Source organism: Eupeodes corollae, chromosome 2 (assembly GCF_945859685.1).
Source record: "Eupeodes corollae chromosome 2, idEupCoro1.1, whole genome shotgun sequence".
NCBI lineage: Eukaryota > Metazoa > Arthropoda > Insecta > Diptera > Syrphidae > Eupeodes > Eupeodes corollae.
In genome coordinates, this window is record NC_079148.1 from 13,780,047 (window position 1) to 14,064,578 (window position 284,532).

Genomic DNA, 284,532 nt, shown 5'->3' on the forward strand with positions numbered 1-284,532 from the left:
TCACCTTTTCCCATTCCCTAAAATTGTCTGCACGAAAGTCTAAGGGCTTAGAGTCTAAGTTGCGAACTCTCGAATTCTGCCTCTCAATCTTGGTTGAAAAAAACCAAGGTTCCTAGTTACCAAAACGCTTTCCTCAAGTTATTAAACTGGGCCGGTTTGGGCTGAGGGATTTTATTCGCGAACTCTCAAAAATGTTTCGTTTAATTTTTAGACCAATTGGATTCGACGGATAAGAACTGATCTAGTTCATTAAGCCAAGGTTGGTGTTCAAATCACCAATGTGAAAGAGACCACGAAGGTTTGACTGGTTTTTTAAATCGACATGCACCCTAGCGACCGAAAGAGAAACACCGATCATAACAAAAAGTCAGAGTAGGATGGCATACTTGTCGTGGCCTCTTGCTTAAAAGTTTGTCTATATGTATACTAGTATCAATTTTACCAAATTTGCGTACTATTTTTTGTGGATTTTATTTTTTATGAACAAACGGACTGTTGGATTTTTATATAAAAATCATTGAATATTGAAAACAATATTTTCTGTAAAATAAATGAGTTTGAAGCCAATATCTAAAATTTTTGAAAAGATATTTGAGTCGAAAATCAATTTTTACCAACTTTTGTTAAATTATTTTAGGTTTTTAATTTTTTGTACAAAAACTATCGATTCGATTTTTTTAAAAATTTTACTGAATGTTAACAACAATAGTTTTTGAAAGATAAAAGTAGATAAAAGACAATATCTACAATTTTTAAAAAGATATTTGAGTTGAAAATCAATTTTTACCAACATATACATTTTTTTAGGTTTTTATTTTTTGTAAAAAAAACTGTCAATTCGATTTTTCTCAAAATTTTACCAAATGTTGAAAACAATATTTCTTATAAGATAAAATTAGTTTGAAGCCAATATTTCAAAGTTTTGAAAAGATATTTGAGTTGAAATTCAATTTTTACCAACTTTTGTTAATTTTTTTTGGTTTTTAATTTTTTTGTAAAAAAACTGTCAACTCGATTTTATTCAAAATTTTACTGAATGTTGACAACAAAATTTTTTGAAAGATAAAAGTAAATTAAAGCCAATATCTCAAAGTTTTGAAAAGATATTTGAGTCGAAAATGAATTTTTACCAACTTTTATTATTTTTTTTTAGGTTTTTATTTTTTGTAAAAAAACTGTCAATTCGATTGTTTTCAAAATTTTATCGAATGTTGAAAACAATATTTGTTATAAGATAGAATAAGTTTTAAGCCTAAATTTCAATTTTTTGAAAAGATATTTGAATCGATATTCAATTTTTACCAACTTTGAGTAATGTTTTTTTTAGATTTTTATTTTTTATAAAAAAAATTGTCAATTCGATTTTTCTCAAAATTTCATCAGATTTCAAAAACATTGTTCTCCGTTGCTCAAAATTGTTTTGGAGATGAAATTATATTTTAGTCGTTAAATTTTGGAGGTGACAATTTTTTTTTTCAGTTTTTTTTTGATTTATAAAAAAACCGTTAAATAGATTTTTTTCAAAAAATATATTTCTTTGAGATCATTTTTCGACATAAAAAAAATTTAACAAAAATTAGTAAAAAATGATTTTCCAATCAAATATCTTTTCAAAAATTTGAAATATTGGTTTCAAATTAATTTTTACTTATAAGAAATATTGTTTCAACATTCGATAAAGTTTTGAAAAAAATCGAATTGACAGTTTGTTTACAAAAAATAAAACTCTAAAAAAATCAATACTAAAACTTGGTAAAAATTTACTTTCGACGCAAATAGCTATTCAAAAATTTAAAATATTGGCTTCAAACTTATTTTATCTCACAGAAAATATTGTTTTCGATATTCAGTAATTTTTATATAAAAATCCAACAGTCCGTTTTTTCATAAAAAATAAAATCTACAAAAATAGTACGCAAATTTGGTAAAAATTGATACGAGTACAATAGTACATACAGACAAACTTTTAAGCAAGACAAATCGACAGGCGGGTCGTATCCCAGCCTCTTTTTTTATGTTAAAATGGTTATGGCATAAGACTTAAAAAAAGCTATATTAATTTGATTTTTTTTTAGAAAGAACATTACGCGGAAGATTGTTTGTACTTAAACTCTCGAGAATTTAAGAAAATTAAGCCATCAATATGGACAAAGATCATAAAATATAACTTTTTTTCCTTCCCCCCCCCCCATTTTAACCAAATAGTATGAGGTTTACAGAAAATCATGATTCCGTCAAAGAGTAACGAAAAAAGAATGCAATCTAAACAAAGCCTTAAAGAATATCGTGCATCTATTTACGTCACAAATATCAACAAAGCAGAAATGACATTTTCCGCCATTTGCACAAATGATTGCTTCTTCCGGTATGGCTATGCAACTAAGATGACCATAGCACTACATTGTATTTTGGAAGTTCCGAAATATCAGATATAATTTGTGTTTTTAAAAGATAATACAAACTTTAAAGGTCACACTGTTTTTCGCAAGATTTTATAAGTCATAAGAATATTTTTAGTTGGCAAGGTCCCTTAAGGTTATAATAAAAATTGTAGTTATTAATTTCGCAATTTCTAAATATTGTATTAGTTTTCATTTTTAAATTCCGAATTTTGCTTGCAAATATTTAACTTAAGCAAATTTTCTGTTATGAAAAAATCCTTTTGTTTCTTTTTTAAGTCAAACTAAACTGCATAAATTGAGCAATTTCACAAAATGACACTTTAATAAAACAAACATACCTTTAAATAAAAAACAAAAGAACACAAGAACATTTTTATTTTTTTTTCAGACCTTGAGAACTTTCATCTGTTCTTGTTATTTCTTTATTAAAATTTACTTTCAAAATATGCATCTCAAGAATAATACAAAACAAAAAGGAACCCAAAAAAAAAAATAAAAACTCGAAGAAACGTTGTGTTGTGATTGAAATTATTCATCTTGAGCTTATCCTAAGGTATATAAAGGTAAAAGAACCAACAGCGTAGAAAAGTGCAAGATATAGGTAAGGTTATCTCTAGGTTTAAGAGAAAATTCCTTTTGCACAAGTGAGGTTCATTTTAGAAGGACTCAAAAGCAGAAAAAGAAGAAGAAGGAGAAAAGGATCTGAGTAACGATTCTATAACATCTCAAAGCATAAATCTATCTATATACCTAAATACCTGTGCCGGACGAATTGGTTTGTTTTTTTTTTCTTTCTCAAGCACACAGTAATGTGAAAAAAAATCTTTGGATCAGAAAAAAAAACTATCACGTAGTTTTTGGCCTTTAAATTGATGTTTCTATGTTAAAAAACTAATTTGTATTTTACTAATTAAAAATATTTCGAAGTTCACACATCTTCAAATTTTTTCTACAACATTTTGTCCTTTTAATCCTTTTCCGTTTTGTCCATTGACATTTTGACATGTCTTCCCAAAACTTTTTTTTTAAGCTTATTTTTTATAAACTCTTTCTTTTTACTTTCAAAACATATTTGTCCTTCGAAACTTTGTGTTTTAGAATATTTGTTACTTTTTCTATTTTGCCTTCGAAAAGTTCTTTTATGAATTTCGCAATTTTGTCTAATGGATACCTTGTAACTTTAAGAACTTTGGTTTTTCGAAATTATGTCCTTCATTAATATTTCTTTCCAAAACTTTTGTTGTTCGAATTTTTGTCTTATCAAAATTAGGTTTTTTCGAAATTCTTTTCTAAAACATGTTGTACTTCATAGATTTGTCTTTTCGAAAACTTTGTAAGTCTAAATTATGTTTTTTTTTTCGAAATTCTGTTTTTCAAAATTGTATCCTTCATAAGTTATTTTTACGAATTTTTGTTTGAAATGTTGTCTTTTCGAAGATTCGAAATTGTATTTTTCAAACTGTGTTCATATATTTGTCTTTCCTAAACTTTGTTCCTTATAATTATAATTTTTCGAAATTCTGTTTTTCAAATTTTTTTTTGAAAGGTTGTCTTTTCGAAACTGTTTGTTTTTCGAAGAACTGTTCTTTAAAATGTTGTTCACAGAAACCTTATGGCTTTTCGAATGTCTGCTATTCGAAATTTTATTTTTCAAACTATGTTCATATATTTGTCTTTCCTAAACTTTGTTCCTTATAATTATATTTTTTCGAAATTCTGTTTTTCATTTTTTTTTTTAAATGTTATCTTTTCGAAGATCTGTTCTTTAAAATACTGTCCTCAGTAAATTTGTCTTTCCGAAACTTTGTTCTTCGAAATGTTATCTTATCGAAACCTTATGGCTTTTCGAATGTCTGCTATTCGAAATTTTATTTTTCAAACTATGTTCATATAAGTGTCTTTCCTAAACTTTGTTCCTTATAATTATATTTTTTCGAAATTCTGTTTTTCAAAATTTTGTTTGAAAGGTTGTCTTTTCGAAAGTGTTTCAAAGATCTGTTCTTTAAAATACTGTCCTCAGTAAATTTGTCTTCCCGAAACTCTGTTCTTCGAAATGTTGTCTTATCGAAACCTTATGGCTTTTCGAATGTCTGTTATTCGAACTTGTATCCTTCAAACTATGTTCTTAGAAATTTTGCGTAGTGGCTTTTCGAAATCATTCATAAATTTGATTTTCTGCAACATTCTTTTTCGAAATGTCTAATCGAAATTTTGAGTTGTTTCGAAATTCTGTTTTTCGAAGTCCTTTTTCTCAAATTTCAGACATTAAAAAGTCACACAGTGAATAAAAAGATAACCTTTTTTTTAACACAGCACTGGTGCTAAGGTACAAATTCTGTTTAGCTTAAACGTTGCATTTTGTTGTGTGTTTTTACCAATCCTAAGACAAAAACATCCTATATAGATAAGCTTGAGGACAATAGCCATCTTTAACCGTATCATCATCATCATCCCTATCATTTTCGAAAAGGCACAGACAGACAAAGAGGCAAAGAGGAAAAGAGAAGGAATTCATAGTTATGTCATACTTCAATTCTCATCATTTATCTAGATGGACCGAAATCTGGGTCATTTTAAATGAACTCCCAAAAAGAAAGCTTAAAGGAAAATGCTTTTGCTTCGGCAGCAGTCAGCCGGAGCACACAAGGCAATGTTTTGCTAAGTCAAGCAGATGCGATTTACAGTAATAGAATCTATAGGTCAGGTCGTACATATAACAACCTGAGACAAGAAAAAAAAAAATCAAACACGAAGGAAAAACATCCGGAACCTATAACTCTGAAGGTGGACTTCCTGTTCGCCAAGAGCACCAGCACACAGTATCATATCGTCACTTGTCTCTATAGATTCCTCTACGTTGTCGTTGTCGCAGCGACAGCGTCATTGGAGACATCACAAAAAAAAATAGAAAAAAGAAATCATCACCGGATCGAAGAGGCTTCTTTTCCATTTTAATAATTCCCCATTTTGGGATAGATCATAATAAATGTGAACAGATTTGGCCTTCTTTTCCATCATCGATTACCTTACCTTTTTCTTCCACATCCCAGACATCATCGCCACACCGGATCAGGATCAGGACAAATTCTGTCTAAAGCTAAAGCGCCTTCATCACTCTCGATTTGTGAAAAAAGCATCAGCATAAAACGAAAGAACACCAGCTTCGATGAGTACCTTTCCCATACCAGCTACGAGAAGACGAGTATTTTAAGGTAGATGTACATGAGTACATTTTCAATTTATTCGATTGCCCTTGTCGGATTCAATTTCCATTTGATATAGACTATGGAGTAGTCGCGTGCTTGAGTTCTAGCTTTTCTTGCATCATGGAATAATCTTAAAAGAGTTCGTCTTTTTTTTATAACAAGAAGCCAGGACCAACAACTATAGTTATACTGTATATGTGCCATACTTGAGCTATTCAAGTGGGTGACAAAATATGTGCGAGCCCCATTGATGCAGGTTTGATATGAGGATATGGAACTCCACTCTTCTATGCACTATCTCTATACCTACACTGTTATATATAAATGGAAACAGGTAGACCAACATCAAGGAAGGTATGGCATAGTAGATAAGCTTTAAGTGTAAAAGGACGAAAGGAAAAGCAATTTAACAATTTCTTCTAGACGATATGCTGGAGTAGCTATACTCGTATGAATATATTGCGGTTTAGAAATAAGGGCAAAGGTGTATTCGATGATATGATGGCTTGTTATATGGAGAACTATTCCTGGTTCGGCACTCATTTCAATGTCGAGACGAGACAGATTCACTTTGATCGGTAATTTTTGAATCTTATAGAAGTTATGAATATTTGATATGAGTGATTGAAATGTTTTGACTTAGCGAAAAAAGTAACGAGAAATTTGTAAACCAATTCTATGTATACTCTAAAGGGATATCTTTATATGAAATTGTTTCGACGCGCCGCAGGTTGCGAGTGAGAAGACAATATTTGCATTCGCAGCTTATTAACTTTTTAAAAAATTACCAGTTCTTTCATTCGTATAGAAAATTTAGGTATTTCGTAGCGTTTTTACGATTAAGTAAAATGTTAAAGAGATTTTTAACAATTTTTAGCTGAAAAGAAGATTAAGATAATTATTCTAACATTTTACTAACTCAGGGTTGTACAGGAATGCAATATTTTTATGAATATAAAGGGTGATTTTTTTGAGGTTAGGATTTTCATGCATTAGTATTTGACAGATCACGCGGGATTTCAGACATGGTGTCAAAGAGAAAGATGCTCAGTATGCTTTGACATTTCATCATGAATAGACTTACTAACGAGCAACGCTTGCAAATCATTGAATTTTATTACCAAAATCAGTGTTCGGTTCGAAATGTGTTTCACGCTTTACGTCCGATTTATGTTTACTTTATTGGACATTAAACCAACCACACGAATGCGTACAGTGCGTACAGAAGAGAATATTGCGTCTGTTTCTGAGAGTGTTGCTGAAGACCGTGAAATGTCGATTCGTCGCCGTTCGCAGCAATTGGGTTTGTGTTATTCGACCACATGGAAGATTTTACGCAAAGATCTTAGTGTAAAACCGTATAAAATACAGCTCGTGCAAGAACTGAAGCCGAACGATCTGCCACAACGTCGAATTTTCAGTGAATGGGCCCTAGAAAAGTTGGCAGAAAATCCGCTTTTTTATCGACAAATTTTGTTCAGCGATGAGGCTCATTTCTGGTTGAATGGCTACGTAAATAAGCAAAATTGCCGCATTTGGAGTGAAGAGCAACCAGAAGCCGTTCAAGAACTGCCCATGCATCCCGAAAAATGCACTGTTTGGTGTGGTTTGTACGCTGGTGGAATCATTGGACCGTATTTTTTCAAAGATGCTGTTGGACGCAACGTTACGGTGAATGGCGATCGCTATCGTTCAATGCTAACAAACTTTTTGTTGCGAAAAATGGAAGAACTGAACTTGGTTGACATGTGGTTTCAACAAGATGGCGCTATATGCCACACAGCTCGCGATTCTATGGCCATTTTGAGGGAAAACTTCGGAGAACAATTCATCTCAAGGAATGGACCGGTAAGTTGGCCACCAAGATCATGCGATTTGACGCCTTTTGACTATTTTTTGTGGGGCTACGTCAAGTCTAAAGTCTACACAAATAAGCCAGCAACTATTCCAGCTTTGGAAGACAACATTTCCGAAGAAATTCGGGCTATTCCGGCCGAAATGCTCGAAAAAGTTACCCAAAATTGGACTTTCCGAATGGACCACCTAAGACGCAGCCGCGGTCAACATTTAAATGAAATTATCTTCAAAAAGTAAATGTCATGGACCAATCTAACGTTTCAAATAAAGAATTGATGAGATTTTGCAAATTTCATGCGTTTTTTTTTTTTAAAAAGTTCTCAAGCTCTTAAAAAATCACCGTTTACTAGCAAACCCGGCGAACTCCGTTTCGCTACCAGATGGCTTCGTTTTTTTTTTTGTAACATTTCGTTTGGGGAATAAAAGATGAAGACAAATTATTTTTTTTCTTTTACATATACACTGCGGGTCATAATGTTAGAAGCAGGCATTTTTGAGAAATAAACTCGATATTTCTCCCGTTACATGGTGGATTAGAAAAAAACAAATAAGTAAATGAAAGACTACTTTGTTAACAACAAAATGTAAAATTTGGGAATATTAGAGAATTAGCTAACGGATCATTTATGACAAATTGTCAATTGAGTCGAAAATATGCGAAAATAAATCGGGTCATAAGATTAGAAGCAGGGAACATATAAACGTTGTCTTGTGAAGTGAATACATTTTATTTTCGGTATAAGCTGTGCATTTCATAAATTAATTGTTGTTTATTGAGTTGTAATAAAAATGGGCAAGAAAAAATGTTTCACAGTGGAGGAAATGGCAAGAATAGATGTTTAATACTCTTAAGGTCTTTTCATGCCGTGCTATAGCCCGAAAAATAAATCGAAGTGATCATTGTGTCAGCAACTATTTAAAGGAAACACTTTCTCTGCCTTTACACTTCGCGAAACGCGAAATATACTTAGAATAGCGTCAAATTCATCTTTATCAAATCAAATCAAATCAAATCAAATGGGCTGGCGCAACAGTCCGTTGTGAACCAGGGCCTAGTGACTAACAACTCTCAACCATTCCTGTGTGCGAGTACCAAGGGCGGATCCAGACTTTTCATCAGGGGGGGGTCACACAATTAGATGAGTTTTTACTCACCGCTTAAAAATGTTCTTTAATGTTTTGTAAAGGATGCTAACAAAATTTTATAATTGCTCAGTTATCAAATTATTTAGAACACTGTTGTCTAGCAAGTTATGGTCTAACTATTTAATTTGGATGACTCACATGAAAGCATTCCAAGATTCGAACAGTTGTCTAAATATGCCATATTTAAGAGCTAAAATACAATAGCTTAGAAGGTTTTTGGTGCATTTCGCGCAGAAATGAAGGAAATTGTTTTGAAACGTTGCTTTTTCCAAAAACAAAACACACTTTTCTTGTTTTCATTTCTATTAATGCGAAGAACGCCGCAAAAATTTAAAAATCCAGAAAATGAGGGAGGATCTGATATTTTAAAATGTCGGGATCTTTTTGACGTAGTTTTTTTGAACTCAATTTCCAGAAGTCTCTTATTACTATCGTTATCAATCTGCTTACTCGTATTTGGATCTTATAAAAGCGTCAACAAAACTTAAATGTTGTAGGGACGAAAAGTTTTGGTTCTTGAATTTAAGGAAATAGTTGTATTTAAGAACATAATTTCTCTAAACTAAAAAAAAAAACTAAATTAAAACAAAGTAAGGTAAGCAAACAAATAAGTTGGGAAGAAAAGTTTTGTAGTACTCATAAATTGCACGCTTCAAAGCTTTTATATGAATAGATATGAAAAGTTTTTTATGCTTTTCACTTAGCCATTAGTTTCACAAAAGTGTCTTTTGATTTTTTGGGACATTTGTATTATTGGATTATTATTATTCGTGTTGGAATCTCAGTTCTAGAGCATCCAAAGCAAATTGACTTCGAAAGTAAATTTATTTAATTTTTTAAGATCTTTTGTATTCAACAGAAACACAATTTTGAAAGAAATAAAATGCACGACTGGGTCGCAAGAACTTAATAATTTTTTCCAAAAAGTCTGTTTAAAAATATTGCCTATATTTGAAGATTTAAAAATGTACCTTCAATTTAAGTTCTTCTCAAAAATTTAAACGCCATTTTATTTGTCAAAAAATCTAGATTAACCTATTTTTTTCGAAGATCTTTTTAAATTTTGTCTTAAAAATATTTTTGGTATAAGCACTAAATAAAGAGCTTATAAATATATGAACATTTAAATTTAGTAAGAAAATGTTCTCCCCTTTCTGACATATCGAGTTTTGTAAACAAAATTAGTATTTTATTAAAAATAAAAAAAATACATTTTTGATGATAAAAAATCATCATCAAATTGATCATTGACAAGAGCTTGCCCAGAAAGAGATGAATTTTGAAATCTTTCCATTAGTTCTTGAGAAAATTTAAAAACAAAATAAAGATTTTTATGAGGGGTACCCTTCTGAAGCAATACGAAAATATGTTTTTCTTGTAGAAAGAAGCCAAATTAAGAGCACAAAATTTTGGGAAAGTTTTAGAAAAATCATATGTTTGAACCAAAAAATTTGTGTGTTGACTGCTGTTATTTTTTTATTAATAAAATGATAAAAACTCCTTACATTAATAAGCTGAAAATCTTAATTTCAATCAACACAATTGTTTGGACTGTAGGGGCCAGGAAAGACAGACAGACGGAAGGAAGGAATCGACGTACCCTACCCACTTTGTTCGACTTCTTCGTAATGTCATATTTGATTAAAAACTCTAGTTTAAAATTGTTTACTAATGCAAAACTTGCTATATAGTTCCTATATGTCGCAGTAAAAATCACGTCAAAAATCACTATTTATGTGTGACAAAAAAATGTAATAATAAAATTGAAGGCTAGTTTGAGGAATTCAAAAGCAACTTAATATAAAATTGATGATCTCTTATTTAAGGTTTCTTCTTAAGAACCTGAATATTTTCTCTTTTTCTTAGAAACAATTTTTATGAAAATAATTTATAGCATGACTAAATTCGCGTTCTAAATTGAACGAAAATAAAAAATTTAAGTTGTTTTTGACGGCAAACCACTTTTGGGTGAATGTCGTTAAATTACTAATAAATCTTTAAATGAAATCTTTACTTATACAACTTAACTGTATAAGCTTTTTGGCTCATATGACCCCCCCCTTTATCGTCAATTGGTCAAAAAATGATGAATTTGTGCTGTGTTTTTGAAATAGGGCTGAATATCCGATTCATATTATGTTCTTGGTCCAATCTTCAGTCAAAAGTAGTACTTTTAGCAACAAAGTTTAAGAAAGTAAAATACAAATTTTGTTTTCATATACAAAAAATAAAAAAGAGGCTGGGATGCGACCCACACTGAAAACTTCCCATCCAGTCTGTCGATTTGTCTTGCTTAAAAGTTTGTCTATATGTACTAGTATCGATTTTACCAAATTTGCGTACTATTGTTTATAGATTTTATTTTTTATGAAAAAACGGACTGTTGGGTTTTTATATAAAAATCACTGAATTTTGAAAACAATATTTTCTGTAAAATAAAATCAGTTTGAAGCCAATATTTTGAATTTTTGAAAAGCTATTTGAGTCGAAAGTAAATGTTTACCAAGTTTTAGTATTGTTTTTTTTAGAGTTTTATTTTTTGTAAAAAAACCTGCAATTCGATTTTCTTCAAAATTCTATCGAATGTTGAAAACAATATTTTCTATAAGATAAAATTAGTTTGAAGCCAATATTTTATAGATTTGAAAAGATATTTGAGTCGAAAATCAATTTTTACAAACTTTTGTTAAATTTTTTTTAGATATTTAATTTTTTGTACAAAAACTATCAATTCGATTTTTTTCCAAATTTTACTAAATGTTAACAATAATATTTTTTGAAAGATAAAAGTAGTTAAAAGCCAATATCTACAATTTTTGAAAAGATATTTGAGTCGAATATCAATTTTTACCAACTTTTGTAAATTTTTTTTTAAGGTTTTTATTTTTTGTAAAAAAACTGTCAATTCGATTTTTTTCAACATCTTTCAGAATGCTTAAAACAATATTTCTTATAAGATAAAATAAGTTTGAAGTCTAACTTTCAAGTTTTTGAAAAGATATTTGAATCCATATTCAATTTTTACCAACTTTTGTTAATTTTTGTTAGGTTTTTAATTTTTTATAAAATAAACTGTCAATTCGATTTTGTTCAAAATTTTACTGAATGTTGACAACAATATTTTTTGAAAGATAAAAGTAAATTAAAGCCAATATCTCAAAGTTTTGAAAAGATATTTGAGTCGAAAATCAATTCTTACCAATTTTTATTAATTTTTTTTTTAGGTTTTTATTTTTTGTAAAAAAAACTGTCAATTCGATTTTTCTCAAAATTTTGTTGAATGTTGAAAACAATATTTCTTATAAGATAAAATAAGCTTGAAGTCTTAATTTCAAGTTTTTGAAAAGATATTTGAATCGATATTTAATTTTTACGAACTTTGAGTAATGTTTTTTTTAGATTTTTATTTTTTATAAAAACAACTGTCAATTTGATTTTTTTCAAAATTTTATCAGATTTTTAAATCATTATTCTCCGTTGCTCAAAATTGTTTTGGAGATGAAATCATATTTTAGTCGTTAAATTTAGGAGGTGACAAATTTTTTTTTTGATTTAGAAAAAAAAACGGTTAGATAGATTTTTTTCAAAAAATAAACTTCTTTGAGATCACGTTACAGTCTACTATATAAAATTTAATTCAAGTCTCTAGCGTGTTTGGTTCGTAAGATATTAAGTGTTAACCAAAATTTTCACCTTTTTTTTAAACTGCTATGGTAAAAAAACCACACACGCAATTTTCTTAAGAGCCCTTTCTGCATCTTTTTGCCTTATTATCTGTATAACAAAATTTATTTGAAGTCGATATCTCTTCTGGTTCTTGAGCTATGGACGACGAAAAAAACGTCGCGAACGTACGGACGTACGAACGATCTTTCTAAAAATCTTTTATTTCGACTCTAGGGACCTTGAAACGTCGAGAAATTTCAAAATTTTCAATTTGACAAATCGGACCCATTACAATAACTTCCTATGGGAAGTTAATAATTCAAAATATAATAGGGGTCACATCCATTAACGCAATACGATTAGTTTTGAATTGAAGGGAATTCCTATGAAAAAGCAAACAAATTATCTCCCAGGGGGAGTCATGACCCCTACGACCCCCCCCGTGGATCCGCCATTGGCGAGTACTGTTGTCAGGAATGGAAGGGACCTACAATTTAAGGCCGAATCCGAACGGCTAGTTTGAGAAAGCACTTTTTCATGACAAGAATTACTCTTGAAGGATTTGTCAATTCCTCGCAAGAGGCAGTACCCGCGAAAATTATTTTTTTTAATTAAGGTGGCACAGGCAGGGATTGAACCCAAGACCCCTTGCATGACAGTCCAACGCACTTTTTTTTCAAATTCATTTTTATTTATTCAATCTTAAACCTATCTTAAAGCTAGATAAAAATTCATAAAACTAGCCTAATTATCCATAACTTACAACTAACTTAATGGTCCCATACGGACACTCTAAGTTAAACTATAACACTTAATACTAATGCCTTTCGGCCTTAAGATCTATTTTACTTCAATTTATATTTTATTTATTTCTGTATTTATTAGAAAATTTTGAAAAAAAAACTAATATCAAGATCCTTTTTTTTTACTTAAAAACTACTTAAAATAAGGTCCTTAATATAAAACTTAAAACTAACTTAAACTACCTATTCTACCTATAAACTACTTAAAACTAGAACAACCACAGCAGCAAATCTAACTATCTAACATTTTTGTTTTTCATATTTTGTTGTCTTTTTTTTATTTTTTTTTTGTATTCCATGTTTTCTTTTTTTTTTAATGTTCTTGTTTTAATTTTTTTTTTTGTATTTTTTGTATTTTTTTTCCATTTCTTTTTGTGCCACCATGCCTATTGTACTTAAAACTAAACCCTAAAACTATAAAACAAGTATGTAAGCCGGCCAAGGCTTAAAACCCCATCCCGACTACCCAATATCAAGTGCCGATTGAAGCCACCAAAACTAGTTCTCCTGCTTCACCCTATCAGTTCGGTCCCGCTCGGACACAGCCCTACTGAACCGAAGGAGCTCTGCTCCGCCTTGTGCCATGACGTCCCGATTGTACAGGAGTCGCCTATCCACGGTTCTTCGTCTGACGTGGTAGATTAAAGGAACTGCCAATCTATCCTGTATTAGACCCCATTTGTCTAAAAAGAGGAATGCCTCTGGTGGAATGAAGCCGCTCAAGCGTGCACTCTCTAAATACTCGTCGTTTGGATAGAACGCCCCGAAAATTAAATTGTTGGTCGAAGACAAAGCTCTTGCAATGTGACCTCGAACGAGTTTTATCACGAAATTGTCAATTCTGTTGATTCGAGCCCCGTTGTATAGGACCTCGTTAGAATAGTAATGCACATAAGAAGATTCGGCTGTTCGATATAAGCCGGTATAGCGTCTTAAACACTGCCGCTCGAACAACCGAAACTTCTCCATCTGGGAAAGGGCAACGTTGAACCACACAGGACAACCATACACGATCATTGGCCGTATGAGGGCCATGTAGCAAATTACCTTCACTCTGGGGTCAAGCCGACTGCTAAAAAACAGCCGTTTCGTCAGAGCGAAGGATCCTCTGGCCCTGGTCAGAGTAGCATTTATATGTCTGTCGAAATATAAATACTGATCTAACCAGATACCGAGTTACTTCACTACACTTTTGCTCGCTAATGGCTGCCCGTGAAGATCAACGATGACCATCTTGCGTCAATTCTTACACGTATCCCTCGTGGCCCTAGCCAACGGAGTCCGGAACAGAATTGTCTCTGACTTCTGGACATTTATTTTCAGTTTCCAGTCATTGCAATATCGCTGAATCTTGTCGAAATCACGCTGCAAGAGAATTCTAATAACCTCAACCTTTCGGGCCGTTCTGTACGCAATTAGATCGTCGGCGTACGCAATTGCCTTTGTAAGACTACCTATCAGATCGCTGGTGTAAATGCTGAAGAGAATCGGCGAATTCACCGCTCCCTGTTGAAGACCATTTTTAATTGAGAATGTTGTGGTAGAAGTTACATTGCCACTTTTGACAACAAACTTTCTACCGTTAAGCATATCATAAAGTATATACAACAATGGCTTGCTTATGCCAAGCCTGCTCAGTTTTAGGTAAAGACCCTCTAACCATACGGTGTCAAAGGCCTTTTCCAAATCAACCAGAACAGCACCTGTGCATTGTTGTTTTGATTTATTCCATTGGATATCAGAAACGAGTTTAGACGAGTCCAACGCACTAACCATCACGCTACGGGTACTACTACAAATTCATCTTTATCGGCAGCTAAAATTAGGGATAAAGCTAATGTTAAGGCCAGCTTATCGACTGTCAAACTCACGATCCACAATGCTAAACACATAAAGCGCCTGAAGCTTAAAAAAAACAACCACTTAATGACGCAAGGAAGAAGCAACGCTTGTGTTTTGCGAAAGATTACATGAGCTGGGATGTGCAGAATTTAATGACTACAAATGATTAGCGGAAGGTTATTTTTTCGACGAAAAAAAATTTAACCCAGATGGGCCAGATGGTTATAATTATTATTTCCATGACATGAGGAAAGAGGAGCGGTTATTAAACCGTCACCATAGCAGAGAAGGGGGCGTTATTTTCTGGGGCTCATTTTGTTTTATGGCACTATAGACTTGGTAGCCCAAGATAGTAAAATGACTGGAAAAACTTACAAGGCCTTGCTGGAATCAGTATTCTCCAAAATTACGGAGCTTTTTAGACCAATTTCATGAATTTTCCAGCAGGACAACGCTCCGATACACACAGCCCGAGAGGTAAAATCCTTCATTGCAAACCAATACATCTACTTGCTGCCTTGGCCACCATATTCCCCGGACCTTAACATAATGGAAAATGTGTGGGGCTGGCTTACACGTAAGGTGTATGAGGGAGGGAAGCTATACAATGACAAGGAAGCGCTTATTCATGGTATAAAATTGGCCTGGAGTGAGATTTCACTGGACTACTTGGAATCTCTTTATAAATCCCTAAAAGATAGAATTTTTGAAGTTATTTTAAAGGCTGGATGGCTGCACATTTTATTAAATATTTAATAAAACCCAAAAAACTGAAACAAAATATGAATAACTGCATTTTATTTTCATTTATTTTATGTGCTTTTAATCTAATGACCCGATTTATTTTCGCATATTCTTGACTTAATTAACAATTTGTCTTAGAAGTTCAGTTAGCTTAATCTCTTCTATACCCAAAATGTATGTTGTGTTGTTAACAAAATAGTCTTTCATTAACCATAGTTATTTTTTTTAATCCATTATGTAACAGGAGAAATATCGATTTTACTTCTCAAAAAATCATGCTTCTAACCTTATGACCCGCAGTGTATTTGAAAAGGAAAATTTTTATTTCATTTCACAACAGTAATTGATTCATATCGATTACAAAAATGAAGTGTAATTTAGTTGAACTTCTCTTAGTAAAAAATGAAAGTGAATCCAAAGTAAATACTCAATCAAAGCGTTATACTTGTCCGCAAATTATTCGTTTCATTGAAGTGCTCTTTGGTAAACCACACTTTTTGATTTTGTGCCGGACGTTAAACAAACAAAGCCGATTTTTTTCCCAACTCGTGAACACGCAACGTATAGCTGCCCATGTGAAAAACAATGATTTTCTAAATTTGTCCCACTAAGCGATTGGCCTTGCGACTTGTTAATTGTCATTGCGAACGCAAGACGAACCGGAAATTTTAATCGATTGAAGTCAAAGGGAAGGTCAGTCGAAATCATTGGCGCTAGAGTCCTGTTACCCAACAAACTTCTCCATCTAGCTCGGTCAAACAAACTTCTCCATCTAGCTCGGTCCCTAGCTAGATGTCTCCAGGGTCGCGCTCCAAGTTGGGTGAGGTCACCTTCCACTTGTGCGCGCCACCTGATCCTCGGTCTTCCTCTACTGCGCTGTATTGTGGGTGTGGATTCGAAGGCTTTCCGGGCCTGAGCATTGGTTTCCATGTGCTCTACGTGACCCAGCCATCTTAGTCGTTGGACTATTGACATCACGCTGAGTGCTTCCGATTATGTCAATGTCATCAGAATATGCCAGTAATTGGACAGACTTTTGAAAGATAGTGCCACTAGTGTTGACGTGTGAACTCTGCACTATTCTTTCAAGCACGATGTTAAAAAAAATCACCTTGTCTAAAACCTCTTTTGACAAGGTGAAAGATCTAGGGGTTCTGTTAAGTTGTTTCCAACCTTTATGGAGCAGCGTGAATTCTCCATGGTCATCCTGCACAAACGGACGAGTTTGGCAGGTATGCCAAAACTGGTCTGTGGTCTGTTAAGGGACCTTACATTCCACGTGCATATCCGAAGTTCGTTGTCCTTTATTCGTTTGCGTTGGTTGTCAACAGTAAATCCGTCCGTATCTGAGGCTTGTTGGTGCTTCGCAACTATGAAAGCTTTTATGTGGCCAGAATGTCACCCCGACGGCACAACCCCCAACCTGGAGGGCCAGATCCTAAGTAAAACTACAAGGATGGGGAGCCGGATAAAACCGCTCCTTATAAGCCTGGGCTCCGAATAATTCGAAGAAGCCCTATAAGGTATTCACTAAGTAGTTCAACCTTACTGGAACTGTAGACGCCACCGTTAATTCGATCTCGGGAATTCCTCCGCTGCCGTCTGTATAAGAAGAGGTACCTTAGTGGAAACACCTCTCCCCACCTCTCTCGTTTGCTGTCCCCAACAACTTTCCACTGGGGTTGGAACCCAATCTCCAGTTGAGATACTAGGCACCCGATGTTCACCACGGGGAGGTGAGAGTAGGAGTTGATAGACAGTGGTTGGTTTTGAGAAAACCTGTGGACGCTTATGTCCTCTTGAATGCACATGTCTACTATTTGAACATCGTTCAAAAACTCAGTTGGATAATTTTCTACATTATCGGGATTTTTTATGTCACCAAATAGCCAGCGATTTTTGATTGAATGGTGAAATTCAGTGAGTGTACATCATTATTTTTTGCGGCAAGAATTGCTCGTTAACTTAACCAAGCATAATTCTCACTAATGTTTGGGAAAATATTTTTAATAAGAGCTAATTGAGAGTCTTCAAATCGGTAAAAGTCGTTGGTAAGAATAACTAATCCAGCTGTAGCATCAACTGGCACTTTTCCATTTCAAACAGCAGCACTTTGATCATTTTGAAGTTGAACTCTCGTATTAGTGGTAAGAGATAATATTTTTACGTTATTCCACAAAAGTGATGCCTTCAGGAAAGCATTTAATCCATCTACAGGCGTTCCACGGGGAATTACTGGAAACGTCTTCCTGAAATCGCCTGCCAACAATATCAATAATTTAAGCGCAGAATGTGCAGTACGACCGCCATCTAGAAAAGTTGCCGCAATTCCAGACGATGCTAACGCCAAAGCTATGTCACATCTTGATCGAATAGTGGCCATAATTATTGAAAAGACAAATGTTTTCCCTGTTTTTTTTTCAGGTGCTTTCAGGAAGAATAGACAACCAATATTATTGTCCACCACTTGCATTAATGTTTCGTATAATTGTTTTTGCTGTTCATTCAGCAACGGCACATTATTTCGAACGAATTCCTGCAATGTATCAACATTGTATTGCAGGGCTCGATTTATTCTTGGTTCAATGCATCGTGCATCGATCGATTTGGCGCAATCATTTCTACTTCAATCAGTAGCTTGTTTGCAATAGTCAAGCATTGATCCTCAATCGGAATCATTCATTCATGGTAGATTTCGTCGGTTATTTGCATGTCGGGAGTATTCGTTCGAATGCGCAAGCGATGTAAGATATCTTCACATTTGTCGTCTTTGTATTTGTTCCATAACTGAATTGGTTGTGAAGAGAAACATGTGGTGATGTTAATTGCGAACAGCGTTCTTATTTGGTACGCATTTGATGAAAGAACTGAGTCAGCAAGTGTTAAATCTCAATGAGAATCGTTCTCCAGCAAACCCAATAGTTGACATGCTTCTCGATATTGGCATTGGTGGCCATTCACAGTTTTTAAATGACATTCATCATTTCTATAGGATGAACAGTGTACATGCGACCAAGCGCATCAGAGTAAAACACCTGTGGCCAATCTGGAACTGGGGTTCCTTGATTGTGACGTTGGAAATTCTTTGTTGATTGATTCTAAGTGTAATACTTGAACGCTTCAACGTACATCAGCGTCGCTGCGAATGGATCTGCTTTTCATGCCAAAGCAGTCATTTTTATCAATGATGTGTTGAAGAAAATGGTTGAAATCAGGATCACTTTCATCGAACAATGGTTTCAGTGGCTGTGGTGTCGTAAATAATTCAGTTTGACTTTTCCACTTACGCAGCACAATCCAAACGTTTCTCTTTTGAACTTTAATGCATTGCAGTGTTGGCGTACAGTCCTCATTGGTCCAATATCTAAATCGTCATCACCATGTAGTTTGCAGTGGGATCATATTCTCAAAATATTCTACGTGGCAAATATTTTCTTTCACTTTTTTGAATTAAAAAAAAAGATAACTGTTTTTTTTCAAAATTATACCAAATTTGCTCAGAATGTGTCATACCGAATTTTATGTAAGTGGCGTTGGGGTCAACCGAATTTTTTACTTTTTTGAAGTCGATTTCTCTGACGTTTCTAGAGATATGGTTGACTAAAAAAGGTTCGCAAAAGTAAACTTTGGTTTAGAATATAGAGCCCTTAAAACGTAACAAAATTAAAAAAAAACTCAATTCCACCAATCGGAACGTTTATAATAGCTTCCTATGGGAAGCTAAACGGATTTCACCGCTTTTTTTGGTGAAATTTTTCCAGGATTTTGTCTGCTATAAACTTTACCGACCCGAGACCTTTCTAACGAATGCAAAACCGTGGATATCGATCCGTGCGTTCTGAAGTTATAGCGTCAGGAAGTAAAACCCGACTTATTCATATATTATAGATAAAAGATTGCATTCAATTGATTGCTATAAAATGAATGATTGATTAAAAAAATGATTGCATTCTTTTTGCTACAAGTGAATGGTGATTGCATAATTTTAAGTCTCAAGTCTCAAAATAAAATCAATGAATGCAATCAATTATTAAATTCAATGAATTATTTTAAATGACTGCATTCTTTAACAAGCCTCTACTATATTTTAACAATTTGCTAAAGTTAAAACGTTTAGCAATTTTGACCGTTTTTTAATAAAAGGGAATAAGAAATTAGCTAAAGAAAAGTTTAAAATATGGAAAATTTAAATTTATAAATATTTAAAATTTGCTATTCTTCAAGATGTTTAGCCATTAAAAATAGGTTCAAAGCTTTTTCCTTTGGATAGCTTTATTTTAATTTCAGGCTCTTATAGTTGTAGAGGTTGTACGTAACAACGTATAATGTGTATACATACGTTGAAAAAGTTTTTGTATATAAAATTGTTCTTTAATTTTGTTCTAAAAATATTTTTGGTATTCAGTTGTTTAGTGATTGTAAATAAACGATCTACATATGAATTTTGTAAAAAAATGTTGACCCATTTTTGAGGTATAGAATTTTATAAAATACAAAATTGCATTCTTGATAATCAAATATTGTTAGGGCATTATAAAAGGTTATTCAAAAAAAAAATTATTAAAATCAGTTCATAAGTTGCTGAGAAAATTAAAAAAACAAAATAACGGTTATATGATGTGTACCTTTCCTGAGCAATACAAAAATATGTTTTTCTTATTTAAAGAAGCCAAGTTAAAAAATAAAATTTTAGAGAAGATTTAAAAGAAATCTATCGGTTTGTTTTTGAGAAAATTCGATTTTTTGACCAAAAAAATTGTTTGGGCCACTATAAGCTTTGATCTTAAAAAACAAATGAAAAAACGCCTAACGCGAATCTGCTAAAAAACCTTATCTTCCAAGTTTTAACTCAATCTACCCAATGGTTAAGGCTGTAGGAGCGTCGACAGACAGACAAAACAGACCGGACGGAATCGAGGAACCTACTTTTTTCGACTTCTCTATCATGTTTGATTAAAATCTCGAGTTCGAAATTTTGCACGAATGCAAAACTTGAATGAATTCTGTTCATCTGTTAAGTAGTATTCACATGAGCGCGACCAACGAACGACGAATGAATTACAAAATGTGAGTTTATATACGTTTGAAGACATATTTCCACACAAATTCTTAACAAAACGATAGCAATATAGTTTCTATTTGATTTATGATACATACTTTTACTTTTCGATATAATATATTAATAAATTTAGGAAAACAAATTTATTCGCCGCGAAAAAAATTATATTTGATACGAACTTTCAAACTTTATTCGCGTTCCACATAATCCACACTCGCAACGAATAAAATAATCGCGCGTACTTAACCTAAAAAATCATTCTTACTTTGGTTTCTGTGGTGTATAGTGTTCGGCTGTGGCTTCATTCGCGACGAATTGAAAACTCTCGTGTGAAAGAAACGTCAAAATCGACGAATATTCGTTCATTCGTTGGTCGTTGGTCGTGCTCATGTGAATAGTACTTTACTCTTCTCCTTGAAATCTTTGAAATATAAACTGGCCAAATAGGTACAAAAAATTGAACAAGTCAGATGTTGTCATTAGTTAAAGAGCTGAGTGCAGTTCTCAGTTCAGACAACTGTCAAGTCTAATCATATTTTTAGATCTGTCAGTGGTTTGCTTATGAAATAGAATAGCACCTTTCAATTTCAAATTGTGTGTTGACATTTAAGAAATATTTAGCCAAATAACAATTTCATTTGATTTTGTGTTAAGGGTTGTTATATTTATCTGTAAGAAAATAAGAAAATGACCAGACATTAAGTGCGTTTTTTTGGTATTCCATATATGTTAGTACAGTAAGAAATTGCCAACAAAACGATCCGCAGTAGCCAGATTTTTGTATTTAAAAATTGGTACAACTGAAAGAAGATCTGTCAGAATAATAATAATTAAATACACAAATAGAAGAAAGCCTTGTGAAAATCAAAAGGTAAAATTAACTTAGCAACGAAAAAAAAATAACTTAAACTAATAAAATGTATAATTTTCCAGAAGAAATGTTAAGAAAACATCTGAAAATTGAGATTGTATAAAAAAAAGTTCATTTAACTTTTAGGAGGGGGTTTGTTCGTAGTCTGCTACATTAACATGTGGTGTTTTGAGGGGAGCTTCATGCTCTTCTTTCTTTATATACTTGAACCGAGTTAAAATGAGCTTGATTCGCCTCGATTCCGGTCGGGGATCGGAGTTGTGACAAAAAAGCGTATATTATTATGTTGCTGAACTATTCAGTTCTTCATTGTTTACATTTACACGAATCAAACTATCTCACTTGCACTTTATAACAAACATCGAAACACCATTTGTATTTTAAAAAGTGCTGCCAAACTTAATCATTTTAATATCTTCTTGTGCGGTGGAAACACTATGAAGATTTATTTAATCTAAACTGAAATAAACCTTTGGTGGAAACATAACAAAACATAAATATATTTTCTATTGTTTTCCTTTACAAAATAAGCCAAAGGTAGTAAGGGAGTCCATTTTCACTAACAAAACTAAATAATATTAACAGTAATAGATTTATTTTTTTCCCCAATGGAAAACACACATGATTCCAAATGCACAACTACTCAACGAACACAGCGATTTAAGAACGAAATCACATAAGATCCATTTGAAACTCGTATAAATGTCAACAATCCATCCATAGTAAGATTCTACTCTATCTTTTATCGGTGTTATTCATACTATGGATATTGTTTTTATTATATTAAAACACGGGTAACAGCAACGTCAAAGAATTACACGCAATGCTCTGTCAAAATAGACAGTCACATTCTTCCCTATAAACAGTTCAGCTATATTACTCGCACTTCCAAGAATGCCCATCAGTTTAATGAGATTCTTTTTTTACTCGCACATCAAGAATGTGAAATGCTTTATGTACATAACTCTGTTGACCCTGCTAATCTGAAATTTAAAACTTTAGGACCAATGTGCTCCGATGTCTCTTGTTAAATTCTTCCGTTAATGCTTAATGCTTGCACTCTGTTTGTAACAAGTTAAAGGAATTTCCAATCCTTTTAGTGCGTAGATGACGAAACGCAAAGTTGGTGAAAGGAACTTCATAACCAGGAGTCTCATTCGGAGTGTATTCCTTCTTCTTCAAAAATATTCTCTCAGAATCATTTTCCATTTCTTCATTATTATATTTATATTTATTTCTACTCTTAAGCAATAAAGATAGAAATTCGTCCATTGTCCTTGAAAGGGGTGCAAGAGCTTAAACCAAATTATGCTTCAATATAAATTCAAGTTCAAGGATAACACTTCATTGACGACCACGACGACGACCACGACGACGACAAAGTAGAAAACTCAATACTTTTTTATTTAGGTACTACATTCCTTAAACAGAAAATAAAAAAAAAAAAACACACTCACACATCACAATAATCTTGTTATATGTTAATAAAAGAAAAAAGAAAGAACAAAAATCAAATCTTTTTGAATTTTATGACAAGGACTATAATATATTTTCTTAGATACAAATGAACACACGTAACAGATTTGTTTGTCTCTTGATGTAGACGACATCATTTTTGTTTGTTTTATATTATTTGCATTTTCAAGACTTTGTCGTTGGTTTGGATTCCATTTCTAAAGAATATATGAGACGTGTTTCTAAAATTTGTCTTATTCCTTTTTTAGTTATAACAAATGTAGGTAGTTATTTTAAAAGGATGAGCTGCTATTTGAATGGAACGCTTTAGGTAACTGTTTGTGGTTTGTTTGTACAGAGAAGTGATGGTAACAAGCCAATTAGAAAATAGAAAATCAAGACTGTATTATATTGTGTTGAAATTCTTGAAGAAAATGTGAGTCTGTTGGAAAATTGGGTCAATTCCTCGCAAGAGGCAATACCCGTGAAAGAAACTTTAGATGGCATAGGCAAGGATCGAACACAAGGCCTCTGACATGACAGTCCAACGCACTAACCATCATGCTACGGGCACTACTTTTTATCATCTATAGGGGTAGGAAATTGGTATAAGAAAAGTGATGGAATTTGAAATTGGTTATGTTTGGTAAATTCGTGCATTGAACTTAGTCATTAGGGTTTTTGTTTTTAAAAATCGAGAACTTTGATTAATCTTTGTAGACAGATCAAACCATTTAATATTTTATCATTCGAATGAAAGAAAAATTCCTCGAATGGATTTTCCTATAAGTATGTTAAAAAATTATTTCATTTTAAAGAGGAAAATATGTCGGTAACAATGAAGAGCAATGTCACCAACATGACCGCCACGAATACGGTTGCAATACGTATCCGTTTAAATGACCCATTCGCATATTTCTGTTGTTGTGTAGGTTAGGTTAGGTTAAAGTGGCTGTTTAATGGCCTATTGTTATACCACATGAATCTTGAGGCTTCCTCCTAAGTTCAATTGGAGTGCCATCTCCATTAGAGATGATCGACAGTTAAAGACTGTTATAGAGTTTGTAGAGAAAGAGTCCAGAGATTTTATAGCGGCCTGACTATCTGAGAAAATACGGCTATCAGATGTTGATATCACGTTTCATTTAAGCCAGGACAAGACTTCTCTTAAAGTTCCGCTTGAAATACGATACAATGATTGGGAAGGTGGAATGAGAGACATGTTGTTGTGTAATATTTCAGTCTTAAGATCTTGATTTGTTTGTGGGGCATATGACCTTATTTTTCAAGTAGCCCCAAAGAAAAAAGCCAATTGTGATTAACTATTTTGTATTAATTTATTGCTTTTTGAAGCAAAATCCTTCCATTTTTGGTAATGGCGTTTTAAATTGTCAAGTGTCAAAAAATGAAAGCTTCAAAAGTGACAGCTGCATAAATAAATTGGAAAACCCTGTGGAATACTTTCGATATTATTTTTGAAGATGCCCTTAATCTTAACCAAAAAAAAACCCTGAAGGACAATTTTATAGTGGAAAGTAATTGTTAAGCTAAATACACACGATTGGAAGATCTTCTAATTTTAAGCAATTTTTTATCAATCATATAAACACCCATTCGTATCTTTTCAAAAGTGACAGAACCAACGTCCCCAATCGTTCGAATTCGTCTAAACACCAAATTTTGTATTTTTTAGCTGCAAATAACAACAACAATTCTTACAGAATTTTGAAAAAATTGAAAAACTACCAAAATAAAAAGAAAGAAGAAGTCACCGTCTGGAAAAACAACGAAAGAGAAGTCAAAACTGAAAAGAATTGGACGCATGAAACACAAACTTTACGATTTATTAAGGCGATTGAGATGACGCTATTGACATGGCCGTCAACAAATGTAAAGTAAATTGGTGAAACCTCCTTAAATTTAAACTCTTACAAAATGCGGAAAAAATCCGGTCAGGGGACGAGTAACAATGGCTAGATATCCTGGAAATTCTTTAACTTATTTTTATATTTCTTAAAAGTTTTTGCACGACTTGTTGTTTTTACTTCTAAAATAAAAGTTCATATTCTCTGTCATTTGTCAAAAAAAATGTCCTCCAATGAGTCTACTTATTTTGTATTTTCAAAAGTCTTTCAGCAGTGAAAACAGACAAATATTTGGGATACAAAACATTTGTGGACAATTTTTGTCAGCCAATTTTCACGGACATATGGATGAGCCCAGACGGAGTCCAGGCCTATAAGGAGCGGTTCATCCGGCTCCCCTTCCTTGGAGTTATACTAAGGATCTGGCCCTCCAGGTTGGGGGTTGTGCCGTCGGGGTGACTTCCTGGCCACGTAAAAACATCATAGTTTCGGAGAAACAACAAGCCTCGGATACGGACGGATTCACTGTTGACAACCCACGCAAACGAAATAAGAACAACGAACTTCGGATATGTACGTGGAATGTTAGGTCCCTTAACAGACCACGTGCAGCCGAACAATTAGCGGAAGCCCTAAACTGCTGCAAGGCAGATATTACAGCCATCCAAGAAGTGCGATGGGATGGACCGGGCAAACGCAAACTAAAAAACTGCGATATCTACTACGGCGACTGCTACTGAGAACAAAGACAGCGTCTATTTGGGTGTGGATTTGTTGTTGGAACTAGGCTCAGGCAAAAAGTCTTGAGTTTCAAAAGTGTGAGCGAGCGCATCACGACAATCCGCATCAAGGCTAAATTCGCCAACATAAGCCTAATATGCGCGCATGCCCCAACAGAGGAGAAAGATGGAGACACCAAAGACATATTCTTCGAGCTCTTGGACAAGACATATAAGCAGTGCCCTGGCTATGACATTAAAATTGTCTTAGGAGCTTTTAATGCCAAGCTAGGAAGAGAAGACATCTTTGGTGGGATAATCGGGAGATACAGCCTGCACGACACCACCTCCGACAACGGATGCAGGCTGGTCGATTTCGCTGCGGGGCGAGACGTTCTGGTAGCTAGTACGCAGTTCACGCATCTCAATATCCACAAGGGGACATGGAAATCTCCTGATCAATCAACCGTCAATCAGATTGACCACATTGCGATCGACGCACGACACTTCTCCAGTATCCAGGATATCCGAACATTCCGAGAGGCCAACATTGACTCGGACCACTACCTCGTTGTAGCCAAGGTACGGCTATGGATATCCCGATCCAAGCCAAAACAAGGAAGTACTGTGAGAAGATTCGACGTAAGACGGCTACAATCGCAAGAGACTGCCATGTCCTTTTCCGATCGAGTCTCTAATAACCTCTTAAGGAGTCCAGTGGCAACATTGCCTTTCAGCCATCAGAGATGCCGCCTCTGAAGTGCTAGGTTTCACACGGCCACCACAGCGAAACCCCTGGTTTGACGACGAATGCCGGCACGCACACGCAGCGAAACAAGAGGCATACAAAACGGCGCTGCACAAAAGGACTAAAGCTGCTCGCGAGCTCTACGAGCAGAAGAGCAGAGAGGAACACCGGCTTCTTAGATATAAAAAAGAGAACATGAGAAGCCCGCGATCGAGGAGATAGAGGGATGTCACAACAGGAATGAGGTTCGTAAATTTTACCAAAAGGTAAAAAAAAGGTAAAGGGTGCCAGCCACGAACCGAAGCCTGTAAAGACGATCAGGGGAACATCGTAGTAGAACCACTCAACCTCGGCGACGCAGATCAACAATTTCGCCTACCCGACCTTGACGAAGTGAAGATAGCTATATCTAAACTTAAGTCAAACAAAGCTGCTGGAGCTGACGGCATCGCTGCCGAACTATTCAAAGCAGCAGGCAATGACTTGGTACGGAGCATGCACCAACTCATCTGCAAAATATGGTCGGAAAAAAGCATGCCCGATGAGTGAAATCTCAGGATAGTGTGCCCGATACATAAGAAAGGAGACCCTCTAAACTGCGCCAACTACAGAGGCATCAGTCTCCTTAACATTGCGTATAAGATCCTCTCTGCCGTATTATGTGAACGTCTGAAGCCATTCGTCAACAACCTGATTGGTCCTTATCAGTGTGGCTTCAGACCAGGAAAGTCCACTATCGACCAAATATTCACACTACGGCAGATCTTGGAAAAAACCCAGGAGCTTCAAATCGATACCCACCATCTCTTTATCGATTTTAAAGCCGCGTATGACAGCATCTATAGGGAAGAGCTCTACCGAGCAATGTCTAGTTTTGGCATCCCTGTCAAACTTATCCGTTTGTGCAGAATGACGATGGACAATGCGCGCTGCTCTATCAAGGTCGGAAAAGATCTTACCGATGCATTTGATGTCAAAAAAGGTTTTAGACAAGGCGATGTACTGTCATGCGACTTCTTCAACATCGTTCTGGAAAGAATTGTGCAAAACTCAACCGTCATCGCTAGAGGCACAATCTTCCAAAGGTGGATGGACCTACTACTCGGATACGCAAATGATATTGACATAAGTGGAAGATCAAAGCGTGATATCAGTGGACCGTTTTTGAGCATTGCGACGGAAGGGAAGAAGTATATGATGTCATCAAAAAAGGACACTGAACGACGACGTATTGGACAAAACATCACCATGGACAGCTATACCTTTGAGGTAGTTAAGGACTTTGTCTACCTAGGCACCGCTATTAATGCAGACAACAACACCAGCGCTGAAATCAAACGAAGAATAACTCTTGCAAATCGCTGCTTCTTTGGACTTAGAAGGCAATTGAGAAGTAAAGTCCTCTCTCGAGCATGTAAAATCACCATCTATGAGACACTCATCATCCCGGTTCTCATTTATGGCGCTGAGGCCTGGACCCTGTCAAAGAAAGATGAGAGCGTCTTAGGATGCTTCGAGAGAAAAATTCTTCGGGTGATTTTTGGTCCCGTACGCATAGATGGAGAATGGAAAAGAAGATATAACGACGAACTGTACGGGCTGTACAGCGACACTGACCTAGTTAGCAGAATTAAAGTCCAACGGCTTAGATGGCTAGGTCATGTAGAGCGGATGGACATCAACGCTCCAGCCCAGAAGGTCTTCGAATCCAATCCCAAGGGACGGCGCAGTAGAGGAAGACCGCGACTCAGGTGGCGCACCCAGGTGGGAGAGGACCTAAATCAACTTGGCGTGCGAAACTGGAGACAGCTAGCTAGGGACCGAGCTGGCTGGAGACGCTTGTTGGTTGAGGCCCAGGTCCGCCCCGGACTGTAGCGCCACCTTAAGTAAGTAAGTAAGTAAGTATATGGATAAAATCAATAAATGGACAATTTTCACTTGATAGAAAATTTTCACTTGATAGAAAATTGGCAACTGTCACTTTCTTGTATGCTATTGGAAGACTTTTGACAGTTCGGTCGACAATGAAATAAGATGTTCCAATCGTTTATAGTTCAGCTTTAGATGTCAGTTTTATAAAAATTCAGCAAATCACGAAAAAAGAACCAAGCAAAATTAAAAAATTTGAGAATAGAATATAAGAAAATTCTTACCTAGATTTCATAAAAGCTCTCTATTTCTTTTCTACCTACTTGAGTTGTATGATAGAATAATTCAGAATTTGAATGCAAGACACTTTCAGACTTTTGACAGCAAAAGTGAAAAATTGATATGAGAATTATTGCATTCCTGAGAAATCTAACATCGCTAGAATCTTAAATACAGGTAGAACTTGATCAGAAGTTAAAACTTAATTTCCATTATGTGAAAAATGCTTAACACTAAAACAAAATTAAGCTTTATAAAATACACTTTCTAGGCTCCGCTGAAAACGCAGAAAACAACACCAGCGCTGAGATCAAACGCAGTATAACTCTTGTCAACCGCTGTTTCTTTGGGCTAAGAAAGTAATTGAGTGATAAAGTCCTCTCTCGACGGACCAAAGTGTCGCTATATAAGACCCCTATCATCGCCGTCCAGCTATACGGTGTAAAAGCATGGACTTTGACAAAAGCAGATGAAAGCACCTTGGGTTGGTTCGAGAGAAAAGTTCTTCGTGTGATCTACGGTCCCGTATGCATCGAAGGGGAGTGGAGGAAAAGATGGAACGACGAACAATACGGGCTGTACAGTGACGTAGACTTAGCCAGAAGGTACAAGTCTAACGACTAAGATGGCTGGGTCACGTAGGAGGCGCGCACAAGTGGAAAGTGACCTCACCCAACTTGGAGAGCGAAACTGGAGACATCTAGCCCTAGTTCACACAGGACCACCTTAAGTAAGTAAGGACGCTGGATGCTGAAGAACTGAACTGCCAAAAGTCTTATATTTTACCATGTAGTTGTCATACCACACGAAATCAACTTAAAAATAGCGGCGCTGTGCTTTTAAAACCGTTAGCTCTTAATTAAAATAAAATGCACGACTGGGTCGCACGAACTTGCTCCTGTATGCAAAGAGTCTGTTTAAAAAAGTACTTATATGAGATTTAAAAATATACCTGTAAAATAAGTTTGGCTTCAAAGATATAATTGCCATTTGAATTGCCAAAAAAACCGCGGCCAGATGCCGAGTCATCGGCGTGGCGTTAGTATCGAAAGTAGAGAAACTCAGCGGGAGCGAGAGAAAAATATTATTCCCATTCCCATAAGCAGCCAGCAGAATAAGGGAGATAATTAATTTTCCACCCAAAAAGTCAACACAATTTCCTTCATTTTATTTGAGTCTAGTCCTCGTATATGTTTTCACATAAAGAGCTTCCATATGAAGGTTCAAGAATTTGTTTTTGTTTTATTTATATCAATGCACTTTATATAACAAACAAAATGGCTTAATATTGTATCTAATAAGGGGATGAAACAAACTTTTGCATGCTTACGTCAGCTGTTTAGGATCTTTTACGGATATTTGTTTTTATTTACATTCGTAAGTCTGCTTTTACTTGGGTACGATCTTTGTATATGAAAAATGGTTTCTATTATGTATAAAGCTACGATCCAATTCATATAGATTGAACTTGTTCCTTCAAAGCTTTTTACCTTTAGATAGCTTTATTGTAATTTCATATTAGAAGAAGCAGGACGGAAAATAAATAAGATAAGAAAGAGGCAGACCATGAATGTTTAAATTGTAAGGCGATCGCCTATTGGTTGTGTAGTTAGGTAGATGTCTAAAACGACCATAGAATAGTTCACTTGCCGTGCTTAGCTTTATGCAGATAGATAGATAAGGACATGTTATGATGATAATGAAGGAATGTTATTGGTGGCTAGAAGCTGCATACTACATTCCTTCTTAAGTTTTCAGCGCAAACATGGAGTTATTACGTTCAGTCTATTTTTTTCACTAAAGTTTTTAAAAACAAGCATACGAACAAGTACTGAAATTGCTGTTCATGTGCTGTTTACAGTCAGGCTCTTGTGCGTTTTAGATTTTTGTTAAGAAGTGACACGTAAGCAGTAGTTGTAGAAGTTGTACGTAATACCTTTATAAATAGGTACAATGTGTATGCGTTGAAAAAGTGATTCTAATAGAAAATACATATACTCTTTCTGGCCAGTTTCTTTAACTTGTAGGTACTAAGTATTTATTTTTTTATATAGGCGAAGGCCAGTAAATCATGTGTGAAACAACCTTATTCGTAAAGAATAATATTTTAAAATCATTATATACAAAGTTACCAAGATAATACTTCTTGATAGACTCTTTAAAATAGATTGTTGATTAAATATATCATATAAATGTGTACCAAATGCATTAATTTGGATGAAAGATAGGAATGTAATTACAATTTTGTCAAAATAATGCGCTCTTTCGGGCTCATGCACAGATAAAATAATTTAAAAAATAATATTTTAAGATTCAAAATTTTACCTGAAAAATAAGTTTGTCTTCAAAAATTTGAATGCCATTTTATAAATAAAAAAACCGTTGATTTTTCAAATTTTTATTTTGAAAATCGTTAGAGCGGTTTTTTTTTAAATTAATTTTTTATATATAAAATTTTCCAATTTTGTTCTAAAAATATTTTTGGAATGCAGTTGTTAAGTGATTGTAAATATACGCTATACGTTTGAATTTCGAAAAAAAAATGTTGACCCGTTTTTGAGATATCGAATTTTGAAAAAATAAAATTCAATATTTTTTTAAAAATCCAAACAATAAAAAATTTCACTTTTGATAATCAAATATTGTTAAGGCAATATAAGAGCTTATTTAGAAAAAAAATTATTGAAATCGGTTAATAAGTTGCTGAGAAAATTAAAAAACAAAATAACGGTTCTATGAGCGGTACCTTTCCTGAGCAATACAAAAATATGGTTTTCTTATAAAAAGAAGCCAAGTTAAAAAATAAAATTTTAGAGAAAATTTAAAAAAAATCTATCGGTTTGTTTTTGAGAAAATTCGAATTTTCGGTTTTTGTCCAAAAAAATTGTATGGGGGCCACTGTTAGTTTTGATCTTAAAAAAAAAATGAAAAAAACGCCTAACGCGAATCTGCTCAAAACCTTAACTTCCAAGTTTGAACTCAATCGACCCAATGGTTTAGGCTGTAGGAGCGTGGACAGACAGACAAAACCGACCGGACGGAATCGCGGGACCCACTTTTTTCGACTTCTCTACCATCGTAATATCATGTTTGATTAAAATCTCGAGTTCGAAATTTTGCACGAATGCAAAACTTGCCATATAGTTCCTATATGTCGCAAGTAAAAAGGAACGCAAATCGAGCACTCTTATTTATCTGAGCTAAAAAACACAGATATTTTTTTGACAGCTCTGTTTTTTGCTCTGACATTAGGAGCTACATAACTTGCTCTATGAATTCTGAATAAAATGACAGAAATAATGTAGTAAAAAGCTGAGCATGGCTTACTTCACGTTTGTTTCGAGTGATAGCAAAGAGACAGATTTCAGATTCTAAAACTATTGACAGTTCAATGCGTATGGTATGTTCAGCGCTCTTATCTGAGATTAAAAACGCCTGTTTTTGATATAAAAGTATCTTCTCAATTTCGAACGCCTCCTTGGTCAATTCTTCCAACATGTTGGTTCATTCACTTTTTTCCATTATTTTATATTTCTTTTTTTCTTTCAAAAATAAATTTTAAATGTCCACCTCAATTTTGTGTCTCTTTTAATCTATTAGGAGGGAAGGAGATAAAGTCCAATGTAAACACCGCCATAAATTGAATGACGTTTAATATAAATGTTTGATTCATGACGTTTTAATGATAAATTTACACCTACCTTGCATTGAGCTTTGTTTTCACTTTATTAAATTTAAAATTCTTTTGGGGAATCTTCTTGCATGAATCAAGTTTAAGAAAACTATAAAATCATGAATAGAAATATTTAAAATAATTAAATTTAATTTTATTGAAATAAGAAGACATGGTCAACAAAGACCATCTTCTTCCTTTCAAAACAAGGAATAAGTACAATTATAAATAATAAATTGATTGATTTAATTCGACTTCAAATTGCTGCTTACAATTTGAACGCACTTAGCTTCGAGTAAGACTCGTTTATCTTATTGGGTCATCTCTGAGATTTGCATAACTAACAACCATTCAAGGCATACAGAACACACAAAATCATATGAGTATTGAAATCTATAGATCTCACCTCGTTCATCAAGAAACTCACAAATCTAACATCAATTGTCCAAAATTTGGTAATATTTGCTAAAGCTTTGCATAATGTTGAAGACACACGGTCGTTTCCTCGTTGTTCATTGCTTGTCGGTCATTGGTCTCGGTATTCACATAGATTTGAAAATTATTGGGGTCGTGGAAGTGGCATCTAAATTGCAACAACTTATAGACAAGTGAATTTAGTTTTGAAGATGTTTACCCTCTTTGCCCCTAAGGTATATAGCGTACATACCCGTAACATAGTTTGGAATATGTAAGTTGGTTTAATACAAAGCTAAACATTTACACAGTGATTCGGTGGCAGGTACTACATGTTGTGAAGTCTGAAGAGGGTTTAAATTATTTTGTTACACCCCATCTTCATCTCGAAAACAACACTGCACTGTACTACAGTTGTCTTGTTTGCGCATAAATAGATACTTACCTTCGTATATAGAGGGCGTTTACGTGGGTGGTAAAGGGTAGTAACAAATGCGTAAATTAAACAGGTGATAAAGTGATAAATTTGTAGTTTAACTATTTTCAAGATATGTATACATCTTTAGGTATAAGATCTGGGGCGAAGCCGCAACGCAACGAAAGCAAACTGTTTCCTTTCTTATACATCTGAATCTTAACCATCTACAAAAGCCACACGTATATCGATTTATTGATGAGATGTTGGCATAGAGTAAATTCCTTGGCAAGTGAAAATCAAAATTTGCTATACAAGAAGATATTCAATCCTTCCCCTCAAAAGGTATGACAGCAACGTTTAGGGTAAAGCTTATACAAATATAAAGGATAAGGGTAAAGGTCAAATAAACATATTCGGGGCTGAAATTCTGACGGTTGGAGAATCTTTTGTATAAACAAACCAAATTCCAAGTAAATTCCTCGTGTCCTGCTTGTGTTCAATAATGACATTTAAACTTTACAACGTAAGGAGAATTATTGGAGTGTTTTAGACGAAAATAAAAACCAGATCTTGTTTGTAACTTGAGAATATTCATACTGTTCTAAAATTAATGTAAGAAACATATCAATTGTTTTATAAAGTTATCATATTGTAACAAATTAAATGACAGCTGACAGTTAAGGTTTAGAAATCACGAATCACAAATTTCAACCCATGTCTAACTTTCCAACTTGAGAATAACTCTGTACAAAAAAACCAATTGAATAGAGATTCGAACCTGACGCAATTTTAGTCATGAAGTTTTGACAACATAAAGCAAATAGACAGTTAAGGGTTCATACACACGGAGAAACAAAGGATTTCAACCAAGGTCCAATCTAAAATTTGAGAATAGCTCTGTTCAAACAATATTTAATGATTTGAATCAGCCGTAATTTTTGTATTGACAACCTTAAAAGCAACAAAATTTTTCAGGTGACAGTTGATACTTAAGGGTCAGTATAAACGAAGGAATAACGTGTTTTTAGCGTTGAAAATTCAAAGCAATAGTGTGAAATTCATACATATCTCGCATCTTAAATGTGAATTAGGATCGTTTCATACTACACGGTTGTGACCGTACGCCAAAAACTCGGACGGGATAAACCGGATCAATGGCTAATTACACATTATAAGGTTTTAACCGTACGGTAAAACACGATATATGCAGGGTTAATGTGCTTAGTATACTTTTTCACATGTTAAGTTCGAACTCTGTCGCACGAATAAAATCGTTTGATATGAAAACATGCATTTCGTCACGTAAGCCACTAAGCTTTGTGCGCCTGCCCGGCTGCCGTATACTTTAGTGGCAGTAGACGCTTGCTACACGGCGCGGTGCGGGCATTTTGCCGTGACCGTATAATATGAAAGCGTATATAGTCTTCTTTGCGCCTCTAACAAAATGTCGCCGTCCGGTTTTCTGCTGTACGGTCAAAACCGTGTAGTGTGAAACGAGCCTTACACATATGTATCTTCAGTGATAAGTAGCCCTTAACTGTCGAATGGTGTTTTTTTTTCGGAACTGTGTTCACATTAGACTTTTTTGCTAGAACTCATTTTGACGTTTGAAAGATCTTATGATGCTCGTTGACATCTCTTAAAATACATTTTTATCTTCTAGAAAATCTTCACTCACCGGTTACGATTAAGTTATATATTTTTAAAAGTGAAATTCCCCTTAAATATGTTAAGTGGCATATTATTATGGTTAGATGACAATCTATACACATAATGTTAAAGAATGCAACAGCAGGCATGTTTTTGTCATGAAACTGGAACAAAAAGTCACTTTCAAAAGTGACATTTTCATAAATACCACAAAAATAACTTTTGCACGGTTGGTGTTTTCATGTTATTTTTTTTTATTTTTCTTGAGTCTGTCAAGCGATGCCAATGGAAAATACGTGCGTTTGAATGTCCTTGAAATTTGACTTCAGAAAAGAAGAAATTTCAATTCATTTCTGATGTTTTTATTATAATCATTTATACTAAACATACTCGTATGTAAATATATATTTACTTTTAACGAGTCATATACTTTGAAGATACGAGTATTGAATATTATATGGGCGACAATTTGAAGAAAAGTATAAGAATAAAAGATTTTTTTTACTCGTATTGGACCGTGTGCGAAGTGCACATTTGAATTTTGAAATGTTATGTTTTAAAAAACGTTAGATTTTATTTGGTTATGGTTATGGTCTGTGGAGACTTGTGATATGATATTTTCATTAAATTTTTTTTTGAATAAAAGTAAAACAATGGCTGACAGTTGAGATGATTTATTTTATGTCGGGACTTTCTTTTATCTGTCACTGTCTGGTTTAAAAAGATCATGTGGTGGTGGGTGTGATAAATTCTTATAATACATTTTATTTTCATGGCAAGCTGTGTCCCGGTAACGGTAAGTTGCTGCGTTCTTTGTATAGAAGGCCAATTCTGACATTTTGAAAATCTGAATCAAAGTACATTATACATTATAAAATGTAACAGTTGCGCCATCTCTTGTCTCGGTATGAAGACAATTAATTGCATTGAAGTTTTCTCAAATTCAGTTCAAATTTTAATTATGAATTGCGGTAAGTATGCATCAGAATATTGTTACTGTATATTGAAAATAATCATTTCTGAACCTGATTTTTAAAAGCAAAGAAATGTCAACGTCGAAAGGTCCAGCTTTCTATGATTTTGGCCATAAATCAAGCTGCATTTGACTGATGGCATCGATTATGCTGTCTTTTTAGGTCTTATTTGCATAGACCTGCGACTTAGCAAGGAACCACAAGAGAGAGTCTAATGTGGTCCAATATTGGTGGAAAATTCAAATGGCCTCGCGCGAGAATATCGATTTTATCTCTAACTGTATGGTACAGGATGTTCAAATGGTAGACATGTGCATTCAAGAGGACACAAGCGTCCACAGGTTTTTATCAAAACCAACCTCTGTCTATCAACTCCTACTCTCACCTCCCCGTGGTGAACATCGGGTGCCTAGTATCTCAACTGGAAATTGGATTCCAACCCCAGTGGAAAGTTGTTGGAGGCAGCAAACGAGAGAGGGGGGAGAGGTGTTTCTACTTAGGCACCTCGCCTTATCCAGACGCCAGCGGAGGAATTCCCGAGATGGAAACAACGGTGGCGTCTAGAGTTCCAGTAAGGTTGAACTACTTAGTGAACACCTTATAGGGCTTCTATAAGTAGCGGTTTCATCCGGCTCCCCATCCTTGGAGTTATACTTAGGACCTGGCCCTCCAGGTTGGGGGTTGTGCCGTCGGGGTGACTTCCTGGTCACCTAAAAGCTTTCATAGTTGCGAAGCACCAAAAAGCCTCGGATACGGACGGATTTACTGTTAACAACCAACGCAAACGAATAAAGGACAACGAACTTCGGATATGCACGTGGAATTTTGGGTCCCTTAACAGACCATGTGCGGCGGAAGAATTAGCGGAGGTCCTAGACCGATATAAAGCAGATATCACCGCCATCCAGGAAATATGATGGGGCCCATCCCAAAAAAGGCAAAAGAGGATGAAAAACTGCGATATTTACTATGGTGACTGCTACCACGGAAACCAACAGCGCTTATTTGGATGCGGCTTCGTCATTGGAGCCAGACTTAGGCAAGAAGTCTTGAGCTATAGGTGCATCAATGAGCTCCCCATGACCAAACGCATCAAGGCTAAATTCGGCAACATTGGCATGATATGCGCGCACGCCCCCACAGGCTCATAGATTTTACTGCGGGCGAAACGTCATTGTATCCAGTACGCGTTTTCCACACCTCAACATCCACAAAGGAACTAGGACTTCTCCATATCAATCTACCGTGAATTAGATTGACCATATTGCGATCGACGCAAGACACGCTTTCAGCATTATGGATGTACGTACTTTCCGTGAAGCTAACATCGACTCGGACCAATACCTCGTTGTAGCCAAGGTAGCACTTCGGGTTTCCAGACCCATGGCAAAACAGGGAGGTGCTGCGGAAAGGTACAACGTCGAACGGCTACAATCGCCAGAGATCGCCAAATCCTTTTCGAACCGAGTTACAAGTAACCTCTCTCGAAGTTCTCTGCCGCCAACACAATGTATCGAAAACCAGTGGCAACATTGCCAAGATGCAATCAGAGAAGCCGCCTCTGATGTGCTGGGTTTCAAACAGCCACCAACAAGGAACCCCTGGTTTGATGAGGAATGTTGACAGCAAATGCAGCCAAACAAGAGAACTGCTCATGAGCTCTATGAGCAAGGAGGCGAGAGGAACGCCGACTTCTCAGAAGAAAAAAGATAGGGCATGAGAAGCGTGCGGTCGAAGATGTTGAGAGGTTTAAAAGCAGGAGAGAAGTTCGAAAGTTTTATGAACAGGTGAAACGAAATTCACAGGTACATAAACCTAGAAACGAATGCTGCAAAGACGAAAGTGGAAAAATCATTCCGCTGTCAGGCAGGATGATCCATTCAACATAGACGACGAAAGCATATCGAAGCTGAAGTCTAATAAAGCCACTGGAGCGGATGGCTTGAATGTCGAGTTCTTTAAAGCAGCTGGAGATATGTTGGTTAGGAGCATGCAGCCCATCGTCAACAACCTGATAGGTCCTTATCAGTGTGGTTTTAGACCAGGAAAGTCCACAGTCGATCAAATATTCACATTACGTCAGATCCTGGAAAAACCCCAAGAACACCAAATCGACACACACCATCTTTTCATCGATTTCAAGTCAGAATATGACAGCATCTACAGGGACAAGCTGTATAGAGCCATGTCTAGTTTTGGCATCCTTGCCAAACTCGTCCGTTTATGCAGGATGACCATGTAGAATTCACGCTGCTCCATAAAGGTAGGAAACAACTTAACAGAACCTTTCGATGTCAAAAATGATGTTAGACAAGGTGACGCGCTGTCATGTGATTTTTTTAACATCGTCCTGGAAAGAATAGTTGAGAGCTCACACGTCAACACTTTAAGCACTATCTTTCAAAAGTCTGTTCAATTACTAGCAAATGCTGATGACATTGACATAATCGGAAAAACTCAGCGTGATGTCTATTGGACTTTTGCGAGTATTGGGCAGAGGCGGCAAAAATGGGTTTAACGGTTAATGAGGGCAAAACAAAGTACATGCTGTCGTCAAGAAAGGACCTACAACACCGACGTCTTGGTCAAAACGTCATCATCGACAGACGTAACTTTGAAGTAGACAAGGACTTCGTTTACCTAGGCTCCATCCGCTGTAAACGCAGAAAACAACACCAGCGCTGAGATCAAACCCAGAATAACTCTTGCTAACCGCTGTTTCTTTGGGCTGAGAAAGCAATTGAGTGGTAAAGTCCTCTCTGGAGGGACCAAAGTGTAGAGATATAAGACCCTTATGAAGCATGGACTATGACAAAAGCGGAGGAAAGCACCTTGGGTTAGTTCGAGAGAAAAGTTTTTCGTTTGATTTACGACAAGCTGTACAGCAACGTAGACTTAGCCACAAAGGTAACAGTTCAACGACTAAAATACCTGGGTCACGTAGAGCGCATGGAAACGAATGCTCTGGCCCGGAAAGTCTTCGAATACATCCCACAGGACATTGGAGTAGAGGAAGACCTCGGATCAGGTGGCGCGCACAAGTGGAAAGTGTCCTCAGTCAACTTAGAGCGCAAAACTGAAGACATCTATCTAGGGACCGAGCTAGATGGAGAAGTTTGTTGGTTGAGGCCATAGTTCACACAGGACTGTAGCGCCACCTTATGTAAGTAAGTAAGTATGGTAGAGTATGGCTCTCCTGTTGAAACCGTATCATCCAATTCAGACCACTAGAAGTTGGTGATCATCGACCCATTGCGATCTCCGTTGAGGTTGATCGAAGAATCAACTTCAACTGATGACACCTCCAACTCAAAATCCACACCAAACAGTATGTTTATTTTCATGCCTTGGCCCAGTAATACAAAAAATAGGCCTCATCGCTAAAGATGAGATGATTGTTGACCAACAACGCTGTCACTAGAGAACACCCATTTTTATAATAAAGTTTTATAATTGTCACGTATTTTTCGACGCTGTGACTTGCCATTATGATTTATCTCTAGTAAAGATATTTTGACATAAAGGAAAAGAAACAATATGGCTGCCAAGAGCTGTCAAAATCAATATGTTTCTATTGGAAAACTCTTTAATAATCAGCATAATCACATGACTAAGCTCTTTAAACGGTTTCTATTGGATGCCTTACTAACAGTGGCCATCAAAATATCGTCAATAAAAACATCGCCTTTAAAAACATCCTTTGTTATTTTTATCATGAAAAGTGCATTCTTAAATTTGCCGTTCGGATTCGTCATGCAAACTGTAGGTCATTGTTATAGGACTTTTTATAAACTTCAACAGATTTTGAATTTCTCTACCAAGCAATGATCGTCAAATACGTTTACGGTTGATTAAAGGACACTTTTTTTCTCAAAATCCACAACCATCAGGTAAAATATTGATTCAAATTCCGCAAACTGGTTGAGGACGATACTGAGGAAAATGATATGAAATGCACAAACGAGCGACCACCGCCAAAACCAACTTTTGATAGCTCGAAAATGGTTGTTGTTTAAGAGAACCAGACAAAACTGTAATACAATGGCAGCTATAAAATGTCTCCACCTTTCCAATTAGCTGACATTCCATCAAGTACAGCTGCTTTAATTTTGTTTGAAAAGATTTATCAATGTTTGAATTTCAGCTACTGCAGATTAAACCAATCCCAAATCCTGCGGACCTGCGGGCCTCCCTAAACTGGGCTAATTTAACATTCTACTGAGTGGTATTTTCATGTAGCTGGGCACACAAATCATCCAACCATCTTTGTAGCCGATCCTCATTTAATACCAAAAGTGTTTCCTCAACATTCTTTGCTTTTCTACCGAAAAACTTCTTTTTGATATTTGATAATCTTCCCTAATATTTTCTTCATTCAGAATTTTTCATCTGATCTGTAAGAGTCTTACCGTTCTGTAACGTCTCACACAATGGATAGACTGCCTTTGCTATCCAATAATCACCACGGAGTTCAGACTTCCATAGACATCTGCATCGAGAGATCCCAGGAGTCTATTTACCTCCATCAAAATGTTTTTCATTTCTTCATTTTCAATGGCTGCGTTCAATCTCGTGTTGGATAGGGTATCTTGGATAGGTGGATTTTAAGATTGTTTGAAGGAGTTGAGATAGCTGTCAAAAAATAAAAACAACTGTCAGCTGTTCACAAAAAGCAGAGAAACATTTAAGCTTCGAAGACAAAATTGTTGCAAGTTAAAACATTTAATGGATAATTCAATCTGTAATCTATGTTAAATTTCCTCTTCTATACGATTAATAATTTACTTCCGATATCCGGTTTAAAACGATTAACGTTTAACACAACACTATCCAAACAGAAACGAGGACTATTATGAAGTGACAATACCTAGATGTACATAGTTTGGAAAAATTTCGATATCATTTCTCGGATAGACCCCAGAGGATGGCACAAGGGAACTTATTGTTTCGGTGTCACTAACTTGTGCCTCTTTGAGGTAAATTTCAGCCATCATCTCAAAGTATGGCCAATTCATTCGCCCTTGACCAGTCGACGTTTTCTAATTATTGTCTAAGATAATGTTGTAGCGCTTTTTCATATTTTTAACATTTTATTTCTAATTCCTTCAGCAAAAATCTTACCTATACCAAAAAATTCCATAGAGTTCAGGCCAGTTGCTATTTTGTCCTTTGTGTTTAAAGTCTTTAAAAGACTCATTCAAAAACAAGAAGAAACAAAGTTGTATGACTGCCCTAATCAATGTTATTGAAGACTTGAGAATGTCAATGGATAAAGATCATGTTCCATTTTAGTCCTCTTAGATTTTTGAAAGCTTTCCATTCAGTTGACCACACATTATTAAGCAGTAAACTTATTAATGAATTTAATTTTTCTTATGCGGCAGCAAACTTAATTTTTTCATACCTTACAGGTAGATCACAAGCTGTGGAAATAAATGGGTCGCTATCAAATTTCCTTCCGAATTTAAATGGTGTTCCGTAAGGCTCCATTCTTGGTCCATTGTTGTTTTCAATGTACATTAATTCAATTCCAAACTCAATGAAATTTTGTTCCGTAGATTTGTACGCCCATGATATGCAGCTTTACTTACATTGTCCACTCGGTTTAATTGAGCACTATATTGAATGCTTAAATGAGGATCTTGAAAGGATTCAGAATTGGTCCACAGCAAATAGGCTTCAACTAAATCCTATAAAGACTAAATGTATAGATATTTCCCGAACACCTCGTGATCTGTCTTACTTTTCTCGTATTGTCATGAACCATATCCCGAAAGAATTCGTTGAGACGGCTAAAAATTTAGGAATAATATTTAATAGTTTTTTAACATGGGACAAACACATTAACACCATAGTTGGTAAGACTTATGGACCCCTGCGTTCATTGTTTACGGCCCAGCATTATACACCCAAAAAAAAACGAGTCTTTTACTTGCCAAAACCTTAACCTTATTTTTACTTATGGATGCGAAATTTTGTCTTCTTGTAGTTACTAAAGTATATTTTTGGACTTCGAAAATATGATCACATCTTAGAAATTTTAAATCATATTCTAAACATGTCATTTGAAAACATGCTCAATTTTCGGAAATTATCCTTGCTTTCTGATATCCTACTTTCACAGACACCATCTCTTTGACAGAATACGACGAACCTCATCTGTCAGATTATTACAACTTATCAGCTCACTCTTCTTACTTCTGAACGTCAATTTTATGTTAATAGCATTCGGCTTCGGAACTCGAAATCAAAAAATACTTGTCAAGATCGTAATTTTATACATACAGTGGTGGACACGAATTTAGCACATTGAAAAGAGTACAATTATTTTTGTACTTTCAATTCTTTATTACTTGCAAGTAACGTTTCATTTTTATGTTGACTACCTTATATGGTAAAAAAAAATGTGTAAATGATTGAAAAGTAAAATACCGTTTTCCGAAAGATGAAGATTGTTTGTCCCGTTTGCAATCAAAGAGTGTATTTTTAATTTTTGTGTTTTATTAAAAAGGAAATAATAATCTTTGAGGTAATTAAATATTCCTTTAATGATATATATTAAAAAAAAATAAAATAAAATAATTAGTCATGGCAAAAGGAAAATGGCGCTCAAAGGAAAAAAAAGAAGTCTGATCTTGAAAATGAAGTCAAAAGGGCAGACGGTAACAGACAAGTTGTTAGAATGCTCCAGAAGCTGGTTTTTAATGCCCTTCGTCATTTCAAAAAGTTTGGAGTGATTGAAAACGTTAAACAAAACCCCCAGTTATTCATAAGTTATCGACCAAGGGTTCGTTAAAGACCTCCAGTGCTATTCGAAGCGAATTTTCAACGAACTATGGAGTAAATGCTTTCTCAAGGACCAAAAGACGCCGATTAAACCGCTTGTATCAAAAAAATCTGAAATCTTGGTTACAGTTTGCCAAAGCTCACCTAGACAAACCAATTGGTTTTTGGATAAACGTGTTCTGAAGCAATGAATCAAAATTCTGCTGGTTCGGATCGGATGGAAAAAAAATGTGTATGGCGTCCAAAAAACAGAGAATATGATCCAAGGTACACCATTAAGACGGTGAAACACGGTAGAGGCATTGTTATGGTCTGGGCTGCTTTTTCAAGGCTCGGCCCCATCGTAAAAATTTACACCAAAATGGACCAGAATGTGTACAGAGATATCCTGTTGAATCATATAATACCCTACGAAGAAGACAATTTGCCGTTATAATGGCGCTTCATGCATGACAACGACCCTAAACACACTTCAAAGTTAATAATTGAGCAAAAAAATCAACCAATTTAACACAATTGTGGCAGGAGATTCAAAATGCTTGGTATGCAATTCCAAAGTCACGACGTGAGGCTTTAGTTGAAAGTATGCCAAGAAGAATTATTGCTTTTGTACTGCAAAATAAAGGGTTTCCTACCAAATACTAAGAAAAACTTAGAATTGATAACGGTAAGTTGAATGTGCTAATTTCGTGTCCGGGCAAAAAATTGATGGTTCTACATTCTATACTTTTTTTTTTACTTCTTCTTCTTACTGTTCTGTCAGATACCCCAGAAATTCTTTGATACCTTTGGATTCCTTTTTTGACAGCTCAGCTGTTTTTGATCAGCTGTTATTTTACACGTTAAACACTAACAAAAAGGTATCGGGATACCCTATCTGTCTGACATTGAACGCAGCCAATCGTTGAGTTTTGATTTCTGGGGAAGAGAAACATTTAATGAATGGATTTTGGTGACTTTATTGCCTGAATTTGTATTAAAACGAAGATAAAAATCATTACGGCGTTTGATTGATATTTTATTATTTATTATTAGAATTCATGATTCAAAGTATAAGAGTAGAAAACAGGGTTTAAACCACGGTCTTAAATTCAAGCAAATTGCATCATCAGTGATCTGTGTCATGGAAAGTCAAACAAAAAACTAGAAAATTTGCTGTTTTCGTTTCGCTGCCCTCTATGTGTCAGGTAACGTACTTTGCTCAAATCCTCCTTAGATTAAAAACCTCCATTTTTTTTAAGAAAAGTAATTTTGGTTATTTCACCATTAAATTAAGGAAAAAAAAAATACTTCTTAACTCATCACACTTATTCAGCCAGGCAGAGAGATGAGTTCTAGTTAGTGGCCATGGAGAGAGTGTTTTGTATGCTCTGTCCCTTTGGGGTAAACATTTAATTACACTCGAAGAAACAAAACAACCCCAACAAACAAATATTACAACAAAAAATAACATAAAATTGTTTATCAAAAAAAAGGATGTAGATATGTACTCTAGGAGAGAAAAACAAAGTGCACTAACTTCCGCATCATGGGCAATGCAGTAGTAGCTCAGTCACTTTATGTCCTCCAGGAAACGCATTCCACCATCACTTTGGTATACAACACAGAATCTTTCTATTTTATACCTTCATCATCAACCACCTCTAACATCCCAACAAATCGAGCCCACAAAACTCTCGAAGCTTGAAGCTCGAACTATACATAGGTACGTACTATGTACCTTCCTATACCAAAATGCGAATGTTTTCAAGAACAACTCCTCAAGCGAATAATTGCTAAAATGTGTTCAACTATTTCTTCGCTTCGTCTTTTAGGAGTGCTCCTCTTTTCTTGGTCCATTTTCTCAAAACACTGGATTTATATATAGTCACAGTGTGTTGTCCTCGTCGTTGTCGTTGTCGTAGTCGTAATAATAAGAGCTACAACGAGTTCCAGAGGAAGCAAGCAAAATAAAAATAAAAAAAAATTAAAACCTAAAACTAACACAAAACACAGAAAAACTTTACAAAGAAACATAACCCAAAAGTAAAATGCATTGTGCCCCAGCAATCATGGCGGTGATGATAGTGGTCTTGCAGTACAAAAGCAGGATGTGCACAGTTTTCCCATTTTTCCATGCGACGGACTACGACGACGACGACAATGACGACTACAAGAAACCACCCAAACCCCTGAAGTTCTGCCCGACAGTTTCTTTGCTTCGTGTCCTTCGCACAATTGGGTCGGAAAAAAAAATAGAAAAAGAAAATTAAATCACAAGACACAGAACAAGAAAAACGTAGCCCCCAACACCATCAGCCCATAGCCAACACCCCATCACCCTTCCATCAGCACCCATGAACCAAGTCAAACTATCTGGAAAAAGGACTTTAAAGAATTTCCCTACGAAAAACCTTCTTTCTTTTTTAAAAATATATGTAAAATTTTCATAAAAGAAGTTTAAAAAAAAAGAATTGCAGGCGAGCACGCCTGAAAATATTCAAGGAAAGGAAGTTATAGAGGACACATGATGCATACAATATGCTCGCTGAAGAACTAACCAAATGCTGACATGTGTGCGGTTGGCTATGGCTGGAGCTCTGATGTGTGACCCATGACGACGACGACGACAACAACGACGCTGGTTTTTTCCAGATACACGAAACAAGTATGAGTTTTGAGTATCATGCTCATTTGATAACTATGTCATTGAAATTTAGCTTAGCTCTTATGTTAAATTATAGTTATGTATGTATATCCTTAAAGGAAGGTCAAGGACGCACGTCAGGATGATCCGAGAAACTTTAAACCACACGACACGGAATCAGTCACCGCCAAACAGTTATTTGCTCAACCGTTTTCAGGGACGTCTATGAATTGAGGGTGGCCGGTGTTTGTTGCGTTGATGAATTTGTATATAATTTTACTTGTTTCATAAGGTGATGTTTTGGATTCATGCATACGAGGGTTAAAATAAAATATAAAAAAGAAGAGATTAACTGTTATACAATTTAGAAAGCTTTTGGCACTAATGTCAAAGTGAATCTTCAATCTAAGTTTTATTTAAAAACCACTTCGACTCAACTCCTCTTCATGATAACTCGAACCTAAAGGCCCAACTATAATAGACTTAACCGAGCTCAAGCCAGCTTAAGGGAACAAACCGCAGCCTCATATGTCACTAACCATAATAGACGTTCTGCTCAGTTTCGTTAAATTTTGCTAATTTTTCGCAATTACGCAAGAGCCATTTAAATGGCGCGAGCTTAAGCAAACGTCAAATTTGAAACGCATTTTAACCCAACGCATAGATTTACATGTCGTTGTGTTCTATTAATAATTCAAACCACAATTTATAAACGCTGGTTTTTTAAGAGCTTGAGAACTTTAAAAAAAAAAAAAAGGCATACAATTTGCAAAATCTCATCGATTCCTTATTTAAAACGTTAGATTGGTCCATGACATTTACTTTTTGAAGATAATTTCATTTAAATGTTGACCGCGGCTGCGTCTTAGGTGGTCCATTCGGAAAGTCCAATTTTGGGTAACTTTTTCGAGCATCTCGGCCGGAATAGCCCGAATTTCTTCGGAAATGTTGTCTTCCAAAGCTGGAATAGTTGCTGGCTTATTTGTGTAGACTTTAGACTTGACGTAGCCCCACAAAAAATAGTCTAAAGGCTTCAAATCGCATGATCTTGGTGGCCAACTTACCGGTCCATTCCTTTAGATGAATTGTTCTCCGTAGTTTTCCCTCAAAATGGCCATAGAATCGCGAGCTGTGTGGCATGTAGCGCCATCTTGTTGAAACCACATGTCAACCAAGTTCAGTTGGACCATTATATGTCACTAACCATAGTAGACGTTCTGCTCAGTTTCGTTAAATTTCGCGCAATTACGCAAGAGCCATTTAAATGGCTCGAGCTTAAGCAAATGTCAAATTTGAAACGCATTTCAACCCAACATTTACCTACGTTACTTGAATCCATTATGGTTACTTTTTGTTTTGACGTTAACTTCTGTTAACTTTTCGTTCGGCTAAATCTATTATAGTTTGGCCTTAAGCTATCGATTAAAATCAAAGAGACAAAATATTCAGATGAAGAGCCTGCAGAAAAAATTTACGTTAAAGGGTTGAACAATATGGCTGAAGCACAAACACGCTTCAGCTTCGGCTTCGCCTGACATTTACGAGTTCAGGAATAGGAATTCAATGCATGCTATCACAATGAAGCTTTGACCTCACGTTTCGTTTGACACGTAATAATGGTTATTAGAAAAAGTTAAATTATCGAGTTAAGTTATCGAAACATATGTACATAGATTTTTTGTAGAACAGAAAATGAGTCTCGAAGAACTCCACATACATAGATTAAAGAACTCCGTAGATTGAACTCCCGGGCCCACCGACACGTCTCTCAGCTGGCGCTTCTTCTTGCTCCATAAGGTGAACATACCCACGATAGGCTCTGTAAGCTACTTGAGCGATAAATTCAATTTTTCCAATTTAAAAATTCATATCTTTTACTGCACGAAAAATCAAAACAAACTTTTGAGAAAAAATAACAGCTGCTAATGACAGAAGTGTCATTTAAGAAATTTCATATTAGAAATGTCATTCCAAGCAACCTAGAGCAGGCCCATCGTATTGCAGACGAAGCCAAAGCTGAAGCGTGTTTGTGTTTCAGCCAATAAAGTCCGTCGTGCGCGTTTCGTACGAAATTAATTGGTGCGACCCAATGGATACGTTACGTTATTTTGACAGTTTAAATGATGCTACAAGGTATGTATGTTCAATTTCTTGAAACCAACGGGTGTAGTAATGATGAATATCAGAGCAAAAGCTTTCTTTTATAATTTGTTTGCGTTTCCTAGATCTAAAAAGTTTAAAAACTTTCAGCAATGGAGCTCAAGCTCATTTTCGTAGTTTGTTTACAAAAAATTCAGGGATTGCCTTAAATTGTTTATTTTCTTTTTAAATAAATAAAAGATTTTTAGAGAGATATTTGTGCTATTTAAGACTTAAAAGAATAAAAAAAACATTGATTTAAAATTATTCATCTTACATAAAATATTTGTATAACCATTTTGTTAAAGTTTTAAGAAAGACAAATTGACAGACTTTTATTTTTAAGTATGTTTTATTTTAATTCGACAGATAAAATCTTCTCATTTTATTTTTCGAAATTTAAAAGAAATAGTACACACTATAGTTATTGCCTAGAACTGTCATTTCAATTATACGTCAAGTTCAATTCCTTCCTGTGAAACCTACATAGTTTTTTCACGGGTACTGCCCCTTGTGAGGAATTCTCCAAGAGTGATTCTTGCCTTGAAAAGTACTTTGACGTTTAGATTTGGCATACAAATTGTAGGTCCCCTCCATCCCTGAAATTAATCCCACACAGGAATGGTTGAGAGTTTTAAGTCACTAGGCTCTGATTCTCTAGGGACTCTTGCACCACCTAATTTATTTATCTTTAAGTTAAGTTAAAGAGTGAATTATAAGGACATGTGCAATTATTCAAGCTGTCAGTTGTATCTGTTGTTACTGCTTTCGGTAGACAGGTATGTTAAAAATATCCTATAGAATACAACGCGGGAAAGAACGCGGCCATTTATAAGAAAGTAATCATTTGACAGATGCAATTTTACAAGTTTATGTCAAAAACATTTAAAAAATGACAGGCTATTTACATTTTGTACCCTTTTTTATATCAATTGTTAAATTTAAAGCACAAAAAAAACTCAAGCAACTACTTGCGACAATGAAGGATATTTTTCAACTTGTTTTTCATTCAACAAGGACGCAAAATAAAAAAAGATACCGTGAATTTTTGTTTCTTAAATGAGAAAAGACACGCAATTTAAGCATCACATGTACCTTGAGATGTTTTTTTTCTGCAATAAACTTTTGTTTTATCTTAATTAAACCCATGGACAATTTAACTTTATTTTTTTTTGGAAAGAGTTAAAAATAAATTATTTTGTTCTCAAATTAAAACTAAATCGAATTAGAAAGTATGTACGTAAATTTAAGGGTGATATTGCACTACAGCATGGAAAAAATGTTCTAATAGAGGCTTAACTACTTGTGTAAGTTTTTGAAATAATTTAATTCGAAAGAAATATTAGCTTTCATGCAAGTGGTCAAAAAAAATGTTTTATGTGTTTTGAGTTCTGTTAAAGAAACTTTTTATTTAACTTCTAAGTTTATTAACAATAAGACCTTTCTTCAATTCAAAATATCCTCAAAAATATAAAAAGAAGAATTCAAGCCGCAATGACAGATGGAAACGCCATTTTGACATCTATATTGTCCATGGCAAATGAAAATGTCATTATGACGTCTTATTTGAAAAAGATAAAAAAGTTGCTCTAAATTGCCGGCAGGTTAATTCCACGCAACTTTAAATTTCCTGCAACTTAATTACCAAATTATCTTTCTCCAAGTCTCCCCAATGCCAAATCGTTAGCTTCTTAAATTTGTTCGGTCGAGTAGCTTAAAATTGCCTAGTGGACATCTGGACAAAAGTTTGCAATAATGCAAGAATTGAGTAACATACAAAATATTTAATTATAAATCACAAACTAAATTTACATACATCCTTCAGTTGAGCTCATTAATTGCAAAAAAATTCAGATTATACCTTTAAAGGTTTATCTAACCGCTTTACTTTTTTCTAGATTTATGTTAAACTATTTTCTCCTAATTAAAGCTAGATGTCAAATATAAGCATCCAAAGGAACCCCTCCCAATTTAGACAAACAATATTGATGGCATTGAACCATATTCGAATGCGTCTAAAAGAAAAAAGAAAAACGGGACCACTTTCCATGAATAATAAGTTAGGGACAACAATCAATGCCCTACTGACTTCCTTATTTTCATCCTTTTTAAAATTGCCTTTTTTTGTGTGTATGCATATGTTTTGATGAAGCTTTTTGATTCCCCAATCCCCAATGGTCCTTCCAGTTTGGGACAGCAGAACTATTTGGAATGGAACAACAACTGTCAAAGCGCATGCTTTTCATTGGAATACGGTGTTTTTAGAAGTTCCATTGGAACGTTTTCACTTTGTTGAACTATGATTTGATTTTAATATGTATACTGTGCATCTATCTATCTTTATACAAGGATTACTCTTGATTGTGCCTATTTTAGTTATTGTTTGAGTTTCTCTGTCCTGTTCCTCCATTGACATCATGGTGGGATTATATAGTATGGCAGAGTTTAAGTCTGAGTTAGATCAGTGCAATGACACGAAATGAATTCCTCTCTTTTTTGGATAGCCTTTTCATGCTGTATGATGGTATAATGGGTGTTCAAAGTAGGAACTTTGGGAGGTTTTAAATGAAGACGCATTCTGGAACTGCTTTGGAGTATCCTCTACGTTCGTACACAAGTCGAGTCATAGTTCAAACTAAAAACTAAAATTAAAGGTACAAGTTCTCATCCTGCTCGTGTGTCTTTTAAATATATGTGACACGTCTGGGGTTAATAAATTGCCTACAAACTGTAATCTTTCTTTTTATGACCTTATTGTTTTCAAAAAGGGAGGTCTGTTGTATGCATAAATTGGAGGTGTATACCCATTCTAACAGACTATAATGGAAATTAGAAAACTAAAAACAAGCTTTTGACAAAGGTTCCGTATGTTTTTTGTGTTTGCTCTTTTGTATACACCTTTTCACATTGTGTACTTTTACATGATGGGTTTCCAACAGTTTTCAAGCCTTCTTTTTCCCTTTAGTCGAAATAAAATAGGAACCAACAAATAATTTGACAGTAAATAGGTACCTACACAAAATTACCTACTGCCTGGTTTTTGTTTACACCTTTAATTTGTAATGAAAGGTACGAGTAGTTTCATGTTCTTGAATACTTTGTTTATTTTCTTCTCGACTTCTGATGAGTTAGTTAAAAATGAATATCATTGTAAATTCACAGACAGTCTCCTTTCACTTGTTGCTAGGGATATTTTTTGACATTTCTTACAACAACCTAGGAATATTAAAATGTCAGATAGTCTTTTTATGTCTATTGGTGAGCGACTGAGAGAGGGAGCAAAGATAATTGCCTCAACCTAAGATCGAGCAGTTCAGTTCCACAAATCAGAATGGTGAATGGTGAATGATGAACGATGAATGATGAATGACGAATGATGAATGATGAATGATGAATGATGAATGATGAATGATGAATGATGAATGATGAATGATGAATGATGAATGATGAATGATGAATGATGAATGATGAATGATGAATGATGAATGATGAATGATGAATGATGAATGATGAATGATGAATGATGAATGATGAATGATGAATGATAAATGATGAATGATGAATGATGAATGATGAATGATGAATGATGAATGATGAATGATGAATGATGAATGATGAATGATGAATGATAAATGATGAATGATGAATGATGAATGATGAATGATGAATGATGAATGATGAATGATGAATGATAAATGATGAATGATGAATGATGAATGATGAACGATAAATGATGAATGATGAATGATGAATGAAGAATGATGAATGATGAATGATGAATGATGAATGATGAATGATGAATGATGAATGATGAATGATGAATGATGAATGATGAATGATGAATGATGAATGATGAATGATGAATGATGAATGATGAATGATGAATGATGAATGATGAATGATGAATGATGAATGATGAATGATGAATGATGAATGATGAATGATGAATGATGAATGATTAATGATTAATGATGAATGATGAATGATGAACGATAAATGATGAATGATGAATGATGAATGATGAATGATGAATGATGAATGATGAATGATGAATGATGAATGATGAATGATGAATGATGAATGATTAATGATGAATGATGAATGATGAATGATGAATGATGAATGATGAATGATGAATGATAAATGATGAATGATGAATGATGAATGATGAATGATGAATGATGAATGATGAATGATGAATGATGAATGATGAATGATGATTGATGTATGATGAATGATGAATGATGAATGATGAATGACGAATGATGAATGATGAATGATAAATGATAAATGATAAATGATAAATGATAAATGATAAATGATAAATGATAAATGATAAATGATAAATGATAAATAATAAATGATAAATGATAAATGATAAATGATAAATGATAAATGATAAATGATAAATGATAAATGATAAATGATAAATGATAAATGATAAATGATAAATGATAAATGATAAATGATAAATGATAAATGATAAATGATAAATGATAAATGATAAATGATAAATAATAAATGATAATTGATAAATGATAAATGATAAATGATAAATGATAAATGATAAATGATAAATGATAAATGATAAATGATAAATGATAAATGATAAATGATAAATGATAAATGATAAATGATAAATGATAAATGATAAATGATAAATGATAAATGATAAATGATAAATGATAAATGATAAATGATAAATGATAAATGATAAATGATAAATGATAAATGATAAATGATAAATGATAAATGATAAATGATAAATGATAAATGATAAATGATAAATGATAAATGATAAATGATAAATGATAAATGATAAATGATAAATGATAAATGATAAATGATAAATGATAAATGATAAATGATAAATGATAAATGATAAATAATAAATGATAAATGATAAATGATAAATGATAAATGATAAACGATAAACGATAAATGATAAATGATAAATGATAAATGATAAATGATAAATGATAAATGATAAATGATAAATGATAAATGATAAATGATAAATGATAAATGATAAATGATAAATGATAAAAGATAAATGATAAATGATAAATGATAAATGATAAATGATAAATGATAAATGATAAATGATAAATGATAAATGATAAATGATAAATGATAAATGATAAATGATAAATGATAAATGATAAATGATAAATGATAAATGATAAATGATAAATGATAAATGATAAATGATAAATGATAAATGATAAATGATAAATGATAAATGATAAATGATAAATGATAAATGATAAATGATAAATGATAAATGATAAATGATGAATGATGAATGATGAATGATGAATGATGAATGATGAATGATGAATGATGAATGATTAATGATGAATGATGAATGATGAATGATTAATGATGAATGATGAATGATGAATGATGAATGATGAATGATGAATGATGAATGATGAATGATGAATGATGAATGATGAATGATGAATGATGAAAGATGAATGATGAATGATGAATGATGAATGATGAATGATGAATGATGAATGATGAATGATGAATGATGAATGATGAATGATGAATGATGAATGATGAATGATGAATGATGAATTATGAATTATGAATGATGAATGATGAATTATGAATGATGAATGGTGAGTGTTTTTTTTTGTGCTACAAAATTTAAATCTGATTCACATGTCATAAGACAAGGTAACTTTTTATGACCTAAAATATGAATTTTCGTCTGAATACAGAAAAAACTGTCAAATTGTTAACTATGTTTGACTTTGTTCACATTTTAATCTTTTATCTCGCCCCCATTTTATTGAAAAAAATGTCTACTTCTCCCCCTTATTACTTCCTAAATATCAAATGAGAATGGGAAACATTTTTAGGACGTCAGAATGAGTCATTTAAAAAGTGTCAAATACAAACACCTTGTCTGCTTATGTAAGGCTGACAGCAAAAACAAATGGATTTATTTTAATTTAAATTGAAAATTCTTACTAAATTCATTGACAGCTACGTCAAACATGACAACTGACAGAAATGGCATGCAAATTAAAATGGAGGGACTTTTCCTAAAAACAACTTTCGCTAGCCCCTGTTTTCATCAAGCTAATATCAAGAACGCAAGGTTTCTCATTATGCATGATGCACGTTGAAGTCATGGTTTCCCACGAACTGTTGCTTGTTAAAGGATTAAATATTATTTTCAAAATGTTGATGGCTCTAAAACTAATTTCTATTGCTTGCCAAATGACAACAAGGAGATTATAGATTATTTTATGTTCCAATTGAAATGTTAATTCACATTAATCAGTTTGCCATTTTGCTAAAACATCTCTTACAACTTTCATAAATTATAATTACCTACCTTTTATACTTAATATTACATATCCAATCCAATACATGAAAAACCTTTAATCCGATATAAAACACAGCCCATTGAGACCGCAATCAAATATAAAATCCGTAATAAACTAGGTCAACTCTCAAACGCACATAAAACATTCATTCATGTATGCCACGCCGCACAGAACAGTGTGCCGGCCAAACGACACGACGCGACAGACGCACCTTTCATGCAGCAGAACAGAAAATGCAAATGCATAAAACATTTATGTATATTTAGAAATAATCTTAATTACTAAACAATTTCATAAAATCTAAATTCTGCATTTGATTTTAATATTTTGTTAACACACAAATTGCGGCAGAATTTATTATTTTATCTAACCCAATCAATGCAGAGAGCTAACCGGCAGTGTCTTGGTCGAGTTGTCCCTCTGCCACTTACAATAATAAAAGCTGCTGATATTTATATAAATATTCCTCTCCCTTTTTCATCCTTCGCATTAACAAAAACACCAATTTATATCCATTTCAGTTGCATCGAGGATAATTATTATCAAACATAAAACCTACTGAATGGCGCCCGGGTAAGGACCATGGAATTCAATGTCAGAAACGTTTTCAGTTTGGAACGGTGTTAAAGGGAGCAACAACATGCACCGCTTTAGCCGCAGCAGGTGTCAATTATAAATTCATTTTGTTTTTCTATTTTGTATATTCAATAGTGAACACATCTCCTACACGCGTTGTAGCACGGCGGAGCGCACGCGGTGGAAACCGGCGTTATAACGTATGAGTGTTTGCAAGTGTAAATATTTCCTCACCAACATGCAACTGGACCAATTTAAGTGGACAGGCTTTGGACTTGGACAATATTGATGGTTTGCTCAGTGTGGAATAGTTAACATGTGTTTCAATGTATATCCGATGTGCATATACCTTCATGTGTAAGGACTTGCAGAACTCCGGGCGTAATATCAAAAATTGATGTTGTATTTTTGAAAGGATTATTTTGAAAATGTATCATTGCATTTGGAGCGAATACTGTACACCATCAGATACTTTGGAAAGATACATACTACATGTATCATATTTATGTACTGCGATGTATACGATGGAAAGTTCAACTTTGTATACACAGCAGAAAACTACAGCACCATTAACATCATAATCATCATAACAACATCGGAGAGGAAAATCTTACACAACTGGACAAAAGGCACATCATCATGCAATTCAGTCCTTTCTGTGAGTCTGAGTGGGTAAAGGGCTTTAGTGGTGCTGGTGATGATGCCTTCAGTGTTTCAGTGGACTGGACGGCAAAGAGGTCCCGAAATTAAATTACATATTTGTGTTCATTAGTAAAGGAATTTAATTGGGGGATACATTTTAGATCCAGGAGATTGTCTCTAATAATAACTATATAATCTTCCTCGGTCGTCGGCAATTGATTACCACTAGAATAATTTAATTATAAACTTTGCTGGCAACCTGATTAATCTTCTCGTAATAGTGGTTTTATATATCAATGATAACAATTTCAGGAAATGAAATGTGTGGGTAAGAAAATATAGTTGAAGACCATCGTATAACCTGTAGGTTTGGAAATGAGGGCATTAATAAGTTTATTTTAAGGGAATCTTTGTTAGACATTATGTGTTTGAGTTGATAATATTTTGATGACTTTCTCTTGATGTTGTAACGTTTGCAAGCAGAAGTATGAAAAGAGCGGTCATCATATTTTTAAACCAACTCTGGCGTACCACAAGGTAGCCACTTAGGTCCTTAACTGTTTATTTTGTACTTTAACTCACGCTTAACTGTTTTAATTTACACCGATGACATTAAAATTTTCAAACGTATTGACTCACTTGACGACCTACAAGATGATCTAAATAGTTTTCGCGAATGGTGTTTTATAAATAAACTTTTACTAAGCATAGTCAAATGTAAATCAATGTGTTGTACACAGCAAACAAAATGTTTTGACTTTCAATTATCAATTAGACTCTTCTTATTTGACTAAACTCTCTACTTTCTGTGACCTAGGTATTATTATTCTTGACTCAAAAATAACGTTTACAAATCACTATAACTATATTATTAAAAAAGCAAATAAGACTTACTTACTTACTTAAGGTGGCGCTACAGTCCGGGGCGGACCTGGGCCTCAACCAACAAGCGTCTCCAGCCAGCTCGGTCCCTAGTTAGCTGTCTCCAGTTTCGCACGCCAAGTAGGTTGAAGTCCTCTCCCACCTGGGTGCGCCACCTGAGTCGCGGTCTTCCTCTACTGCGCCGCCGCCGTCCCTCGGAATTGGATTCGAAGACCTTCCGATACTTGAGAGAGGACTTTACTTCTCAATTGCCTTCTAAGTCCAAAGAAGCAGCGATTTGCAAGAGTTATTCTTCGTTTGATTTCAGCGCTGGTGTCGTTGTCTGTATTAATAGTGGTTCCTAGGTAGACAAAGTCCTTAACTACCTCAAAGTTATAGCTGTCCATGGTGACGTTTTGTCCAAGACGTCGTCGTTCAGTGTCCTTTTTTTGATGACAGCATATACTTGGTCTTGTCCTCATTGACCACTAAACCCATCTTCTTCGCTTCCGTCGCAATGCTCAAAAACGCTCCACTGACATCACGTTTTGATCTTCCAATTATGTCAATATCATGTGCGTATCCGAGTAATTGGATGGACCTTTGGAAGATTGTGCCTCTAGTGTTGACGGTTGTGTTTTGCACAATTCTTTCCAGAACGATGTTGAAGAAGTCGCATGACAGTGCATCGCTTTGTCTAAAACCTTTTTTGACATCAAATGCATCGGTGAGATCTTTTCCGACCTTGATAGAGCAGCGTGCATTCTCCATCGTCATTCTGCACAAACGGATAAGTTTGACAGGGATGCCAAAACTTTGTTTTGTAGAGCTCTTCCCTATAGATTGTGTCATACGCGGCTTTAAAATCGATAAAGAGATGGTTGGTATCGATTTCCAGCTCCTGGGTTTTTTCCAAGATCTGCCGTAGTGTGAATATTTGGTCGATAGTGGACTTTCCTGGTCTGAAGCCACATTGATAAGGACCAATCAGGTTGTTGACGAATGGCTTCAGACGTTCACATAATACGGCAGAGAGGATCTTATATGCAATGTTAAGGAGACTGATGCCTCTGTAGTTGGCGCAGTTTAAAGGGTCTCCTTTCTTATGTATCGGGCACACTATGCTGAGATTCCACTCATCGGGCATGCTTTCTTCCGACCATATTTTGCAGATGAGTTGGTGCATGCTCCGTACCAAGTCATCGCCTGCTGCATTGAATAGTTCGGCAGCGATGCCGTCAGCTCCAGCAGCTTTGTTTGACTTAAGTTTAGATATAGCTATCTTCACTTCGTCAAGGTCGGGTAGGCGGAATTGTTGATCTGCGTCTCCTAGGTTGAGTGGTTCTATCTGCCTTACAGCGGAATTTGGTTCGTCATCGCCGTTATATAATTTGGAGAAGTGATCTTTCCATATTCTCAGCATCGACTGCGGTTCTACTACGATGTTCCCCTGATCGTCTTTACAGGCTTCGGTTCGTGGCTGGGAGGTTTTTTTTTACCTTTTGGTAAAATTTACGAACCTCATTCCTGTTGTGACATCCCTCTATCTCCTCGATCGCGCGCTTCTCATGCTCTCTTTTTTTCCGTCTAAGAAGCCGGTGTTCCTCTCTCCTCTTCTGCTCGTAGAGCTCCCGAGCAGCTGTAGTCCTTTTGTGCAGCCCCCCTTTTTGTATGCCTCTTGTTTAGCTGCGTGTGCTTGCCGGCATTCGTCGTCCAATCAGGGGTTTTGCTGTGGTGGCCGTGTGAAACCGTGTGATGGCAGCAAGGCAATGTTGCCACTGGTTTTCAATGCTTAATGCAGGCTGCATAGGACTCCTTAAGAGGTTATTAGATACTCTATCGGAAAAGGACATGGCAGTCTCTTGCGATTGTAACCTTCTAACGTCGAATCTTCTCACAGTACTTCCTTGTTTTGGGTTGGATCGGGATATCCGTAGCCGTACCTTGGCAACAACGAGGTAGTGATCCGAGTCAATGTTGGCCTCTCGGAATGTTCGGATATCCTGTATACTGGAGAAGAGTCGTGCGTCGATCGCAATGTGGTCAATCTGGTTGACGGTTGATTGATCAGGAGATTTCCATGTCCACTTGTGGATATTAAGATGCGTGAACTGCGTACTAGCTACCAGAATGTCTCGCCCCGCAGCGAAATCTATTAGCCTGAATCCGTTGTCGGATGTAGTGTCGTGCAGGCTGTATCTCCCGATTATGCCACCAAAGATGTCTTCTCTTTCTAGGTTGGCATTAAAATCTCCTAAGACACTTTTAATGTCATAGCCAGGGCCCTGCTCATATGTCTTGTCCAAGAATATGTCTTTGGTGTCTTTATCTTTCTCCTCTGTTGGGGCATGCGCGCATATTAGGCTTATGTTGGCGAATTTAGCCTTAATGCGGATTGTCGTGATGCGCTCGCTCACACTGTTGAAACTCAAGACTCTTTGCCTGAATCTAGTTCCAACAACAAATTCACACCCAAATAGACGCTGTCTTTGTTCTCGGTAGCAGTCGCCGTAGTAGATATCGCAGTCTTTTAGTTTGCGTTTGTAATATCTGCCTTGCAGCAGTTTAGGGCTTCCGCTAATTGTTCGGCTGCACGTGGTCTGTTAAGGGACCAAACATTCCACGTACATATCCGAAGTTCGTTGTCCTTATGTCGTTTGCGTGGGTTGCGTGAATCCGTCCGTATCCGAGGCTTGTTGGTGCTGCGCAACTAAAGGTATTTTTTACGTAGCCAGGAAGTCACCCCCACGGCACAACCCCCAAACTAGAGGGCCAGATCCTAAGTATAACTCCAAGAAAGAGGAGCCGGATAAACCGCTCCTTACAGGCCTGGGCTCCGAATATGTCGAAAAAGCCCTATAAGGTGTTCACTAAGTAGTTCAACCTTTCTGAAACTTTAGACGCCACCGTTCATTCCATCTCGAGAATTCGTCCACTGTTGCCTGGATAAGGAGAGGTGCCTTAGTGGAAACACCTCTCCCCCCTCTCTCGTTTGCTTTCCACTATGGTTGGAACCCAATCTCCAGTTGAGGTACTAGGTACCCAATGTTCACCGCGTGGATTTGAGAGTAGGAGTTGATAGACAGAGATGGGTTTTGAGAAAAAACCTGTGGCCGCTTGTGTCCTCTTGAATGCACATGTCTACCATTTGACCAGCAAATAAGACACTCGGATTTATAAAACGGTTTTCACATGATTTTCGCGACCCTTATATACTTAAACTTGTTTATATATCATTTGTAAGATAAATATTGGAATATGGCTGCATAATGTGGGCTCCCTTTTATTTAGTCCACATAAACAGAATAGAAGGAGTACAAAGAAGATTCATGCGCTTCTGCCTCCGTTTTTCCCATGGTCCAATAGGTTCGAACTTCCACCGCACAATCATAGGCTCAGGCTTATAAATCTTCCATCGCTTTCTAAACACAGAGAGTACATTCAGCGGTTCTTTATTATAAAATTAATCAATGGGTCAGTTCACCATCTATTTTGGAACAATTAAACTTTATTTAGAGCCGTTCAAGTTTTTGAAGACAAGTTCCTTTACGTTCTTCATCAAGCAGACCAAACTATGGCAAAAACAGTCAACACTTCAGTTTCGCTTCTTTCTGATGCAAATTGCTTAAAGCATTGTAAATCTATAAATCTTAGAATAAATTCCTATGTGTAGACTCATTTTTGACATCTCATCAGGGAGATAGTGGGCAGGTTCAGGTGACATAAGGGACTTGAAGAAAGGCAAGTTTCTAGTATCTAATTGGCCAGCTGCCAAAAATTTGCCTTCCAATTAAAGCAACTTCATTGGAAGGCTGCATTTAAAGTTAGTCAAAAAACTGTCAAAAAGACAGTTTTTTGTGTCTTATCCTTTAACTGAAAGCTGAACTTTGTTGGACTATAATTTATTTATTTTCTGCACAGCTTCTTTTAATGTTTTGTGTAAGAAGGTTCCTTGTCAATTTGGAAAAGAAATAAGTACTATTTCCTTACAATACAAAATACAAATCGTGATGGACTTGCAGCTTGCCTTATGAATGTTTTATAGTTAATAATGTTTTCGTTAGTATTTGTACTATTAACTTAAAGTAGAGGTTTGTGGAGTAAAGTTCTGAATTTGAAACTCGTTACACTTGAAAACCTAAAAAGTTGACTTAGTCAAAATTCACGTTCAAAGAATGAGGTTGACTGCAAATCAAGTCCCTTATGTTGTCTGAACCTGCCCAGTGACAGTAGAGCTATCAAGATATTGGAGAGGCTAGAACCGGTTCTCGGCTGTCAAGATGACAATTGTCATTATCATTTCATCTTGATGCCACTTGATAGGGTGAAGTGGCGAAGTGAGCAAGACATTTTTAATTTTGTTTTACAATTCGTTTCTAATTATTACAAAATCGCTGATGAATGATTGTTTGACATTTTTACTACTGTAGATCAAATTGACATTTCATTAGCTGCGCAACCTATCATCTGATTCTGCAATTGGTGTGAATAAGTTTGTTGTCTAAGGGCTGAAGTCACCCTGGAGACATTCCAATATTTTTGTTTGTTTTCAAGACCAAATTATGTAACTTCAGTTTGAATTATAATTATTTATAATTTTTAAAAACAACCTTAAATAAAATATGTATTTTCTGTCAAAAAATAAATCAAGTACCATGGCTCTCATGTTAATCACTTTGATACATAGTTTGACTATATTACAATTTTAAAATGACAACTTCTCTCTTCTTCATCTTCGTTTCCGGCTGCTAGTAGCAGCACTTTAACTCCTCCTGGAGCTTAGGGTGGCAACCAGTTCCTTCCATTTCACTTTATTCCTAGCACGATACCTCAGCTGGGACTACGTTTCCAAGTTTTGGGACCAAGCTTCCATCATGACAGATGATCTCCATGTTTCTCTTGGTCTTCCAGACCGCCTTCTACCTTGAGGATTCCATTCAAATTACTGCTTTGGTATGTTGTCGTCCGGCTTCCTCAATGTATGATCAATCCAGCGCCACTTTCTCTGCGTGATCTCAACATCCACTTTTGTTTGTCCAGTTCTGAGCCACAGTTCATCGTTAGATATGGTTTGTGGAACCTTCTCGAAATGCCACTTCCACGTTTCGCAGGCATATAGCTGCACGGATTTTACGTTGGACTCAAACAACTTTAACTTGGTACGGAGCGCTATTTTCCTGGAGTTCCACACTTTAGAAAGCATTACGAATCCAGGTCCGTTCGACCATCGAGCACCAAATTGCTTCCCAGATATAGTTGAACTGGGTGACCTTTTCTACTGCCACTTGTCTCACAATAACCTTTTGTTGTTGGTTTCGGCTGGTGTGCATTAACTTAGTCTTACTGGAATTAATCCTTAAGCCAGCCACCGTAGTAGTCATAACATCATCAGTAGCAAGAAAGAACAGAATCGGTGACAATACTTCACCCTGTCTTACTCCCTGTCGCACTTCAAATGCATCGGAAAGCTGTCCGTTGTGGAAAACGAAACATCTTGCGTTGTTGTAAGACTCTTTTACTATAGCAACAATTTTACCAGGAATGCGTCTACCAACAAGCGATCTGCAGATAACATCACTACTAACGCGATCGGAGGCCTTTTCAAAATCGACGAACATGAGGTAAAGCGGCGATTGGTTCAAGAATAATTCGCAAGGAGTTAATGTGGTCGGCACATGATCGACCACTGCGAAATCCCGCTTGATGCCTCTTGAACGTAGACTCGAACTTCTTGCAGCTTTCTCAGCGCTTTCTGCCAATTTGTCTAATCTGGCCCTCCTATCTCATCTCACACACCTCTGTACTACCTTTTGAGCTGTTCTGTACTCACTTCGCAAAACCGTTTTCCGATGGGCATCAGTTTCATTATACATAATTATTTTGAATGCTCGCGGTGTGTAATTTTGTCCTAGGTGTCTTTGGACATCCACAACTCCTTATCTCTAGATTGCCTCCAGCTCACGTTTCTCACATCGCAAAGTGATTTCCTCCATCGTTGTTGTGTTATAAAATGGTCGATTTGGTTTTCTGTTCGATCATCAGGAGATACCCAGGTCACTTTATGGCAGGTCTTATGTGGGAAAAGGGTTCCACCTACCACCAGATTATGGGCATTACAAAAGTCGACAAGCATATCAACTTGTTTATAGCAAATCAACAGAATTGTAAATAACAATTTTTAAAATTAATAAAAATGTTAAAACTAATAATTTTTGAAATTAATACAAATCATAAAAACATTTCCTTAAATTGAAAGGACATCCATTTAAATCGAACTATTTTTAAAATGGCTTCAATTTTACGAGTTCATGGTCTAAATTTTAAATTCTGCACACAAATGCATTTCTAAAATGCTTCAAAGTAAATAAGTATTTTGCTGCCGACATCTCACATGGCAATAAACATAAAATCAAAAATAAAAGAGTCAATTTAGTAAATAAAAACATACCCCAAGGTCCTTTTCGGAATCACTCAAAATATTTAAAAACCACTCGAAAGACTTCCTATAATAAGTCCTATTAAATTTGTTTTGCATGTTTTCTATTTTAGTACAGACAAAAACCACAACATAGAGTTCGAAAACAAATTTAATTATTCTATGTTATTCTATATTCTATCAAGTGAAAATGTTTTAAAAAAATCATTCGTGGGAAATTTAAAAAATAGACTTTCTTGCCATAACGAAATGTATGAAATTATTATAGTTAGATGTTTTCCATAAAAAAAGTTATAGGTACATCATGCATGTACAATTATTATGGATAGATATACAAAAGAATATAAACCTGAATGCAACCATAATATTCAAATCAGTGCAAAATAAAGCTCAAATACTTTTAAACAAAAAAGCATTCTCTATAAATTTGTATATAGGAATAATATCAGGAATAAAATGCTTTTATTAATATGTGAACAGAACAGAATACCAAAGCCAATACCCTCTAAAAAGTTTATTTTATATTTGGCGGAAAATACATAACGGACCTGAATAACTTTCAAAAATATAAAGGCGTGTAAATTGATGACACTGAAAATATGTCTAGATAGCTGAATTTCATTGAACATTCAATGGCAGAACAATAGTTCTCCCCAAAATTGCTAAAATCCTCACTTTTGAATTAGTTTTCCTCAAAATATCAGCGTGTGATTGTCATAAAAACGATCTAAATAGTTTCAGAATTATAAAGTCCAAAAATATTGATTAAGTCATGAAATTCGGTGAGTAAATTATAAGCCCTGGTTTTTAATGTCATGATAGTTTTGGGGAAAAACGTGTTTTTATTTTAATTTAAATGGTTCAGTAGTACCATAAAAATTCAAAAGTTTTTTATGGCAAATTTTCCAATTTTCACTTTAGAAGTGAGCATTTTATATAAAAATCAATATATCACAGATTCTTACATATTTCCCAAGCCGTATTTTTATGCATTAAATAAAGTGTATTGGCTAATTATGAACAACAAATTACAAAAGCTATTAGTTCGGCCCTAGGCCGTCATCGCAAAAGCGCTGCAAATTCACTATTTAGACATATATCTCTCCAAAAAAATTACTTTAAGAAGTCACTGATATTTATAATTAAACCTTGTTTCTGTATCTCCATTTATTTGGTAGAATTATTAAAAAAAATCCACAAAATATGTATTTTTGTCATCGTTTGGATGACCAAACTGCCTAAAAAACATTTGTACAGCGGTTGCGTTTTCTCAACCATCATGTTATTCGGCCCTTATGACAGTCAGCTGATTTTAATCAGACTGATTAGGTTGACATTGACGTGACATTTTAAATTTCTTCGAATTTTTCCTCGCGAATTAAAATTGTTTTTCTCGAAAATTAAATTGTTTTTTCTTATTCAATTGTTTATATAAAAACTTCTTAATATGTCTCGCATCTAATATAACCAAAAATCGTCTCGACTTTTAAGCTGTGAGTGATTGTTAAGCTTAGAAATGTTGATGCAACAGGCGCATAGATTTTCTTTCTTATAGCATTTTCCCTTTAATAATAATTTTCCAACTATCGTTTTGTTCTTGTTGTTTAATTATAGCTCTCTAGGTTGGACAGAAGTTCCTTTTCCGCTGCTGCTGTCTGTTCTTATTTATTTTTTGTTAATTACGCGGCAAACTTAAGAAAATAAATCATCTCGAAAAATGCGTAGTCGAAGCAATTCGGGGGTTCGTCTGGACTACTACCAGCGAATTGTCCATCGTCTTATTATGGCCCACCAGGAGCCCGTTACGGGGTTGTTCCCGGCCAGTGCCATCAATTCGCACGCTTGGATTCGTGACAATGTCTATTGTATTCTAGCCGTGTGGGGTCTTTCGATGGCTTACAAGAAAATCGCCGATCAGGATGAGGATCGAGCGAAATGCTACGAACTCGAACAGAGTTGTGTGAAGTTGATGCGTGGTTTGCTCATGGCTATGATGAATCAGAAGGACAAAGTTGAACGATTCAAGACCACACAGAATCCTCTGGATTCTCTGCACGCCAAGTTCTCCAGTCGCAATGGACAGCCCGTGGTTGGCGATGCCGAATGGGGGCATTTGCAAATCGATGCAGTTTCATTGTACTTGTTGATTCTCGCACAAATGACAGCCTCCGGGTTACAGATTGTATTCTCCCTCGATGAAGTGTCATTCATTCAGAATTTGGTGTTCTACATTGAGTCGGCTTATTGTATCCCCGACTATGGGATATGGGAACGTGGTGATAAAACAAACCACGGAGAGCCAGAATTGAATGCCAGTTCGATTGGAATGGCTAAGGCGGCTCTGGAAGCTATGAATGAACTGGATTTATTTGGAGCTCGTGGCGGACCTGCATCGGTAATTCATGTTTTAGCTGATGAAGCTCACAAATGCCAGGCTGTGCTGCAATCCATGTTACCTCGCGAATCGAACAGTAAAGAGCTTGACTCTGGATTGCTGTCGGTTATTGGTTTTCCTGCATTCGCCGTCGACGATCCGCAACTCATAAAAACCACAAAGGAAGCCATTCTCAATCGATTGCAAGGCAAATACGGATGCAAACGTTTCCTACGCGATGGCTATCGAACTCCCAAAGAGGACCCCTCAAGGCTATACTACGAACGCTGGGAATTGAGAATGTTCGAGAACATCGAATGCGAATGGCCATTATTCTTCTCATATCTTATATTATTCTATGCCTTCCAGAATGATAAACTTTCTGTCAAGGACTATGCCGATAGATTAGATGTGGGTTTCTAATTTGATTGATATTTAACAAATTAATATTGATACAAATTTAATAATTGTAGAAAATCATGGTACGTGGAGAGGATGGTGTTCTTCTCATACCCGAGAGTTATGCAGTTCCTATTGATTTGGTAGGAAAGGAGTACCAAATGCCTGGTTCACAGACTAGAGAAGTCGTTGGACGATGTCCTTTCTTGTGGGGCCAGTCATTGCATATTTTAGGAAAACTTCTTCAAGAGGTAATTGTTTTTATTTGTATATCTGATTTTATTTTATTTATTTAAACAAATGCTAAACAATCAACAAAAGATTCTTTGCTCTTTTTAATTTCATAATTAATTTGTTTTATTTGTTATTGCTTAGTTATCGCTGCAGTTGTAAATAAAAAAAGTGTCTTATCAGTTGATTTTGCATTGACTAAAAAAAAAGGGTCGTTGTACTTGTAAAACTATAGCATTGAAAATAAGAGAGTATGAGGCTTGAAGTGCAAAGGTTTTAAAATATAACAAACTTATGTTCTAATATTTGTTTTCTTCAAACTTGTTACTTTGCTGTACCATATTTATTTTTTATTTCATTCAATTCTTTAGTTGATTAAGGGTAAAATATTTGTTTCTATCAGAAATTATTACAGTTGGACTTTTGTCAAAAAGTAAATAAACTCAAAAATATACCAACAAAAATGCCTGAAGAATACAATTCAAAAAAGTATACCTACCAAAGTACAAAATCTTTGTTAGTGTTTTAATTAATTTTATTACTAGTTCATATAAATATTAAAAATCAATAACAATAAAGGAAGCTGCAATTGTTGTTGTTTTCCGCTAATTTAGCACTGAAAATAAATTGAGTGCTGACATCAGGCTATATACGTTTTTTGTTTACATCATTTAGCACTATGTGAATTTTCATTGTTTTCATAAAATAAGATAACTTTTTTTCTTTGGTGGCATGAGAGGACGATGGACAGTGGAGCGCTGATTTTTTTTTAATAAAGATTGTTTATGAATTTTGGTGAGAGGCATTTCTAATTAAAAAAACATATTTTTGCTTTCGTATGTGATGTAGCGTTAAGTTTTCTCATAATTAAGGTTACAATAATTTTGTAAGAATGAGGTGATAAATATAACCAGTTTGTTTTTCCATTGTTTCGTCGTGGTTATAAATTATTTCAAAGAAAAATGCACTATAGGAAACGATGAAAATAATAACAACAAAAAAGCGACATGAATATTGTTCAATATACTATAATAAGTAAATAATAATGAAAAAGATTTATAAATTCATTTGATTTATTTTATTATTCTTGATTTGTTAACTGCAAACAAAAAATTTGGTTAAGTCTCCAAACCGAAATCTCCAGCGCTGAAATGTTCATAAAGAAACCCCCCTTTTCATAAATCTCCAAAACAAATATGTTTGAGCAGTGAATCATGTAACCAAATCGCTCGATTTAATATTTTTAATTCATTGAAGATATTGATTATAGATTATGAAAATCATAACAAATGTTACCAAAAGCATATAGTCAAAACGGCGAAAATAGTTTTGCCTCAAAATATCGACGATTGCACTTGAGTCACATCTTTTCAAGGCATGCAGTTACTAGTCGACAATATACCGTTTTTTTTTCTACTAACGAATCACACTTACTTATTTCCTTAAGGTGGCGCTATAGTCCCGTGTGAAATAGGGCCTCATCCAACAAACTACTCCATCTAGCTCGGTCCCTAGCTAGATGTCTCCAGGTTCGCGCTCCAAGTTGGGTGAGGTCACTTTCCACTTGAGCGCCCCACCTGATCAGCAGTCTTCCACTACTGCGCTGTCCTGTGGGTGTAGATTCGATGACTTTCCGGCCCGGAGAATTGGTTTCCATGCGCTCTACGTGACCCAGCCATCTTAGTCGTTGGACTTAGCCCTTCTGGCTAAGTCTACGTCGCTGTACAGCCCGTACAGCTCGTCGTTCCATCTTCTTCTCCACTCCCCTTCGATGCATACGGGACCGTAGATCACACGAAGAAATTTTCTTTTCAACTGACCCAAGGTGCTTTCATCCGCTTTTGACAGCAGTGACACTTTAGTCCCTCGAGAGAGGACTTTGATACTCAATTGTTTTCTTAGTTCAAAGAAATAGCGGTTAGCAAGAGTTATTCTGCGTTCGATCTCAGCGCTGTTGTTGATTTCTGCGTTTACAGCGTAGTCTAGGTAGACGAAGTCCTTGACTACCTCAAAGTTACGTCTGTCGATGGTGACGTTTTGAGCAAGCCGTTCGGTGTTGTATGTCCTTTCTTGACGACACTTGACGATACTTTTTTTGATGACATCAAAAGGTTCTGTTAAGTTGTTTCCAACCTTTATAGGGTCTCCTTTTTTCAGGATCGGGCAAACAATACTGAGGTTCCATTCATCGGGCATGCTTTCTTCCGGCCATATCTTACAGATAAGTTGGTGCATGCTCCTAACCAACTTATCTCCAGCTGATTTAAAGAGCTCGACTTTCCAGCCATCTGCTCCAGTGGCTTTATTAGACTTCAGCGGAATTCAGTTCGTCAGACTGCGGTTCCACTATGATGTTCCCACTTTCGTCTTCGTAACTTTCGGTTCTAGGTTAATGTACCAGTGAATTTCGTTTCACCTATTCATAAAAACTTTCGAACTTCATTCCTGCTTTTAAACCTCTCAACATCTTCGACCGCACGCTTCTCTTGCTCTCTCTTTTTTCTTCTTAAAAGTCGGTGTTCCTTTCGCCTCTTCTGCTCATAGAGCTCATGAGCAGCTCTTCTTTTATGCAGCGCCGGCCGCTTTGCGTGCCTGTTGCTTGGCTGCAATTGCCTGCCAACATTTATCATCAAACCAGGGGTTTGACGTTGTACCTTCTTCCAGCATACAAAACAAAACGAATCTTACCACAAGCACAACTTATTGCTTGACATTTAGTTGTATGATAATTTATTAAAGTACAAATCTTTGTCTTCTAGTTACATTTTTTTGAATAATACGTTTTGGAGTTAATTTTTAGAGCTGTTTGCGAAATCGAATTTAGATTTTAACCATCTTTTTAATATGTAAAATACTCGTTTTTAACATTTTGTTTATATTTTAACAACTTGATTTCATAAAATTCTTTGGACGGCAGATACTTTTCAAGAACAAAAATTACTTTCAATCCGATTTGTCTATTTTTTTTTTTTTTGAAAACTGTTTTATCACAAACGATTCAGCGGTTTTTTAAGATTTAAGAAACGTGAAACTAACAACTAATGAAGATTTTTCGAAAATCAAATGCTATAAATACCTTGGTTAAATATTGAAGAAAGGAGTTATAAACTTGGAAAACCATCACGAATTTCATTGAAGAAAAGCTACTTTATGAATTAAGATAGCCTCAAAAAGCCTTATGTTCTAAATGTTTATTTTTTCGAGTTTAAAAGTAATATCTCAAAAACCTTACTTAGTAGGTATGTAGAATAATTTTGAAGCCGCATTTGAATAAAAGCTACCATAAACCATTGGAAAAGTGCAATTTGATTTACAGGTACAAAAACTCGTATAAGATTAAGAAATATATTGATGAATTGAAAATTCTTAACGATTGAGTTTGGCATCAGGCTTTCTTATTAAAAATGCATACCTTCGGTTTTCAAGAATCCCTGACTCTTTGCATAGAAATGTTAGCAATATAGAAATAATAGGAAATATAGTTGAATAAAATAATATTGGATGGGTTTAATTCTGATAATCCCAAAAAATGAATGCTGGTGTGCCGCAGTGCTCTGGCCTGTCTCCCACACTGTTTCTCATTTTAATTAAAGACATGTCCGACATTTATAATTCACTTACCTGTTTCGGGGATATAATACCATCAACTTTCATATTCGTTTTTAGATTAACAACCCTGCTCTTCAGATGCTGATCTTTAACGGCTCAAATATTTCTTATCTAAACAGCATTGATAGACGGGGAATCAACAATCGAGTAGAATTGTATGCGTAGAAAGCTAAATGCTGCTCAGTGTCCTTAAAGCATAAATTAAACATTTCTGCGGGAGTGGGCGAAATGTTGTTTTTTCAAATTTCTGTATAGTATTGCCTTAAAGCAAAATTAAATAATCTGTATTTCAAAATATGTGAAATAAGAACACTGTATTTCAAAAGTGCTGTATTCGCAAAACACTGAATGTTATGATACTGTATCTCCAGAAAGTCAAAACATTGATAAGTTCATGAAAAATGTTGTTTTAAGCTTAAAAACTAACAACTTTTTAAAATACACAAAACTCACTTTTATTTAAAGATTATTAATAAATAATATTGTTTTAAATATTTTGCAATGCAGAGTCAATGGTACCTTAATCTAAAAAATATTTTATTTAAAGAATTCTGTACTTCAAAATGCCCAGAATAACGCAATCTGTAAAATCTGAACTTTCCATCTTGGCTCTTATTTTACTGCTATTAAAAATTGTTGCATCATGAGCAGAACCAGGCCACCTTGCAACTACATCATTAAACATAATTTTTGCAGTACATACTCTTTGTACATTTAATGAAAAATAGCTTTTTCTGTTCCTAAATATTTCCGCGTCGGACCCTCCTGAGACAAAATTGTATTTGGTATAAAATGAAACCATATTTTATCTTACCTGGAGACAGAATTTTAGCATGTGTACCGTCAACAGCACCAATAACAGAAAGAAAAGATGCTATATCAAAAAAATCCCTTTTAACCTGTGGAACTTCTGATGATGTTTTTTTAGAATTTTAATATATTTCCCATACAGCTTTACAATTTCTGTGGCAACTCTTGAAACAGTTAAAATATGCATCCCTCCAAAATCAGCAATACTTAAAAGATGATCGCCTATACCAAAGAATCGTAGAGTTTCCAATAGCTGGTTAATGGGTGCAATTGAATTATTTCTAGAAGATGGGAAATTTTGTTCAACGATTTGTTATAAAAGTCATGTATGAAACCAGTAATAAGGCGGTTCTAGAACTTTGTTTGTTCTAATACATGGATAGTCATATTTTTAGTTAAACGAAATCTTTTGTAGAAGGCAAAAAAAAAGTACTCATTTCTATCGTAAACATGACGGGGGACACCAACTTCAATCAATTAAAGAAACTCCAAATCATCTTCCAGCAAATCGGCCAATTCATTTTTATTATTTTATTTAAGTTTGAACAAAGAACCAGTTTAATGGCCCATTGTGATACCACATGAATCTTGAGGCTTCCTCCTAAGCTCAATAGAGCCAGTTTGATTCCCTTACGAAACGTGAGAGGCTGATTATGTTGATATCATTTAGATCGTCAAAAAAGAATTCTCCTAGGTAATTCTTCCGTTATCGAGCCAGAGCAGGGCATGTACAGAGAAAGTGAAGAACTGTTTCTTCCTCGTCCATACAGCTGCTACAAAATTCATTTGAAAATACGCCTAGTCTCGTGGCGTGCTTTCCTATTAGACAGTGTCCGGTTATGACACCTATTATCGAGCTTATATGCGATCTGCTTAGAGAGAGCAAGCACCTTGAACGTTTTAAATCCAGCGTTGGCCAGATGTTTTTTGTGACTTGACGCGTGGTTATGTTGTTCCACCTGGTGCCTGCCCTCCTCACAGCGTCTTGCACTAGCAACAGTTTACAAGTAGCGATTGGTATGCCAGTATTTGCCAAACGTGGTAGGATGGGTTGTACTGTACCGTTCCTGGCGAGTTCATCTGCCTTATAGTTACCTGGAATGTCTCTATGGCCCGGCACCCAGCAAAAGTGAATATTAAACTGGTGTGCATCTCCATTAGAAATGATCAACAGTTATGGACTGTTATAGATTTTGTAGAGACAAAATAAAGTGTGTAACGCTGTTTCCACCGATTTACTTTTACAGTAGGCATGTTGAGACGAAGACAGAAGTCTTGTATCAATACTTTCCCTGAAATGTATATCAATCAATCTTTCCAAGGTCTTAAGAAGGAATGATGATAGACTATAGATAGACTATATATAGGTCGTAGATCTTTAGGATTGACTTGCGAGCATTTACCTGCTTTGGGTATAAAAAGAACTTTAGTTTTTCTCCATGCCGAGGGAACATGGACTAGGTAAAGACAGCTGGTAAAAATTGCCTTAAGGATTTTTGCAATTATGTCAGAAGTCTGTTGTTATTCGGCTGTTATTATCCCATTTGGTTCTGCAGATTTAAATGGTTTAAAGCTGTTGAGAGCCCATTGTGGCTTGTCCCTTGTGATCAGACCTTGTGGATATGTTGTATTGGAACTTGAACGATTATAATTGTTGTAGGAAAGTAAGTTCAGCGATTCATTACTTGAATTTGTCCAGGAGCCGTCTGCATTTTTCAAGCAGCTTGGCATTGCTGGACTAGTTGAAAGAATTGAAAGAATTTTCCGTAACTTAGAGGCTTCAAAACTTTCCCAGTGAGAGGCTAGTCTTGCGGCTTTAGCAAGGTCATTGACTTTGTTGTCAAGTTCATTAGCGTTAGAGGAAGGAACTGGATATATCTATGATCACAGAACGAGTGTTCTTTGGATACTTTCCAGTCCAAGATCATATAGTGTATAGTATCTGAGACAAGAGTTATGTCTAAGACTTCTTGTCGAGTTTTAGTTATGAAGGTTGGTTCATTTTCAACATAACTTACTAAGAAGTTAGTACCAAAAATATAATGAAAAAGAGACTCTGTCGTTAATATTCGTGCTACCCCATACAGTAGGATGAGCGTTAACATCGCTCCCAATAATTAGGCGGATCCTTTGCCTTTCCGCTTCATCGACGACTTTCTCCAGGGAGATGGCCAACGTGGTCGTGGCCAAGATACGCCGAAACTAGCCAGAAACTTTCTTTGGTTGTTTCCAACCTAGCTACGGTGGTATCTTTGTCACTGAAATGATGGAGTAAAAATACATTAATGCTTCGTTTCACTGGTATGCAAGATCTAGGTTCACTTTTATCTGTCACACACAGTCCTGAGTCCTAAGTCCTGAGTCCTCGAACAACGGACCCCACAATCTATGGCACTTGGATCAGGACAATGTCTTCCCCGTTTCTTGCCAGACGGAGAAGAAGTGAGGCCGATGCCTTTATGAAGTGTTGGAGATTAATCTGTACTAACTGCAGCATTTTGGCTACAATTAGACAGATCAACCTCCACCACTGTTTTGTTCTGATCCTCTGAGTCTGAGATTAAGGTCGTCCTAAGTCTTCATTAAGGATGGACTATCTACGACTTTTTTAGAGGGTGAAGTCGCGATTGGAAAGGGGATTGGTGCATCGTCACACTCTGTTAGGGAAGAAGACGAGGTCCCAGGCCCACCAACCGCGAGTTCACCTTCGGTTGTTGTAGGAGTCTCGCTATTCGCGTTAACCTTATCTTTTTTATAAATTTTGGATTTTAAGCCATATTTTATAGAGCGCTCGTTTAAGGCTAGAGGAGCCAAGGATTCTTTATTGAGTACCACAATGGCGCTCCTATAAAGACCCTTCACTTCCTCTAGCTTGGCTCTTTTCCAGTTATGAGTCGGAAGGGACGGGTTACAAACTCTGATCATCTCGAGAATATCCTCGATACCAGCAGGTTCGATTGGAATCCAAATGCGGACTCTAGGTCTGCTAGGAATGTCTTCCATAGCGACAACCTCGAGCTTCGCACCTGGCCAAACTTCACCTAACCGGCTGACAGCGAGCTTGTATAGGTCACAAAACCTCTGGCCGCCACAAACCATGAGTTTTACATGGAAGCTCCCTCAAAATGCTTAAAAAAGCCACCCGAGAGCTTAACCTTGACCAACTGCCAACGATCAGGCGATATTGTGCCATCATCATCGCTCCTGTCAATGACCGCAACCACGACATTGCCCTTTGCGACGTCACTGAAACTGGATTGTTTCTTGATGGGATTGAGAGGAGTGCTGGTGTTGTGCACCCGAGACCGTTTTGGTGTCGCTCTCAAGAGACCTTTCTCTTTTTGGCGTAGAGTCCTTACTGGTAATTGTTGTAGCAAGTATGCTTTTAGCCCATTCGACACTAGCGGTTTGCTGCGGTGTCCTTTCAGCCTCCGATGATGCACCAGAGGCCTTTAGGTTTTCGCCGCTTGCCGCCTTGTCTATATAGGCTTTTTGAGGGTTTCCCGTTTTCATTTCTAGATGTACTCTCATTAGTAGTGGTAGGGCCATTTTTCACAACCCTGCCAATACTGAAATTAGGTATCGCTACCTTCATATTCTTGTTGCTACCAACAGCAGAGGAAGGTCCATAGTTAGCCACTACTCCCTTCTCTGTGTTAGCCGCAGGAGATACGGCAACAGCCTTTGACGCCAAACTGCCGCCCGGTCTTGAAGAGATACCGGTCTCATCGTTCTTTTTATTTTTGTTTTGTTTTTGTACATCTTTGGTCCCACGAGATGCGAGGTCTTTCTGCACAGAGATTTGCATGTACAGATAAGGCTAGTGAAATTGGGCCCCCAGCCAAGCTGATCATCGGAACGGGTCGTTTAACACCTTAGATCCAGCCCAATAAAGATGAGAGGTGCTTGGGGAGGAAGAGATAGGGTGAGGAGTCAGTTGATGTTAAATCATCATTATAATATGTAAGGAAAAGGTTGGGATTCGGTAACAGCAATTCAGCTAGGTAACAAGTAATCGTTGTCATTTCATGACGTTTACCGTTTAACATAATTTTAGATTTAATAGTCAAAGAAAGAAATTATTCACCTTTTTTTAGATTTCGGATTTCCTTGCGATACTAAATACTTTATTTTCTTTCATTGTAGGGCTTCCTTGCTGTAGGTGAACTCGATCCTCTCAATCGTCGCCTTGGTGCTCAGAAAAAACCTGATGTCGTCGTTCAAGTCGTCATCATTGCTGAAGACAACGAAATTCGTGATAAACTCGCCGAGCATGACTTGCATGTTCAAACTATCGCCGAAGTAGCACCAATTGAAGTTCAACCGGCCAGAGTACTTAGCCATTTGTATACCTATTTGGGAAGAAATCGTAAACTTGGATTAACCGGTCGTAAGTCACGTGATGTTGGCATCCTAAGTACAAGTAAATTGTATTCCTTAAAGGATAAAATATTCGCTTTTACACCACAGGTAAGTATTTATACATTAATATCCTTTCCTTCTTACCTACTTATCCTTCCTTAACCACCCCTCTTTATTTCACTGAGTTTATATTTTCCGTTTGGATAAAATCTTTATGATGTTGATTATTTTTCTCTATTTTTAATTTAAATTTTTGTTAAAATTATTTTGTATTATTTTGTTGCTGACAAAAAAAATACTTTAAAAATATAAAACAAATAGTTCGTCGATTTATCGCGCTTCTACATAGCCTCGGACAATGAACTTATGATCGATATACTCAAAGGTGAAATAAATTTCCTAAAGTCAGCATGGGATTTACTTGGACGCCCGATGGTCACGTTGGTTCTTAAGAAAATCCATTTAGGTCCGTTGGTATTGAAAAAAGAAGTTTTGCTTTTAACAAAAGAAAGCAAAACAAAACAGAAAGTTGTGCTTTTTTTGGAAGTGAAAAACTTGTTTTGATTTTGTTTTTTTTTTATATTTGGATTTTTAATTTTTTGTATCTTCTGTAATATTTTCCTAAATGATTTTCTTTTGTCCATTCTTTAATTTTATTGTTTTCTTCGGTTTTGTTCTTTCTATTTTTTTTTCTGCGTGAAAGCAAGTTCGGCTTGTGTTAAATTTATTTTTCGCTATAAAATGCATTCTTTTTAAACTAAATTTAAAAATAACACACAAAAACACCAAAACATGATTCTTACATACAAAACCACACACACACGAAAAACACTCAAAATTACCTTGAGACACATTTTTAGAAATTATGCTATAATTGTTGGGAAAGGAAACTCGAACAATTTGTGTAGAGGTGATGGAAATACACACAACTTTCTTCTAAGTTCCTTCGAGAACTTGTTCCGAAGACGCTTATAAAATTGAATGATTTTTCCAGCGATGGTGAATGGGAAGGTCATAAGAAATATTGTTTAATTAAAGCGTTAGAAATAAAGTTATTGTGGTGATGGTTAACTCACCTCGTTGGATTCATTAATTAACTTTTAAACCGTTCATTTGTTTTTTTTGGGCTTACCAATTGGAATATCATAATGAGATCTTAAAAAAATCCGTACTAAAATCGAATCACTACTTAAAAACAGTTGTTATTCATTCAGATACAAATTAGCTAGAGGAGAATAGGCAATTGGAGTTGCCTAAAATACTAAAAAGTAAGAAACACATTTTAAAACCGGGTTTCCCAAAGTGTGTTGAAGAATATCCAAGTGCTCCGCGGAAATATTTGAAAAAGAAAAATACAAATTCCAAGACGGACTAGTAACTAGTTAATTTTGGGTTTCTGATATTGTAATTTTGATCGCAGCAGTCGAATTGAAATACAAACAAATTTCAAAACATTTTTTGTTTTTTCAACAAAAAGAAGTATAATTTCGTGGCGTTAGAGATTTCTAAGGTTTTGAGTTTGATAGTTCGCCTAGTAGTAGTTCCACGGTGATCAATGTTACAGAAAAAAAAATCAGTTAAAAGGAAGTACCGCGAATTATATTTGAATTTTGGATTTGCTGAGACAAGTGACAACAAACCTTAATGCGTAATTTGCAGCAAAGTGTTGTTGAACAGTGCAACGTTTTCAGCAAAAATAGCGGAGAATGTGAAAGCTACTTTACTTTTACGAATAAAAGTGACAAAATTTGCGCTGCAAATGGATGAATCAACGGATGTTGCAGGGTTGGTTATTTTAATAGCATTCGTACGCTACCAATATCTGCAGTACTTTCAAGAAGATCTGCTCTTCTGCAAGCCGTTGCAAACAACTTCAACTGGTGCTGAAATTTTTAATTTGATTGACTTTTTGATAGTAAATGACATACCATGGGTTAACTGCGTGGATGTAGCACGGACGGTGCCAAGGCCATGATTGGCAAAACGTCCGGTGCCGTCGCAAGAATAAATCAAATTGTTTAAGGATGCACCAGTAGCCATTCGGTTATACACCGCCACGCCCCCGTAATGAAAAAAATGCGGGTCTCCCTTAAAGAGGTGTTGGGCAAAAGCGTGAAAATAATTAGCTTTATTAAATAGAAGACTTTTTAAAGTATTGTGTGATGACATGGGTAGTCTACATACGTCTATACTTCTTCTCGTAGAAGTGAGGTGGCTGAAGTTAGAACCTTCCTCATTGACGACAACTTTGTATTGGGGAACATGTTATGTTATGAGCGTTGGTAATTGAAATTGGCGTATCTGTCAGATACATATATTTAAACAAATAAATGATTTGAGTGTATCACTTTAGGCAAAGACCAAAGATAACTGTTTTCGATGTCAGCCACAAAATAGAAGCATTTAAAAATAAATTCTAGTTTAGGCTGAATCTATACAAAATCGAAACCTAGACAGTTTCCCAATGCTCAAAAAATTTTAGGAAGAAATAGATTTGGACATTCCTCATGTTATTTTAAATGAAGTTCATATCCACTTTGCCGCGTTGGGAAAACTAGAGTAAGTTCATTAATGTAAAAATGCAGCGGTAATGCCAAATTTTGCTTTCATAAATGTAAATACACTGCATTACTGCAGTCGGTAACTCTGTTCAAAAAAACAGTATGACATCTGAAGTGCGATCAAACCTGCATTCATTTTATTTCTGATGGAAAATGTCAGAACACAATGAGTTGGTAAAATAATTGAATATTTATTCAATTTTTGTCAAAAAATAAAATGATTAGTTGATAATAAGTTGAAATATAATATTTATACTTCATAGAAATGAATTAATGAATGAATTTGTTTGATTCAAAACATTTAAAATAAGTTCTAATAAAACATTTTTATTGAACTTTAAAAGAATTTGGTTAAGACACTAAAAACCCAAAACCAGCGTAACTCAAACTTAATTATTTTTGTCATACTTTGGCGCATTCTTGCAGTAGTTTTTCTGTCCATAAATGCATTGCATGAATCATGTCGGCATGGCTTGTGCAACTAGTTGCATTTTTGAACTCACCCCTACCTTCCCTGACATTTATTGCACTTGATATTTCAAAAACATTTGATAGAGTTTGGCACCAAGCTGTCGTATCGAAATTGCGTGCTTTTGGTATTGATGAATCTCTTCTTCTTTGGATTAGAAATTACCTTTCTAACCGTTTAATACAAGTTGTATTGGATGGTTATAAGTCTGAAATTCATAAAATAAATTCTGGTGTTCCCCAGGGCTCCGTTTTGTTTCCGACTCTCTTTCTTATTTTCATAAATGATCTTATGTCTGCCACTTCTAATCCATTTACCTATTTCGCCGACGGCAGTACCCTCAGCTTCTCATACTCGTTTATAGATTCACATCCTTGTCCTTCGGATGTGGAACTTGTACGGCAGCGTATGATAAGCTCATTAAATTCTGATCTTGACAGCATTGTACAATGGGGAATCAAAAACCGTGTACAATTTAATGCTTCGTAAACTCAATGCTGTCTCCTGTCGTTAAAGCGTAACACACCCCCGATGCCACTATCTATGAGTGGCACTTGCATCCAAGAAACTAATCAACTGTCAGTACTTGGTATGTGTATCACAGGTCACCTTTTATGGAACGATCATATATTTGATATTGCCAAAAATGCTGCCAAGTGCTTAGGATTTCTCCGACGGTGCAGAAAATTGTTCACCCCTTCTGATCTGGCTGTAATTTACAAAGCCTTCATTCGTCCAAAGCTTGAATATAATTCGCATAAGAAATTTAAATCTCTTGGATAGAATATAAAAAAGGCGATAGAACTATAATCGAAACATTTACATCGCTAGAACACCGCCGCAATGTAAGATGTACCATGCCTTTCGTTGTTTTATCTATATTTGTATAAACAATGTTCTGTTGATGTAACCAGTTGCATTCCACCCCTTAAACGATTCAGCCGTAATACTCGCACTTCCAGGAATGCTCATCAGTTTACCCTTGAGCTGAATTTCGGGCGTACTGTCAAGTATAGAGATTCTTTCTTAAATCGCACATCGATAATGTGGAATGCTTTATCCAACTCTGTTTTTCCCTCCCATTTTGATGTTCAGAAAGGGTACTAATAACCCCTTGATTGCCTGTAAATTATAAAAAAAAAAGAAACTGAGAATAATTTCGAAATTTTACGATTTCTTTTTAAATGCATTGTATGTTATAAATTCCAAACATTTTGAAAAAACCAGAGAGCTGTCCGTGTAAAGTGACTGCAAGTGACAAAGCTATTTTCCAGGATACTGAACTTCTTGCACGATTTCTAAGAAATGTTCTTTTACTAAAAAAAATTACACATCCAGTAGCGGATCTAGCAAAAAATTCGATCCACTTCAAGCCAAGGAGCAGTGGAGGAATGTGCTTTGGACCGACAAAATTAATATAAATTTATTCGGAATGGATGGTAAACAATTTGTTCGTCGCCCAAAGTGCTACGCCTACAATCCGGAGGTAGCAGCATAACGTTATAGGTTTTTTTTTAAGTAGAGCGTTGGTCCAATATTCGTTATAGATGGAATAATGACAAAAGAGTCGTTTATAGTCATATTGCAAATTGTAATGCTCCCTTGGGCTCATGAAGACAACGCCCCAAGCATAAGCCAAAGTCAAAACAAAGTCTGGTTTCAACGAAACAAATTAAACGCTATGGGCCTTCTTAATCACCAAATCTAAATGCTATTGAGAACCTCTGAAATAATTTGAAGATTGCGGTTTGCAAGTAAAAACTTTCCAACAAATCGAGTTTTAGAAGAATTGTCCAATTGTCCCAAACAAAAAAAAACTCAGAAATTGTTAAGAGCAATCGGTCCTCTATTTATCGACCGATTGCACCTACATCCCTTTTTTCCAAGGTCGTCGAAACGCTGATTAATTATCAGTTCAAGAAATATCTCGAAGATCGAAAGCTTCTTAATGACCGTCATTACGGCTTTAGTAGCGAGGGCCGGATTGAGTGGAGGGCAACCGGGGCGGAAGCCCCGAGGCCTCCACAAACGGGGGGCCCCAACAATGGAGACTTCGGAAAATATTTGTTTCAAATTCCAACTAGTAAACACTAGTAAAAATCTTTTCCTTTGATATGTATTTTTTCTTTGCCTTTACCTAAAGCCTACAGTACTTTGTACGTACATGATTATTTAATTATGTAAATAATTGTAAAATAACAGAAATCATTGATCTATATTTGTTCACTCCAATGAGTGAAATATTAAAATCTATAATCTGATAAGAAGCACTTCCAATTCACTACCCATCTAGAGAGGGTACACCAATCTCTAAATGGCTGAGTGGGGTGGTGCTTGCCCGCAACCTCGGAGGTTGAGTATTCGATTCCGTGTCTCGACAATTTTATGTACAATTACGTACACGCACCAGAACGAGAAATGTGAAGTTGAATCCGCTCAATTACGGGAAAGCACAAGCACCCAAGGAAAAATACAAAGTATCCGCCTTCATCCCAGTCATTGACCAGCTATACGTTTCTTTTACTAAAAGATGAAGCTGTACGTTCGAGATTTGGAATCCTGAATCACATCGAGAAGATGGATGCTGAAAATTTGCACGCTGCAGCAGAGGCATTGGTGTATCCGGATGATTTAGAGCCTAGTAATGAGTTAGTTCAATTTGTGTCTTTGATTGACTCATTCAAAAAGGTAAAGGACTATGGAACAGATAAATAGCTGGAACTATTTTACTATCGAATTCTTGAAAATCAAAATTTCAGAGCTACATTCCCAAACCTCGAAATTGCATTGAAATGGTAACAAATTTCACTTGAGAGCGCTCATTTTCAAAAATGAAAATTATAAAAAATAGGTTTCGAATCACGATGGGACAAAACTGCCTATCGAAGCTTTCTCTCCTGAGCATTGAAAGCGATTTACTCCGAGAACTGGATTTCAACAAAATCATCATCGATTTTTTGGCGAAAAAAGCTCGGAAGGTTCCGTTCGTTAACCCTAAAATTTAATTTCAGATAAATCTTTTTTCCGTTTATATTTATATGTGTTCGTTCAATACTAAAAGAATATACTTGGTTTCACAATAAATTATTTATTGAAAAACTCGAGTGAAAAAAATGGTTTACTTTTTTTGAAAATAATTTGGGGTGAAGGTGCCTCCGTTCCTTTATTACCCCGAGTCCTCTGGACCTCTAAATCCGGCCCTCACTAGACGCACAATTATTAATATTACCATTCATTTAATTCGCTTAATCGTAGAGACCAATACTGTCATTTCAATGGAACACTACTCTAATTCCAATCTTTATTCCAATATACATTTACTAGGGAGAATAGTCTACAGCTCTATACCCATTTAAACAAATGTGAAAGGACTAAGCTTTCCAAGGGTAAATTTCTCATTTTCTAAGCATTTTTTTATCTTATCGAATTGCTATCTGAAGACCGTTTAAAGTTGAAACAGTCTTCTTTTTTTTATGGTACTAAACGTTTTTTAACTTCCCATTATTTTGTCAATAGGGTTTCTTTTTAAAGTCCTAAAACACATACTCATCCTTTTAATAATACCTTTTTTATTTATTAATTTGGGAAAAAATGTTTTTGCAAATAATTTCAAATATGTCGGTTCTTTTTTCATATTTACATTTTGAACACAGAAACTGTACCTCGACATATAACACCTAACCTCAAAGAACCAATACCTATAATATTCTACTTTTTTGAATCCACACCCTATGAAAATATCTCAAAAACTTGCTTTCACGGTCTTTATTTCATTAAACTGAAATTGTCTTTTCTTTTTTCTTTGCATGAAAAATGAAATCCCATGTGTGTGTTAATTCTCTAAAAAGGTCTTCGTTTTCTACTTCATATAGCACATATTTTTTAGATTTTGCACCACAGCTTCCTATCGTGAGTCCAAGAAAACATTGGAATTTCACCTTTAGATCAAATAGTTTAAAAAATTAACATAAGAACAAAAAAAGAAACAAGCCCAATTATAGATTTAAATTGGATTCGATAACTTTTCTTAATTTAAGGTCCAGATCTTGTCCTGGCCTCCTTTAACCAGTCATTCTGGCCATCTCTATCGGGAGCCTACGTCACTCAGCTCAGTCATTCAGTTGAAGCCTTCAATTCGTTTTGCCTTCATCATATCTCCAGTCAACAGCCTAAACATAATTTGAAAAGATGTCTTACTTACTTTTAAGGTGGCGCTACAGTCCTGTGTGAACTAGGGCCTCACCCAACAAACTTCTCCATTAAGCTCGGTCCCTAGCTAAATGTCTCCAGTTTCGAGCTCCAAGTTAAGTGAGGTCACTTTCGAGAGGGGACTTTACCACCCTATTGGCTTCTTAGCAATGCCATTAAATTTGCAGAAAGGACTTTCTGGGAGTGTTCCTTTACACCCATGGAAGTTAAGTAGGTGGCATTTCTACCGAACTTTATATTTGTCTCAATATCTACTGATATCTGATGGTTAGTTTGTAGGACTGTCAAGCTGGAAAACTTTCTTAAAGTTGTTTGTAAAAGAAAAATACTTTGGACTTGGCCTAAAATTGAAAGCCCTTCCATTCCTGACATTAATCGTACTTACGCAGATAAGAGGTTCGAGTTTATTATTAATCCAAGATTTCAAGAAAATTTACAGATCAAAGCTCTTTGAGTTTGACAAACTGACAATTTTTTCTTTGTATATTATGTTCTTATCGAATCCATATCGAATTTCATAATTGAGCCTTTTTTCTTTTCAAGAATATTAAAGTTTATAACATAAATCAGTAAAAATACATTTCCCAAAATAAAATCAAACCCTTTCCTTTCCAAATTCCTAATCATTTCTTTATTTCTTACACACTTAACCAACAAACCAACCAAAAACAAAAACTATCATCTCAATAAAATTATATGTTATCATAGAACATCGACTTTGACGAATACTACACAACCCGCGATCCAGATTTATTAGCAAGTATCGTTACAACGAATTTGGCCTTCCTAACTAATAATTGGCGTCATATGTTGGGAAGGCCTACTATAACTCTTATGGCAACTAATTATCTATTAGGTAATTACCAAAAAAAAAAAATCTAACACTTTTAAATATTATTATTGGCATTTAAATATTTTCATTTTTTTTAAATAATAAATAAGCTTCAACTTGTTTCGTAAAGTTGTATTAAAAAAAAAATAAGTTGAAATGTTTTAAAATTCAACTACACTGTCGCTTTATTTATTTACTAACTTTTATTTTTGTTTTTCAAAATTACTTAACTACTTTCCTTCTTTGTTAAAATGTTGGGAAAAAATGTTAATTTTTAAAATTTTTTGTAAACAAGTTTTTTTAAAGGGTGATCAGATAAAAACGATAGAAGACTTATAAGATTAATCTAATGTCCCAGAAGATTTCCAGCTTGTTGAAAGTAGTAAAAAATAAAATAAATTAAAATAAATATTTCACACTTTCAATAATGAAACTTCAAACTTCAAATTCCGTATATTTTGAATACCTGCTTAATTTATCTCTCAGTCCTTGAACTTCCTCAAAATTTACCCTGATTAAATGAAATATTGGGTAAATCAACTAAATGATGATGAACTTTCATTCCTCGTATCTCAGCGGAAGGCAACAAAGCGTGCTGGCAAATGGATACTCTTCCACATTGCTCAATGTTTTGAGTGGAGTGCCACAGGGATTTATCCTTGGACCAATACTCTTCTCACTTTCCATAGATAAGTTACCACAAGTTGCTAAACATTATTTAATTCATCTTTATGCTGATGATGTGCAGCTCCTGATAAGTCAACTTTTTGCGGCTAAAAATGATGTCGTAAGCTTTAATGAACGAGGATCTGCTCCGCATTTCACACTGGTAAAAAAAGAACGATCTCCGCCTTAACCCTCTTAAATCAACATCATTCCCATCTATCGCAAAAACTTTGATGTATTGGGTTTAAACCTGTTGAAACTTGACGACGAAACCATTGAATATGTTAGCTAGCAGTGCTACTTGGGATGACCTACTTAATAGTGCCATTGGTAAAGTCTATTGAAGTCTCCGCCTTCTTCAAGTTACTCGAAATTTCATCCCGATCAAACCTAAACTGCAACTTGCTAAGGCCCTTATACTACCAATTGTGCTGTATGGTTGTAATATCTTTTGTAAAGTAGACTGTGTGACTAGCCGCAAATTGAATATTTATAAACTATGTCGTTATAATCACATATCTATTTTTGAGGTACGGATTTTTGGTTGTTACCTGCATGAAATCATCTAAGATACGAATTTTGGGTTTTTCGCTTATATCTCGAAAACAGTGCATCGGGGAGAAATATTTTTAGGTAATAAAATGGAGTTCTTAAAATTATCTAAAACTTTTATATCATATGTTTTTTTCTAATTCCTAACCGTTTTCGAGCTATACCCTCGGAAAAAGTTGAAATTTACGTCAAAATATTCATAGACATTGCATCATATTGTCTAAACTTATTCATAAACGAAAAGCATGAATAGAAAAGAAGTTGTAGATTTTTAAATTCCCTTTTAGAATATATATACATATGCTGATTAATTTCCAATCCGCCTAAAGTTACAGCTATTTTAAAACTTGTATGTATATAATTTTACAATTTTCAGAAAATTAGTTTGTATATCATATTCTTAACCCACAACCTTTGTTCGTTCATCTAATAATTTTCATCCTCTTTGAACTTGAAGGCCCCAGGCAATGATTGTTCTTCCATGGCATCTTCTTCCTCAGTAGCGGGTGGCTCTTGCTGAATGGGATCTACATCGTTCTCATCATCAACAGGCACACTGTTCAGGCACTTCCCTTGACATTAGAGGCACGTTACAGAACAGCCACATTTTCCAAGTCCACAGTCCAGCAAGGTCTAAATCCTTACCAACGGCAGCCACAGAGTTGTGAGTGGATTGTTCAACAGCAGTCTTCAAGATTAGGATGTCAGCGTCATCGGTAGCCTGAATAGTATGTATCCCTTTCTCCTGCAGCTTTATCTCCAGTAAGGAGATGAAGTTAGTTTTGTTGGTAGGATTTGATAAAAAGTCTTCCTGTTTAACGCAGGTATTTGTGTGTCCCATGTCAAAGCGATGTCGTTAGTCTGTAACGATTTGTTCTTGTGATTTAGTGCTATTGGCTGTGTTTGCGTACCCATCGAGGCAGTAATGCACCTGATTCCATCCATAGCATGAAGAGCGTTGTGCCCATCTATAGTACATACGTTGAATTCAACGTTTCGCACTGTCTATTGCTGAAATTTCTAACTTTTGTGCTTCGTGATACGATACACAGAAGCCCAAATTTGCAAGAAGATCAATGAAATATCTTGAAGCATACTTTCTGTGTATGAGCAATGATAGGCTGCACATTAGAGGTGATACGAAGGTTCTAGGTCTGACAATCCCAATTATGGAATTTCCCAATGCAGCACATTTTCTCTTTGTTTCTTCTATTCTCTTTGTCTTTGCCAATAAAAGGCCCTCAAAGAAAAAAGTAAGGGATTGAGGCATTGAAACTGGATTCTTCAAAAATTCGTAGCTGGGAGGGTATGTGTCTGTGCTGTACACTTGACTTTGAATATCTTGCCGTAAAATTTCCACAGCTTTAGCAACAATTCTCAACATCTCTTCTTCTTCATTTTTAGCCCTGTTTCAATACCCCTTGGAGTGATCAATTATCCGATCTCCAATTCAGCCTTGATTGTCCGCTATTGGGGTTTGGTCTCTCATATGCTACCCAGTATTTCATCTTTGGAGAACTGACAATCACTGCCTTCCCCCAAGTAGCTGAAAATCTCCTCCATAGCCTTTGGAACATGGTTGTCTCTGGGGATCTCTGTTTTTGGAGTTTGTAAACTCTTGGGGTTCAAAAATTAATGTAGCAGTCTCTGTGGTATACTGCTTCCTAAGCAACAAGATCGTTAATCGAAGAAAGGTGCGGTGAAGAACTTCATCGCCCAAGGTATCCTTCCTCATAGAACACAGTGACCAGTTAAAGTCTCAAGTGACTGCACAATTTTTCTTTTCGCTAAAGGTTTTTTTTGTTTCTTCTTTTGCGCAAAGCCCACAGACAAACAATTACTCTTAAAATTTAATTAAGGCACAGAAGACCGGAGCTTAGTCCGAGGGTACAGCTCGAAAACGGTTAGGAATTAGAAAAAAAACATATGAAATTAAAGTTTTAGATAATTTTAAGAACTCCATTTTATTATCTAAAAATATTTCTCTCCGATGCACCGTTTTCGAGATATAAGCGAAAACCCCAAAATTCGTAACTTAACTCCTCTCCTCCCCCCGCTCATCATAATATTTCAAGTTTAGTCCTCTTATCAAGGAGTCGATATTTCAAGAATTGAAAGTGTTTAAAGAAGTTTTCTTCTATATGCCCTTCAAGGCCTACCTTGGCATGATCCTCTAATCCTTTCTCTCAACTTACTTACTTTCTTAGGTCCTCAGACCTGTTAAGTCCGTTGGGAACCACTTACGGTACGGTTTTTCGGAGAAGTGTTTCAGCTCCCTCCAACTTTTACCTAGTGACGCTGATTCCGCCTTGACAGTCCTGCGCCATATGCTTCTAGGTCGTCCAGCTCTTCTTCCTTCTTGTGTGAGCGGATTCCACTGCATAGCTTGGCCTGCAATACAGTCGTTACCTTTTCGAAGCGTATGTCCAATCCATTGCCACTTGTGCCTTCGTACTATAGAGTCTATATGTTCCTAGCCTGTCCTTCTATGAAGGACCTGATGTGATATTCGGTTTGAACAGAAAATCCTTAGGATGTTAAAAAGACAACTACTCACGAAGGTTTGCAGCTTTCTTGTTATGGCTGACATAACCTTCCAAGTGCTGCTCCCATAAAGTAACACAGATTCGACATTTTTGAGAACAGTCGTAGCTTTGTTCTTAAGCTTATTCCTCTAAATTTTCGATCCCATCCCGAACGCCGCTTTTGCTTTGCCGATGCGGCAGATGACGTCTTGTTTGGTTCCGCCTTGGATACAGACAATACTTCCAAGGTATTGAAAACTCTCCACTTTTTCCGCAGGTTGCGAGGAAATATTTATTTGAGAGAATAGTCGGGTTCCGAGGCTGATCATTTTTGTTTTGCGGGAATTAATTTTCAGCCCCACAACGTCTGCTTCTCTCTCCAGACTTGTTGTCATTCGATGGAGATCCATGACTCTATGAGAGAGTAAACAAACATCATCCACATAATCCAAGAGCTTTAAATAGGATGTCAAAGTCCATTAGATCCCTCCGCTACCAGATAAATCTCAAGACTCTGAAAAAATATAGAAAGATATCTTAGATGGTGTTTATGGTTTGCTGATTTTTGACTAACTGTCCAAACAACTCCATCTTCTTTAACAGGGACCCTCCCAATTTAAAAAATACCGACTTTTTTTCATCTTCCTATCCATTGTTGACACTTCTTTTGGCTCAAAAAACCTATGCATGTAATGGAATGTCAGTTTGACGGAAAAATTTTTGATATCAATGCACGCGCTTGCTTAAGACATCCTTTCCAAAACGTTCCCTTTAACCAACCTTATCTTGAGCTATAGGTTACTTAGTTTTCTGAGTTACATTAAGTTATATATGGAGCTTGAATAGATGAAGGTGTTGGCCCCACCTAAAAATAAATCTCTACAGGATACGGGATTTATGAAGTCCCCTATTTCATGGAGCCTGACAAATATTCCCTTTTCCACTTCTCAGGGAATCGTTTAGAAACCCATACTGCTTCAATGAGCATGTGTAACAATTCGCTCGAAGAACTCGACGCTGCTTGTTATAATTCGGCAGGAATGCCGTCTAGCCCTACCCCTTTGATGTCCTTCAGTGCTTTGGTTGCTGAACATATCTCCTTCTTACAGGGGGTGCCGTTTGTAATCAAGAATCTGTTTCATCAAACAACTCAGAAGACGTTAGTTACATGTTGCTATCGAATACATGGTTTATAATCAAAGCAAAGCTCCTTCCTTTTTCTAAGCTGGTCCTTATCCAAAATCAGCTTGAGCTATCTATACCTTTCACCGGGTGTTGATTTGAACTCAAAAAGTCTAACGCCCATATTATTGAGTTTAACTTGTTTAAGTGGATTAGTAGTTTAAGCAAAAGTTCAACAAATAAGGAAAAGTATCGGACACAAGAGGGAGCCCTGTGGTACACCACTGTTTACACAGTATAAATCTTGGCTTTAATTCTTCCTTTAGAAAAATCTTATATAGACTAAGGCCGAAACACAGCTCAAGTCAGCTGATAAGTGCTCATCAAATTATAATTTCCAGGTCTTGTTGGATACTAACTTCTTTGTGGCTTAGGGTCTAAAAAAGTAAATATATCGTTGATATCTGATCACCTACAATTACAAGAATTTATTTGATATATTACAATAAGTATGGAATTTAACATCTTTTCCCATTCCTCTGGTGACGGGTTACACATTTCAAGTCTTCATAAATCGCTAGAAAAATCTTTGTTTAAACTTATAGACTAAATAGTAAATAACTGTCGTAGAAAAACAGTACAGCATGTTGTGCAATACTAACCTTGTTTGTGCTCTTCTGGTCTCTTTTTGGGTGTGATATAAATGTCTAATTGTCAAAAAAAAACAATAACAACTTTAAATTTCTAACTTTTACTGTCCTCTCTAATCTTAACAAATCCAGATCAAAATAAAATCCCTCTGGCCATGATCCAAACAATGCGAAAACTTAAATCTGGCTACATTAATGGCACTCGAGTTATGTTGGGCAATTTGAAGGACTTCCTCAACACCTCAGCCATTACTGATTTGAGTTTTCTGGGAAGTCAAGAAGATGGCTATCCAGATCGTTTGCATCAAGATGTCCAGACCTATTTGGATGATCATTTGTTGCGTTCGTTTAGCAATAAAAATGCTGTTAATATTCGAACTTCGGGATTAAAACCACGCCCATTGCGTAGGCGTATGTCATGCAAGGGTGCTATCAAAAAGACACGATCAATTAATGTGGATTGTAAGTATAGAATATTTATCATTTCCATGCATTTTATTAAAAAGATAATACTTTTTCATTAGCTGATACCTTGGGTATGGAAGGTCCAGGTCCATTGTCAGAACGTCGCCTCTCATCTATAGTTCCTCCACCATGGCTTCAAGCTAACGCACAAAATCATCACATCAATTTATTTGCAACAACACCCGAAGAACAAAATGCTCAATTGGAGATTCGTGAGAACATCTATCCCATTGATCCACATCACAATCGCACCGTTCACGAACGTCGCAGTGAGTTTGCAAAACAACTTGAAAGTTAGTTATTAAAAAACATTTTTTTGTTGTTGATTATTTTATTTTTATTTTGATTTTCTTTTTAATTTTCTTGTTTCGCTTATGATTTTGGTTATATTTAAAAAAAAATAAGTTCCTAAAATTCTTATCCAACGCCATCGTACGGACACAAATTTTGCTGAAACAGAAGTTGAGGAATTAATTGCAATGCTACGTGAAACAGAGAACTTGGAAGAACAAGGTGATATCCTACAGTATTTGGTTGATACACAAGGCTTGGACTTTAATACAGGTATTATAGAATTAAGTCGAAGTTTATTTAAACATAAAAATTTATATATTATTTATGTTCTTAAAATAAATTCAACACTTTTAAAATATAACAGACATAACACAAACAAAACACACTTTCGCATGAATACAACATAAAAATGGTAACCCTAAAATTGTCCCGTTTAAACAACAGCCCTTACTTAAAAATATTTCTATGTGCTTTCATTTTATGTGTTGTTTTGTCCAACCATCTAAATCTAAATTGAAAAGTAACATCCGCCTAACGCTAGGTACACACGATTGGAAGATCTTCTTATATTTGGCGAACTGTCAAAAGTCTTCCAATAGCATCCAATTAGGTGGCAATTGCCAATTTCCAATAAGACCGTTCTTGCGTTTAGTTGATTTTACTCAAAAATTAAAAAATGTTCGTCTTCCAATTAAATCTTGTCTGTTTGCTTGGTTGGAAGACTTGAAAACAAAAAATTGGCAAACTCACTGCAAGAGAATTTTCTTAACAAAGAAGTTAAAACCACGGATCGTGCAAAAATAATTAAGATGTGAACAAATAATGAAGCAAACTTACTGCCAATTAAAAATTGGAAATTCATCCAATTAGTTGAAAACCGTCCAACAAAAATACAAAAATTGACCCATTAGACGAATTCAAACGGTTGCAAATTTCTGTTTTTAAGAGATTGAAAGCTTATATTAATAGATATGAAACGTGCATTGCGTTTTTCAATTAGCCATTAGTTTAACAAAAGTGTAATTATTGCTCTTTTTGGGACATTTATAAAGGGTGATTTTTTTGAGGTTAGGATTTTCATGCATTAGTATTTGACAGATCACGCGGGATTTCAGAGAGAAAGATGCTCAGTATGCTTTGACATTTCATCAAGAATAGACTTACTAACGAGCAACGCTTGCAAATCATTGAATTTTATTACCAAAATCAGTGTTCGGTTCGAATTGTGTTTCGCGCTTTACGTCCGATTTATGGTCTACATAATCGACCAAGTGAGCAAACAATTAATGCGATTGTGACCAAGTTTCGCACTCAGTTTACTTTATTGGACATTAAACCAACCACACGAATGCGTACAGTGCGTACAGAAGAGAATATTGCGTCTGTTTCTGAGAGTGTTGCTGAAGACCGTGAAATGTCGATTCGTCGCCGTTGTGTTATTCGACCACATGGAAGATTTTACGCAAAGATTTTGGTGTAAAACCGTATAAAATACAGCTCGTGCAAGAACTGAAGCCGAACGATCTGCCACAACGTCGAATTTTCAGTGAATGGGCCCTAGAAAAGTTGGCAGAAAATCCGCTTTTTTATCGACAAATTTTGTTCAGCGATGAGGCTCATTTCTGGTTGAATGGCTACGTAAATAAGCAAAATTGCCGCATTTGGAGTGAAGAGCAACCAGAAGCCGTTCAAGAGATGCCCATGCATCCCGAAAAATGCACTGTTTGGTGTGGTTTGTACGCTGGTGGAATCATTGGACCGTATTTTTTCAAAGATGCTGTTGGACGCAACGTTACGGTGATGGGCGATCGCTATCGTTCAATGCTAACAAACTTTTTGTTGCCAAAAATGAAAAAACTGAACTTGGTTGACATGTGGTTTCAACAAGATGGCGCTACATGCCACACAGCTCGCGATTCTATGGCCATTTTGAGGGAAAACTTCGGAGAACAATTCATCTCAAGGAATGGACCGGTAAGTTGGCCACCAAGATCATGCGATTTGACGCCTTTAGACTATTTTTTGTGGGGCTACGTCAAGTCTAAAGTCTACACAAATAAGCCAGCAACTATTCCAGCTTTGGAAGACAACATTTCCGAAGAAATTCGGGCTATTCCGGCCGAAATGCTCGAAAAAGTTACCCAAAATTGGACTTTCCGAATGGTCCACCTAAGACGCAGCCGCGGTCAACATTTAAATGAAATTATCTTTAAAAAGTTAATGTCATGGACCAATCTAACGTTTCAAATAAAGAATCGATGAGATTTTGCAAATTTTATGCGTTTTTTTTTTTAAAAAAGTTCTCATATGTTTTTTTATATCGAAGTCCAAATCTGGACAGAAATTCAACTTTTAACGAATTTGATGCTCTGTCTGACTCCATTCATAGAATTGTTGCCCATTATCCTCACACTGAAATCGTCATTGCGGGCGATTTCAATGTACACAATTGTTCTTGGCTTCGTTATTCTGGCCAGTCAACACCGGAAGGAAGGTATGTTGAGATCTTTGCTGAGTTAAATCAATTAACTCAGCTTGTCGATGAGCCAACTCGAATCCCTGACGTTGCAGGTCAATCCGCCAACACCCTAGACTTGTTTCTTACCTCTGACCCTAATAAATACACAATTAGTGTATTACCGCCTCTAGGCACATCAGACCATTGTATCGTTTTTGCAAAATTCTCATGTCGAAAAAACCCAGTTAAAGAAAAACCTCCTATGAGAAACGTTTGGCAATATGAGAAAGCCAACTGAGACGGTCTCAATGAATTCTTCAGGAACTTTAACTGGTCACTATGCTTCCTCGATAGTGACGTGGATTCCAGCGCAGAAATGGTAACAAATTTAATTCTTTGTGGAATGAGAAATTTTATCCCGAATAGGGTGAAATCTTTCAAACCCAAAGAGAACTCATGGTTTGATTCGAGCTGTAATGAGGTTATTAGGTTCAGAGATGTAAGTTTCCGTTGTTATAAAGCCAACCCAACTGAGGAAAACCGGAATAAGTTTAAACAAGCTAAAAAGACCTGTAATGGTCATATTCGACGAACCAAATTTTTGCATGATCAGAAATTAAGGCAAAAAATACTACAATGTCCCAAAGGTAGTAAAAATTTCTGGTCATTTGCAAAAAACGTACGAAACACCACGTCATCCGCGGTTCCAACGCTCGTCCACAATGACACTCCCTATGTAAGCTCGATTTATAAAGCCAATTTGCTTGCAGCACATTTTGCTGTTAATTCGACGCTACCGGATAGTGTCATGAGTCCTCCTGTTCTTGAGAGCGTAAATGATTCTATGGGACGAATCTTCTTTCGCACTCGTGCCGTCGAAAGAGTACTGAAAGACCTTGACATACACAAATCCGCTGGCCCGGATAGTATTCCCCCTATTGTGATTAATTATCAGCTCAAGAAATATCTTGAAGAACGGAAGCTTCTTAATGACCGACAGTATGGCTTTCGTAGCAATAGGTCCACTGGTGATCTGGTGATCTCATGGTTTATCTCACCGAATAGTGGAACAAATCTTTACAACGTTTTGGAGAAAGTAAGATTATTGCACTCATTGCAAATGATGAATCTCTTTTTCGTTCGATTAGAAATTACCTTTCTAACCGTTCAATACAAGTTGTATTGGATGGTTTCAAGTCTGAAATTCATAAAATAAATGCTGGTGTACCTCAGGGCTCTACAAAGCTTTTATCCGTCCAAAGCTTGAATATAATTCGCATATCTGGGCAGGTGCCCCCAAAACATGTTTAAATCTCTTGGATAGAATTCAAAAAAGGGCTTTAAAAATGATAGGCGACAGAACTATGATCGAAACATTTACATCGCTAGAACACCGTCGCAATGTTTCATGTCTTTCGTTATTTTATAGATATTTTTACAATGTTCTGTCGAATTAGCCAGTTCCATTCAACCCCTTAAACAATTCAGCCGTAATACTCGCACTTCTAGGAATGCTCATCAATTTACCATTGAGCTCAATTTCTGTACTGTCAAGTACAGAAATTCTTTCTTAAATCGCACATCGAGGATGTGGAATACTTTGGCCAACTCTGTTTTCCCTCCCATTTTGATGTTCAGAACTTTAACACCAATGTGCACCGGTATCTCCTTTTAAATCCTTCCCTATTTTCCTAACGCTCGCACTGTGTTTAACCCCTTTAGTGCTTGTAAATATAAAAAAAAAGAAGCCGAAATGAAAAAAATTAGAGAAAGTTCTAAAAAAATCTATCGGTTCATTTTTGAAAAAAATGTATGTATGTGGACTGCTGTTATTTTTAGTATTAAAAAATAAAAAAAAAACGCCTTAAGCTAATCAGCTTACTTTCAATCGGCACAGTGGTTTAGGCATTAGGGGCCATGACAGACATGGGAATGGAATGGGGGACCCACTGTTTTTGCCTTTCTACCATTGTAATGTCATGTTTGATTTGAATTTTTTTACGAATGCAATAGTTACCATATACATAGTTCCTATGTGTCGCAAGTAAAAATCACTTCTATGTTCAATATTTATGTGCTTAAAAAAAATAAGATATATAGATAATTAAAGGCTAGTTTCAGCAATTTAAAGGACACTTAATAAAAAATTGAAGATCTCTTATTCAAGGCTTCTTAAAAACCTGAATATTTGCTCTTCTTCTTGGAAACAAATTTTATGAAAATTATTTAAAGCATTACTTAAGTTAAACAAATTTTATATGATTTTGACAGCAAACCACTTTTTGGTGAAAGTCGTTAAATTACTAACAAATCTTTACTTATACAACTTAAGTGTATAAGCTTTATGGCTCATATGACACCCACCTTGGCTCGTCCACTGGTCAAAATTTGATGAATTTGTGCTAAATTTTTGGAATAGTGCTAAATGTCAGATTCATATTATGTTCTTGGTCCAGCCCTCAGTTAAAAGTGCCCTTTTTGCAACAAAGTTTAGAAAGTAAAATACAAATTTTGTTTTCATATACAAAAAATAAATAATTCAAAATATAATAGGGGTCATATCCCTTAACTTAATACGATTAGTTTTGAATTGAAGGGAGTTAATACAAAAATACAAACAAATTGTCTATCAGGTGGAGTCATGACCCCTACGACCCCCCCTCTGGATTCCCCATTGAACAGAACGCGAAACAAAATAGCTTCCTGTGCGTTCTATCTGTCATTTAAGAATGTAGGTTGGATTGTTGCATTCTGTTTGAAATTGAGGCATTTGAAATCATATATTCTTATTCGTCAGAATCCTGATAACTATTTTCTGAAATCTGTCAAATCGATTTTTTTAAATCTATGAACACATATAGTTTGGAAATGTATAGCTTTCGAGAGATTTACCCCTTAAACTGAATCTTGTGGTTTCGGTTTTGCAACACTGCACAATTGTGTTGAAAACATATTTTTTTTTGCTGTTTGAAATGAATCAATTTGCACATCAAATTATTTTGGTAGATCCAGGTGACATATGAAACTTAAAAATAGGAAAAGTTGTTTCTAGTACCTGATTAGCCAGCTGTCAAAAACTTGTCTTCCAATTAACTTTATTGGAAAGTTGACTGGACAAGTTTATGATTAAGGAAAAATGAGCTCAATCACCTTACTCTCATTGCTTCGGTTCTGTTTTACAATAATTACAAAATCCAAAGTATTATATTGAATAGATATTTGAACAGCAACTGTCAAAACAGTTTTAGTTCGAGTGTATTTTATAATTTTAGAACAAGATTCTTACATTATTTTTATTTTGACGATAAGACACTGTGTGGTCGAGAAGATTATCCAAGCTAGGGACAGACAACAGACTGAAGGCAAACATAAGCTTATGTCAAAAACCCAACGAAAATTCACTTAAGTTTGTGAAATTACTGCGGATAGCCATAATGTTATTTTGCTAACGTATCTACATGTCAGATTTTACTTATGCGGCGAGTGACTTAGATCGCTCTTGCCTAAGTTTGCTTAAGTTAACGAAACTGAGAAAAATTGAACGAAACGGAGCTAGACTCCATTATGTTCACTCGTATTGAGATTCTTTGTATTCGCACGTTAACTTATGCGCGCATATGCCAGCTTATGCCTATTATAGTTGGGCCTTTAGGGTGGGGGTTGCGCCTTTATGAAAGGTGTGATCAGTTCAGGGTTATACAGATAACCTAATACTACGTTTCCACCGGGCACTAAACCGAGATTTAGCTTGATTTGTCACAAATCTCCTTGAAATCTCACAGATTTACAATAGAAATTTTAATCTCCTCAAATGAAGATTTCAATAAAAACTCATTGAAATCTACTTGGAAACATTAGTTTGCCAAATCAAACAAACTTTTGTTTCGGCGAATAATTGTTGAACCGACAATAAACAACTCAAAAACGAAAACGAAAGAAATCAAAAACGAAATAAAATGTAAGTACAAAAATAATAAATACATAGGTACAAGAATAAAATAAAACTAATTACGATTGGTTGTTATGACAACGTCAAATTAATCTCCTTTTCTTTGGTGGAAACACCTCATGACTTATTTTAAATCATTTGCCTTAAATCTCGGATTATTTTTTGGTGGAAACGTACTATAACACCCAGAGATGGCAGAAATGCGATTTTTTTGATTTACTACATTTGTTACGTCTGCTACATAAATGAGGTAGTTAATGTAGTTAAATGTAGTTAACGTAGCTAAATGTAGCAGACGTAGCGGTAGACGTCAAAACGTAGTTTGAAATGTCCATTCAACCACCAAATTGACATATTGCATCGAAAAGATAACTGTGAAAGTGTGAAAAACGAACTTTTGAAACTTCGGAACAGGCTTAACTAAGAACATTCCAAAAAAATTATGGATATCATATACACTATACTCTTAAAATGAACGACAAAAATAAGACAGATGGTTATTAAATTTGCATTTTTCTTTCACAAAACGTCGAATTCCTTGATTTATTTCATTTACGCAACATATTTGGTTACTTATTCAATCGTTTTTTTTAAATTCTTTTTGAAATTTAACGTTTTTTGTGAAGGTAGCACACGTAACAAATTTAGGGTAGGAAATGAAACAAATCAAACGTGTAGTTTATCCACTTAACTACACGTAGTTTACCGAGTAGATTACCTGACGTAATCTACTTTGCCATCTCTAATAACACCTAATACTGTGCTGTAAATTAGCTCCGTTTGTTTACTTTTATTTCCAAAATATGTTTTTTTTTTAACTTATAGTGCAAAGATCTGTTTATATAAAATAGATCTGTTCGTTTACTTTTATTTCAAAAATTGTATTTTTTGTTTTAATTTTTAATTTACCAGCACAACTACATTTGTGATCCTTTGATACAAGAAAATTGTTCACACTTTATGAGCAGAAAAAAATTCTTAAGATATTAACTTTTACATGTTCCAGGCCCCATTTCAGCGTTAATGGTATAAAATTGACAAAATTTATCATTTGCCTTTGCGATGTTAATATCATTAAATATCTAGCCCTTATTTTGAATAAATACACACTTTACTCCAAACACAAAATTATACACTCCACACACAATTATCTGCCACCTAGTTGACATTTTGACAAAAAGACATTTTTCATGAAAGCTTATTTCAAAAAGCATTATATTTAACTGTCATTTTTACATAAGCCCCTCAAGAATGTTGTAGTTTATAGAAATGCTTAAAAAAAACTTTAAATTATTAAATAGTAGTCTATAATGATATGTTTGCTCTTCTTTCTTTCTTCATTATTACGTATTTTAACAAATAAACGAAAACAAATCATTAAATCAAAAACTATGTATCTATCCAAAAAAAATCACATTCTAGCTGGACTGGGAATACGAAACAAATCTGGTGGTAAGTAACACAAATTTATACAATTCTACATCACGCAACAACAAAAATTTAATCGCACTCTTGCCTGATGTCTTTTTTCGAACGCCTTATTAGGATACTATCCAGGTTTACTTATGACCTCCTTGGAGCCTCTTCATATATTCATTCTTTTATTTGCTATCAGTCTAATTGATACTTTGGTTCATTATGAATACTGACTTTAAGCATCTATTTAGACCACTTCATAAATACCCATTAAATGACAGCTTACATCTCAGATTTGACAGTAATTATGATGTTTGGATTTCTACTGTCATCTTATAATTAAATGACAGTTAAATCAGTGCATCCGAAATCAAACATACCTTCTGAGGTCTCAGGAATTCCTCCTTGATAATTTTGACAGCGGTTGAAAATCTTTGAGATCTCAGAACTTATAGATCACTGAATTGGTAACGAGATTTAGAATTATTCCGATTCATTACGAAGGGTCTGCGCACGCTTTATGTTTTATGTCAATTTTTATATTATCATCCACATCACTACAAACATTAACAAAACATATTTTTCCCATAATCATCAATTTACACAACCTATTTTCTCAAAAATTAGATTATTAACTTATTCTGGAATTTATCTCATTTTTATTATATTATTTCCTATTTCAATGCATTTTCATACTATAAATCCTGAATGCCGTTGGTCTGTGCTATAATTTGCTGTTGTTATACCATCTTTATAAAAATAATATAACAATCGAACAAAACTAAAATCAAAACAAAACGCTTGGGTGGTTGATAAAAATAAATTTAATATAAATTTAAATAAAATATGCAATAACACTAAAAAAAAAAAGAGATCGAATCATCATCGGTACCGGAGGAGAAAACTTCCTCGAATGATGATCCAAATGTTTTGCTACAAGATACTAATTCTTCTCACTCTGAAGGAATGCTGGAAGAAGGTAGAGTTGTTACTGTTCGCGGCCTACTCAAGGGTTTGTACGAAAAAGCATGTCAGCAAAAATTGTGGGGTCTTGTACGTCACACAGCTGGTATGTTAGGCAAACGGGTTGAAGATTTGGCTAAAGCTGTCACTGATTTGTTAGTTCGACAGAAACAGGTAAGATAAACGTCAAATTTTGTATACATTCTTCTTACAAAATTCAATGATCTCAAAATGATGACAGGTAACTGTTGGTATGCCGCCAAACAATGAGTTTACAATAACAGCACCTCTTCCAGAAATTGAACTACGTCAGTTGATTCATGATGTAAGTTGATTTTTTGTTTTGGAAAGATTTTTAAAGTCTTTAAACATTTTTGTAATTTTTTTTTTGAAGGCATATGGCGATGATCAAAGTACTTCTATGTTAACTCAAGAACTGATGGTCTATTTGGCAATGTTCATTCGAACAGAGCCACAGCTCTTCCATGAAATGTTGCGCTTGCGTGTCGGTTTGATAATTCAGGTTATGGCAAAGGAACTGTCACGTACTTTGAATTGCGACGGTGAACAGGCCTCAGAACATTTGCTCAATTTGTCACCATTCGAAATGAAGAATCTCTTGTATCACATTTTGAGTGGCAAAGAGTTTGCTGTTAGCAGTGGTAAGGATTTCAGTTATATTGATAATAGTTCTGTTTGTTTATTTTAAATGGGAACATTTTATTATTTAAGTTGCACGTGGAAACTTATCGATTGTTAGCTGCAAATCAAGCCGAGTCAGCAAGAAGAGTCAAATTGGCTTGGGAGATCCTGAGAGTGAGGATCTTATTCCTGCTATAGATGACAGGCAAGGACAGTGGTTGCGTAGAAGACGTTTGGATGGAGCCTTGAATCGTGTTCCTAGAGACTTCTACTCAAGGGTCTGGTCTGTTTTGGAAAAGGTAAGGAAATATCGTTTTGTAGATATTTCAATATTGTTTCTATTTTTAATTTGATTTCAATAATATGCCTTACGTTGGGCGCCATTCAAACTATAAATCTTTATTTTACTGATGGAATTCAAATACTTTTTTGCATTTAATTTTTAGTGTCAAGGTATTGCAATTGAAGGCCGAATTCTTCAGCAATCTCTGACTCAAGAAATGACTCCAGGAGAACTTAAATTCGCTCTCGAAGTTGAGACAGCGCTCAATCAAATCCCTCAACCAGAATATCGACAGCTTGTAGTTGAGGCTCTTATGGTTCTCACATTGGTGACAGAGCACAATATGGTTTCGTCTTTGGGTGGAGTTATTTATGTTGAACACTTAGTTCACAAGGCCAATCAACTTTTCCTTGATGATCAAAGAAAAGTCTCAGGTGATGCAACCCTATGCTGTGCCAAAACCAAGGACGGAAAAGATAACACAACACCATCGGGAATGTTGCTGTGCGGTGGAGCTGCATACATTTGTCAACATTTGTACGATAGGTAATTGTATTCTCAAGAATTTTGATTAGATTTACTTTGACATATGAATTGTTTTGAATTTTATAGCGCACCAAGTGGAAGCTACGGAACAATGACATATATGGCTCGAGCTGTTGCTCTGGTTTTGGAATGCGTTCCAAAACATGGTGAAATGGAATGCACAGTTTGTTGATTGTCTTTTATTTTCAAATTATAAATTTGAATATTGCTGAGCAAAAATGTAAACGTCAGGAAGTTATCTAAAAGTGTCCAAATTTTGTGTGTTGGCTTGTTAAAATATGTCCTTTGAAATTTGTTGTTTTAATATTATTATTATTTTAAGAGTTTTTTTGGCGACATAGAATTTGAAAGTTAATTTTTTTAAAATTTATTTGAGCTCGCTTTTATTTATATGTGTATGTTTATAATTTAAACGACAGACGTTTTCGTCAAGTTAATATTGATTTCTCGAAATCCAATCATGATTACTTAATTATAGTCTTGCAGGGCAATTAAAAATAATATTTATGCCAGCTAACTATTGTAGATTTTTAGATATTTTAATTATACAAACAAAAATAAAGATTTTGAATAAACAAACATTTACCTAACAGAAATATTTTATGAAAGAGCAATAAATAACAATATCTATTTTATTTTTATGTGGTTTTAGTTTAAATGCGAACATAGTTTTGATATGTGGCAAGTAATAACTTTAATTCAATTTTGAAAATTAATGTAAACCATAAAGTGCAAAAGTAACATTGGACAGGTTCAGACAACGTAAGGAACTTCATTTGCAGTCAACTGCATTCTTTGAACGTAAATTTTGACCAAGGCAACTATTCGTTGGCCAAGTGTTATAAGCTTCAAACTTTGAACTTTACGTCATTAACCTTTCAGTTGATCGTGCAAAAACTACTAACAACAGAACTGTTTATAAAAAACTTCTCTGGCAATCTACAAGTCCATTTCGTCTTATACCAATTTGACAAGGAACCTTTTTACATAAAACATAAAATGGATTTGTGCAGTAAATAAATAAATCACAGAGTGATAAGCCGTCATTTTTAAATAAGTGGAATTGACTTGATAATTAGGGAGATTTTTCTTGCCTAACTTTCCAGTTGACTTTCCAATAAAGTTGCCTGGCACTTTTTCTTTCAAGTACCTATGTCGTCCGAACCTACGCATAGTCCGCAACAAAATCTGTTAACAAACAGAACTAAAATATATTTTCGCAATCAGACTAAATTCCAGACAACATACTAAAGGAATCGTTGAGAGTTGTAAGTCACTAGGCCTGGTTCTCAATTGGCTGTTGTGCCAACTTATTAACTTTAATCAGCTGATTTATAAAAATAACACTGGAAATTTTCAAATTATAAAATATGAATGAATCAAGTGTCATTGTCATATCCAAGAAGATGGGTTGTTGCTAAATAAAGATGTTTCGATGAAGCCAAAACTGAAACGACAACAATCAATCTAAGCCATACAAAATGTTAAAACTTTACTGTATTGTAAAAGTTAAAAGGGTTTTAAGTTCTCATTAAGGTCTTCTTGCTTTATTTGAAATCCATTTTTTGACTAACTCTTCATGCCTACATTGATTTTTTATTTAATGTGGTAGCTTTGGGTGGTCCTTTTCGTACGACCTAGGGATTTTCACTCCTTTACCCCCATATCAACTGTTTTTCTTAACAAAATTACCCTTTAATCGAACACAAAGTAATTTTTCTTAAACTTATGAAAAGCCATTCTAAAAAATACAAAAACTGTTTTTAAAAAAAATTGCATAAGTATGGCATCACTGAAACATGACAAAAACATGGAGAAAATAATCAAATCAACCGTTATTTCTTGTGTTTTATGTTAGAAGTAAAATTTTGCTTTAAATATTTTTTTTAGGAATATCTTCCGAATAAAACAATCTGTTAGCCAAATTAGTCTCTAAATGACTTATGCTTATTTATTTTTTACATGTATTTTCTGGTCGCGAAAAGCGCCTTATTTAGAGATGATTGTCCAAAATGTTTGACAAACGATCTTAAAATTTAATGGGGCTTATTCATAGAGAATTACTTAAGTTGTGATTTCTTGTTTTATAGTTTAAGGCTTATTGGTTAAATTAACAGAGCTCCTATTCATAGCCAATTTCCTAGCTGTGTTTAGTGGGAATTTTGCGTCTCTTTTAAGACTTACAGTTAAATACTTAGAACAGTTAGTTAACTTAACTTAATATTACATTTTAAAGCCAAAATAAATTTAAAAAAATTAAAGAATTTTGGTTGTATTCTAATCTTAAAATGGATAACATATGTAATCCACGCGATGACTGGTGTTACATTTTGGTGCGCGACGGCTGCAGGGTTAAATTCCGTATCGGTGAATACATGTGAGTCGTGGAAAAAAGACAAAACGTGAGATTGAATTCTTGTCAAAACATTCAAATTGAGATTCTACAAGTAAGTTTTTGTAAATTATTTTGTTTTGTCTAAACATTTAACTGAATTTATTTCTTTTCAGATCAAAAACCTTCACGATTAAGAGCTACAAGTGCATTTAATTGAAAAAAAAACGATAGACCAGGAACCAGAAGAAAACAATGAGACTTACGTTACTCGGAGCTCAAGTAAGTACGTTTAAAAAAAGAAACTCGTAAACAAAAGAATATTTATGTTGCTTTATTTCAGCTATGGTTTGCTCCAATAATATACTTTACTACCAACTGAAGAAGATGTAGATATAGATATAGAATAAAAATCGACCTTATTAGCATCTCCTTAGTGTTTTCATTTCGGGTGCTGCCGATTACAAACTTAAAAAAAGGGCGCTAGTCCCCAGGTGAATTTATTTTATATTATATTTCTCTTAATATCAATGTTTTTTACCACAGACTTTCGGCTTTATTTGTTAATAGTTATTCGAAGCCTGTTGTATATAAAGTAGTAAAGTTTATATTTCTACACTGAATTGCTGCTGGATCATGATCGTTGAGATCTGTCTTAGCGGCTATAGTGGGCGGATCAGGCGTTGACGATAGAGCTAGATAATATATTTCCTCTATGGTAAAACCCCAGGTTAAGGTGGTGCTCTACTGCAATTATACTTCAAATGACAAAAAAAATACTGTTATATTTCCAAACTTGTTATTTTGTGCTGTCATTTCTCAAATTGAATGTCGAAAAAAGTGAATAAAACAAAACTATTTAATAGAAATCAAAAGAAGCAACTAACAAAGTTTTAGAATTTTTTAGATCAACAGCAAAGAAAATATAAAACGCGGACAGCAGGAAAACTGGTCGCAATCAGAGAAGTGATTCGCTGGCACACCAACATTGTCGACGATAAAAGAAATGATGTTATGATTAATACGATATATGTAAATAAAAAAAGTATCTTGATTCGATATGAGGGCCGCTGGCTATAGTAGATGCTGTTAAAACCCGAAGATTGTCAGAAACGTATTATCCTCTTTTACTTCGTAGTGAATGTTTATATATCCAAACGATATATATTTTGTAGAAATCCTTGTCGCTTAATATCAATGGACTGAACCGTGTTTTTTATATTTCTTTTTCTTGATGCCATATTTTGCAGATCACCACATAACTCTAACTCTTCTAAGATACTCGTATGTATCTACCTACAGTGAATCACAAAAGTAATTAAGCAGCTTTAAACTTAAATATTATAACCTGCAAACAATCTATTTCAAAATTGGAAAATAAATAAAGATATATTTTCTGTTTTTCATACGCATATTACGAACCAAAAAATAGCATTTCAAATAAAAAACTAACTTAACTCAAGAAATATTCCGCTAAAACTAAAAAGAATACAAAATTAATATAACAAAAGTAAGTAAGCAGTTCAATGAAAGGTTAAATTAATAAACGATTTTGCATCGTTTTCATCTATTTAGTACTTCGTTGGGTACCCCTTGGACTTAATAACTGCCTTAACCCGAGAAGGCATTGAGTTAACCAAATTTTAAGTTTGTTTTGGCCAATTTTACACCATTCCTCTTGAAGAACACACTTTAGATGATCTTTTTTTTTAAATCTCGTGGTTTCTAACTTGACGGTTGAGATGCTCCCATGAATGCTCTATGACATTCAAATCGGGGGACTGAGGTTATATTTTAAGGATCATTGTCTTGCTGGAAGACGAAAGACCTACCCATATACAATTTTCTGGCACTTTCTTGAAGGTTTTTCTTTAAGATATTTAAATAGTCGAACCTATTCATCAAAGAATCTACGAACACTTATTTACCGATGCCAGATGCTCTCATACAACCCCACACCATAACGTTCCCACCTCAATACTTTACAGTTTCTGACATGTTCGCTGGATCAAGCTCTGTATTTTTTTTTCTCCAAACCTTTTCACGTCCGTCAGAACCATGGATATTGAATTTAATTTCATCTTAAAAAATTACAGTATTCCAAAAATCTGCTGTCTTAAAATCATGGGTTTTTGCAAATAGAATACGTTTTTGGCGATTTACTTTGCTTATGATAGGTTTCTTTCTAATGTTTCGACCGTGATAACCAGATTGGTGGAGCACTCGACCAATCGTTTGGGTTTGGGCACTTATTTTCGGGTTTCTTTTCACTTTCCTTAAAATTATTCGGCATTCCTGTTGAGTAAATTTCCGGGGTCTTTCAGAGCGAGGGTCATTTTTCAAACTTCCAGTGGTATTAAGTTTGGTTATTATTTTCTGGATGGTAGATGGACTTTTTTTTACAATTTTACCAATCTCGCGTTCCGATTTGTTTTCCAAATAGTGTCACTTGTTTTAAATCAAGGCTTAGTTCCTTACCTCTTGGAGCCATTTCTTTTAATTAATCAATAAATAATTGTAAACTGAAAAAAAAAATATTTAAATAAAAGAGATAAGCAACTAAAACACAACAAACAAAAAATCGAAGTTAACTGTAACAATAAATAATTAACCTTCTAACGCTGCTGGTGGCCTGGTGCTTACTTACTTTTGTGACGTAGAAAACACGAATGAAAAACAAAACGTTATGTTTGCAGGTGAACCAAATGAAAAACGGTGATGTGCATCATAATCACGTCATTTTTTCTCATATTTTAACGGAATTATATTTTAGTTTAGCATTTGTATGGGACAACAACGAGTGCTTACTTAATTTTGCGATTCACTGTACATATTCATTAATTGCGGTATCAATCAACATTTTTTTGGACAAGAAATTACCGTTACATTTATTTGTTATTATTTAATTTTTCAGTTTTTAATTTACAAACAAAGATCAAATATGACATTTGGCTGTGATAATAACTACTTTAATACAGCATTTCCTATGTTCATAGTTAGACCACAGATTTAGCTCTAAACTTAGGTTTAAATTTATTTATAAATAGCCCAAACTCTGGACTTGCTTAGTAAAAAGATAGCAAGAGTTTAGCAAACATCTATGAATATGCCCCAATAAATCTATAATCAATTATTGAACTTAACAAATGTATATGTTAACAATCCTTCCTTTTGTACTTTTTTTCACATTGTTGCTTCAACTTTCTCTTAATCAAAATCTTTATTGGTTCTACTAGAATAAACGACAGTCAGCCGAAATTTCGTTTTATTAGTAAGTCCAATTAGTAAAACGAAACCCTTCGCTATTCCGCGTTTTCTAATTTATTTAACTTATAAAATATGGTGCAATGGTTATCGACTCATCTAGATGTGGTATTTTCCATTATAAACATTTTGCATGAGCACTCGACTATCTCATATTGGTATCACTTTTTACAATCTATCTCTATCTCTTTTCCTCCAAAGACACGTTTTTATAAATAAAAAAAAATACCCCCACACACACTGTTACCGTTGGTATTTGACAGTTTCCCTTTCCCACCTAAAACCCAACAACAAAAACAGCTGGACAAAAAGAACACTTTTGATTTTGTTGGAATCGTTCGCTTCGCAGGACGGTGGCAGGGCAGCGGGTTTGTATTCCGTTTTCTGTATTGTATTTCTTATTCGTTCATCGTCGTTCGTTGTTCGTCGTCGTCGTAGTCGTTGTCGCTGTCGTCGTCATACTTATACTTTATTTTTCTTCTCTTGTGTCGTCTTGTTCTAATTCTTCTGCTGCTGCTTCTGCATTAAAAAATTAAAATGGCGTTCATGTTCTTTTCAAGTTTTCTTCGCAGTAAATTTTCATCATGACATGAAACCCAAATGGAAAACCAATAAGTTAATAAATCTATTTAAAAAGAATAATCAAAAACCAATCTACTAAGAAAAGACAATTGAATCTAATGTGCTGCTATTTAATGAAGAAGTGCGATCAAATTAAAATAAGAGGAAGAAAAAAGTTGGAAAATTAAAAATAAAATTCCGTGTGTGCATTCTAAAGAAGAAAATTTGTTTAATTAGCTCATCGCAAAAGTATAATCGAGAAAGAAAAAGTCACAAATTAAAAGCATATAAATTGAAAGTGAAAAAATTAATAGGTATTCAATTAAACAAGTCGCCTTTGCTGTGTCTGTGTTTTGATTTTCAATTTCAATTCGAGATTGGAGATTGTAGATTGAAAAATAAAAAAGTTGAAGAAAAATCAATCCGCACCCTCCCAACAATAGAAACACCCAAGTCTTGAAGTTTAAATTGTCATCATGCAACAAGAACCAAACGATGAGACTTGGCTGGAGGAGCAGTGTCTCCGCGAACTTGAGGCCCAAAACGACTACGAACGGGATTACCATAGGCAAAGGGACAACTCCATCAGCACAGTTTGGGGTGCTTTCCAAGATTCGGCCACTGCCGTAGCACAATTGTACAGAGGTATCTACAAACATTATATTTTTATTACATTTGTTGTTTTAGTTTTAGCATAAGAAATAAAAAAAAAATCTAGAGCCCCTCCTACACAATTGTTTCATGTATTATGATTTTATTTTATATTCTTTGTCAAGGACAAATTTGCTGAGGTAATTCTCTTTTTATTTCGTTTAGAGATTTTTAAGTTCTTTGCCCACAAAAGTTCTTTGTTTCCGACATTTTGTTTTCGTGTGTTTTCCTTTTATAGAAACAACATTTTTATTTTATTCAAAATGGATATGGATTTTCTTTCGTTCGTTCTGTGGTGAGAAAACTAAAATTTCCGATGATTCTATGTGAGTTGTGAGAGGTGGTGTGGTGTGTGGTGTCGGTGTGTGTGATTTAGGAAGAGGCGATAATTCAGAAACAGCTGCTGTTGTTGTTTTTATTGCATTGGTCACACCTGCTAGGAACACATGAGCTCCCATCCTGTGGAGTTTTTTTTTTCTTCGCTTTACAATTTTCCCAAACAGGTAGTCAACTTTATCTAAGTGGATTTGGGTATTAAGTAGAGAGGTATGAATATGAGGTACCTGCTTTTTATAAGTAGTCCTCTCGGTAATGAAATGTTGACCTTTTTGCTTTTACTGAACCTACACAAAGTTTTTGTTTTTGTGTTTTTCCTTGAATTATTGACTCGAATTTAAAATCATTCCCCCTTTTTTAATATCATTCCATTCTATGTGATGAATCTAAATAATTTTTCGTTGGTGAAATTAGGTTGGTATGTAGCAAGTTTCATTAAAAATGTTGTCTACAAAAAGTTAAATTATTTAGCCATGCGCTTAAATGAGTACCTTAGTTCTTTCTTGATTATTATTTTTGGAATTCAAATATAAGTACGTAATAGGCTCCTACTGTACTGTGGTAGATACAAGCTCATTTTCATTCATTTATTTGCACCCTAAAGGTACCGTACAAGCATGTTAGAACAAGATTGTGTACATGATATTTGTTTTAAGAACAAATGGAAAAAATATGTTTACTTATAATTCTGTTCTAAGAATAACATAACGTCATAAGGTTCTATGATATGATATCGTCGTTGACTGTATAAATAAACAAAAGACTAGGTACCTACTCTACTAACGAAGACAATGAAGACGATTTCGGCGCGTTGACGTTTTAAATGCAAATTAATGTTTTGAAATGAGATGCTAAGTAAACATACACAAATTCGATATGTTTATATTATTACTTGCAAAATTTTTTCCTATCAAAACGTAAGTAAAATATTATAGGTATGTTATTTTAGGTGAAAAAGTATAAAATTTAGTTTTTTTCCTGTTTAAACTTCTTCTTTAATTTTTAAATAATAAGCGCACAATCAAGGGGACTTTTGTTACTCTTATAATACCAGTGGTAAAGTGAAAAGAGAGAGAGAGGGTTTGGAAGAAGATTTCGATGTATCAAACTAAAATATATGTTTAAAACAAATTAACTAATATAATTATTATATATAAATTTAAGACCTGCTTTGACATAGTATAGGATTTTCCAACAAGAAGTTTTATTTCGAATAGGGGAGTTTATTTCTTATTATTAAAATTCTTAGAATATAAACACAATATACTATTTAATATCCCCTAGCAATCAAATTAGCTTTCCATTTATTTTGTTGCCTTTCAAATTGAGTGATAATGAATTCTTGAAAACTCATAAAAATTCTATTGTAAAAATTCTGATAGCAAGGGTGAGAAATTTTGATGTCCGAGAATGCAGACATCTCTGAGACTTTAAAAACAAAAAGCTTGTTATTCGGGCAGCTATCATTTTTTGATACTAGAAAAAACAAAACCACGCGCGCCGTTACAAAAAAAGAATGTTCTATTAGCTTAATAATAAATAAATTGGGTTGCGCAACAGCCCGCTGAGAAATAAGGCCTAGTGACCTACAACTCTGAACCATTCTTGTGTGCGAGTACTGTTGTGAGGGATAGAGGGGAGGCATACTTAAGAAAACACTTTTCATGACAAGAATTACTCTTGGAAAATTTGTCAATCCCTTGCAATAGGCAGTACCCGTGAAAAAAACTTTAGATGACATAGGCAGGGATCGAACAGAAGACCTCTGGCATGACGTCCAACGCACTTTAACTTACTGATCCCATTCGGACACTCTTAAGTTAAAAAGTAATACTTAATTCTAATGCCGTTCGGCCCTAAAATTTATGTTACTGGAATTCATTTTATTTATTAGAAAATTAAAAAAAAAAAACTAGTTTCAATATCTTTTTTAATTTTTACTTAAAAACTACTTAAAATAAGGTCCTTAAAATAAAACTTAAAACTAACTTAAACTAGCTATTCTACCTATAAACTACTTAAAACTAGAACAACCACAGCAGCAAATCTAACTATCTAATTTTTTTTTGTTTTCAAATGTAGTTTGTTATCCTTTTTTCTTATTCCATGTACTTTTGTGCCATGCCTATTTTACTTAAAACTAAACCCTTCAGCTATAAAACAAGTATGTAAGCCGGCCAAGGCTTAAAACCCCATCCCGATACCCACTATCAAGTACAGACTGAAGCCACCAAAACTGGTTCTCCTGCTTCATCCTATCAGTTCGGTCCCGTTCAGACGCAGCCCTACTGAACCGCCTTGTGCGTCCCGATTGTACACGAGTAGCAAATAACCTTCACTCTGGGGTCAAGCTGACTGCTGTAAAACAATCGTTTCGTCAGAGCGAAGGCTCCTCTGGCCCTGGTCAGAGCTGCATTTATATGTCTGTCGAAATATAAATACTAATCTAACCAGATACCGAGGTACTTCACTACACTTTTGCTCGCTAATGGCTGCCCGTGAAGATCAACGATGATCATCATGCGCCAATTCTTGCAAACTTAACCTTCTGTCGGCGTACGCAATTTCCTTTGTAAGACTACATATCAGCTCGCTGGTGTAAATGCTGAAGAAAATCGGCGAACTCACCACTCCCTGTTGAAGACCATGCAGTCCAACGCACTGACCATCATGCCAAGGGTACTACTAGTAGCTTACAGAGTTCTATTAGCAAGCTATTTAAAAAAAACTAACCGTATTAAATATTCTGCTTAGTTATCAATTTGGTTTCAGATCTTTTTATAAAACCAACCACCAAATTTTTGAATATTAAAAATCATAAAACAAAATTAATACAAAAGAGTCTCTTCTCACTTTTAAAGGCAATTTACTTTTATCGTTATTTAATATTATGTTTCTCGCAAAAACGAGCGAATCTTCCAAATGCTTTTAAAATCACAGCATTAGTCATGAACTTAACGTGCGTCTTACAATATTAGTTCCTGAGAGTTGGATAAGGGTTTTTGTTTGTGGCTTTCCCTTGAATATAATATTAAAATTCATCAGACGAATTTTTGTATACTATACTAATGTTAGTTTAGATTTATAATTAAAAAGGAAAATGTTTATTCAAAATTTTTAAAAGTGTTTCTATCTGATATGCCCACTTAAATAAATTAATCAATATAAACATAACGATACAGCACAACCTTCAGCAATGAATTAAAATTGTTAAAATTCTTTCTTTCTTTTAATCGTGAAACTTTATAGGCAAAGTTTATAGGAAACATCTGTTTCCCTCTAAAGAGAATGGATATGAGAGAGAAAAACTCTTTTGGTTAAGTAGATTTACAATTTAATAATAAAAATAATCATTTGAAACACAGTAAGCAATGTGATTTGTCGTACGTCGTTATTTCACTCTCTTACTTTGATTTCAAAATCACCATAAATGATTTCTTTACGTTTTGCGCATAAATCAACATTTGATGAAAAAGCATGCATCGATATCTTGAAATCGATCCAGCATCCTACTGACACATCATGGCAACTAAATTTTTTACGATTTTGGACTGGATATGCCTGAGACTGCTTTCTTTAAAAAAAATCATTCTATATCGTAACAAAAAATTGTACTATTAAGTGGAGTTTCTTAAAAGTCAGCACTTTCCGATCAATAATTTTTCAACACACATACATTGAAGCAAAAAGATTTTTGTGGCAGAACGTTTCTGTGACCCAACCTCAAGAAATTTTAGCCCATACACGTTTCTATGGCAACAAGCTTTTACCCTTAGGTCGTTGCATTAAATTCAATGTCAAGCGGGTGTGCACAATCCCAAAGACAGTTCAAATGATTAAAAAGAAAAAATGTGTTTCTTTGCTAATCAAAGATATACAAGAAAAAGTAAGTCAACATTGTGACACTTTTGTCTTTCGTCAAAGAAATGAAGAACATTTTATCTATTCTATGACTATGTTAGGTTAGGTTAGGTTGGAGTGGCTGTCCAGATGTCATTGACTCACCTAGACCTCAAGGGTCCATTGTGATACCACTAATGAGGTTACTCATGGAAGAGTAATGAACTTAAACAAACCATTTTGTGCTTTTAATGAAGTAGAGAGACATTTTGTGTCAACCGTTGCGAGTTCACTGGTATTATCGAAGAAGGGATTACCGAGGAAGTTATTCCTACTAATGGAGAGTGCTGGACATGTACAAAGAAGGCGTTGGACTGTTTCCTCTTCTTCCTCGTCCATGCAGCTTCTACAGAAATCATTTGTGTAGACCCCTAGCCTCAGAGCATGTCTTCCTATGAGGCAGTGTCCCGTTATTACTCCAATTGTAGAGCTTATACTTTGTCTGCTCAGTGATATCAAGCTTTTTGACCGTTTTAAGTCAATACTTGGCCATATTTGCTTGGTCGCTAGGCAGGTGGTACTCTGTGACCATCTAGCATTTGTTGATTCTAGAGCATATTGTTTGAGAAGATATATGCATGCAGCAAGTGGTGTTCCTATGTTATGTTTTTGTCTAACATTATGCAGAAGTGTTCCGTTTTTGTCGAGCTTATCGGCTTTGCAATTTCCCGGAATACCTCTGTGGCCCGGGCACCCAACTGAGGTGAATATTAAACTGTTCCGTTATCTCATTCAGAGATGATCGGCAATTGTGGACTATTTGAGAGTTTGTGGAGACAGACGCGAGAGATTTAAGAGCGGCTTGGCTGTCCGAGAAGATTCGTATATCCTTGCAAGATATAACGTTTTCTTTGAGCCAGGATAGTGCTTCTTTAATCGCCATTACTTCTGCCTGGAATACACTACATTGATTGTAAAGTCAATAGGATAGACTGAGATTCAGTTGTTCTGAAAAGATACCACTTACAACTCCGTGATCGGTCTTTGAACCGTCAGTTTAGAAGTGTACCGCATCGTCTTCCAGGGGTCTCTCTTCTTCCCAGGAGGATCTTGAAGGGTTGGACACATGAAATCTTTTACCAAATACCATTTTTGGGGTGGTATAGTCTAAGCGATCTGGGATAGATCTGAAATTGTCTAGAATAGTAGTATGTCCAGTATTGTTACTGGTCCATTGAGAGGTGGCTCTAAGCCTTACACATGAGTTGGCAGCCACCTTTTTAGAGAAGATGTCAAGTGGTGTTAGGTTTAAAAGCACTTCCAGTGCTGCGGTTGATGTTGTGCGAAGTGCTCCTGTGATGCACATACCTGCTGACCCCTGGACTTTTGATGAGCTTATTTAGATTTACCATCTTGTCCAGTGCGGTCCACCATACGACGGCTCCATAAATGAGTATCGGCCTGATTACCGAAGTTAATAGCCAGTGGCCTATGGCCTTTTTACAAGTAAAAAGCGCTACAGTAGCCTTTTTGACTCTTTCATCAATATTTGCCTTCCAATTTAGTTTTTTGTCTAAAATGAGGTCCAAATATTTAGCTTGATCGGAAAAGCTTAATGGTATTCCTCTAAACTTGGATGGGCTAATCTGAGGAGTTTTATATCTTCTCGAAAAGAGTATTAATTCTGTTTTGTGTGGGTTGACGTCCAATCCACATTGCTTAGCCTGTTTAGGGCATTTTGTAGGAGTTCCGAGAGAACTTGGGGGTGCTTCCCAGATACGGATATCGCAACGTCGGCAGCATAGGCAATCATCTTAAAACCCTCTGCTTCCAATGCTGTAAGTATGTCGTTTACTACCATGTTCCATATAAAAGAGGCGAAAGGACTCCACCTTGGGGAGTGCCTCGATTCACCGATCTGGTGGTAGTAAAACTTCTCATGTTAGAAATTATTGTCCTGCTTTTGAGCATGAGACTTATAAGATCTATGAGTGACTTCTCTAATTTCAGCTTATGTGATCGCCTGGTAACTGACGTTGTTGAAAGCTCCTTCAATATCTAGGAACGCTACCAGGTTATATTATTTGTATTCGAGGGAATGTTCAATAGTACGTACCAGCGAATGAAGTGCTGATTCTACTGATTTTCCCTTAGAGTAAGCATGTTGAGCTGAGACATGGTTTTAAGTTATGCCTGATGTAAATTTCAATCAATCTTTCCAAGGTTTTAAGAAGGAATGATGTTAGGCTGATTGGTCGTAGATTTTAGGGTTAACGTGGGAGGGTTTCCCTGCTTTAGGAATGAAGACTACTTTTGCCATTCTCCAGGCTTTGGGAATATATCTCAACCTTAAACAGCTTGTCAGAATGATTTCCAATGGTGGAATGATCATAGCTATGTTAATATTGAAATTTTTAGAAATTAATTTGACAAAAGTAATTATGAAACTTATTAAAATGAAAAATGATGAAAATCACAAAATAATTGCATAAAAAATTTCCAAATATTAACATACATATGTACATACATTTTAAGGCTCTATTAAAAAAATATCTGTGCTCAAAAGGTAAAGGATCTTAAGTTGACTTAAGTGGTTTTAACTATTTATCCTTTTTTATTTTATGTATGCATATTCGTCCATAAACTAGTTCCCTCATTGATAATTTTTTTTAAAGAAGATGGTGTTATTGATTGCCAAGCCTGCTCAGCAACGCTCCATAACTCTCTGTAAATTTTTGGTTTTGCCTTTAATACTGCCCATAAGGCAGTCTTCTCACAAACTGCCGAGATCCATTGCCACCATATAGAACCACGTTGTTCTCATCGGTCCAGAGAATGTTTCGACACTTTTCAGGAGCCCATCCTAAATGCTCGCGCGCGAACTTCATCCTTTTAACTATATGGTTCTTCTTTCTTTGGACTGCGAGCATTTGGGTTATGCTCCCCTAGTATTCTCCGTACCGTATGCACACCGCACGTAACCTCAAACTAGTCTGCAATCTCTAGCTGCTGCTGTGGGATTATTTCTTAAAAAGCAAACCACCCTGGTCCCCTGGTTTCTGCTTTTTCTTCTTCAAGAAGTTCTTGAATCTTTTTATAGTTTTTGCCTTCCAAAACAAGCATTTTAATAATTTACCGCCTCTCCAGTGTGCAATGCTTGCCTCAACTCACTTTAAATTCATAAATTCAATAATTTTATTACAATTTTAACGGAACTATACAATAGAATAACAGGCCTGGTTTTTATCACTTTTGAAATCAAAATTTAAATAAAAACACAATTATTTAAAATTAATTTGTCAATCACTGCCATTATTTTGCTCGAATAAAACAATGAATCACACTACACAAAGCGCCATTTAAACAAAGTAATGAGAATTTACAGTTAAATTATCACTTCTACCTGTAAATGAAAAAGTGGCTTTGTTATTGATTTATGAAAAATTATAGGTTCTTGCCTATTACACTGCTATTATTTTGATCGCCGCTGTACATCTTCTTTTAAACCATCCCTCCTCTTCCTAGTGCTCCCACTGTCCTTATATCCCCTTATTATTATAAAACATACAGATATGGACATATACAGTTATAAGAGTAAAACCAAATTAAAACAACAACATGCATTAGAAGTAGTTTTAACAGCTATCCAAAAAAAGTTAGACTCTCTTATGCAAAATAACATGGGTTTTACTTTTCATTTTGTTATTGATTGTTTGAAGATGATCCTTTTCTTCGGTAAGACTGTGTTTTTGGTGGACATTAAAATAGAAGCATATTGAAACCAATACCCTAATATTTAACTACTATTATAAAGAATTTAATGTTATTTTATTAAGAATTAATTACAATTTACGAAATCAATTGAAATACTAATAGAAAATGTAAGTTATTAATAGAAAATGTAAGTTCAATGCGCAGAAGGATGTTCTTAGGTCGAGCTGTAGATGAGAAGTGAGTAATGTCCCATTCCAGTTATGAACACTTCCTTATTCAATTGGGGAACGGATGGAATTGGAATTGGCTTGAAGTGGGGATGTTATACTATCAAAAATATTTTTTACTTTTATAAAACAATACATTCACTTATGAAAGTAAATTTAAATTATTTTAATAATATTACAATTAATTCTAAGGAAAACATTTGTCGCGGTAAGTATTGTTGCCTCGAAGAGAAAGCTGTAATTTTATATCTGCGAAGTGAGAGAAATAGCCAGAATAATGAGGAGATCTTTAAAGTTGATTGCAAAAGCTATTTGACCGCTGTGGGCCAAAAAACAGCTGAAAAAAACAAGCAAAACAACCTTAAGAGAGGACTCAAAGATCCCTACAAGTCTTCAAGGGAATTAAAAAACAAACTACAGCTTCCAATAACTTCAGGAAATGTCCGTAGAAGACTTGTTGAAGCTAAATTGCTCAAGAATGGTGCCCTTTCAATTAATAAAAATATAACAACGCGGTTTAAATTCGACCACAATCATTTTGATTGGAGTGGGCCAAAAGGAGGTACAAAGTGAAGTGATGGCAGACAAACCGTTAGAAAACTTCCTTTGAAAGAACTAAATCCCAAATAGATACAGAAAACGGCCAAGAATGGTGGCGGCAGTATCATACTTTGGGGTTAATTTTCTTGGTATGGCGTTAGACCAATACATTTGATTGAGGGTAAAAGAGATAAAAATATGAAGGTAAATACCATGAAGGATTAGATGCTTATGTAAACGAGAACATGCCTCTCAAATATGTTCTACCGCAGGACAACGACCCAAACCACAAATCCAAATCTGATCAAAAGTACTTTAAATACCATGCTCCAGCGTATTGGAGTAGCCATCCCAGTCGCCTGACCTCAATCCCATAGAACATGTTGGTTGAGATTTAAAATGCGCGGTTGGGAAACATTTACCTAAAAATAAAGACGAACTGTAAAGGGAGGTTCAACAGGAATGGAACAATATTTCAATTGACAGATCCTGACGATTATTTGACTTAATGTCCAACAGATGTCACACTGTAATTAAAGCTAAGTGCCAGGCTACCACATATGGAAATAATTTTTAAATCCAAAATAGGTTTGCATTTATTTTATTTTTTTTTTTAAATCTATTTTAATGTCCACGAAATGTATTCCTTTTTTTACATCTATGAATTTAAAATATTTTAAGTTATAATAATACTATTAATAATGGGTAATTTTAGTTTGAAAGAATGAAAATGAAAAAATAAAGGGCAAACTTGAAACAAAAATCTTTTTACGTCAATAAAAAATTTAATTTTTAAAACTCTGTTTGGTGTTTCTATTTAAATGTCCATGTCAGTATAAAGGCAAATTTACTTAAAAATGCATCTTCATATGGTTCTTAATGTTTTTTAAAAACAAATAGAGATTTTAACTTTTTTTAGCACAGAAATGAAAATCGACTTAAAATTTCAATAAAATTTGTTTATTTGTTGGTAATGTTTTTAAAACTTTTGTCTTTACAGAACGCTCAAACAATGCTTATCATCACGATACAGGTGCTTTATGGTTACCATTTCAAACTGCTGCTGGAACAGTGACAACTTTATACAAAGGTTAAAATTGATTTAATTTTTCTCTGTTCATTTTTGAATGAATACGAGTACATGTTTTTATTTGTTCCTTTCTTATAGATTCATGTGAGGGAATTAAACGTACGGGTGAAGCAGGTATCCAAAGTGGATATCAAAGGCGTACTAGGGAATTAGTTGATTGGGCACGAAGCAAAAAGCGCCGTGTTATTCGACGTGCTGATTTATTAGCATATTTAGCTGGAAAACCACCACCACCTTTGAATGTTACACGTCGGTGAGTTATGTTAGAAGGTCAATTAAATAAAATATTTTATTTCTAATTATAATTAAAATCATCCTTTAATTTAAAACATTGCAAAGTGAACAATTTAATTGATTTTGTTCTTATTTGTTTATAGCTCGCCAAAACCAGAACACAGTTCGAATGCACTTATGTTAGGAGGCCCAGCCAGTAATTCAACAACTTCAAATAATGAAGAACCTGCGACAGATTTGCACACATTTAAAGAAGCCCTAGTTTTAAGACCAAGGTATTTTTTAAACAACAATATTTTTTATAGAAAATGTTAATATAAACTTTCTATTTTTCTTACAGAGGTCCAGAACTCTTTGCATTTGTAGCTAATGAAATTGCTCGTCATTGTAAACGTCCAGCAAGTCCATTAGACGATACAATGGATGTTTGTCACTACAGCAGTAAGCGACAACGTTTTATGTAAAGAGCGTCTTCGTCTATCTTCAGGGAGGGGGGAACAATTAAATTAACACAATGCAAACACTAAATCATGCTTTTTGTGTATAGAAAAATAAAGAACATCAATTTCCCAAGGTACAATGCTCAACCTTACCTTAATTTGTGAACTTTATAAAACAAAAGAAATCAAAAACAAAAAAACTGTAAAGAATTGACGAAGAACAGAAAAACAAAATACTTTTCTTTTATTTATTCTAATCAGCCCAATAGTGATTAATTATTAATTATTATAATTATTATTTTTTTTATTATTACTATTTTTCTTTTAGCTAAATAGTTTCTAATGAATTTATAGAAACAATTCAGATGAATGAGAAAGAAGTTATTATTTTTATACGTACGTAATATAAAAATGAATATAATTTTGCCTTATATACATATTTACTTACTTTTGTAAAAGTAATTTTTATGTATATATCTTATTTTTTTTTAAATGTTACGATTTAATCCAGATGTTAAGCAATTCAAAAAAAAAACAAACAAGTTGATTCCTAATTGAAATGTGAACAAATAAAAAAAGAGGAAATTTATAAAAAAACATTTCCTTAAAAAATAATTGAAAATTAAAAAAAAAGATATAAGAAAGAAGAACACGAACTATGTTTTGTTCTTTTAACACAAATCTGCTAGTTAAATAAAACAACAAATTTCGATAACCATAAACATAACAACAAAATTTAAAAACAAATTTAATATAAATTAAACTTTGAATAAAACAAAAATAAAGAATCTTCAATCAATTTAAAGAAAAAGAAAATAATAATAAATTAATGTACCCATGTATCGAATTCTGTATTTCTTTTTGGCAAATGTTTATTATTATTATTATTATCATTATTATATTGGTTAAAATTTAAATAACATTGTAATCTTGGCATATATAAATATTCCCAAAAAAAAGAAGAAATAATAAAAATTTAATAAATAAATAAAATATGTTGTTCAGGAACTACAAAAAGAAAATTAAATTTCAATAAATTTATTTCAATTAATGGTTGTCTATTTCATAGTTGATTAAGACTCGTCGCTGGTTCGTACCATAAATCTTGTTATTTGTGTTGCACTTAAAAACTAGGTGGAGCATAGGATAGTAACGGATTTAAAATAAATTTAAGTTCCCTTCGAAGTACAGTGAACCAAAAAAAAAGTTGTACAGTTTGCTTTTTAACGTTCTAAGTTAAATATCTCTGTAACTACACAAATAAGATCTATTAAATGTTAAGCACATTAAAAGTATATCAATTTATCTTTTATAGGCAAACCATTTTAAATTATTTAGGCACACCCTTTACTAAAAATTCGTAATAATGATAAACGGTTCCATATACGACAGCCAACAAAGAAACTTGTACACTGCTCCTTTTGTCCTCTTCTAAATACCGTTATGAGATAATTTTCAATGTTACAATTTTTTTACTCAATGTAATGGGATTACTTTCTATGGATGTCTCCATTGATCCACCTGGCTTGGAGATTGGACTAGAAATTCCAGACAGCATGAAGAATAATGAGAATGACATTAATAAGGACAATATGGAAGTCGAAGCAGACCCAGATTTGATTCATATTGATTTGTCCGAAAATTTTTCCTCGGAGAATTCAACTCGCGTTAGAAGTTCTGAGAAAAACAAAAAACAAACGAAGACGAAAGAATCTCACTTTTGATGAAGCAAACAGATGCTCAAGAAGATTTTTATAAGGAAGTCAAAGCTACAATAAAAGATCTGAAAAGGAAAATTGGAAGCTTCGAAGAGTATTCCAAGAAGATTTATTATCAAAAAAAAGATAAACATAAGGAACTACTGGCTATCAAGAGGGAAAAACTCCAACTTTATAAAGATGAATTGAATTGCAAACAAAAAAATAGGGCAGCGAAGTTAAAACTGCTGCAACAAAAATTGGAACTAAAAAAATCTGAAATCGATTTGAAGTTGTCAAAGATTTAAATCCTCTTTTTTTTGGTATGATTTTTAGTTCGTAAGTGTTCCTTTTCTGTTGAACTGAAGTATTTTTTTTTTGTTGAATTAAGTATTTTGTTTTTTGTTGAACTTTATAGTATTTCTGTTTCTTTCTGTGTTATTTTTGTTCCTGGGGGGTTATTATGAAAAACGAAACTAGTTCAAAATAACGCTTATTCGTTAAATTGCGATTAGAAAAAACGATTGTAGTGGCACTAAATCGTCAAATTGCGATTGAGAAAAACGAGATTCGTAAAAATGACGATACTCGTATTTTTATTTACAAGTGCCTTCAGCTTTCGTTTTGGGGGTAGATGTCAAATGTCATTTATTTTTTTGTTTGGTTGTTTTTTGTTTTGTTAAGTGCGCAAAAAAATGTAAGTAAATAATAAATAAAATTGTCAAAAAAATGCAAATAAGTTATTTCTAACCTTCTAGGCCTACAACTGATGCTAAGCAGTTGGATTTGCTGGTAGCTTTTATGGAAACCAATCCAAACATAGCAAAAAATTACTTGCCGACGAGCCAAGCCAAAGCCAAATCCAAAATTCTTTGGAAGGCTTTGACTGATAAGCTAAATGCATGCGGTCCTCCAGAGGAACCAATGGATGGTTGGAAAAGTGTAGGTTTCCTTAAAACAAAATTGCGTTTATGATTAATTCTGTTCTTCGTTAGGTATGGAAAGATTTTAGGTACAATCTTAAGCGCAAAATGCGAGGAAATTTGCTCCATGGCACAGGGGGTGGCCCGAATAAGCAAAACAAATATTCAGAAAATGAAAAAATAGTAATTGCGATTCTAGACCTAAATAAGGCCGTGTCAGGTAATTTATCAGGGAAACAATTCGGTGATCCGAGTGATGCGAATATTCAAGTGGCGGCCGGCAGCAGCACCAGTGTTAATGTGACTATGGAAGAAGCTGATGAGCAGAAAGTACTTCTCGCTATGTTCAACGATGACTCTTTACCACAACCAGACAACAATGAAAATACTGAGCCACAACCAGATAATAGTGAACATTTTGCAGAAGATGTCAACCCACCACCTTCCCGTAATAAAAAAGCACCAATGTTAATAGGAGTGAAGTTAGTTGCTCCTTTAAAAAATTATCATTTTTCGTTTTTGCCTGGCAACTTTTTTTGCTTTCTATTTTCGTATCTTATAATCGCTCTTCACCATGACTTTCGTTTCTTCGAGTTTCGTTTTTTCTGCCGTTCGTTTCGTAATTCATAATAAGGGCCCTGTTTAAATTCGTGTTCCTAATAAAAAGAGTTTTAATTACAAAAAAGCTTCTGTTTTTTTTTATTTAAGTTTCAAACATTGACATTGCAATTTGGTTTCGTATTGAAACATCTTTCTCGTTTCGAAAGTTTTCAATCATGTTTTCCAAGTTTGCCGAATCGTCACCTTCAGGTTCTTCTATGAAGTCTTCCAATATAGGAGTATTATGGAAAAGACAAATATTATGCAATGCTGCACACACGTAATCTGTGTTGCTTTCTTTGGAGAATCTGAATCTATTTTTCAGCACACCAATTGTACGTTCTATGATGTTTCTTCCCTGTGCATGTTTTTTGTTAAATGCGCTTTCCAACGAACCTGACTCAGTATTTCGAAATGGGGTCATTAAATATGGCTTCAAAGGATATCCTGCGTTACCTTAAAGATTAATAAGTACGTATATCAATTATGTAAATTTACTTATTTATAAGAAATGTTACCAAGCAGCCAAGAAAGCAACAAGCAGTTGGCTAGGGCCTTTTTGAAATGTATGAACAAAGCAGATTTTAAAACAGAATGAAATGTAATAGCTGATAATAATTAGTCGATTTCGGTATTTGGAGTTAGAGTTCTTCTATAAAAACTACAAACATGTTTTTGGTTATACTTTGAATTGGACAACTGGTTTTAAAAATTGTTAAATTAAGTCTCAATTTCTAACATTTTGGTTGAAGAATTAGGTATACAAACATTGGAAAGTTAAAACAAATTCTAATTTAGCCATACAAATTGGTATTTAAAAATGCCCAGGACTTTTAAATAAAGTGTCTTCCGAATTGTGACAGTTGATAGCGGCCATATTGTTGAGGCTACAACTCTCAAATAAGCTGTTATTTATTTAATATATTTGTGGATATAATAAAACTGATTTATCAAAATGTATGTTTTGTTGGAAAAACGCTTTAAGCCCTTCGCAAAAGGTCTTAAGTCAAAAAATTACCTCTAAGAACAAGAAGAGATATCGATTTCAAATAAATTTTGTTATACAGATAATAAGGCAAAAAAATGCAGAAGGGCTCTCAAGAAAATTGTGTGGGTGGTTTTTTTTACCATAGCAGTTTGAAAAAAAGGTGAACATTTTGGTTAACCTTAAATATCTCATGAAACAAAAACGCTAGAGAAATTAATTAAATTTCATATAATAAAACGTGATATCAGAGAAGTATTTTCTTTGAAAAAAATCTATTTAACGTTTTTTTTATAAATCAAAAAAACTGAACAAAAATTGTCACTGTCACAATTGTACGACTAAAATATGCTTTCATCTCAAAAACAAAACAACACGAGGAATAATATTTTTGAAATCTGATAAAATTTTGAGAAAAATCGAATTGACAGTTTTTTTATAAAAAATAAAAATCTAAAAAAAAACCTTACTCAAAGTTGGTAAAAATTGAATATCGATTCAAATATCTTTTCAAAAAGTTGAAATTTAGGCTCCAAACTTATTTTATCTTACAAGAAATATTGTTTTCAACATTCTGAAAAAAGTTGGTAAAAATTGATTTTTGACTCAAATATCTTTTAAAAACTTTGAGATATTGGCTTTAATTTACTTTTATCTTTCTAAAAATATTGTTGTCAACATTCAGTAAAATTTTGAAAAAAATCGAATTAACAGTTTTTGTAAAAAAAATTAAAAACTTAAAAAAATTTAATAAAAGTTAGTAAAAATTTACTTTCGACTCAAATAGCTTTTTAAAAATTAAGATGCTCTTCAATTTTGCTTAAAAAAAGCTTTACCTCAAGGTACAAAGCCTCTTGCACTTTGGTTTGCTTTTCCAACATATTAGTTAAATTTCGTCCAGCTGTGTTGCCTTGTACGAATTCTTCACTTTTGAAATTTTGTTCTGCTGTTGGGGATTCAGCCTCAGGTGTAATTGTCAATTGCTCTGTTGGTGTTTCAGGTGTTGGAAGAGTTTCGATGGTGGTGATTGTGCACATATTTACCAAAGTTGGATTTGGTCTAGAACCCCCAAATACATTGCCCTCCGGGTCAACAATGTTGTTCAGTTGAAGTAAACCGGCAATAATATTATTGGTTTCGTTCAAATATTTAGGTTTGAACGTACCTCCTCCAGTTTCCTCCATTTTTTTTTGTTTGACCTTAAATTTGGCATCGAACCAAACCTGTAAAAAGATTTATGGAATACCAAATAAACTGGCCCCTGTTTTTTCTCACATTTTGCCATTCCTTTTCGGTTCTAGTCGGTGGCCCCAAGGAATTGAGGGTATTCGCAACCGATTCCCATTTTTGTTTTCTATCGTCTGTTTGGGGGACGCCTCTCTGAAAATTTGTGGCCAATGATGGGTTAAGTTCCATTAGTTCTAATAGCCGTTTCATTTGGTCCGGATTCGTAACTTTCACCCTAATTAAAAAAATTATAAATGAACACAGATGAAAAACAGACAAAAAACCGAAAATCTTACATTTTTGCTGTACTTTTCACACTAGCGTTTTATAATTTACAGCCGCCAGAAAGAAACGTTTTATTTGGCGTCTAAGATTACACGACAACTGCAATATTGATGAGAGTGACATTTGCCGATCAAAAATTTAGATTCCACAAAACGCCAGATGTCAAGTAGCGTAACGCTAAGTAAAACGCTATCATAACGACATTCACAAAGCCGACTTGAGTGAACGACAATTGTCATACAAATAAAGCGCCTGTTACAATAGGGGTTTAAATAAAACGCCTGTTATAATAAGTGTGATTATGACGATGTTCGTAAATGTGACGTAAATGGCCCCATGGTATCATTGTCACCAATCATTTTCTAAGCTCTTCTTTGCATGCTTATTTTGGATTCAAATATAGCTGAGGTTAGATACAGGAGCACGATCCCAGAGATAAAAGTTAGTCTCAACGCTTTTGACAAGCATAAGTATGTTCGTATGAATTTGCAAAGCAAGTACGTGCAACCAATTTGTGCATTTAATTTTCTGTTTTTTCTTCCACCATACATGATACATATTAATTTAATCATGATAATCGAAATGGATGTGTTATTGTTCATATTGACAATTCCATTAAGCATTGAGTGTAAATAAAGTTCATTACATTTTCCAATAGGTTAATTTAATTCTTGCTGCAAATAACTAGAGAAAGTTGATACTTTTCCTGACCATTGTTTAAACACACTATACTTGTCCTTTTAAATGAACGACATTAGAGAACTGTCTTCAGTTTTGAAATTTCAACTTTCCATATTTCGGGCTTTTGGATATTTTTCCATTTCGTTTAATAATAGTTTAAATAAAATCAAACATGGCTTTTCTATATTTTGGTCAATTTTAAGTATAACCCTCATAAACATATTAGTTGTTATTATTTCGAAGTATCCACATTTGTTTCTCGTGGTGGATGATGCGTTTTCCTTGTTTTTGGATTGGATGAAGTTGTCAGCCCTAATTGCGTCTTTAAATGTTTCGACTTTGCAATCGCTTCTATGCCAAAATCACGAATGGCAATTTTGGAAATTATACCTTAAAGTCCGTTCTAGTCGTTATCCAAATGTCATGGATCAAAATCTGTGGAGTCAACTGCACGAGCATAGAAGTTACATTTCGAAATTGGTTTTTGCTATTTTCATACACTTAGCATGCATTGCTGGATTCTCATCGGATTACAACAGCACTCCGAAACTTACGCTATTTTGGGCTATTACCGGATTCCTTACGTTAATCAATGTCATACGTAATGGACAGATGATTCTTTGTATGGAATTGATTCGTATTGAAGTGGAACATCTGGAAAAGGATTTGATAACGTTAAATGAATTTATTCAATGGGAGACTCCAAATGTAGCCTTTCCACAATTTGATGAATTTATTCGGCTGCGTATTGTGGAAAAACAAAAGATCTATGAGGATATTTTTGGAATGAGTCAGTCATTTCAGGAAGCGTGTAATTGGTCAATGGTGGTGCATTTATTGCGGGGATACATAAGAGTGCTGGTGGAGTTTTATTTTTGCATCTTTCTAGGGATGAAAACTTGGAAGCCTATGCGTAAGTATAAGTTTTCGAATGTGAGTTGTAGAAATAAGATCAAGTTTTTCAAAGCACTTTCTTATTTTTTGTTAGTAGATAAGTTATACATTTCGTGATATCAAGTCATTTGACACCTGTCAAACTCAACTGTCATGTGCATCATCATCGTAATGCAAAAACTAATGTTGCTTCAAGTGGAAGATCAACGATTTCCCATCATTCACTGCAACTATATACTTGACCTGGATGATATGTGGTTTCAATAAGAGGGTCCAACACACCATATAGAATTATGATTTTACTATGTCCGAATTTTCCAAGCATAATAATGGGAAAGCCAACATCTTTAAAACTAAGCATTCTGCATAAGAAGAACGAAGAACATCTTTCCCTATAACCCCTTCTGTCAGCAAAGCATATCCAAAAATACTGACAGTTTAAAAAAATTCAAGTAATTCTTTCAGTTATGGCTGAATCAAAAACACACTTCACCTTCGGCTTCGTCTGCGTTACGGTGGGCCTGCTTCGAGGTTGCTTTGATTGACATTTTTTTACAGCTGTTGAGCTGTCAGACAACGCAAATGGTCAGATAATTGATGGCTGAATCACAAACACGCTTCAGCTTCGGCTTCATCTGACGTTTACGAGTTCAGCCATAGGAATTCAATGCATGCAAACGGAAGCTATAGTTCAATTATCTGAACATTTGCTTTGTCTGACAGCTCAACAGCTAATAAAAAAAATTTGCTCTTTGGAGGGATGAAATAATAGAAATGTCATTCAAAGCAACCTCGAAGCAGGTCCACCGTAACGCAGACGACCCGTTTTTGTGATTCAGCCATGAACTAGAGCTTCCGTTTGGAGTCACATTACGTTCTTTTCCTTACGATTGTCAAACAAAACGTGAGGTCGAAGCTCCATTGTGATAGCATGCATTGAATTCCTATGGCTGAACTCGTAAACGTCAGGTGAAGCCGAGGCTGAAGCGTGTTTGTGATTCAGCCATTAGATACTCTGTTTTTGATTTTTGCCGTTTTGTGTGGATGCCGAATTGTGTTGACCCAAAATGTATCGAAAGCTAGCTTAAAGTCAATAACCAACAAGCTGGATCTTTTAGTGGGAAGTCTTAGATTTATGGGGTCTTTCACTGGTGAAACGAACTAATTTTTTTTTGGATTAAAATCTAATCATATTATTTCCTTGCTTGGGTTCCATTGCTTGTTAATTTTACGAGATATGTTTAATTCTGTTAAAACAATTATAGGTACTTTTATCTGACAGTTTGATTGATAAATTGTTTGTAATTTGAGCGATTATATTTGTATTTATTTTAATAATGGCGTACTTTTTGCTTGTCAAAATATGACAGCTTTGAAAGTAACAGTTGCCGAAATAGCGGGCTGTTTAATAAATGAAACATCTTATTAGAACAGCCTAATTGTATTGTCCATGTTTATAAATAGACTTTGGTTAATTAATTAAAAAAATGAAAAACTATACTTTGTTTTAAGTTGAACCAAATACGTAATCCTCTTAGCATTATCAAACTATAGTGCGTTTCATCCTTTAACCATGCCATCAAAAAAACATAGTTGTTTAATTAAGAACCTTCCATGAGTCAGAAATCAATATAAACATGTCAGTTAGCAAACACATATCGTGATGAAAGTGGGTGAATTAAGAATTAACGGTCAATCCATTAGTTGACTTCTCACTGAACGCATATTATTGGCTTTTCATCACTTGTATGGAACCCAACAACGAAGTTGATGATACCGAAAACCACCTCGGATGTATTTTGCGATGGCTTACCTATTTATTTCGTTTTTATGGTTACTCTTCAATTCCCATTCAGGCTCATCCGGACTCGTGCAAAAATCGAATTCTCATTTATTGGTCGGTTTTTCTGATAATATTATCTAACGTCTATATTATAAATATATTTATTTTCAAATATCAATTCCTTTACGTTCAAGAAAACTTTGGACTTTTCAGTGATTGTTTGAAACTCAGTGTTACCCATTTATCTATAAATGTTTTTTTCTTACAATCGCTTTTTATGGGAAAATATGAAAAGCATTTTTGGATTTTATACATTAAACTTCGGTCACAACGAAATCCCCCGATAGTGAAACAAAGTTTTTACAGTCAACTCACCGAACATCGCCATTTTCTCATCAAGTTCGTGTCAATGTTTTTCGTGACTGTTGTAACATTCATTTCGTTTGTTATGTTTTATGACAACATGCCAAGGCAGTTGGTGTGGTTTTGGAGTATGTTTTTACCTTTTATGGCATCACTATTTGTTCGAAATTCACAATTTTTACTTTACATGGATTTAATTCGCATCGAAAGTGAGTGTTTAGAAAATGATCTGAGAACTCTGAGCGAGTTTATCGAATGGGAACACCCAAACAGATCTTTTCCACAATTTAACGAATTCATTCGAAGACGAACGGTGGAGACACAAAAAATCTATCAAACGATTTATGACATGTGTCAGTGTTTTCAAATGGCCTGCAATTGGTCGATGATAATTAATTTACTTCGAGGATACACCCGAATTGTAGTTGATGTGTACTTTTGTGTTTTGACTTTCGTAAATGAAATGAATCCAATTGGTAAGTTGATTTAAAAATGTGTATACCATTTGCAATTGTATTAAAAACTTGAAAATCTTTGAAAGTTCCTGAGAATAATTCGACAACGAGAGGAATGAAATTATGACAGTTTTCAAATTAAAATATGGTAACCAATCCAATGGGGCTTTCCATTTTATAATTCATATTTCCTTTAAAAATTGATTGAGATTATTTTATTTTGTCATTGTACATATTTTCGAGCTGTCAAATTTGCAGCTAATAATTAGTTTTATAATTGTATTGGTATTAGTGCAATGCCGAAAAATACAGATCTTCACGGAATACAAAAACACTGGAAATTTGTGTTTTGACAGATCTAGATTAAAAAGAAAGCCATTGAATTTGACAGTCCCAGCTATAATCTTACAAATTGAAAGTAAAATTACTGGCGATTCACAGAAAGTACGATTAAGTTGCTAATTTTTGTATACCTGAGAAGAATTATTCCGCACTTCTTGCATCTTTTGTCAAGATTGGTATTTTGACAGATGCAAATCAACATACTGTTGTAGATTTCTAATCGAAAATACAATTATAAACATCAGATTAGACATATACACTCCTCATTAGAGCAGGAACTCTATCAATGTCAACGTAGGTGGTAACCATTCAAGTTGATTGGCTTATTACAGTCATTTTGTAATTAAAATAATAAATAATTCACTAAGTGACTGACTGATTAATAATCGGGAATTGAATTCAATTAAGATAACAATCTCAACATATCAATAAAAGTCCTATTCAAAATGAATTGTTTCCATCGCGCACGCAACTTTCAAATCGTCATTAGAAAATAGTTAAAAGCAGTTTCTATAATTTAGCCCAACTGAAATGGAGTATAACGACGACAATATTGGCAGCATTTTACAAATGTTTCTGAACTTATTTCGAATTTTCGGTTACTGTCCACTTGTGATCGAATCGAATTCCTATAAGAACTCACTTTACGGTATTTGGGCAATAATTTTTATCACAATCCTTAACATTGCTCTAGTTTTAGTTTTTGTATTTCAAAGGACATTTTTTCTTGTCGACGAAAAGCTTGACACTTTATATGATTACTTAAAAGTCAGTATTACTTGGATATCACTGAATGTTTCGGCTTTGCAAACTCTTAAAATGCGGGACCATGAAAGACATTTTTTGAGATTATATGTCAAATTACGTTCCCGACGAAATCCATCTGCTAAAGGACAAAGTTTTTCAAGCCAATTGCGAGACCAAAAAATGTTAGTGTTCAAGCCGATTTTTATGATTTTCCTAAATGTTTTCGTATATTGTGTGTTTAGAATAGAATACAAAAATATGTCACTTCAAATAGAAAACTTTTGGTACATGTTTATGCCTTTCTGCTGTGTGGCAATTATTCGAAATATTCAATTTGTATTCTATATGGATTTGATACGCCGGGAAATTGAATTTTTGGACTTAGAATTGAGTAATTTGGTGGAGTTTACTCATTGGGAACAACCAAATAGGTCATTTCCACAGTTTGACGAATTTGTTCGAAGACGCATTCTTGAACACCAAAGAATTTACGAAATGATTTTTGAAATGTCTCAGAGTTTTCAAATTGCTTGCAATTGGTCGATAGTTGTGCATTTGTTGAGAGGTTATACTCGGATTGTGGTGGATGCGTACTTTTGTGTTTGGGCAATTGTCATAAATAGGGATCCATTAGGTGAGTTTAAAGTTATTATTAAATTATTTATATTAATTACTGTTCTGGTAAACGAAATACTATTTTAGCCTGTGAAGTTAAAAATACGTTGGTACTTAGATAAGTACAACTGGAGTACAATTTTGATCTGTCAATTTGACTTAAGGGAATTGTCATTTCAACAACCTTTTAAATTGTTTTAATAACATGGAAGCAGTGTTACTGAACTTGTTGGTTTACCAAGCTTAATTAAACGGTGATTTTTTAAGAGCTTGAGAACTTTTAAAAAAAAAACGCATAAAATTTGCAAAATCTCATCGATTCTTTATTTGAAACGTTAGATTGGTCCATGACATTTACTTTTTGAAGATAATTTCATTTAAATGTTGACCGCGGTTGCGTCTTAGGTGGTCCATTCGGAAAGTCCCATTTTGGGTAACTTTTTCGAGCATTTCGGCCGGAATAGCCCGAATTTCTTCGGAAATGTTGTCTTCCAAAGCTGGAACAGTTGCTGGCTTATTTGTGTAGACTTTAGACTTGACGTAGCCCCACAAAAAATAGTCTAAAGGCGTCAAATCGCATGATCTTGGTGGCCAACTTACCGGTCCATTCCTTGAGATGAATTGTTCTCCGAAGTTTTCCCTCAAAATGGCCATAGAATCGCGAGCTGTGTGGCATGTAGCGCCATCTTGTTGAAACCACATGTCAACCAACTTCAGTTCATCCATTTTTGGCAACAAAAAGTTTGTTAGCATTGAACGATAGCGTTCACCATTCACCGTAACGTTGCGTCCAACAGCATCTTTGAAAAAATACGGTCCAATGATTCCACCAGCGTACAAACCACACCAAACAGTGCATTTTTCGGGATGTATGGGCAGTTCTTGAACGGCTTCTGGTTGCTCTTCACTCCAAATGCGGCAATTTTGCTTATTTACGTAGCCATTCAACCAGAAATGAGCCTCATCGCTGAACAAAATTTGTCGATAAAAAAGCGGATTTTCTGCCAACTTTTCTAGGGCCCATTCACTGAAAATTCGACGTTGTGGCAGACCGTTCGGCTTCAGTTCTTGCACGAGCTGTATTTTATACGGTTTTACACCAAGATCTTTGCGTAAAATCTTCCATGTGGTCGAATAACACAAACCCAATTGCTGCGAACGGCGACGAATCGACATTTCACGGTCTTCAGCAACACTCTCAGAAACAGACGCAATATTCTCTTCAGTACGCACTGTACGCATTCGTGCGGTTGGTTTAATGTCCAATAAAGTAAACTGAGTGCGAAACTTGGTCACAATCGCATTAATTGTTTGCTCACTTGGTCGATTATGTAGACCATAAATCGGACGTAAAGCGCGAAACACATTTCGAACCGAACACTGATTTTGGTAATAAAATTCAATGATTTGCAAGCGTTGCTCGTTAGTAAGTCTATTCTTGATGAAATGTCAAAGCATACTGAGCATCTTTCTCTCTGAAATCCCGCGTGATCTGTCAAATACTAAAGCATGAAAATCCTAACCTCAAAAAAATCACCCTTTACATATTATTAAGTGAAATGTATTATCATTCAAATATTTGCCTTAGGAAGACTTGCAGTGTAGCCCCACGGGAAAAATTCTAACGGTGTCAAATCGCATGATAGTGGTAAGTTGACGTCGCCAAACCTCACGCGCAATCAAAATGTAGGTAGAAATGGCGGCCTCATGGCAACCTAGCCTGAGATCCAATTAGCGCTGTAGTGCGCCGTTTTGATACCAAAAACTCGTTGGACCTGTGATTGAAAGGGACAGATTTATAGAGAAGCTTCATAGCGATTATGTTAGAGCCATTTTGTCGCATTGAGAAAAAAGATTAGGTCTCTAATCTTTGTCTCAGATAGCTCACCAAGTTCTTGAAAGAATGCTTTTCAAAAGTATTTCATTCTAGTGTTTGCCAAAGCAGGACATTTGCAGAGGAAATGGATTATTGTTTCACTTTCTTTTTGGTCACTACAACTACGGCAAAAGGTGTTGTAGGAGATACCCAACTTCTCTGCATGAAATCCTATAGGCCAATGTCCGGTACCACAACCGCAACAATCCTGGCTATGTCTTGCCTTGGCCTGCATAGAAGATCGTTTGTACGGGTTTTATTATAGGTGGGCCATATCTTCCTAGATATAATGCAGTTGGGTAAATTGCTCCACCTTCGGTTTGATTCAGTTTGGTAGACAGAAAAGATTTTACCCTTCATAGCACCAAGAGGAATGTTAACCATTTCCGCAAGTGAGCTATGAAGGGCCGATCCTTGCCTGACTAGCTCGTCAGCCCGTTCGTTTCCCACGATACCACTATGGCCCGGAACCCAGATCAGGGTGACACCGAGGTTAATATTCAGACTCGCAAGCTCATCGCGACATTGCTAAACCAATTTAGATGAGGATATGGCCGAGCTTATGGCTTTGACAGCTGCCTGACTGTCTGTAAAGATAGCCGCATTTCGGTTTTGGTTTGGGTTTTGTTTAGTAAGTATCTTACATGCCTCACTTATTGCCAGCAGTTCAGCCTGAAAGCAAACTCAGGAAGCCTAAAGAATTCGGCTGCATTTAGGGACTCAGAAAAGATTCCAGAACCAACTCCACACTCCATCTTTGAGCCGTCAGTAAAGATGGTTGTGTCGAAACCTATCGACACGATGTCATCCTCCCAATCTTCTCTAGATGGGAAAATAACCTTAAAACCCTTACTAAGGCTCAAAGTAGGAGTGCAGTAGTCAGTGTCTACCGAGATAATATCTGAGGGAATCAATTTCGTAGTGTTGCTGTGACTATGAGGTTTTAACAACCAGCTATTTGATTCCTTCAGCCTAATAGCGCTGCAGGAAACTACATATGTATTTAATAAAAAGGTCGATTGGTAGAAGATCCAAAATATCGTTTAAGGCGTCCGTTGGGCAAGTACACATGGCCCCTGTGGTGCCCACACAATCTGTTCTCTGAACCTTCTTTAGCTTATCAATATTATAGGCTTTGCTAAGAGCAGGCCACCACACAATCGAACCATATGTTAAGATAGGGCGTACTACGGCTGTATACGTCCATAAAATCATCTTCGACTGAAGTTCCCACTTTTTGCCGAAAGTTTAGCTGCAGGCGTAGAAGGCAACACAGGCCTTCTTAACCCGTACTTCAATATTTAGTTTCCAGTTTAGTTTAGGGTCGAGTATAACTCCCAAATATTTTGCACTGGAAGACAATGATAGGATTTGACCGTTGAGTAGTGGTAGCGTGAAGGGCGGTACTTTAGTTTTAGTGGTAAAGAGCAACAGTTCAGTTTTACTTTGGTTAACTCCTTGTCCACACCTCGTGGCCAAGTTGCTAACTTTCTTCAAAGCTGACTCCGTGATTTCACTAATCACAGAGGTGTACTTTCCTGACACCAATAGCACCAAATCATCCGCATAAGCTACCGCCTCCACTCCACATGTCTCTAATTTAACGAGAATTGTATCCATGACCAGAAGCCATAGAAGGGGCGAAAGGACACCACCCTGTGGTGTTCCCCTACTCACGTGTTTTGTTGCGATTGTATTGCCTAGAGTGGCTCGAATCTTCCTACCACTGAGCATGGAAATAATCCATTCCCGAATGAAGTCTTCTACACCGAACTTAACGAACGATTCTTCTATGGATTCGGTAAGGACCTTGTTAAAAGCACCTTCTATGTCTAGGAAGGTGGCAAGAGTAAATTCTTTATAATGGATTGTTTGTTCTACAGTCTCCGTAGATTTGCCCTTAAGATAAGCATGCTGAGAGCTTTCGAGAGGTCGTCCAAATAGGATTAATGTAACATGGAAATCGAGAATGCGCTCCAAGGTTTTAAGCACAAAAGATGTTAAGCTTATTGTTCTGAAATCCTTCGCGGATTCGTAACCTCGCCTAACTCACTTTCGGGATAAAAACTACTTTGACCTGTCTCCACGACAGAAAAAAAAGGATTGATGGCCCACAAAATATTTTCTCTGGTTATAACGGAATTGACTTGCTCCACATGATCTACGTTTAGATCTGTGATTTCAAGCGGTTCGGAGTTATCACTCTTGCAACCCGGAATGTTCGTCTTCATCAATGGCCCAAGAGGTTTGGCTGGAGAGGATGTATTGTTGTACGGCTTGTTTGTTGCCGTCTTAGTCTTAACCACATATCCGCTAAGTCTTGATTTTGAATTGGCTGCAGCGTCCAAAAAAGATAATTTTATTTCTATGAGCGCCGGGAAATCGATAAGATGGAATAATTAGCATGACTTGAAAATGCAGCCGAAATATATTTTTAACTGAGTTGCATTATCACATTAGTAATTCTAATTTTAACAAGTTGTTCGATTCAACTTATATAATGACATTTCAAATGAGAGCAGAAATCATCAGGTGTCAAATGAATATCGCTGTATTTTAGACACAATGGCTGCGTTCAATCTCAGACCGATAGTGTATCCGGATACCTGTTTGTTAGTGTTTTACGTGTAAAATAACAGCTGATCAAAAACAGCTGAGATGTCAAAAAAGGAAACCGAAGGTATCCAAGAATTTCTGCAGTATGTAGGTATCTGACAGAACAGCTGTTTCAACACATTTTCGAATTTCAAGAAACTTGAAAATTGATTTCAGCTTTTTGTATTTGTTGGTAAACAAAAAGATACAAAATGTTAGTTGAAGTTGTATTTGAGGATGTTCTGTAAATAATAGACGTTGAAGAAGCTATTTGCCTCCGAATTTCTTTCAAACTGTATCTAGAGTATTTTCTAGGTATTGTCACTTCATAATAGTTCTGTTTTCTGTTAGAATAGTTTTCTGTTAAACGTAAATAGTTTAAAACCGGAGATTTTGCAAGTAAATTATTAATAGTATAGAATTCCAATTGAGCTAAGAGGAAATTTGACATTAATTACAGATTAAGGTTATCTCTTATTTATTAAATTGTTATGCACATTATCCATTAAATGTTTTATCTTTTTGTGAACAACTGAAAGTTGTTTTTATTTTTTGACAGCTATCTTAATACAGCTATCCAACTCGTTCAACAAGGTATCTAAAAATATACCTATCCAAGATACCCTATCCAACACGAGATTGAACGCAGCCAATCACTAATCTTAAGACGCACCAACCATGCCTTTTGGCCCGAATTACTTCAGAAACCATTCTGGACTCGTGGACAATTTTGATGTCAAACGGCCCGGGCTCTGTCAAAAACGGCCATCTTTAGAAATAACGTGTTCAATTTTCCGACTCATTTTTGTTTAAATACAAAAATAAACTGAAGCGTATAGCAGAGTTAAATACGAATTAAGTTCAACATTTATTTTAGAATCAAATTCACATCTTCCACAATTTGGCACTTTACAAATGATAAATTATCTTCTCGTATTTGATAAACTGTCAAATTATTTGAAATCTAATCTTTTTGTTTCTTTACTTGAGAGACAAGAGACATGCGATTTTAACTAAAAGAAGAGGGTATAGGGTAGGTGTTGATAGAATGAGGTATGCTAGCAAAATCAAGCTTTTTTTTAACTTTTGATGGAATGTTTTATTTGGACAAACCAGTGTGGATTCACCCTTAAAATGACAACTTAAATAAATGCAAAAGAACTCATATTTTTTGCATCAATGTGTTCTTATAATTGAGTTTTTATTATCATAGATTGAAATGCCACACGTCCCTACAATCTAAATCAATCAAATTTATTGAAAGTATGAAAAAGGAATTGATGGAACAATGATAAAGTTGTTGACGATGAGGTACCTTGCTTATCCTTATTTACAGTTAGATAGTTTGCCATTTGAATTTATTGAGTGCACATTACACAAATGAAGAACAAAATCGGTTCCGTGTTGCTGTGGTATATTTATATTTTTCGATTTTTTGGATTCTGTCCCATAACAATCCATCCAAATCCCAAAAAGAATCATCTTCAAAGCAAGCTCATATTTCTGTGGTCGGTTTTTGTTCTGATAGCTTATAATGTGCTCATTACAGCAGTTTTTATGAACTATTCCCTATTTCTGTATACCGAAGATAAATTTGCTTTGTTCAATGATACCTTAAAAGTTTCGGCGACGGTAATTTCGTTCAATGTTTCCGCTCTACAATCACTGATTTCGCGAGTTCACGAGCGAAAATTCTGGTATCTGTACATAAAACTACGATCGAGTAGGAGTCCGTTGGTGGAAAGCATGACGTGGTGGGATCAATTTTCTGAACATTTGACATTCAGTTTGAAGTTTAGTGGAATATTTTTGATCAATTTAGCGTTTTTCATTGTGTATTGGGTTATTTATACGACAATGCCCTTGCAGTTGATTATGTTCTGGGTTATGTATACTCCGTACGTAGTTGTCATTGGCATACGTAATATTCAATATGTTTTGTACATGGAGTTGATTCGTTTGGAGGTGGAAAACCTTCAAAAAGAATTGGATACGCTAGTTGAGTTCACGGACTGGCATTTGGATTGCAGGACTTTTCCGCAGTTTGAAGAGTTTGTCCGCAGAAGATTGGTGGAAAAACAGAAAATTTACCAGACGATTTATGATATGACTGAGTGTTTTCAAAAGGCGTGTAATTGGTCCATGGTGTTTCACCTGCTGAGAGGATATGTTCGGATAATTGTGGATGGATACTATTGTGCTTGGTCGGTTATTAACACTGGGTTTCTAATTAGTGAGTTTTTTTTATACGAATCTTTTTTAGAGTAAAAATGTATGTACCGAAAATCCCCCCCCCCCCCAACACCGCTCTAATATCCCAAATTACTAAATGAACAATTTGTTACAATTATTATATTTTAAACCCCATCAGTAAATTAAAATGACATTGATGTAGACGAAATTCATCACTACTGAGAACAGATTTACTGCTGGAACACAATGCAAAAATCGGAGAAGGAGTCGATACTGTCACAGCTTGTCGTACGTTAACAGAAAGTACGCACACAATGCATCGACTTTTTAATGAATTCCACTAAAAAACAAAACATAAATTACAAAAATTAGAACAAACATCACATAAAACACACTTGGCATATTAAACTGTTGGGCAATTGCTTCCCATTACTTTGCTTTGATTATATTGTTTTTGTAGTGTCTGTTTTCCAAACTCCAAAGGACGTCCCTTTGACTGACCGCTTGGATAATTTTTGTCCGATTCATCCATTTTGTATTCTTTTTAACTTTTATTTGATTTAATTTAACTGTTTATTTGATTTAAATTTTTTTTTATTTATTCAAACAACCGCAATGAAAAATATTAATTTAATGCACAAACACAAATCACGAAATCAAATTTAATGTGCTAAAAATGATAGACGTCAAAAGTGTCGTACGTCAAAGTTTAAAGTTGGTCAACTCTTCCGACTCCAATTGCGGCTCCGATTCCAGTCCCGTCGCATTGTGTTCGTGCATCTGCATTTGCGTACTTTTAATATTTTGACAGGTATTCCGGTTACAACTTCGGCTCCGTCACCATTGTGTTCCAGCAGTAATAGGGGCTTTCCATTGGTAAATTCGGATTTGAATTTCAATTCAACAAATAAAACAAAAAAATAGGTGACACAATAGTCCGTTGAGAACTAGGGCGTAGTGACTCTCAAGCCTTCCTGTGTGCGAGTAATGTTGTCAGGAATAGAGGGGATCTATGCAGTTTTACTGCTTGAACAGCTGTAGCTGTTGCCTGTAGCACTGTCAAAGTAAAAAGATACGAAAATAGTATACATCGACACAATGAGAAGCTGTAGCTTTAGCTGTAGCAGTAGCTGCAGCGCAAGTTGACTCAACTTTCTGCTTGAACAGAATGGTGTAGCTGTAGCTGTAGCCTGTAGCACTGTCAAAGTTAAAAGATACGAAAATAGTATACATCGACACAATGAGAAGCTGTAGCTGTAGCAGTAGCTGCAGCGCAAGTTGACTCAACTTTAACTTTTGGCGACGCTGCAAGCTACATTTGAGATGACAGATGGGGGAAACCCATTTCATTCTTTGACTTTTCACTTTTTTTTTGGGAGCGTTCAATGCATTTGAGAATTTTTTCTGGTTTTGTAACTTTTTTATAGTATGCTACCATACAAATTCAGTTCAAATATAAATTTCATATGCGTTGAACATGCCCGAATAAATTTCCTGCGCTACACCATTGTGGGCGACCTTTGCTACATTAGTGAGCGTTTTTATTGACAGCTTATACTACAGCGATTTTTTAAGCTACAGCTGCATCTCATTCTGTTCAAGCAGTTAAGCCGATTCCGAACGGCTAATTTGAAAAAGCACTTTTCATGACAAGAATTACTCTTGGAGGAGTTGTCAATTCCTCCAAGAGGCAATACCCGTGAAAAACCATTTAGATAGCACAGTCAGGGCTTAAACCCAAGAACTCTGGCATGACAATCCACTAACCATCACACCACGTGTACTACATGAAGAAATAACACAATTAAATCAATCATAGAAATCACATGGCCCATTAGTGAAACTGACAGGCACAGATTGTGTTGGTGTTCTTACAAGAAGAAGTGAAGTCGGCGTTTAGACAGATTTAAATAAATAAATGACGTTGCCAAAATTGTTTGCTTCAATGAAACTCCTTTTCGGGAGAAAGAAAACAAAGATACTCAGAGATTGAACATACACGCATTCAAGTACTTCTTATTGCATTTTGTTAAAAAAAGGAATGGCTGGATAGCACTATAGATAGCTATCCCTTCTGACATTGGTAGACCCCTCTTTACTATTGTTCCAAATGGGCCCAGGCCCAGTGCCCCGCAATCACCAGGGGATCCCAAATTGCTGGAACATCACTTAACCTCTATATTGGTCTATTTGCAAGAAAAAAAATATTTCGATACAATTTTAGATGCATAAAGAATTATCAGAATTCGTACTCTGCGAAATTATATTCCAATTAAAACACATCAATCAAATAATTATTTCACATGAAAGCAGTTCTGCCCATAGACAATCTATGATGACCTACAAAGCACAAACAAAAGTGACAGGTAGAGTAGATACTGAACTAATATCACAACATCAAAATGAAGTAGGGGAACCCGGGGCATAACAGGCACCCGGGGTAAAATGGGCCCCCTCTTTATTTCTCAGTTGAGTAAAGTGTCAACTCCGAAACTAAATATGTCTTCCTTAAATCATCGGTGGCAATTCGGGGAAAACCCGTCTCTGAACGAAATTGCCACGTGTTCTGTGTTTTGGCTAAAAGAAGATTTTTCATTGAGTTGAAGTTATTTTCAAGTGAAATAAAGTGTGTTGTTTTGTAACAAATATCTATTTTATACTAGATTTTCACCCTTTAATATAAAAGTAAGTAAATAAAGCTGGTATTAATTAAATTATTTCCGTTTTAGAGTTAAATTGAAAAGAATTTTTTACATATTTTTTGTAGAATATGATATGGGGCAGAATGGACGAGGCATAATGGACATGGATGCCCATTATGCCCCATCTGTTTTGCACATGTTATTTGTTTGTATAATTCTTTTAGTATCAATTTGCAATTGTTTCAGATGGTTCGCAACTACGTTAAGAAAACTAACCGACAAGAATGGAGCATAGATGATATGCGACGAGCTATTCAAGAAGTTAAATCAAAGAAAATGAGTTGTAAGGCAGCTGCCCAGAACTATAAAATTCCTCGAACTACCTTACAAAGATTTTTAAAAAAAGCAAATCTAAATCCCGACCTTCCACTTGTTGTCAATAAAGTGGGAAATTTTAAACCTGTATTTAACGTGCATCAAGAGAATGAATTGGCCGAATATCTAAAGGATATGGAAGGGCGCTTGTTTGGCTTTTCTTTGAAGGAATTTCGAGAACTGGCGTATGAGCTAGCAGAAAAAAATGAAATACCCAATAATTTTGACGCTGAAACACGCATGGCTGGAGAAGATTGGGCGCAGAACTTTTTAAAACGAAATGCAACGGTTTCATTACGAAAACTGGAAGCAACATCTGCAGCTCGAGCTATGGGATTTAACCGTGTCTCTGTGGTCAATTTTTTTCAACTTCTTGAGGAGTGCATCAAGAAATATGGGTTCTTGTCAAATCGAATCTTCAACGTTGACGAAACGGGCATCACAACAGTTGCAAAAAGTCTTGGGAAAATTTTGGCAACTAAAGGCAGAAAACAGGTAGGATCGCTTTCTTCATCGGAGCGAGGACAGCTTCTCACAGTGGAAATTTGTATGAGCGCTGATGGGTCGTACATGCCACCAATGTTCATTTTCCCACGTAAAAGAATGAAGGTCGAACTAATGGATGGAACACCTCCTAATTCTTGGGGCGAGTGTAACCAAAATGGATGGATCACAAAAGATTTGTTTTTTAAAGTGGTTGAAACGATTCATTGAATGGTCGAGTGCAACTAAAGATCAACCCGTTTTGTTGCTGTTAGATGGGCATGCAAGCCACGTTAAGAGCCTTGAAGTGATAGATATAGCAAGAGCCAATGGTGTGGTCATGCTTTGTTTTCCACCACATTGCACTCATCGGTTACAGCCCTTGGATGTCACTTTTATGAAGCCCTTGAGTTCTTACTATGGAGATGAAGTAAAAAAATGGCTCAGACAACATCCTGGCAGAACAGTTACACATTACCAGGTAGGACAGTTGTTCGGTAGAGCATATTTAAAAGCATCCACAATGTTAGTTGCAATAAATGGTTTTCAAACGACTGGAATATGGCCGGTTAATTCAAATGTTTTCGAAGACCATGATTTCTTGCCTTGCCAAACCACAGACATGCCAAATGGGGAAGAGCGTCTACTCTTAGATGAAACATTTTGTGTCGACCCATATTCGGTACCACCAGGCTCATCAACGACCGCCGCCGATCCACTGATGTTGTCCCCAAATCCCGTTTCGGAAACCAATCAGTCCACAATGTCTACACCACATTCTGTTAATCCGATACCAATGGGTGCACTGTTATCCTCTCCAGAGCCCGATTTGACAAACAATGATGCACCAACGTCATCAACTTCATTCCAAAAGTTTTCTCCATCTCATATTGTAGCTGTTCCCAAAGCACCCGTTAAAAAAAGAGTTTCTAAGCGCAGGGGAAAGACTGCAATAATTACAAGCTCTCCTTACAAGGCGCAGCTAGAGGCTGAGTCCACGAAGTCCAAGCCTCTTGTTATGAAAAAGAAAAAGCCTCAACAAAAAAGAAAACTACCAGGAAGGAAGAATCTTCAGAAAGCGAGGAGGACGAAGAGTGTCTTTATTGTGGGCATTTATACTCCCAGTCTACAGAAGGATGGATTTCCTGCAGATCATGTGGTAAGTGGGCACATTGTTCTTGTGCTGGAGAGGATGATGTTGACGATGAATCTAGCCACATTTGCTCCAGTTGCAACCCAGTTTAGCTTTGCGCCCGTCATGCCCCACATATGTCCATTGTGCCCCAGTACCGGGGTAGAATGGGCAAATTCTATCATTTACTAAAATTAATTTAACGTACTGAATTATTTTTTTTTATTTATTTTTCTTTTGTGTACTAACGTATTTATCAATTTTCTATCTAATAAAATTGTTTTGGAGAAAATAAACACATTTTTGCAGTTTTTATAACAAGAAATCCCTAAGGGGCCCGTTATGCCCCGGCTTCCCCTAATTTACTGGAGAAATGTGTCGAATCGTATTGTAGCTGCTGTAAAGTTTTTAGCTTCGAGAGGGCTTCCATTTCGTGGTGACAATGAGATCCTCTGATCTTCCAACAATGGGAATTATTTGGGATGCATTGAGTTTCTTAGCGAGTTTGACCCTTTTCTCGTAGATCATTTAAGCAAATTTGGAAATCCAGCAAATATCTGTAATGAATATATTCATGCCATGGGAAGACAGGTTTTGAAAACTATTGTAAAAGAAGTCAAACCGATCTGTCTCATGTTGATCAACTAACATTTATTATTCGTTACGTATATTATTCACGAACCTGTTGATAGGTTTTTGGACTTTATTCCAATTAACGAACATAGACCTGATAATTTAGCGGAAACCATACTGATATTTTTTGGAGAATCATGATATTTCTATAAAAGATTGCAGAGGCCAAAGCTACGATAACGTGGCAAATATGTCAGGAAGGTTTTCTGGTCTGCATGCAAGAGTACAAGAAAAATGTAAATTTGCCACTTTTGTACCACGTGCAGGGCACTCATTAAACTTGGTAGGTGCATGCCGCTGGTTGTTTATTAGGAGCAACCAAATTCTTTGACATTATTTAAATATTGTATAACTTTTTTTCGGTATCTTCTCATCGATCGAGTGTGTTGACTGCTCATTAAGGTCCAACAAAATGTTAAAAATTCTTTCTCAAACAAGACGGCCGCCGCGAGCTGATGCACTAAGCAGCGTCTTATATAAAAGTCATCAACAAATTGAAGAAGGTTTGATGTCTATCGCGAACAATTAAGGACAGGCACGAGAGACAAGAGAGGAAGCAGTCTTTGCGAAAAATTGTCCAAGCTTGAATTTACCATACTTACAGAACTTAGGAACTCTGTATTGCAAAGAATTAAGAAAACAAGTACTTTACTTCAAAAACATAATATTACCCTGGATATTGCAATAAATTTACTGAGTGCAATAGATGAATTTATAATTGGGCTCAGGGACAATTTTGATTCATCAGCCAGACAAAAAAAACCGGATTCCGAATATAACGACCTTTCTGAAAGGATGGGGTGTAGAAGCTCACGCCAGACTTTTTTTGGCGGCTCTGGACCCTCAGTAATTCTGACTGGGAAAGAAAGATTTAAAATTGAAACCTTTCTTCTCATTGTCGACACACTAAGCGTTCATTTAAAACAGCGACAAAGTTCGTATACGAAGATTAGCCAACGTTTTGACTTTTTTTTCGAAAAGTGCCCAGGGCCCTCAAAATTGTAAATACGGCCCGGAAATTTGACAGGTAAAAACTAGAGCGCAAAATTTTAGACGATTTACTACGATGTTTAATCATTTTTAGTATGATACTAGGTTAAAAAAAGGATTTTGATAATTTTAAACGAGTTTAGTATCGTACTATCTTCTTAACATTTTACTAAAGTTAAAATCACCAAATGGCTACTTTATCTTTTTAGTATCGTACTAAATCTGTATGACATATGTCATTTTTCTCAAATGTGACAAAGTGTTTTAAAATTAATAAATTGTGAAACAAAATTTATTTATAAATATCATAAAAAGTAAATTAATTTAAAATGTTTTCGGAGGAAGAAGATTTTGAAATGTTTGTGTAGGAAAGTAAAAAGTTTTAAAACTCGAGCAAATCCTCTTGAAGATCTGGACGATGGTGAATTTTACTCCAGGTATAGATTTGATAAAACAACTGTTGGGTTCTTGGTTGAAAATCTTGACATCTAAGAAATTACAAACCGTGGGCTATCTATTTCTCCCGATTTGCAAGTTCTAGTAACGTTACACTTTTGCATTTGGCTGGACTGCCAAGAACAACACGCTCCTTTTCTGGACAATGCTTGTCTTTATTGTCGCAACCTTGGATACGCTCCTGAGTACCCATAACCACTGCCACCAACCTTCACGCCGAAGCCAACAGTTGTAGCATTGTATGTAGCTGCTTCTGGGTATTGAAGATGCTTCACGAGGAATAGGTAGATCAACCGCAGATATTCAATAATTTAATGTTCATTTCGTTTAAACTTTTTCACTAAACAATAATTCTTTTACCTGGTAGAATACATTTTTAATATTATTCGGTGTAAAATTGTTGCAACGAACTTAAACTTTAACGCAAATAAACCCCGGCGAATTATGAAAACAAAATTAATGAAAAATGAAAATACAAATTCAATGTTGTCACTTTGACATTTGCAAAAATGTCTGTCATTATTTAGATGTGTTCATGTTTTTTTTTTAATAAAATGGTTAGCAAAACAATAAAAAGTGTTTAAAATTAGTGAAAAGTTAGTAGATTACTATGTATATAGTAAATTTTTAACTAGTATCGTGCTAAGGCCTTAATAAAAGGTTGTTTAAAATTTTGCGCCTATGTCATTACTAAAATTGAGACTAAGAAGTGCTTCAACAATTCATTGGCTGCGGTCAATTTCGAGTTAGATAGGCTACTCTGGATAGGGGATTTTAGGATACATTTTTGAACGTGTTAAATATCTTAATTCAGACAAACATTTAGATTTTGATGTCCAAAACCATTGTGAAAAATTTTCAGCACATAATTTTAATAATTAATCGGATTTTTACAAAAAAAATATGAAATCAATTTTCTGGTTCCTATAAATTATATCCATTCGTTGAATCAGCTGTTTTTCCAGATACCCACATGCAGCAGATTGTCTTGGATACATTTGGATTTCTTTTTTAGTATCCCAACTGTTTTGTAAAATATTAACAAAAAAATAAGCTGATACCCTATCGGTCAGCAAGATTGAACGAAGGCAGCAAAATTGTTGAAATTTTCTACAAAAGTTGTGACAGTTTTGCAAGTTAAGTTTTTCCTCACCTTGTCTTAAAGGGGTTATCAAAATTGGCCACCGACATCTTCAAATCACACTGCTTTAGAATTTTTTTTCGGAGTCAATTTAAAGAAAATTTCTATTCCAATGATCCACAAAAATAAACATCCGCTAGTTGCTCTTAAAAATTCTTGTTTTCATTTAATATCGAAATGAAACCCCTTATTGAAAAACCCTATATTAAAATGACTCTTTAGCTTTTGAACTTTAAGCATGTTTTGTTTTGTTCAAATACAATTACAAATATTTTCTCGGCAAGACATGAAGAATTTCCAACCAGATTCCTTAAAATAATCGGAACCTGTCAAAAAATCTGACAGATAAAACAGTGTTGTCAAATTTAAATTTCTGTCTAAAAAAAACACCGTTATTACTAACTAGCTCTGTTTTATGACGCATACTCATGTTTTTTGGCAGGTAGATTAAAATAAATTACCCAAATAAACTTTAAAAAAAATTGACAACTGTCAAATGATTTGATAATGTTGTCAAAATATAAATTTCATTGCTTTAAAAAAACACACATCCCCATTATTCTTCATAGTTTTTATATCAAACTAAATACCCAAGACCCAACGTAACGGTTTAATGGCTTACAATTTATCATTATGCTTATCAAAGTGATTAATTGTGCCTCGTGCGTGAACACGCACTTCTGCAATTAACTAATTATATACCTCCTGAAAAAAGACTTCCTACCTCTCTTAGAATGTTCAGTATATTCCGGAGACAATTTAAAATGGACGACCAAGTCTGTGCCCTTGTCCGTTGGCATTTCAAATTATTTCGATTATTCTGTTTTACTCCAATATCTTTTAGCCGCAAAGCCAAATCGTCTTGCATTCATGAAACATTTTTGAGTATTTGGAGTGTGATAGTGATATTTTTCTTCTCCTTATTCTCCTTTTCATACTTTTCGGTACAAGAATATTTTGTAGTAACTGAGGGAGGTTTTGAGATTTTCGTGGAATCTGTTAAAAATTTCACAACGCTGTTAAGTGTCGACATCAGTGTTATAGAACCATTTTTTCAAAAACACAACGAACGAAATTTCTGGAACTATTACATTAAACTAAGTTCAAGGCGTCAACTTACATCAGCTTCATTTTGGACACAAGTCAAGGAGTACAAAAGATTTATGCTCAAGTTCTATGCATTTTTTATGATCAATCAATTTTATATATTTATAATTGTTAAAGAACTTTACGAAGGTGAAGCTCTTGTGATAATAATATATTGGGGTGTCTTCTTTCCTTATACGTATTTCTTGAGATTCAAAACACTTCAATTGATGTTCTATTTGGATTTGATAACAGTTGAAATTGAAAGTCTTGACAAGGACTTACAACTTCTTGTCGAATACACTCAGTTCGGAATGGAAAGGGATTGTGGGTCGTTTTCAAATTATGATGAATTTGTTCGCAAGAGTATTTTGGCTAAACAAAGAGTTTACGAAAACATTTTTGAAATGGTCAGGTGTTTTAAGAAGGCTAATGGAATATCAATGGTTTCTAATTATTTCAAATGTTATGTTAGACTTCTGTCTAATTGCGGTTGGTTTTATTGGGCATGTCGGAATTCTGATCAGTCTTACAGTGGGTTTAATTGATTTCAATATCAATTTGCATATTTAAAATAAAAATTAAATAAGCATTTCTATTTTGTTGTTAATGTTTCAGAGGACTTGTTATTGGTGCCAGCAATTTTGGAAATACCCATGTTTTTGCTAACGGCTAAGAGTTGTATGAATGCGGTAAGTTTAATTTAAAAAATATATATATTTCAAGCTGTAAGTTTAAAAAATAGAGCTATGAACTTGGTGGTCAGAGTATTATCACCAAGCTGATAGCTACAGTAATTCTTAACTCCAAACGAAATTTGGAGCCAAATGTGGCAATGTCTTTAAATTATGGGCAGGTTTATGTGACATAAGGGACTTCATTTGCAGTCAACTTCATTCTTTGAACGTACATTTTGAATAAGACAACTAGTTAGGTTTCCAAGTGTCATGAATATCAATTTCAGAACTTTTATTCACAAATCTCTACTTTAAGTTCATAGTACAAAAACTACGAAAAACATTATTGTCTAAAAAACACTTCTCAGGCAAGCGACAAGTACATCGCGATTTGTATTTTGTATTGTAAAGAAATTTTACTTAATTCTTTTCCAAATTGACAAGGAACTCTTTTACAGAAAACATTGAATGAAGTTGTGCAGAAAATTAATAAATCATAGAGTAATAAAGCTTTCAGTTGAACGCAAACACATTATAAACTGTCATTTTGACAGAAGTGGACTTATATTCATAATTAGAGAGATTTTTCTCCAACTTTCCATTTTTCCAGTCCACTTTCCATCAAAGTTGATTTAATTGGAACGTCATTTTTTGGCAGCTATTGTTTCTATGCAGCGAGTCCCCAGAACACTTTTAAGGCCATTATTTTGAAAATGAACAAGTAACACCTCTGTAAGCTTACCACAATGAGTTTGTATTTCTTAAGGCCCAACTATAATAGGCATAAGCTAGCATATGCGCGCATAAGTAAACGTGCGAATACAAAGAATCTCAATACGAGTGAACATAATGGAGTCTAGCTCCGTTTCGTTCAATTTTTCTCAGTTTCGTTAACTTAAGCACACTTAAGGCCCAACTATAATAGACATAAGCTAGCATATGCGCGCATAAGTAAACGTGCGAATACAAAGAATCTCAATACGAGTGAACATAATGGAGTCTAGCTCCGTTTCGTTCGATTTTTCTCAGTTTCGTTAACTTAAGCACACTTAAGCAAGAGCGATCGCAGTCGCTCGCCGCATAAGTAAAATCTGACATGTAGATACTTGAGCAAAATTGCATTATGGCTATGCAGTAATTTCGCAAACTTAAGTGAATTTTCGTCGGGTTTTTGACATAAGCTTATGTTTGCTTATGCCTATTATAGTTGGGCCTTTAAGCAAGAGCGATCCCAGTCGCTCGCCGCATAAGTAAAATCTGACATTTAGATACGTGAGCAAAATTGCATTATGGCTATGCAGTAATCTCGCTAACTTAAGTGAATTATCGTTGGGTTTTTGACATAAGCTTATGTTTGCTTATGCCTATTATAGTTGGACCTTTAGGTTGCATAAACTTTTCACAGATCGATTTACAGAGCAAGAGAATTAATTATTCACAATTCATGCTTACCTAGCAATAAAATTAGATTGGCATTTCTTTTCTTAATTTTTTAATTGCGCGATAAAGGGCTCTTGAAAAATCGAAAGAAATGTATGTTTCAGAGAACACGAAATTTTTGAGATCTTTGAAATATAAACTGGCCTAATATCATGACAATTTAACAGCTATCTTTTGAGTTTTAAAAAAATAATTTGAGAAGAACAACATTTACTCAAAAATTTTTTCATCAATACAAAATTTGACAGCCGGTGTCAAACGAATCTAAATGTCAAATGAAAACGTGTAAATAGGCGTGTACCATCAACTGAGCGCTCCGAGCGCTCAACTATTTTTTAAGTGAGACAATAAATCTCAGCTGAGCACTGAGATTTTTTGCGGAGATTTCTGAGACAAAAAATTCATGGATTCATTTCTCAATTTGCTTGCTCATCCAAAACAGCTGTTCAGTTGTCATTTGTCTGGTGTGGCGCGTAATTTAAATAATTTTTAAGAAAACTTTTGTATTTTGTTAGCTAGGTATGTACTTACCACTATCAGCATCCTCACTATCCTCGCTTATTAGGAGTTCCATCAAAATCTTTTCATGCTCCTCATTCCTTTTTTTATTTCTTATTTTATCTGATGAACTACTTAAAATTTGACGCAAAACTTGTTCTTGTTTGTTATCCATTTTAATCGTTTTTTCCCAAAAGTAACAAAGAATTATCAATAGAAAAAAATAATAAATTCACATCCAAAACTACAATTGACAACCTATGTTTTTGACAGCTTATGTTTGTACGGAGATTCTTATCCCATAAAACGATTCTGCCTCCGTCAATCTGACATTGAGCGCTCAGTTGATGGTACACGCCTAATGTTTGGTGTGAACGATTTTCGGGTTTTGGGCTTGGTGTAAAAAGCCTATTAGTGCCTACTTATACTGGAAAAGGGGTTACTGCTATAAAGGATGTGTTCAATCCCGCGTTGAATAGCCCATCCTGGATATGAGGATTGTTAGAACATTATTGAACAAGTTGGATACCTAAGTCGGAAAAGCTGGCTAAAAATAAAAACACCTTTCAGCTGTTCACAAAAAAAATTAAATTTCGAAATTATTGTAAAATAAATTTTGTACTAGATTATTTTAATAATTCACCCGATTCTTACAAAAGAACATGCAAATTTGAAATTCATTTTCCGGTTTCTTCAAACTTCTTCTGTTCGTTCAAATACCCACACATACCAGAAATTCTGACATCCCAGCTTTTTTGGATCAGCTGTTCTTTTACACGTAAAACAAAAACAAAAAAGTATTCCGATATCGTACCTGTCTGAGATTGGATGTTTTCAATTTTCAGCCTCGATTCTTCGATGCAAATATGGCTTTAAGTCTTATATACTGCCGAATGCAAACATTTGTCGATACTGTGCTTCTGAGTTATTTTTACAAATCTTGGGTGAATGATTTCCAAAAATAAACTTTTATCAATTGACTCGTTAAATGATTAAATTGTAATCTAATATCAGTTGATAATTAACTGAACTATAAATAATATAGAGACAAATTTAACGCTGTTGCAAATTTTCAAAACTTCCTATAAACAAAAAACAAGTTTAATCACAATTTCAAGTTGTCGAACAAGCTTTATCTTTCGTTGAGTTCATTTTGACATTTCAGTTATCTTATAGTGAAAAGCAAATTATTGACGATATTGTTAATTATAATCGTTTTGACGATTACCGTTTTGAAAATTATGGTTTAACTCCCCAGTTTTATTCATATTTGATTTAAAATTAAATTTTCAATTGAAATTAATTTAATTTTACAGGCAAAATACATATCATACAGGGTGCACAATTTGAAACACAGTGCAGATAACATAGCAGCTTCTGTTCAGGTAATTTTTCTCTCAAACTTATAAAACAACAATATTTTAACAGTGTTTAATTTTTATTTTTTTTTGTTAATTTTACAGATTCAAAATTTCTCATTGCAAATACTGCATCAACAAATTAAAATTGATGGATTGGGAATAGCATCAATGGATGGATATATGCTAACCAAGGTAAACAAAAGTTACTTTGTTATAATTTTTTGTTTGGTAAATTTGATGTTTTTTCACGTTTACTACCTCCTGCGAGGAATTGACAAATTCTCCAAGAGTAACTCTTGTCATGAAAAAGTGCTTTCTTATTAGCCGTTCGGATTCGGCATATAAACTGTAGGTCCCCTCCATTCTTGACAACATTTCTCGCACACAGGAATGGTTGAAAGTTGTAAGTTACTAGGCCCTACTTCTCAACGGACTGTTGCGCCACCCAATTTATTTTTTTATTTTTCATAAAAAGAAATAGTTTTGGTAAATAGATTTTTAATCAAAAACAAATTTTTAAACATTTAAGTAGCATTTTTAAAATGTGTTCAAATTGGATGAATGAAATCAACTTGAGAGATATCAAGAACCGAACATCAATTTTTACCAAATTTGCGTACTATTTTTTGTAGATTTCATTTTTTTATGAAAAAACGAACTGTTCGAAAACTACTGAAGATTTTGAAGACAATATTTTTAATTTTTAAAAGCTTTTTGAGTCAAAAGTAAATTTTTACCAAGTTTAAGTATTTTTTTTTTTTGTAAAAAAAAGTGTCATATTGTCAAATCTGGCAATGCCGATAATGGTAAGCACTGAAAATATCCGGCGCAGCCATCTTGCCTTTGCACAGACAAATAGAATGTGCAATAACCTCACTTGAAAAGAAACGGTCAACGAGACGGAGCAAGTTCCCGCAATTATATACCTACTTGATATTCCTATGTAATTATTAATTTAAAAAAAAAGGAAAAAAAGAAAACTAAATGAAGGTTCAAAACAAAATAAGTATATTAAGAAAACAAACTATACAATGTTATATATCTGCAGGAAATAAAAGTCACTTGAATTGAAGTAAAAATCTATTTGGTCTAAGTGGCTTAGTTTTCAATTTTAAAACAATCTTTAGCGAACACTGTCAATTAGATTTTTCTCAAAATGTTTAGGTTTTTATTTTTCGTAAAACTATCGATTACATTTTTCTCAAATTTTTTATTTTTTGTAAAAAATAACTGTCAATTAGATTTTTCTCAAAATGTTACTTTGAATGTTGACGATATTTTTTAAAAGGTAAAAGTAGTTTAAAGTTTTGAAAAGATATTGGAGTCGAAAATCATTTTTTACCAACTTTTATTCATTTTTGTTTAGGTTTTTTTTTTTAATTTTCAATTCGATTTTTCTTAATTTTTTTCCGAATGTTGAGAACAATATTTCATAAAAGATTAAGATAAGTTTGCAGCCATAATCTCAAGTTGTTGAAAAGATATTTGAGTCGAAATTTAATTTTTAACAAATTTGAGTAATGTTTTTTTTATAAAAAAAAACGTCAATTTGATTTTTCTCAAAATTTTACCAGATGTTAACGTTTTCTTTCGTTGCACAAAATTGTTTCGGAGATACAATCATTTTTTATTCGTAAAATTTTCAAGGTAACAAATTTTTTTGTCAGTTTTTTTATTTATAAAACAAACCTTTAGTTGGAATTTTTTTGAAATATACTGGTTTGGTATCACGTTACAATATATAATGTAAAATTTAATTCAAGTCTCTAGCGTCATTGCTTCGTGTGGTATTTAGGGTTAGGGTTAGGGTTAGGGTAAGGGTTAGGGTTAGGGTTAGAGTTAGAGTTAGAGTTAGAGTTAGAGTTAGAGTTAGAGTTAGAGTTAGTGTTAGAGTTAGAGTTAGAGTTAGAGTTAGAGTTAGAGTTAGAGTTAGAGTTAGAGTTAGAGTTAGAGTTAGAGTTAGAGTTAGAGTTAGAGTAAGAGTTAGAGTTAGAGTTAGAGTTAGAGTTAGAGTTAGAGTTAGAGTTAGAGTTAGAGTTAGAGTTAGAGTTAGAGTTAGAGTTAGAGTTAGAGTTAGAGTTAGAGTTAGAGTTAGAGTTAGAGTTAGAGTTAGAGTTAGAGTTAGAGTTAGAGTTAGAGTTAGAGTTAGAGTTAGAGTTAGAGTTAGAGTTAGAGTTAGAGTTAGGGTTAGAGTTAGAGTTAGAGTGGACCAAAATGTATCACCCACTCAATTTTCTTGAAAGCGCTTCTGCATCTTTCTGAATTATTACTTGTGTAACAAAATTTATTTGAAATCGAGATCTCTTCTGGTTCTTGAGCGTATACACGCACGACTTATACCGATGCAAGTCAGCAAACTTAATGACGGAGCATACGAAGGCCAACGGGAAGTGGTTGCTTTGACCTTAGCTTTAAGTGATTAATTGAAAATTTTAATAGTTAAACTAATTCAGCAGTCGCAATCGACCCGAAGAACAACTAACACTGTTTGTTTTTGGTAATTAATATGTAACTCACGAACATAAAAATCTTTTATTTCGACTCTAGGGACCTTAAAACGTCGATAAATGTCAAAATTTTGAATCTGACAAATCGGACCCATTACAATAACTACCTATGGGAAGTTAATTAAGATTTGTACTTCAAAAAATCATAATACATTTTTTGTTGAAAACTATGTTGTTTACGGTTTAACCGTACTGTGTTTTTTTGTTTGCATTTTTAGATAGGTATATTTTAAAAACCTGGCAGTTATACGGTAAGATTTCAAATCAGGTCAGTACAATCTTTTCGAAAAACAATGTTTGGTTTTTAAAAATTGTAAGAATTATCGAATTGCAAATTAGTTTTAAAAAGAAGTTGGTTGTCAACGTGGATAGCGGAATACAAATTTTCACGTTAATACTTTCTTTGACGAAGTATTGGAATTCCAAAAGGCCGCTCTAAGTTAAATTATTGATTCGATATTTATAAATCTAAATCCCGAAACTGTTACCATAACAATTCTTTAACCCATAAAATTGTCCTCTTCTATTTCAGGCTGTTGGATCGATTACAACTTACATGGTGTTTTTCATACAATTTATGCCTAAATTTAAATCAAAGTTTGATTAAAAATTTCGCAACTATATAAATAACAATTAAAATAACTCAACAGTGAAAATCTGCACTCCAATAAAATTAGACACCCAAATAGACACACACATATTTTTGTCAAACCTACTTTTATTATTATCTTCAATAAATATATAATAATGTATCATAATAATAAATTTCCAAGCAATTTAAAATTTAATTTTGATTTGTTTCTATGTTTTTTGTATTTGTATTACAATGCAAATTTATAGCGTAGTATAAAAACGATTGTAATCATAATATTTTGGTCATTTGTGTTTTTTTTTTTCCTTTCTTTCTCATTTAATTTAATTTTGTCTAAAATCTACAATTAATCAAATTTGGTAATGTTAAAATTTTAGAATAAATTTCTCAATATACTAAAAAGCTTTCTTATTAAAAAAAAAAAAAATAATCAAAAAATTTAAAAAAGTGAATTTTATTAAATGCATTTTTTTAAAGACTTTATTTTGTAGTTTTTATGATTACTCTACTAAAATACATTGTTATGTAATGTATTGTATATTTTTTGTTATCTTATTTAAGTCTGAAGAAATTGTATCTACAAATTATTTGGTGTTTTAAAGGTCAATAAATAAAAATAAAGGATTTTTCTATATATCATTACGTTTGAAAATATAATTTTGAATATATAATCGAATGAAAAAGAAAAAATCATCAAATCGAAGCGAATTCATAGCAATGGGATAAAAGGATGTCAGAAAACGCGGGTCAAATACAACTTAAGTAATAGAAGTTTATCCTTAGGAAAAACTTTGCAAGTAATACGGCAAAATATGCTCATTGTTTACGGTACAAAGGACAAACTTAAATGAAGTTACATCATATCGCTTTGAATTTTTGACACCTTGTTCATTAGAGAACTCTGAAACATAAGGAGCTGTTTCGATTGGTAACATTGAAAAAGCGAAATAAATATTGGAGCACTCAATACCTCAACTAATTATTGAATAACTGACAACCATAGTTCTTAACCAATGATCCATTAGGCAATCGAATGAGATTGAATATTCAACTTCATGGACATATTTTTTTCCTAAGAGTTTGATAATAATTTATGTAGATGAAATTCGCTATCACTTCCTATTTGGATATTTATTGATCTACTCTAAAATATTTGGATACAAAAAATGACATTTGACAAAACTTCAGATGTTTTCCTAGGTTGAATTTTTAGAGTGATTCTGATAAATTCTTATAAGGAAAGTATCGCGCAAAGTTATAGTCATTTTGACCATAGCAGCATTTATCTCTTTTATTCTCCATAAAAATAGAGAGGTAAAGAGAGAAACAGTCAATACGACTATGCAAATACATAATAACAGTCAACTATAAACTTATCCGAATCCATCTCAGTTCTGTTCTTTTCCTGCAACTAATAGTGGTTAGATCGCAGGGATCATACTTTCCTGAACTTGTCTCGTATATTCTTTTTGTTGTGTTCTAATTTATTTTATCAGCTATGGTTCATCGTCTTCATCACCTCTATTTTTCTTGAAAAATTGTGAATGTAATATGATACACGGAACGTACCTACATTACGTATTATTTTAAAATGGAATCAAGGATTAGAAGAAGTGCAAAATGTAAAAAAGAAAAAACATAACAAATCACACCAAAATCGTTTACATTTTGTTTTATATAATTGTGTGTGGACAAAACTTAAAAAATACAAATTCAAAATTAAAATAAAAACGATACACAAATTAACTCAGTCTCTTTACTGCCTAATTGTTGTTTTTGTTTAATAGCACAATATTTTTTGTTTGTATAACGATCTAAATCTGAGTTTTTGGAGTTGTTATCTTTTTTTTGTTAATGTTTTAACTATTTCTATTTTTATTAATATAAGTTTAATCATACTCATGACTTGATTCACGTTTGCTTATAAGATTTTCCCTTTCTTCGTCATTGCCCTCGACTATTGTCGTAGTGGGCGGTGCATTGCGATTTAATGCCTTCGTCTTGTGGAGACCTGCGGTCAGACCAGATTCTGTAAGTACTTCAACCTCATCGTCATCGTCCTCATCGGATACACTAAAGTACGGATGTGACGAAGCCGGTCGGAATTTATAACCAGTCAATACAAAGAATACATAAGTGGCCATTTCATGGAACATCTCATCCAACCATGCGTATTGGAATGCAACTGTTATCTTTAAGAGATAGACAATTATTCGTGTGAAATAGATGTAACATACGATCATAATGTAGAATTGACGGAATAGTTTAAGTTTGCGTAGATTTATAGCTGCTTTTCCATCGGTGGCTGATGCTTCGTGTAAATGTCGTATGGACCAAACGACGGGGAAAAGAATTGCTCCACAACAAAGAAGATCGACTAGAATGAATATGTCTCGCCAGGTGCGATATTCAACATCACTTTCTTCACTTTCGGCGATGATAATTTCAGCTACGTTCGCAAGGATCTTAAAATAAAATGTTGATTTATAAATTAAAAAAAGGACATAAATTAGTTCATTCTTATATTACTGACGCCACAGACCAAAAGTTTTGAGCCATTTTAATTATTTCAAAAACACACACATTTAAGTAACGAAAATATTTTGTCTGTAGAAAAAAGTCAAATAATACCGTAAGCTAAGCTTATTCAAAACACAGAGCGAGTGTTAAGAAAATATCGATACCGGAGACATCTGTCTTCAGGGCCAGTTATAGTTTTTTTATAGTATAAACCAACGAATGACATGGAAATTGTGGCGGTCGGTGTTTAAACTCAATGTTTTACAGTTTTATCATTTTAAAAGCTCCTTTTTTAATTCGGTTTAAAAGATTTGAAAATTTAGAATGAAACAACAACAACTTGTGTGTGCTACCACAAAGTTCATAGGCTGGAGTTATAGCTATTTTGTAAATTCGGCAAGCAGCTGCCTTAAACTGCGAGTATAAAATTTCATACAAAAACCTCCTTAGAAAAGATTTAAGTTTGTTTTAAGGGCAAGTATCCAAATTTGATAATTATACTCAAGTTTTGGACGAATGTGTGGTTAATAAATTGTAGTTAGATCTGAAGTGGTGAAACAAATGCCTTGCATCGGCGCAGGAATCCTAAAGTCTTAGTGGGATTTGTGCTTTCAATTCGACGTGTGATCACTCCACTTTCTTCTATGCAAGAACCACCAATAGGAAGTGGCATTTAGGGTGGGTTACGCTTTAGCGATAGTAGACAGCATTGAGCTGTAAATTGTACAGGGTTTATAATTCCCCATTGGAAAATGTTGTCAGAGCTGACCTTTGAAGTCACTTGCGGAGTACAAGGATAACTAAGAACTGAAAAGTTGCAGACAAGAAATCATTTATGGTAATTAAATAGTGTGGGAGACTTCTGTAGCCCTCGGACACACTAGCATTTATTTTTTGAATAAAAGATTTAAGGTATTTTCTATCCCAACACAGAATAGATGGGTAAGAAAGCTTGATGCCAAGCTCTATCACCAAATCTTTAGTCGACGAGATGTACCATGACATCGCCAGTGGTCACATTGGAACGAAAGCTGCCGGTCATTAAACTTGTTTTTCTTCAAGACATTTCATAGGCTTAAATTGATTAGCGTTTCCATGACTTTGAAAAAAAAAGGAAAGTAAGTGCAATGGGACGACTGTTAGAAGGGAGAAGGATTTACTTTTGTTTTTAAAGAATTTTCTATCCGCTAGTAAAGACACTAGGATATATAGAGAATTTAACGTAACGTTGAAGAACATCTCTTCAGACCGATGGGATGGTATGGGATGGACGGATGGGCACGAGTGCGAAATAGAATATTCATCCCATAAAATCGTATACGCTCCCAAGTACAGGAGGAGTCATGTCGCTCTCTGGCAGCGTGTTCCACAAATAAAATGGCTTTATAAATCAAGCTTAAAAAATATGTGTCATTGACATCGAGCGTAGGAACTTTGTGTTAGGAACATTTGTTAAAAAATAGCAGTCATTTTTACTAACTGCGGGACATTATAGTATTTTTGCCATAATTACGGCAAATAATGACCATTTCAGCTTGAGTCAGGATGTTCAACTCCTTAAAAAGTTTCTCGCCATACCTTACTTCCGGCGTTGTCTCACAGAAATAGCCTGAATAAATGTATGTGATACACGCATAAATGATGCGCTCCTGAACAGTAAATTCAAACCACTTATAATTCAAATTTTTAATAATACAAGGGGCATACCGTCGTAGAAGCTGCAAGACGAAAAGTGGCACTAACCTATAACCATGAAGGTTAGATTCATTGTCCTGTAGAAATACGAGTTTTTCACTTTTCAAGGTAGGTAGGAACATAGAGATGGCAGTTAAGAAAAGGACTTCGAAGCCTCAAGAGGAATATTTACCGATTCCGCAAGCATGCTATGAAGGCTCGCTTCTTGCCTCAACAAATTATCACCCCCTTAATTTCCGTAAATCCTCCTATGAAATAAGGTAGCCGAAATGATTTCGAAACAACTGGCCCAACTGCACACCGCGTCATTTTGCCGCAAATTCTGTCTGGTAGGAAAAATGACTTAAAAATCCTTACTGAGACTTACGAAGGGGAGGTCTAGTAGTCCTTAGTAGAATTAATTTTAGTCCAGAATACAAACCAAATCTTCTGATGTCATCTTGTACGATTCGATACTTATTAAACATTACATCGTGAGTTCTACGAGCAGAAGTGGAGAGAGAAACACCGGCTTTTTAGATGGAAAAAAAGAGAGCAAGAGAAGCGCGCGATCGAGGAGATAGAGGAATGTCACAACAGGAATGAGGTTCGTAAATTTTACCAAAAGGTAAAAAAAACCTCCCAAGGGTACCAGCCACGAACCGAAGCCTGTAAAGACGATCAGGGGAACATCGTAGTAGAACCGCAGTCGATGCTGAGAATATGGAAAGATCACTTCTCCAAATTATATAACGGCGATGACGAACCGAATTCCGCTGTAAGGGAGATATAACCACTCAACCTCGGCGACGCAGATCAACAATTCCGCCTTTCCGACGTTGACGAATAAAGATAGCTATATCTAAACTTAAGTCAAACAAAGCTGCTGGAGCCGACAGCATCGCTGCCAAACTATTTAAATCAGCAGGTAATGATTTGGTAGGGAGCATGCACCAACTCATCTACAAAATATGGTCGGAAGAAAGCATGTCCGATACATAAAAAAGGAGACCCTCTTTATTTGCTTCAACTACAGAGGTATCACTCTCCTTAACATTCAATATAAGATATTTTCTGCCGTATTATGTGAACGTCCGAAGCCGTTCGTCAACAACCTGATGGGTCCTTTTCAGTATGGCTTCAGACCAGGAAAGTCCACTATCGACCAAATATTCACACTACGGCAGATCTTGGAAAAAACCCAGGAACTTCACATCGAAACCCACCATCTCTTTATCGATTTTAAAGCCGCGTATGACAGCATCTATACGGAAGAGCTCTACAGAGCAATGTCTAGTTTGGCATCCCTGTCAAACTTATCCGTTTGTACAGAATTACGCACGCTGCTCTATCAAGGTCGAGAAAGATCTCACCGATACATTGGATGTCAAAAAAGGTTTTAAACAAGGCGATGCACTGTCATGCGACTTCTTCAACATCGTTCTGGAAAGAATTGTGCAAAACTCAACCGTCAACACTAGATTCACAATCTTCCAAAAGTCCATCCAACTACTCGGATACGCAGATGATATTGACATAATTGGAAGATCAAAGCGTGAAGTCAGTGGAGCGTTTTTGAGCATTGCGACGGAAGCGAAGAAGATTTGTTTAGTGGTCAATGAGGGCAAGACCAAGTATATAAAAAAAAAAAAAAGACACTGAACAATGACGTCTTGAACAAAACTTCTCCATGGACAGCTATAACTTTGAGGTAGTTAAGGACTTTGTCTACCTAGGCACCGCCTATAAGCACAGACAACGACACCAGCGCTGAAATCAAACGAAGAATAACTCTTGCAAATCGCTGCTTCTTGGGACTTAGAAGGCAATTGGGAAGTAAAGTCCTCTCGAGCATGTAAAATCACCATCTATAAGACACTCATCATCCGGTTCTCATTTATGGCGCTGAGGCCTGGACCCTGTCAAAGAAAGATGAGAGCGTCTTAGGATCCTTCGAGAGAAAAATTCTTCGGGTGATTTTTGGTCCCGTACGCATAGATGGAGAATGGAGGAGAAGATATAACGACGAACTGTACGGGCTGTACAGCGACACTGACCTAGTTAGCAGAATTAAAGTCCAACGGCTTAGATGGCTGGGTCATCTAGAGCGAATGGACATCAACGCTCCAACCCGGAAGGTCTTCGAATATAATCCCGAGGGACGGCGCAGTAGAGGAAGAGTAGAGGAAGACCGCGAGTCAGGTGGCGCACTAAGGTGGGTGAAGATCTCAAATTGGCGAAACTTGAGACAGCTAGCTAGGGACCCAGCTGGCTGGAGACGCTTGTTGGTTAAGGCCCAGGTGCGCCCCGGACTGGGGCGAAACAAAAGATATACAGAAGAGAAAACAAATGACAACAGAATGCGGTAGATTTCGAGATGGTCCCCAATTTTTCTCCTGATGCTCAATTTTAGTGATCGATGGGAACATATGCTTTTATCAGTGACTAGGTCGTTGCCATGTATAGTTTAATATCTAGAACTCAGATTCAGCGCTCCATAAAGCTCTTTCGAATATTTGTTTACAAAGTCTATTAGGTTTTTAACCAATTTTAGGCTTTTTAGTCAAACTTTTGGAATGTAGCGTTTATTTTTGTTTGCTATAAGAAAAAATTACTCACTTGCAATGGAATCACAATCATGAAGATTTTTTTGTCCTTATCATTCAAAATGTGTTTGATGAATGTCCAACCAGTTCCAATCAATAAAATGGTAATGAAAAGAACTGCACCTTTCAATCTAGAAGAAAAAAAGTAAAACAAAAGAAAGCTTAAGACCAGTATCACAAAGATTCAAGTAAAAATATAAGCCAGAGATTTTCCTTTGCCAGACTCAATCTTTTCTGGTAACACACGATCAGTACTTACAAATGAGTAACATAGTAGAGAATAGCCCATGTCTCAACATGTTCCCCTCTGATTTCAATGAAGTGATAGTTGATTGCGTGGAACATCAGCGACAGTGACTTCAAGAAAACCAAAACAGCCATAATGTAATGGATTTTAAATACGGAATGCCTATGCAAAAACAGAACAAATCAAATATTGGCTACTGTATTATTGTTAACACGCTTGACTCACTTGCTCTTTTTCAAAATGAAAACCCAAAACAATCCCGAAAGGAAGAACAAAAGACTCATCATAAAGTACAGAGCTGGCAAAGGCATCTCGCCAGCTGATAGGAAATTTCCATTGTTGTTCTCCTCAATATCAACCTAAATACAAATATTTCAACAAGGCAAAATAACACATTGACCATTGATCTTACATTGAAAGACAATTCTTTGGTGGTATGATAATTTGGACAGGCGTGGAAATACAAGTTGTATAATCCCTCTTCATGTGGCGATGCTACAAACATCGAGAACTAAAAATAAAAAGTAATGTTATTATATTCACTTTATGGCATCTTCTCTTTCTTACCGAGGTATTGTAGTAGTTCTTATTACCAACTAAAGTCCTAGTCAGAGGTAAAGTTAGATCCTTACAAATTCCTTTATTTTCACTTGGAATTGCGGGGGCATTTTCTTCCCGTGGTTCGAATTCTCTCTTCTTTCGTCTCTGCATAAACAATGCCGAATCACTGACTTTGGATTGCCGCTTTGCTCGCATCGCTGGAAGCTGTGAGCGATCTTTGTAAATATGTAAATTCCTCCAATCCGATGAACATGTCACACTAACTCTGTTGATGCAATCAAATGTTATCTAAATTTTCTTTGTTTATTCATGAAGCTATGTTTACTTAAGATTTTTTAAATCCATCAAAAAGAAAATAATTGGTCCACTTCGTTGTGCCGAAGCTGGTTCATCGAGAATACATTTGTTTTGATGTGAATCCAAATATGGATTCATAGCATCAACTGTTGTCTTATCCAACGAAAGTCCAAACTAGAAAAAAACAACACAATCATTACACAAAATCAGAAATGGGAATTGAAAAAACTGGAAAAAGGAGGTGGGTTCATTGTGTTACCAAATCATTTTCATTCTCATTCGATATCACGAAATTACTCAATTTAACATCCAGAATTCCACTTTGATAGAAACCAAAGGTACTCAAGGCGATGTATCGTCGTGTATCATCCTAAAGAAACGAAAATTTAAAAATTATTTTATTATTGCGTGGCTTAAATAAATAAAAAGGAAAAAGTAAAATGGTAAGAGAAAAAAAACCTTACCCGAACTTCAAGGTGATGTTTTCGGGCTAAACTTAAACTGCATAGCATTAAAAGAATCAGAAATCCTTTTAATCGAAGCATTTTATAAATAAATATATAAAAAATGTTTAGAAAGTTTGTGTTTTTATAAATTTTATTCGCAAACTGCGACGTTTTCGTTTGTTTTTCTTTTTTAAACACTGAACTCTTTAGAACAAAATTATTTTATTTTACGACAGACACTCAACGACAACAACAACACAATTTAATGTAACTGTCAGTTGGGTTTTGACAGATGTGTCATCATTGAGTTAAGTGATGCCAAGAAAACCAATTATTTTCTTGGGTTAATGTTACACGATGACTTTTTAAAGTATTGTGGTATCTCAACCATCGACTTATTATACAGGGTTATCCATTTTGCGGTTTCAAAAGTAAACGTAAATAAAACACGTGAAAAGTCTTTCTTTTCTAGTTATAAAGTTTGAATGTTGACATTATGTGTGAATCAGTCATCATTCAAATCATTTAGATGACCACTATGCGAATTGTTGCAAGCATCGATTCTTTTGAGGTAATTTTCGACCACTTTTAGACAAGTATCGGGTGGTATCTCAACCATTACTTGCCTAATGTTGGGTTTTAAGTGCTCAAGAGTGTTGTGGACGCCTGAACATCCTCAAATCCTTAGGGTTACAATTTCTGAAAAGAAATGAAAATAAACAAAATATGAAATAAAAAGAATAAAAAAAAAGGGAAAAGTAAACATAAACTTACCAGAGGAAAGCACACTGCGCAGCCGTGTTCTGCTTGCTCATAATGGTATCGGTGACTGACAGTTCTCCATTTCTCCAATCTCTACACGGATGCGAAATAATAGGTGTGTTCCAAGGGCGAGTTGGGTTGCGTGTTAGATTAGTTAAGTTGCGTGTGACCTGAAAACTTACGATACTAGTTTTGTTTTAGGTTCGTATTTAGACTTCGTGAACAACCATTTTTTGCATGTTATTGTTTGTTATGGATTAAATGTTTTATTATTATTAATGTTATTATTTCGTTATTATGTAATGTGATGTTTGTAGTGTTCTGGTCTCAGGTGAAGCTGTGTTACAGGTCTCCCCAATTTTTGACCTACGAACACACCTCGGGGATAATAATACCCCTATTTTGTTAGAGGAGTACTAACACCAGCATGGCCTCCCACTATTTTGGTTTGATGATGTGAGTGGAGGAATACACTAGGTGAAGGTGGATATGCGATCGGATGATATTGCTGTTAGAGATACATCGTCTGAATATACCTTTGCCGGTGTGGGTTGTTATTTTAGCATACCCTCATTTAGCCGACTATCACACAGAGGCGAGTAAGACAGTGAATTCGAATTCAAATTCAAATATATTATAAAAATTTAAAAAAATAAGCAACCAGCAAACGACGAATTCGGGTATATTTTATTTCTTGAATTTAAATGGTGTGTAATAATAAAAAAATAAAAAAATGTTTTTTTTTGAATTAATTCCTTTTAGTAGTGTCAATTTTCGATCGCCAATAGTGGGATTATAGTTTATATTGTGGTTTAGCCAATAACTCTGGGAGAACTATAAAGAAGGGAAGTGAAGAACAAAGAAAGGTGGTGAGTCCAGTGAATTATCATAGCATTTTCATAGTATATTAGTTATTTTCTTTATATACCAGTTTGATTTTCGGCGGCCCGAACTCATTGGCGGAAAGCTGGGCCGCCGCCAACAAAAAAAAAATAAAAGGAAATTTTATAAGTCATAAGAAAATTCAAAGAAGAAAAAAAAAAGTTGAATTCGAAGAAGAATATAAAACAAAGAAGAAGAATATAAGACAAATACAAAATCCCTATGTCCATTAAAAAAAAAAAGGAAAGGGACTCATAAATTTAAAAAAATAGTGAAAATTCCATAAATATAGCTATAATAGACACGCGCAATCTGTTAGATTCAGCTATATAATATATACCTACCTGTACTTATCCCGTGGATTTTTATGTGTTGTGATTGTCCTATAATTAAATTATTTAATGTTTAAAGAACTTGTACGTATCCGCAAATATTTATATTTGTACAATTAGTCGAGGCGTGGAAGTTACCTTTTTTTGCTCTCAATTTATTTAATTTTTCTGGTTTCTTGTTTTAAAACATATTCTTGTGAGGTACCGAAAATCGGTGAGCGGTTGAATCGCGTCCAGTCACTGGGTTGTTTGTTTTAGTCTTAGCCGACACCTCCACAGAGCTCTATAGGGGTAGGGAGCTAGGGCACCGTCGTTGATTGATTGAAAGATACTACAAAGGGTATCAAAATTGAATATTGAAACGCGGCTTTTCAGTACCAATTTCTTTTTATGTCTCATTTGTTTAAAAATCTAATGATTGTAAGCAATAATTGTAATTTAAAATTATTATGTGAATAAACTTCCTAAACGCCTACTGAAGGAACGAAAATAGTTTTTTTGTTATTGCTGTTTCGCCCCAGCGAAGCAATGTTGTGCTAAGTTCTTTTTTTTCAGGGGTGTCGAGGGTAGCGGAGTGGACATGGACCTAAGATGACCTGAAGCCGATCATCGACCACAATATTGGGGGTATCCAACACTGGCCGCGGATACCTAAAGGTAGGGTGGGTAATGGCCTCACTGCACTAACATCCGCAGTGCCCTGATGTGCCAATAGTCCGTCCGTTTATGTTTCCTTCCTTTTCCTCATTCCTTGGCCTGATATATGTTTTTGTCTGCAGGCGAGGTTGAGTTTCGGGGGCAAGATCCCCCCCCGTCCGACGAGCTGACGCCGTGCACCGCAAGCAGGCCGCGTCTCCCGAATCTCAACAATCCCACCTAACCTATTCCAAATCTTCCTATCTCTTTTTCCTACCTCATCCTTATCCTACTCTTCCACTTCTCCCACCTCCACACCTCCTCTTGCCTCGCAACATGAGTTAAAGGTTTATTTGCATAACAAGGTCTTTTAGCCCCACAAAAAAAGTCCAGCGTTGTCAAATCTCATGATCTTGGTGGACATCACCACGACGAGAAATTAAGTGGCCAGGAAATGTGTCTTGCAATAAAGCTATATTCGCTAGAGTTGAGTGGCGTGTGGCACCGTCTTATTCCAACCACATATTCTTCAAACCGTTTTCTTGAACAGCAGGATAAAAAGACCATAACGCTCTAAATTGACGGTGAGAGTCGTTCCATCATTATTTTCGGAAAAGCAATATCAAACACCTCCGAACCGAAGAGCCAAACAGTGACTTTTTCACTATAATGGCCGCTCTTAAATAACTTGAGGATTATCAGAGAACCAAAACCGACAATTTGGGTTATTTAACTTAATAACCGAGTGAGAAATGTGATTCGTCGCTGAAGGAAATTTAGTTCGAAAAATAGCCATCCACCGCCTGTTGTTCAAGCACCCATTCGTCGTATCTACGACGATTTCAGTTGCTGTATTAACTGGACTTTATATGGATGTAGGTGTAAGACAGTCCTAATTCCCGAGAAGGATAAGAAATCGAAACATTTGGTTCTTCGGAAACACTTTTACTTACAGCAGCGATATTTTCAGTGTGAAACGATGATGCACAGGCCCTGCAATATCTTTAGCCAATCCAGTCTCTTGAAATGCATTCACAATTTTTCCAATTTCTTGCATAGTTGGATGATTATGTAAACTATAATCTACTATTAAAGCACGAAATGTAGCTGTGGCAGAATTACCATTTTCATTTTTGTAGTATGTTTTAACAATTTGTATGCGATGCGCGAAAGCTAAGCGATCCATTTTCGCACATGTTAGACTTTCAACTACATAACAAAAATTGGTTTAATAACTAAGTTTGACAAATGTTGAATTCCAGCCCTCTACTTTTGAAACCTTTTTGAAAAATGGATAGCCTGTTTTTGATTAGAGCTGAAAGGGACTTTTCTCTGTTGACTGTAAATATCGAGAGACCATTGTGGAAAGACTGGAATTTGATTTTTGAACAAATAACAATGAATTTATTTATGTCTGCTATTTGAGATGAAGTCAGAGCTGGAATCTTAGTTTCATTCCTCTGATTTATTAAGTTACCAGATTTTAACTAAGTTATTTAGAAGAACCTCTCTTAGCTAGATCTGTAGAAAACTTAATTAAACTTATTCTTTATTAAAATGAAACAAGTCTCAAAGTACATCTGTTATAGTGGGAACCAAACAAAGAACAACGAATTTAATACTTAATATTTATTTCTTGTCTGCTCACCTTCATGGCTAAATTACAAAAAGGATTGCTATTTACCGGTGTACAAAAATCAAATGACATTATAAATTGTTAAGAATGTCAAAACTATAGTGTTGCCAATATAGAAAAATATAACAACATGCATATTATTTCGTTTTAATTAATTTCGCTATTATAACAAATGTCAAAAATAAAAGTAAAAATGTCTGCTAGTGTCAACGGTAGGGCTAGTGTCGTTTAGTATCCGTTGAACAATCCTGGAATCAGCTAACATTGACATACTAGATATGCACTGCTATGCATATCTAGTATATCAATGTTCTCAACTTATATACAATATGGATTATTTTCACTGACGGTAGTTTTGTTTATTGACGTACCCATTCAACCATAACCATTCGTTGATTGATAAAATTCGAGCGGTACGTATTTCAATCAAAACCATTGTTTGGAAGCTTTGTTTAGGGCTCTGTCTTACCTACTTACTTAAGGTGGCGCTACAGTCCGGTGTGAACTAGGGCCTCACCTAACAAACTTCTCCATTTAGCACGGTCCCTAGCTAGATTTCTCCAGTTTCGCGCTCCAAGTTCGGTGAGGTCACCTTCCACGTGTGCGTGCCACCTGATCCGCGGTCTTCCTCTACTGCGCTGTCTTGTGGGTGTGGATTCGAAGATTTTCCGGGCCGGAGCATTAGTTTCCATGCGCTCTACGTGACCCAGCCATCTTAGTCGTTGGACTTTTACAATTTCGGCTAAGTCTACGTCGCTGTACAGCCCGTACAGCCCGTACAGCTCGTCGTTCCATCTTCTCCTCCACTCCCCTTTGATGCATACGGGACCGTAGATCACACGAAGAACTTTTCTTTCGAACCGACCCAAGGTGCTCTCATCCGCGTTTGTCATAGTCCATGCTTCTGCACCGTATAGCACGACGGGAATGATAAGGGTCTTATAAAGCAACACTTTGGTCCCTCGAGAGAGGACTTTACCACTAAATTGCGTTCTTAGTCGAAAGAAACAGCGGTTAGCAAGACTTATTCTGCGTTTGATCTCAGGTTAGGGCTTTGTCTATTTATATTTAAATGCAAACCAAACTTTTGTAAAATACATACTTTAAGGAAATAATACCATATTAAACTGGTTAACTAAAACAAAAGAAAATAATTATAGAAAATCTTTAAATCTAAATTATTAATTCAATGCCGTAGGTTACAATTACTTATTTTAAGAGACATTTTTAGGAGGTCATCTCATGTGAACGCTTACTATCTTCTTAAGGACGCGTCTCGGGTCCTTTCCACTGACTTCTATAAGTATATCGGATTTGGAGTTTGAGTTATACTTGATTGTGAGTTTTCTTTTCAACGGTATCCCTTCCACTGCCTTCTGAGCACACGCACTTTAATGATCTTATAGCTTCCTCTTACTCAAGTTTGAGCACTTCGGTCGACGGTCGGGCACCGCATTCAAAGTGCCCACACTTGAATTCATTTTGTTTTCTTTTTTCTTTGATCTCTTCCTTAGGTTTGAGCGCTTCGTTTGACGGTAGGGTACCCCTTCCACCGCCTTCAGAGCGTCCACCCCTGAACCATCTATAAACTTTCCTCTTAATATTGTCACTACTCGGGTTTGAGTGCGTTGTACGACGGTCGGGTTACATTTCCACCGCTTGCATCGTACACACACCTGAATGAATTTCCTTGTGGTTTTCATTTCGAACCTTTGCTCGGTTTTGAGTGTTCTGTTCGACGGTCGGGTATCCCTTCCACCGCCTTTAGAGCACACTTACTTAGGCAACGTTTGTATTTTTTACCTTTAGTTTATTAAATATTAAGTTGACATTATTATCTATAATTTTTCATGAATAAAAAACATGAACATTTGTTAATCTTTTGTAAGAAAACCTTTGTCTTTAAATTTCGTTTATGAGATAAAATACCGACTCAAAACAACTCCATTTGGATAGCCTACTCAGCATTTACTGCAGTTTTCGAACAGCACAGAAATCGGCAGAGATTACTGCAAAGCTCCGTGTTGGTTAATAACATTTCTTTTCAGAGTTCCCGAACGTACAACCCCTTGAGCTCATTATAAAACTTCATACTAAGCTCCCTACAATCAGCATAGAAAGCGGCAGAGACTAAAGCAAAGCTGCGTGAAGGTTAACAACACTTCTTTTCAGAGTTCCCGAACATTACCCCTTGAGCTAACTTTAAGACCTCAAAGAATCAATTTTTGGTTATAAATTGATTTCTTAACATGTCTTAAAAGCTAAAGAAGAACATGTTACAAGTAATAATCTTACCGATAAAGTTATTCAAAAAACAACTAAGCTATTATCATCCAGATTTGTTTGAAGATATAAAAAAGGAAATTTGGAAAATGTATTATCTCAAATGCTCTTCAGGTGAAAACCCTCAACATCGATTTTGTTGTAAAAGTAATGCCGGTTATGGGATGTCCCATTGGCCCATTTTTATGTTGAGAAACGTGACGAGAAGCGAATCTCACATTCTGATCGGTGTGTAGGTAAGTGATGTCGTTAAATAAACCAGGATTGACTCAAGAGCTGAACAATCTGCTTTGAAAGAGTCTCAAAAGAATGAGGAAGGAATACTTTTTAGACCAGGCATCGCCGGCTGAAGGTTAGTTGAGATTTTCATTGTTTTAAGCGGACTTGAAACTTTAAAATTGTGTTTTTCAAAATTTCCACCATTGTGTTTCAAAAACGACTTGACCGAATAACTTGAAATTTGTACGGTACACTCAGCACAACAATTGAACCTTTGTTTGTTCAAATGTCTAACAAAATTCCAATTTTTGTGTATTCATTTCATAAAAGTCCATTACGTACATTAAGACTAACAGATTTTGAGATAAACCAATCAGCTGGAATCATGGAGAAAGTGCAGTTCCATGTTATTAATTAATTAACTTAATGCAGTCCGTCACAAAGATATGGGATCGTTGCCGCATTTAAAGCAATTAAGAACAACAAAGCGGTAGGACTTGATGGAATTCCCGCAGAGCTTTTACAAGCAACACCAACGTCATCAAGCGAATTGATTCATCCGCTCATAAAAGAAGGCGTAACCACCAAATGCTTCCTCGATGAATGGAAAAAGGGAATTATCATCAAGCTCCCAAAAAAGTAGATCTAAAAATGTGCAAAAACTGGAGAGGAATTTGCGTTCTACCTGCCGTTGCCAAAATAGTAGCAAAAGTCATACAGGAACGCATCAGAGAACATCTTGAGGCCACACTCGATGCCGAACAAGCGTGATTCCGCGCTGGATCCTCCTGTATTAATCATATCAACACCCTGCGGATCATTATTGAACAGTGCGTTGAATATCGATCACCACTTCACCTGCTGTTCATCGACTTCGAGAAGGCCTTTGATAGCGTTAACAGAAAGAATATCTGGTTAGCTTTACGGAGGAGAGGCATTCCAGAAAAACTAATTGCTATTATTAAAGCATAATATTATGATGGATCCAAGTTTCAGATGATTTTGAAATCCGTAGAGTAGTCAGACAGGGCTGTTTTTTGTCGCCAATATTGTTTTTGTTGGTGATAAGCGATTTACTGCGCGCAGAGGGATATAATGTACTTTGAAATCCTATTTAAAGCACTTGGATTACGCGGACGATGTTTGCTTACTCTCTCATAGGATCATGGAATTGACAACAAGTGTAGAGAGAAGCAGAAGTTATGAGGCTGAAAATTAATTCCGGCAAAAAAAAACGATCAGCCTCTGAACCCGACCATGCTCTTAAATAAATATTTCCTCGCAACCGGTGGAGAAAGTGGAGAGCTTTCAATATGCATTTGGAAGTATCGTCTATATCAAATTCGGGACCGAACAAGACGTCATCTGCCGCATCGGAAAAGCAAAAGCGGTGTTCGGTATGTTGTTGAATATTTGGAGGAATAACTCTATCAGCCTAAGAACAAAGCTACGACTGTTTCGCACAAATGTCGAGTCTGTGCTTTTTTATGCGTGCAGTACTTGGAAGGTTACGTCAGCCATTACAAGAAATCTTCAAACCTTCGTGAATAGATGTCTTCGTAACATCCTAAAGATTTTCTGGCCTAACCATATATCAATTCAGGTCCTTCATACAAGGACAGGCGTAAATGGCAATGGATTGAACATACGCTTCGAAAAGGTAACGACTGTATTGCAGGCCAAGCAATACAATGGAATCTGCTCACACAAGAAGGAAGAAGAGCTGCACGACCGAGAAGCACATGGCGCAGGACAGTCGAGTCGGAATCAGCGTCACTAGGCAAAAGTTGGAGGGAGCTGAAACACATCTCCGGAAACCGTACACGATGGCGCATATGCATAGTACAGGCTCTATATCCCTTAAGGGGTTCCGAAAGGACTTAACAGGTCTGAGGACCTATAAGTAAGTAAGTAGTCCGTCACATGGGATGAATTAAAATAATTTAAAATAATGTTTGCTCAAAAAATACCGTCATTTTTTCTCAAAAATTTAATGGCTTATACATAAAACATCTATTTACTCAAAATCTTGAAAATAAATGTTATATTCCGAACTTAAAGGACGAAATATTTGGCAAACTTGCAATGAACAGATTTGGTATGAAAAAATGTCGTTTCAATTTAAAAATTACTTAAATATTGACGACCAACCATTCATTTTTCGCGTTATTCTCTTTGAAACTGAGACAGATGTTTAATTACGTTGTAGGGAAAGAAATTTAAATAACAAAACGGCATTTAAGTCTAAAAACCTCCAATTTTTCACATGCGACAATATATAATTCAAAGCAAGAAAATTTCTAATTATGTTTGGGTAGAAATCCAACGAATAACAGTAGTCGGAAGCAAATTAATCAAGCGAGACGAGAGCGGATGATGTGGAAACAAATTAAACAACTCCAACAGTGAACTGGTATAATTGCAAGCATAGAAAATGTTCCTGTACCTTCAACTTCCAGAAATTTTCGATACAAGCATCAAGCCATTTGTATATATTTTTGTTTATCAATTTTGTACTTTTGGCAAGAAGTTCTTTATTTAATAACAAATATTCCTGTTTAAAAATATGTTTATTTATGACATAATTTTAAATATATCTATAACTTAACTATAACCTTTAAAGAATTTAAAACAGACCACTCCCAGTCTCTCTACCTGCATATATCTTGTAATTTATATTTATTAACTTAAATTAATGAATTATTTGTCATTTAAGCACTAAGCTTAAAACCTTAATCTAATCAACTAATTTGTGTTTAAGTTTTAATGAGTCCGTTCGTGTTACAGTTCTTTAATCGGCATCGGTTTCAATGCTTTTGATTGACTTGTTGTGAGAATGATTCCATGGAAACGCTTCAGATGATCAGTAACTCTGTAAAATTCAAAAAATATACAATCTAATTAGTGCCATAGCTTCAAGGTAACTTTCAACCTTACTTGTATTTAATGTTGAATGTTCGTTTGCATTCCTTTACGATGCACTGAAACTGATTCTTCTCATGATAAAGTAAATGATGTTCCAATTTACTTTTGCCGAGGAATGTCTTTTGACAAATGGAACAAGTTACTTCACTTTTATAATCATTTCGGTGCTCTGATCGAAAATGATCTTTCTCTTTGTCTTTGCTTTCAAACACTTGATCGCAGTTGATGCATGGGAACGTTTCTATTTGCTGTGGTTTATGATTTTTGTGAGCTATTTTCATGTGCATAGACAAACCGCTGACGGTTAAATACTTTTTGGAACAGATACTACAATCAAAAGATGCCTCATCAAGATCTGCATCAGATTGTACAATTTTATCGACTGGAATTGCTTCTTCTTGAGGAAGAATTTCCATATCCTCATCAACATCGTCATCTTCTAAGAATTCTGGACTTCCATTGACTGTTGTGGCATCCTCGAAAACATCTTCCGTAGTGCCTGGCCTGAAGGAAGAAAATTTGAATAAGAAGGTAGACATAAGAATTACTTTACATACATGTCATCGTTGTTGGTGTCCGTTTGTTCATCATCTTCCGAGAACTGAACATCGTCTTCTTTCTCTGACTGGGGAGGTTCCTCTTTTATGGTTTCCTTTACAACTTTCCAAAGATCTTCATTGGATTTTTTGCATTGGAGTTGAAATTTATAAGCGATTTCCAATTGTTTGGAGCAAAAGAAACAAATCTTTTGGGGAAGTTTATCGTTATTTTGAATCGATAGCGATGGACAAACTAAGCAGAGAACATCGCAGAGCTTAATGGTGTCATTTGATGGTGAATTTGAATATAGACTTATCAAATTTGTACGAATGGAATTACAAGTGCGACAAGTTGTTTCGAATTTATCCATTATTAAAATTTAAAACAAAAAGAACTTTATACTTCTTTAAAATGAAATACAAATTTTGTTTTGTTTACAATTTGTATGATAACAAATAAGAGCATCTGTCAAATTTTGACATTTCAAAAAGGTTCGTTTATTTTTTTGAGGTTCCAACTCATAGAACTGAACGTTTCCTTGTAAAAAGGAGTGCGTTCACTGAGCAGGATCTCTGTTTATCACGAACTCTATGAGCAGAAAAGCATAAGAAAACATCGATTCTCAAAAGAAGTCGTGTGATCGAAGATGTTGAAGGGTTCAGAAGCAGAAATTAAGTTTGGATAGAAATTCACAAGTGCATAAAATTCGAACCGAAAGCTGCAAGGACCAGTACCTATGTTCTGTAACTAAGGCGATAACTTTTCGCATCGTTAAAAAATGAAACAACTCATTCCTCAGTTATCACCTCTGGAAAAAATCGGGGTTCTGTAATTGAACGCGATAAGTTCAATTTCCAAACTATTCTGACTGGAATATCAATTGGAAGGCGATAAGTTGAACTGTCAATCTTCTGTCAAATAAAAAAAGAAAGTTTTAAAATAATTGATATTGAGTAAAAGTAAAAAGAAATATTAATATACAAAATATATCTACTATGTTTGCAATAATTTTATTGTCGGAAATGGACCAACGACGCAACAGAATGCGTATACACAGGCGAAGACTTCGGGATAATACTAACCCATTTGAAATGCCAGAAGAGCGATTTCGGGAGTTGTACCGACTTAGTCGGGATGCAGCGCTCATTCTCGTTGAAGAAATGCGTCCACATATGAGGCAGGGACAGAGGACAACCTTTATCCCCATCCCTGTTCGTATCTGTGCGGCACTGCATTTTTTTGCGTCTGGGTCCTACCAAAGGGACGTTGGACACGACTTTTCAGCAGCAATGAGCCGAACTATGGTGTCCCGCATTGTAGCCGAAGTATCCAAAATACTTCAGGACAAGCTAGCGGGCAAGTGGATAAAATTCCCCAGAGAAGAGGAATACGATTCAATAAAGCAAAGGTAAATTTGAAAAATATTTTTGAACTTATTATTATCATACATATGTAAATTATTATTAGATTTTTCAATGAGACCGGATTTCCCGGAGTTATTGGGGCTGTTGACTGCACCCATGTGAGGATCCAAAAACCAAACATTGAAATCGAAGCATGCTACCTCAACAGAAAAGGATACCACTCGAAGAACGTCCAGTTGGTAAATATATTCTTAAGAACTTAAAATCTTAGTTTTAATGAAAATTGCTTTTAGGTATGTGACTACAATCTGAGAATTCTAAGTGTGATAGCAAAGTTTGGAGGATCCTCACATGATTCTTATATTTGGGATGGATCTCAAGTGAAATCTTTGCTTGAACGACGTTATGAAGTTTGTGAACCGGGGGAACACAGCTCTTGGCTGTTAGGTAAGCAATTATGTTTCACAAGGCTTTTGCACTTCAATTTTAAATCTTTTTTATGTAGGTGATTCTGGCTATCCACTTCGCCCTTATCTCATGACACCATACCGCTCTTCTTCTGCTGTTGATGAGAGATCGTACAACTTCATTCATGCAAGAACACGCAACTGTGTCGAAAGGCTCAACGGAGTTTTAAAATCTGTGTTCCGGTGCCTTAAATTGGGATTATGCTATTCTCCGCCAGCAGCAGGAAGAATAATTAATGCATGCTGTATGCTGCATAACTTCCGATTAAGGCACGGCCTTTTAGAAGAGGAAAATTTTCAAGACGAAAATGATGCTGGAGATGAAAGCTCTTTCCACGAAAATGCTTCAGCCCATCTACGAGCAGCCACGGTGATTCGAGACCGCATCAAACGAAATTTTAATTAATTTGTCTAAAAATATTACTAAAAAATTTAAATAAATAAAAAAAACAAATTATAAAAAATCATCATTGATTTCGTATTATTTTCTCTTCAAGTTCTTGTAAGTTTTTGATATGTTAATGTCATTTTAAAACCAATCGATTCTTTTGGATAATTCAAACGTTTCTGAGTCTTAATTAAGATCCTATTCGTGGTACTAAAATCCATTTTCGATTCAAGCAGAAATTACAAAAAAAATTCATATAGGAATAGTTTCGTCATTTCGTATACAATCCTTGAGCATGAGGAAACTATTTTCATATGATGTTTTTTTGAAATATTTGTTGAAATTAAAAATTGTTTTTGAAATTCAGCATAACACTTAATAAGTGACTCAGAAGCTTTTGAATTATCCAAATCGAGCAAATACTTTTCGAGTGACATTGAAATTTCACTGAAATTCTGATAAGTTTTAGTTGGAAAATAATGTCACTCGAAAAGTACCAATGTTTTGTTAAGGAATGAAAATCGAAGTGCAAGTCTTTATAAATATATGCTATAGGCTTATTTTTATTTTAACAAAATAATAAAAAACATCCTTAAAAAAAATAAAAATAGTGAATCCAATAAAATAAATAAACTTCATAAAACATACAAACAGTAAAATAAATATGTATACTTAAAAAAACAACAAACAAATCACACGGAGAGAGTTAATTACATATAAAGAGCTAATATTCACTTTTTTTTTTTTAAATCCAGAATTTCCTTGATTATTTTTAAAATTTCGTCGAGCTTTTGTTCGACGGAGCTTTGCATGGCCCTTGCTTCCTCCAAAGCATTTGCATACCCAATATTTTGGGTCTTCTTAACTTTTGGAGGTTTAGGGCCCTCGTCTTCATCTAGTTCAATTTCTAGATTCTATACATAAAAAAATAGATTAGAATTCAATTTAATAAAGAATAATTTGTAGGTATTTACATCGTATTCATTGAGTGCTACTTCTATTCCCAATTCAGGGGTTGAACCATCCCCATCAACGGCATCAATTGTAATGATGGACAAAACTTTCTCATCCATATCACTGAGTGGTCGAGGTCGGTCCACTACGCTCCCACCACCAGTTTTATTCATAAACGCCCTTTGCTCGCTGGCTTGTTTTTTAACGGACGATTTGATGTCTGTCCAGCACTAAAACAAAAATTACAAATTAAAAACTTTGTCCTCGAAACAAGATCAACACCAAATTGGTGCTTACTTTGTTTTTGTATATGTATATTATGTATACCTTTTTCCATTGCTCAACAGTTTTTACGTTAGGTCCTTGAGCATTTAGCTGTGCGCTTAAACTCTCCCACGTCTCGCTGTTATTTTGCCTAGAATTTAGGCTTGAGAATTGGCCTCTTGCAAAGGGCTTGTTTTCGGCCCTATATTCTATTAAAGTTGTCTTCTGACCACCGGTAACTCGGGAGGATCTCTAAATTATAAAATTTGAATAAAATAATGTAAAAAATAGAACTTTTTATTATTTATTTATTTGTTCACCTTTTTAGCTTCAGACATTTTATTTAGTTTCTTTCTATTCGCCTGCTTGATGGTAAGTGATAAGTTTTGACATTTGAATCGATGAACTTATCGACTTTCAAAGATACAGAAACCCATTTTATCACATTTTTCCAGTATTTCTATTCCGTTTGTTTCAGTCGATAAAGTTATCGATTGTCAAAAGATACAGAAACCCGATGATGCGATAAATTGATTTTTGTACCGATTCTCACCGTTTCTCGAAGAATTTTATCGATGCGATAGTTACAGAACATGGGTACAGAGTGGAAACATCGTGGTAGAACCGCCTCTCATGCTGTATAATGACAGTGACAACGAACCGAATTCCGATGTCAGCTAGAAGGATTCATTCAATAAAGACGATGAAAACCAACAATCTCGTCTTCCCGACTTAGAACAAGTAAAGATTGTCATATCTAAGCTAAGGTCTAACAAAAAGCTGGAGCAGATGGTTTCGATTCTGATCTTTTTAAAGTAGCTGAAAATAATTTGGTTAGAAGCATACACCAACCTAACTGTAAAATATGGTTAGGAGAAAGTCTGTCCGAAGAATAGAATCCTACTATTGGTTGCCCGATGCTAAAAAAGGAAACCTTCTAAACTGCACCAACTACAGAGGAGTCAGTCTCCTCAACATCGGTTACAAAATCATGCTGAAATATGAAACCGTCTAAAACTTGTCGTAAACAACCTGATAGGTCCTTTCCATTGTGGGTTTAGACCAGAAAAAACCACAGTTAATCATATATTCACATTACAACAAAGTATTGAGACTCAGGCGGAAAAATGGTGTTAGCGGTTATTGAGGGCCAAACGAAGTACATTCTGTCATTAAGAAAAGATTTATAACAAACAACGTTTCAGTCAAAACGTCACCATTTGATACACGTCATTCTTAAGTAGTTAAGGGTCTCTTTCAACCTGGGCACTAATTTAAATGCATTTTCGTCCTGCTAAACGGTCCAAAAGATGTATTATGGAAAAATCGGATGAAAGCATTTTTGATCGTTTTGTAAGTAAAGTTTTTTCGCATGACGTTGAAATAGCCAAAAGGATAAAAGTCCTACTACTAAGATGTCTGATTCACGTAGAGCTACTTTGGAGAAACACCGCTGATCAGGTCGTTTCGCGTAAATATCAAAATGAAACATCTTAGTGAAAAACTCTTTATTTTTCCGATCACTGCAATTAAGTAAATTTTGACTACGGTTCAACCTTAGAAAACTCAATTTGTTTCCACCATAATTTTGATATGTCAACAACAAAAACACAGATATATTGGCATCACTTTCTTTGGCAACGCTCAAACGTCAATAAAAAAGTAAAAATAAACATCAGGATTTTTTATTTAATTCGTTCCTAAAAGTTTAAAAGAGTATTTTCAAATAATACAAAATTTATAAACATTTAATGAATATTTAATTGTTATTTGAATTGCTGTGAATCGAGGACAACTTATGTTATAATAGGAAATCAAAAAACAATGGGCAGACAATCTCAAACGTGCCGAGTTTGCACCAAGAGATCCAAGGACTTTGTTGAACTGGAAGCAATTTACGTGCGAAAGCCGCAGATAACTTATCTGGAAGTTTATAACATCTGTACCCAATTAAATGCCGAAGTTGACGACGAACTGCCAAGAAGTTTGTGTTCCATTTGTAGAAATGACCTTAAGTCATTCTATAAGTTCATCGAAAAAGCCCGGGAAACTGATAAGAGATTGAGGGAGAAATTGGGTATCAATAAGTCAACCAGGAGTTGTCGCAGAAAGGAAAAGGAAGTCGATGACAGAGGGAACGATCGTAGCCTATTGACAAAGTCAATACCAAGACCTGAAACCCACGGATCCGATGATGTGGAACCTGACTTTGAGGAGATTAAGCCTGAATTTATCAACTGCACAAAGGATCCTCTGGAGGATTCAGATCTAGAAGTGAGTTAAGAGAAGAGAACCTATGGACTCAGGAAATAATGATCACGGATTTTATTTTACAGGTCAATGAAAAGTCCGAAGATGAAATGGATTGGGTTCCTGATGAGGCTGATGGCTTCGAAACGGACGGTTTCGCTGAAACCAAGGCTGCTGGAGTAATCCACGACGATGAAGATGATGACGAAGACGACAAACCACTCAAGCAGCTTATAGAGAAACGTATGTTTTTAATGACTAACAAATTTACTTGTTGTCTTATCTTTGAGCTCTTTAGAAAAACCCAAACCCGCCGCCACCGCCGTCGCCAGCACAGTAAACCCGGATAGCCTGAGACCGGACAACAACCCAGACTATGATTCTTCGGACGTCTTCAATGACCTCCCAGACCGAGCTGATAATGACTCGTCCGAGGGAGAAGATGATTTCTTTAAAGATAAAATGCTAGAAATTGTGCCAGATCCTCCAACGACCCAAGAAGCTCAAATATTCCCTCAAGGCAGGCAAAACAAATTAAACAAAATTACGTTTAGTATTTTAAGTTTCCAGTTTGCAATTACAGGTCGCTATATGTGCAAAATGTGCAAGAAAACCTACTTCACTGCGGAGGGACTTAAAGCCCACATGACAGTCCATATGCCGAAGAAGAAGAAGGTCAAACGCATCCGACGACCCAATAAGAAAAATTCCAAATCCAAAAAGAAGAAGAAGAACACAAGTGGTGAAGATGATGAAGATGAAGACGACGATGAGAATTCAAAGGAAAAAGATGGAAAGGAAGGAGTTGATACAAAGAAGAAGCCATCTGATAGTGCATTAGCCTCGCAGGAAGCTAAGGAAGGAGATGGATCATCAACAACTCCCGCTGAACCGGAGTTGAAAAAGAAACGCAAAATTAAACCACCAAAACCGAAGAAGATGTTCCCCTGCAGCGTTTGCGGGAAGCATATGATATCGGCCTCCAAACTGCGCTACCACATGGTCATGCACACTGGCGAGAAGGACTTTTTATGTACAATGTGTCGTAAGTGTTTTTACCTCTTCTTTAAGATTGAGTTTCCTATCTGTCCCTCTTCCTTATAGCAAAAGCCTACTCAACTATCTACGCCTTGAAACATCACATGAGAACCCACACCGGGGAACGACCCTATGAATGTAAATTCTGCGGGGATAAATTCACCCGACCCACCACGCTTAAATCACATATGCGGAGGCATACGGGCGAACGGCCTTACGGCTGTGACATCTGTGGCAAACGCTTCATCCAACACTCATCGATGACCACCCACATGAAGCTCAACCACATGGCCAAGACCATTGGCTGTCCGCACTGTGATAAGAAGTACGCCCGCCAAACCGACCTGAACACCCATCTGCTGAGTCATACCGGCGATAAGCCGTTTTCCTGTGCGATCTGTCCGAGTCGATTCATTCGACAGGCTAATCTCAACAAGCACATGAATCAGCATCATTTAGCAAAGAATAAAACATCGAGGGGTGGTGGGCAACAGCAACAGCTGCAGCAGCTGCTGGAATTGAAGACTGATGAACCATCGTCCTTGGTGGTGGAACAATCGATGATTAAACAGGATGCTAGTAGCAGCAGCCTCTCGATAGAACAAGCCGGCGAATATGTTGAACAGAGTATGGACAGGGGTGTAGCGGGTCCCACGACGATTCAGTTTGCCGGACAAGCCATGAATGCTTCTTCTAAAGTGCCGATCTTAGCCGCAAACAATCAAATGTCTGGAATCGGACAAAAGATCACCGAGAATTCTGGGTCAGTTATTGACCAATTTGCTGGACAAGTAATGCAACAGAAAATCTCTGCAGCAACTAATAAATTCGGTGGCAATGTTATGGAAGAGAAAATAAATTTTGCCATAACAACCAATCAATACGCTCCGGCGGTGGCGACGGTGGTGATTGGTCAACAGCAACAACAACAACAACGTCAACAAGAATCGAATATATCTCCTTTGCCGAAAATGATTAATGTTCGTTCGTTAGCCAGACCCATGCAAAAGACAACACAAATAATGGGACGACGTGGTCAGGAAGCATCAACTCCGCCTGGCAGCGATGAGAGCAATAGTAGCAATCGTTTCCTGCCTCCTCCGCCGTTATCTTCACCAACTAATTCTACATCACAGATGAGACATCAACAAATGCAGCAAAATAATATGCTATCATCAGGATCAACAGGTGTGACGGTGGGAGCGGTAGCGGCAGCGGCGGGGCAACAGCGTTTGCCAAACAATGAGAATAGTATGCCCATTAGTATGAATATTGCTGGAATCCCAGGTGGCATTACATCGCATAGCATGCTGAGCAGTAGCAGTGGAGTTGTTCATATCGCACAGCACGGACAAATGGGGTAAGTTTTGATTATCGAGTGGATGTGGATTTTGAAACAGGTACATTTGATAAGGTAGTCCACAAGAGAGATAACAAGTCAATATACTGTAAGTTTCCTAAGTGGAGTCTTAATCTTTTGTGTTGGGACAGGACATGAACATAAAAGGTGAGCTTCAGCAAAAATCGTTTACAGGTGCTCAAAGTCTAAAAGCAGGCTTACTTATAAGGCAGTGCTCTTTAAGGACACCTATAGCGGAAATATTGTCCAATGATTTTATGCCATCTTCACTATCTAAAAAAATGCCTATATCAGTAGTCGATATAACGTTTTCCTTTGATTCAACAGAGGGCTTTTTTAATGCCAGAAGTTCTACGTGCAACACCCTACAGTGTTTGGGAAGACAAAAAGAGAGACAAAGATTTCGTCTGTCGGATTACACCCCTCCACCAACTCCGTCATTTATTTTAGATTCGTCTGTAAAGAAGTGAAAAAAATGATTCATTGTCCCAGATGGAAGCTATGGACCCTCTGGAATGACCAATATTGCCATATGTAGATCCACTGCAAAGAGCTTTTAATCCAACGGCAGTAAGCTTGTTTAATGCATTTTTATAGTAGTTTTTTTAGTGTGTTAAGATGTTTCCCAGATACCACTTTGACCCTGAAACCCTCCATTTCTAGAATTGTAAATAATTCGCTTACCACTAGGTTTCAGAGTATTGGTAAAAGAATGTAACGTACCCACTTGGGTGTAAACATCTCCCTTCCTTACTACCATTACAACCTCGGGCTACAGGCTCCCTCGGCTGATCCTGGGAGCAGAAAGGAGAGGGTGTCCATGCCACAGTAGCTTGGCATTCTTGCATACTCACGAACTAGCTCTCGCTACCACAGCACTGGAGGGGGTTACGACTTCATGCCATCTGTAAACAAATTTTTAAAAAATGGAGACCCGAATTGTCCATGGGTTGGGTAGAGTGATTCCTATAGATGGGGAGGATCGTTGATGGTGTTCACCCTCGGAGGATTTGCCCACCCTTGTAACCAACGGATACCACCTTACTACAAGAATACTGCCTTTTGGTGAGCCTCTACTTACAGTTTTACGAATAGTAAAATCGACAAGTTTTGAGTTGGTAATCCTGCTTATCTGCATATGATGTACTTACTTACTGATTGACTTATTTATCTTGAGGGATGATAGTATAGACATGATTGCAGATGTATCGATATTGTTAAAAGCTCCTTCTATATCTAAGAAAACAACTAAAGCGACCTGCTTGTGTTGGAGGTTGTATTCATGTTGACAATTGGATAAAGGATTTTCCAATAAGGACGGGTAGATGTTGAAATGAAATAAAACAAGCTCTGTGTGAGGTGTTAACTAAATTATTTTTTATTTGAAAGGCGCATGTATGCCATTAAATGCCCGCCTCGGCTTCTTACGGTGGCACGGATCCTAGTAGTCCAATTTTCAATCACTCTTCCACATAGATCCTGCTGAATTTAGGCGATGACCTGTGTTATGTTTACTTTAAGGGCATCGCTCGATTGTGGTTTATTTGCATAGACTTGCGACTTTAAGAAATTCCTCAGGAAAAAGTCTAGCAGGGTCAAATCGTATGAGCTTGTTGGCCAATTCACGTCAGTTATGCGAGAGATAACCTTACCCTCAATTCGTTCATGGAAAATGTAAATCGTGGCGTTTGCTGTGTGGCAAGTAGCACCGTCCTGCTGGAACCACATGTCGTTCAGGTCAATATGGGCCATAAGAAATTAGTTATCATCGTTATGTAGAGCTCGCTGTTAACGGCTACCGCCTCACTATCGTCGGTTTCAAAAAAGTACGGACCAATTACGCCCCGGCCGGCCCAAAATCCGCACCAAACGGAAACTTTTTGAGGATGCATTATCACCTCGTGAACCTCGAGTGGGTTGGTGTCGTCCCATATGCGGCAATTTTGCTTGTTAACACAGCCATTCACCCAAAAATGCACATCGACCCTAAAGATGATTTTTCGAACAAAAATGAAGCGTTCTTCCCAACGATTCGAAGCCCAGTCAGCGAACAAACAACGTTGTCTATGGTCATCAACTTTAAACTCCTGGGTTAGTAAAGATTTATCTACGTTTGCCCTTAAGTGGATATCAATTAAACGTTCAAGCGTTAGATAGGTCAAAATTCTTTCTTAGTAACCAGTACATTCTTCTTCACTTCAAATTTAGATCTTTCGTTTTAATGTGCTCTTTTCATTTAAGCTTTGCATCTAAAGTCAATATTTTTCAGTATTGGGTTAAGGGACTTCTGTGATTTTTAAAGAAATTAGAACATTGTTTATGTTTTTTGTTTATAAAGCTTATATTCTTCGATTGTGTTTCGTTCAGTTTGATACTTAATTAATGCGTCTAATCAAAAAATGTCTCGACTGCATTTTGTAAGATTTGAGAAGCCTTCGTAACCATTATGGCTGTATCATCAGCAAAGGTGGCAATAAAGCGATTTATGTCCACTGGAATATCCCTTGTATATAGAAATGATGGTCCTAGGAAATTTCCTTGTGATACAACGCCTTTATTTTGGACGTACCTATCTTTAAAAAATCGGTTGGTAAAGTGGGATTTCAGTATTTCGTAGTACTGCAAGAGAAGGTCTCTATGGAGTTTGTACTCGACTCGCAAATTCTAAACCTTATCAAAAGCTTTAGGTGAGCATATTTGTTCAAATTACATTTCCATTTAATGTACTTGGTCTATCTTGGAATATATAGTTTGCTGAGCCTTTTTTAGTAGCAGTTTTTCAAAAACGTTTGCCATGATTGGTATACCTGAGCAATATTGGTCTGTTGGTGGGTTAGCTTGTTAATGTATAACAATACAACCTGTTGAATAATTTGTACCTCTATCTAAACTAAGATTTAATTTAAAAATGGTGATTTACGCTTTCTTAAGATTCGTAACCAGAATCTGGTCTTTCTCTTGTCCTACTACTTCCAGGTTTTCTCAAAGTACATCTCCTCCTTGACAAGGAATCCTTGACACCCAACCGAAAAAAGCCCTTCCCTTATTAGGACGTCTCCGACACTTGATCTACCCAAGTAGACGATGTTATTTGGAGACCCATCTGCATTTAGATGGGAGGTATTCAAAAATATACTGATGTATCCCATAGGATACTTACTCCTCAGTTCTAGAGTCATCTTGACATAGGTTTATCTTGATTCGATCCGTATTTACGGACTTGATGTTTGGTTCTTCTTGTTACTTCGAATTTCGATATCTCAAGTAGTTAAAAAAGAGTTACATCGTCGACGACGTTATTAATAGCGAATCAACAGTTCTTGAAACCATTGTTATTAGTGGAAATATAGTTTTTCGTCGGCTTTTTTAATTATTGTAGTTTTTCCAATGAAACAATTAAGTTACAATAAATTTCCCAAAGTTTCGGCAGGGATTGGTGCCTTCTTCAGGGAAACTTTATTAACACAAACAAATATACAAATAATCTTAGTTAGATCAATCATCAATGTGATATAAATACAATAAAGTTTACTCACTCAAGAAAAATAGGAAATAAATTTAATATTAATTATATTAATTAATATAAATCAAAATAAAACTATAAATATATAAAGCACTTCGAACAATGAAGTTAAGTCTACATTGAATAAAACACAAACTACATTTACGAAGAAAGCAATAAACAGCAGAAATGTTTTGTGACAGCCCTATTACCGTTGTCAATTATCAATACGCTAGTTGACATTTTTCAATGAAATTGATGAATTGGTATTATCGTTGTCAGCAATCAAAATTTTTGATCAACTGTGAACGCCCTTCAGAAATTAGATCTATTGTGAATGATTCAAATTGACAGTCTCGGTATTATGGTTGTCAAAATATTTGTTAATTATGAAATTTTCAGTCAATCACAAATACCTTGTTGATAAAATATTTTACGGATCGCGAAAGCCAAAAGCATGTCTACTATTGAACTATTTTTCGGTGAAAATGAAATTGAAGAAGAAAATACTTTGGAGCAAGCAAAGATTCGAAGAAAACTACGCGATGCTTCAATTCCGATGGATTTGGCTGAACATGTATGTAGATAAAAGATCTTTTTTAAGTTACATTACAAAATCTAATTTGGCTTACTTTTAGATTCATTCAAAACTTTAGTCTTTCGAAAGAAGCCTTCCTTAATGTATTTTTAGATATCAACGACAAGTTAAAACCAACGTAAAGACAACAATCCATCCCAAACATACTAAAATAGGCATTATTCACAATAGATTCTTGATCTTTGTTCACAATGGATCAAAAAATGATCAACTCGCGTTCATAATACCAATTTATCAATTAATTGACAAAATGTTTCAATTGTCAATTAATTGATCTTTGACTATCGTAAAAAGGCTGTGTGTCTTGTTTTCGGTTCATGTTGTTTTTTTTATTGAGAATATGTAATGTTTCTAACGTATATCGTTTCGAAACATGTTTCTCTGTATGTAAAACTTCCACGCCCTCAAAGTTTGGAGAATTACCCATTACAATGCTGTGACTGGCTATAATCTGTCCGATAAAAATTGGCAGTACAGGCCTTATGGGAGAGCTTTTTAAAAATCAGTGGCGCGCTATTTTCTACACCATACCCAATTGAAGGAAACTCCTTTAAAAAGTTTAATAAAACACCCATGAATTTTCGATGGCATCCAACGTAGATCCCACAACAACCTACCTGGCACACACTTGAGCATGCACTGATCGTTCTCTGCTGCTTTTCAACCCTCATTAAATCACACACATTCAGAGTTGCCTTTTTCAATTTCTTAACTCACTTCGTATTTTTTTCTTACTTTTTCAATGGGTTTCTGTTGAGGAGCTTTTGCTTTGAGAGCTTTTTTAAAAGTTCTTAACGATGAGTGTTATCGTGTTGTGTTTTGACTTTTGCATTTCTTTTAAAGTTCTGGAAATCAGTTAAAATGCAGTTATAAAAATCAAAGCCATTTTATTTGAGGAAGTATAGATGCTGTGGAAAGCCTCATCATAAATTTAAATGAAGAGAGCAGCAGCAGTAACTACTCTTCGGATTAAAATGTATATATGTATATGTAAATATTATGAAACATGAATTGTTATTTATTTTTGTTATGCTTATGCTAAACGCGCCATTTATCTTACCTCTTGGTGGTGTGGAAAAAGATAATTTTTATTTCATTTTCATATATAATTATGAACAAAATGAAATTTCAATGTAAAAAAGAAGAATGGTAACCCTGCAGTTATTTTTTTTAGCTTTTTCAAATTCAAAATGCGCATTACGGCAGCCCTGTAAGAGAATTTTTGAGAAAGGTACTTATGCGTAGGAAAAGAGTGCGAACGAGATGCAGATATCCCTATCTTCCCTGTACTGCCAATTTTTATCGGACAGACTATAGGGCAGTCTTCTTAGAATTTTTTAGTTTTTTGTCGCACTTAAGTTTCGAAATGCGTTGTCCCAATATAACACAGGTTGCACGGTTCATTTGATTTAATTTTGTAGACCACATCTGTTTGTTTGTCCTTATCAGATTTCGTCCTGAGTTTAGTAAAACATTAGTCAAGTGTTTTTTTTGATTTGAAAGCAAGGCGAACCTCTGTCAATTTTTTGGAAATGGATTTTTGAAGCTGTCGGATAAAGTTGGGTCGTAAACCATGGTTTTGTCGTGCGTTGTAAAGGGTTCATCAATATTTTCTCGTGGCATTTGCATTTTGTGTTTTAAAAGGTAGAAGGATAACCATTATCACTCCACTCAAGATTTTGATGACTTTTTCTCGTTGACGGCATGGAATCGTACATAGCTTATTTTGAAAATTTTATTCACGAGGTTGGACGCAGTATTGATGACAATGTGCCTTGCTTGGTTGGCTCGGAAATTAACTAGTCGTCCAGATGCTGTTGGTTTTTGATACCAGTCGAAAAGCAAAAGATTTTCTTCACGGTAGATTTTTACATATAAGAACGATATTGTTTGGAACCGCTCATATTGCGACACACAATTTAATTTGAACTTTAAAAGGCAAATGGTTAGCAGATAGTCTTAAAAGTCCAATTTCATTTATCCAAATGTTACGCTTTCTTCGATTTTCCAAACATGCATTTGAGTCGATTGTTCGATTTCCTTATTGAGCATTACAAGAGCTTCAAATAATAGATTTTTAGATTAGAAGATTTTATTTTATTTTCATTATTATTCCCGGTAAGTTTTAGCCACTTTGCCGTATATAAAGAGTTTTTCCACCGTCATCTCATTTAAGAGTCTTATTATTTCCTCTTCCGTAAGGTAATTAGATCCAAGGAAGGCTCTTTTACTTTCTACAAGCACAGGGCATTTTCCTAAGTGAAAAACATCTCTTTCCCTTCGGTTGCATAAACTGCATTGCCCGGGTCGATTGTCCCTATGCGGTATATAGTTGAGATGCAGGAGCTCCCTTCGAAGTCTCAGCATCACAGAAATAACCTCCACACTGTTCCCATCTCTAAAATAGTTAATTATGAGTTGAATTTGAAGCTTCTTCCATACAGCGACGATGGAGTTTTTCATCAACCCTTGCAATTAATTTATACAGTTTAACCCTGCAATTATCAACGTTACCGAAATTCAGATCCAGTGAAATTTCGCACCACAAAGCCAGCTCCTGTCATTCTTTGTTTGATTGCATAAAGGGCTGCTTTCTTTGGTAATCTTTCATTGTGCATTTGCAGAACTTAGCCCAGGAAGTTCCGCATTCACTTTTTGCTTTCAAAAGTTTTTCACTAAGATGTCTTTGGATACTAAGATTCTTTGTAAAGCATACTCTTAGATAATTGAATTCTCTCACCACCTTAATCAAGTTCGAATCGTAGCTCCATCTTTCATTTGAGCAATTTCTTCCACCTCCGTTCTTGAATATCATTTTTTTTTTAGATTTACTTAAATTGACCTAAAGATTAAACGTTACACAGTACCTATGCAACTGGTTTATCATTAGTTGCAGTGATTGGGGCGAATTAGAAAACAGCACAATGTCATCGGCATAGAAGTGCTTTGATCGTTGTCCCGGCGAATTCCACTCCTCCACCAATATTGTCGTTAAGGTCATCCACAAAGAGCGCAAATAAAAGAGGACTCAACGCACACCCCTGCCGGACGCCTGTTACATTCTGAAACCATTCTGAGATTTCCTCTCCATTCCAAACCGCGGCTTTAGTATCATTGTATATATTCCTGAGGACTTTACCTTATTCCCTAGTTCATAAAGTTTGTTTAAGAGCGTATTTCTGTCCGCAGCATCAAAAGCTTCTCAAATTTATATAGAATTACAATTTTGAACGTCAATTTAAACCATCTCCTCAAATTAAAAAATACCCGTTGGCAAGTCTTACTTCGTTACCATTTAAAATTTCTATCGATTTATTTAAAAAAAAAAGTTATTTAACAACAAAATCTTTCCTTTTACAACTGTTACTAACAACCTTTTATATCTTTTTCTTACAGATCCGTTGAGCATTTAAAAGGTATCCATCCTCCAGTTGATAACTTAACAAACTTGCTGGGTCAAGTTATAGATCCTGAACGCATTGGACGTTCGGTAGAAGAAATGATTCCTTGGACTTGGTCAAATACTTCATAGAAAAGTATTTTTTTGTTGTTTAAATTTGTTTTTAATTATAAGTCTTTAAATTAAAAAAAAAAACACAATCAAAATTAATTTGATACAAAATAAAATTTTTAATTTTTGTATGAACGAAAAAGAAAAATTAGATATAAGACATAAAGAATCATAAAAAAACATCATAAAGTGGCTTATAATTTTTGTTTTCTTTTGTTGATAACAAACAAAAATTATGAATATATTTTTAAGAAAACAAATAAAATAAAAATATTGCTAAACAAAAAATGTATGACATAATAACAATTTATTAGATTTAGCTTAAAATACTTATATTTTTTACATCCATCAAAGTGCAACTAAACGTTTAAACGTAAATAATGTAAACAATGAAGGAAAACAAATAAATCCTTATAAACTTATTATTATTTTGTTTTTGTTTATGAATTCTTGTATTTTTAAGTAAAAACGTTGGTTTTAAGTTGGGCTTAACTCACGGAGTTGATGTGTGGTGTATTCAAAAGGAGATGGTCATTTATTATTTAAAGGATCCTTTGTATGTGTATCTTTGTTTCTGATGTCGATTTTTTCTTTTTTAGGCTCTTCGCTATCCACCTTACCATCTGGACCGTCAATATCCCTATAAAATAAATTTTATTAAGAAAAATTGATATGGATAAAAACTTAATTATAAAATATTGAAAGGACAAACTACATTTATCTTAATTCGAGATATATTTTTGTATGTCTTTCAGTCAAGTAAATTCTTGTTAATTTGATTAAAGGTCGTCAATCAATACGTAATTTTTTAAAGTTAAACTTAAGCTATCTTGATTTTGTGACAAATTGCTAATGTGAAGAATTTCTAGCTTCAGTATTACAGATTTAAGATTTTAATATGTCTTCAAAAACTGTGCCAATTTGAACTTATTCCCTTTCTCGGAATGTCATAGAAGTTCAGAAGAGTTATTCAGAATCTATATGCAGATACAATTGCTAAGGTTTGGAATGGAGAAGAGTTGTCGAGAGGGTTTAAGACACAATCAGGAGTCAGGCAGGGTTGTACATTGAGTCCGAGTCTGTTCGCCTTGTTTATTAAGATCTTACAGACCTCTTACGAGGTGGCATATACTTCGCCGGACAAATAATAAAAGCATTGCTGTTTGCGGTAGAATTTGTTCTTTTGCCAGCATCACCTGAATCATTGCAGTTATTGAAAGCTTTGGAGTATGATGGTTAATCTTATAAGTCCAAAATTTAGATTTTTAAACGGGGTGGAGACCGCAATTCGGCGAAAGGAAAATGGTTCTATAATGAAGAGGTCATTGAAGTTGTTACGGAATTCAAATATCTTGAAGTTCGTTTAACGAAAGATTTTAGCGAGAAACTAGTTAAGGCTAAAGGTGCGATTAGTGCAACTTGGAAACGTTTTTCTAACAAAAGTATAGCACATTGCAGCAAGTTCAAGATATTTGAAGCGGTGTCTGGGGAACGAAACAATACGAAACAGTTGAGAAACTTTTGCGATACTATCTGGGCTGAATTTTCATTAATCGCTATTCTACTATTTATTCGAAGTGAATCTGTGTATGTCGGTTACGTCGGTAATGCTGCAACATTCTTAAGATTGTCACATGAATAGCTGTTAACGTGAATGTCAAATTGGTTTGGGATAATGTAGTTCACCCGATGGATAGCACAATGCAAAGGCAGTGTGAATGGGAACCGAATGGGTGAATCGAGTATACGATCCACGTGAATAGCAAAATAGGACTGTATATCAAGCGAATTTTTAGATCGCCATCAAATACACCCAACTGTCTTATTATGTTGGAATCAGAATTATCACCTATGTTCATACGAACTCTAAAAATTCAATTCGATTACATCTTGAGAATTATGAAGATGAGCAATAATAGGCCTCCGAAGATAGCAGCGTTTCAAGTAATACGAAATAAAACAAGTTGGTGTGCTGATTGGATAAATTTGGCACGACAAGGTGGAATGGAACTCCATCTTTTGTGTAATCAGGATTATTTAAAAGCTTCATTTATACCAGCTTATTTCCGCAGTGGACATAAAATAACGAGAGAAATATCTGGATGACGCCACAGGATCTATATACAGGCAGCTCTACTGTCAACTAAATCACAACTTGGAAGAGATATAATTTTAGGGACGATAATAGCATTGTTAAAATGTCAATGATGGTTAAATTGAGAGGTTAAGTTGAATTTTATACCTCATAGAGATGACTTACCAATGATATGCTCATTGTGCAATTTAAAGGAAATGAAAGGGAAGATGTTTTACACTTTGTTGAAAGATGTCCAGTTGATAAAGAAATAAGATGGAATACTTTTGGTAATGAAATATTGACGCAAAATCAAGTTATACTCTTGCTTAACAATATGGAAGCTACAAAATTATATCACTTCTGCAGGCTAGTTCTTCTCTATAGAAATAGAATTATAAATGAAAGTTTTTAAATATATTATTGAGCTATGTTATTTTTGTATGATTTGTCAACTAGACAGACGACAGTAAAGCCATGATTTTTGTTTGTAAACTTTATAAAAAAAACTTAATAAACTTTATCAAAATAAAAACTAATCTAATCTAAATCTTAAATCTAAAATCTAAATCCCTTTCCTCGTTCAAATAACTCTAAATTTTGCACTTAAAAAGGTTTGATGATCGACTTAAACAATATTCTGAATTCGTAGACATGCTAATACTTAATTAATCTTATAACTTATAGAACACTTTGTATGTAAATGTACTCATTTTTGTGTAGCTTTTTTTAGTGTTATTCTAAGCTTTTCAAATATAGAACGCTGGAATATTATGTTCACAGAAATGATAGATTGAGAAATGTTGACTCTGAGAAGCCTCGAAAACACAAATGAAACCAAAATCCTTCTAGATTGATTGATGAAAATTCAAACGAATTTTTAAACTACTATGTGGAGCATGAGATCTTGACATTAACGAGGCCAACGAAGTATTTACTGTAGACTTGGTCAAAAAGTACCAATTGACCCGGAGATCAAACGTAGAATTACCCTTGCTAATCGCAGTTTTTTGGCCTAAGAAAGCAGTTGAGGAAAAAGGCCCTATCGCGAAGTACCAATGAGGCACTGTACAAAACCTTAATCATCCCAGTCTTGCTGTATGGTGCAGAAGCATGGACCCTCTCCGAGGCGGATAAAGGTTTTCTTGGTATCTTCAAGAGGAAGATTCTGCGTACGATATATGGTCCGGTTTGTGTCGACAGGCAAAGTAACGACTTGCCACTAGTAAAAAAACTGCGTGTTACCCCTTGAACAGAATGAGATGCAGCTGTAGCTAAAAAAATTGCTGTAGTAACGCTCACTAATGTAGCAAAGGTCGCCCACAATGTTGTAGCGCAGCGGGCATGTTCAACGCATATGAAATTTATATTTGAACTGAATTTGTATGGTAGTATACTATAAAAAAGTTACAAAACCAGAAAAAATTCTCAAATGCATTGAACGTTCCCAAAAAAAGTGAAAAATCAAAGAATGAAATGGGTTTCCCCCATCTGTCATCTCAAATGTAGCTTGTAGCGCAGTTAAAAGTTAAAGCAGCTACAGCTACAGCTACAGCTTCTCATTGTGTCGATGTATAGTATTTTCGTATCTTTTAACTTTGACAGTCTTACAGGCAACAGCTACAGCTGCACCATTCTGTTCAGTCAGTTAAACCCTTAAGATGGGTCGGGCATGTCGAGCGAATGAACATCGAAGCTCCAGCCCGTAAGGTATTTAACGCCAAGCCTGAGGAAACAAGAAGCAGAGGCAGGCCTCATCTTCAGTGGAGTGATCGAGTTGAGGCCGACGAACGTCAACTTGGTATTTGAAACTGGAAGCAGCAAGCTAGAGATCGAGTAAGCTTGCGAAATTTATTACTTGAGACCCAGGAGCACAATGAGCTGTAGCACCAACTAAATTAAGTAAGGATCTGGAGCATGAATATAAAACATCTTAATTGTAAGGCGAGTTGCATGCTCTTAGTTTGGTTGGAAAGACATGACTAAGGTTCTGAAGACCAGAATATAATAAAATTTCTAGTACCCTCATTTCACCAGCAATAACTAGAAAGTACCTTTTGTTAATCATTGGACCATAATGAATCTTGTGTCATTAATAGACATATTCAAAAAGACTATTTAAAACCATGCATATATTTTAATCCGGAAGTCCTCACAGTCATCCCTACAAGAGGGGAATGGATTCAAAGTGTCTTTATATGTGAAAGGGTAGTGTCTGGTTTTGTTCTTTAATAGATCGCCCTCCACTTGTTTATGAATGCTCCAGTCAAGCAAAAAGGCATTCCTGGGAGTCACAACATAACATTTTGAAATTCTTTTAAATTTCAGGATGCATGGTGCCTCTTGACATTCTGAAATAAATTTCTAACTAACCTATACCCTACCTAAACAAATCTCGAGGATAAAATTCAACCTATCGATTTGCACACAAAGGACGTTGAGTTCACTACAATCGAAATTTCAATGATTCCTTAATGTATGCTTTTTTTGTAGTAATGAAATTTCAACTGAGCGCTAATATCCTTTGTCCTAAAACTTGTGGCGTTACCAATCTAACGTCAAGCAAAGCCAGTGATTCCAACCTCCTTTCTCTTTTGAGCTGTCCTGTGGGCGTTTATTTGAAGACTTTGAGGGGCTTGAGTAATGGTTTCCATACACTCTACGTGACCCAGCCACCTTAGTCGTTGAACTTTTATCCTTCTGGCTATGTCTACGTCACTGCATGTATACCGTAGATCACGCTTAGAGCTTAACGCTTGAAACGATCCAAGTTTTTGCACCGTATAGCAAGACGGGGATGGTAAGGGTCTTATATACCTATACTTTGGTTGCTCGAGAGAGGACTTTACTACTCAATTGCTTTCTTAGCCCAAGGAAACTGAGGTAAGCAAGAGAATGGAACACTGTAAGACAAAATCTTTAACTAATATCTGTCGATGGTGATGTTTTGGCTGAGACGTCGATGTTGTAGGTCCTAACTTGATGACATGTACTTTGTTTTGCCCTCATTAACGGCTAAACCCATTTTTGCTGTCTCTGCCGCAATACTTACGAGCTCACGCTGAGTTCTTCCGATTATGTCAATGTCATCAGCATATGTGAGTAATTTTATAGACTTTTGAAAGATAGTGCCTCTAGTGTTGAAATGGGAGATGTGGCTTTTTTGACATCAAAAGGTTTGGTAGAGTTGTTTCCCAACTTTAAGGGACAAGCGATTTCTCCATGGTCATCCTGCACAAACGTACGAGTTTGGCAGAGATGCCAAAACCAGACATGGTTCTATACAGTTCGCGTCTGTAGATGCTGTGATTCGCGGCCTTGAAATTGATGAAAAGATGGTGGGTTTCGATTTGACGTTCTTTGGTTTTTCCAGGATCTGTCGTGATGTGAATATTTGATCGACTGTGGACTTTTTTGGTCCAAAATCACACTGATAAGGACCTATCACGTTGTTGACGATGGGATTTAGACTTTTACATACTAAGGTAAAGAAGCTTTTGTATGAGATTTACTGTGAATGATTTCCCTATATTTGGTGCAGCGTCTCCTTTTTTTTAATCGGTTAAACTATACTGAGGTTTCTTACATCGGACATGCTTACTTCCGACCACCAATCAAATTATGTGCAGCTGCTTCGAAAACCTCATAATGTAAGCCATCTGCTCCAGGGGGTTTGTTAGACTTTAGTTTAGATAAGACAATCTTTACTTTGTCTAAGTGGGAAAGCTGCGATGGTTGTCTTTCGTAATCTATATTGAATGGACATTGCCTGCGGTTGGATGTTTATGAACTTGGAATTTTGTATCACCTGCTCTTAATACCCTACTTTTTTCAAATATTCCTGTAATCCTGTTCGTAAGAATCTTACAGAACTAAGAGGAAACTAAAGAACTACTGTTAGTAGAACCTTTAAATAAGGCTTGATACTTGATGAAGTTGCAATATACATTGTTCTTGTTATCTGTCTACGCTGTTATACATTTTATGGCTTTTGTCTACAACACAGTTTTGTTTTATAATTACTAAAAACCATTTAACATCTCACATTTAAATTCTGTTTATCTTCATTCTGGGATATACTTCGTTGGTTGGATAGATATTAAGAGTTTGTACTCACCCATTATGTTTCTCTTTCATATGACTATCGAGTATTTTCCGACTGCAACATTTACTCTGGCAAATCACACATTTGTATTTGCTCTCGTGGACAATAAGTTGTTCTCTATTCTCAAATCTATGCTTGCAATTCTTACAATAGAAAGGTCTTATTTGCTTGTGCGTCTTCATGTGAGCTTCAAGGTTCAAATTATTCCAGAATTCTAAGCCGCAATCGAGGCAGGTAATTTTTTGTGGAGAATTGGCGGGCACAAATACGGGAGAGGCTTTCTGAATTGGCGACTTCCCCAAATGAGTTTGTTCATGTGAACGTAGTTCCTCAAATGAACTAAAGAGCTTACCTGCAAGAAGTTATGTTATTTAGAGGGTAACTTTATCAATCAATAGAATTTGTGTACTCACTGCAGGTTAAACAAACGAATCTTCTGCCTGCCGGTGTTACTTCTGACTTTCTTTTGAGTTGTTTTATGGTATCGTCATCTTTTGGAAGAATTTTACAATAATCAAATTTCTACGTTGTCTATGAAAATGTTTGTCCTTCGTACTTACCAACAACACAACACTCTTCATCTTCATCAATAACAATCGGATCTAGAGTTGATTCATCAGCCATCGAGACTGTGCACTCCAACTCACTAATGTACGGTCCGTCGTCGTCATCGTCGTCCACGCCACCGTCATCTGCCTCCATGGAATCATTGGAATGATTGTTTACTTTAGTTTTACTTTCAAAATAAACTTCAACATCTCTTAATTGAGTATAGAAGCATTTGAGTTCAATTAGAGTCTTGTAACATTTGCGGCATATTATTTTTTGTGAATCTTTTAAAAGTTTAGCTTTGAAATGTAGAATATCACAAAGGAAACTTCGTAGGGTTTGCGTTAGTTTGGCGCCTTCTTCCAGACTGGACAGGCATGTTAAGCATAAAGAACTTGTGCTCGACATGGATATTGTTTTATTTAAATTATTATTTCTTTAAACAAATTATCGAATGATTAGATTTCATAAAAAACTTTATATTTTAAACTTTCAAAATATGTACAATGTTTTTCTAAGGCAGATGTTCAAAAAGAAAACAAACGACGAACTGTCAAATATTAGGTCAGTTCAGATTATTGAGATTACTGTAAGCAAAATGAAAGAATTCTGATCGAAAAAAACTATTAACACATGGAGTCACGGCATTGATAGACAGCTTGTGGACCTCAATTGGAGACAGATTCATTGATTTCCCATTTGAAATAAGTAAAATGTGCATCGAAAAACAATAATTTCACCAAATAATCTTATACCAAAGGGTATCCATATTATAATTATAAATCATAAGGAAATTATATGAAAAACATAATTCAATTTTTATGTAATTGAATCAGCTGTTTGTTAAACATCACATATTAAAAATCAAAAAAAGTTTTTTGAGCTCACAAAAAGTATTTATATTTTTTTAAACACGTGCAAAATGTTAAAACTTACTATTCAAAGATGCCAAAAACAAGCAACAAAAAGAAATTTGTTCAATTACGTGTATTAATCGTTTTTAATAATTTACTTCTTTTAGAACTTTTCTAAAAAAATAATGGTAGCTCGATCTTTAGCCTTAATATAAAATTAAGCAAAGCATTTAAGCGAGATTTACGTAGCTCTAGCTAAAATGTCATATTTTTGTTACATGGTAAACATGATAGAGCTATCAAAATTTAGGTGATTGGTTAATTGCTCGGTACGTTTACTTCGATGTGAATTTTGACCGATTATTGAAGGTCCTAGTGAAAAGGACAATTGTTAGGGGTTTAATCTACTCAGAAAATTTGTTTTTTAAAGATAGAAATAATATTTGGAATGTAAATACAAATACATATAAAGTTGGACAAAAACTATCAGGCCAATTGGGCCAGGTTCAAATTTGATCGGCATTCACGAACGAGCCACATACTCTTTGAAAATTGAGGGAAAGAGACATAAATAATTTGTTAGCTTGAATTTTTGTATGAGATAGATTGAGATAGTTAGACAGTTGTTAGATGGTGGAATACGATTGTGTAAAATCATAGAATTACTTAGATTTTTAACTCCCCACACACGGCAGAGCCTTGGGTTAGGTTCGTTAATTTTTGACATGCCGAAAATCCAAACTAATCGACAAAGCCAAACCGAGCCATCTCAGTTTTCGCTTTTTTTCGTGTATGTCTAGCTTAACAAAATGTCCAGGAGATCCAATACATTATAATATGCCCATGGCTGGATTTTTTTAAAGCTTAAAATCGAAAGTTGTGCGGGATTTGGCTTAACATTCGGTAATTGCAAACGTTTTTTCAAACCGTAGTTTATACTCCACACACCCTGCATCCAAGAAACATGTATAAATTGTAAGGTTTGTTCATGAATTAATTTCTCTTCAATATTTTTATTTTTTGTTATTTTTTCAGGCGGTGTATTTTGACTTCTTTCAATTTCCATAGTTTTAAAATCTTATAACTTTTGTTGTTATTTTCTGATCAAAATCTTTCTGCCTATTACAAATTGGATGATGTTGTTTTTAAGAACATCATCTTATATGCCATTACTGGGCAGTAAAACAATTGTGTTTTAGACAAGTTCAAACGATCGCAAGTAGTCGACCAATTTTTTGATGAAAACTATTGTCTGGCAATTATTTTTCAGTCACTGTTGACAGATAAAATTTATTGCTAACATGGTTGACGGAAAATTGGTTGACATTTATTTGAGAAAAATCTGCCACTATTGAAACCTCTTCATTTCGTGTATACTTAGCTTCATGATGTTATCTATCAATAATTTTATTTTAGTAAAATTTTTAAAAAATTCCAACTGACAATTTTTAATAAAATTTCTGAAAAAAAAAAAATAGTAAAATGTGAGTGTTATTTTTAAATGAATTTCAGATTTGACGTCTCGCATTTCGCCATACAAAATAGAATTGGTGTCATTTACTATTAATCGCTACTAACTTACAGAAGGAAGTTCAGCGGAAATAAGGAGAAGTTTTTGAACTTGATTGTTGTTTATTTTGTGAAACTATATTAAAAGATGTGCTTAGTTTCTTTGACAAAGAAGCTATTCGTAGCAAAGGAACGGATGACGTTTGAAAATTACTCTTAATTTATTCCGCCAAACCTTCAAATAGCATAGCTAATGAGCATAACCAGAGCAATCCATATTTAGTTTGTCAATGTCACAAATTATTCAATTTATAGAAAATATAGTTATTAAAATTTATTAATTTGTTTTAGAAAAATCCAACTGGCAGTTTATGATAAAATACATTTAGATTAATTTGATCTCTCGAAATTTCTGATACAAAGCATTTTAAATATACTTTAAGTATTGTTTGCATTTTGAATTTTAGTTCCTTGAATGACAATTTGGTTTATGGAAAAAATCATTTCCCTATTTTTAAAGGCATCTAAAACTCTTTTCCTAATTATTACATTTGCGATAATCAAGGTTTTGGTTTTAATATATTGTATTTGATATCTCTTTCAAAGCAAGAAATAACTTTTAAATAACAAGAAAGTAAAATTAACTAAAAAAAAACATTTAAAGGAAAACGTCAACAAAATCTCCAACAGCTACTTTAGTTTCCTCGTGTGAAAGGGAATTATAAATAAAATAATTTTATTGGAATCACTTTTTCTCGCCGCATGCCGGCGCATTCTACCTTCTCGCTCTAACGTTCCCTTGCTTGCGGTTTGTTTTGTTATTTCGCTAAAACTTGCACCGGTAAAAATCTAAAAAACTGAGCACCAAAGCATTTTGCACATTTTATTTTTGAAGCCAACGACAACAAGCGGTTTAAAACCTGCGGTAAGTTGACCAAAATATTTGTTTTCCATTTATTTAGTATTAATGTTACCAATTATTTTAAAGCCCTTCAAGAGCTCAATTTAATTAAGTTTCTTGAACGTTCAAACCCAATAAACAAATAACAAAAATGGACAAAGAAGAATTCATTTCCATTACGCACTTTATAAATCCCCAATTGTTCTGGTACCACAAAGTCGATGGCCAAAATCCCGACTTCATTGAGTCGAAACGCATCGAAGACTCCGTACAGCTTCTGTACACGGCCAAACAGAGTGCCGCTCTCCAAGCTCATCGACCACATGTTGGCGAGATAGTGGGCATTGCGTTTGTCTCATGGAACAAATTCATACGGGCCCGTGTCATGCACATTGTAAAGTACACAAAAGCCCCCGACGAATACATTGTGTGGGCTCTCGACTACGGATTCCCATTCCAGACTAAGATGTCCTACATTCGCCAAATGCCCGAATTGTATTACAGACAGACGGGACACATCTGCATCGGAGGAATCGCCGATGTGCTGCCAGCTGAATTGGACTTTGATTTCGTCACAACCACAAGCCAGGTGGTGGTGAAACCTTCGTGGTCACAGCGCTGTGTTGAGATGCTCGAGAAGCTGCTGACCGATGCTGCTTCGATATCGTTTATTGAGTCCTTTCAAGTGGTAAATCATGAGAAGCAGCACTTTGGCGATATGAAGGTAATAACCCATGCGGGATCGACGTTCTTCGTAAGCGACTATTTGGTGCAGTTGAATCATGCTGTGAAGTGTGAGGGAAGCTTCCGGGAGAAATTGACCACCATGAAGACACATCGCATCCCCTGTTGGGAGACAAATAGTCGGGATATCAAGATAATTGAGAACAAACTGAATTCGCTGAATATCGAGATGGGGAAGTTCGATTTGTCAGGGTCAATGTCGGAATCATCGTGTGATCTCTTCTCCAAACAGAAGGTCATGGATTGGTGTGAGAGAAATCAGAATATCAATGATAAAACAGAAGAAACTGCTGAAGAGTTGATATTCACCAAATCGGCTTTCGATGCGACAGATATTGAGTTTGATGATTCGGTGAGCACTAAGAACGACATTGCACCTGTAAATGATGAAGAGACAATTATGAAATGTGCTGGAAAGGTTCATGAGCATCGGCGGAAGAAGTACGATGGCAAGAAATTGCCTCCCATGCCGGACACATCGACATTTTCCATGAATATAAAACAAAAACCAGATAAAGAAGAGAAAGAGGAGACAAGTCAACCAAATAGTGTGGTTAGCGGCGGTAGATCGGCTCGAGTGAGGATGTTATTGGAGCTGAAGAAGGCAGTAAGTAATATAACTACAAATTATAACTGTTATAATTGATTGAATAGGGTAAAGGTTTAAGTAATTGACTTGTGTATTGGTCTAAATAATTCGACAAAGGTATTGAATGTAGTCAACTCGAATGAGACTAAAGGTGAAACAGGTTGACAAACAATTTTATTATGGCTTTAATTTTTTTTTCTTGTCCATGTATCACTTTCGATAAATAAACAAAATTCGATGTTACTTACAATGCATTTGAAAACACGTCCATGCCCGGCCCTTTAAAAAAAATAAAAAATACAGAATCATTAATTTGGGATGGTTGTAGATTTGTATGTGTTCATTCTTGATGCATGGACGTATTTTAACTTTATATTACATCAATAAATCCTCTGCATCAAATATGATACATAAAAAAAGAGCCAAAACAAAAATTCAGATATTCAATGAATGATTTCAAAAACGTTCCCTTTTAGTCCAACGTTCGACCTTAAAGACGAGCTTGGCAGGGATGCCAAGACTAGACATGGCTCTATACAGCTCGGCCATGTAAAAGATGGTTCAAGATCGGGCAAACAATACTTAGGTTCCATTCATCGGGCATGCTTTCTTCCCACCATAACTACAGATAATTTGGTGCATGCTCCTATCCAACTTATCTCCAGCGCTTTAAAGAGCTCGGCATTCAAGCCATCCGCTCCAGAGGCTTTATTAGACTTCAGCTTAGATATGACAATCTTTACTTCTTCTAAGTCGGGAGGACGGGATTGTTGGCTTTCGTCGTCTATGTTGATTGGATCGTCCTGCCTGACAGCGGAATTCGTCGCCGTTATATAGTCTGCAGAAGTGCAGAAGTGGTCCTTCCATATCCTCAGCATTGACTGCGGTTCCACTATGATGTTTTCACTTTCATCTTTGCAGCCTTCGGTTATAGGTTTACGTACCTGTGAATTTCGTTTCACCTGTTCATAAAACTTTCGAACTTCATTCCTGCTTTTAAACCGCTCAACATCTTTGACGCTTTGCGTGCCTGTTGTTTGGCTGCATTTGCCTGCCGACATTCCTCATCAAACCAGGGGTTCCTTGTTGGTGGTTGTTTGAAACCCAGCACATCAGAGGCGGCTTCTCTAATTGCATCTTGGAAATGTTGCCACTGGTTTTCGATACATTGTGTTGGCGGCAGAAAACTTCGAGATGTTACTTGTAACTTGGTCGGAAAAGGCTTTGGCGATCTCTTGCGATTGTAGCCCTTCGACGTTGTACCTTCTCCCAGCACCTCCCTGTTTTGCCTTGGGTCTGGAAACCCGAAGTGCTAGCTTGGCTACAATGAGTAGTTGTTCGAGTCGATGTTAGCTCCTCTGAAAGTTCGTACATCCATGATGCTGGAAGCGTGTCAGGCGTCGATCGCAATATGGCCAATATTCAGTATGTTGAGGTGTAGAAAATGTTTACTGGTTACCACGAAGTTTCGCCCTGCAGCAAAATCTATGAGCCTGAATGATGCTGATGATAAATTAAAAAAAAAATAAATTGTAACAAGCTAATTTTTGATAAAAACATTTTTATTGAAGTTACTTAAAAACTGCCATAAAAAGTTTCTGTCGAATATCTCTGTAAATAGAATACCTCGTAACACAGGAAAGTTTACTTTTAAGACACTTTTTAAAAAAGATGCCTATTTTAATTTCTGGATTATTATATGTTATACATTGAGCAATATTTGGCTTGCGCTTATATTTTATGTATGTTTTCTTGTAGCTATGAAGCCGGTTTTCAACCTAATCTAACTTCTGATCGAATAAATTTAAGAATTCCAAATAAGCTATGTTTTTAGGACATCCACATCACCAAATAGAATGAAATGAATTGGGTGGTGCGACAGTCCATTAAAAACTAGCGCCTAATGACTTATAAATCAACCATTCCTGTTTAATGTTTTCAATGGTGGAGCTGGCCTACAATTTTAAGCCTAATCTGAGAGGCTTATTTGAGAAAGCTTCTTGGAGAATTTTTCAATTCATCGCAAGAGGCAGTAACCGTAAAAAAAACTTTAGATGCACAGGCAGGGATCGAACGCAAGACCTTTTTTTTTTAAATTCATTTTTATTAATTCAATCTTAAACCTATCTAAAAAATAGATAAAAATTCATAAAACTAGCTTAATTATTCATAACTTACAACTAACTTACTGGTCCCATACGGGCATTCTAAGTTAAACAATAATACTTACCTTTCAAAACCTATTTTAACTTCAATTCAATTTTATTTATTTTTGTATTCATTAGAAAATTTTAAAAACTAATATTAATATCCTTTTTTATTTTTACTTAAAAACTACTTAAAATCAGGTCCTATAATAAAACTTAAAACAAACTTAAACCACCTATTCTACCAATAAACTACTTAAAACTAGAACAACCACAGCAGCAAATCTAACTATCTAACATTTTTGTTGTTCATATTTTGTTGTCTTTTTTTTTCTTTATTCCATTTTTTGTTAATGTTTTTTTTTGTATTTTTGTGTTTGTTGCTTTGTATTGTTTGTTTTATTTCTTTTTGTGCCACCATGCCTATTCTACTTAAAACTAAACCCTTAAACTGTAAAACAAGTATGTAGGCTTAAAACCCCATCCCGACTACCCACTATCAAGTGCCGATTGAAGCCACCAAAACTGGTTCTCCTGCTTCATTCTATCAGTTCGGTCCCGTTCGGGGCACGAGTACCATAACTTTGGCGACAAGATATAATAACGGTTTTTGGTAGAGGGGCTTTTAATACAAGCATTTTTTACTATGGGAGGTGGGGGTCTATCTCCCACCGTTTAGGCGGTAGGGTTATACGGTTATACTTACAATTAAGTTTTATACCATTTTTTAACATTTGTCTATTAGCTTGTTTTTAAATCAAGTCAAAACTTTGCATAGTTTTTGAAAAAAAATAGTTTTAAAGTCAAAATTTTTGCAAACAAAAGTAAAAAAAAAGGGTTAAAGTGTAATTTTTCAATACTTCAAGATTAATTACCACTATTTTTATTTCAGAATTTATTGCTTTTATTTGTTTTTGATCAAAAACTGAAAATTAGATGATTTTATATCTTTCAGTTTTTAAGAAAATTGAAAATAACCACAACTACTATTTTAATTAATTTTTTTTTTTTTTTGCTTGACTGGTTTTATTTTGATAGTAAAAATGGTAGGTGCGAGTTTGGTATGCAACAGTGGGATCTGCAACCGCCCTGCTTGGATACACTAGGATTTGGGGGATACAAGTTGAAGTGCGTGCAAGGTAAGAAGGGAGCAAGGTTCGGTGGGTGCAAGATGATTGATTGATGGAAAAAAAAGTGTGGGTCTGCAACTAAAGCCCTTCGACGTTCGCAGTGTAAATGCTGAAGAGAGTCAGCGAATTCACCGCTCCCTGTTGAAGAGCATTTTTAATTGAGAATATTGTGTTAGAAGTTACATCGCCACTTTTGACATCCAACTTTCTACCGTTAAGCATATCATAAAGTATATACAACAATGGCTTGCTAATGCCAAGCCTACTCAGTTTTAGGTAAAGACCCTCTAACCATACGGTGTCAAAGGCCTTTTCCAAATCAACCAGAACAGCACCTGTGCATTGTTGTTTTGATTTATTCCATTGGATATCAGAAACGAGTTTAGACGCAGCATGAATTGTGTCATGACCCGCCTTGAACCCGAACTGTTTATCCGGAATTATTTTGTTGTCCGCAGCCCACTTAGTCAGAGCCCTATTTATGATCTTTTCGAAAACTTTGCTGATGCTCGGAAGAAGACTTATCGGCCGAAGATTTGACGGGTTGGAGTTGTCTTTCCCTTTTTCGGGAGAGGATGAACCACAGCGGTCTTCCAATGCACTGGATAATATGCATTATTCAGTCCATTGTTGAAGAGTTTGGTGTAAATGTAAATGTCTTAGTACAACGTTGGATATACCATCGACACCTGCTGACTTTTTGTTTTTTATTGAGTTGAAGATGACCTGAAGCTCAACCTTCGTCACTAACAAGGAACTTGGTCCCATTTGCTCGGCGATTATTGAATTTGACAAGGAATGCTCATTGAACCGCATGAAACCGCGGTTCTCAGATCGCCATTGTGTCATATCATTTCGAAGGTAAAAGTGATTAAGTAGGGCTCTGTTTTCCAGGTTGTGGTTGGGGCGAATGCTAGCATTTACCTCGTACACTTGCTGGAAAACAGCTCCCACCGCCTCCACTTTTTCCTTCGGATCTTCAATTATGTAAAAGTCATTGTCAAAGATGGCTTCTTCTTGATCTATTTGCGCTGTCCTGAGTACGTCCCTGTTCTCTTCAGTTTTTTGGAGTTTCAGACTCTGAAGGTCATCACCGTTCTTTTTTTCTGAATATCTTGTTGATTTTAGGGAACATACTAGGGTCACTCGAATTAAATTGTTAATTGGATAACCTGTAGTTCTCCTTGATCAACAGATTGACATTTTTTATTGACGACTTCAGTGTCCTATCCTCCAAGTCGTGTGGGTGTGTAAGTCGTCTGTACAAGTTTTTGAGTCTTGTCAGTAAGCCACTCTTGTGCCTACGTAGTGCGTCAATAGTCGTGTTTCTGTAAGCGTCCATTTGGTTCCGTTCTTTGTACACTAACCATCACGCTACGGGTACTACAACACTGGGTAATACAGTTCCGATATTTTCTTCAGTTCGTACTTTACGTAGGCGCGTTGGTGGTTTAATGTCCAACAATGTAAATTTGGTGCGAAATTTAGTCACAATATCCCGAATAGCCGCTTCAGAGCAGGCATTTTGATTATAAATGCCAATAATTTGCAAGCGCTGTTCGTTTGTAAGACGATTCATGGTTAAATTATAGAACAATCGGAAGATGTTTGACAGTGAAACAAAACACGAAACATGCGTTTTAAACTGTTTTAAAAAGTGATGCCAAAAAGATAATAGCTAAAAAATCACCCTTTATTATGTAGAAACTTTTTCTCACTCAGCTCCATCATTATTTTGGAATTATCGCTTATTCTTCTACGTTCAATTTGCTCGACCGTTCTTCATTTCCTTGAAAATTAAACCAAATTCCAACAGTGTCCGTTTTTGTTATAATTATTCTTGTCCAAAAATTGTGTTTTATTTTTGTTTTGTTTTCAAAACTGTCAAACAACTCGATACTCGTTCGAAAGTCAACATTTTTTGAAAACAAGTTGGTATAACCGGCATCCGAATAGAATCAAAAGTAGAATCGAGTTAGATAGTAGGGCCCCTGTTTTTGGTTTGATAGTTTTTTCTTAAGTTAAGTCATATTCCGACAAAAAATGTAATACCCCATTTGACTTTTAAATCTGCATTATACTAACATTGACTAATAAAATAGCATTCAAACTTTTTTTTTTCTTGAATATTTTCTTTCAACAGCATTCGAAAACTTTAGAGGCACAAGAAAATGAAATTACTCTTCAGAAAAAAATGGATGAACTAAATTTGAAAGCCAACAGTGAAACTGGAACAGATGAATTTCTTGAAAACTGCAAAATTGTAATATACAAAGAAAAAATAACTTAAAATTATTACAGAAAATTTTTTTGTATAAAACATTTCCTTTTTGTTTAAAGAAAAATTCTAAAGCCTTACAACCGAAATCACAAGCAACTGAAGGTTCGAGTACTAATAATAGCGATCATGGTAGTCATACATCATCATCACTTTCCAAAAGAAAACAACAACTAATGAAGGTAAAGGAAACGCATTCATTAGAACCATGCAAATATTTTATATTTATTCTAATTCAATTTATTTACCAGATCAAAGAAACTTATTGCCAACCAGTTGAAAATATCTTAGAAGCAAGCAATACACAAACGGATATGCATACGTTGGATGATAAAACTGAATCCAGATCACCAACAGGTTCAAAAGTTTCAGCACATGCACAGAGTTTGATGAATAAGAGAAACAAGGTACCAAAACGTTGAGAGCTCGAACACCAACTTAGTCATATTATATTTTTCAGATTCTACAACAGCGATCTAAGTCGGAGGCGTGTAATTATCTTGGCATCCAAGTTGAGCCAACACCACCAGCAGGAGTAAAGAACAAAAAAAGCCAAGGATACAAAATGCCTCTACATAGTGCAAAATTTAGTCGACTTGATTTTGTAAGTAATTCTATTCGAAAAAAATATATGTACAAGCAAAACATACAAAATTCATAAATTTACAGTCAAAAGGATTTCGTCAATATGCCAGCAATTCTGACTTCAAACCAAATGAAACATTCGATATACAAAAAGAACAAACATTCGACGATGAGGTCGACGACGACCCAATTCCAAAAGAGAAACCAACAACTGCCGATGATATTCGAAAACTTGTAAATTAACTTTTTTTTTAACATATTTGTTAGTGCTCCCAGGTCTTATAAGTTTGTTTGTATCCTTAAGGTAAATGAGGATCCTTTTAAAAATATGACAATGGTCCCAGCTGGATTTAATGTAGCCAAATTAGTTAAACGTCGTGACGAAGACAATCATTGGCACACAAAAAAATCCACCCTCAATGATAAAATTCACTCGAATTATTCATTGGAAGAATATCAAGCTATGAATAGTAATGACGTTTCAAGGCATACCGAAGATTATGAGGAGGATTTTTTTCGGCTTACTAGGTCTCGAAAAGAACGAAAGAAAAATTATGATGGGAATCAAATAGATTCGCCATTAAATAAGAAAGAAGATGGAAGGAAACTTCTTGACTCATCGTTGAATGAAAACAATTGTCCTTCCCCAAGAACACAAAACGAGACCTGTACTGATTTGTCTAAGAAGATGCTACCACAAGAGAAAAGTGTCGAAAAACACCTTTTAGATTCATCCCTCAACGACTCTGACTGCCCGAAGGCTATAACCCCAGAAGTTGTAACTGATTTGTTGACCTTCAATGAACCAATTACGAAAGTAGATACTTTTGAAGAATTCACTACTATCTCGAAATTGGTTGATCTCAGTTCACCTGAAAAGTCTGAGACTCCAGAAAAGCCTCCAGTTTTGTCAAAGTCATTTTTGGAAGAAATAAATCCACTCAACTCGGTGGTTGATTGCGGTGAAGATGCCCCTGAAATGTTGATATTCAATGACGAAAAAAAGAAGAAGGACGAAATTCGAAGAGAATTCAACATCATCTCAAAACTAATTGACACAAGTCCAAGTCAAGAGGATGGAATTTTAGATAGATCAGGTTCGTCAGCAGATTCGTTTTTAAAAGGAATGAATCAAATGAATTCCATCAAAGACACTTCGAGGGAGAAACTACTCGAGACCACCACCAGTCACGCAACGAGTGAAGAATCATTCGATACAAAACAACCAAAGCCAATGAACAGCAGGAAAATTGAAAGGTTTCTGTCGAGATCGAAAAAAAATACTCCCACAGAACTTGATGGTTATTCATCGTCGATTTCATCGTCTTCCTTTCAAAAACTTGAAATTCCCACCAGAAACCAAGAAGAAAAAGTAGAAAATCAGACCAATCATAGTTATGAAGCTTCCGAGTCATCAACATCATCGAACTCGATGAATAAGATCCAGACTCTTTCAAAATCAAATTGTGATTCCACTAAATCACCTGAACCACAGAAAAATCTTCCAAATGACCAAATAACAAAATCCTCACATTCCAAAGCTATCAAATCAAATCCTAGTAAAAATTCAGGTATCGAATCAACAAGTTCCTCATTGAAATCGCTTCTGCAGTCTCCCTGCTCGACACCATCAATCGATAGCGTAGGCACCGAGAAGAAGCCACAACAAAAAGTATCTCCAAAAATCCTAAGCCAAAAGGAGTACCTTCAGAGTTTGACCAGTTCCTATTTGCAATCCTATCAACCAATCATCCAAAATTTTAATCTCCCCGAAGTGTCGGGAGAGGCATCTCTAAAGACAAACTTCGTGCAACATCTTGTGTTGGCCCACAGCAAGAACAATGTCAAACCCATTGAACGCATGAAGAACGCCCTATTCTCGGCCGAGATCCATCAAGAAATGGAACAAATGCGATTGACGAAGATGTACCGCATCCAAGCTTACGCCTGGTCTCACTTAGTTCGTGGCAATTGCTTTTGTGTCATCAACACAAATAGGACGGGGAAAACTTGGTGCTACCTGCCTCCGGTGTGTAGTATGTTGAGTTTTCGGCTCGATTCGAAATTAATCCCTCAGACTTATGGTCCAGCTGTGATCATTATCGCCCCGTCATCGGTTCAGGTCGAGAGTATTGCTCGTCACTGTCGCCGGATCTTGGCCAGTACAACACCAAAAGTTAGCATTGTGCCCGCCTACGGGTTTCGAAATACCGACGAAGTAAAAATTGAGCTCCACAACGGATGTGGGGTGCTTGTGATCACCCCTCCATGTCTTCAACGCCTGCTCGAGGCCAATGAGAAGGAGAACCTTCTGAACATTCGTCGAGTGCAGACTCTGGTCATTGATGGCTTGGATAGTATTATGAGTGAGAATCCCGAATTTGATGAGACCCTCTACAAAATGATTTCGCCAGTTCTGGAGGACGAAAAGATTCCTTTCCAATTGGTGGTCACTTCGAGGACTTGGACTCGACGGTTTATAAATTTCCTACGAATTGGCAATCAACCGTTGCTGTGCATTGCTGACTATCTGGAGGCAGCTGTCTATGCCAAGGCTAAGGTGTCAATTAAGCTGCAAAGGAGCTCGGAGAAGATGTCTGTTGTGATGAAATGCTTGGATAAGTGCGCCTATCAGTTGGAGCGATGTGTGGTTCTGTGTAATTCCGGCGACGAGGTGTTCGAGGTTGAGAGATGCTTACGGGAGTCTGGATACATGTGTATGGTTTACACGGATCAAATGTCTGTCGATAGTGAGGATATGATCAAAGAATGGAAGGAGAAGGTAAGTTTCATGGTATTTTGCTGGTGTTCCACAAGGCAGCCATTTTGGTCCTCTACCTTTTGTTTTGTATTACCCATTATTTATTTCAGACGGTTTGCCATCAAATTCTCATCACCAGCGACGCTGTTCTGCCCGAATTGATGTTGCAAAACATCTGGACCCTGATCCATTACTCTATGCCGATGTCTTGGACAAAATTCAATTTCAGATTCTCGCTTTTTCTTGACAATTACGAGAATTTACTTATCTCTGATTTTGAAAAACCCTCCAAAGTGCCAAAGTGTTTGATCCTGTTGGACGAGAACAACAATCTTCAGCTGCCGCGATTGATTGAGTTCATGAAGAATCACAATCAATTGAAGCACATCCATCCGGATATTTTGAATGTTGCAGCGAAAGTTTCAGCCGATCGGGAGGAGCTGAGAGTTCAGCAGGGTGTTTTGATGTGTCCGAAAATTCTTGAATTTGGTTCCTGCGACGAGGCCAATCGATGTTCGTATCGTCATCAGCTGACAAAGTACGATGGACCGATTCAGGGAATTCCAAAGAGTGGAGAAATTCGCTTAAAGATACTCGAAGTCATCTCGCCGACTCACTACATCGCCAGGCTGCTGACCGCCAAGCAACAGGGTGCGTGGGAAGAGGTGAGACGTTCGAAGGAGTATGCAACGTTTTCGATGAAGATGTCCATGCACTTTATGGACGAAGACGCTCGGGTCATCCATTGGCCTCCGAGAGTCAGCGATGTTTGTATGTACAGAGATGGGGACACTTATCATCGTTGTCGTATCTTCGAAGTCCTGACGCCGATTATCTACGAAAGTATTGTCAAGCCTGTGAATGTCAAAGTCAAATTGATAGATTCTGGAAGAAGTATTATGTGCAAGTCTCTCGACCTCTTGGAAATGCCGGAGGAGTTTAAGGACTTCCCCGCCCAGGCAATCGACATTCGTTTATCGGGTGTGGTTCCGTTTGACAAGGAGCGCGTTTGGGATTCCAAAAGTATTCGGACGGTGAAGAATTGGATCGTCAGTGATGTCACAAGCAACGATGTTCTCCAAGCTACCATTAATTTCGTCCTCATGGACATCATCTGGGTGAATAATGTTGTCCTAATGGAACAGCTGCACGCGATCAATGGCTATGCTCTGAAGATAAACGTCCGCCGATCACTTATAGGAAGGGGCTTCGCTTTGGAAGATGGACAAATACATTCTATAAAGCAAACAGCCATGGAGAATAATTTGTTGAAGCCGGATCCTGGTGTACTGCAGGTGGTCAGACCGGAAGAGGAGGAGAATCTACTGGAGTTCTCGACGGCTTCTTCTGAAGACAAGAACAAAAGTAGCTTCTGCGAGGAATTGCAATCGCCAGTTCCAGCGTCGAAAACAGAGGAGACATTTAAGGTGAACACTCCTTCTGTGGCCTCTAGAAGTTCTGAAGCCTCGAAAACAAAAAAATCCCCAAAGATCAGAGAGGAATGGTCATCAATTGAACTTGATGAACTATCTCAGGCAAAGATCGTGGAGCTAAACAACACTAGTATGTTCTTCCTGCGCCTCCTAAACAAGGAGGACGATATGAGAGATCTGGAAGAGCACATACGCCTCGAGAAGAAAACACCCCTCCACGACCCACACCCGTTACAGAATTGCTTGGCTCCACATGGAGGTTGCTTTCATCGGGCCAAGATACAGCGCCTTCTAGTTGACACTGATGAGGGTTGTGTCAAGGCGAGAGTGTTCTTCTGTGATAACGGCTTGTTCCGGAACATTCCGCTGGAAAATCTTCGCTCGAGCAACAAATCAATCATCGAATTTATGCCGTTCCAAGCTATTGGCTGCAAACTTACAGGAATCAATCAAGAATGTGATAACGAAGAGATCCAGGACTTCATTCAAATTGAGGATAGCGTCCATTTGGCTTATGCCGTCAAGGAGTTGCCTCGCAACGAGGATGTCTTCGACAGCCGGTACTATGAGATAATCCTGTACGAGTGCTTCACTGAGAAAAAGGACATACAAATCAATAAAATGCTCGTGGAGAACGGACTGGCAAGCTACATAGAGGATACTAAGCATTTTCTGGAACTCGAAACTGAACTAGATTTCGAGAATTTTGAATATCAGGAGGAGGATTCTTATGATTTTCAGAGTTTCTTGGAGAGAGTGAAGCAACAAATGGACGAAGAAGATGAAGAATTTATGAATGAATCGAGGCAAATGATCGAAGATCAAAAGGAAGCAGCGAAGGTCGAAGAAATCACAGAAGACGTCTCGCAAGATGATAAAAAAGATGATGAGGAGGAGGACGAGCCAAAAATAATTGATATAAGTGAAGGTTTTCAGGGGACATCAAATGAGATTCAAGATGATTTGAATTCCACACCACCGCCATTGAAAGCTCTTCACAAACGTCCTTCCACCACCTGGCACGAGACAATGTGTATGATATACTTGGTGATTCATGCTCCAGACATCGACGACTACCACCTGGAGGTTCATCCACAAAGTGTCATCTACGTAGCTATCGTGAATGGCGAGACAAATGTCCTAATACTCAATCTTTTGGGCTACGTTCGACCCGACTTGGTTACCCACGAAATTCGTGGTCTTAATGTTGTGGTTCGTTTGGTTAAGGATTTGTACATGCCATGGCCAAGATTACTTAAGGATCCAACAAAATTCTCATGGCTAAAGTATAACTTCAATGCAATTGACATGATCCACGAGGAGGAGATGTTTGGCAAGTTGGCCCAATCGAATAAGCGACGTCGCTTGAGTTGCTCCAGCGAGAGTTCCACAAATAGCAACTACTCAAATCCCTGTGAGACATTTACGCCAATTGTGAATAACGATCAGATGCATGATCCAATGGCGGAGCTTAACTAAAAGTGGGTGAAATTATAAATTATTGGAGTTTTAGAGTTAAGTTTTTTTTCATTTTTATTTTGTTTCTTAAATCATTATTTTTGTTTCTAAAACAAAGACAAGTCCATACTTAAAACTATTACGTGTAGAACACAGTTTTTTTTGTTTATTAATTCTTAAAGTTAGTCTTAGAGAATTCTTCTATTCAAGTGTTACCATAAAATAAAGCCATTTAAAATATGTTTTCGTTTTTCATTCTTTAATTTTGAAGGATGCAACCGGACTGGGTGTTAACCCACACAAAACCGATTTAGTCTTATTTTCTAGGAGATACAAAATTCCATTTGTTAACCGTCCCTATATTAAAGGAATCCAATTAAAATTCTCAGACGAGGCTAAATACCTGGGCCTTGTGTTAGATAAAAATCTAAATTGGAAACGCAATGTACAGGAAAAAGTCGAAAAAGCTACTGTAGCTCTCTTTTCTTGGAAAAAAGCTATTGGTAATAAATGGGGCTTACAATCCAGAATCACGCATTGGCTATACACATCGGTAATCAGACCGATTTTAACGTACGGTGTGGCAGTATGGTGGACTGCTTTAGAGTAAGGAATAAACCGGGATAAGCTAAATAAAGTCCAACGTTCAGCTAGCCTTTGTATAAGCGGATCGCTTAGCACGACCCCATCTGCGGCACTGGACACCTTACTCTACCTAACACCTCTTGACATATTTAGCAAGCAAATAGCTGCAAGCTCTGCTAACAACAACATTGGCCACTCCGTAATTCTTGGGTATTTAGAATCAATTCCAAAGAACACAGACTACACCATCCCCCAACTGCAATTCGACAGAAATTTCCAAATTTCTACACCTCCCAGACATTCCTGAAAGATGGGTCAATCGATTTTTATTCAGATGGTTCAAAAACAAAAGAAGGGGTTGGTGGAGGTGTGTACTCTCAACGACTGAAATTAAGTCTCTCATTCCGCCTTCCCAATCATTGTAGCGTGTTCCAGGCGGGAACTTTTGGCGATAAAAGAAGTCTTGTCCTGGCTAAAAGAAAACGTGATATCAACATCTGATATCCGTATTTTCTCAGATAGTCGGGCTGCTATCAAATCCCTGGACTCTGTATATACTCACAATAGCTTTTAAAATTTCGGGGGAACAAAAATGTTTCGGTGGAAATGTTTTCCGGGCGAAACTCACAATAAGGCTGAAACTTTAAACATTCCATAACTGATCATCTCGAATGGAAAGGCAGATGAACTCACCAGGAACGGTACAGTGCAGCCCATCCTACCACGTCTGGCACATACTAGCATACCAATCGCTGCTTGTAAATTGTTGCTAATGCAAGACGTTGTACGGAGGGCAGTCACCAGGTGGAACAACATCACCACGTGTCAGGTTACAAAAAACATCTGGCCAACACTGGAATTAAAACGTTGCTATCTCTAAGCAGATCGCATATAAGCTCGATAATAGGTGTCATAACCGGACACTGTCTAATAGGAAAACAAGCCACGCGACTAGGCGTATTCTCAAATGACTTCTGCAGAAGCTGTATGGACGAGGAAGAGGAGAAAACAATTCTTCATCTTCTCTGTACATGCCCTGCTCTGGTTCGAGAACACAAAAATTACCTAAGAAAATTCTTCTTCAACGATCTAAATCATATCACCATAATCAGCCTCTCACGTTTCGTAAGTGACTCAAACTGGTTCCATTGAGCTTAGGAGGAAGCCTTAAGATTTATGTGGTATCACAATGGTCCATTAAACTGGCCTAAGTGCGTCCGTCTCCATCTTGAACAGCCACTTTAACCTAACCTAAGGATGCAGCCAACAGATTCAGGTCAACGTATGCTCTGGCCTGCTCTACTATCTCGATGACATGTCCGATGTCTTCTCGTTGAGTAGATCAGTTCAGAGAAGGATAGAACCTGGTAAGGTATTCCACATTCGCGTAGAACGAATCTTTGTTAATAACAAAACGGCCGAAATTTAGATCAAGGCTCAACTGATGGGCATCACTAGAAGCGTGAGTATTACATTTAAATTGTTTTAGAGAAGGAACTAAACTATCCATTTTAATGGAGCATCGTCCGTTAAAATAAAAGTAACACAAAATTGGGGCCCAAAATTTTACGACGATCGTCGAGCTACGTAAATGACTCAGGCAATTTGCCTGAGTGATAGTAATGATAATGTTATTAATCATTTTAAAAACTCCTTGAATTGTGTTTAAGGGGCTTAAGAAGGATTCTATAGCACCAGTCCACAGAGGGAAGTTGTAGTCTTGAAAAGATATGATTTTTTTAGATTGTAGCCAGATCAGAAGAAAATAAAAATTTCTTGCATCGTTTCAGAAAAGCAAGCAATTTTGATAAAATAGCAAAAATAGTGCAAGACTTTGTTAAATGCCTTTGAAATATCGAGATTTCAGAAGAGTTTGAGTACTACAACAACAACTTGATTGTGCTACCACAAGGCTAGAAATAGATATGTTTCTCGGGTGCTAACCGATAATCAGATTTCCATGTTTGTGGTACTTAGTCTTTGATTTAATCATATTAATTGAAACACTTTTCTACCGTCACGGTTATTTAAACTTGACTTAAGCTAAAAGTTAACCAGCGTTTGTCTGACTTTGGAAGGAAGTGGAGTAAGTGCAATTGATCGATAATTAAAACGGGGGATGATTTGCCTTTTTTTGATATTAGCTGGACAAATTCTAGTTTATATCTACTCAAAACGTAACCTGAAGAAGAGCTGGAAAAAGTTCACGCAGAAGTTTTGTCAAAGTTGAAGACGTACAGCAGTACGAGTGCATCCTATAAAATCATTAACAATCTTAACTACAGACAGAGTCATTACGCTCTTTGGCACCGTTGAATGGACGGCAAACTATCCAGAAAAAAAATAAGTTTGCTCTACTTCAAAAACTAAGTAACTTATTGCTAGGGATGAGGCATGTTAGGGGGAAAATTATTTTCTTGGACCCATGAGAGCCCCATTTTGAATGGAGTATTCATTAATCAGTTACATAACGTAAATGGTGAGAATAAAAAGGAGAGGACGTAACGAGTTGCCTTGGAGTACGCCAGAGGTACTAAGAAAGAGTAAGAGAGAAAAAGTATCTGAAGTAAAAAGTATCTCTAAGTAAAAAGTAATCCATTTCATGAAAACCGGTTCGAGATCGTAAAGACATACATTTCACATATTGCATTAAAATAAGGGTTTCACCCTAGATGAGAAATACATACATAGTTAGTTTTTGGTAATAGCTTCTTTTTGTTGTTTCTAACATTGTGTACAAAGTTTAATAAGATCCCGTGTGTAATTACACACCGTCAAAGTTCTTGAAAACAGATTTTTGTCATTCTCTCCGGGGACAAATGCCAAGGATCGAGCATATTTTCAAATGCATAAGATTCCATGCAGTTTCTCAAAATTTCTCGCTTTTGATCCTGGTTCACTTAACCGAAAATGCTGCCTAAACCATCAGGTTGCCGCCACCTTGTTTAATCGTCTTCAGCGAATATTACAATAGTATATGTACTTAGGATTAAACTCTTGGTCATATTGACGGCAAACGTGGAAACGTGCCATCAGGCTCGAATCAATTAAACTTTTATGCTATCCATAAAAATATATTTTTTTCAGACTTGTAACGTTTTGGGCAGCTACTCTTTGGTAAGTTCTAAACAGGGTTTCTTCTTGCAATGCAGACATATAGTCTTGAAGTTTTCGTAATATACATATTTTTGAAGCTCTTATATTAATTAAATAAAAAACAGTTTAAGGCTTTGAAATAAAGGGTGATTTTTTTGAGGTTAGGATTTTCATGCATTAGTATTTGACAGATCACGCGGGATTTCAGACATGGTGTCAAAGAGAAAGATGCTCAGTATGCTTTGACATTTCATCATGAATAGACTTACTAACGAGCAACGCTTGCAAATCATTGAATTTTATTACCAAAATCAGTGTTCGGTTCAAAATGTGAAAATCCGCTTTTTTATCGACAAATTTTGTTCAGCGATGAGGCTCATTTCTGGTTGAATGGCTACGTAAATAAGCAAAATTGCCGCATTTGGAGTGAAGAGCAACCAGAAGCCGTTCAAGAACTGCCCATGCATCCCGAAAAATGCACTGTTTGGTGTGGTTTGTACGCTGGTGGAATCATTGGACCGTATTTTTTCAAAGATGCTGTTGGACGCAACGTTACGGTGAATGGCGATCGCTATTGTCCAATGCTAACAAACTTTTTGTTGCCAAAAATGGAAGAACTGAACTTGGTTGACATGTGGTTTCAACAAGATGGCGCTACATGCCACACAGCTCGCGATTCTATGGCCATTTTGAGGGAAAACTTCGGAGAACAATTCATCTCAAGGAATGGACCGGTAAGTTGGCCACCAAGATCATGCGATTTGACGCCTTTAGACTATGGCCGAAATGCTCGAAAAAGTTACCCAAAATTGGACTTTCCGAATGGACCACCTAAGACGCAGCCGCGGTCAACATTTAAATGAAATTATCTTCAAAAAGTAAATGTCATGGACCAATCTAACGTTTCAAATAAAGAATCGATGAGATTTTGCAAATTTTATGCCTTTTTTTTTTAAAGTTCTCAAGCTCTTAAAAAATCACCGTTTACAAAACAATTATAGACAATATAGCCCCAAAACTACAGATGGAGGTTTTTTCACTTGGACACAAAAATTCTAATTTCTGTATCTTATCACAATTTTTGTTTTACTTACTTTAATAACCTGAGTATCCTCCATTATTATCCAAAACTTTTTAAAGTTGTAACGGTATTGACTCTGTTAACCTTCGACATGTTTGCTGGGGTATGTAATGCCATTCTCTTTGAACCGCTTACCACAATTGGTTTCCATTAGTGAAATATTGACCCCCTAACTAACGCTTAAGCTCATTCCACAAGTTCTCAACAGGATTGAGATCAGGTTAGTCATTCCGTAATTTTCTTGGTTTTTCTCTATTTGAAATTTTGAAAATTTGCAAAATATGTATTGTTAATAAACATGCCAACTATTTTGTGATGTTTATTGTTATTGTCACTTTTTGTTTTTAATTTTTTGCCGCCGAAGAATTTTTTCCACATTCGCGGAGTACGGCTAAAAAAAGAATCTCTGTACTTCATAGTACGGCCGAAGTTGGGCTCACGGGTAAACTGATGGGCATTCCTAGAAGCGCGGGTATTACGGTTAAATTGTTTAAGGGGAGGAATGCAACTGGCTATTTCACTAGAGCATAGTCCGTTAAAATAACGGTAAAAAAGGGTGGGGCAAGAAACCTTGTGTCGATGTTCGAGTGATGTAAACGAGTTGATGATGTTAATGTCACCAATCATTTTAAAAGCTCTTTTTTGAATACTGTCCAAGAGGCTTAAATATATAACTGGAGTACCAGCCCAGAGATGTGAGTTATATTCAAGTTTCGGACGTATATAGGTTTTGTAGATTGTAGCCAGATCAGACGGAGAGAAAAATTTCTTGCAACGTCTCAAAAAACCTAGACATCTTGCGGCATTTTTGGCAACATCGCGTATGTGATCGCTCCACAAAAGGTGGTTGCTGATGCACTTTCCGAGGATGTCAAGATTTTCTGTTTCGTTGATGCAAGTGCCACTCATAGATATAGTGGCATTGCATCGCTTTAACGATGCAAGACAGCATTGCGTTTTGGAAGCATTAAATTCCACACGATTTTTTATTCCCCATTGTACAATGCTGTGTAGGTCGGAATTTAATGAGCTAATCATATTTTGCCGTTGCAGTTCCACATCCGAGGAAGAGGGTTGTGAGTCTGGAAACGAATATGAAAAGCTAAGAGTGCTATCGTAGCAGACAGGAGATCATTAATAAAAATGGGAAAGAGTTTTGGAGATAAAACAGAGCCCTGGGGCACACCAGCGTTTATTTTATGAGTTTCAGACTTGAATCCGTCCAAAACAACTTGTATTGAACGGTTCGAAAGAAAATTTCTAATCCAACGAAGAACAGATTCGTCGATACCGAAAGCACGCATTTTCGATAAGAGAGCAAGATGCCAGACTTTATCAAATGCGTTTGAAATGTCAAGTGCAATAATCTAACTTTCTCCAAAACAATGTAAAGATCTGTTCCACTGTTCGGTGAGATGAACCATGAGATCACCAGTAGACCTATTGCTACGAAAGCCGTATTGCCGCTCATTAAGAAGCTTTCGATCTTCAAGATATTTCTTGAGCTGATGATTAATCAGCGTTTCCATGACCTTAGAAAGAAGGGACGTTAGTGCTATCGCCTTTTTTTGGAATTGGCTGAACAAATGCAGTTTTCCAACTACTCGGAACGAGCCCAGAAGAATAGGATAGATGGAAAAGCTTACGCAGTGGTTTTGCTAGCGTGGAAGAACACCTCTTCAGAATAATAGCGGGGATACCATCTGGGCCAGCGGATTTATGAATGTTGAGATCTTTTAAGAACTCTCGCACAGTTCGAGTACGAAAAAAGATTGGTCCCATAGAATCATTTACGCGTTCAAGAACTGGGGGAGTCATGACACTATCTGGTAAGGTGGAATTTTCGGCGAACTTTCTTGCAAATAAGTTGGCTTTATCAATAGAGCTAACTAAAGGAGTGTCATTGACAACAAGCGTAGGAACCGAGGAAGAGGAAGAATTCCTCATGTTTTTTACAAATGACCAAACATTCTTACTGCCTTTGGGACATTGCAGTATTTTTCGCCGTAATTTTTGGTCATGTAAAAATTTGGTCCTTCGAATATAGGCCTTGCAGGCCTTCCTGGCTTGCTTAAACTTTTTCCGGTTTTCCTCAGTTGGGTTGGCTTTAAAACACCGGAAGCTCACCTCTTTCTCCTTGATAATCTCTTTGCAGCTCGAATCGAACCATGATTTAACCTTGGGTTTAATACTTTTAACCCTATTCGGGATAAACGTTTCCATTCCCAAATGAATCATACTAGAAATCATATCTGCACTGGAGTCTACGTCGCTACCGAGGAAGCGAAACGACCAGTTAAAGATCCTGAAGAAATTATTGAGACCGTCCCAGTTGGCTTTCTCGTACTGCCAAACGGTTCTCGTTGGAGCTCTTTCTTTAACTGGATTTGTTTGACACGAGAAATTAGCAGATATAACACTATGGCCCGATGTGCCTAGAGGCGTCAATACACTGATTGTGTACTTATCAGGATCAGAAGTGAGAAACAAGTCAAGGGTATTTTCTGCTCGGCCGTTAACGTCTGATATACGAGTAGGCTCATTGACAAGCTAAGTAAGATGATTAAACTCAGCAAAAATCTCAGCACACATTCCTTCGGGCGTTGTCTGGCCCGAATGGCGAAGCCACGAAGAATTGTGAACATTGAAATCGCCCGTAATAACGATTTCAGTGTGAGGATACAGGGAGACAATTCTTTGTATGGAGTCAGACAGAGCATCAAATTCCTGAGAAGTTGAAACTCTGTCCAGGTTTGGGCTCCGATAAAGAAAACAATAGTGAATGATGTACTTATTCACGGAAAGTTTTAACCACATGAAATTAAAAAGGGAGTTGGTACAATGACCGTATTGTGGTAAAAGTTGATATGCAACATCATTCCTAATAATCTATAATATCAAAACTTTTGTTCAATGTCTGATATTTTTGTAAATCAGTAATTGCAGTAATAATCCCAATTTTCTCCAAGGGAAGGAAGTGAAGACTCCATTTTATCCACAGAGAACATAATTTGGCTTCAAAAATATTTGTGGGTTCTAAAACTGCTTTGTGCAAGAGCGATACTAAAATCGTTGCCTGTCCAATATACCAGTTCCTCCGCCAAAAGTTTAAATATATAAAAAAATGCTTACATATGGGTTAGAATAGATAGAAGGTCCCGTTCATCTATTAATTTTCTTTGTTACCGAATTCATTGTATTTTTTGAGTTTTTATTTTCATTTTGTAACAAAACTAAACTACACCGAAAGTTTGGTACTCCAATAAATAAGCAATTTATCAATGGAAATTAATAGCAGACGATACCTACGTGAAGTGAGACTATCGTCTAAACGATATTGTCTACGTTTATCGTTTTACGGAATGACCCCCCAGGTGATTGACTTGGCCATGGGACAACGGATACTTGGTTCTCTCGAAACCAATCTTTCACAAGGCCTGCGGTACGTTTAGGATTGTTGTCTTGGTGAAAGTGCCATGGAAGGGGCAAGTTTTCCTCATAAAACGGTAACATGATATCTTCCAAAATATTACTATATCCGTATTTTGTTAAGATTTTATTAAAACGGAATATAGGACCTACACCGTACCAGTAAAATAGCCCCACACCATTATATTCCCTCCTGCGTGTTTAATTGTTTTCGATATATAGCGTGGGTGTTAGTCCCTACCTTTTGGTCGCCTTAAATTGAGCCCAGAATCCGGTAAAAACAAATTTACTTTTGTTTCATCACTCCAAAAGATATTTCGCCACTTTTGTACGCCCTCTGGTTCGTTCCAATTAGCATGGTTTAAGGCAAATAATTTACTGGACCTTATATTGCTAGCCCTAAGGATTCTTGCTAAGATATTCGAGTTCTGAAGGCTTCTTTTAATCGAGCGTGCACTGACCGCATTATCAATTTGTGCACCTGTAGTCCTTGACGAAATAAAAGGATTAGATTTAGCTAGATGTTTTTTTTCGGCCGGCCTCTATTTTCGCATTTTCGCGTATTCCTTTGGGCTTGAGAGCATATGTTATTAAATTTTGAGACCTGCCTAGGACCTCCGCAATAAATTTGTAGGTCTTGCCCTCATCTCTAAGTCGACGAACTAATTTCCTTTCCTCTGGCGAGCAGTGGACTTTACCACCCATATTCAAACAGTAATGAATGAAAAACTATTTTTTGAAGCTAATAAAATGATTTTAAACAACCTCAAGAAGCTTGGATTTTATTTGAAGCACACCTATTTTTATGGCCAACTTCTAAAACACACAGAATCTGATTCCAACACAAAAACTTATCTGCTTAGCATTACATTACTTAAATGCAAAAAGTTTAGCATCCTCATAGAAAAAGTAACTGTTCTTTCTTTTAAAAAAATGTTGGTTGCATTGCTTGCATTCAAAACAACAAGTCATGAGTGGATATCAAACATTTCCTCACACCTATTTTTTGACCAGCTGTGTATGTACATATTCGTTATCACTTTATTGTTTTATAGCTCTGGACGCTTCTCTTCTTGCGGCTGACATGGATTTTCATGCTTTATGGAGTCTTTGCTTCTTAATCTTATGGTGTTTTAACTTCCGGATTTATAGCATTACAAAGGAACCACATCTTCCATTTATTTTCAAACATGTTGATTCAACAACTTTTAAAATTTGCAGGTCATTAAAAATTGTCATTAGCGTATTTCCATTTCCACGTGAATTAGTAAACTATACTATTAAAGCCGATGACTTTGATTTTGGTCTTAACTTTGGTGACAAGAAATGTACCGTTATTCATTCAGAGATGTTAGAGAATTTCTTTGATGATTTCTGATGAGAGATACAAAAAAAAATGCAATTTTAAAACAACAATAACTTCCTCAAAAAATAAAAATCTTTATTACTTCTTTCTTGTTAAATAAAAATACAAAAATTTTATATAAATATTGAAATCTGTGCCTTTAGGAATTGTTGTTGAGAGAAAACAAAAATGTCTAAAATTTCTCCAAATGCTTCCAGTTACATCGTGATTTATGTTAAATCTGCCTTTCATTTTCCATGCTCTTCAATAATTCTCCGTTTTAATATCGTTCAATCCCAAATCTTCGTTCTGATCAAAGGTTCTATCATAACGAGTCACTGTCATCTTAGGATCAGTTCCCTCATCTACCAAACTCTGGACATAGCTATTGCCAGCCGGATCGTCTAGGATCAATGTCGCAGGCAATCTCAGCGAAACAATATCATCGAACTTCTCAATGAATACGTCGAGGCGGTTCTTTGTTTCCGGATCGGCCGAATCGTGGAAAAGAATGCCATTGCCCTCTAATTGGGTTTTCATGGCGGCGAAAATACCCTCGACGGTTGTGAATCGTCCGCCGAGGGCGGATGCTCCAACTTGGCATTCGATTTCGGGAATTTCAAGTTGACATGTTTCGGACTTGAGGACATCGCGAGAGAGATCTTCGTTGTTGTCGATCTTCAGCTCTATCCGGATTCCTTGTTCTTCAATACCACCACCGGACTTGACCTCGTTCGTCTTGCAGCCGCAGTTGTCGCAAACCGTGGCCATTATGACGACTTCCTTGAAATGCGGTATATTGGTGAGTTTCATGTTCGTCTCGCAGGGAGCCTTGCAAGAGTTGCATATCGTGTTGAATTGGAAGACTTCTCCGTGCAGTTCTTCGATGGGCCATGAGCCCTCAGCAATTGGTTGAAGCAGATGTTGGTCCTCCTTGGGTGCTTCGTACATTCCCAAAAGTTCGTTTTGTTCGTTAGTTCTGTCGAAGTGCTTTGACTTGCAGTAGGGATCATCGGCTGGAGCGATGGGATTCTCCACGAATGCATTGCCGGATATGTCCTCGAGAATGATTTTGTACGGGAATGTATCCTTGAACACCTTCAAACGCTCGATATACTCGTCTATCGACTTGGCAATGTCGGGATTCTCTATGTGACGCTTCGCTTGGTCCTGACTCAACCCTCGTATTGTGCGATCGAAGATTCCCTCCACGGTGGTTATCTCGCCTTTTTGTGTCTTTGCGGGAATTTCCAGATCGATTCCGGGAATATGTGTTGACGTGTAATCTGAACGAACTATTTTTCGGTTCAGATCTTCGACTCCACGTACCGTGAGAGTGATATGAACACCTTGTTTCTGGATTTCCATGGCCGATTGGACTTCGTTGTTCTCAAAGAAGCAGTGGGGACATTTGAACGACATAATGACGACTTCTTTGTAGAATGGAATTTTGGTCAGGAGCAGCTTGGTGGTGCCAGTCTCGAAGCATTGCATGCAAGCTGATTCGATTTCCGTTGTTTCGGGATTGGGATCATCTGGATTGATTTCGCGGAATAATTCTTGACTTTCGACTTCCTCAGTTGCTGGTGAAGCTGAAGTTGTTGCAGTTGTAGCCGTGTCCATGGTGTTTTTGGATTTATGGAATTATTTTTTATTTTTTTCTTAAGATTCTTCTAGAATAAATTGTATTTTAATTGCACACACAACACGAATTAAAATAAATCACCGTATGTAGGAAAAATAAAGGTTAGAGAAGGCAAATTCACAAATTTGTTTTGACACTTGCTAGAGTAGATTTTTTATCCGGAGAAATCCAATTGTAGTAGATTCAAATTGTTGGTTGTGTTTAAGCATCTGCTTACATCGTTGTTCGATATTTTCTGATTCGCAAATATTATACAAAATTAGTTTGCTATATTTTCGGTCAGTTGTAGCTATCAGTAAAATCAATCCGGAAAATGTTTAAATATGTGCTTAACTGTGATTTCTTTTGATTAGAAATATAAATTGAATACTGATCACTCAAAAAAATATTTAAACAGCTGATTCGTTTGTCAAATATAATTGAATTGTGTTTTAAAGTCCAATGACAGATTTCTGTCAGAAGAAATGAATAGTAGATTTCAATGAGGAAATATTAGCTCAATGACAGACATTTTTTTATATAAATGAGGATATAATATATTCATAAAATACGCCCAACTAGAAGAAAATTGGGTGCATTCACAAAGCTAGTGGCTACGTAGTCAAAATTCAACTAGCTTTGTGAATGCAAAATTGCACCACAAAGCTAGTCAATCTGGAACTGTCATATTAATGACGAATAGAAATACATAAATTAAGAAACGTTTGTGTTATCCGAAATTTAAATAGATTTTTCTCTATTTAAATTCAATAAAACCTAAAAGAAGATATAAAATGATTGATTTATGTTTGTATTTAAATACCGAATGATTCATTTCATATTGAATTCTTGTGTCCTTACCGAGCAGCTGATTGTGAAACGTCAAAACCAGTGTGCACTAACTTTGTAGCCGAAATTTGTACACTACGTAGGAGGAGAAATTTCAACTACTTTTGTAGTTAGATTTAGCCAATCAGAATCCGTGGACTACGTAGCCACTAGCTTTGTGAATGCGATCATTGTGTATTAATTTCAAATGAAAGGTAAAGGTAAAGGTAAAGGTAAACAATTACAGTCTTATTTAAAAAAGGCTGTATAGAGCCTACATAAAGTTTTGTAATCTCTATAATGCTTCTAAACGCAAAAATGCTATTTATAAAACTTATACAAGGTTGCATAGTCCCATAATAAGCTAAAAGCGTTTTGAGGTTGAATAAAGCCTACATAAGGAAATTATTGTTATTATTATTTTGTAAATGTCATTTTGATTTCTCTTCTCTCTTTTTGAAATTAAAATAAAAACATTAATGCCTCTCCAGTTTAGCTCGTGAGCCGAAGAAACGAAGAATTAAAAAAAATATAGATTTTCGAAAGAGAATATCATAAAAATAATTGGAATTATTTTGTTATATTTTAGTTGTTATGACAACAAGCTGATTTTATAGACATTTTGGTACTTTTTTTGATATAAACATTGTATAACTAAAATGTATAGCAGAATTTTGTATTTATAGGAATTTTCGCAACGTTACATAGAGCCTACATAAATCCTTATTCAATGTATAACTATACATCTGTTTAGCGGATTCTATTAAATAAGACTGTTATTCATTTAGAATTCTTACATTAAATTTATATTTTAGAAAAGTACTTTGACGTTATTTGAATATATGACATATAAATATTTTGTTACTTATGATTTTTTTTATGATAAAAGTAAAAAAAAACCTTTCCATTAGCCTTTTATAATTTATGGCAGATTTAATAAAATATTGCTTCACACTAAATACCAAAAATGTGATCATATTTGTTAATTTAATTTTGACAGTTCAAAAACAAAACAGCAACAAAAGTTATATAGTTGATAGATCACATTTCTTGTTTATAAGTTTTAAACGAACTAAAGATTCTTAAACAAACAGTTTTTTGCCAACAGAACAAGATTGAATAACATTGTTTCGTTTAGTTTAGATTACTTTTAGCTTCTTGCACCTTAGTGGAGAAGAATTAATACATTTTATTTTCGAATTAGTATTTTCTTCATTTGAAGAGCAAAGTGACATAAATGATGGCACACAACTTAACAATTATTACATTTTTGTAAATAATTTTTAGGGTTGAAAATTATACTTTTCTGCAAAGCAGAAATTTAGTCGTTGCATAAATGCGTTTGACGTTTGAAGGGTTTATGAGAGTTAAACTGAAAACAAAATTACATTTTGACGCATGTCACTTTGCTCCTGGAAAAGATACGTCAACTACACAAATCACATTCATTAAACTGACATATACAAATTGTAGAAAGATTGGTGTGGGAAATTTCAATCCTTGGGAAAATTGAGATCTGTAAGTTTAATTTTAAATCAAAATCAGTTTGACAGCTTTAAAATAATTTGACAGTTTCGTTTCAGAATACGTCAGAAAGTTGGGTATTACTTGTTCTTGATTCTTGATTGTTGATTTGTCTTTTTATAAAAGAAAATACTATACAACATACTGCTAATCGTAACAAAAAAGTATTTTAGATTCTATTAGGTGACCAGCGCATGTGAAATTGATTGAACTGACATTTCTGTTGATTAATTTTGTTATTACAATTTATGATCCTTTTGGTAAAATTTGATAATTTTTCTACGAAAAATTTGACTCCCAGAAGAAGTGCGACCTACATTTCAATTTAACTTTATTTAAGAATGTACAGCTTAAATTAAAGAATGCCTGACAATGAAAATGCCATTTGTATTGTTAGCTTCCAAAAGTCCTAAACAAAATTCTCACAAATAGTTTAAAATTACAATGTTAGTTAAATGTTGTCAAAACTTCCATCTGTCACTTTCGAATAAATTATGAAACCTTGCGCTCATTTTCCTCAAAAGGTGTCCAAATTTGAAAGAATCCTTAAATCTATTAAATATTTTTTTTAATATAATATTTCTGTTCCAAAACATACGCAATGTTATTAAAAACAAATCACGTTAAGTTACCTGTACCAAAATTAATTATGGTTCATTTAAAATTTATTTAATTGGATACATAAGAAATCATTACCCATGAAAATTTTCCTAGTTGCAGTATTTTACTGAATAATCTTCTAATTATCATTTTATTGTATTAATTTTTTAAACTGTTATGCTTAAAGTGTATAGAATAATATGTGTACCTACACCTACTTAAATTCCATCGTAACAACAAAACCGATCTAGTGACGTTTTTTTCAATAAATTAATGACGCTCTAAATCTACTTTGAATAGAAAGAATTATGTCCGTTTTAATACGGATGTCGCAATACACTACACATAAAAAAAAGCATTAATAAAGGTGAAAACACAGTAGCGGCCATTAGTAGGACAGGTCTTAAGGTTATAAGAAATCAGTGGCTCATCAATTTTACGTTACAAATGTTTTCGTCTAATTGCCATGTTTACAATCGTAGTTTATTGTTTAAACATTTTTATTCACTGATTTTGGTGGACTAATTGCCGCTTATCCACGATGCAAAGTTCATATTTGTAAACAAATTAAATTATATTCTTAAACCTCAATATAATTTTAGTTTATCCACCAAAAGAAGCACCCGTGGCATGATGGTTAGTGCGTTGAAACGCACCCGTCAAATCTTCGGTCGATAAGTCTTCTTCCGAGCATCAGCAAAGTTTTCGGGAAAATCATTTTAAGTGGGCTGAGGACAACAAAATAATTCCGGATAAACAGTTTGGGTTCAAGGCGGGTCATGACACAATTCATGCTGCGTCTGAAATCGTTTCTGATATCCAATGGAATAAATCAAAACAACAATGCACAGGTGCTGTTCTGGTTGATTTGGGAAAGCCCTTTGATACCGTATGGTTAAAACTAGGCAGGCTTGGCATGAGCAAGCCATTGTTGTATATAAATACTTTATGATATGCTTAACGGTAGAAAGTTTGTTGTAAAAAGTGGCAATGTAACTTCTCAATTAAAAATGCTCTTCAACATGGAGCGGTGAATTCGCCGATTCTCTTTAGCATTTACACCAGCGATCTGATAGGTAGTCTTACAAAGGCAATTGCGTACGCCGACGATCTAATTGCGTACAGAACGGCCCGAAAGGTTGAGGTTATTAGAATTCTCTTGCAGCGTGATTTCGACAAGATTCAGCGATATTGCGACGACTGGAAACTGAAAATAAATGTCCAGAAGTCGGAGACAATTCTGGGCCACAAGATGGTCTTCGTTGATCTTCACGGACAGCCATTGGCCAACAAAAGTATAGTGAAGTTCCTCGGAATCTGATTAGATCAGTATTTATGTTTCGGCAGACATATAAATGCTGCTCTGACCAGAGCCAGAGGAGCCTTCGCTCTGACGAAACAGCCGTTTTTTTAGCAGTCGGCTTGACCCCAGAGTGAAGGTAATTTGCTACTTGGCCCTCATACGGTCAATGATCGTTTATGTTTGTCCTGTGTGGTTCAAGATTGCAACTTCTCAGATGGAGAAGTTTTGGGTATTCGAGCGGCAGTGTTTACGACGATGTACCGGCTTATATCGAACAGCCGAGCCTTCTTATGAACATTTCTATTCCAACGAGGTCCTATACAACGGAGCTCGAATCAACAGAATTGACAATTTCGTGATAAAATTCGTTCGAGGTCACATTGCAAGAGCTATGTCTTCGACCAACAATTTAATTTTCGGGGAGTTCTATTCGAACGACGAGTATTTTGAAAGTTCACGCTTGAGCGGCTTCATTCCACCAGAGGCATTCCTCTTTTTAGATAGATGCGGTCTGATATAGGATAGATGGGCAGTTCAGCTAATCTACCACGTCAGACGAAGAACCGTGGATAGGCGACTCTTTTACAATCGGGACGTCATGGAACAAGGCGGAGCAGAGCTCCTTCGGTTCAGTAGGGCTGTGTCCGAACGGGACGGAACTGATAGGGTGAAGCAGGAGAACCAGTTTTGGTGGCTTCAATCGGCACTTGATAGTGAGTAGTCGGGATGGGGTTTTAAGCCTTGGCCGGCTTACATACTTGTTTTATAGTTTTAGGGCTTAGATTTAAGTAGAATAGGCATGGTGGCACAGAAAGAAATAGAAAAAAATACAAAACAAAAACAAAAAAAATACAAAAAAAAACATCTAAAAAAAATACAAAACAAAAACATCTAAAAAAATAACAAAAAGACACCAAATTATGAAAAACTAAAATGTTAGATAGTTAGATTTGCTGCTGTGGTTGTTTTAGTTTTAAGTAGTTTATAGGCAGAATAGGTAGTTTAAGTTAGTTTTAAGTTTTAAGTTTTATTTAAGGACCTAATTTTAAGTAGTTTTTAAGTAAAAATAAAAAAGGATATAAATACAAAAATAAATAAAATTTAATTGTAGTAAAATAGATCTTATTGCCGAAAGGCATTAGTTGTAAGTGTTTTAGTTTAACTTAGAGTGTCCGTATGGGACCATTAAGTAAGTTGTAAGTTATGGATAATTAGGCTAGTTTTATGAATTTTTGTCTAGCTTTAAGATAGGTTTAAGAATGAATTAATAAAAATGAATAAAACAAAGTGCGTTGAAACGTCATGCCAGAGGTCTTGGGTTCAAACCCTGCCTTTGCCATTTGAAGTTTTTTTACGGGTAGTGACTCTAGCGATGAATTGACAGATCCTCCATGAGTAATTTTTGTCATGAAAAGTGGTTTCTCAAATTAGCCATTCGGAATCGGCTTAAAAACTGTAGGTCCCCTCCATCCCTGACAACATTAATCGCATACAGGAATGGTAGAGAGTTGTAAACCACAAGTCCCTGGTTTTCAACGGACTGTTACGCCACCTAATTTATTTATAAATCCACCAAAAACTCTGAATTAAAGTTATCACACCATTACTCATATATTGAACCACAAATGTACAAGTGATTTTTAATCCTATTCAAGTTGAGTTTAGCCCTCGAAGTTTAGTCAGCTCACTCGGGATTTACTTTAACGTCGTTCAAGAAATCCTATCCTTAGTGTCTTATACATGCAAATCTTATTCAAAAACATTACTTTAATTACATTGGCAATAATCACTTAATCACTAGTTTATTTAATTTAACAAAATGGCGCCCAATGTGAGACCCTAAAACCAATACAATATTTAATAGCAATTTAAAAGATTTACTCATGGTTGCAAATATCATTAATGTAATTTGTTTGTAAATCACTTTTTAAACATCCGTACTGTTTTCAATTACACACCCCCAAGGTGGCCTTTGAACGCCACCACTTGTTGTTCTCCCATCCAACATATTGACGGAACAAGAAATCAAACAAACAATCGACATCCATCAACAAACATATTCATCTGGTGAATGACATATTCATAAGGGAGGCATTTTTCTGTTGTTTAGATGCCATAGGAACACTTTTCCTACAAAAGCTTTGTACTATCGTCTTACCCCTGCTCGACCTACATGAGCTGGTCATTGGTGCATCTGTGCACTTAGTTCTCATAACCCGGTTTCAGTTTTCATTCAACTGCCTCTTAGTTGTAATTACTCGTGTACTTTGTAAATTGGGATTAAACTCATTCATTCATTTTATTTCATTTCTACATCAGGCTGAGATTCAGTTCGGATTCGGACATCGGAACCCCCCGTGATGAGCGAGAGTGATCTCTCAAAAAATGGCAATAGTACTTGTTGAACTGTCGTAGGCGGTTAAAGTGGTTCTCGATCATATCCCTCATATCTTCCAAGAATCCGCATTTCCTTCCTCTTGTTAAGTTTTGTTCTTTATTTTATTTGTTTCTTTTTCTCCGTTGATGAACGAAAAATAAATTAGTGATGCTCCTGTCTGGCTACGCTTAGTCTGGGCTGGTCAAAAAACAATCAGACGATTGTGTCATCTTCATTAAATTAGTGGCTGCTGCAGCAAGCAGATCAATTTTTATTCGATTAATTTTTGAAAAAAGAAAAAATAAAAACATTAAAAACAACAAAACACCTCAAACGATAATTTAGTTCTTTAAATGGCCAACGAAGACCGTAAAGCGCATTTGAATGCTGTCAAATTCCTAGAGCTGGCGTTTGCGATCGCTTGTCTAGTTTTGCATTTTTATAGTTTTAACGATGGTGACATAATAACGTCCTTCCTCGCTACCGGTACGTTTTGTGGATATATTTTAATAGTCCTTGGAATATTCGCGGGTTAGTTTTTATAGTTGACATTTGTAGTCTTTTTTTTTTAAATAAAATTGTGTCTCATTTTTAATGTTTCGAATTTAAATTTTAAAGGAATCCTTATGCGTGCTCCAATTCACAAACGGATTGATATCTTCTTCAGTGTCATCGGTTGCTGTTTATTTGTGACATCGGGAGTCTTGCTTTTCGAAGCCTGGGAATATTCATTTCGAACAAGGACTCGAGATCTGGCCATGGTGAAGGCTTCATTGGCCATTGTCGATGGAGCTCTTTTTGGATTCGATGCAATTTTTACATTGAAGGATAAATAACGATTTTATAGAAGCGTCCGTTTTTTTAATCGATTCATAATGGTACAATTTTTACGATTTTTTCTTTAATTTTAAACACACAACTATTTAAAAAAAAATATTCGAAACGATTTTGTATTAATTTTTTTAAGTGCGGAAATTAATTGAAAGAAAATGTTCTTTATTTTTCCAAATGAATATACAATAAAATGTAGAAACTAGAAGTATAAAAAATCTTTTCTTAAAAAAAATAAACAATGTGTTGAAAACGGATAAAAAGTGAATTGTATTAACACCATTTTGTTTTTTGTCAAAAAGTCAGTTTAAAAAAAAATTTAAGACTTGAAATTTTACAAATTGAATTAAGGAGATTGGGTTCGATATCCCGATTTTTATATTCCCGTTTCTTAAAATCCCGCTTTTTATAATTCCGATTTTTCAATCAAAACTAATTGTTTAATTTTAAAAACCGATTTCTTAAAATTAAACAATAACTTTGGATTTGCAAAATCGAAATTATGAAAATATTGTTTATTAACTTCCCATAGGAAGTTATTGTAATGGGTCCGATTTGTCAAATTGAAAATTTTGACATTTCTCGACGTTTCAAGGTCCCTATAGAGTCGAAATAAAAGATTTTTAGAAAGATGTCTGTGCGTGCGTGTGTACGTACGTTCGTACCAGAAGAGATATCGATTTAAAATAAATTTTGTTATACAGATAATAAGGCAGAAAGATGCAGAAACGGTTCTCAAGAAAATTGCGTGGGTGGTTTTTTTTTACCATAGCAGTTTGAAAAAAAGGTGAAAATTTTGGCTAACCCTAAATATTAACCGAACCAAAACCGCTAGAGACTTGAATTTAATTTTATATAATGTGTCGTAACGTGATATCAAAGAAGTATATTTTTTTGAAAAAAATCCATTCTACGGTTTTTTTATAAATCAACAAAACTGAAAAAAAAGTTTGTAACCTCCAAAATTTTACGACTAAAATATGATTTCATATCCAAAAAATTTTGTGCAGCGAAGAATAATTTTTTTGACATCTGATAAAGTTCTGAGAAAAATCGAATTGACAGTTTTTTTATAAAAAATAAAAATCTAAAAAAAACATTACTCAAAGTTCGTAAAAATTGAATATCGATTAAAATATCTTTTCAAAAACTTGAAGTTTAGGCTTCAAACTTATTTCATCTTATAAGAAATATTGTTTTCAACATTCTGAAAAATTTTGAGAAAAATCGAATAGACAGTTTTTTTTACAAAAAATAAAAACCTAAAAAAAAAATAATAAAAGTTGGTAAAAATTGATTTTGGACTCAAATATCTTTTCAAAAATTTATAATAATAGCTTTTAACTAATTTTTACTTATAAGAAATAATGTTTTCAACATTTTGAAAAATTTTGAGAATAATCGAATTGACAGTTTTCTTACAAAAAATAAAAACCTAAAAAAAAAATTAATAAAAGTTGGTAAAAATTGATTTTCGACTCAAATATCTTTTCAAAAATTTGAAATATTGGCTTCAAACTAATTTTATCTTACAAGACATATTGTTTTCAACATTCGATAAAATTTTGAAAAAAATCGAATTGAGATTACAAAACGCTTCTTAATTTAACATTCAAACCTTTGACTTTTATTTTTATTAAGTATGTATTTCGTAAAAAAAACGGGATTGTCTGGATTTTAAATATAGGGATTCTACTTGATCGGGATTTTGAGTAAGTGGGATTTTAAAAGACGGGATTTTAAAACTTTTTTTCGGGATTTTTTGAAAGCGGGATTTTTAAAAGCGGGATTCCGATATGCTTCTGAATTAAGATCTTTCTCATCCAATCATTTAGTCATTTCTAATACAAAATATACATAATGAATAGATAGTATATTTTTTCTTTAAATATTTAAAAAAAACTGTTATGTTTTAGGCCCTAGTTCACACAGGACTGTAGCGCCACCTTGAGTAACCTTAATTAAGTTATGTTTTGATTAAAATCGGTTGACCTAGCTGTTGGTTGATTTGGGCTATGGTGAATAAAAGTTCTCTCGGAATGTTTCTCATCTTCCGAAATATGAAACCTGAATGAAGTCAAGAAATTCGTTTGGAATATATTTCTACTAAAAATTGTATTGTTTTGGAACTTTGCCTATTATTTTATTATGGACAATTTTAGGTCACAATAGATGTGTAGTACAAATTAATGGTAATTCTAAATGACATAAATGGGAAATATTCCGAAAAAAAACATTTATTCATTGCAATTTCTGAATCATTTAAAATGTTTCATAAACAAAACACGTCTGTAGCTTTCTATGAATTCTTAAGGCCCAACTATAATAGGCATAAGCAAACATAAGCTTATGTCAAAAACCCAACGAAAATTCACTTAAGTTCGTGAAATTACTACATAGCCATAATGCAATTTTGCTTACGTACTGGGATCGCTCTTGCTAAAGTTTGCTTAAGTTAACGAAACTGAGAAAAATTGAACGAAACGGAGCTAGACTCCATTATGTTCACTCGTATTCAGATTCTTTGTATCCGCACGTTTACTTATGCGCGCATATGCTAGCTTCTAGATCCTTGGAAGGTACACATTTTTTTTTTTTTATAAAGTATACGTTTACGGTTGAACACAGTGCGAGTATTAGGAAAATAGGGAAGGATAAAAGTTTAGATATCGTTGGTCTTAAAATTTTGAATATTGAAATGGGAGGGGAAAACAGAGTTGGGTAAAGCATTCCACATTCTAGATGAGTGGTTAAAAAAAGAGTCTCTATACTTAAGAGTACGTCCGAAATTTAGCTCGAGGGTAAACTGATGAGCATTCCTGGAAGTTCGAGTATTACGGCTGAATTGTTGGAGGGGGGGAATGCAACTGGCTAATTCGAAAGAACATTTTTTTGTAAAAGTATCTTTAAAACAACGAAAGGCATGAAACATTGCACTGGTGTTCGAGAGATGTAAATTTTTCGGTTTTATAGTTCTATCGCCTATCATTTAATAGGCTAAAACTTGTTTCAGGGGCTCCTGCCCAAATATGTGAGTTATATTCAAGTTTTGGACGAATGAAGGTTTTGTAAATCACCGCCAGATCAGAAGGAGGGACATATTTTTTGCACCGTCGGAAAAATCCTAAGCACCTGGAAACATTTTTGGCAATATCATATATATGATAATTCCATAAAAGGCGATCGGTGATAGGCATATCGAGTACTGACAGTTGATTAGTTTCCTGAATGCAAGTGACACTCATAGATAGCGGCATCGGGGGTATGTTACACTTTAACGACAGGAGACTCCCCATTGGACAATGCTGTCAAGATCAGAACTTAATATTGATAGTATTAAGCATTGTGTTTTTCAAGTAAAGCATTTGGCTAATAAAAATAAAATAAATTGGGTGGCGCAACAGTCCGTTGTGAACCAGGTCCTAGTGACTTACAATTCTCAACCATTCCTGTGTGCGAGTACTGTTGTCAAGAATGGAAGGGACCTACAATTTTAGGCCAAATCCGAACGGCTAACTTGAGGAAGCACTTTTTCATGACAAGATTTACTCTTGAAAGATTTGTCAATTCCTCGCAAGAGCCCGTACCCACACAAATTATTTTTTTTAAATTAAGGTTGCACAGGCAGGGATTGAACCCAATACCCCTTGCATGACAGTCCAACGCACTAACCATCATGCCACGGGCACTACATTTGGCTAATAAGTTGTCAAATTTGTTTTGATAAATGGTTTAAGACTAAACAGGTTCAGGCGAATTAATGTACTTGAAGGATTTATAAGTTTCTAATATCTGATTGGACAGCTCCTAAAAAAATGCCTTCCAAACTATGGCAACTTTATTCTAAAGTTGACAGGGAAGTAAGTCAAGACAAATCTCCCTTACTATTATATCAAATTTACCTATGTACGTCAAAATTGACTGATCATGTTTGTTTATTCAACTGAAAGCTAAACGTCATAACTCTGAGATTTATTTGTGTAAAAGAGTTCCTAAGGGGCCAGTTATGTTTAATGTTTGAATCGACATTTGACGTGTTTCCCTTTATTAAAATTATAATTATTATGATCGATCGGAAATCACAGAAATAAATTGTTTTAGGAAAAAAAGTGTAATTCCACTTTTATTTTTCTCTAAAAATGTATTTTTTCTATTTTCCGGACGGAAATTCATTTTCCTGAACAGCTGATACTTTAATGTTCAAAAGTGAAACAAATCGTTCCACTGGAATTTTTCTCAATGACAGAAATTTCTAATGATAGCTATAAACGACCTGTCAAAAAAATTCCAATGTTTGTTTTCAATGATGAAAACCATTGATAGCTATGTCCGGTATTACACAGCGCATGTACACTCCGCTCCACTTGAATAGAAACAAACTTTTTTCTTACTATCAGAACGTTCAGAACTTTGGTAAATTTATAAATTCACCTCTTTGTTTTAGTTCCTATAAGAGGAATCGATTGCAAATTAAACTGCATGGTCAGAATATTTCTGGAAAATACTATTAGGTTATTTTTTACCACTTTTCTAATTACTTCATTAAAAACACTGTTTTTTTTGCGCCACTTGAATAGAAACAGTGTGCGTTTTGTTTCTATTGGTTACGGTTACGACAAAAATTCTTATTTTAGTAATAGAAATTCAGATTAAAAGCATTAATTGTTCGATCAAAGAAAAAATGGGCAGCGGAAAACCATTAAACCTTGCAGAAAAGGCCAAAATAGAAGTATACGCGGAAAACAAGCTTCCCCTACGCACAATTGCCCACAAAATAGAAAGAAGTGTGAAAATTGTTTGGTCGTACTTTAGAAACAAAGACAGCTATGGAACAAATATGATGGGCAGGCAAACAAGAGCCACAACAGAAGCAGACAGAAGAAAGATTATTAGGCTGGCCTCCAATTCCAGCGACTCTGCTGCTAAAATCAAGGCGAAGAGTGGTATTGCAGCTAGTCTTAACACTATTAGAGGTGTCATTCGTAGGTCACAACATTTGAAGCCTCTGAATTGAAGAAAAAAACATAATTTAATCCAATACGACGACAAAATAAAATAGATTTTTGCAGAAGGAATATGACGTGGAAGGAAGAGTGGGCAAAAGTGATATTTGCTGACGAAAAAAAAATTTAATTTAAATGGCCCGGACGGGTATAATTTCTATTTTAATGACATGAGAAAGGAACCAATGTTTTTGGAGCGCCACCATAGCCGAGAAAGCAGTGTATTGGTGTGGGGGGCAATGCCCTGGTTTGGAACAGTTGATCTGGAGTTTCCCACGTTGAAAATGACGGCAAACTCCTACAAGCAAATATTGCAAGAAGCTTTCCATAAGGTTACCAATGTATTTGGACCAATACCTTGGACTTTTCAACAAGACAACGCGCCAATCTACAACGCAAAGATCATTAAAAGTTGGATAGCCGAGAAAAATGTTACCTTTCTTCAATGGCCACCGTACTCCCCGGACCTAAATATTATAGCAAACGTAGTGACGGTTTTAGGCTTGCTGCCGCCCTAGGCCCCGTTCGATGCGCCGCCCTTTTTGACAAATTGAATTTCATTAATTTTGATCCAATATTTTTATTTTAAAATAACTTTATATATTGAAATATATTTTTTAAAAATATAAATAATAAACATGACAGATAAATAAGTTATAAACTTTAAACAGAGAAATCATAAATATATTTTTCAATATTTGGTCCGCGCAAAAACGTCGATTATATCGTCATAATTAATTTCTTGGACTAGTTGAGCTTCAATTGACAGTAATGCAAGAGTATTAAGTCTATCTTGGCCCATGCTTGCGCGTAAATAGGTTTTTATGCGTGTTAGAGTGGAAAAAGATTTTTCTCCTGAACATTTTGTAGCCGGAATACTCAAAAAAATACGGAGAGCAATGTCCAAATTCGGATAAACATCTCGAAGACTCCGTGAATGCATTACATTGCATATTTTTTGTGCAGAGCGTACATCTTCCGTATTTGCTAAGGAATCTTTCAGTTCAAAATGTAAATGTATACATTCACTGCCTAACGTCTCTCCTAAATCGTCAGGATACTTACTGACTAGTTTATTTGCAAGATTTTTCAATTCGTTTGTATATATTTCGGATAAATCATCAAAAAAATTAAAATTTCGTAAAGCTTTTCATATGCACTTTTACGCCCGGCCAATTCTACACTCAGAGTGTCTAGAATAGGGTAATAAACATTTGTGCGAAAATTGTCTTGTCCAGAAAAAGGTGTCCTTTCATTTATCAGTGACTTATCTTGGTGAATTCTTTTGGTTTTTTGCGATAAGTATCATAACGATAATAATCGTGAACTCCAGATAGTGTTTTGGCTTTTTCTTCATAATCAGAAAATTGTCTGCCTCTCATGTCTTGAAGAAATAGAGCCAGAGAGTTATAGATCTGAGCAACGGATGATAAATCAGCTTGAGATTCTTGAAGCTTCTTACTAGCAGCATTGAAACGATCTAAAATTACATTCCAAACAATGACTAGGACTGCTGTTTCTAAATTCTGTAATTTCCGCTGCAATCCTGTAGCTCTATGTCGCGTAGTCGGTTTCTCATCCCTGCATTCGGCAATAAATTCCAGTGCATCAATTATTGCAGACCACTCTTTTTCTAATGCATAACATGCATTATGTCGAGCAGACCAACGAGTTTGAGAAAGACTCTTAACTCTCAAATTTGTACGCTGCACTAAAATCTCTCAACGATGTGTAGATATAGTAAAGAAATTGTATAGTTCTTGCAAAGTAGAAAAGAAGTCGACTGCTTCTGTTACCGATTCAATTGCACATGATCCTACCAAATTTAAAGAATGAGCGGCACAAGAAACGTAATCTGCTAAAGGATTAATTGTTTTGATTCGTGTCTGAAGGCCTGAATATATACCTGACATATTGCTTGCGTTATCATAAGATTGACCACGACAGTTCATTATGTCCAAACCATTATTTTTGAGAGATTTTAACAAAGCATCCTCAATATCTTTAGCTTTATGGCCGATATTTGGTAGAAATTCTAGAAACCTTTCAACAATCTCACCGTTATCACGTACATATCTGATAATTATAGTAAACTCATCAACATGTGCAATATCAGGCGTAGAGTCTACAATTATACCAAAATACTTAGCAGATTGCACTTCACTGGAAATTTGTTGTAGTACTTTATACTGAATTAACAATATAATTTCTTCATAAAATGTTTTAGACAAATACGACGTATTTCCACTTCTAGGGTGTGCAAAATCAGAATTTTCATGACCTTCGATGCGTGCCTTTGAGTTTTTCCAGTCACGAAATCCTTCACCAGTAAAAGCATTCATTTCACCACTTCTACTAAATAATAAGCATGGAACACAAAACACAGACAATTTAGTTTCTGAATAAATTAACCACTCACGGCGTTGAATCTCTCCGTTTTTTAAAGTACGTTGGAATAAACTTTTTGAACAGAACCTCGTTTTATCAATATAATCATTTTTGGAATTTTTAAAGTCCGTATTATCATTTTGTGGTATACCGTTTAAAGTTATAAAATCCCTCATTTAAATTCCATAGGAAGCGATCAGTATTAAATTTTAAATTAACAGTTGTTGATTGGATTTCTTCAGTATCGTATGATGAAGGAAAATTTTACGCCGTCTTATACTTATCTTGTGATAGAGAAGGGTGTGACTGTACTTCTTCGATATCTTGTTCGGAAATCTCTTCTAATTCCGGCTAGAACAAAAATCAAATTTTTTAATCAAAAACTGAAAACTAGATGACTTTATGTCTTCTAGTTCTTGAGAAAATTGAAAATTACAAAAAATAAATATTTTAATTAAATTACTTTTTCCTTGCTTAAGTATTACGGTGTCTTATAATCGATCACTTAAGGAACAGAAAGTAAAGAACATTACTCAATAAAGCCTATATAATTGATCTATTAAAAAATTGACATCTCGCTCATGTATATTAAGAAGTAAGATAATGAATTGAATTATAATATGTATATTCTATTAACAATTTCCTATAAAAACTAATCTGAACCAATTTTTAAAATTGATTGTCTCTTTACTGTTTTACGCCTCTAAAATTTTGGCATTTCAAAAATTTTGCCGCCCTTAAATTATGCCGCCCTAGGCCTGGGCCTCATGAGCCTAGGCGTAAATCCAACACTGATGGGGATGGATGGTTCGTAGAGTGTACGAGTGACAAAGAATCACTTACTGCTGCTATCAAAGAGGGATGGAGTGCAATTTCACTAAATTACTTAAAACAACTGTATGATTCACTTCCCAACAGTTTAAAAAAATACCCTCTTTACTGCATTTTTTCAATTTGTTTCCATATTTAAGCGAATGTTTTTATTCAAGTGGAGCAAAAAAAAAACAGTGTTTTTAATAAAATAATTATAAAAGTGGTTAAAAAAAGCTAATGGTATTTTCCTAAATTATACTGTATGTTTTATTTGCAATAGATCCATCTTATAAGAACTAAAACAAAAAGGTGAATTTATATATTTACCAAAGCGCTGCACGGTCTGATAGTAAAAAAAGTTTGTTCCTATTCAAGTGGAGCGGAGTGTATTTAATGCGCATTAATCGGCTATTTTGTTTTGAAAAGTCATTCAGTGATGCGCGCATTGTTAAACGAAGACTTTTCGGATTTTTAAGTCTGTGCATTATTTTGACAGATATCTTTCATTTCTACTTTCGTTGCTAGCTCGGTGTACCCAACCCACGGTTGCCACATTGGTCAGACAGATTTATTTCTATTTCATTTTTTATTTATTCCTTTCTCTTTCACACTTCATTGATGCAAGGAAAAACATGCGCTGTGTAATACCGGACTATAACTGGCATCTAATGACGGACTTAGAGCTTGCTTGACACATTTTTGAGAGACGATAATGTTTTTACTTCTTAAAACTGCTTATCACAACATTAATTACTTTGTAAATAATAATTTTATTTTAAATACGCGATGCTTTTAGGATATTTGAGTTTTGTGTATATTATTTATTTTCCCATAGGAAGTTATTGGGTACGATTTGTCAAATTGAAAATTTTGACATTTCTCGACGTTTCAAGGTCCTTAGAGTCAAAATAAAAGATTTTTAGATAGATGCCTATGCGTGCGTGTGTATGTACGTTCGTACGTCCGTACGTTCGCGTCGTTTTTTTTCGTAGTCCATAGCTCAAGAACCAGTAGAGATATAGACTTTAAATATTTTTTTTATACAGATAATGAGGCAGAAAGATGCAGAAATCGCTCTCAAGAATAGTGCGTGGGTGTTTTTTTTTTACCATAGCAGTTTTAAAAAAAAGTGAAAATTTTGGTAAACCCTAAATATCTCACGGTAGAGACTTGAACTAAATTTTAAATAATATATTGTAACGTCAATAATATATTGTAACGTCAATCAAAATAAACTGAAAAAAATGTTTCATCTGGTAAAATTTTGAGAAAAATCAAATTGACATTTTTTTTACAAAAAATAAAAACCTAAAAAAAACATTACTCAAAGTTGATAAAAATTTAATTTGCACTTAAATATCTTTTCAAAAACTCAAGATAATGGCTTCGAACTTATTTTATTTTATAATAAATATTGTTTTCAACAACCGGAAACAATTTGAGAAAAATCGAACTAACAGTTTCTTACAAAAAATAAAAACTTTAGAAAAATTAATAAAAGGTAATAAAAATTGATTTTCGACTCAAATAACTATTCAAAACTATGAGATTTTGCCTAAATCTAATTTTATTTTATTAGAAATATTGATTTGAACATTAAAAAAATAAAAACCTAAAAAAAACATTTCTAAATGTTCGTAAAAATTGATTTTCGACTCAAATATTATATTATTTCATTTTGTTGTATCGAAGCATTATTAAAAATCGTATTTCCTTCAATTGCTCCTAAAAAATCAAGTCACACGCTTTCAAACGATTTAATTATCAATTCGATTTTTATACGAAATTGCAGATGTCCAAAACGTTATTGTTCTATGCATAACGTTATTTTGAAAGTAATATCATCATATCGCTCGTAAAATATTCGAGGTTGATATATTTGTTTGTTATTTTAGACTACGAAAGTCCACAGTTCATCAAATGTTTACATTACGGCAGATCCTGGAAAAAAAACCAAGAACACCAAATCGACACCCACCATCTTTTCATCGATTTCAAGGCCGCATACAGGGACGAGCTGTATAGAGGGACGAGCTGTATAGAGCCATGTCTAGTTTTGGCATCCCTGCCAAACTCGTCCGTTTGTGCAGCATGACCATGGAGAATTCACGCTGCTCCATAAAGGTTGGAAACAACGTAATAGAACCTTTCGATGTCAAAAAAGGTTTTAGACAATGTGATGCGTTGTCATGGAATTGTTTTAACATCGTACTTGAAAGAATAGTGAAGAGCTCACACGTCAAGACTAGAGGCACTTTCTTGCAAAAGTCCGTCCAATTACTAGCATATGCTGATGACATTGACATAATCGAAAAAACTCAGCGTGATGTTAATTGGACTTTTGCGAGTATTGAGGCAGAGGCGGCAAAAATGGGTTTAACGGTTAATGAGGGCAAAACAAAGTCGTCAAGAAAGGACATACAACACCGACGTCTTGGTCAAAACCTCACCATCGACAGATGTAACTTTGAGGTAGTCAAGGACTTAGTCTGCCTAGGCTCCGCTGTAAACGCAGAAAACAACACCAGCGCTGAGATCAAACGCAGAATAAATCTTGCTAACCACTGTTTCTTTGGGCTAAGAAAGCAATTGAGTGGTAAAGTCCTCTCTCGAGGGCCCAAATTGTCTCTATATAAGACCCTTATCACCCCCGTCCTGCCATACGACGCAGAAGCATGGACTATGACAAAAGTGGATGAAAGCACCTTGGGTCGGCTTGAGAGAAAAGTTCTTCGCGTGATATACGGTTGCGTATGCATCGAAGGGGAGTGGAGGAGAAGATGGAACTACGGGCTGTACAGTGACGTAGACTTAGCCAGTAGAAGAAGACCGCGGATCAGGTGGCGCGCACAAGTGAAAAGTGACCTCACCCAACTTGGAGCGCGAAACTGGAGACATTTAGCTAGGGACCGAGCTAGATGGAGAAGCCCTTAAAATGTTCTTCTTGTATAGTAAGTTCGAATTATTTAAACACGATGTATTATTTAACTAATATTATCACACTTCAAATGACATCTGAGTGCAACAGGTGTCAAATACTTGACATTATGAAATGCATAACACTTTACATATGAATTATTTATCATTTCCAAAAAAAAATGATTTAAATAAAATTTCTGTCTTTACACATTTTTTGACAACCACCCTGTAATACCAATATGATGGAATACTTTACCAGTTATCATTTATTATTTTTTTTCAAACTTTAAATCATTCAAACCCCACTGTATTTTCTTCGATGTCGATCAAATAAAGAAACACTACGCAAGTCTCACTCTTTCAGCAACTTGTTGCTGGATTTCTATACCTACCTTCTTTGATATTGTTGTTCGTATAAATTATATTGAAGTATTTTATTCTCACACACTTAAATTCAATGAGTTTGATTCTTTGCCGCCACAAAACAAAATTTCATTAAATTAGTTTCCAGTTATAAGAAAACTTTCGGCCTGTGAACAACTTAAAATTGCAAGAATTCAATCGAATTTTGATAAAGATTATTTTATTTTTTGTGTATAAACAATAATAAACAACAAACAATAATAAAAATGGAGTTAAACAATCGTCTACTTTTGAAAGTTATCGAATTGGTGAGTAATTTTAATTGAATTATTCAAAATGTTTTATTTTTATTTTGTTGATAGATGAAATCAAAAGTAAATGTTAATAAAAATTGTTTATATGGCGTTTTTCTTTTCGTTTAACTTTGGCATGTTTTTGTGTTTGGAAATTCGTTTAAAGGATAAATTATTTGTTTGATAGTTCAAAGAATCGTTGATATCGTACATAATTTGTATCTGATGATTTTCTGGCGTTCCTTATAAGAAAATGCCGAATATTTTCCTTTCATTTTATTTTGTATTTCCATTTACAATAACAGCAATCCCAAAGAAATAAAAAAAAACTAGACAAAAACAAAATACAAAAGAATAGAATGAGTGTTTGATGAGGATTTGTGAGCGTTACTTCGTTTAAGGTTCTCTTTTTCGAACCTCTTTTAGATTAAATTATACGAGTTTCAAATTTGGGGTTGCTTCTGAACAAGTTTTGGATAGAATTATTGTTGTCAGACGTAGACGAAGACGTAGCCGTAGCCGTTGAGGTCGTATATTATGAAATGATGTCATCGGAAGTTCATCAGGTAGAGTTGTCGTTGTTGTTGCTGCTTTAGAAATATCGTTATTCCAGGGAAACTTCTTTGAAAATAAAAATGAAGAAAGATTGATTGCCCTTCCTTGTTGAAGGTAAGGCGGTGCGTACTTTTACCTCTTCACATTGGTTTTTTTGATGTGAATTATTATAATAATTTTATAGTAGCAAACAAGTTTTATATGACTTGACTATGAAGTAATTGAAAGAGGGGATAATTGTTGAGTTTTGAAGTGAAACTAATTCAAATTCTGCGTAGGTATTCGGTGTATTCTTAAAGCACTATACCTACTTTGTTTATGAATGAAAAAAAATAAAGAGCAACATAACCATGACATCATGGGTTCGCGTAAGGCTCTAAGATAAATGCGTACACGTACAGTTTGGTCAAAAGATTATACCTGAGTTATGTTTTTTTAGCTAAATAAGAATAAACACAATTTTACCAAAAAATTAATAATTATGTTTAAACCAATAAATACTTGTTCAGTTAATCTTAGTTAAAATAATTTTTAAAGCTCCAAAATTAGTTGGGCAACGGTCTTTTATAAAATGCTTTAGGTATAGCTAAAACACAAACAGGCTTGAGCTTCGGTTCGTCTGCAAAGATGGGCCTGCTTTGAGGTTGCTTTGAATGACAGTTCTATATTAACCAATGAGAATCCCTCCAAAAGGAAATGTATTTTGTTTGTTGACTTTTTTGTACAGCTGTGGAGCTGTCCGACAAAGCAATGTTCAGCAAATTTGAACTAAAGTTTCCGTTTGGAGTCACATTACGTGACATTACTTTCTTTTCCTTACGATTGTCAAACGAAAAAAGAGGCTGGGATGCGACCCACACTGATAACTTCCCATCCCGTCTGTAGATTTGTCTTGCTTAAAAGTTTGTCTATGTGTACTCGTATCAATTTTTACCAAATTTGCGTTTTTTTTTGTAGATTTTATTTTTTATGAAAAAACGGACTGTTGGATTTTTATATAAAAATTACTGAATATCGAAAACAATATTTTCTGTGAAATAAAATAAGTTTCAAGCCAATATTTAAAATTTTTAAAGAGATATTTGAGTCGAAAATCAATTTTTACCAACTTTTATACATTTTTTTTTAGGTTTTTATTTTTTGTAAAAAAACTGTCAATTCGATTTTTTTTTAAACTTTAACTGAATGTTGACAACAAGATTTTTTGAAAGATTAAAGTAAATTAAAGTCAATATCTCAAAGTTTTGAAAAGATATTTGAGTCGAAAATCAATTTTTACCAACTTTTATAAATTTTTTTTTAGATTTTTATTTTTTGTAAAAAAATTGTTAATTCGATTTTTTTCATACTTGAACTGAATGTTGACAACAAGATTTTTTTAAAGATAAAAGTAAATTAAAGCCAATATCTCAAAGTTTTAAAAAGATATTTTAGTCAAAAATCAATTTTTACCAACTTTTATACATTTTTTTTATGTTTTTATTTTTTGTAAAAAAAACTGTCAATTCGATTTTTCTCAACTTTTTTTAAAATGTTGAAAACAATATTTCTTATAAGATAAAATAAGCTTGAAGCCTAAATTTCAAATTTTTGGAAAGATATTTGAATCGATATTCAATTTTTACGAACTTTGAGTAATGTTTTTTTTTAGATTTTTATTTTTTATAAAAAAACTGTCAATTAGATTTTTCTCAAAATTTTATCAGATGTCAAAAACATCATTCTTCGTTGCACAAAATTGTTTTGGAGATGAAATCATATTTCAGTCGTAAAATTTTGGAGGTGACAAATTTTTTTTTCAGTTTTATTGATTTAAAAAAAAACCGTTACATTGATTTTTTTCAAAAATATACCTGTTTGGTATCACGTTACAATCTATTATATAAAATTTAATTCAAGTCTCTAGCGTTTTTGGTTCGTAAGATATTTAGGGTTAACCAAAACTTTCACCTTTTTTTCAAACTGCTATTGTAAAAAAAACCCGTGGCATGATGGTTAGTGCGTTGGACTGTCATGCCAGAGGTCTTGGGTTCGATCCCTGCCTATGCCATCTAAAGTCTTTTCACGGGTACTGCCTCTTGCGAGGAATTGACAAATTCTCCAAGAGTAACTCTTGTCTTGAAAAAGTGCTTTCTCAAATTAGCCGTTCGGATTCGGCATATAAACTGTAGGTCCCCTCCATTCCTGACAACATTACTCGCACACAGGAATGGTTGAGAGTTGTAAGTCACTAGGCCCTGGTTCTCAAAGGACTGTTGCGCCACCCAATTTATATTTATTTTATTGTAAAAAAAACCACCCACGCAATTTTCTTGAGAGCCCTTTCTGCATCTTTCTGCTTTATTATCTGTATAACAAAATTTATTTGAAGTCGATATCTCTTCTGGTTCTTGAGCTATGGACGACGAAAAAAACGTCGCGAACGTACGGACGTACGGACGTACGGACGTACAAACGTACGTACACACGCACGCACAGACATCTTTCTAAAAATCTTTTATTTCGACTCTAGGGACCTTGGAATGTCGAGAAATGTCAAAATTTTCAATTTGACAAATCGGACCCATTACAATAACTTCCTATGGGAAGTTAACGAGAGGTTAGGGCTTCTCTGTTATTGCATACGCTGAATTCCTATGGCGGAACTCCTAAACGTCAGGCGAAGCCAAAGTTGAAGCGTGTTTGTGTTTATCCAATTATTGTCAGTTCACATTAGGATTGTTAGATAGATCCTGCCAAAGTGTCTTCAACTTCAATGTCAGATAGATTGCCGGATCATATTTTGAAGTCTAAATTGTCATTGATTGGAAATCGGCAAACGGTTAATAAAGTGATAGCTAGAATAAAGGGTTTTCCAAAAATAAGTTTCATTTCTATATTAAAAACGATCATTTCATTGTAATCCACACAATTTCTTTCAAAATACTTGTTTGCCATCAGCAATGTAAAACAATAGCTGCGTTTTATTATAGAAAACGATCCATATTCGTCACCCTGGCTCCTATTTCTATCTAAGGGTAGATGGCTATTTTGTGTTTCAAATGGTAAGGTAGTGTGAAATGCAGTTGAAAGAAAATACATAGTCACCTTCTTTATTTATTTGTTATGTTTCGCAATTCGATAATTTCATGAATTCAATATTTAATGTCTTCAATAGATAGTGGAGCATAGGCAATAACTTAGCCCGAATTAAAAAGTCTAAAACTGTTATCATAAGTTCATGGTGGCCAATTGTGTTGACCAAGAAATAACACGGTCAGAAAACTTTCCTTGGACATATTGTGACTACAAAATTTTCTTCATTTTTTTAAAAATAAATTTTAATAATTTAGAAGTGTTGTTGAAGCGTTTATTGTTTTACTTTTAGTAATGGCTTAGTTTTTAACTGTTAAATTCTAAAGGTGATATTTTGAAAAGTGCCAACTGCTCTCATAGCTGGATATTCAAAACTAAAGCTCTTATTGGAAAAAATTTAAATCGTTCACTTAACAATTATTCTGAAAATGTTCTACAGACATCGTAACAATTGAAAACCTTGTAACTTAATATTAATTTAACCTAAAAACTTATTTATAAGGCTGCCGTTTGACATTTACACCGTTTAACATTTAACCTACTGTCAGTTAAAAATTTATGTTTGATCTTTGGAAGACATTTAGTATTCTTCAGTTTAAATGCTCAAATTTAACTTAAGTTCCTTAATTTTGTTATTCAACAAAACTTTAAAAAAAATATATAATAACCCTAATCTAGAAATTTGCAATGTGATTAAACTTTTAAAAAAGTTTATTTCTCGTACATCAAAAACAGATCCTTTTTGTTTAGATATTTTTTATTGTTTGACTTTGAAGCCGAAATTACAAAACATAAACCGGTAACATCATTTATTCGGTCTGTTTGATAATAATTTTTAGCAAAAATTAATTCTGAAGGTCAGTTGAGAAGTGGTGATCATTAAATCAATTAACTCAACCGGTTGAAATTAAGGTAAGCAAACATCACATCACAAACAATGTTTATAAGCAATTTGTGTGTGATGACGTTTAGTTTAGAGTATGAAAGCGTTTTTTTTTTAAATTAACCTTTTTCTGTCGTACAGTATTTTGACAATAACGAAACTTTCGTTTGTGAAAATAATTTATATAAATAAAATGGGAGTACTCATAAAACGAATTGAATCTGACGCCCGATGGCGACGGTATTGTCAAAAAATTTCTCCACTCAATCCATGTATATATGTATATTATGTCGTAGTAACAATTGATAAAGACTTTTTGTCTTTGCATCACCTGGAATGTTCTCACGGCCCATTAACTGAACATGTATAGCTTCTAATATCTCACCCCTTATGTCACACATGAGACACCTAACATGATTTTGAATTCATTGTGACAGCTCGAACAATGTGTGTGCAGCCGCAAGTGACTTTCATTGTAATTTCTAAAAGAACTTGAAAGACTTTTTTGTTTTGAGTTTCTTGTTATTTTATTTAAATTTGTCATTCAATTTTATTTGAAAACACCGAATACAGAATCTGACGTATAGGCGGCGGAATCAAATGACAGTTTTGACATTTGTACCATCATAAAGGAATTGTATGCCCTTTAAATTATTTTGAATCTTTTTGTTTTGAATTTTTCCTTCAATTTTATTTGAAAACACCGAATAGGTACTGAATCTGACGTATAGGTGGCGGAATCAAATGACAGTTTTGGGATTTGTACCATGATAAAGAAATTGTATGCCCTTTATGATACGAGGGTGGATTGAAAAGTTTCCGGCCTGACCAAGAAAAACAACGTTTTCAAGATTTTTTTTTATTTCTGAACATAATCTCCTTCAAGGCTGATACATTTCTCATAGCGGTGTTCTAGTCTAGTAATGCCATCTCTATAGACTGATTCATCAAGCTCCTCAAAATACCCATTTACAGCTTCGATTACTTCTTCATTGTCCGCAAATCTCTTACCACCAAGCCATTTTTTGAGGTTAGGAAACAGATAATAGTCACTCGGGGCAAACGCGGCACCCATCTTGCGTAGAGCTTTTGCATATGCAAATGTTGGTGCAAAATATTTTGCACACGTTCATTTGACATCTTACAGGTCTTAGCTATCTCATGCACTTTTAATCTGCGGTCTTCCAGCACTATTTGATGGCTTTTTTCGATCATATCTGGAGTTGTGACCTCAACAGGGCGTCTTGAGCGAGGCTCATCAGAGGTGCTCACACGACCCTTTTTAAACTCGGAAACCCACTGCTTAATGGTTGAGTATGATGGGCAGGATGTTCCCTGTGTTAAGTCCATCTCTTCTTTGATTTTCTTCGGCTTTAACCCCTTCCAATAGAAGTATTTGATGACAGCACGATTTTCCAACTTTTCCATTTTTAAGAAAAACACAGAGGCGCCTTGTTTAGTGTGCTCTCAAAACTATACTAACATGGCGATCGGGCGGAAACTATAGTTACAAGCTATCTCAAGATGGTACTATAGAACGCCGCCTCAAGGTAGGCCTAGTGGCGCCATCTCTTGGTCAGGCCGGAAACTTTTCAATCCACCCTCGTATTTTGATTCTTTGGTTTTGAATTTCTTGTTATTTCATTTTAATTTATCATTAAGTTTTATTTAAACACACTGAATAAAATCTGACGTATAGGCTGAGGAAACAAATGACAGTTTTGACATTTGTACCATCACAAAACAAAATATAAATAAAATATATTTTGGTTCTTTATCAAAATCGACTTCGCTGTTCCGCCATGCTATTCCACTTACGCATTCCTGCAGACCTTAGCCTACTTTTGTAACCTTTTTATAAATTAGGACATCCTATTCCTATCCCTAAATTATACTCAAACGAATCTAGGTTGTAGACAAAATAAGGTGGGCAGGGCTTCCCTTATGTAAATGCCCATCAGTTGATTATTATTTTACCCCACTCAAAACAAAATATTGTGAAACCAAAGGGGACTCTCCCAGATAAAATCCTTTGTTCCAAAAAAAAAAGAAAAAAACTTAATTTAAATTCTATTACACGAAATTAAACATGTTATTTAATTACATTTATGTTTTAAGTAGATATGTTCATGCTCCTAAATATAATTTACCCTAAACATATTTAATAAATTAAAAACAAAAAATAACAACATAAAAGTACAAAATATTGTATGATGTGACCCGGTTCCACACGCGACATCAAATCCCACGCGTTCTTCATTTCATTTTGTCAGAATTTTAAAAATTGACTCCCGACAAAGAAGTTGCGTCATATAATTGTGCTGTCACTGTTCATCATCTGTTTAAAATAATACAAAAAAATAAAGCGATGAAAACATTTTGGAAAAAGTTAAAATTTAAAAATATTAGTCTAATGCTTACGAAATGCCTACATGGAGCAAAAAAATAAATTCTCGCGGGTTTTATGTCTTTAAAAGACACGATAGAATTTATAGAATGATTAATGGCTTTTATGGTTCACCCCTCCCTCTCTATATCTCCTTATACATATATAATACACAAAATATGACAAATGATGATAATGTCATTTGATAGATATCTTGCGACTCTTGGCTACTTAGTTTTTTTTCTTTGGTTTGGGTGTGTTCGATTAAAATTTTATAATGTCAAAATAAATTTAATAGCATGATTACTGTTGACAGAATACTAGAGGGATTAGAATGGCTTCAAAAGTTAAAAGGGTAATCTAATACATTTAAGTTACATTTAACAAAAAAATAGAAAAAGGTTTAATGATTATTTTATAAAGAATAACAAACAAAAACTTTTCTGCTATAATACCACAATTTGTTTTACTAACGCTCATTACTTTTGACAGCTACCTTGTTTGACTTTTTTCAAATTATTATAGGAGATTCGACAGATTCTAAAAAAGCGAAAGGGATGACTATTCGTTGGAAAGTTGATAAATATTCCTCCTGACATACAAACCGTTTTGATATGTGTGTGTTGAGTTACGAAAAACGAAGTGATGAGTTGCATATCAAATTCTATTTGATAGCTGTCATTACCTATATGACATTCGCGTCAATATGAATTTTAGATTTGATGAGTTAATAATTTTATATACCATTCAGACATATTGACAATTGAAAGACTGCTCATCAGTCTGTTGATTTAATTACGCTTATGCTTCGACATTTTTGTACCACTTCAGTAAGCTCTGATTGCATTTCTTATCAATCCTAAGAATGTAGTAAATTTATTGTGATGTAATTTGACAGTTAATTGTTTGACATATAAGCTAAGGTACTTAAATTTGATGATTCATTATTGATGGATAAACAACATCGAAGAAAAGATCACAGCTAATTTCGAATTAATACAGAATAAAACAACTTATTATATTATAACTAGCTGACCCGACAAACGTTGTTTTGTCATATAAATAATTTCTAGAGAATATTTTGATGGAAATAATTAACATATTGTTATTGTGTAATGATGTAGTATATAAGTGGGCGAGGTATAGAGCACTGTAAAGGGTGACAAAGTATGAACATAACAAATTACTAACAAATTAATTAAAGTTAATTCTTTAAAATAATATACATATCGCTAATTATGACTATACTACTATCTATCAATCTCTTAATGCAACAGAGTGTACAATATTTGTTGTGATCCCATCTTCCGCCAATACAAACAAACTGGATGGTTTGCCGACTCAAAAGCACGCCACGTATAATTGTCCGTGTGAAAAACATGAAGTGCTCCAATCTAAGCCGCAGACATCGTTTGGCCTTGAGACTTATTGAAAGTCATTGCAAATGTCAATCTAATTGGAAACTAAAGACGTTTGAATTGAATTGGCCCATTTAAGGGTATAATAGGGATTCGTGGTAATAATATATTTTCACCTCGGAATTTGCCATTTAGAATTATGACTTCGATAATATTTTCCATTAATTTTTAACTTCCCATAGGAAGTTATTGTAATGGGTCTGATTTTCAAGGTCCCTAGAGTCGAAATAAAAGATGTCTGTGCGTGCATGTGTACGTACGTTCGTACGTCCGTAAGTTCGCGACGTTTTTTTCGTCGTCCAAAGCTCAAGAACCAGAGGAGATATCGACTTCAAATAAATTTTGTTATACAGATAATAAGGAAGAAAGATGCAGAAAGAGCTCTCAAGAAAATTGTGTTGGTGTTTTTTTTTTACCATAGTAGTTTAAAAAAAGGTGGACATTTTGGTTAACCCAATATCTTACGAACCAAAAACGCTAGAGACTTGAATTAAATTCTATATAATATATTGTAACGTGATATCAAAGAAGTATATTTTTTGAAAAAAATCCATTTTGCTGTTTTTTTTATAAATCAAAAAAACTGAAAAAAAAAAATGTGTCACCTCCAAAATCTTACGACTAAAATATGATTTCATCTCCAAAACAATTTTGTGCAACGAAGAATAATGTTTTTGACATCTGATTAAATTTTGAGAAAAATTGAATTGAGAGTTTTTTTTTCATAAAAAATAAAAATCTAAAAAAAACATTACTCAAAGTTGGTAAAAATTGAATATTGATTCAAATATCTTTTCAAAAACTTGAAATTTAGGCTTAAGCTTATTTTATCTTATAAGAAGTATTGTTTTCAATTTTTTGAAAAATGTTGAGTAAAGTCTAATTGACAGTTTTTTTTACAAAAAAAAAACGTAAAAAAAATTAATAAAAGTTGGTAACATATGATTTTCGACTCAAATATCTTTTCAAAACCTTGAGATATTGGCTTTAAAATACTTTTATCTTTCAAAAACTATTGTTGTTAACATTCAGTAAATTTTTGAAAAAAATCGAAATGACAGTTTTTGTACAAAAAATTAAAAACCTAAACAAATTTTAACAAAAGTTGGTAAAAATTGATTTTCGACTCAAATATCTTTCCAAAAATCTAAGATATTGGCTCCATCTAATTTTATCTTATAAAAAATATTGTTTTTTTTACATTTGATCAAATTTTGAAAAAAATGGAACAGACTGTTTTTTTTACAAAAAATTAAAAACCGAAAAAAATATTAACAAAAGTTAGTACAAATTGATTTTCGACTCAAATATCTTTTCAAAAATTTAAGATCATAGCTTCTAACTAATTTTTACTTATACAAAATATTTCTTTCAACATAAGGACAAATTTTGAGAAAAATCAAATCGACCTAATAAAATGTATAAAAGTTGGTAAAAAATGATTTTGACTCAAATATCTTTTCAAAAATTTGAAATATTAGCTTTAAACTACTTTTATCTTTCAAAAAATATTGTTTTCAACATTCTGAAAAATTTTGAAGAAAATCGAATTGACAGTTTTTTTACAAAAAAATAAAACTTAAAAAAAAAACAATACTAAAACTTGGTAAAAATTTACTTTCGGCTCAAATAGCTTTTCAAAAATTAAAAATATTGGCTTCATACTTATTTTTTTCCACAGAAAATATTGTTTTCGATGTTTAGTAATTTGTATATAAAAATCCAACAGTCCGTTTTTTCATAAAAAATAAAATCTACAAAAAATAATACGCAAATTTGGTAAAAATTGATACGAGTACATAAAGACAAACTTTTAAGCAAGACAAATTGACAGACGGGATGGGAAGTTATCAGTGTGGGTCGCATCCCAGACTCTTTTTAATATACATTTGCAACTTTTATTTGGATTTAAATTAAAAAGCTAAACAAATCTTCCAATTTAAGACCATGTCAGCACTTCAGATTCTGTTGGCTCGGATTGTTTCGTTTTTGAACGAAGGCCAAAATGAAGCTTTTAGATGTGCCTGAGGACTAAAATGAAGCATTTTGATGGTCCGGAACACTAAATGTGAGTATGTGTTTGGTTTTTGCATCATTTCACGCACACTTTTTCGAATCTAGTGTGTACTTAGCTTGTAGGCAAACCGAAATGTCAGTCTGAGATTCCGACCTTGGTAATGGAGTATTTTTGATAAAAACATTATAGATTCATTAAATAATTTTCTGGAAATAATAGGGAATTTTTCCCCTCATTATGTCATGTTCAATTATTGTGTTGTTCTATATTCAGCTGTCACTTTAATTTTGACGTATGTGGAGTAGTTTAGATTATTGTACTTTTTTGATATGACTCATTTTGACATTTCATTACATATCTAAAAAAATTTCTTTCTTTCCTGTCTTTTTTTAATTATTAAGTGTAAGGAATATACCATTATGAGACGTCATTTGCAGTCAACTGCATTCTTTAAAAGTACATTTTCAGCAAGGCAACTAGTTTGTTTTTCAAGTTTCATAAACTTCAAACTTGGAACTATGCTTTACTAACCTCTACCCTCAGTTGATCGTGCAAAAACTACCAATAAAATAATTGTCTAAAAAACACTCCTCAAGCAAGATACAAGTCCACCCCGACTTATTTTAATTTTATTTAATTTCAATTTCGAAAACTTATACACTTTAAGATAAGATGTCTTATAATCTAGTGATAAGTGTAGTATTAAACAAATATATGGAAAAAAATTCGCATACATAAGTGAAAATTGGTATTATTAAGGTTTTGGCAAGTAAAAGACGCGTTTTTATGCTGGGACGCAGAGCTCCATAAGTCTTACCAACTATGGCGTTAATGTGGTTGTCCAATGTAAAAAAAACTAATAAATAGTATTCCTAAATTTTTAGCCCTCAAAACGAATTCTATCGGGAAATGGTTCATGACAATACGAGGAAAGTAAGACAGATCAAGAGATGTTCGGGAAATAACTATACATTTAGTCTTTAAAGGATTTAGTTGAAGCCTATTTGCTGTGGACCAATTCTGAATCCTTTCAAGATCCTCATTTAAGCATTCAATACAGTGTTCAATTAAACCGAGTGGGCAATGTAAGTAAAGCTGCATATCATGGGTGTACAAAAACTACGGAACAAAATTTCATTGAGTTGGGAATTGCATTAATGTACATACATTGAAAACAACAATGGACCAAGAATGGAGCCTTGCGGAACACCATTTAAATTCAGCAGGAAATTTGATAGCGTCCCATTTATTTCCACAGCTTGTGATCTACCTGTAAGGTATGAAAAAATTAAGTTTGCTGCCGCATAAGAAAAATTAAATTCATTAATAAGTTTACTGGGTAATAATGTGTGGTCAACTGAATCGAAAGCTTCGAAAAATCTAAGAGGACTAAAAATGACACATGTTCTTTATCCATTGACATCCTCAAGTCTTCAATAATATTGATTAGGGCAGTGATACAACTATGTTTCTTCCGGACACCAGATTGCATAGGAGTAATTAGATTGTTGGCATTAAGAAGTTTATTTAATTGCTTTCAAAGACTTTAGACAAAAAGGACAAAATAGCAATTGGCCTTAACTCTATCCCATTGGAATTTTTTGGTATAGGTTAGATTTTTGCTAGCTTCCATTGCATAGGATAGTGACCAGACATGATGATGAAGTTAAAAATATGGGTTAAGTATTGTAGAAGAATAGGCAGCAAAATTTTGAGAAACGATGGACGTACATCGTCAATGCTAACGGCTTTTGATTTCCTATTTTGGTCACCACCTTGTTACGTAGCGAGCAGTAGCTTCGCCTTAGTTCTAATACTCGATATCGTACCCAAGTCTTATATGCAAGATCGCGCTTTATCATAAGGGAACGGATACACAGCGTTAACCAAGGTTGATTTGCCGCTTCTACGACTTTTGATCGCACCTGAAGATTTAACTGCAGAAAACAATACTAAGAAGGAACCGCCTAAAAAGGCTGTTCAAAGTAAAAGCGATGGAAAGAAAACCTATTCTCAGATTGTTAAAAATGTGCGGAAGAATGAAGAGACTTCCATAAATGAAATGCTACAACTTATTCTTAAAAAATTAATAAACAGGATTTGAATATCAAACTGCTAAGCGAAAAAGTCGCTCTTAAAAAACAATGATGGACAGAACACTTAAAATCGCTACATGGAATGCAAACGGTACAATACAACATTCATCCGAATTAAAAATCTTTTTAGATCTAGAACAATCGATATTTGCCTGGTGTCCGAAACTCATTTCTCCAAATAGGCAAAGTCTAGATAATGTAATAGAAAACTATTCATGTTACCACGCTCCACATCCAACTGACAAGGCAAGAGGTGGATCGGCGATTCTTATAAAAGAAAGCTTAAAACATTATGAAGTAGCCAAGTTTACTAATGGAAAGTAACAACTATTAGTATTGGTATGAAAAAGAAAGGGTTTGAGATAGCAGCAGACTATACAGATCTATTTAATCTTCTTGGGCATAACTTTCTTGTTGGCGGAGACTTCAATGCGAAACACACCCATTGGGGTTCAAGACTTATATCAACAAAAGGCAAAAGACTTTTCCAAGCAGGCCGTAAATAAAGAAGAAAAGAAGAGCTCGAAGAAAATGGCAAAAAAAAACAAATAAATAAATCTTAAAAACCAAATTTACAAATTCAAAAATTATTCATGCAGTACATTCCTAAGGAATTTAACCAATTTTTCGCTATGGAAAGCAGCCAAGCGCCTGAAAAGACCGCAGTTACAAAACTCACCCTTGAAATCTCAAGATGGGAAATGGATCGTTAACCCGAAAGATAAAGCTAACCTTTTCGCTGAACATCTTGCGAATGTTTTTAAGCCATACTCATCAAACGCAGCCGAAAATAACTTACAGTTTGTTGATTAGATTGATGAAAGTGAAATACCAATTGCAAGACTTAAAGAAATAAAAAGTATGTGTTAGCTCAGGTTATGAAAAAAATGCCATTGAGAGCCTTCATAAAACTCCAATATATAATAAATACATGCCTTAAGCACCGGTATGTCCCGAACCATTGGAAAATTGCTGGAGTAATTGTCATGCCAAAGCAAGGTAAACCACCTACAGAAGTGACGGCTTACAGACCAATATCGCTTATACCAATTATGGCAAAAGTTTTTGAAAAACTGCTTCTGAAGAGACTTAGCAAAATCATAGAAGAAAGAAGGTTAATCCCAAACCATAAGTTTGGCTTTAGAAATAAACATTTCACGATAGACCAAGTTCATAGAATATCGGATGTAATAGAAAAAGCATTAGAAGAAAAACAAGTATGTTCAGCTATTTTCTTAGATGTTGCTCAAGCTTTTGACAAGGTTTGGCATGAGGGACTTGAGTACAAACCGCAAAACGATCTTCCCAAGCAGTACTTTGAAATATAAAAATCTTACATCTCAGACCGATTGTTTAGAGGAAGGTACGATCAAAAATACTCCGAATTGAATAAAATAGAAGCCGGTGTACCACAAGCAAGTGTCCTAGGTCCTACACTGTATTTACTATACAAAAGGCATATTCCAGTTCGTGATCACACCATAATGGCTACTTTTGCAGATTATACCGCACTTTTGGTACCCGACAAATGTGTCTCTAAGGCAGCAGTAAAACTACAAAATGCCGTCGACACAGTGAGAGCTTGGACCGAAAAATGGCGTATCAAACTCAATGAAACAAAATCTTCACATATACATTTTACAAATAAAAAGATAAACAATATTCCAATATTCATTAATAATCAAGCTGTGACTTACGCCATTACGGCCAAATGCCTTGGAATGACTTTGGATGCAAAGCTAAAGTGGAAAGAGCACATCAAAAAGAAAAGAGAAGAACTAAACTTGAAATATAGAAAAATGTACTGGTTACTTGGTAACAATTCTGATTTATAAATCAATCCAAAACAAAATAATGCTGTATAATCAAGTACTAAAGCCTGTTTGGACCTATGGAATACAATTATGGGCTGTACAAAGAAAACAAATACCGAAATCATCCAAAAATTCCAAAACAAAGTCCTTCGTGGAATAGTTAATGCACCTTGGTACATAAGAAATACCGATCTACATCGTGACTTACAAATAGAAATGGTTTCAGAAGTTGTTAAAAAATACGCTATATCGCACAACGAGAGACTGCAAAGTCATACTAATTCTGAAATGGAGTCCGGCTTAAATATAAGAAACCATGTTCGGAGATTAAGAAGAACCAAGCCTCATGAGCTTATAGTCTAAAAAAACATGGGAAAGTATTAAAAGTTTAAACTTCCCCCAAAGTGATTGTACAAAATTAAGAAAGAAAAATCCTTCAAGATTGGTCCTGATGAAGAGGTGGTTTTAGTGGTTAAAAGGCAAACACTACTTGGTGTCGAATACTGCTAAGTGTCTTTTGAAGAAAAAAAAACCTATTCCTTAATGTTCAGCTTTAATTCGAAAGAAAAAATATGATCAACTGTCATTTTGACATAAGTTGACTTGACTTCATAGTGAGGGAGACTTTGCTTTACTAACTTTCCAGTTAACTTTCCAATAATCCTTAATTGGCAGCTTGCTAATCAGATACTAGAATCTTTCCTTAATTTCAAGTCTCTTATGTCAACTGAACCTGCCCATTTTAATTCACAACAATATACATTTTGACAACTTTTTCAATACATTATACTGAGATTAGCTTTTTGGCTCTTTTTCCTACCGACACTTTCAATACGATTCTAAATTTAAAAGTGATGATAATTCATTTCGTTCATAGACATGTGTGTTCCATAAAAAAAATATGGATAATAATAAATATTCTGGAATCCATAATCCGAATTATTAAAACAAAATTAAATACACATAATCATCATTCATACGTAAACACTATTATAAATTTAGAAGCAAAGAACAATATGTTATTAAATATTTTAATTTTAGAAAAAAGAAATAGAATTTTTAACCGGGAAGAAATCTAAAATTTAAATGTGCGAATTGTATAGATTAGCTATAATTATTTCCCATAACAAATCAAACACACCTAAATAATACCTTTTAGTGCGTTGTCAGCAAAGAATTCAAATTCAAGGTTAGATCTCATCATCATCAGTCGAGTTTTAAATAAAATCAAATTAAAGACCAAACAAATTCAATGCAATTTTGTTTTTGTTTGTAGGCAGTATTAGAATTTTTAAATAGACACAGAGTTTAATGAAAATTGTGATTAATTATTTTCATTTTTAAAACATAGCCAACCATCAAAAAAAAAATAAATAATAGATTTTAAATAGTTATGTGAATAATAGATTAATGTATATTATTCGATGAAAAAAAAAGTACAATACCACTCTACCAGCTGGACTGGAATCTATTTCAAGAGGTTTTAACGATGTGTTTACTTTATTTGTTTTGGCCATAAAATTTAAAACGTGCTTTTTTTCTATGCTTGATGTTGAATTTTAATTTAATGGGTGAGTCACACTATATTTTTAAAAGTAGTACGTCAGAAAAATATCAACATTAGATATGAATTTTATTTTTGACAGAACACACATCTATGACATGACTTTTGACAACTCATGAATATCTTTGTACGTAATATATTTTATTTATTGGGAAGAAGTTTCAACCATATTTTCTCTAATATATAAAATTTTCCTGTCACAGTGTTAGTTGCCATACTCCTCCGAAACGGCTTAACCAATTTCAATGAAATTTTGAATATATCGTTAGGTCTGCCAATTTAATACAATACAATTCTGCCAGAAATGGCAGCGATAGTTGCTCTCAATGCCCCACAAAAAAAAACATTTATGACCACATCATGCTCGCAGTTTCAGCAGGCTGTTGCATGTTCTGGGATTGTGACAATTTTATTGGATGGAGGCGGAACAGCTCATTCAGTATTTAGACTGCCACTAAATTTTAAAAATAACAGACGTGCTTAAAATCATCACCACAAGATCCATCCGCTGACGGGACAGAAAAGTTACAGATGAAACTGGATGCATAAAATTATAGGTCGATTTCTCCACGATTATTGATTAACAAGATGCTCCCGTTGACCAGATATTTCCCGATGTACACAGACAAGATACAAATCATGAGTGGCTGGCAGAAAGACCAATTTTAGCAGCAAAAAATGTGGATGTCAACGAATTAAATCTTAAGAAAGAACATTTCTTACCAAGAGACTTGTTGTCATACAAAATTATTGATACAGTTTGTGAAGCTTCCGAAGGTGTAAATTATCCAACTGAGTTTTTGAACTTATTGAATGTTGAATCTCCGTTAATTTTGTTTCGTAATTTAAACCCACCACGGTTGTGCAACGGCACGCGATTAGTAATTAAAAAAGCGGCTGGGATGCGACCCACACTGTTTGTCTTCCTTAAAAGTTTGTCTATATGTACTCGTATCAATTTTTACCAAATTTGCGTACTGTTTTTTGTAGATTTAATTTTTATGAAAAAACGGACTGTTGGATTTTTATATAAAAATTACTAAATATCGAAAACTATATTTTCTGTGAAATAAAATTAGTTTGAAGCCAATATTTTTAATTTTTGAAAAGATATTTGAGTCGAAAGTCAATTTTTACCAAGTTTTAGTAATGTTTTTTTAGAGTTTTATTTTTTGTAAAAAAACTGTCAAATCGATTTTTTTCAAAATTTTATCGAATGTTGAAAACAATATTTTTTGAAAAATAAAAGTAGTTTAAAGCCAATATCTACAATTTTTGAAAAGATATTTGAGCCGAAAATCATTGTTTACCAACTTTTGTTAATTTTTTTTCGGTTTTTAATGTTTTGTAAAAAAACTGTCAATTTGATTTTTCTCAAAATGTGTCCTAATGTTAAGAACAGTATTTCTTATAAGTGAAAAATTAGTTAGAAGCTATTATCACACATTTTTTAAAAGAAATTTGAGTCGAAAATCAATTTTAAGCAATTTTTGTTAATTTTTTTTAGATTTTTAATTTTTTGTACAAAAACTGTCAATTCGATTTTTTTCAAAATTTTACTGAAAGTTAACAACAATATTTTTTGAAAATAAAAGTACTTTAAAGCCAATATTTAAAATTTTTGAAAAGATATTTGAGTGGAAAATCAATTTTTACCAAACTTTTATATATTTTTTTATTTTTTGTAAAAAACTGTCATTTAGATTTTTCTCAAAATTCGTCCTAATGTTGAAAACAATATTTCTTATATGTAAAAGTTAGTTAGAAGCTATTATCTCAAATTTGTTAAAAGCTATTTGAGTCGAAAATCATTTTTTACCAACTTTTGTTAATTTTTTTTCGGTTTTTATTTTTTTGTAAGAAAAACTGTCAATTCGATTTTTTTCCAAAATTTTACTGAATGTTGACAACAATATTTTTCGAAAGATAAAAGTAAATTAAAGCCAATATCTCAAAGTTTTAAAAAGATATTTGAGTCGAAAATCAATTTTTGAACTTTGAGTAATGTTTTTTTTTAGATTTTCATTTTTTATAAAAAAAACTGCCAATTCGATTTTTCTCAAAATTTTATCATTATTCTTCGTTGCAAAATTGTTTTGGAGATAAAATCATATTTTAGTCGTAAAATTTTGGAGGTGACAAATTTTTGTTGATTTTTTTTGATTTATAAAAAAAAACCGTTAAATGGATTTTTTTCAAAAAATATACTTCTTTGATATCACGTAACAATATATTATGTAAAATTTAATTCAAGTCTCTATCGTTTTTAGTTCGTAAGATATTTAGGGTTAACCAAAATGTTCACCTTTTTTTTAACCTGCTATGGTAAAAAAACCACCAACGCAATTTTCTTGAGAGCCCCTTCTGCTTTTTTCTGCCTTATTATCTGTATAACAAAATTTATTTGAAGTCCATATATCTTCTGGTTCTTGAGCTATGGACGACGAAAAAAAACATCTTTTTAAAAATCTTATATTTCGATTCTAGGGATCTTGAAACTTCGAGAAATGTCAAAATTTTCAATTTGACAAATCGGACCCATTACAATAACTTCCTATGGGAAGTTAAAAATGCAGTCGGCTGCAAATGACGTCTTATAATGATAATATTCTTAACACTTAATAATTAGAAAAAGACAGGAAAGGAAGACATTTTTTTGTTGTATATGCAATTAAATGTCAAACTGAGTCGTCTCAAAAGAGTACAAGAATCTAAACTACTCCACATACGTCAAAATTAATATGACAACAGAATATAGAATAACACAATCAATAAACAAAAAGTAATGAGGGGAAGCATTCCCTATAATTTCCAGAATATTATTTGATGAACCAAAAAGTTCTCTACAATGTTTGTATGCTAAGAATTTAATGGCATATGCTTACATCGTATTTCTTACGTAGGAAAACAATTCTAGGTTATTTTTTAACACTTTTTTCAGTTTCTTAAAAATCGTTTTTACCATTCAAAGGAGGAAATATGTAAATGTATTCGAAAGTGAAAAGAGATAGTAGAACGATTTTACAAATATTTTCGTTTATAAACTTCAAATTGTCTTAAACTATAGTTTCTTCGTGTTAACTGTCACACTCTAGACATATTTAAAATATTATTTCCTTAACTGTCAGCTGTCATTTAATTGAAATGCCTTAATTTTATAACGCCCAATACTAGTATCTACTCATTAGAATATAAATAAAATTAATATTTTTTACTAAGAAAAATGCCTAAAAATCCCTTAATATTTTTCTAAATCATCAAGTCAAAATAACTCTCAAGGTTTAATTTACCACAAAGGTAAACATATAACTTCTTAAGCAATAAAAACTCAAAAAAAAGTTAAATTTTAATTATTGTGATCAAATTACTCATAAGTCAAAAACAAGATTAAAAATGACATCATAATATTTCAGAATTGACTCGTTTTGTGTCACTATCACTAACAAACGGAAGCCCTGACACTCACATTTAATATTTTTCTATGAAATTAGTAATCTAGATAGATTATTTATTAATGTTATTATTTTCTCAGCACTTATGAAGTATAAAATGTAAATTTATTTTTCATTATCAATGTTTTTTTTACTGAGTCACAAGTAGTAGTTCAAATGTAAATAAAAACAAAAAAAAGCGAACTGTGACAGAACGAATAAAGGTCTAGTTACATATGCACATTTTGTGTGATATAATTTCTTAGAATTTAAATGAGAGCAAGACTTTTAATTAATTTCGATATCGAGCACATGGAACTGCAGTTTATTGATCGTAAATATTTGTTTTTATAATCGTTCGCTCATCATAAATGACTAATACGAGTAAATGCATTTCAGTTCTTAAAATGACATACATTTTGACGTTAAGAGTTGTATACTATTTCAAAAATGTGCTAGGTTTCGCAAAAATTATTTAAGCACATTTCAATGGAAGCAGACTTACTTTGACAGTTCAAGAGATTATCCTTCTGTCAAGTTCTATATGTCAATTTGTTTAATGACAATTAATTCTTTTTGGGTTAGGTGACTAGTTCCATGTTTCCAAGTATGTGTTAGGCACAAGTGTCAAAATAGAACTCGCATTACTCTTACTTATAAAAATTCTAGATACTTTCGTCAGAAATTTCGGTCCAAACTGTCTCTACCCCATATAAAAGCAAAACGTCATCTTGTTAAATCGGATTTTGATTCTGTAGTTTTTAAGTAAGTGCAGCTTCACATAACACTTGTCAAAACAATAAAAATGAACAAATTCAATGTCACACACATTTTAAAAGTACGTACAAAGTGCAATTAAGTTGAAGTTGCTTCAAGTGTAGTCTTACCTTTAAAATAACATTGACTTGGTTGACATTACTTAAATTTTACAAAAGAATCTTAATCTTTTAAAGAAATTGCAATTAACCCTAAAGTCTTGTTGTTGATGTAGAAAACAATGGAAACAAATAATCAGAGCTTAATAAGTCTTATGTAATCGTTGCATTTATATTCATCGTTTTCATTACCAATTTGTCATCGAAAAAATACGCACACCCTATTCAAGTATTTCTTATTTTGTTGATCATCGAATAACAAATGGAATATTTTTTAAACTCAAGGCACGTTTAAATTGATTGCAATTCGCATACAAAACAAAAATAATCAATCCTTGAAGTTCAGCGATGACACACTTTCCAAAGTTAATTGTCTCATAATTAGTATTCTTTTAAGGAAATATAATGTTTGTGGCTTGGTCTATGAACAATTTGATAGGAAAATTCTTTAAAGCGTGATTACAATAAATAAATGCCTGCATGCAATTAAAGACACCATTTTGCTGTACTAGGGCGAAACCTAATGTTTTGTTTTTAGGATTTTTAGTATATGTAAGTAGTTTGATGAATCATATTATGAAGTCTTGAATTACAGCGTTATAAAATTATCAAATGTCAAAAAAATATGAGTTCTGACATATTTTGTATTTTGACATCTAATTATTTTATCTCGCTCATATTTGACGGCAAAAAATTATCAGTCAGGTAAGGAAGACTTTTGTATTGTTTTTTTTTTTAACATTTAATAGAACGAGATAAAATTTCAAAATGAGTTGCCTTAAAAAAGTCCAATGTTCACACCACCTTGGCTTCTTTAAATAACTCATTTTGACGTTTCAACATTTTATTTCGTTCCAACTGAAGATGATAAGAAATGAAACGTTGAAATGTGTATATGTATGTCAGAGAGAAAAAACTAATCTTTTTTCTCTCTGATGTATGTGAACAGGGTCAATATGAACACCATTTATGAAAATCGAAATTTTTAATTATTTGACAGCTGTCAGAATCCTTTTAATGTATGCTTTCAAGAAAAGGAAAGATATGTCAAAAAATTGTACATGGAAAATACACTGCCAATCACTAGGATAAGGCCACATATTTTTCAACCGATTTTCGTTCTTTATACCTGCTGGAAATTTCGTACCAATAAAAAATTTACTACATTTGAGTAGATAGATATTTTCTTAAAAAAAAGTAATAAAATTAAGGGGTTAAATAGAAAAAACAGTTGGAATTTCCCTACATTAATTAAAGAGCTACTTAAAAACAGTATGAAAAAGTGCGTCACTTGGATGAGGCCACATGAAAAATCTTATAAAATATCAAAAAAATGAAAGAAATGTTTACAGTTTTTGGTTTTCAAACATTTATTTATTAAGTTTTCCTCAATTAATAATGAGTATGCCCCCCATTTTTCGATATGACCTCTATTAGACGGTTTGGAATGGAATCATAAAGTTTTTTTAAATAGTCAAGTGAAATCTCGTCCCAGGCATCACGGATAGCTTCAATTAAGGAGTCCTTGTCTTCAAATTGTCTACCGCCTTCATAAACTTTTCGAGATAGTCCGGTTTCTGATAAAATCCAGCTTTTGACAACCCTGGGCGTGTGGATGGGGGCATTGTCTTGTTGGAAAATCCAAGGCAGAGGTCCAAAAATATTTGTCATCTTCAGAAATGAGCGTTCCAACAAGTATTTGTAGCTGTTTCCGTTCATTGTTGGAGAAAGAAACTCCAATTCGATTTTGCCATAGTAGGTGATAGCTGCCCACATACCATAACACCTGATGTACGGCTGTGATGTCTTCCCAAAATTAGTTCCTCTTTTCTTAAATCATGGAAATAAAAGTTGTAACCATCGGGGCCGTCAAGGCTAAACTTTTTTCATCCGAAAAGACGACGCGTTTCCATTGACTGCTCCAAGAGACATGTTCTGTTGCAAAGTTCATTCGCAGCTCCTTGTGTACTTGCTTTAGAACAGGTTTCTTTTTGAGCTGATACTCCGCTTTTGGACCTTATTTTAGTAGCTGATTGAGTAGAATTTGAAGCAATACGTAAAATTAACCGCTTTTCTCGGGATGTTGTTGCTTGGGCTGTGCGTCCTTTTTGGTTTTTTCCATAGTTTTGAGGATCAGCAAGATAGTTGTTTACAACTGTCTTACTTCTGTTCAGCTTCCTTGCTATTTCTCGGCTTGAGAGTCCCATTTCCTTGAAAGCATCGATTTGTCCTCTTTCTGCTACTGTCAACGTCTTTCCGGAACCCATTTGTAGTTGAAATTTAATAAAAATAGTTATTTGTAAAACGTTCTTAAATATTGTAACCCAAATTTTGAAAAAAATTGCTGATCTGAACTTCTACAACGAAATATTCGAAATATAATGGCCTCATCCTAGTGACTCACTTTTTTATATCCATTTTAGGTAGCTCATTCATTAATGTAGGGAAATTCCAACGGTCTTTTCTAATTAACCCTATAATTGTATCACTTTGTTTTAAGAAAATATGTACCTACTCTCATGTAGTAAAATTTTCCGGGTTAAACAAATTCCAACAGGTATCGGACCGAAAATCGGTTGAAAAATATGTGGCCTCATCCTAGTGATTGGCAGTGTATATCTACTATGTTAATAACTTCTTGGAAGGTCAATATTGTCAAAACCGATATTTTGACAGATACAAATAATAAAAATGGAAAGGGTTGTAAGAAATTCGAAAAATATCACGCTGTTCATACACTGCGCGTCATCAGGTTAACACACACTCTCGCGTAATTGATTCCTACCAAACTAAATGAGCTAAGATTTTTATATTATTTTTTATTTATGGCCGACTCAATTTTTAGTTAAATTAAACAAACATTTTTTAATATTTTTTTAAATTTTTTTTTAGACAATAACAATTAAATTTGAGTCATCAGGTTAGCACATATCAATTTTTTCATTTTTTTAAAAGCTTTTAAGCTTTGAACTTATTTCTTAACTTATACATTTAGTAATTAAAACATTGTTAAATAAATTTAATAGTGTGTAGATCCTCCCTTGTTGACAATGACCTTATAGATTCGATTGGGAAGCGACTCGTACAATTTTTCAATATAATCCAAGGAAATGGATGACCAAGAGCGTTTAATGCCTTCGATTGGTTCTGCTTTGTTGGAATATTGTTTCTCAGACTCATAAACCTTACGAGCAAGCAAGCCCCACACGTTTTCTATTATATTAATGTCAGGCGAGTAAGGCGGCCACTGAATTAAACTTACATTTTGTACCTCAAGCCATGTCTTAATGACCCGGGATGTGTGGATCGGAGCGTTGTCGTTTTTGTAGGTACTTCTATTCATATTTGCTGTCAAAAACTGTAAGTCGCACGTACCATAGTAAAAGATGGCTCCCCACACAATCACACCCCACCCGACTATGAAGGTGATCCAACTGGTGTTTCTCCTTGCGAAAATAGTGAAAGTAGAAATTGTATCCGTCTGGACCTTCCAAATTAAAATTCTTTTCATCAGAAAAGACAACGTAACGCCAATTAGAACTTCTTGACATGCAAAATCCAATCGCATTGCCTTTCGAGCCCCGTTAATTGGGGGTTTCTTCTTCAGTTTAAGTCGTTTTAAGTGTGGAGCATTCCTTATCACTCTTTAGATTGTTGATAAACTCGCTTGAACACCTACATTTGCTTTGATCTTTGCTGCCGAGTTGTGAGAGTTGGATGATTCTCTCAAAATGGCTCTCTTATCAGTGTTAGAAATCACTCTATTATTACCGTCTTTATTATTTTTTCATTATCCTGACTTATTACTCAAGAATCACTCAAGAACTGTACCGATTTTTTCGATATTGCACTTATTGACAGCTTTGAATCCTTGTAGGCTTCAATTTTAGCTTTCTCTTGCACAGATAACGATTTTCCCTTACCCATATTAATTTTAATACACCACTTAAGCAGCAACAAAAATGCGGTTAGCCTACGCGTTAAACTCTTGAAGATAAACTTAAAACAATTTGCATGTGCTAAGGTCACTTTTCTATAAAAAATAACATAAACGGTAAAAACCGTATAACGGGACCGATCCATTGCATGTTCTCTTTGCCAGTGAGAGAGTAAACAAAGATAAGAAAAATATAATACAGAATGTGAACTGCATGTTGAAAACAACGATGACCAGATCAGTTCTATTAAGCTTATGGGGGATGTGCTAAAGTGATGACGAGCAGTGTATCAAAATATTTATGTCATGGTTTCAGATTGTTAAAAATTAACATTTCCCTTATCTTTAAAGAAAAGAAAACATTAAAATTAAATAGATTTTATTTTTGTTGTTTTTTCCTCACCTGACGTTCTTAAAATGTTTGTTTTGCTGAAATTGATGTCATTGCTAAAAGTGTAACAGAGCATAAGTAAAGGTGTTTCGATCGTTGAGGCTTGTTTTTTATTTTGATTAAATGAAGTTGTTTGTCTTATTTAGAAAATGAAACTCAATAAACTTAAGATAATAAATTCATCTTATTTGACATTAGCTATAATGATGTAGAAAGCCCCTTAATTTGATTGTCATTTCAGTTGGAAACGTCATTTGTTTATTTGGTTAGGTTGAATGGAGTTATTTTTATCACTAACTCTAAAAAATAATGATTTAATTATAGTTTTATCACTAATAAATTTGTCACAAAACATAATTAATTATGTAGTGTATTCAAACAGGAGTAAAAGTGAATGTGCTTTCCCCATATATCCATAAAGTTTTTTCGTCTTTCCATAAATGTTATCAATTAATGAAATAAAACAAAAAATTGATGTTTATTCTTTTGTTTTGAAAATATCCATTTGAAGGAAGCTTTATAAGTGCGGTATTTTAGTCAAAATGATTTATTTACAATAAGGAATAGTGATTTGTCAAAAATTATGACAATCATTATTAACACAACATATAGATGGGTCTTTAAACGTCAGTCAGGAATTAAAGAAATAAAATTAATGAGTTAATTGACATTTAGCAGGGTGAATGGTGATAATAAATAAAGGGGTAGATAGTAACACTCATTTCATTGTTCCAACATTTAAACAAATTCTGGTTAGTAATATAAAGTTTTGGAAAAAAGGGAAATGTATAATTTCACTTTTTCAGTCGTTCAACTAAAATAATTCATATTTGGTTACAGTTTGTTAAGGAACTTATGAGTTTAGGTTATTTCTTAAGGGTCCGTTTAAACTTTATAACTTTTTAAATTGTCAATAAACTATTATTTTCACATAATTTTAGTGCTGTTTATAAGTTTTCATTTAGCTCGTAAGATAGAATATATGCTCCGATGCACCGTGCACACCTTTGTAATGTTAAAGTGCTCAAGTGGAGTAAGGATAATACCCTACGCTGATGATCTACTAGCGACTTGCAAGTTCCTACCCACTATCAGTGAACAAAGCGAGCAAATGGATTAGGAACTGTGGGCTGACAGTCAATCCAGCTAAAACAGAACTAGTGCTATTTACTAACAAGCACAAAATACCTGATTTTAAAATACCTTCAATTGAAGGCTGCCCTCTTAAAATCTCTGATCACGCAAAGTATCTCGGTGTGATCTTAGAAAAAAAAACTGGGGCCTGAACACCAAAGATAGACTCAAAGATTCATCGATTTCCTTTTACTCCTGCAATAAAATTTTCGGGAAAACCTGGGAACCATACCCTAAAATTATCAGATGATTGTATTCGTCAATAATTAAACCAATACTAACCTATGGTAATTTGGTATGGTGGAAAGCTTTAGAAAAGAGCACGAATCTGAAAACTTTGACAAAAGCTCAAAGAATTGCGTGCACTGGCATTACGGGAGCAATGAGATCCACTCCAACTGCGGGACTGGAAGTTATACTCCATCTAATTCGCCTAGACCTTCTTGTACAAAAATCTGCGGCCAAAAGATCCCTGAGACTAAAGTCTGGATAAACAGTTCTATAGGACATGCCTAGATCCTTCATAAAGTTATGGGTCATAGTATTACAACAGACTATAAAATACCCGAACTTTTTAGTTTTTATAAACCATTCCAGGCAGCCATCCCAAAGCAGACAGGAATGGTCCTGGCAGTGACAACAGCTGCTAAAAAGGTATCAATGATGGGGATACCACGAGCTGATATCACCTTTTACATTGATAGCCAAGCGGCAATAAAAACGTTTACTGCAACTGGGGTAAAACCAAAGCTTGTTTCATGCTGCCGCGAAGAGCTTAAGGTTCTTGGTGCACAGCACAACATTGGACTCTGCTGGGTCCCAGACCACAGCGATATACTAGGCAACGAGAAAGCTGATGAATTAGCATGATTAGGGTCAATGCTTGACGTAAGCGAAGCTCATTTAAAACAGGAGATCTTAAAAAGAATAACTATTAAGGCCGATGAAAGGTGGAACCTTCTTGACACCTGCGGCACTACAAGAAAGATCTTATGATCTTATGAGAATTATGCAGTTACACAAGGGATCACTTCCATCTCTTGGAAGCATAATAACCGGACATAATCTGTTAGGTTATCATATGAAAAAGATGAGAATCAGTTCAGATGATTTATGCAGAGGATGCGGTGACGAGGAGGTGCATGAAGATACTCCGCACTTGCTGTGTCACTGTTCCGCACTCTCCCATCAAAAGAAGGAACTGCTTGGCAACTATTTCTTCGGGGATTTAGGAGAACTCTCTAGTACACCAGGTATTAACATTCTGAACTTCGTCAAAGCCTCTAAATGGCTTGACTAACTGAACACATAGGTTTTCCTCATTAGCTTGAGTAGCAATACTCACGGGTATCACAATGGATCTGTATTGATCTAAATGTGACGTTAAAAACGTCATCTGTCAGCCCCTCAACCTAACCCAACTTTATGTTATGCTCATAAAAAGTATGTTCCTATAAAAGAAGCGACATTTTTCAGCAATGTCAATAACAAAATATCTACTGAAAAACGCAATAGCATGTGCGTTGACGCAGCATGACGTGTGAATCTGCAGTGTCAACGCAGTTGTGTGCACCACTCAATTTATTAACTTCCCATAGGAAGGTATTGTAATGGGTCCGATTTGTCAAATTGAAAATTTTGACATTTCTCGACGTTTCAAGGTCCCTAGAGGCGAAATAAAAGATTTTTAGAAAGATGTCTGTGCGTGTGTACGTACGTTCGTACGTCCGTTCGTTCACGACGTTTTTTTCGTCGTCCATAGCTCAAGAACCAGAAGAGATATCGATTTCAAATAAATTTTGTTATACAGATAATAAAGCAGAAAGATGCAGAAAGGGCTCTCAAGAAAGTTGAATGGGTAGTTTTTTTTGCCATAGCAGTTTGAAAAAAAGGTGAACATTTTGGTTAACCCTAAATATCTTACGAACCAAAAAAGCTAGAGACTTGAAATAAAGTATATTTTTTGAAAAAAATCCATTTAACGGCTTTTTTTATAAATCAAAAAAAAAATTGTCTCCTCCAAAATTTAACGACTTAAATATGATTTCATCTACAAAACAATTTTGTGCAACGAAAAATAATGGTTTTGACACCTGATAAAATTTTGAGAAAAATCGAATTGACAGTTTTTTTTTTATAAAAAATAAAAATCTAAAAAAAAACATTACTCAAAGTTGGTAAAAATTGAATATCGATTCAAATATCTTTTTAAAAACTTGAAATTTAGCCTTCAAACTTATTTTATCTTATAAGAAATATTGTTTTCAATATTCTGAAAAATGTTGAGAAAAATCGAATTGACAGTTTTTTTTACAGAAAATAAAAACCTAAAAAAAATTAACAAAACTTGGTAAAAATTGATTTTCGACTCAAATATCTTTTCAAAAATTTGAAATATTGGCTTCAAACTTATTTTATCTTATAAGAAATATTGTTTTTAACATTCTGAAAAATGTTGAGAAAAATCGAATTGACAGTTTTTTACACAAAAAACACCTACAAGCAAAAATTAATAAAAGTTAACAATTGATTTTCGACTCAAATATCTTTTCAAAAATTTGAAATATTGGCTTCAAACTCATTTTATTTCACAGAAAGTATTGTTTTCGATATTCAGTAATTTTTATATAAAAATCCAACAGTCCGTTTTTTCATAAAAAATAGTACGCAAATTTGGTAAAAATTGATACGAGTACATATAGACAAACTTTTAAGGAAGACAAATTGACAGATGGGATGGGAAGTTATCAATGTGGGTCGCATCCCAGCCTCTGTTTTTGAGAATAGTGAGTACTGTAAACTGGGAGTAAGTATACTGTTTTGATGCGTCATCGCGTGTTCAAATGACACAAGTGTGCACGGGGCCTAAGGAAGGATCTGCATTTTGTACATAGACTATAAAGACTGATTTTTAGAACACAAATCTTTTTTAAATAAAATTTAAATTAATTTATTTTGCATTTGTTAAAGAAAAAAGAATTTAACATTATATTTTCTTTATTTTCACTCTTTCAGGGACTTTGCATTGCATGCGTCATCTTTGCAGAAATATTATGTGGAACCCTTTCACATAAGCCACTTATTGTCTATGGTACAATCGCTGGATACACTGTTGTGTGCTCTATTTTATTAGTTGGTATGTAATTAAAAACGCACAAAATTGAAATGTTATTGAATGTAAATTGAAATATATTCAATATTTCCAGGTCACATTTTGAATTCCATCATTGAAAAGCGCATCAACGCTCTATTCTCTATCATCGGTTGCATTTTGTTCATCGTTTCTGGTGCACTGATCATTGATGAATGGCATGATGCCACTGAATTCTTATACAAAGATTCCAAACGTGATGCTCTTGCTACTGGATCTTTGATGATCATCAATGGAGCTGTATTCCTTTTGGATACTTTGTCTATTTGCAAATCATAAAATAATCACATTTCCAAAAATATAAACTCTTTTTAAAGAAATAAATAAAAACAAAAATCTTAATATTAAGAATGAACAAATTTTATATATTTATAATGTAGTATGCGCATTAATGTGAGACAAACATAATAATTATTATTATTTATAACAATTATATGTAACTGAGAACAATCCAAAGTAAACAAATACTTTAAGAACAATGTTTAATATACATTTGGGATCCATCCATAAAATAAAATTAATAGTTGTTAGCATTTTTTTTTTATTATTATTTGCAAATGATTTAATTTTGTAAATTTTTAGCTATACATGTATTGTTACCATCAAGGATAAATATTTTATATAAAAAAGAACTGTACCTATCTCATGTTTTCATAATAAAAACTCAACAACAAATTAAATTTATTTACGCACAAAATAATGTTTTGCAGTTTAAATTATTTCAAAAGTATTAGATTTGTATTATGGTTCGAGTTTTCGGTTTTTTGAAACTTCAAACTTTAACGTCACCTTGTTTATGAACAAATTGAAAGCAATTGGAAACCTTGAGCTGGTGTAAGGGTTCAACTATATCTTTTAGCTGAATGTCAAAAAATTATTTTTTTGACAGTTCAGTCCTATAAGCCAGTTAGAGCTGTAGCGAACCGTATGTATTCGTTACTTAGTAACGGGTATTTTAGTTTGTACCGAGTAAGGTTTCGGTACTTTAAAACAAAAGTCGTTACTGGTATGATCTAGTTACTTTTTTTAGGTAGTTATTTCATACTATATATGACGCATTACATACCACCATAGAAAGTGGTAGTATACCTAAGAAGTTGAGTCGTATAAGTTAAGTGTGTGTTTTTACGGTAATGGGTATAATGTATCTTTTCATTTTTTGTATTTGTTGTAAGTTTTAGGATATGAGAGAAAGACAACGCGGAGTTCAAATTGAAATGATATTAAACAACATTCCGCTGGACTAACTTCTAGTTGTAGGCAAAATGTATTTTGACAGTTTGGTTTCCTATCTCATTTTCTCTGTCTATGGTATTGATATTATTTTGTTCTTCTTTTGCTGTTATTGTAATTTGTATGTTTTGCATCATTTACTTATGTTACCGTTACTTTGTGACAGTATTGACATTTTTTGAATCTAGTTACTTTGAACGTCGTTACTTTTTTAGTTGGCGGAAAATCTCAAGCTTAATTAAGGTACTTTGGCGTCGTTTCTTATTTAGTGGCAAATCTCAAGTTTAAATTAGTAAGTGCATTCAAATGGAGCGAAAAAGAAGTAAACTTCGGAACTTTTTTAGTCCAATTCAAGACAGTCTTGAACATGACAAGGTTAAATGTGACGTGTGCCATTCATGTTATTCTCTTAAAGTCGGTTCAGTTACAAATTTTAAAAAAACATTTACTGTCTAAACATCTATCGGCGTATGAATCTATTTCAATCCCAAATGTGCAACCTTAAATGCTTCTATAAGTATCCCTATCGAAACGTGCGAAGATATCCAAAAAATTTAAGATTTAAAATTTTCAAGTAACGAATGCAATAGCCCCTTCCCGAGCTTTGATTTCTACAAAAAAAAAAAAACAAAGAGATATTTCAACATTCATTAGAAAACGTATGAATATAGGGCGAGAAAAAAATAAATGATCTAGTTTTGAACATAATAGTAAAAGACCTTTAACATTTTTCAATCGTGGAAGATTACGTATTTAAGGTTGTTACTAAACTTGTTGTTAAAAGAAAAAATAACAAAAAGATGAAATGACAAAAATATAAATATATGTTTTCCAATACAACACACTTAATATCTTTTATTTAAGTTTCTCTCAATATTTACTTCATATTTTCCGCTTACTGTGCTGAGAAAACTAATATCCTGATATCAGCTGCATTCAAATTAACACATACACAAACTATCTTTGTGTTTATGTACAATTTTAAACAAGAATGTATAATTTGCCTTATGCCCTTGTGTATCTGAAATATGTGCCTAATACGTTTTTAACGAAAATAGCAGTTTCAATGAAAGTAACGAAAGTAACTAGTAACGATACATTTGTACCGAATATTTATACCAAAAGTAACGTATACATACTCATTTTAACAATACTTTGAAAGGTCTGTAAACCATCAAGTTATCAGAGTATAATGGCAGAATACAGATAACGGATTTCGAAAAAGCAAATACATTTAAAGCAGTATTCACATGAGCACGACCAACGAATGAACGAGTATTCATCGATTTTGACATTTCTTTCACATGAGAGTTCTTAATTCGTCGCGAATAAAGTTTGACTTTGATCACCGAAACCAAAAGAAGAATGAATTTTTTAGGTTAAGTACGCGTGATTATTTTATTCCTTGCGAGTGTGGATAATGTGGAACGCGAATAAAGTTTGACAGTTCGTATCAACTTCAATTTTTTTCGCGACGAATAAATTTGTTTTCTTAAATTTATTAATATATGATATTGAAAAGTAAAAGTATGCATCATAAATCAAATAGAAACTATATTGCTATCGTTTTGTTAAGAATTTGGGTGAAAATATGTCTTCAAACGTATATAAAATCACATTTTGTAAGTCATTCGTCGTTCGTTGGTCGCACTCATGTGATTGCTGCTTAAAGAAACTGACTCGAACAATTATGAAGGATGTGTCAAAATAGTGTTAAAATCATCTAAGCGACGGAAAAACTTACAGTAGTGGTCATACAATTAAGCGATTAATATATTGCAAAAGATTTCGTTAAAAATGAAGAAGCTTACCATAATGATAAATTAATTTATTTATGCAAAATATACATTTAGTAACTAGAAGTTCAGATGATATTTTATTTTTAAAAAAATATCTTTGAAAAACTTATTAAAGTAATGATATGTTGTTTTAGTCGATTTTGGAAGTGGACATGTAATTAGGCCATCTGCAATCAAGTACGTTTATAAATAACTAATAATTGAGGGCAACTTTTTTATCTTCTGTGCAGCTAGTATTTAGTTTTGACACCTCATAGATTTTCTATAGGATTTAGATCCGGGCCCACTCCAGGACTTGGATTGAGTTTGATTCAAACCAGGATTTAACTACCCGAGAGAAATGCTTCGGGTCGTTGTCCTGTTGAAATATCCAGGCTAACGGTAAATTTTCACTATAATCAATGTCTGTCCAAAATGTCTTTGTACATTTTTCCTGTCATATTTCCATGAATTTGCACCAATGGTCCAACTCCTGATGACATAAAACATCCCCAAACCATCACGGAAAACCCTTCATGTTTTACAATTTTGTCTGTGTATATCGAGTCCAATTCTTTCAATGGGGGACGCCTCACATACTGTCTTCCGTCACTGCCAAAAACGTTGAACTTGGATTGGTCGCTCCCCACGACCAAATTTTAAAAATTTGGACTTTTATAAAGGTAAATCTCATTTTTCGAGCAATATTTTTTTGACAGTTTGAGCTAACGTCTAGCGATTCGTCCATTTAAATTCTTTTCTTCAAGTCGTATGGTCCTTGCTAATAATTGTACACCATAGTTCTCCTCCATTTGGCTTCTTAATTGAAAGTATGTTAAAAATGGATCCACTTTAGAAAGCCTAACTAATGTTCTATCCTCAGCCGGAGTCGTTTTTAGTGGCTGTTTTTTGAGGTAGGTTCTTAAAGGTTTGGTGTTTTTTAAAATTGAACTACGTTCCTAACTTTACCTCTATAGCAAAACCTAGTAATTTGCTTACTTTCATAACATTTTTGTACTTTTTGAAGCATTTGACAATAATTTTTCTTTCACATGGAGTATGACAAAAGCGGATGAAAGCACCTTAGGTCGGTTCGAGGGAAAAGTTTTTCGTGTGATCTACGGTCCCGTATGCAAGAAGGGTAAAAGCCTAACGACTAAGATGTCTGGGTTACGTAGAGCGCATGGAAACCAATGCTCTGGCCCGGAAAGTCTTCGAATCCACATCCACAGGACAGCGCAGTAGAGGAAGAGCGTGGATCAGGTGGCGTGCACAAGTGTAAAGTGACCTCACCCCAATTGGAGCGCGAAACTGGAGACATCTAGCTAGGACGGAGCTAGATGGAGAAGTTTGTTGGGGAGGCCCTAGTTCACACGGTATTGTAGCGCCACCTTAAGTAAGTAAGTGATGCTCAGAACACAATTGTTCATATAAATTTCTCAGTTTCTCTGTCAGAAATCTGAAAGCTAATTATTGACTATAAAGTGAAAATTAATACTGAATTTAGTCTATACACTGAGTGACAAAAAAAGTGGATCACCTTCAAACTGCGCAGAAATTTAAAATGTGAATTTAGTGTTGTTTATTAACATCTAATATTATTAATTTATGTACAAAATAAAGAAATCGGAAGAACTTTTAAAGAAAACATAAAATAAATGAGTTTTGGGTTACTAAGTAGTGGGTATTGCCCCTCCAACATATATCAAAGCTTTAATTCACCTCGGCATAGCTTATATAAGGCTTTTTAGAGATCGCCCATCTAGTTTTGTCCTTATCATTTTCAAAAGCAGATCCCAAATATGTTCAATGGGATTCATGTACGGGTACATGGCAGGCCAAGCCATCACATCGATTTCTACTTGGTCCTAGTAGTCCGTAAAGCGCCTGCCAACGTGAAGTCTCGCGGTGTCTTACATCAGCAAGACATGTTCACCAAAAAATGGTGCGAAAGGAACCAAATATTCCTCCAAAATGTTGGTGAAGTAATAATTGGACTTTACCGATCATTGCAATATGCACAGCCCATTTATTCTGTGCACGGAAATTTCAGCCCACACCATGACGGAACATCATCAGAAATTTTCCCTCTCGAAAATTGTTGCCGAATTAGATTTTCCACCTGATCTTCTCTACAATTTGCTACGTTCATCTAGTGAGTGAAGACAAATGGACTTTTCAGTGAAGTGAACTATACCCTAATCGGCCTCGATTTAATCTTGGTTAAGGCAAGCAAATTCCATTCGTTCGTACTTTATCGTGAGTCTTGGTATACGACTAGACTACTTTCCCCTATACACTGCCGTTCCAACATTCACAGTGGGCCCTATCACTGATTTAAGTCGGTGATACACTTAAAACGCCTCAAATATCTCTGCAAAAGTAAAGTGGTATATTATCAAAATAAAAACAACACATCAAAAAGTATGATTGCACCACTTTTTTTGTAACTCAGTGTATTTCATTCTCCTGCTCTGCTAACCCTTGTGCAAAAATTCGTATTTTTAAGACTCTGCTAACATTTTTATATTTTAGGGTTATTCATTTTAACGTCTCATTGTTTTATTACACCAAATCTGAACGCATTTTCATATCCATATTGTGACAGCTTATAAAAATGTCACTAGATCTTTAACGTAGTATGTTTTTATTGAAAGTAAAAAACAATTTGTTCTTTTGGAAAATAAACAAACTGACATTTTAATTCCTAAATATAGGGTTTTTAAATATGGGTTTTTAATTAAATTAGCCCGCTGTTCGGGTAACTGTCACTTTTGACATTTGACAAGTAAAAATAGAACAATACACGATGCAACAACGAAATAAAATTGTTTAAATTAACTACAAAAATGACAGGTTGGCAGTTGAGAGATTTGAAAGCAACGTTTCCTGGCCGTGTTATTTTAATTATTCGAGAGTTTGCTACCTAAATCTTGTTATTTGGAAGCTTTAGACTATTATTTTAGATTATGTTAAAAAACAAGGTCATGAGGAATTTCATGAAAATCACATGGTGCTGCAATTTAGACGAAATCGTTTTCCATTGCTTACCTTTCTTTTTTACAAAGAAACAAACGTCGCTTCATTTAATTAAAAATAATATTGTATATTAAGGGCATTCACGCAACATTGTAAATTAAAAAATTGAGTAAAATAAGTTTGGACAAAACCTTTTAATTCATGTGGTTAAAAGCTGTGTAATTGAATCAGCTGTTCATTAAGCGTCAAATATTAAACATCAAAATAGCTGGTTTATGGGTGCAATTAAATTATTTTTAGAAGACGGAAAGTTTTGTTCAACGATTTGTTATAAAAGTCATGTATCAAAACTGTTATAAGGCAGTTCTAGATCCTTTTCAAATTGTTCTAATACATTGATAGTTATCTTTTTAGTCAAACGAAATCTTTTGTAGAAGGCAAATTCATCAAAGCTAAAAAAGTACTCATTCATATCGTAAAACTGACGGGGGACACCAACTTCCATCAATTCAAGAACCTGCACACCATCTTCCAGCAAATCGGCCAATTCAAAATTAATTTTTATTTTATTTAAGTTTGAACAAAGCAATATTTTTTTTGGCTCAACAATTTACTGAAATGTAATGACACACATAATCTCTTAAGTGAAACTGAAGGTGTTATGCCCTACTATTTCTTCCCCATAAAATAAGTTTCACTTAGGTTTAATTATGTCAAACTTTGAGTTCTGTGCAAACCATTGAGCAGAACTTAGTAACTTATGTGGAACTTAAATAGTTATGAGTTGTATCAGCAAACGGGCCTAAAAGTCACAATGACGTTTGGTTGAGTTTACACGAAACAATGTGGTGAATATTAACGATATTATGTAAATTATTTCTCATAGAAAATTTGATAGTTCATTAAAAAATGTAAACCTAATCAAATGGGTAATTTTTCCAGTGTTTAACATCATTTCGTAAATGTTCTTATACGCTTTTCACACCAAGTCCAAAATCCGGTTTTCGCGAAATTATCGGTTTTCGCCGACAACCTACATCGAAAACTCAAGTTTTGCCATACATTTTTGGTAAGTCACAAGTTTTCGTAAACGACAAGTTTTATATAAAACCTCTCGAAAACTAGAAGCAATTCAAAGTTGAACTAAACAAACAAACCCTTGAAACATTCAGCGCTCAAATTAATGTAAACAAAACAGCTGATGGCTGCTGTCAAAACAAATATTTTATTACAAAATAAGAACTATTGTTTTTTTTTATTTATAGAATATGGAAGAGAAAAAAGGGAACTTTGGATGAGCTGCGTGGCAGCAAAAAACGTCGAGAATAAAAGCCCGGTGACCGTTCTTTTATGAGTTATGAGAAAGTCGATGAGTTCATTTGTGGAGGAGAATAAGTATGAAAGAAAATCTCTGGTGTAGGCTATGTCGCAGCGGGCTAGGAAAATTTGCGCTAAAACATTCCAAAATGTGGAAATCGTTGTTCCAGTAAATATAACCACAATAGTAGGCTATCGCTCCTTGATGGACATCTATGCCAACATTAAAAAGATCCTCAGTGTTTTGGACAAGTCAGGCGAGTCCTCAAAGAAAGAAGCCAAAGAGATAGTCATGGGGAAATTATAACCCATCATAACAGCTTCAGTGATCGCTTTGGATGAGTGTGATATTGGTACGAATATGGAACTAGGAATTGAACGAAATCGTTCAGAATCTTTCAACCCCGCCTATAAGTTGTTTGGACGTCCATAATATATGGTGATTCTGAAGGCACATTTAGCCAACGGAAGCAATAATCATAACCTCAGTATTTTGGATTGAAATTGCTGTGAAAGAAGAAGAAAATGTTTTAAATAAAACGAATTTTTATTGTAACGGTTTTGTTTGTTGTTGATTCTATTATATATTTTCTAGACAATTAGCTTCTGCTTAGTGAATTGTTCGGACCAATTGAAGTTACCAAAGAGGATAGCTGCAGTTAAGCGAGCTTGTAGTTCTTGTTGGTTTAGTTTAGTTTGTTGCATACTTTTAGGATGTGCACACATACTGCACGTTAAATTTTGATATTGTGCTGTCAAAAGTTGCGTCTTCCTTAAATTTGTCGCCAAAATTGCAAAAGTCCAAAATCTAGGCTTGATATAAATACAGATTATTGAAATAACATTGAGTGGATTTTAAAATTCATTTGATTGCTAAGAGATTCCTATGTAATAAGTCCAATGCCACAACTCCATATATTCAACATGTTTATACCTTCCTACCTAATTTTTGTACCATCTCCTCTTCTAGCCAATAATTAATTTATTTTAATTTCTTCATTAAATGTTTGATATCTCGTCTGGAAGAAGAAGATTAAGTTCCTTTATATTTTATAGGTTCCATTCAAAAACCAAACAAAACCGCTACAACTGGACATTGGACTTTATACGCATTACGACGGCAACGGACGAACCGACGACGCGACGGAGACGGTTACAAGTCTCTCACGATCAAACAAGTGGTTTAGAATATTAACAAACTGTGACAAGACGACGCTCAAGACTCAACTAAGAACAAAAAGAAAAATAACAAAACCTGCTCTGGTCGTCTAACCAGGTTTTATCCTTTGCTCTCTCAACCAGCTCAGAGATATTGCGGACCACCAGGCACCCAAGGCGATCATCGGACACCTTGCTTGGGTCTTTTTTAATTTTTCCTTCCATAGAATCCTACGACGACGACGACGAAGACGCGACGGGAAGGTATATTTTTGTTTGTACGTTTTTGTTGACCTGCGGTTGCAAGTTTCTTTCTTTCTGGTTAATTTTTGTTTGTTTGTTTTATTTTAGCTTCTTAGTTCTTGTGGGGACTTTGCGTTGGCGGTGATCTCAACGTTTGGGTTTGGGGCTTGGCACTTCAACTGCTGGCTAAGGCAATGTTAATGGAAACTGGCTTCGGATACTTCGTTGTATATATTGAAGCTGAGAGGAGAACTATGGGTATGAATGAATTTATTTAAATAAATATACAAATGAGATACTCTTATATATTATACACCACTTTATGTATTATGTACCTGAAGACTGTGGTATGTTTAATTAGAGGACAGGGATGGAGAGAGAGTTGTTTGGTTTGCTTGGCATTTATAATATGGATTGTCTGGGGACAATATGATGAGGACTGCAGGAACAGAGTTTTGAACCAAATTCAAGAATTACGTAGAATTGATAAGTTCATAAAAAAATTAGTAAGAAGTCAATGAAGTCTTAAATGGGCATAGGGTTTCAGAAATGCGATTTCAAAACGCACAGAATTACACCTAGAATTTTGTCATTTTTTCAGGGCGAAAGTATCTTAGACAGATATTTCTTCAATAATTCTTTTTGCCAAGTTTCGTCATTAGATAAACTTTTTAAAAAGTATTAAAATACAGGGTGTTTCTTTAGCTGTTTGGGAAAGTTTTGATGGTTCTTTTCTACGGTTTGACAGTTGAAAAAGTCAAACTGGGCTGACATTTTTGTTTAATACGGTTTTGCAATTTCTCATGAGTCATAAACATCAGAAGAACGCTTAAGTCATTTTCCATTTAACGGACAAAAGATGTAAAGCTCATTAATCTCAATAGGCAAGATTGTCGTATATGCAGGTTATCAAATAACAAGTACTGGGACCGCAAGATCCGGTCAATAATTCGAGTGACCCTAGTATGTTCCCTAAAATCAACAAGATATTCAGGAAAAAGAACGACAATGACCTTCTGACTCTAAAACTCTAAGGAACCGAAGAGAGCAGAGACGTACTCCCGACAGCGCAAATAGATCCGGAAGAAGCCATCTTTGACCATGACTTTTATAAATTTGAAGATCCGAAGGAAAAAGTGGAGGCGGTGGGAGCTGCTTTCCAGCAAGTGTACAAGTTGAATGATAGCATTCGCCCCAACCACGACCTGGAAAACAGAGCCCTACTTAATTACTTTTACCTTCGAAATGATATGACACAATGGCGATCTGAGAACCGCGGTTTCATGCGGTTCAATGAGGATTCCTTGGCAAATGCCATAATCGCCGAGCAAACGGGACCAAGTCCCTTGTTAGTAACGAAGGTTGAGCTTCAGCTCATCTTTAACTCAATAAAAAACAAAAAGTCAGCAGGTGTCGATGGTATATCCAACGTTGTACTAAGACATTTACATTTACACCACACTCTTCAACAATGCACTGAATAATGCATATTATCCAGTGCATTGGAAGACCGCTGTGGTTGATCCCCTCCCGAAAAAGGGAAAGGACAACTCCAAGGTTCAAGGCGGTTCATGACACAATTCATGCTGCGTCTAAACTCGTTTTTGATATCCAGTGGAATAAATCAAAACAACAATGCACAGGTGCTGTTCTGGTTGATTTGGAAAAGGCCTTTGACGCCGTATGGTTAGAGGGTCGTTACCTAAAATTGAGCAGGCTTGGCATGAGCAAGCCATTGTTGTATATACTTTATGATATTCTTAACGGTACAAAGTTTTTTGTCAAAAGTGGCAATGTAACTTCTACCACAACATTCTCAATTAAAAATGGTCTTCAACAGGGAGCGGTGAATTCGCCGATTCTCTTCAGCATTTACACCAGCGATCTGATAGGTAGTCTTACAAAGGCAATTGCGTACGCCGACGATCTAATTGCGTACAGAACGGCCCGAAAGGTTGAGGTTATTAGAATTCTCTTGCAGCGTGATTTCGACAAGATTCAGCGATATTGCGACGACTGGAAACTAAAAATAAATGTCCAGAAGTCGCAGATAATAGTTCTGTTCCGGACTCCATTGGCAAGGGCTACGGTTGGATACGTGCAAGAATTGGCGCAAGATGGTTATCGTTCATCTTCACGGGCAGCCATTGGCCAGCAAAAGTGTAGTGAAGTACCTCGGTATCTGGTTAGATCAGTATTTATCTTCCGGCAGACACATAAATGCTGCTCTGACTAGGGCCAAAGGAGCCATCGCTCTGACAAAACGACTGTTTTACAGCAGTCGACTTGACCCCAGAGTGAAGGTAATTTGCTACATGGCCCTCATACGGCCAATGATCGTTTATGGTTGTCCTGTGTGGTTCAACGTTGCCCCTTCCCAGATGGAGAAGTTTCGGGTGTTCGAGCGGCAGTGTTTACGACGCTGTACCGGCTTATATCGAACAGCCGAATCTTCTTATGTGCATTACTATTCCAACGAGGTCCTATACAACGGTGCTCGAATCAACAGAATTGACAATTTCGTGATAAAACTCGTTCGAGGTCACATTGCAAGAGCTATGTCTTCGACCAACAATTTAATTTTCGGGGCGTTCTATTCGAACGATGAGTATTTTGAAAGTGCACGCTTGAGCGGCTTTATTCCACCAGAGGCATTCCTCTTTTTAGATAGATGAGGTCTGATACAGGATAGATTGGCAGTTCAGCTAATCTACCACGTCAAACGAAGAACCGTGGATAGGCGACTCTTTTACAATCGGGACGTCATGGCACAAGGCGGAGCAGAGCTCCTTCGGTTCAGTAGGGCTGTGTCCGAACGGGACGGAACTGATAGGGTGAAGCAGGAGAACCAGTTTTGGTGGCATCAATCGGCACTTGATAGTGGGTAGTTGGGATGGGGTTTTAAGCCTCGGCCGGCTTACATACTTGATTTATAGTTTGGGGGTTTAGTTTTAAGTAGAATAGGTGTTGTATGTCCTTTCTTGACGACAGCATGTACTTTGTTTTGCCTCATTAACCGTTAAACCCATTTTTGCCGCCTCTGCCTCAATACTCACAAAAGCCCCATTGACATCACGCTGAGTTCTTCCGATTATGTCAATGTCATCAGCATATGCTAGTAATTGTACAGACTTTTGAAAGGTAGTGTACCTTTAGAGTTGACGTGTGAGCTCTGCATTATTTTTTCAGCGTATCACCTTGTCTAAAACCTTTTTGACATTGAAAGGTTCTGTTAAATTGTTTCCAACCTTTATGGAGCAGCGTGAATTCTCCATGGCCATCCTGCACAAACGGACGAGTTTGGCAGGGATGCCAAAACTGGACATGGCTCTATACAGCTCGTCAAAGTAGATGCTGACATAGCGTCCTTGAAATCGATGAAAAGATGGTGGGTGTCGATTTGGTGTTTTTGGGTTTTTTCCAGGATCTGCCAAACCACACTGATAAGAACCTATCAGGTTGTTGACGATGGGCTTTAGACGTTCACATATTACGGCAGGGAAGATTACATAGGCGATGTTAAGTAGACTGATTCCTCTATAGCTGGTGCAGTTTAGAGGGTCTCCTATTATCAGGATCGGGCAAACAATACTGAGGTTCCATTCATCGGGCATACTTTCTTCCGACCATATCTTACCGATAAGTTGGTGCATGCTCCTAACCAAATTATCTCCAGCTGCTTTAAAGAGCTCCGCATTCAAGCCATCCGCTCCAGCAGCTTTATTAGACTTCAGCTTAGATAGGGCAATCTTTACTTCGTCAGAAGTGGTCCTTTCCTAACCTCAGCATTGACTGCGGTTCCACTATGATGTTTCCACTTTCGTCTTTGCAGCCTTCGGTTCTAGGTTTATGTTCTTGTGAATCTCGTTTCAACTGTTTATTAAACTTTCGCACTTTATCCCTGCTTTTGAATCTCTCAACATCTTCGGTGTTCCTCTCACCTCTTCTGCTCATAGAGCTCATGAGCAGCTCTCGTCCTTTTATGCAGCGTGCCTGTTGTTTGGCTGCATTTGCTTGCCCACATTCCTTATCAAACCAAGGGTTCCTTGTTGGAGGCTGCTTGAAACCCAGCACATCAGAGGCGGCTTCTTTGATTGCATCTTGGCAATGTTGCCACTATTTTTCGATACATTGTGTTGGCGGTAGAGAACTTCGAGAGGGGTTGCTTGTAACTCGGTCGGAAAAGGCTTTGGTGATCTCTTGGATTGTAGCCGTTCCTCCCTCTCTGTTTTGCCTTGGGTCTGGAAACCCAATGTGCTACCTACAATGAGGTAGTGGTTCGAGTCGATGTTAGCTCCTCGGAAAGTTTGGACATCCATGATGCTGGAAGCGTGTATGGCGTCGATCGCAATATGGTCAATCTGGTTGACGATAGATTATCTGGAGAACTCCAAGTTCCTTTGTGGATGTTGAGGTATGGAAAACGCGTACTGGTTACCATGACGTTTCGCCCCACAGCAAAATCTATGAGCCTGAATCCGTTGTCGGAAGTGTTGTTGTGCAGGCTGTTTTACCTATTATTCCACCAAAGATGTCTTCCTTCCTAGCTTGGCATTAAAATCGCCCAGGACAATTTAATATCGTAGCTAGGACACTGCTCATATGTTTTGTCTAAGAGCTCGAAGAACATATATTTGGTGTTGTCGTCTTTCTCTTCTGTGGGGGCGTGCGTGCATTCAGACTAATGTTGCCGAATTTTGCCTTGATGCGTATGGTCATGAGGCGTTCATTGATGCACCTATAGCTCAAGACTTCTTGCCCAAGTCCGGCTCTAAAGACAAAGCAGCATCCAAATAAGCGCTGTTTGTTTTCGTGCTAGCAGTCACCAAAGTAAAGTCATTCTTAATTATTTCTTTGGATTTTGAATTTAAGATCAACAAAAGATGAGATGGGAATGTTGCAAATTAATTTTCAATATTGTGCAGAAGCTTTCCTCAACTCTGTAAAAACCTTAAAACCTTTGATCGAGCCAATTAGGATTTTAAAAACCATGTAGTAGATGAGTTCGCCTTGTAGAATTAAAGTTTATAGTTCAGCACTATTTTGTAAAATTTTGCACAGCTATTCAGATTCTATCATTTCAAAGCAGTAGGTAAGCTTTATGGCTCATTGGCTCAAATAATCGAATTGTGAACTCATCAGCCATAACCTAATACTATTAAATCTTAAACTATTTAAGTAATTTGATTTATGAACATTTTTTAAGGTGACTTAGACTTGCTGTGAGTCACTATGCTTCTGAGGGGACGGTATGTGATAAAGAGCTCCATTTATACGTCTTTATAACTTCCCTAAAAAGTCTTTTTATTTTGGACAAAGATAAGGGGGGGGGGGGAATTGATCTATTACACTTCTCTGCAAGCTACTTGAATGTCGACATTTTTCTCGAAACAACTAATAGAAGTCTAATGGCTGAAACACAAACACGATTCAGCTTCGGCTTCGCATGACGTTTACGGGTTCAGTTATAGGAATTCAATGAATGCTATCTCAATGAAGATTCGAACTCACGTTTCATTTGACAATCGTAAGGAAAAGAACGTAATGTTACGTAATGTGACTCCAAACGGAAGCTATAGTTCAAATTTGCTGAACATTTGCTTTGTCTGACAGCTCAACAGCTGTAAAAAAGTCAACAACCAAAATACATTTGCTTTTGGAGGCGTTTCCATTGGTTATTATAGGCTGTGTAAGCTACTTCCGCGATAAATTAAATTTCGTCGATTTCAAAACTCATATGTTTTTATTTTGGGAAAAAATAACAGATGCTAATGAAAGAAGCGCCATTTTAGAAATGTCATATTGGAAGTGTCATTCAAAGCAACCACGAAGCAGGCCCAACGCAACGCAGACGAAACTGAAGCGCGTTGCAGCTTTAAAAGCTTAAAAGAGCGCATGATCAGCTTACAACTTAAACCTTTACTATAGTGAACCAAATTTTAACTCGTAACTTAACTAAAAAGTCAAAATTACGTATCCTGATATCGCTTTCCATAGCTAAATAAAATTGCAATCAATAATAAAACATTTATACTAGTCTGCGTTTATCTACTTTCCTTACCGACGACGGCCGATTGAGGCTGAATTTTCCACAAGTTCCAGAACCACATACTCCCTACAGGAGATCAAAAACCAACTCCAAAGGAACATGAAAACACATCCGTTCCTATAGAGAATACATACACTCGTAGTCGTATCACTGTCCTGATTCAAACCTGTAAATCAAATTCATGGTTTAGATCATGGTTGCCAAGGCTTCTCGACTATCCCAAAGATCAACTATTATAAAGAAAATCACTTGCATCAACATAAAACTCTCTCACGACACAACAAACCAACCAATTCACGAGAGTAATATATCGGGCGTAGGATAATCGTGAAAAGTGTGGTACAACAACAAAAACAAAGCATCAAATAATAACAACAACAACAACAACAAAAATCACGGACGAACTGGGCTGGCGGTTTGAAAACACAAAACGAAAAAAAAAACTGTAAAGTAGTTGAACAACTTTAAACCGGGAATGTGGGACTCTTAATTTTTTGGGGGGTAGGTAGGGAATTGGGCTTGCGCACGTTCCTCGTCGTCAACGTCTTGGTTATCGTCCACAACATTGGACCCACCACCGCCATATCACTGCTCTGCTGTGGCAATGGCCGCCCTCACCACCGCTCTCAGTCATACCTCATACCGCCATACCAGCTCAGCTCAGCGGAGCTCTGAAGCCAGTAGAATTTTCTTTAAATTTTTGTTTCTTTTTCTTAATTTTGTTGAAACTGACTTTGGACAGTCGGATAACCGCAATAACTTCAACTTCCAACTTCAGTTCTTTCAGAAGCTCTGAAAGCATGCTGAAGTTGCTGAGTTGAGTATGAACCATGGAGTAGGTATAAACAGGGAAGGGAACCGGGCAGTGCCCGTTCACAGTCAACAGTGATACCTGGTTCTGTTCTGTTCCAAAAAAAGAATACAAAAGACCAATGTAGATATGTTTATACATATTATAGGTATAAAAATATAGATAGAAATAAAAAAAAAATGGCACAAAACAAAAATGAGGTGTAAAAGTATCTGCACGATCAAAAAGACATACAAAATATAAAATAAAAATAGATACAACCTGCGCGACTTTGCACTCTATTGCTTTTGCTTTGGGGAATTAAAAACATAGTATGTTCTGCTGCGACAGCGACATTACCAACATTGGTGGCAGATCAACAGTGATGCCATATGCATTGAGTTTAAAAATAAATCGATTGGTACTAAATTATTGAATTTTAGTACTTTCTTATCTTTGTATATTTAGTCTATAGTATTTTCATGGATTGATACAACTTCTTCCAAAATACTAAAAAATAAAACGACTAAGGTCCAATTCCGCGTAAAAAACTCAAAGATCGATTTTATGCTGATCAACTTACAAATCCAGACTGAGAATTAAGATTTTAATTTATTTATACGGGTTGCTACTTATATTTCTAGCCTAGGTAAGAGTACGTATTGCCAGGCGCTATTTGTCATTTTTAACGAAAAGTTTGACATTTAAGTTCGATTTGTGTTGTTGACAGTTACCTGAAAAATGCATGTCGGGCAAAAAATGGAATCAACTCGTGAACATTTTCGTGCGATTATATTTCATAACTTTCGACGTGGATTATCAAGACAAGAGTGCAGCGACGAACTTAATTATTTCTACAGCGATAAAGTAGCACTGTAAAAAACTGATATAACGAATTCAATCATGGTCGTCGTTCGATCTAGGATGAATTCCGTGAAGGACGTCCAAAATCGGTTGTTGTGCCACAAAATATCGATGCTGTGCATGAACTAATAAAGGAAATCGACATCGTGAGATGGATTCATCTTTGGGCTTAAGTATGACTATAGCATCAATAAGATATTACATGAACATTTTGCCGTGAAAAAGATTTGTTCGCGTTAAATCCCGCATAATCTGATAAACGCCCAAAAGAAAGCTCGTGTCGATTGGTGCAAGGAAATGGTGAAAAATTACGGTGAAGGTGCATCTAAGGCTGTGTATAATATGTACACAGGTGAAGAATCATGGATCTCTGCGTATGAGCCCGAAACAAAACAGCAATCGACTGTATGGGTCTTCCAAGATGAGCCAAATCCAACAAAAGTTGTTCACTGAAGAAGAACATCGAAGCAAATGGTTGCCTCTTTCTTTGGAATTACCGGTCACGTGGCGACAGTAGCGTTAGAGCAACACAAGTCTGTCAATTCATTATTAGGCCAAAATAAGTAGCAACCGTATGTACCAATTTCTGAAAACTTGACAAAACACTCTTTGGGTTTTACTCTAATAGGATATGGTGCAAAAGTCGGAGTCAACACAAAATTGTGTATAGGTACAATTAATTCGTAAAAATGCTTATACAAAAAAGATTTTCGTCAGATCATTTTAGAAAAACACAGGTAAATAAATTAGCGAACAAAATTAAACAAAAAAAATTGGTCAGAGTTCAGAGATCTGAAATGAATTCAGCCGGCAGTAAATTTTGGGAGTGGAGTGATAGCCCAAATTCCTTGGTGTGAATGTGTAGAATAGAAGGTTTTATTTCAGCCTTTTTTGGATGTAAGCGGTCAAAAAGAGTCACTTTTCCGATTTTGAGGTCGAAAAGATAACCACATGAGTCTTTCAAAAAAAAATAGAAAATATCCCCTGATAAAAGTAAAAGTTTGCCCAAGTCGTTATACTTTCAGTTATCAGGATTTAAATTTCAAAAATGTAACATATTTGAAAAAGCTAAAAATGTGTCTGGCAAGCAGAAGTCAAAAAGTAAAATGTCTTAGACACACTTTTTTGTGATCAGGGGAATTTTTCTGATTTTGTAAAGTTTCACTAATATGGTTATCATTTCGACCTCAAAATCGGAAAAATTACCATTTTTGAATCGGTCAATTTTCAGTAAGTTTTTGAGCAGGAAACAGAAACAGAAGTTTATAGGATTTTGAAAATGAAAAGAAGTAACTGTCTGGAAAAATAACAAAAAAGAACTCATTAAAACAAAGTTGAAATGGATTGGACGCAATAACAATTTTTACAATTTATCCAGGAGATCGAAGCGATTTTTGTGGGACCCAGGTTGTGTGAAGTATAAACTTCCTAAGTAAATGGTTCGGCAAGACTGTGACCACGCCATTGAGATAGTTGCCAAATGCCAACGAATGAAGACCAAATGGTCAATTTCCCATACAACCTTTAATTCTAACCTTGAAAAAATGAGAAAAAATACGACCAAGCTACTAGCGACAATATTTCGATGCTATGAGATACTTTAAAACAGCATCGGTTGTTTTCGGCAGCTGTTCTCCAATCAACTGAATC

General features: G+C 35.0%; 14 protein-coding genes across 22 annotated transcripts; 9 read left to right on the forward strand and 5 right to left on the reverse strand.

Moving 5' to 3' along the window:
* Nucleotides 1-63,407: 63,407 nt before the first annotated feature.
* On the forward strand, nt 63,408-99,095 carry LOC129944205 (probable phosphorylase b kinase regulatory subunit alpha). Of its 7 annotated transcripts, none has more exons than XM_056053476.1 (15): nt 63,408-63,566; nt 63,688-64,858; nt 64,921-65,097; nt 73,643-73,966; nt 74,180-74,324; nt 87,577-87,906; nt 87,969-88,202; nt 88,315-88,473; nt 96,033-96,062; nt 96,898-97,163; nt 97,231-97,314; nt 97,384-97,651; nt 97,722-97,930; nt 98,078-98,460; nt 98,527-99,095. In XM_056053476.1, the coding sequence occupies exons 2-15, from the start codon at nt 63,791-63,793 to the stop codon at nt 98,630-98,632; spliced, it is 3,783 nt and encodes a 1,260-aa protein (XP_055909451.1). In that variant the 5' UTR covers nt 63,408-63,566; nt 63,688-63,790; the 3' UTR covers nt 98,633-99,095. The 7 variants fall into 7 exon arrangements, with proteins under 7 accessions (XP_055909451.1, XP_055909450.1, XP_055909454.1 ...); XM_056053475.1 differs by lacking the exon at nt 74,180-74,324 and adding an exon at nt 81,806-81,953; XM_056053479.1 differs by lacking the exon at nt 74,180-74,324 and adding an exon at nt 81,806-81,953 and having other exon boundaries at nt 96,991-97,163.
* A 5,335-nt stretch (nt 99,096-104,430) lies between these two features.
* LOC129947140 (HUWE1-associated protein modifying stress responses) lies at nt 104,431-116,740 on the forward strand. The gene is made up of 5 exons (XM_056057582.1): nt 104,431-105,262; nt 114,926-115,015; nt 115,094-115,268; nt 115,393-115,524; nt 115,590-116,740. The coding sequence occupies exons 1-5, from the start codon at nt 105,094-105,096 to the stop codon at nt 115,711-115,713; spliced, it is 690 nt and encodes a 229-aa protein (XP_055913557.1). The 5' UTR covers nt 104,431-105,093; the 3' UTR covers nt 115,714-116,740.
* A 1,387-nt stretch (nt 116,741-118,127) lies between these two features.
* On the forward strand, nt 118,128-118,949 carry LOC129947318 (uncharacterized). The gene is made up of 2 exons (XM_056057838.1): nt 118,128-118,328; nt 118,382-118,949. Exons 1-2 carry the CDS (start codon nt 118,188-118,190, stop codon nt 118,937-118,939), a joined length of 699 nt encoding a protein of 232 aa, XP_055913813.1. The 5' UTR covers nt 118,128-118,187; the 3' UTR covers nt 118,940-118,949.
* Nucleotides 118,950-122,161: 3,212 nt separating this feature from the next.
* LOC129945491 (gustatory receptor 8a) lies at nt 122,162-150,600 on the forward strand. The gene is made up of 5 exons (XM_056055275.1): nt 122,162-123,000; nt 143,507-143,580; nt 146,820-146,888; nt 146,967-147,056; nt 149,904-150,600. Exons 1-5 carry the CDS (start codon nt 122,385-122,387, stop codon nt 149,976-149,978), a joined length of 924 nt encoding a protein of 307 aa, XP_055911250.1. The 5' UTR covers nt 122,162-122,384; the 3' UTR covers nt 149,979-150,600.
* Nucleotides 150,601-151,620: 1,020 nt separating this feature from the next.
* Nucleotides 151,621-158,564, reverse strand: LOC129945490 (protein GPR107). Its single transcript, XM_056055274.1, has 9 exons — nt 158,333-158,564; nt 158,128-158,238; nt 157,897-158,042; nt 157,578-157,836; nt 157,423-157,521; nt 157,236-157,369; nt 157,023-157,172; nt 156,777-156,894; nt 151,621-152,428 (listed from the first exon to the last, which is right to left on the reverse strand). The coding sequence occupies exons 1-9, from the start codon at nt 158,411-158,413 to the stop codon at nt 151,853-151,855; spliced, it is 1,674 nt and encodes a 557-aa protein (XP_055911249.1). The 5' UTR covers nt 158,414-158,564; the 3' UTR covers nt 151,621-151,852.
* A 9,073-nt stretch (nt 158,565-167,637) lies between these two features.
* Nucleotides 167,638-168,951, reverse strand: LOC129946507 (zinc finger and BTB domain-containing protein 41-like). Its single transcript, XM_056056720.1, has 3 exons — nt 168,547-168,951; nt 168,002-168,493; nt 167,638-167,936 (listed from the first exon to the last, which is right to left on the reverse strand). The coding sequence occupies exons 1-3, from the start codon at nt 168,897-168,899 to the stop codon at nt 167,846-167,848; spliced, it is 936 nt and encodes a 311-aa protein (XP_055912695.1). The 5' UTR covers nt 168,900-168,951; the 3' UTR covers nt 167,638-167,845.
* Nucleotides 168,952-169,276: 325 nt separating this feature from the next.
* On the forward strand, nt 169,277-170,827 carry LOC129946546 (putative nuclease HARBI1). The gene is made up of 4 exons (XM_056056773.1): nt 169,277-169,937; nt 169,997-170,132; nt 170,187-170,340; nt 170,399-170,827. The coding sequence occupies exons 1-4, from the start codon at nt 169,525-169,527 to the stop codon at nt 170,764-170,766; spliced, it is 1,071 nt and encodes a 356-aa protein (XP_055912748.1). The 5' UTR covers nt 169,277-169,524; the 3' UTR covers nt 170,767-170,827.
* Nucleotides 170,828-170,964: 137 nt separating this feature from the next.
* Nucleotides 170,965-172,486, reverse strand: LOC129946547 (uncharacterized). Of its 2 annotated transcripts, none has more exons than XM_056056775.1 (4): nt 172,287-172,486; nt 172,000-172,218; nt 171,723-171,932; nt 170,965-171,662 (listed from the first exon to the last, which is right to left on the reverse strand). In XM_056056775.1, exons 1-4 carry the CDS (start codon nt 172,302-172,304, stop codon nt 171,480-171,482), a joined length of 630 nt encoding a protein of 209 aa, XP_055912750.1. In that variant the 5' UTR covers nt 172,305-172,486; the 3' UTR covers nt 170,965-171,479. The 2 variants fall into 2 exon arrangements, with proteins under 2 accessions (XP_055912750.1, XP_055912751.1); XM_056056776.1 differs by having other exon boundaries at nt 170,975-171,662; nt 172,030-172,218; nt 172,287-172,392.
* Nucleotides 172,487-173,615: 1,129 nt separating this feature from the next.
* Nucleotides 173,616-184,647, forward strand: LOC129946313 (zinc finger protein 813-like). Its single transcript, XM_056056448.1, has 6 exons — nt 173,616-174,240; nt 174,303-174,459; nt 174,515-174,736; nt 174,800-175,261; nt 175,321-176,614; nt 184,111-184,647. The coding sequence occupies exons 1-6, from the start codon at nt 173,791-173,793 to the stop codon at nt 184,244-184,246; spliced, it is 2,721 nt and encodes a 906-aa protein (XP_055912423.1). The 5' UTR covers nt 173,616-173,790; the 3' UTR covers nt 184,247-184,647.
* LOC129946314 (zinc finger protein 39-like) lies at nt 184,514-191,502 on the reverse strand. The gene is made up of 4 exons (XM_056056449.1): nt 190,965-191,502; nt 190,818-190,895; nt 190,417-190,756; nt 184,514-184,865 (listed from the first exon to the last, which is right to left on the reverse strand). The coding sequence occupies exons 1-4, from the start codon at nt 191,359-191,361 to the stop codon at nt 184,757-184,759; spliced, it is 924 nt and encodes a 307-aa protein (XP_055912424.1). The 5' UTR covers nt 191,362-191,502; the 3' UTR covers nt 184,514-184,756.
* Nucleotides 191,503-194,124: 2,622 nt separating this feature from the next.
* LOC129947155 (putative ATP-dependent RNA helicase TDRD12) lies at nt 194,125-207,582 on the forward strand. The gene is made up of 9 exons (XM_056057603.1): nt 194,125-194,241; nt 194,305-195,568; nt 200,971-201,090; nt 201,168-201,287; nt 201,357-201,512; nt 201,566-201,709; nt 201,775-201,924; nt 201,995-204,472; nt 204,562-207,582. Exons 2-9 carry the CDS (start codon nt 194,369-194,371, stop codon nt 207,361-207,363), a joined length of 7,170 nt encoding a protein of 2,389 aa, XP_055913578.1. The 5' UTR covers nt 194,125-194,241; nt 194,305-194,368; the 3' UTR covers nt 207,364-207,582.
* A 9,371-nt stretch (nt 207,583-216,953) lies between these two features.
* LOC129947158 (zinc finger protein ZPR1) lies at nt 216,954-218,652 on the reverse strand. Its single transcript, XM_056057606.1, has one exon. It carries the CDS (start codon nt 218,499-218,501, stop codon nt 217,143-217,145), a length of 1,359 nt encoding a protein of 452 aa, XP_055913581.1. The 5' UTR covers nt 218,502-218,652; the 3' UTR covers nt 216,954-217,142.
* A 6,354-nt stretch (nt 218,653-225,006) lies between these two features.
* On the forward strand, nt 225,007-226,165 carry LOC129947159 (uncharacterized). 2 transcript variants are annotated; one of them, XM_056057607.1, is made up of 2 exons: nt 225,007-225,665; nt 225,753-226,165. In XM_056057607.1, exons 1-2 carry the CDS (start codon nt 225,488-225,490, stop codon nt 225,968-225,970), a joined length of 396 nt encoding a protein of 131 aa, XP_055913582.1. In that variant the 5' UTR covers nt 225,007-225,487; the 3' UTR covers nt 225,971-226,165. The 2 variants fall into 2 exon arrangements, with proteins under 2 accessions (XP_055913582.1, XP_055913584.1); XM_056057609.1 differs by having other exon boundaries at nt 225,007-225,620.
* Nucleotides 226,166-237,592: 11,427 nt separating this feature from the next.
* On the forward strand, nt 237,593-267,171 carry LOC129947160 (protein snakeskin). The gene is made up of 3 exons (XM_056057610.1): nt 237,593-237,759; nt 266,336-266,456; nt 266,527-267,171. The coding sequence occupies exons 1-3, from the start codon at nt 237,718-237,720 to the stop codon at nt 266,748-266,750; spliced, it is 387 nt and encodes a 128-aa protein (XP_055913585.1). The 5' UTR covers nt 237,593-237,717; the 3' UTR covers nt 266,751-267,171.
* The last annotated feature ends 17,361 nt before the right edge of the window (nt 267,172-284,532 follow it).

Excerpts from the sequence above, each read along its gene's own strand:
- LOC129946547 (XM_056056775.1), bottom strand. Across the intron at positions 171,933-171,999 it reads TATACATATACAAAAACAAA|TGCTGGACAGACATCAAATC; the intron begins GTAAGCACCAAT and ends TTTTTGTTTTAG. Across the intron at positions 171,663-171,722 it reads TAGCACTCAATGAATACGAT|AATCTAGAAATTGAACTAGA; the intron begins GTAAATACCTAC and ends TTTTATGTATAG.
- LOC129946546 (XM_056056773.1), top strand. The coding sequence starts at position 169,525 with ATGTTTGCAATAATTTTATTGTCGGAAATGGACCAACGACGCAACAGA. Across the intron at positions 169,938-169,996 it reads TACGATTCAATAAAGCAAAG|ATTTTTCAATGAGACCGGAT; the intron begins GTAAATTTGAAA and ends AATTATTATTAG. Across the intron at positions 170,341-170,398 it reads ACACAGCTCTTGGCTGTTAG|GTGATTCTGGCTATCCACTT; the intron begins GTAAGCAATTAT and ends TTTTTTATGTAG.
- LOC129947160 (XM_056057610.1), top strand. The coding sequence starts at position 237,718 with ATGGAGTTAAACAATCGTCTACTTTTGAAAGTTATCGAATTG. Across the intron at positions 237,760-266,335 it reads TTTTGAAAGTTATCGAATTG|GGACTTTGCATTGCATGCGT; the intron begins GTGAGTAATTTT and ends TCACTCTTTCAG. Across the intron at positions 266,457-266,526 it reads GTGCTCTATTTTATTAGTTG|GTCACATTTTGAATTCCATC; the intron begins GTATGTAATTAA and ends CAATATTTCCAG.
- LOC129947159 (XM_056057607.1), top strand. The coding sequence starts at position 225,488 with ATGGCCAACGAAGACCGTAAAGCGCATTTGAATGCTGTCAAATTCCTA. Across the intron at positions 225,666-225,752 it reads AGTCCTTGGAATATTCGCGG|GAATCCTTATGCGTGCTCCA; the intron begins GTTAGTTTTTAT and ends TAAATTTTAAAG.
- LOC129947158 (XM_056057606.1), bottom strand. The coding sequence starts at position 218,501 with ATGGACACGGCTACAACTGCAACAACTTCAGCTTCACCAGCAACTGAG.
- LOC129944205 (XM_056053475.1), top strand. The coding sequence starts at position 63,791 with ATGCGTAGTCGAAGCAATTCGGGGGTTCGTCTGGACTACTACCAGCGA. Across the intron at positions 65,098-73,642 it reads TAGGAAAACTTCTTCAAGAG|GGCTTCCTTGCTGTAGGTGA; the intron begins GTAATTGTTTTT and ends CTTTCATTGTAG. Across the intron at positions 96,063-96,897 it reads AATACGAAACAAATCTGGTG|AGATCGAATCATCATCGGTA; the intron begins GTAAGTAACACA and ends AAAAAAAAAAAG.
- LOC129947318 (XM_056057838.1), top strand. The coding sequence starts at position 118,188 with ATGGAAACCAATCCAAACATAGCAAAAAATTACTTGCCGACGAGCCAA. Across the intron at positions 118,329-118,381 it reads CAATGGATGGTTGGAAAAGT|GTATGGAAAGATTTTAGGTA; the intron begins GTAGGTTTCCTT and ends GTTCTTCGTTAG.
- LOC129945490 (XM_056055274.1), bottom strand. The coding sequence starts at position 158,413 with ATGCTTCGATTAAAAGGATTTCTGATTCTTTTAATGCTATGCAGTTTA. Across the intron at positions 158,239-158,332 it reads AACATCACCTTGAAGTTCGG|GATGATACACGACGATACAT; the intron begins GTAAGGTTTTTT and ends TCGTTTCTTTAG. Across the intron at positions 157,522-157,577 it reads AGAACTACTACAATACCTCG|TTCTCGATGTTTGTAGCATC; the intron begins GTAAGAAAGAGA and ends TTTTATTTTTAG.
- LOC129946507 (XM_056056720.1), bottom strand. The coding sequence starts at position 168,899 with ATGGATAAATTCGAAACAACTTGTCGCACTTGTAATTCCATTCGTACA. Across the intron at positions 168,494-168,546 it reads GACACCAACAACGATGACAT|GCCAGGCACTACGGAAGATG; the intron begins GTATGTAAAGTA and ends TTCTTCCTTCAG. Across the intron at positions 167,937-168,001 it reads ACATTCAACATTAAATACAA|AGTTACTGATCATCTGAAGC; the intron begins GTAAGGTTGAAA and ends TGAATTTTACAG.
- LOC129946314 (XM_056056449.1), bottom strand. The coding sequence starts at position 191,361 with ATGTCGAGCACAAGTTCTTTATGCTTAACATGCCTGTCCAGTCTGGAA. Across the intron at positions 190,896-190,964 it reads TGAAGAGTGTTGTGTTGTTG|ATGACGATACCATAAAACAA; the intron begins GTAAGTACGAAG and ends TTCTTCCAAAAG. Across the intron at positions 190,757-190,817 it reads ATTCGTTTGTTTAACCTGCA|GTAAGCTCTTTAGTTCATTT; the intron begins GTGAGTACACAA and ends AACTTCTTGCAG.
- LOC129947140 (XM_056057582.1), top strand. The coding sequence starts at position 105,094 with ATGCAACAAGAACCAAACGATGAGACTTGGCTGGAGGAGCAGTGTCTC. Across the intron at positions 115,016-115,093 it reads AGTGACAACTTTATACAAAG|ATTCATGTGAGGGAATTAAA; the intron begins GTTAAAATTGAT and ends CCTTTCTTATAG. Across the intron at positions 115,525-115,589 it reads GCCCTAGTTTTAAGACCAAG|AGGTCCAGAACTCTTTGCAT; the intron begins GTATTTTTTAAA and ends TTTTTCTTACAG.
- LOC129946313 (XM_056056448.1), top strand. The coding sequence starts at position 173,791 with ATGGGCAGACAATCTCAAACGTGCCGAGTTTGCACCAAGAGATCCAAG. Across the intron at positions 174,737-174,799 it reads AGCTCAAATATTCCCTCAAG|GTCGCTATATGTGCAAAATG; the intron begins GCAGGCAAAACA and ends TTGCAATTACAG. Across the intron at positions 175,262-175,320 it reads CTTTTTATGTACAATGTGTC|CAAAAGCCTACTCAACTATC; the intron begins GTAAGTGTTTTT and ends TCTTCCTTATAG.
- LOC129947155 (XM_056057603.1), top strand. The coding sequence starts at position 194,369 with ATGGACAAAGAAGAATTCATTTCCATTACGCACTTTATAAATCCCCAA. Across the intron at positions 195,569-200,970 it reads TATTGGAGCTGAAGAAGGCA|CATTCGAAAACTTTAGAGGC; the intron begins GTAAGTAATATA and ends TTCTTTCAACAG. Across the intron at positions 201,710-201,774 it reads AATTTAGTCGACTTGATTTT|TCAAAAGGATTTCGTCAATA; the intron begins GTAAGTAATTCT and ends ATAAATTTACAG.
- LOC129945491 (XM_056055275.1), top strand. The coding sequence starts at position 122,385 with ATGAAGTTGTCAGCCCTAATTGCGTCTTTAAATGTTTCGACTTTGCAA. Across the intron at positions 143,581-146,819 it reads CTAAGAGTTGTATGAATGCG|GCAAAATACATATCATACAG; the intron begins GTAAGTTTAATT and ends TTAATTTTACAG. Across the intron at positions 147,057-149,903 it reads ATGGATATATGCTAACCAAG|GCTGTTGGATCGATTACAAC; the intron begins GTAAACAAAAGT and ends CTTCTATTTCAG.